Source organism: Heteronotia binoei, chromosome 16 (genome assembly GCF_032191835.1).
Source record: "Heteronotia binoei isolate CCM8104 ecotype False Entrance Well chromosome 16, APGP_CSIRO_Hbin_v1, whole genome shotgun sequence".
NCBI lineage: Eukaryota > Metazoa > Chordata > Lepidosauria > Squamata > Gekkonidae > Heteronotia > Heteronotia binoei.
This window is the reverse complement of record NC_083238.1, coordinates 29,605,703-29,886,037: the sequence shown is the minus strand read 5'-3', so window position 1 is coordinate 29,886,037 and position 280,335 is coordinate 29,605,703. Positions and strand designations below refer to the sequence as shown.

Below are 280,335 nucleotides of genomic sequence, written 5' to 3'. Positions count from 1 at the left end.
TGGAGTGCCAAAGTGGCTTACATCATTCTGCTGTCCTCCTTATCACCATGAGGTAGGTTAGCTGAAGAGGCTGGCCAAAAGTCACCTAGTGAGTTTCCATGGCAGAGTGGAGATTCAGACTTAGGCCTCTCAGTTCAACACTCTACCTATTATACCACACTGACTGCTAGACAAGAAAAACTTGGGGAAAGAAGGGCTGACAAGTGAATGGGAATATTGACACTTTAACTCGGTATGTGTTTTTCTGAGTGGCTGTCCACCCTGGGTGGGGATGGTGGCTCAGTGGTAGAGCATCTGCTTGGGAAGCAGAAGGTCCCAGGTTCAATCCCCGGCATCTCCAACTAAAAAGGGTCCAGGCAAATAGGCGTGAAAAACCTCAGCTTGAGACCCTGGACAGCTGCTGCCAGTCTGAGTAGACAATATTGACTTTGATGGACCGAGGATCTGATTCAGTATAAGGCAGCTTCATATTTTCATACATATGTTCATATGTCCAAATCTGTGGGTCCAAGGCCATTAAGAGGTTTGTAGGTGGTAACCAATACCTTGAATTGAACCTAGAGTGGCTGCAAAACAGGTATGATATGCATACTCCACTTAATTTCTAGTAGGAACTGTGCTGTGGTGTTCTGTCTAAACTGGAGTTTCTGGCAGATCCATGTAGACCCATCTCAACAGCCTACTCTGGAGGTTGCAGTGGCTTCTCCACCTGGATCTTGTATAAGGCTCTTCAGTGAGTGACAGCTGGGCATCCTCAAATGTAGGAAGCACAGTATCCCAAACAGCATTTTCTCCATGTTGTCAAAATCCAGTTTCAGGTTGTCCACCCATAGCCATTTAAACACAGTAGCGGAGCACTGAGTCAAGACCTCCAGAACATCACCAGGCACTCTGAATAAAGAAATATAGAGATGGGTGTCATTAACATATAGATGGTAACCTACTCCAAAACCATAAATGATTTATTCTAATAGCTATGCATAGAGATTAAAATAGCTCCATGGAAGATAAGACTGAACCTTGCATAGGGAAGTCAGCCTCCAGGTGGGACCAGAGGATCCCTTCGAATTATAGCTCATCTCCAGATTGAAGAGTAGTCTCCCTTGGATCAGTTCCCCTGGAGAGTAGACTCTGTGGCACTGTACCCCACTGAGGTCTCTGTCCTCTCCAAATCTCCAGGAATTTCCCAGCCTGGATCTAGTAACCCTATCCATCCATCTCCTGCTGGTGGCGGGGGGTGGGGGGAGGAACCTGGCAATCCTAACCTTGCAGAACCCCACAGAACAAGTTCCACACTGATGATCATTAGTTTCCAGCAGCAACTTTATCTTGCCCATAAGAATCTTTAACTTGTCCATAAGAAACAATTTGAACCAAACCAAAGCACATCCTTTAATTCCTACTTCTACCTCCAAACGCTTCAACAAGATGGCAAGGGCCACAGTATCAAAGGTTGCTGATAACCCCATTAAGAGCAACAAAAAGGCATAGCCCTGTGTTCAAATGGAGCACCATCTCCACTTCATAGCCTGACTTGAATAATCCAGGAAGACTTGGAGACCATAGAGACTATAAAGGGTAATTTAGGGGATGATAATTAGCTACATCATTCCCCTCCAGAATGAGTGACCAAAAAGAAGCCTCGAGTTAGTGATTAACTTATAACAGGCATGAGTAGATTTGCCAACTCAAGATTGAGCAATACCTGGAGATTTCAGAGGTGGATTCTGAGGAAGGTAGGGTTTGAGGAGGGACTTCAGTGTGGTATAATGCCACAGAGCCCACCTTCCAGGGCGGTATTTTCTCCAGGTGAACTAATCTCTTGTAACCTATAAATTAGTTGTAATACTGAGATATCACTACCCACCACCTGGAGGTTATAACAATGAAGAGGTGCATGGAAGAGATAAGCAAGGTAACCAGAAATAAACTATGAACAGGTTACTAACACAAGAAATGATGTCAAATTTGTAGAAAATTCAATAAAGTTCAAATACAATGCTGAGATGAATTTTTTCTTCAACACAATGCAATACATTAAAGGGCTTGTACAAAAATATTAGTATAGTCCATTAATTGTCACACTGCTAATATGGAATCAATAGAAAGATGTCTCAGAACCACCACAATGGAGCTTGCTAGTAGGGATGGGCACGAAATGCAAAAATGGTAGTTCAGTTGGTTTGTGGTTCATTTGTTTGCCTGAACCAATGGTTTGTTAGTACATGGTTTATTTGATTGGCTGACTGTTCCACGGTTCGTCAGTTTGTTGGGTTCATCAGGTCCCCAGTGAGCTCTGAAGGCAATTAAATTCCTTTAGAGCTCACTTCCCATCAGCATGGTCAGTTTCAGTGGACTGACCAGCTCTCCCTTCCCTTCCTTTCCACAGCCAGCCCTCCACAGCTGCTGGCTGGGGGAAGCAAAGGAGAGGGGGACAGAGAACTGACTGACTCACCCTCCCCTTTTCTTCCCCAGCCAGTCTGCCACGGCAGGTGGGCTGGGAACACTAGACACCAGCCACTTGGCTGAGGGAGGAGGGGGAGGCATTTAAATGCCAACCCTTCCATTCACTATCCCACAATCTCTTCATTGTACCCTATGGGCCCATAGGGTACAATGGAGAGATCTCTTTCTTCCCTTCCTCAAGCAGCCAGCCCTGGCAGGCTAGCTGGGGAAGGGAAGAAAGATCAGGGAGACATCTCCCTATGGGCTCAGCTGGGCTGCCCAGATGAAGCTGGACAGCCCTGCAGAGTCCACAAAACAGCTGATCCTGTGGGGAGATATCCGTGGGGCTTCAACCAGACAGTCCAGCAGAGTCTGCAAGACAGCTGATCCTGCAGGGAGGGAAGGCACGTCTCCGAAGAACTGGTCCTTGTGATGCCTGTTGACTGTTTTAAGTGGCTTGGACCAATCAGAGATTGAGGACAATATTCAGCCCCTCCATGAAGAAGTTCTTTGAAACAGATCAGAAAGCTTCGTTGAAGTGGCTGAGATGTCCTTCCATTGATTCCATATTGGCACTCTGAAAATTAATGGACCATATTGACATTTTTGCATAAACCTTTTAATTTATTGCATTGTGTTTAAATATTGAAAAAAAATCATCTCAGCATTGTATTTGATATTGGATTTGAACTTTATTGAATTTTCTACAAATTTGACATTATTTCTTGTGAGTGATTTGCTCATGGTTTATTTCTGGTTACCTTACCACCTGGAGTTTGGCGGCACTTGGCCTGAGGGATAGACCATGCATGTGTGAAAAAATATATAGTCTTAGTAGATTCTTTTGTTCTTTTTAAAAATCTGAGGGGGGGAGGGTTTAAAAGAAAACCAGAATTTGTGCAACTCAAAGCCAGATATATGGTTATTCTTAACAGTTTATGTCTTCAAATGAAATTAGCAGATAATTTGTGTGTTTATGTGTGTGCACGCAAATTCTTACCTGCAAGGCATTTCTACTACTAACTAGCGATATTTCCCCTGTGGACAAGATTTCAATTTTGCCCAGGTGTGTTCCTGCCTGGACAGCTTAGCGGGTTCTTATAAACTTTCCAGCTAAATGCAGACGATGCATGACAGCACTCTCACCAGAATTCCAGGTATGTGACACGCTGCATTCTATATTGGGCACTTCAAGACTTGTAGCTGTCTGTAAGTATAATGTACCTGAAATATGCTGTAAAGCTAAGTGTTGAAGAAAGGGGGGAGACATACATAATTCTGAGGTTTTTTTGAAGTTACTCTGCAAATGAAGGAGGGATTTTTTTCCCCCCAAATGAGAAGTTAATAACAAACATTTATGATGATCCGATGTCATGGGCAAAAGGTAAGCAGGAGATCAGTTTACATTTACAGCTGTGCTGCCTCAGAACAAAGTGTTCAAGGTAAAACATGGTAGAACAAACAGCATAATGTCTTTCAGGATTAAGAAAACCCAACATTAAAAACCCACTTGCAGCACTAAAAAAAACCATCATAAAAAATCAAATGGCTTAAAATGACTTTTAATGCAGCAGTTAAACGTTTTGGACTAGGATCTGGAGGGCGACAAGTTCAAATGCCGGCTCTGCCATGAAAGCTTACTGGGTGTCCTTGGGTCAGTCACACACTCTCAGTCTAACACATTTCATAGAATTGTTGTGATGAGAAAAGAATGATGGAAATTGCTTTGGTTTCTACTGAGGAGAAAGGCAGATGTAAGCAGCAGACCAGCTGAGCCAGCAGGAGTCGCATTTAGCCAGAGGTGAGATAACAGCTGGGGGCTGAGCTGACGGGGTGAACGGTGAGCTATGAGGGGGAAAACAGGAGGAACAAGGGCCAAGAGAGGAAAAACATTCAGAGAGGGACAGAGACTCCAGTGCCAACTTTGGCAAGTCACGCCCCTCCCAACTGCTTCATAGTCTGTCCTCAGATGATTCTTCCTCAGTGTCTGACAGAGACACTGAGGAAGAATCATCTGAGGACAGACTATGAAGCAGTTGGGAGGGACGTGACCTGCCAAAGAAAGTTAATGGGGACACTGAACCTCTGGGAGTGTTAAAGCCCAAGAAGAGCCTCTCTACAGGCTTCCAAGGACTCAGGTCAGACTTGAGGGGAGAAGGGCTCTTCCAAGCCTGCAGGATTCACTCTGGGGAAATGGGGACAAGTCTGGTCTCTGGAAAGGGGTTGGGTAAGGGAGCATTGGAGATGGTAAATAAAAAAGAGACACATGGCTTGTGATGACCCTAGGGGCTGGGCACTGTAGTGATTTCCTGCAGCTCCTCCAGAGCTGAAGCCATGAATCTCTTACAGTGGGACATAAATACATATTAACAAAGCAGTTTTCAGACTAGGAGCAGACTGTAGTAACTATGTTAAAAGGTCAGCCCTTTAATTAAAAGCCTGGGTAAAAATAAATATTTGGACACAACACCTAAAAGAGAGTATGGTTAGCACCAGGATGTCAAGATTGCCTCTTGCCATTTAGCCAGGACGCCACTTTCATTTCTCAGTTAGTCAGCTCCTATCTCTGCGTAACAATTGAAGCATTCCTTCTGCCTGATCTCAGGAATGGCCAAGGCCATCTCTGCCAGATATGTATGCACTTGCAAGGGGACTGGGAAAGAACTAAGGGGGAGGGACTGCTTGCTTCATGCTTTAGGTTTGAATGTATAACAGTTTATCATAAAGTATAAGTAGAGTGCATTTGCCTGCCAAAACCAGTTTTCGCAAGAACCATCTTGATCCTGACCTGTCAGTAAGTCAATAAAAGACTATTCTTTGAATGGCCTGGTGTTGATCGCTGAACTGTTGGGACTTGACACAGGTAAGATTGTCGACAACCTGCAGAAAAAAATGTCCTGTCCCCTTAACAGAGGCTCACTGGGATGTTCATTACTAGATGATACTTATCGCCATGCCATAAGAAGCTTCAGCTGCCTACTTCCATGTTTTAAGCCTCTATCAATGGGGGCAGGATGTCTTTTTCTCCAGGTTGTTGGTAGCTTCAGGTAGGCTTTAAGGGGAAGGGCAATTCCGCAGGTCAGATACCACCACAGAGAAAGCCCTGTCTTTGCTCACTGCTGAGGCAGGGACACAGAGAGCAGAACTTGTGAGGAGTGGCTGAACTGGAGGGCAGGACAATATGGGTGGAGGCAGTCCTTCACATACCTTGTCACTAATCCATTAAGGACTTTAAAGGTAAGAACCAGCTCTTTGGATTGTGCTTGGAAACAGATGGACAACCAGAGCAGATGTTCTAGCACAGCTGTATCCAACCCCTGATGTTATCACCACAACATTCAACTGGGGATTGGTCAACCTTTGTAAGCATTTGGATGGTGTCTCAGTGGTAGAGCATCTGCTTGGTAAGCAGAAGGTCCCAGGTTCAATCCCTGGCATCTCCAACTAAAAAGGGTCCAGGCATATAAGTTTATCAATGACATAGCTTAGTTTGATTTGGTAACATACAACTTCAAAAGAGGCTTACATAGGATGTGTGATATTGTGCCCACATGTCATGGAACAAGGATAAGAAGTTCAGTATTAGGTAGATCAAAGGCAGGTTTTCTGACATGTTAAAGGTAAAGGTAATATCCTGAAGTGCTAAATATTTGTGGTGAATAAAACTGATCTCTCTGTCAAACCTGATGAGCACAGACCAGTGGGGTGGGGAGGGAGTACAATTCACACAACACAGCCCTGATAAACACACCTTATTTCAACAGTAATTTCTAGCAATGGTACATGATATGTCACATACCGTGATGGTGGAAAGTGTCAGGTTTTCGAGACATGACTTTTGACATGTGCTTTCAGTGCTTTCAGACAACCAGACTCATTTGACATGGTGCAATCTGTACCAAGTGCCCTACTGAACCTTTGAACTGATTCTTAAATCAGTTTCAAAACTGTACCAAACCAATCCTATAGTGATTCACATCACAGCTGATAGCATCAAAATGCTACCCTCTGCAGCTGTGTTTCCAACATACTGGCTATAGTTCCTGTAGCTAATACAGTGATAGAAGAAAGAGTTCCCCAACTTGTTTTCCACAAGACACTCCATTCTCCCTCTGGAATGCTACAACTGAATCCAGATTTATGGTTGCTTTGGGAGTGGAAAACAGAGGTAGATGCCTTCAAGTGTTCCTCTCTTCTTGCTCCTTCATTGCACCTGGAATTGTCAGTCATATTATGGAGAAATGGGTGAAGAGTTGTGCTCTCTTGATGCTATCTGAAGATCTATACAAAGTCAGTCATAAAACAACTGTGACATTTAGTACTTTTTTTTTGCATAGGAAGAAAAACCCTTAGGATGAAATATTTCCCATAGCTGTGCTCAGTTGAGTCTCCTTTCCTTTACTATTCCTAAGAATGTGTAAATACAGCTTAGTGGCCCAAACCAAAGTCTGCTTATGTGGTTTAAACAGATTTTTTTTCTCAGCACCTTAAGAACTTTTGGGTGTATACCATCAGGACCCAGAGACTTATCGATTTTTAATTTCCCCACTAAGAGTAGAACTTCATCTCTGGTCTCCTTAATTTGACTCAGTTTTTTAGGCTCCCTTTTGGAAGACAGGGCTGTGGCATGATACGCACCCCACAGTGAACACAGAAGCGAAAAGTCATTGAGCTTCTCTGCCATCTCCTCATCTTCCTTTAGCAATCCCTTTACTCCCTTGTCATCCAAAGGCCCCACATCCAAAAGAGGGGCAATTCCTTCTGATTTCCCCCCTCCTCCTGCAGACCCTTGATTTGCACATTATGATGTTCCTGAGGGTTCCTGATCCCCCACATCCAGCATTTGGAGGAATTCAATGGGTGGTATATGACACAAAAGGAGCCCCATGGCACAGAGTGGTAAGCTGCAGTACTGCAGTCTAAGCTCTGCTCATGACCTGAGTTTGATCCTGGCAGAAGCTGGGTTTAGGTAGCCAGCTCAAGGTTGACTCAGCCTTCCATCCTTCCGAGGTTGGTAAAATGAGTACCCAGCTAGGAAGGCAATGGCAAACCACCCCATAAAAAGTCTGCCAAGAAAATGTCACGATGTGACATCACCCCATGGGTTGGTAATGACTCAGTGCTTGCACAGGGGACTACCTTTACCTTTATATGACACAAAAAGTCAATTCTGCTGATGACTCACTGGATGACATTAGTCTAGTTACTCTCTCTCAGCCTAACCTATCTCACAAGGTTGTTGTCTGGATAAAATGGAAGAGAGGAGAACAACATTGTAAGCTGCTGGAAGGGGGGTGGGAAGCAGAGTATAAATATCTTTTAAAAATTATGATTTATAGTATAGGTTACCTGTTCTACCTGTAAGGCCTTGCCCTGGACCAACCAGAAATAGCTTAGGTCTTAATTCTGTCCTGAAGAGGAAGACAGGCCATCCAATTCCTTGATGATATTTCTAGAGCCAGGAGTGGAAAATAAATTTTGTTGGTGACTGTCTTGTGACCAGGAAAATGGGATTTCCTCTTGTGGTTGAGAATCTTGTATCACTCACATAATTTATAGACTCGGAAATGATTTATAGACTCATAAATTATTGCTTATAGTAGAGCAGAGCTTATCGTCCCAACAGTGTTCATGGCTTAGTGTTTCCAGCTGCTGTCAAGGTTTCTTACCCAATGTATTGTTCTGTAGATACTTTCTGGATTGTATAGATACATTTGTTTGACAAGAATAAGAACATTTTGCAGAGGATAGACTTACCAAAGCTTTGAGGTGTCCAAACTACTTATCCATCTTAAATAAAAATTTAAAAGTTAAAACCACTTTTAAAAAAATAGCATTCCTGAAATCTGACTCGTTGATATGTTGTTACCTGCAATGTATATTTAAGCAATTAGAAGCTCAAGGCATTTTTCCACAGCTAGATATTTCGCTGAATAAATAAAAGTATACGTGAAGCCTGGTGATTATCCAGGCTTAAGTAGCGCAAATATGAAGTCTGCTGTCTTTTAATAGTATATGTTGTACTTTGGATATTGTTGCAAAAAATAGTGTTAAAATGTTTCATTTTAACCTGTGGACAAAGGGGCACCAGTTTTCCAGCAAGCGAGCTAATTGTGTTTTCTGTAGCACTTCTGAGCTTGCAAAAACATTTTACACCTCCACCCTCCCTTAACACAAAGAGGTACACATTAGGTAGAGAAATAGATACTTACGTAAAGCTGTATGTTGAGCAGATTCTGAACTGGGGATTTTTATATCCAAGCCTAGCATTCCATTGCTGCACTACAGCAGTCTTAGCATAATATTCACAAAGCACCCCTGCAGTGCAGCCCCCATTAACTGGACTGGGGTTTGTGTGGGTGCCATGGGAAAGGGGGTTTCTGTGACAGTTGTAAACATGGGCCATGCTTATAACTGTCACAGAAACCCCCTTTCCCAGTGACAACAGCTCTTATTTTGTACAGCTTTGGACATGATGTGAATATACAGGGAGCAGAAAGCACAACTGTTTCTTGTTCTATCCTGTTTTAGGAGGGGACGTGGTTTAAGGAGGGGCTGTAGCTCAAGGCAAACTCAATCCCGGGCAATCTCCAGTTTAAAGGACCAGCCAGTAGGTGATGAGAAAGACCTCTACCCAAGATGCTGGGGAGCTGCTGCCAGTCTGAGTAGACAACACTGACCTTGATGGACCAAAGGTTAGATTCAGTATAAAACAGCTTGATGTGTAGAGGATATGCAAAATTTTAGGAACTGATAAACATAGAGAGGAACAAGATACATGAGGCATTAGCTGTTTCAACCCCTCCTACTATTGTGTCATGCAACCTTAGAGATGCAAAAATATATCATTGATCAGGATTTGAACGTAGACTTTCCATAGCCAAATTCACTGCACTGCTCATGGGTAAATCACAGATGACAGGATTCTTACCTGTCCCAAGCCTTGAGCCAGCTAGGACAGGCACAGGCTAAGGGTCTCAGTGCATGAGTGAGAAAGGGGTGTTAGGAGTTTATATTTGTTAAGCAGTAAATAATCTTTTTTTTTTTAGTGAAAGCTGAACCTGTACAACAGAGATGAACTTCATTTGAACTCAAGGCTTTCTTTATAGAAAAAGCCCAGCAGGAACTCATTTGCATATTAGACCACACCCCCTGATGCCAAGCCAGCCAAAACTGCATTCCTGCTAAAAAAAAAAAAGCCCTGTTTGAACTCAAAGGGGATTTTTAAAAAGTGGCAGAGCAGCTTTTAAACTAATGGAGGGAAGCCAAAAGGAACTGGGGAGCCTCCAGTTCAGGATGAATCATCCATAAGGATGATGGGGTAGAAGACTGGGGTAAACCAGGTATGAATGGGCTGCAACTTGAGAATGAGAAGAGAGCAGTAAAGGACAGCCACGGGAAGAGACCAAAGAGCTAAAGAAGGCAACAAGACACAGATGACTACATACCAATGCTAGAGACCTCCTAGCTAAGATGGGCGAGCTGGATGGAGCTTGTACTAAATGCCAACAGAGATATAATGGGTGTTTCAAAAGCCTGGTGGAATGGGGAAAATCAATGGGACACTGTTATCCCTGGATATCAATATATCTAATATTCGATCTGTAGAGACTTAAATCCAAAGATAGGAGCATGGACTGACAAGACAGATCTTTCTACTGCTGGCAAAGTAATTAACACAGCAAAGGTGCACAACCAGGGGTGGAATTCTAGCAGGAGCTCCTTTGCATATTAGGCCACACACCCCTGATGTAACCAATACTCCAAGAGCTTACAAGGCTCTTCTTTGTAAGATCTTGGAGGATTGGCTACATCAGGGGTGTGTGGCCTAATATGCAAAGGAGCTCCTGCTAGAATTCCACACCTGTGCACAACCAAATTAAAGTGTAGATAAAGGTTTATTTAGGAACTAATATTAATATACTGGAGAGTAAGGAGTTAGGGTTACCAGGTTGTCATCTCTCACCGGTGGGGAGGAGCTTTCCAGGAGTGGGGGTGGGATGACGTGACTGCACACAATATCCCCAGCGTGATGACATCACACTGACGTGATGTCATCATGATAGGGACATCGTGCTGTGGCACTCTAGTATTGGTTACAATGGTAATGATAGAGTTCCCACCAACCAAACACCAGAGTGTTGCTGTGCATAAGTGGTTATATATAAGTTTTTGAATAAAAGCATTTTTACATACGTTTTTGTGGCCAAAGGTCCCTTCACCCAATGCATCTGATGATGTGAGCTCTAATCCACGAAAGTTTATGCTAGAATAAAAACTCATTCAGTTTTCCAAGTTCAGGAACACAGCTGCTTAGAGTTTATCCAGCACTTTTAAGGTCAAACCAGACATGACACTTCTATGTTTTTTCCTATTTACTTTTTGTTGTTGTTGTTGTTGGGACTTTTTGTTGTTGTTGGGACTTAAAGCAGATTATGCATTTTTTAAAAAAATGTAATTAAATTAATAAAGAGACTAAAAGTGCCTAAAATTTTATATACAATTGTGTAAAAGAGAGGCTGCTGGGGAGAATCCAGTTTTAATGACAATGGAAGTGCACATGTAAGGGCAACAATGACTTATCTTCCCACAGATCCTTTCCCTGAATTCTCCTTTGCATTGCTAAGGTAACTTCTGGCATCAGTGGTGAAAGACACAATGGAGAAATAGGCTATGCTGGAAGATGACTCTGTTCTCATCTGTTAGGGTTACCAATGTCCAGGTGGAGCCTGGAAATCTTCCAGAACTTATCTCCAGAGCAATTCCCCTGGAGAAAGTGGCTGCTTTGGGGAAAGGACTTTATGATATTGTACCCAACTGAGGTCCCTTCTCTCCCCACACTCTACGGCAGGGGTGTTGAAATCATTTGTTATGAGGGCTGGATCTGACATAAATGAGACCTTGTTGAGCTGGGCCATGTTGGGCCAGGCCATGTATGTACCCAGGGCTTCCTTTGTAGAAAAGGTCCAGCAGGAACTCATTTGCATATTAGGCCACACCTCCTGACATCACCATTGTCCCACGCAGGGCTTTTTGTAGAAAAAAACTTAGCAGGACCTCACTTGCATATTACGCCACACCCCCTGGCACCAAGCCAGCCGGAACTGCATTCCTGTGCGTTCCTACTCAAAAAAAGCCCTGTGTGTACCTATTTAAGATTAAGTAGTAGAGATAAAAACTTTATAAAGAACACAGACAAACACAAAGATTTTTTTAAAAATATGCTTAAAACATTAGCACTTGTTGGTCTTAAAGGTGCTTTCTTTGTATTTCCCCCGTGGGATCCAGGGAACTGGGCAGAGGAAGATCTGGCTCTTTCCCTCCCTCCCCAGAGGACCAGGAGAGGGCATCTCAGCCAATAGAAAGAAGAGAAGCTTGGCTCAGTAGCTGTACTGTGCAACTGAGAGAGCCTGGCAAAGCAAGCTATTTCTCTTTCCTCCCCAAGGGAGGAGCCTCAGCCAATGGAGAAAATAGAGGTTTTTGTCTGTAGCTCCTGTGTGATTGAGCAAGCCTGGCAAAGCAAGCTGTTATGTAGAAGGAAGCAACAGAGAAGGAGAAGGAAGCAAATGACAGCCAGTTGCTCAGAGGTCTGATAGGAGCCCTCAAGGGGCCTGATTCGGCCCCCAGGCCACATGTTTGACACCCCTGCAATATGTTTTTTTCACCCCAAATCTCAAGTAACTTCTTAACCCACAGTTGGCAATCCTATCACTACCCCCCTTGCTTTTCAAATTGGACCCAACCCTTCTGTTATTCGGAAATTTCTGAAAACACGGAGAACTATGTATGTCACATAACATCTTTACTGCAAAGTAAATCATGTGTGGATAGCTGAATCCATGAACTGGGGCAACATGGGGGCTAAAGAGATTTTTTCAGCAAACTTGGGGGACCTCCCAAACTTGCAGAACAATCTGAAATGTTTAAATTCCTCCCAAAGTAAAATGAAAAATTGAAAACGCTCCATTTACTTTGTTTCTGTGGAGCCTGGGAGCTCCATTGGACCTCAGCAGCAGCTGAGTTCTGGAACAATGGTGGATGTTGGGAGCCATTTAGGGCCTAGCTTCAGCAGCAGTGAACACTTGGAGCTGCTTAGTGCCTGGCCACTGTGGCAGTGTACGCTGGGAGCTGTTTTGGGCCTGGCTGCCGCAGTGGTGCATGCTGGGAGCCGCTTGAGGCTTGGAGAGGCTCCCAGACACTGCTGTGGTGAAGCCCAGAGGTGAGTGATTGGGCCTGGACATGCTGGGCCAGCAATGGAGGGGAGGGGATCTCCTCTGTTTCACAACTCCTCCATATAATTCTGTTTTCATAATGCTCTGCTTTTAATTGTCAGCTGCCTTGGTAACCCTGTTTGTACAGAAATACAAAATATAAATTTTGTAAATAAATAAAATAAGGGGGCAGTTCCTGAATAGAAGATGATCCCCCCACAAATGTTATACACAAAAGGTTTTTTAAATTATTGCATTAGCAATAACTTGTCTAGTTTCACCCTCAGAGTGAGAAATCTGTTCCTGTACTTAGCCACTGGGTGTCAGCCTTGATTCAGATTTGGAAACATTTTTCCACAGCTTTGAGAAACTTCATACCACTGTCTGCATTTGTCCTTTAATTTAAGAGCAATCTAATTTAATTTTTTTCTCCATTTACAATGGAAGGTCCTAAAAATTATATTACTAAGGTCTGCAGAGCTCTACAGTGGTGCGATGTGTAAGGCAGACACTGAAGATCAGACTAGGATCGCCAGGTCCAACTCAAGAAATATCTGGGGACTTTGGGGTGGAGGCCAAGAGACTTTGGGGGTGGAGCCAGGAGCAAGGTTGTGACAAGTATAATTGAACTCTGAAGGGAGTTCTGGCCATCACATTTAAAGGGACCACACACCTTTTAAATGCCTTCTCTCCATTTGGAAATAATGGATAAGGGCACCTTCTTTTGGGGCTCATAGAATAGGACACCTTAGTCCCACCTTTTTGAAACTTGGAGGTTGTTTTGAGGAGAGGCACTAGATGCTATGCTGAAAATTTGGTGTCTCTATTTCAGAAAACAGCCCACCTCTGAGCTTCAGTTATTTATGGATCAATTCTCCATTATAACTTATGAGGATTGGTCTCATAGCAAACATCCCGTCCCCTTCTGATAACCCTGAAGCGTCCAAATTGGGAGATCCCCTGTCCCCAACTGGGGAATGGCAACCTCAAATCAGAGACTGGATGTGAAATAGTGGGTTCAATACATGAGGACGCAGTTGATCACAGCTCTTTATTAGTCATTACAGCATAGCAATAGGCAACTAAGAAGACTGTTCAACGGGGCCAACTATATACACTCAAGAGTTCCCATGCTAGAACGTCATTGGGTCATTTGAACCAGCAGGGGGCTAGTGATTGGTCCAGGGAAACAGGGATTTGGATCCTGCTTCCCATTGTTTCCATGCCCCCCCCCCCCCCCCCCAAGCTCAGTCCTAAAGGCTCCAATGAGCTGGGCAGGAACTAACCCATAACAGGAAGCACAGAGACCACATACACAACACTGGGTGTATATGCTTGACTGAGAAACCAATAGCTCAGAGCTTGTATATATATTTATTTATTGGTTATTTATTCACATTATTTATAGTCCATCTCTGAGACTCAAAGTAGATTACAGAATGTAAATCAATGCAGTCAATAGCATGAGACATCCAATAAGATTAGGGTGTGGAAATTAAAATCAAGTTTAAAAACCCAGTACAAAGCTGAAACAAAGCATAACTATAAGTACACATTAAACAATACAGAAATTACATACAACAACAGATTGCACACACTATACACAAGTAGTATAGTCCACCGTCTCTTTCCCTTTATTAAAGCATTCTTCGTGAATCAGTTTTGTTTATTATCTTTGTAAAAATGCCCTCCTGGATAATTCAGTTTTGCATAGTTTGTGAAGTCCTGGAACTCAGGAGTGAGGAGGCCTTTTCCAGACGAGAAGACAAGAAGAAGAAGAAGAAGAAGAAGAAGAAGAAGAAGAAGAAGAAGAAGAAGAAGAAGAAGAAGAAGAAGAAGAAGAAGAAGAAGAAGAAGAAGAAGAAGAAGAAGAAGAAGAAGAAGAAGATGATGATGATGATGATGATGATGATGATGATGATGATGATGATGATGATGATATTGGATTTATATCCTGCCCTCCACTCTGAAGAGTCTCAGAGCGGCTCACAATCTCCTTTACCTTCCTCCCCCACAACAGACACCCTGTGAGGTGGGTGGAGCTGGAGAGGGCTCTCACAGCAGCTGCCCTTTCAAGGACAACCTCTGCCAGAGCTATGGCTGACCCAAGGCCATGCTAGCAGGTGCAAGTGGAGGAGTGGGGAATCAAACCCGGCTCTCCCAGATAAGAGTCTGCACACTTAACCACTACACCAAACTGGCTCTGACATAACAACATAACAGTGCTGGAGCACAATGGATCCAGTTGGCCCACCGAAATTTGATCAGAGAGCACTTTGTAAGCACTGTCCTTCTTGAGACTGGAACACAGCTGGCATGCTTCACCCATGACACACTGCAACTGGGACTTCTTAATTACAGGGCAATATTAAGTAGGGTTGCACCTTGCTGAGCAAATTGACTTCGAAAGGTATCACTCTGCCTAGGACTGTAGAGTCTGGAGATGGGGAAGCTGCAGTAACTCTGCTCTTTCTTACATAGCCAGAATAAGAAGAGAAGGCCCAGATCACACATAGGAAGATCCTGCATGGTGGTAGCTCCTCTCCACAGAAACTTATACTTTCCGTTAATGGTGGTGTGAGGGGAAAAAGAAACTGTGAGTTACTCCTGAGTAGTCCTAGTAGGGTTGCCAGGTTCAAATGCCATGCTGGCAGGGGTTCCAGGGAACTTTCCAGGAGTGGGGCGGAATGCCACAACATTCTGGAGTAGAGTTGCCATCCTCCAGGTGAGACCTGGAGAGCTTCCACTTTACAACTGATCTCCAACTGATCTGGCAGAAAATGGCTGATTTGGAGGGTGGACTCTGTGGCATTGTACCATACTGAAGTCCCTCCTCTTCCCAAACTCTGCCCTCTCCTGGCTTCACCCCCAAAGTCTCCAGGTATTTTCCAACACAAATCCAGCAACCCTATTCCGGCATCATGCAGAAGTGACATTGTGTGGTGATGGTAAAATCAGCCTCAAATCAGAGTTTTGCCCCCAAACAAGAGTGTCGCCATGCAACGTCACCATCAAGCTGACGACACTTCCCTGTCAAGCTGACATCACGTCCCCGTCAAGCTGACATCACTTCTGCTTCCACTGTGTTTCTGGCAATGTTGCTGTTTGGGGGTGGGATTTCCTCCCACTGGCTAGGTGGCCAGTGGCAAGCAAAAGCCCAAAAAACTGCGAGGTTGCCAGCTCCCAACTGGGGAAGACAACCCAGAGTCCCAGCCTTGGTGGCAGTGTGGCTGTGAACTTGGTCCTCAGTCATTGGTAGATTATTTCACTCCAGCTTGTAAACAGCAGAGCAGCTTTCTTGCTATGGTTCACTGGAAATCACGCCTGGATTGAAATCTATCAACAGAGGGCTTTCTTTTTAAGAAAATGCTTTTAAAAAGATTCCTGTCAGGCCTAGACCATGCAAACAGCTTATCCCATGTTTAAAACTATTCTGGTGCATCTATGCCATTGTAGAGACAGCCATAGATGTCAGAGGGGGAGGGTTTTAAACTTGCTGGTTTCTTATAGAAAGGAATTTCACCTCATGTGTGTGGGCATTCAGACATACAGTTCACTAGTTTAGCCTGAAACTGTACAGTCTAATAACAGTTCACACACATGATTAATGTTCTGGTTTGTTTAGACTGAGTCTTTAGTAGGTTGTAAGCCATTTTGGGTCCTCAGTAGAGAGAAAAGTGCAGTCTAAGTAAATTCAGTAATGAAATTCAGTAATTCCCTGTATAATTATCAGTATTATTGCCAGGCCTCCTGCCATGGCCTCCAGTTGGTAATCCTTGTTGCTTGAAGCTGTGGCAGAAGAATATATTTTTTAATGTCATTGTCATGTGCACCAAAATGTTACATCAAGAGGAAAAACTGGCAATAACATCAAGTAGCACTAGTAATTGCTGGAGTCTCTATGTTTTTATCATTGTGTTTCCGTGGCGCAGAGTGTTAAAGCTGCAGTACTGCAGTTCTAAACTCTTCTCATAACCTGAGTTCAATACCAGCGAAAGCTGGTTCAGGTAGCCGGCTCGAGGTTGACTCAGCCTTCCATCCTTCCAAGGTCAGTAAAATGAGGACCCTGCTTGCTGGGGGGAAAGTGTAGATGACTGGGGAAGGCAATGGCAAACCATCCCGTAAAAAGTCTGCCAAGAAAACGTTGTGAAAACAATGTCACCCCAGAGTCGAAAACAACTGGTGCTTGCACAGGGGACCTTTCCTTTCCTTTCCTTCCAGCAATACATAAAGGGATGTGATATCACTTCTGGGTCTCCAGAAATGATGTCATGGTGCACACAACACCACAGCCCCATGTTCTCAACCTCCCCAGACTCCGACCAGTTGCCATGGAGTAGTGATGAGAGTGGCCTGGACTGGCCACCCTAATTATGGGAACTAAGTTGATGTGACTCACAATATATCATCATCAAAATGTGTACTTGGTATGGCCATGTAAGTTTTCGGTTGCTAATATATCTGAGAAGATGTGATTCAGAGATGGCAGGAGTTCAGGTTAGCCTGGCTGCATTAGACATACATACCTGATTCCCTTCAAAATTGCCTCAACAAGTTATACAGCCTCTTCAGCATAATGGTGAGCCTGTGGGCCTATGATTTCTTTGGACTTGTAATCCTTTAATTAAACTTTCAATCTATCCCCATGCAGCCATTCTTCTCCATTATCCCACTGTATCATTAGGTAATAACAAATGCCTTTTGTTGACAGGAAGATTTTTCTATTGGAATTAAGTATTGCAAGAAGCGCATGAGCTGGGTGACTTTTATAGACTGGGAAGTGAAGTGCAGAGATTATAGGCTGCAGAAGAATAGAGTTAAATCTATTCCTGTGCTTTATGCTTGGACCAAAATGCCATCCTTTCCTATTTTATAGATGGGGGATGAGTGGGAGGGTTCTTTTTATTTATCCAACATTTTATTTTTCTTTGCCAAAGGAATCAGAGGAAATTCCAAACTCTAAAATGCTTTTTAAAACTCTCAGTTCTTTAGCCTTGTATTTCTTTAAATATCTATCATATATAAGAAGCCATATGAGAGAATTATTCTGGGACCCTCAAATTACATGTGAACTAAGCAGTTCCTAACATTTATTTGTTATTTTCAGCTGACCACATGTTATTGTTGTGCCAACGCTGGAGAGCATGCTTTGTTAACTTAAGCTTCCTGTCACTTCATGAACTCTTGGTTGGCAGTCTCCTATGGACCTTTTGGATTTTTCTCTTTAACCCTGAGAAAAATCTGAAGACAACTTTGACAGTCGAGGCTGAGTGATATTCATGAGGATATTTAGTGAATTTGAGTAGGAGAAAGTGCCTTTTTTTTGTCAGGGAGTTTGATCCGGATGTAACATCATCACAGGCTGTGACCTCACAGGAGTTACTCATACCATCACATCCCCACCAAGCTCTCTCCGTTCTCTAAACTCTCTCCTCCCCAGGCACTGCCAGGAATTTCCCAAAATGGGGTTGGCAACTTGGCAACCCTACATGGGACTCTGGGAATCATGGAAACGATTGTCTTGCCAGATTATCCATTGTAGAAAGGTGTCTCTCTGTGTGTTTTTTAAACAGAACTCTTGAAGGAATGAGTGGTGGTAAAGCTCCATCAATGCTCCCTCTAAGCTGTGGAGCCCCGTGAGCAAAAATCCTACTTTGTGAGTTACTGGTATTAAAGTTATGAGCGACTGATTTGGCTACTGCATAAATTAGTTCACTCTGGGACCGTCCTTCCTGAGCTGAGAAAAAAATGTATGAGAGGCTAAAAAACTGTGAGCTAGCTCACTCTAACTCAGTTTAGGGAACCCTGCTCAAGTTGAGACTTGCCAGCCACACTAGGAACTGCAGCCATGGCTTTTGAATTCCTGAGAGATCTCCTTGATTCCAGAGTCTATCTTTGCCTTTCTCAGATCATTAGGTTTTGGGGAAATGGGCAATGGTGAAGAGAGCTCCTGAGAATACCTCAGACACAACAGATCCATTGCGCATTGACATGCACTCCAGCTGATTTTTCATCCAATGCAAAATGGACTCAGAAATCTCATGTCCACTTCTACCTTTCATTATGTGATTTATTCTATCTACTAGTGTCCCTAGAATGTAGAACATGAACAGCAACAACAACAAGATCTGGGTAGTAAGCAACATTCACTTAACCTCCTCACACGCATTAACACATCACTCATGACATTTAGAAATGGGCTAGATCTACATATCACTAGATACTGCATTATCATCTCTTCCTAGACTGCAGAAAAATCCACATGTCAGTTATTTCCATAGCACAACAACATTCGAAGATGTGTGGATTCGCCCTTATTTTCTCAGAACAATGCTCACCATTACTGATTTGTAAGAAATACTACAAGTGAAGGTAAATTTTTTACAAACCGAAAACATCTCCAGAAATGTTAATGGAATTACTGCAGAGTAAATATGATGCAAGACTAGAAAAGGGACCTATCTCCTTCCTGACAGTGCAGCTTTTAAGATAAGATTTCCTATTTATCTGCAGGTTCCCACCCACTCAGGAGTGATAAAAGAACCAGACTCTTTTCTCCTGACCTGCACACTGTGCTAAGTAATCCATTAAGGAAAGGATAACCCCTTACCTTCATTTTGCGAACAGAGTAACTTTTTAGTGTAATAGAGTGTGATAAAAAAAAAGATCCTTGCCAGCAAGCTCTGGAGAAAGAAAAACACTGTTTTATTTATACATACACACACACAACAAAGATTTCAAAAAAATTAATTATCTCACGTTTTGTGGTAATCAGCATGGTGTTTGAAAAGACAAAGATCTTTTGGATCAACATGCTGATGCAGGGACCCCAAAGAGGCAGCCTGTGTACACGTGCATCTGTGTGACAGAGACATATAAATAAACAGAAAAAAGAATATGTTAGAATGGGACACGCATCTGAAGGACGTATTGAGATTGTAGTACTTATCTTGTGAGGTGAGGTTCCATGCAGGTACTGCATGACTCTAAGTCCAATTTTGCAGGAAAGACTATACTATGATGAACAGCTCTTTAACCCTTCAAAAAGTTTAACTCTCTAAAACCTTATACATGCTTTTTTTTTTTTAAATTACTCCTTCAGGCAGGCCTTTAGCAGAGAGCTAGCCATGGATCAATCTCCCAACATGAAATTATTTTTCAACAGAAGTGGACCACTCAACAGAAACACAGGCTAAAGAAACCAACCTCTCCCAAAAAACAAAACAAATCAAAAACTGTCTGGCACCAACTCTGTCTCGTTATCCAATATGGCATTTAGGATTTAAAACTAGCAATGGTGTTGAGGATTAATTCTTCACTATGTCATCTGTCCCATCACCTGCCAGCAGTAGCTTGTACTGGCCCAACAGTTTGTACAGAATTAGACATTACAAATTACAGTTTTGCAAACTAGAGATTAGATATTGGAACGTACATATCAGTACAAGGCAGGATTTCAAATAAAGACTAGTTTGGTTTATTTAGGGCCACAGGTGATGACAAACCAGGGATTAGGAACCTTTTAACTCATGGGTGACACTAGGGTTGCCAGGTCTGACTCAGGAAATATCTGGGGACTTTGGGGGTGAAGCCAGGAGACTTTGGGGGTGGAGTCAGGACCAAGGTTGTGACAAGCACAATTGAACTCCAAAGGGAGTTCTAGCCATCGTATTTAAGGGGACCATGCTCCTTTTAAATGCCTTCCCTCCATTGGAAATAATGGATAAGGTCACCTTCTTTTGGGGCTCAGAGAATTGGACCCCCTGGTCCAATCTTTTTGAAACCTGGGAGGTTTTTTGAGGAGAGGTATCAGATACTATGCGGAAAATTTGGTGCCTGTACCTCAAAACACTGCCCCCCCCAACACCAGATGGATGCTCAATTATACCTATGAGGACCGGTCCATGGTGCTGTAGAGTTTTATACCAAAATGCTAGAGCATCCCCTCACTACATGTCTGGTATGATTATGTCACTTCTGGGTGATGTCATCATGCTGGGTATGTTGGGTGCCACTGGAGCTCTTTGGGGGTGGGGCTCCCCCACCAGCCAATCCTGTGCTGGTGTGTTGGAGGCCCTGAGACTGGGGGACACCCTGCTGCCAGCAGGAGGGTGAGAACCCTACTACAGGTTGTAAAAATCTAAGGAAAAGAACAAGAAAACTATATCACTAAGATAGACTTAACAGTACATCACTTTAACCTCTGACATCCCTTTCCTCAGTGTCCATGGAACAAATGCAAATCCTGACTCCCCACCTGCTACATGCAGGGGAATATGATTTGTAGCATTTGAAAAACTGCTGATATTACTAACCTTTTAACCCTTCCTGCCTTAACTGGTGGGAAGCCTTTTACCTAATCCAGAATTAGGATTAACATGTGGCTGGTTAACCCTCATCTCCGAGTCATCCAAGGGCACTGATTCCACACATCTCAATACCCATATCATGTTTACAACCAGGACTTTTTTTGAGCAGGAATGCACAGAAATACAGTTCTTGGCATCAGGGGTGTGGCCTAATATGCAAATGAGTTCCTGCTGGGCTTTCCCCATAAAAAGCACTGCATGAAACAATAGTGATGTCAGGGGATGTGGCCTAATATGCAAATGAGTTCCTGCTGGGCTTTTCCAATAAAAAGCGCTGCATGAAACAATGGTGATGTCAGGGGGTGTGGCCTAATATGCAAATGAGTTCGTGCTAGGCTTTTTCTACAAATAAAACCCTGTTTACAACTATCTATATTGCTCTTCCTGGCAAGTAGAGTAAATGGTTATCTCTTTGAGGAAAGTATCTCCTCTCTCACTCACCTCTTGGTGCATGTTATGAATCTCTTCCCTGGGAAAGTAAGCAGGTTTTAGGGTCCCAGGAACCCCTGGTGAGATTCAAAGCACCGTACATCTCCAGATGATGACAGAAGGTACAGAAACTCAGACAACACAGTTTTCTATTCAGTTTATCAGAACATGATGGCTGGAATAGAATCCAAGAAAGGAGAAACAAACTCATAACTAGAGTTGTCCTCATCTCATAACTTTTGATTTGTGGGTGTGTTTAAATATAGGGTGGTGTTAGAAATAAAATTCGATGGAGGTCTGGAGATGTGGAAAAGTGATGAAGTTTTCATCTCCTTTCAACTAATTACTGCTTGAGTTCTTTATTTGCTTATGGTAAATTGATTGTACATAAAAACACACAAAATGAGCAGTTGGCAGAAATACAAAATGGCAACAAATTTGACATTTGCTAGGATTTTAATAAGAGTTAGATGGATTATTCTCATTCTACAAAAAATACCTTACATCTGGTGCTAAAACAAGCTTCTGTTTAGCACTTCAGTGTTTCATCACACATATAGGTTGCACATATATCACATTCACGTTCAGCACCCTCGTTATCAGAATTCTTTTGCATTCTTGGCATCTTTAGTTCTCAGTCTAATTAATTTAGCCTATTTATTTATTTGCTTGTTGTTTGTTTATATCCCGCTTCCTCCCCCACATCTGGGGACTCAAAGCAGCTTGGCAGAACAAATGCAGAAATATAGTTCAAACGGACAAACACTAATTTGGCTCACTCAGGGGTCACAGGTGATGAGGCGTGGGTGAAAAGCCCTTTGGCTCATGACACCAGCCATGCACAGATTAAATAAGTGTAACTGAAACTGAGCCCAGACCCGATTCAGCTGGCAAAGATGTCTCCAGCTTTCTCTCCTGCTTATAGAAAGACTGCAAATGTTGATTCAAATTTGAAATAGTTCAGACCGAGGTTTAAATTCTTGCATTCATTATGCCCTCCGATTTCCAAGTCCATTTTCCTTTTGAGTACAATGTATAATTTGAATGGAGGGACTTCCTTCCAACATTAGAAGTGTCTTCTCAAACATCCGGATCAAACTTCTCAAACAAATGTTAACTTCTTTGCCGCAGAGTTGAACATCTATGGCATAAATAAAGACCTTCTTTTGCAGTTAACTAGGGCCTGAGTTTTCTCCCCATTAGCTCTGTCATATATTTGCAATTCAATCACATATATGAAAACAAAAAACCTAGTCTCAATCACCTTTTGCAGGCTCACACAATTTGCTAATACTAGAGCTTGCTTCACTCTAGTAGAGAAGCAAGAATTAGATGCTGACATCATAAATTGTGTTGAATGGCTTTCCTATCTGACTTTTTTTTTTTTTGCTGGCTCAGGCACTCCTAATAATTCTTTTAAAAGGAGCATAATTTTTGGACATTTTGACAGTAGTGGATTGAAATTACCATGTTACAGTAAGTGCTGTGATAGCAGAATAGCTTCAGCATAAATCTAAACAAGCAGATGTAAAAATATTAACAGATGTTTTTTTTACTTAACATCTTCTACGGAGCAGAGAGAACAGCATCCTTGCAAAACCCACTCAAATCCTTTAAATGCCCACTATTTAATTTAGTGCCTTCCTCCAAATTCTTGGCACAAAAATAATGTGAGCAACAGCAATTAGTCATCTGTTTGACAGGCGCACCCTTAGTTTTTGTGTCAGGGCTGGGTCTCATTTGAATAATTTGCCTGAATGGATTCAAGAACTGGGAGGAACTCCAGTCCTTCTCATCCATTCCTTTCAAACTTTCCTTCATGGGAGCCCTGCACACCAGTACTATTTTGGACCTTAGGCTGAAATAAATGCTATCTTTAAGGAGCCAATGGACTCTTGTTTTATTTTTACTAATGATGAAAATCCCTAAGGTTCTTGGTTCATTTGGAGTCTAGTACACAAGTAAAAATATTGCCAGAGAATCTTGCCATCATTTTATCCTTTTCATTAATTATTTACCCTTTTGACATAGACTCACTTAAAAGAATGTCATAATATAGCCCATTGAGTTTACATAGATGATTAAAGGAAAACAATTATTTGACTCCATTAATGATTTCTTACCAAAAATAAGCAGGTTAAAGGCCTGGGGCCTCTTCAGAGAACACTGCAGATCAATTCAGTTTCCTGTACTTGATAAGTCTCCTAAACCATCTTTTGACAATAGCTGGCTGTCCCACCTGATAGGGCTTACATTCTTGGGTAACTGATTATTTTATAACTTCAAACACCATACAAAGTTTAGAATATGCTAGAATATCTTCATCAAATATATAAAACCTGTTTGTTCACTCATGCTGCTTTTTTCATAATGAAGAATATCCAAAATAAAGATTAACGATTTCTCATACATAAGCCTATCTATTGGACCCTAACCAATGCAACCTACCTTTCAGCTATATCTTCACTTCTGTATTTAGTTAAATATCCTTGCCATTCTCAGGTACTTTCTGCACCTGGGCTCAGAAATATATCTTTTTATTTTAATTATTTTATTTATTTATTTGATTTGATTTATATCCCGCTCTCCCTGACGAAGCAGGCTCAGGGCAGCTCACAACATAAAACCACAACAAACAGTAAAAATCAATACGTACTATAAATTAAAACAGTAATACCATCAATAATTAAAACAATTGGTGCTAATCTCTTTGATGTTATATTAATTATACTATCTCTAATGTGACCTGGATGGCTCAAGCTAGCTCTGTCTTGTCAGATCTCAGAAGCTAAGCAGGCTTGGCCCTGGTAAGTATTCGGATGGGAGACCACCAAAAAATTCCGGGACTGCAATGCTAGGGTTGCCAAAAATTCCAGGATTGCAATGCTATCTTGGCTGCGGTGGGGGAGTCCTCTTGCATGTGCTTTGTGTGCAGGGCACAATGATGTCACCTGAAAGTTGTCATTGTGCTGGGCACGTCACACCAGAGATGCTGTAGGATTTGGGTTAAAACTCTATGGTACCACAGAGTTTTTACCCTGAATGCTAGAGCACCCCCTGCACAACATGCCCAGCATGATGACATTACTTCTGGTGATGTCATCATGCTGGGCATGTTGCATGGCAACGGAACTCTTTGGAGGCAGAGATCACCCCAGGTGCTGGACCACTCCATGCCAACAGGTTGGGGGTTCCCAAACCAGAGAAACCCCCACCCCCAGCAGGAGCTTGGCAGGCCTATGCTACATAGAGGCAGGCGATGGCAAACTGCCTTGAAAACCTTATGGGGTTGCCATAAATTGGCTGTGACCTGATGGCACTGTACACACACATAAACATTTCTAATCTACTGAAGGCCATAGTAGTCTGATGCTCCTTTGTTCCTTTTCCCTCTCCAAGGCTGTTCTGCTCTGGGTCTCTTCACTCCTATTTTGGCATGTTTAGCTGAAAGACAAGACCAGCTCTGATTCTGGCCTGCAGAAGTTTCCTTTTTGGAATTTTTGGTCAAGACCGGCAAGCCTACCCCTATAGTTTTGGCTACATCGGAAGCCAAAGCTGGGTCTCCACACATAGAACAATGAGGTGATAATGAGTTGGCACAGAATGGCCTGTACCAATTCAGATTGTAAGGACAGGATTACATTTTTAAACCTCCTATATTAATAATCCCCTTTAAGTAGAAAACTAGCACAGCATGTCAAGGGCTAGCCCTTTCTCCTTGATATGTTACAGAAATACATGGGAGAAAATGGGGGAACATTAAATGTGACCTCCCCCATCAAGGAAACATGAGGTCAGACCCCTTGGGTTCCCAGGGCAGATGTGCGCAAGAACCGGACCGTTGTTATAAAATAATATTAAGTTTATTCAAAGGTATTAGAAAAGGAAATAATTACTGCCAACACATTACTCAAAATCATGCAGAACAACAAAACTAGTTTCAGCTACGTAACACAGTGAAGAGCTGCGTCAGGTGACACTAACCTTAATTTCATTAAGAAGGCCATAAATAATGTTGTTTCAGATTAGTTCAAATTATAATTTTTGGACTGTCCAGTCAGGCGATGGTGACATCCAATTAGAACAGGTCTCTCCAAGAATCTTCTAGAAGATTACATCACCACTCCCAGCCTCCCCCCTCCCATCACAGATCACGGGTTCCCATTAAAAGTTTATTAACTGGCTTCCATCTTTGGCCTTGAAGATGATTTTTAAAAACCCATGGGCCAAAAAAAAAAAACCAATTAGCAACACCTGCAGGTTGGTACAAACCCATCAGCATTCACATTGTCCCTTTGCTTCACATCTCCCCACAAGTTGAAGTACAAGTGGGGAAGTACATGTGGAGAGTATTTTTTTCAGTGCTGCCTCTAAGCACATCAGGAAGAAAGGCTCTAATCCAGCCCTTCACATTCTGTACTAATTTTCTACTTACGTTAAATTATATAAGTAACCCCAGGGGTCATTTCATAGAAAAAGAGGCATCAGAGCTCATTAGCACAATTCATTTGCATATGCCACTGACATTACTAGAAGGTGTACTAAATAATATCAACTCAGCATCTACCTTGAAATGCTTCTTGAATTATAATTGTCATAATAAATCCTTACTCCCATCATACTTTTTAAATTACTTTCTCCTATGCGGCCACAATGGCAAGATGAAGATTTCCCTCTGTCTGCTTTATACATTTTAGTTATTTCCCCATTTTGGGGGGAATAATATTAGAAAGTCTGTCAAATCTTAGAGTTCTGCAAAATTCTCACAGGGGAGCTGAACAATGGAACCCAGAAGCAAGTATTTGGGGGGCGGGGCATAAGAAAGAAAGAACACAATAAAATTTAGAAGTTCTGGAGCTCCACTCCTGGGAGCTCCTGCCCAAAATGAGGCCTGAGTAGCTCTCATCTGCCCTCTGAAGTGGGGCAGTCCACTCTACTACCTCAGTACTCTGCCACATGTCCAGACTACACCTTAGAGATGGTGAGTTGGTAATAGACTAGATAACCTGCCTTAAATTAGGGGAACTGAAGGAAGATTCATATGCCCTGTAATGGAGATGAGCTGGTTATTTTCCACTTAGCGAACCTCCACTAAATCTGTCTCCTGAGTGCTAGGTAAATGGATTACGACTGAAAAGAACACTAAAATGAAGTGACCAGTCTGCACCCCTGTGGGAGCACTTGTCTCACCAGTCAGATTCCACAAAAAAATCAGCGTTGAACCAAACACATGAGGGCAGTGTAAAAAACAGCAAAGGAACACTTTTGAGTCTTTGGAAGATCCCTCTGAACAGTTTTACTAGAGGGTGACATGAGTGTTGACCCTCAAAACTAGTTAAATAAATGAATTCATGGAAGAGGTGGAACATTCGTGGCTGGGACCAAGCCAGGTTGTTCAAGTCTGGGGTGCCCCTAAACTTTAGGAGGTAGAAGTTCAGAGTAAATTAATACAAGGAGACCATTGTTTTAGTATGCTATTGTATAAGATCTCTGTGTTATTTTAGTGTTGGTTAATGTTTGACAGGATATGCGACTGGACTTTTTTTTTTGGGGGGGGGGGATGTGTTCCAGCTAGAGATGCCGTTATCTTCTGACTTGTAAGAACCTTAAAATCTGTCAGATGGCAGAGGCATGGAGGAGAAACTCCTTTTCCGTCTGTTATTTTGATTAAGCATGTAAGGATTTTATAATGTGTGTCTGATAGAAGGTGGACAGTATCCTCAATGCTTCACCCTCTACTTCTGTAAAGTTCTGCAGTTAAAATAGTATCAAAATGAAGAAACGGGGAAAGAGCACTTTGATTCAGCCTGGCTGTATGAATTCTAATTTCAGATTCTTAATTATTTTCCAGATACAATAAACTATAAATAACAGCGTCATATGAAGCCTTCTGAACTTTGGACTAATAAAAGAGCTCTTCTAGTATACCTAGTCATTAACAAAGGATTATGGGGGAATGGGGTCATTTTCAGTCGTGTCCCTTATAAACTTCCTGATACTCAGAGGCACGGTTACAGTTTTGTTGGAAAGGGAGTTAAACACACAGGATTAAAAGCGATGTTTCTGGAATGTAGTGGAGTGTGGCACACGCCACCTTCTCTCTGCTTTGACTCATATTCTGCCCCCCACCCCGAAGCATGATGTTAGCTTTTTTCTGTTTCTATGTACTTTACAGACCGCATATTTGTATTTCTTAGCTCTTGAGCATTTAAGATTCTAAAAACAGCTTTTTGAGTGGAAATGCTCTACTGCCCCGTAAGCTGTGCAAAAGTAGAGAATGCCAGGGGAACGTGTGCTTTGCATAGATAAGAGACTAGGCTCAATTTCCAGTTAAAGATCTTCAGTTGCAACACTGGAAAACACCCTAAGGCTTGGACAGCTGCTGTCCACCAAAGCAGGCAATTTTGAGCCATTTGTACCAATGGTCTGATTCAGCTGAAGGCTGGGACTATATTACAAGCCCAATGTGGGGTTCCATACTTAAATGTATAATGTAACACTAACACAAGGGTCATCTGCTGGAATTCCCTTGCCCACTTGATGAACACATGATGTTGCCTTATACTGAATCAGACCATTGGTCCTTCAAAGTTAATATTATCTACTCTGACTGGTAGCTGCTCTCCAGCATCTCAGGCAGAAGTCTTTCACATTACCTACCACCTGATCCTTTTAGGTGGAGATGCTGGAGATCAAACCTAGGACCTCCTGCATGCCACGCAGATGCTCTACCCCTGAGCCACAGCTTGAAAATGGCTAGAAGCTTTTTCTGGCTACTCTCTTCTCCCACTTTCTAGCTAGAGGACAAATAACCTCAGATCAGGGGCGGATCTACTATGAAACTAATGAAGCTTAAACTTCAGGGCCCCTAAGCTTGGAGGTGCCCTGAAGCAACTTTTTTTTAATGAGTAAATTTTACAACAAAATTAATGGAATTTTTAAAAGTGTTAAACACTATTTTAGTGACAGAATCATAAACCAATGGGTTGAAGTACTCAGTGTTGACCTTAGAATATCTGTTTCATATGGCCCCCAAATGTCCCTGTAATTGGTCAAATTTCAAAATTTTCTTGGGGGCTTGCAGCACCCAATCCCCCAGTTGTGAGCTTTGCTATGTTTTATTTCATCATTCTATGATGCATCATGTATATAACGTTTCCCTAATTTTTATCTCCTATAACTTGCCAGCTGTAAGGCATTGCCTAGGAATTTTTTAGTTCCCCCATATGACTTCGGTATGTGAGATAGCCCAGTACAGCAATTTTAATAAGAATCTGAGATGTAGTGGTTAATTTTTTTTTTTAATTGTGATCTGCTGTGGAAGAACTCAATTGAAAAAGATAACAGTAGTTACCTAGACCTCGTTGCTGGTGTAAAGGAAGCTCACTGTATGACTCATTTTCAAGGGACCCACCCCACCACCCCATTCTCTGCCATTTGGGTTTTGAGGTCCTTGCAAGGGCAACAAGGCCCTTTGGACCTTGATGGATGCTGCCCTATTGTTGACTGGTTGGGAAGGAGCCCAATAACAGTTCAAACTTCAGGCCCCAGAAACTGTAGGTCCACCACTGCCCCAGATTGATGGAAAATGCTCCAAAGGACCATTTGCGGGTGTGGGGGAGGGAAATAAATCACTGTATGGGAAGAGTAGGGTTGCCAAGTCCAATTCAAGAAATATCTGGGGACTTTGGGGGTGGAGCCAGGAGACTTTGGGGGTGGAGCCAGGAGACATTAGGGGTGGAGCCAGGAGCAAGGGTATGACAAGCATAAATGAACTCCAAGGGAGTTCTGGCCATCACATTTAAAGGGAATGCACACCTTTTCAATTCCTTCCTTCCATAGGAAATAATGAAGGATAGGGTCACCTTTTTGGGGGGCTCATAGAATTGGACCCCCTGGTCCAATCGTTTTGAAACTTTGGGGGTATTTTGGGGAGAGGCACTAAATGCTATACTGAAAATTTGGTGCGTCTACCCCAAAAAACAGCCCCCCCAGAGCCCCAGATACCCATGGATCAATTCTCCATGATTTTCTATGGGAATAAATCTCCATAGGGAATAATAGAGTTCCCAGCAGACATTTCCCTCCCCTCCCCCCGCTTTCTGATGACCCTGAAGCGGGGGGGAGGGTCTCCAAACTGGGGGATCCCCTGCCCCACCTGGGGATTGGCAACCCTAGGGAAGAGTTAAGCTTTCTTTTCTTCCAGCTACCACTTGTCCTGTACAAATGCCCTCCTTGCATTCATGTTACTCTGGCAAAAGGGATGGGAACACTAATTTGCAGAAGTAAACTGCATTCATTAGAGCTGTAGCTTCATTCTTTGTCAATACACATCTACTGCTTAGGAGCGTGGAATCCATGTGAGCTTTGGCCTCAGTTAAGGGTCAGGCCTTAAGAACATATTGCCCTGCTGATCAGGTCAAAAGTCCATCTAGTCCAATACTCTATTTCCAGCATTGCCCAGACAGACGGTCCTGGGAAGTTCACAAGCAGGCCATGATGCAGACTGATGTCTTTATGGTTCAAATATACCACTTGGATGATTGTGCTTGCGAAGTGCTATCAAATCATTTCTGACTTCCAATGATCCTATGACTTAATGAGCTCCAAAACATCTTATCTAACAGCCTTGCTTGGGTTTTGAAAATTACACCTTGAAGATTATATCTGGGTGGGGGAATAGGGCTGCCAAGCTCCTGCTGGGGGTGGGGTTTTCCCCAGTTTGGGGATTCCCTTCCTAGGGTTGCCAATCCCCAGGTGGGGGCAGGGGATCCCCTGGTCTGGAGGCCCTCCCCCCCACTTCAGGGTCATCAGAAAGCAGTGGTGGGGAGGGAAATGTCTTCTGGGCACTCCATTATTCCCTATCGAGACCAATTCGAGAAGGCAGCTTCATATATGTCCAATTCCCATAGGGTATAATGAAGAATTGATCCATGCATATCTGGGGCTCTGGGGGGGGGTGTTTTTTGAGATAGGTATTGGTTACCACCTACAAACCCCTTGATGGCCTTGGACCCACAGAGTTGGACATATGGACATATGTATGAAGATATGAAGCTGCCTTATACTGAATCAGACCCTCAGTCCATCAAAGTCAGTAGTGTCTACTCAGACTGGCAGTAACTCTCCAGGGTCTCAAGCTGAGGTTTTTCACACCTATCTGCCTGGACCCTTTTTAGTTGGAGATGCTGGGGATTGAACCTGGGACCTTCTGCTTCCCAAGCAGATGTTCTAACACTGAGCCACCGTCCCTCCCTGTTCCACTGAGCTTTTAGCTGAGGATATCCAAATTTTTCTATTCTTTGTGGTCAGTGGCCAATATTTGTCAGCATTGCTTAGAAGATTACATCAGAGTGTTTCTACCAAGGCAATATCTTATGTTGGTTTCTTGATTGTGATTCTAACTTTCTGATTTTATGGTTAAATGTAATATTGCTGTATCATTACAATTTATGACCTTGTAATCCACCCTGAGCTCACTTGTGGGGAAAGGGGGATATAAATTGAAACAAACAAACAAATCCCACTAATTTCAGTAGGGGACACGTTTCTGTGCATAAACCCTCACACTCAAATTAGGATGAAATTTTCAGGAATTAAACCCATCATCCAAAGGATTCTCTGACTCAAGCATCCCCAATGCATAGATATGGGGAGGCATGATTGGTGTGCAAGGGAGCTTTTCCTTCCTGGGTCTCTCCTCCTTGTCCTCTGTTCCTCTGCTGGTGTGGGGGGCAGTTGTGGCACTGAATGGCTTTAGCTGCTTTGGTGGGTAGTAGTCGGCTGCACCTGTTTATGCTACTCAGAAGGAATTCATTGGGTGCTGCTGCCTGATTGGTGGGTTGCTAGGAACTGTGGCTCACTTAGAAGGGCAAGGGCACGTTGTCACCTGCCCAAATGTCAATAGGGAATGGACCAACACTGCTTCTGTTAAATTGTTGCCTGGCCACCACTGCCAAAGTGGCCCTCAGGACTAAGGCCGGCTCTAGACTGTCTGGCACCCTGGGCAAGCCTAACTTCTGGCACCCCCACCCATTGCACTGATAACATGATTAAGACACATGGGGGACACCCAATTATGCGCCCCCAGAAGGCCGATGCCCTAGGCAATTGCCTAGTTTGCCTAATGGCAGGGCCGGCCCTGCTCAGGAGTGAACTGTAAATGAAGTAAAGAGGTTCTCTTTTTACTTTTCCACTAACAAACATGCATGAGATAATAATCGTTAATGCAGTCTGATTTTGGTGTGCTGTACTAGATGCATGCACTATGACTTTTGCTTCTTACTAATTATTCTACATGGACATTCTGCTATTGTAACAATACTTTTGTGCACATTTCACATTCCCTGGTTTGCAAATGATCTTTAAAATGTATGAAATCCTGACATAATGCCAATAGTTTTAAAAAGTGGTTATTACCGTCACAATGGATTAAAAGGTATCTTAAGAATTAATATTACTCTGTACATAAATAGCTTTAGAAAAACAATTAAGATGAAAAAGTATATGTGCCTTGAAGCTGAAAAAAATGAGAAAACCGGTGATCTCTCCTTTTTATAATTTCATTATTGCTTATAGAGCACCATTGTTGCAAATGGTACTTTACAGAATCACAAAAGCAGTACAGTAGAAACAAGAACAAAACCCCCCAACCCTGCCCAGAAGAACTGATGATATAAATTGCAGGCAAAGGAAGAAATGGAGGACAGAAACAAGCTTGTGGGACCGTATAACTGGAATCACAAAACTCTGTATAACTTGTGATCCAACAAGCTGAACGTAGCATAAGGCGTTTTTACAAGTGCTTGCACACTCTCTCATTTCTTTGTAATTCTAAGGTAGGAAAAAAGCAATAGGTTTTATCAAGCTCCTGGTGGGCTGTCACATGTGGCTGGCAGATGGCATTAGGTTTGGTGTCTCATCTCAAGAACTATGCTGAGTCAACCAAGTAGAATGTAGTGCCATATTAAGTGCCATGCTGAAACCTAGTTGTAAGATGTCCCGATGGCAAGAGTAATCCTTCAGCATGGAGCCCCATGGCAGAGAGTGTAGTGGTTAAGAGCACTTACAGTTTTGTGTAGTGGTTAAGAGCGCTGACTCTTATCTAGGAGAATTGGGTTTGATTCCCCACTCCTCCACACGCAACTGCTAGAGTGACCTTGGGTCAGTCATAACTCTCTCAGAGCTGTTCTGCTCAAGAGGAGTTCTTAGAGAGTTCTCTTGGCCCCACCTACCTCACAGGGTGTCTGTTATGAGGAGGGAAAGGAGATTGTAAGACTCTCTGAGACTCCTTCAGGTAGAGAAGTTTGGGGTATAAATCCAGTCTCCTCCTCCTGCAAGATCTTACTGGAAAGGAAGTTGGTTCCTAATTCCTTATTCATGAGTCTGACCACAAATATTGAAGATAGTTTAAAAGCTCTGCTCCGCAAAATAAAGTTTGAATTGCCACACATTATATACCCCCATACTCCGAAAGGACATATGCTGTTTCCTAGTCCAAAACCCAGTTCTTGTGTGGGCTGCTCTGAAGTGGGGTGCATCCAGGACAAAGTCTGCTAGAGGCTTACTTGGAATTCCTGTTCAACACAAGTCCCACTCCTCCTTGCAATTTCCCTTTGTTTTACTCTCCACAAAGTTGTATACTTGTTCTTTGTGCTGCCGGCCACTGCAATGAATTAATTGCTAATTCTCACTTCTAGGGAGCAGTTGTGGTATTAAATGCTACTGTTGCACTTTTCATTTGCCGAATGATTTTCTTTTATGTTTTATTATTGTAATCTTGTAATAATGATGCAACAGTAATTCAAAAATAATGAAAATAGACTTGGCTGCAAAGCAAAAATTTATACTTAATCTCACCCCCCCCCCCAAAAAAATGCACTAATTCATGTGTGCCCCGAGAAATCTCAACAGTGCTTTCTTTGACTATCCACTGTAGATCATCTAAAACTATCATTGTGTTTTATGGTGTTTGTTTTTTAATTACCACAGATCAGTTCTGAAAATAGATAGGCAAACAATGAAATAGACAGTGTAATGCAATGTTGTTTTGATTCTGTTAAAACTGAATGAAGCAAGCACCTCCATTGCAGGTTATATGGCTAGTGCAGAAGAACCCAAAGTCTGATCCACAGGTAGTATTCTGGTATGGGTTGGTCTAATCAGTTAACTTCTTGCTTCCAAACAAGTAGTTCTGATTCTGTCCAGTTCTTGTGTTAATTATTTTCATCCCAAAGAGCTTTTAAGGGTCAACAAACCAAATGTAACATTTGCTTATGAGTTCCCATATTTGAGGAAAATGCAAAATTTTATTTATTTATTTATTTTTATTTATTTGTAATTTATATCCTGCCCTTCCCACTAGGTGGCTCAGGGCGGCTATTTTGTATAGACTAATGTTGACTCTTTATTGTACAAGATAGGAAGGATAATCCCTGGTGCTCAGTTACCTAAAGGCAAGCTACTATACCATAGCAATGATGTGCTACACTGCAAGAGGCACCTGAATCTAACTTCATGGAAGATAACACCACATTAAGCCACTTGGAATGGAAATCCATCAACCTCAAGAAGAAACCTGCACAGATACAGACTGATATTTCCTTTCTTTCAAAATGCAAAAACCTGGACATTATACCCAAGGGACTGAGAATTAGGAATCCACTATGATCTACTTATTCTGAAAACTATTCTGAAAATCTATTTTTCCCATTCTTCAAGAAGCTACTCAAACATCTGATCAGTGTCCAGTACTACAAACAGAAGCTGATCAAGAAGAAACTCTCTGAATTGGACATTTCTGTAAAGAATCAGCATACTTGGCAAAATTTCCACAGGAAAAGACAAACCTTCTACTGCTCTCAACTGGATTTCCTGAGGGGAAAAAAACAACAGAAAGAGAAATTCTCCAACCTGTAACACAAAAAGAAAACAACTATCTAACCTGCATGCTATTAATCAAACCAACAACAGTTCCCAACAGTATTGTCAACGTTTCACAGCAAAGAGGAATCAGTTCTTTCACGTGGACTGTCATTCTGCCCCACCAAATCCAAACGATTCAGTTCTGTGGAGACCTAGGAGCCTTTTCCCACTGCCTATGTCTAAACGAGTACTTTCAACATGCCTGGGAACAGGACAAGAAAGAACAGACGGCATCTTCATAACATACCATCACACTACCTACTGGAGAACAACTAGCATCCCTCCAACCCATCAATGAACAAGATGCTAACAACCAACTACCATAAAAACAACACTACAAAAACGAGATTCCACATGGAACCCTCCTGATGGTCGCAGTGCCACACCGGATCTCTACATTGAAAGCTTCTGCCATAGAGCCCAAACCAATGTGAGCAACAAGCACCATCACATACAACAGAATCTCAACCATGCTGAAAGGACGACCTTAGATAGTCTCAGAACAATCCAGCTATTATAATTAAAGAAGCAGACAATGGGGGAGCCATTGTCATCAAGGATAGATCAAACTGCATCCAGGAGGCTCAAAGACAATTTACTGCTTTTTTACAAATTACTATCCTCAGATTCAATGTAGAAATAGAAAAAAGCGCTAAACAATAGTTTAGAGGAAAAAATCCTTTCAGACACATCATAGGAACCTCAACCAGATATCTTTTACCTCCTACCAAAAATATACTTTCCCTTCCCCTCCCCACAACATACACCAAGAGGCAGGTGGGGCTGAGAGAGCTCTGACAGAAACAGCTCTTGAGCGTAACAGCTCTGACAGAGTTATGACTGACCCAAGGTCATATCAGCAGCTGCATGTGGAGAAGTGGGGAATCAAATCCTGTTCTCCCAGATTAGAGTCCACACACTTAACCACCACCCCAAACTGGCTCTCAGGTGCTAGAAATGTGCCAATGGCCTAATGGAGGCCATCAGGAATGTTCTCACATTCCTGTCATTTTCTGCACTGACACATCTGATTTTTTTTTGCACTGTTTCTAATTTCCTTATTAGCTGTCTGATGCTATTTGATTACACTGAAGTACACCATGTCATCTTCCTTGATTCCTAATAAGAAATAAAATGTTTCTATCTCACCTTTAATGAGAATGAATCTTCTTGTTTTAATCAAACATTTCCTGTCTTCCTGTCATAACACAGACACTCTGAATTTTGCCAAAAGTGTACCTTAAGTGCATATAGTATTTTGACTTTTTCCCCCTGGCCAAAAGGAAATTGTGGTCCAAATTCACATTTTAAATCTTGATGGCCTGGCCACTCAAAGGATTTGCAAGCAACCTATTATTGCTCTGAGCAGGAAGCTCTATCAGCCTTTCTATTATTTGTGAAGTATATAAACAAACATTTCCCTAGTCTGGAAGGAAAGGTGAGCAAACTGTTGGAATTTCTGCATTTCCTCTTAAATATTCAGGGCAGTAACGGGTGTTTCTTTTTCTAACACAGACGATAGCCCTCTTCTGAGGTCAGAGTCTTAGGACGACTGCTGCCCTATATTTATTGGCCGGGTAAAAAAATTGCCTCACTTGAAGCAGCGCATTTACCGTAGTACACACATTCAAAACGGGGTTAGAATTAAACACAGGACTCTTCTTGAGTCTAAATGAATTTAAGTGAAAACTTAATACACACACATACACACAAGGTTTCAGGCAAAGTTTATTGTTAACCTTGAATAAAGGTGACTGTTCTTTTAAAACAAAGGAGTAGGGAGGCTTTAAACAGTAACTACGTTAACTGGATTGCTTTAATCTGAAGACCTAATAGAACCCAGTGACCCAAAGAAGTAGGCTAGCTATTCCAATCCTCTGCCAGGGAGTCCCTGCTCCTAAATACACGGATTATTGTGTCACTATAAAATAAATTTCCCAATATCTGAACCTTGATTGGTTATCAAGAACAGCCAATAGACTTCAGGTGGGCAGCCTGGTGCTCTGTATGTGTGTATATAAAATTTTTTGCCACTGTGTGACACAGAGTGTTGGACTTGATGGGCCGTTGGCCTGATCCAACATGGCTTCTCTTATGTTCTAACAACAGAACAAAGTTTGAGTCCAATGGCACCTTCAAGATCAGTTTTATTCAAGGTATAAGCTTTCATGTGCATGTGCAAAAGAAGTGTGTGGGCACACACAAGCTTATAACTTGAATAAAAAGGTGCCACTGGACCAAAACTTTGTTCAACCAAAGTACTTGGTATCTTTCTGAAGTGAAAAAACTGACTATTAAATTTGCACTCTCCGGATGATTTGATTTCTTGTACACACCACATCGCCCCAAGGCAGAACGCTGCTGCATTTGATCTCCACTATACAAACAGGGTGTCGATAAATCGCCTCCACTCGCTGGCCCTTTTTCCACCACCAACACAAACATTCAACGGCCGCATTTTTTTTTTTAACAGAGCTGCGATCCAGTTCGTTGGTTCAGATGAAGCCATACAAGGGGGGAGGGGAGGCGGCTAACATCTTGACAAAGCCAAGGTGTCCGTTTATTTTCTTTCTTTTGACACCGGTCTTTAAAGTTTGGAAAAACGATCCGTAAACGCACGACGTGCCCCCTCCGGATACGATCATAGTAGCAACCGAGAAACCTGCCAAACTCTCATCAGATCTGAACCCACCCACGCCTAGCCTTGGCTAGCTATTTGTGTCGGCCGCTCCAGACAGCGTATAGTTTCTCCAAGGGGTGAAAACCCTTTCTCTTGCTGCAACCACGGCTCACGTGCTGCAAGAAAGCCGGCACCCACGGTTCGTGCTTGCCAACCTGCGAGTCCGCTTCTTTTCCAGGGGGACTGGTGTGGGGGTGGAGAATCGGTTCCCTTCCCTGGATTCCTCCCCCTCCCCTCCCCTTCCCCCTGTTGTTTTGGGATTAAAAAGCAGCGCCTCTTCTCCCCCCCCCCCCCCCGCCCAAGAGCAGCTGGTTCCGTGTGCGCCCTTGCTGTGAAACCACGACAGGAATTCCAAGGAGCTGACAAGACCTGCAACACAAAGGCAGCAACAATAGGCGAGAGAAGCCCTTCGGTGCAGAAAGGAATGTTTTCAGGCCCCGTTCTCCTACAGGGACCGCAGACAGGCCGGCAGCGAGAGAGGGCGATGGGGAGAGCCCCTCCCTGGCTCCCCTCCTCCTCCTCCTCGCTCAGCAGCTCTGGATCTTGTGATGGAGAGATCTGATCCCTTCTTTGTGATTCAGAGGTGCCAGGAAACTCATTGAGTATTCTGATCTGCCCCCAGTGCTTCTCGTGGCTTGACCCCGGTGCTGTGTCGTACCACTACCCCAAAGCGGCCCTGAACCTGCATAAATCACAACCTGGCGCACACTTTGCGCGTTTCCCTTCTCCCTTCCTTACCTTAATGGAAACATTTGGGAGATTAGAGTCCTTGAGTGATCGGAGGACTTGAAAGCGGGGTGCGGGGCAGGGCGGCGGCAGGAGAGGCCTCTCTCCTAGTAAACAACAAACCATCCCCGGCTTGCTTTGAAATGGGTGTGATTTTTGCAGAGGTCTGACCCGGATGGTTTAAGATAATTTTTGATACACATAAATTGTGGCTTGGGAGTCTATGGACCGCTGTCCTCCAAATGCATTATGGAGGTCTCTGTTGGAATCATGAACAGAGTCATTTTGTGATGAAAAGGACTTAAATACACACACGCCCCTCCAGTTATTTATAGTGTCTCGCAGTTCTTGGTGTCAAACTGGAACCCAATAAAGTTTTTCTGTGTTTCACTTTTTCTTCTTTTTGGAGAGTTTTGTGATCAACCAGGAAATGTTAACATTACCTTAACTAAGGGTTCCCTTCTTTGTAACCCTGTGCATCTCAATACATGGCTGAAGTAACAAATTACATCTTTGTGATTTTGTTTTAAACATTGAAACTATCCCATATTACCAAAACTGCCCCCCCCCACTGAAGCAAGATGTTTCATATAACTTATATAAAGTTTATTCTATAAATCAGGAGAATTAGAATGTTATTTAAAAATTATATAAGGAGTGTGTGTTTGTGTATGTATGCACATGCGGTGGGGGAGAGAGAATGTATTATCTGGTATCAGGGCTTTTTTTAATAGAAAAAGCCCAGCAGGAACTTATTTGCATATTAGGCCACACACCCCTGATGCCAAGCCAGCTGGAACTGCGTTCCTGTGCATTCCTGCTAAGAAAAAAAAGGCTTGTCTGGTATCATACAGAGTAAGGGGCTGATTGACACGTACATTGGAATCTTGGTACCTATCACATTGTTTGATGATTGGCTCATGTGACCAAGCCACCACACAGCACTGTATATAGAACAGACTCAAGACAAAATGCTTATTTCATGGAGTCTGATCACCCGTTATGCAGCCAGTCTTTAATTTTACTAGGTTTCTAACTTGCCCCTCCACCAGAATGGGGCTTGAGGTGGCTAGCAATATAACTACAATAACAATTAAGTTAATGGAACTGTAATATACAGAAATAAAGGGACTAGGCCTAAATTTGTATCATATTAACATAGACCCAATTTTCATCATTGTACTAGTCACCATCCTCAATTTCACAGAACTATAAATTTAACCAAAGATTACACCTAAATCTTGGGGTAAATCTACTGTGCAGAGTATCTCCAGTTTAAGTCCTTTGAAGTTAATGCGTTTAGATTGGACTAACGCTGCGGAGCACTGCACTGCACTGTTAATCACCAACAAATCTCATTGCAGAAGCTGTGCTTTGTAAGTCTTCTAACTTTTCACCATTGCTGTCCCACATTTTATAGTACCAGATCAGAAACATCTATGATCTAGAAAGAATATTTCCCATTCTGTTCCTTGCACCCTCTTCCGGAGTTTCTAACTTAAGTCTTTTCACCACCACAACTGCTGCAGTTGTCTTTATTCCCACCACCATCCAGTCTGATTTTATATCTGTTACCAGCTACTTGCCCTCTATTCTGTATTTAATATGGAAACTCAGGGCTTTTTTTTAGCAGGAACACACAGGACTGCAGTTCTGGCTGGTTTGGCACCAGGGTGTGTGGTCTAATATGCAAATGAGTTCCCGCTGGGCCTTTTCTACAAAAAAAGCCCTGTGGAAACAACTGTTAGAGTAGGCAAGTTATTCATTCTTGCTGTATGCTGCTCCACTCCCCATGGTTTCCTCTTTCCAGCTCTCAGGTTAGAATTCTGAAAGGGGGGGGGGCAGAATCCTGCCATGGTTCCAAACATCCCAGGATCACTCATGATAGACTGCTGGCACAAATATTTTCTTAAGTTACAGCTAGATTTGAGTCTAGTAGCACCTTAGAGGCCAACAGAATTTTCAGGGTATGAGCTGTTGAGATTTGTCAGATACAAGCATGAATGGAGATCCCAGAGTCCTTGTATCCCAGTCTACACCAGACCAACATGGCTATTCTCTTGAAATTTGTTTAGTGCTCCTTATTAAGAAACCATTTGCAGGAGTCTTGTGACACTTTAAAGGCTAGTTAGTTTTTATTCAAAGTTGGAGGTGGCCAAACTGGCATTAATGTAAAAGCCATATAGAATAAACATGAGATGCTTGAGAGCCACAAGGCATGAATGCGGCCAGACTTGCTCTGGCCCACCAGGTCCCAAGATGCCGACCGCACCTCTGTCCTATTCACTGTGCAATTATATATCCAGGGGATTTTTTGAGCAGGAATGCAGAGGAACCCAGGTTCAGCTGGCTTGGTATTAGAAGGTGTGACCTAATATGCAAATGAGTTCCTGCTGGGCTTTTTCTACAAACCCCCCTATATATATTATACATACATACAGAGAGAGAGAGAGAGAGAGAGAGAGAGAGAGAGAGAGAGGGCATCAGGCAAGAATAAAAGCAGCCTTGACCTGCTGGCACATCATCTTATTTATTTCAATTTTAACTGATCTTTGATGATAATAAACTGAATTACTAGCTAACTAGAACTGTTTGTTTCCTGAACTTTTTCTCTCTTAAAATGATATATTTTGGCAAGCATTCTTTAGCTCCCTCAATTGGAAACAAATGAGAAAGAGAGAGAGGTGGAAAGAAAAAATGAAAGAGGTGGAGAGGAAGAGAGGGAGGTGGAGGGGTTGGCTTGGCTTGGAGAAGGGTTTAAAGCAGGGGTGGGGAACCTCCATCCCGAGGGCCGTATATGGCCCTCGGAGATTGCTGGACCGAACCAAGTCATGTGGCAGCCTCCCTGGGGCCTGGCTGGCCAGCAAGGACTGTGGGGCCCAGCTGCACTGTGCAGCAGCCTCCCGAGGGCCAGGCAGGGATCACAGGGCCCAGAAGTACTGTGCGGCAGCCTCCCTGGGGCCTGGCTGGACGGCCAGAATTGCTGCAGGGCCTGGAAAAGTTACTGTCATAGTTCAGTTTGCACGTGATTATCCCAGATGGTGTGGCCTAATATGCTAATGAGTGTGTGACCTAATATGCTAATGTTAGGGGATGTGGTCTAATATGCTACTGAGTTTCTGCTGGGCTTTTTCTACAAAAAAGCCCTGGACCTATGCATTTGCCTAGAGTGGTGGGCCGTGTGTGTGTGTATGCCAGATTAGGCTCTCCCCACATGACTTCAAATAGAAAAACAATTATTTGCATTAATTTTGCTGGCCTGAATCATTCTCCCTCGGTGGAGCACTGTTTCTTAAGCTGATAATTTTTTATGGCCCGCGAATGATGTTATAAATATCCATATGGCTCTTGGCAGAAAAAAGGTTCCCTACCCCTGATTTAAAGAGACAAATGCTTTCTCTAAGTCAGTCAATGGTGTAGCAGTGGCTTCAAAAGTTGCACAATATGTGTGAAAGAGCCACATGTGGCTCCTGAGCAACAGTTTGGCCACCCCTGTTCAAAGTTAAGCTTTTGTCAAACAGAGACCACTTTGTCAAATGCAGCATTGACATTTGCACTCTTGCAGGAGAGAACCTACACTGGAGAGCCCTTTCATTATAACAAAACTACATTTTATCAGAGAGTGCTAAGAATGGATAACTGTTCCACCATTTGGACAGACACTCAAGAAACTGCTCTGTGTTGTAGTGGTTAGAATGATGGACTAGGGTTTACGTAGGTTTACCAGCTGTGGATTGGAAAGTGCCTGGAGATTTTGGGGCTGGGACTGAGGGGGGGTGGGAGTTGGGGAAGGGAGGGACTTCAATGGCCTACAATACCAAAGAGTCCACCTTCCAAAGGGGCCATTTTTCCCAGGTGAACCCATCTCTGTTGTTAGGATATCAGTTGTAATCCTGGGAGATCTCCAGCCACCAACCCTAGGTTTGGAAGACCCAGGGTGGTTTCACACAAGAGATTTGCCCCGATCTAGCCCCGTCTCCATTTCGGATTAAAAGTGCACAATCACATGAGCACATCTGCCCTTCAAGCCACACCCATTCTCACCCTGTCTTCAGACGCCTCCCATCCACATTATAAAGCTATCCTGATCATCCCGGTAGTATCTCCCTGAGTCATATTTAGGTTGCATTATTCGATGCTGTCTGAATGCCCTGGTGCGACTCGTAAGCAGAAGAGCTGTGTGATCGCACCAAGCCATTTCTGGCACGGTCAGTTCCCCCCCCCCAACCCCTCTCTGAGCAGCTTCTCTGCTTGAGCGCACACACTGGGGGACTTTTTTTTTTTTTTTAAAAAACCCTCTTTCTGCAGCAGGCCCACGGTTGAGTCGCGCTGCCAGTGTGAATAGGCAACCATGGACCACTGCAGGGATCCTGCTGCTTCAACAGTGGCTGTCTGATACCCTGGAAACGGATTAAACTCAACCGTGTTTTTTTCTGTGTTGTTTTTCCGTGTTTTTACCGTGTTGTTTGTGGGGCTTATGAGAGCCAGTTTGGTGTAGTGGTTAAGTGTGTGGACTGGGTTTGATTCCCAGTCTGGGAGAACTGGGTTTGATCCCCCACTCCTCCACTTGCACCTGCTGTGATGGCCTTGGGTCAGCCATAGCTCTGGCAGAGGTTGTTCTTAAAAGGGCAGCTGCTGCGAAAGTCCTCTCAGCCCCACCCACCTCACAGGGTGCCTGTTGTGGGGGGAGGAAGATAAAGGAGATTGTGAGTTGCTCTGAGACTCTGAGATTCAGAGTGGAGGGCAGGATATACATCCAATATCATCATCATCATCATCATCATCATCATCATCATCATCATCATCATCATCATCATCTTCTTCTTCTTCTTCTTCTTCTTCTTCTTCTTCTTCTTCTTCTTCTTCTTCTTCTTCTTCTTCTTCTTCTTCTTCTTCTTCTTCTTCTTCTTCTTCTTCTTCTTCCTCTTCCTCTTCCTCTTCCTCTTGACAAGATACAATCACATCAATTTCACAGTGTGAAACCACCCCCAAGTCTTTAATCCATACTGGGCCACAGAAGCTCATTGGGTGACTTTGGGCTACTGACTTTCTCAATCTAACCCACCTCCCAGTGCTGTGAAAGGGAATGATGTTGTAAGCCTCTTTTGGTTTTCACGAAGGAGAAAATTTGGCTATACATTTCTAAATAAATAAAATCTATAGTCATTTGAACTGAAAAACAGAGCGCAAAACAAAAGACTTGACTCCCAACCCTCCCACCCCTTCTACCCTGTTTCTGGTATATTTCCTACTCTTTCTTTTTTCTCCTTTCTCCTCCTGAAATTCTCATCTAATCTGACTACCTTCCCTTCCCCCTTGTTGCTTATTTCATAATTGTCAGCTTTATAAGAAAGCTACACAAATATGGAAGAATGTTGGGGGAAAGCAATAGTTTTAGAAACACAACAGACACCGCAAGATGGGCTGTTTTAACCACATTTTGTCTAACCCAATCGAACGGTGTAGACATGCAGTTTGAATTCAAGTAACATAAACACATGAGAATCATTGCATTCTGAGTACTACGTAAACTTGTACTGTTCTGTTCCAGCTGTGGGATTTTCTGTGGGATTTTCTGATTCTGTGGGATTTTCACGCTATCGATCTTCATCAAAACCACTTTCCTTCTGTTATGCTCTCTTGAAGTTTTGTACTTATTTTATTGTTTCTAATTTAACCTGGTGTGATGTGCAGTGTTTGTGGGGCTTGTTTAATGTTTAGGTGGCTGAGAAAGAGGAGGGAAGTAGCCTAGGGCACGTTGGAAATAATTAAATCTACTTGAAACTAAGCGTGAGGGCAAAACTGAGGCAAAGTAATAAAGGCTACGTAAGACTAACGAAGCCTGGAAAAACATGCCATTACTACAGGTAATACTTAGCACAGAGGTCCCCAGTATAACAACCCAGCAAGGTTTCTCATTGGCCATTGGAGATCTGATTGGCTGTAATGATTTTTTAAAAGTTGTTTTGTCAGCAGCTGCCACCAGAGCACAAGAATCTTCACCGTGCGATTGGCGGTAAGCTGTGTATATGCAAGAAAAGTTTTTAAGACAATATGTTAATTTTAAAAGGTATCCTATTAAACAGTTCTTCTGCCCTAAATGTGGAAGGGCTACTTTTGGAGTTATATATAACCTCACGCTCTGACATTTTGTCCCTGGTTCTGCCTTCTGGAAGAGCTCCTGTGGCGCAGAGTGTTAAAGCTGCAGTACTGCAGTCCTAAGCTCTGCTCACGACCTGAGTTTGATCCCCAGTGGAAGCCTGGGTTTTCAGGTAGCCAGCTCCAGGTTGATTCAGCCTTCCATCCTTCCGAAGTCGGTAAAATGAGGACCCAGCTTGCTGGGGGGGGAAAGTGTAGATGACTGGGGAAGGCAATGGCAAACCACCCCGTAAAAAGTCTGCCGTGAAAACGTTGTGAAAGCAACGTCACCCCAGAGTCGAAAACGACTGGTGCTTGCACAAGGGACCTTTCCTTTCCTTTGCCTTCTGGGGCAATTATTTATAGTTGCCCCCACACCATCTTTTGTGAGAATTCCAAAGGTGCCCATAGATTCAAAAAAGTTAGGGACCCCTGACTTAGTATTTACATGGCCCTTTAATAAAACTTCATATTCATTAGAAGGCCAGTGTTAGTGCCAGACTAGTATTTGGGAGACCCTGGTCTGAATCCCCAGTCCGCCATGGAAGCTTGCTGGGTGACCTTGGGCCAGTAGCAAGTAACAGCACTGCTACTGTCAGACTAGTTCAGTCACTTTCTGGCTAATGCTCTGTACCAACAGGGGCAGTGGGTTATGAATAGAAAAAGAGGTGCCAGAGCTCATTAGCACAACTCATTTGCATGTGCCACACACCCCTGACATCGCTGGAAGATGTGCTAAATTATATCAGCTCAGCATCTACCTTAAAACGCTTCTTGAATTATAATTGTCATAATAAAACCTTATTGCCATCACACTTTTAAAATTACTTTCTCTTATGTGGCCACAGTGGCGTGATGTCTGCTTGATATGTTTTAGTTATTTTCCCAATTTTTTTTTGTGGGGAAAAATATTAGAAAGTTTGTCAAATCGTAGAGTTCAGCAAAATTCTCACAGGGGGTTTGAACAATGGAGTCCAGAAGCAATTATAGAGGGGGGTGGTTTAAGAAAGAGCACAATAAAATTTAGGTTTCAGAGCTCTGCTCTTGTGAGCTTCTGCCCAAAATAAGGCCTGGCTATGAATCTCAGGCAGTACAGTGAGATGAATTTGTGTAAAAGTCAAGCACGACCAATGAAAATATGGAAGAGTGTAAAGGCTTAGAAAAGTGAGTTAAGGGTCTGTGAAACAGCTGATCCACAGGCCCTTTAAGTGGGGGGAACTGGGGACTACTTCCGCTGCCAGGAGCTGCTCCAGGGAGAATAGGCCCTAGGAGGCGCCCCCCCCAGTGTCCCCCAGCCGCTGTACTCTGCTCACCCCCACTCGCTGCCGTGGCGCTCTGCTTGCTCGTCCCCGCCACTGTACTCTGTTTGCCCGTGGCGGCAGCATTCCCTTGCTTGCTGCCCCTCCCCCCCCCCCCCCCGCTCGCTGCGACTGCTGCCAGCCCACAAGCTGTTTTAGTGGCAGGAAAAGGAGAGCTGTGGTGAGCTCACCACTGCCTTCTCTTCCCCACCAGTAAAATAACGCATAGGCCAGCAGCAGAAGCAGCCCCCCCCCCAGTTAAAGGCCCACCAAACAGCTGATCCACGGGCTCTTTAAGTAGCAGGAGGGGGGCTGGGGGCTGCTTCTGCTGCCAGGAACTGCTCTAGGGCAAATAGGCTCTGGCCAGGCGACCCCCCCTGCCCCCCAGGCACCGCGCTCCGCTTGCCCCCACACACTGCTGTGGTGCTCTGCTCACTTATGCCCCCCGCCCCAGGATCGACCTCTCCACTGTCCAGGAGCCATGGCAGAGGCCCCAGGGACTGGTTGGGCCCCCAGAGTCAGGGGGCCTCTTCCAGAAGGAGTGGGGCTGTGCCCCCACAGGCCCCCTCGTAGCTATGGGCCTGACCAAATCTTTCAACTGGTGATTATATTCCCTTCAACTTTGCATTGCTCAGTCCCACTCTGAGAAAATTTCTACGATAACATGGTATTAGTAATGTGCAGGGCCTTTTTTGTAGAAAAAGCCCAGCAGGAACTCATTTTCATATTAGGTCACACCCCCTGACATCACCATTGTTCAGCATAGGGCTTTTTTATTTAAAAAAAAAGTCCAGCAGAAGCTCATTTGCATATTAGGTCACACCTCCTGATGTCAAGGCAGCCGGAACTGCGTTCCTGTTCAAAAAAGCCCTGGTAACATGGCACTAAGAATACAGTAACTTATTCTTATGCTCCGCGTATCATTTGTGTGGAGCGGGGACCAAGTATGTTGTTTGAGGGGAGGGGGCGAGCTGCCTTCCCCAGTCCCCGCAAACTTCCCTGAAACATTCCCGGTCTGGCCCGTGGAGCGACTGAGTTTTGTTCGCCAGCATCCCTCTCCCGCCTTCCCGGCGTTGCAAAGTGCAGAAGGAGGGGCAACCCCTGCCTGCGCTGGGAGAGGGCCTGGAGCAATTGGTCTCATGCTAGTTCCGGGGCCCCCAGGGCATAAAGAGCTTTATGCAATGTCTGGAGGGTGGGAGTCCAAGAGAAAACGCGATGGCTCAGCTGACGAGCACGCCTTTCTTTTGCAACTAGCGGCATAAGTGGGGATAAAAAGCAGCTCGCCGGGCTGTGCCGAAGCGCGCCTTCCCCAGTCAGCCTCTCCTGCGACGCTGCCGGGAGGTTGGCGCATCCCAGCCCTGATGGGACCTCACCGGCGCGTGGACCGGGGCGCAACAGCTGCTTGCAAAGTGCTCGTGGTGCTCGCCGCGTGCATCGTGCAAGCCAGCTGCCAAGGTAAGCCCGCAGACCAGGGGCGATCGGGGGCTCCGCCGAGTTTCTGGGGGTCGGCTTGGTGTTCTCACAGCCTGCGGCCAGAAGGTTGGGTTTTTTGTCACGAGGGATGGGTTGCTGCTGGTGAAGGGGAGAATAGTTTCCTTTTTTAAAAGAATGGGACCCCATATGTACACGGATATTACTTTCCACACTTGGTCCTTTCCAAGTGGCAGCGCTCCTCAATTTACCGCTATCCTAAACAGAGTCACCCAAAGTTGGTTGAAGGCGGTGGGCTTAGAAAGGCTGGACTCTGCTTAGGGTGGCATGCTTAAAAACCCTGGTTGTGATAGGAAGGAAACTGATCCGTACTGTTTATTAAGGGGGGAAAATAATTCATTCTAACCCCGTAAGAATCTGTACGCGGTTGTGTCCCTGAGTTAATTTGTGTATTGTCCAGGAATGCGAAAGTTTTTGCATATGGTTTGCTGAGGGTTACTCTGGAGTCAGGCGCGTGTTTGGGACAAGCATTGGTTTTGCAATACCCGCCCCCCCCCCCTCCCCAGGCTACTGAGAAATAAACCCTTGTGCCCTCTACACTCTACGGCGGTGGTGTGGTGTCTGCTAAGGTGCAACTTTTCTTTTATGGAATGAAGGGCTTTCCAAGAGAGCTTCGGGAAGCAACGGTGGTACGTATTGACATGCGCAGTGAACGAGAGAAAACCGTGGCTATAAGCGCAGAATGCCTATAGTGTTGTGTTTTTTTTTGTTTTTACTTTAAAGGCAGAAGGCAGATATTTTGTCTAGCGCACAATAAGCTTCCTCTCGGCCACTCGCAGACAGATTTGAAGTTGGAAGAGCGAACTTTTTTCCTCTCAGCTTTGCTGTTGCTAGGCAACGCCGGGGGCAACATGTGACTGGCAGAGCAGGGCCGACTGAGGGCCATATAGGCCTCATTACCTCCTCCTCCATCATCCCCTGGTACTAATCTAGAGGCTGAGGATGGAGGAGCTCTATCTCCCGCCATCGCTCCCCCCCCCTCCCCGTTTCCACCTGGTAATTTGCAGCTCTTTCCTTCATTCCTTCCTGCCCCTCTCTCTGTCACACACCAACACAACTGCAATTACCGTACAATGAATGAAAACCCTATTGTTGGAGGAGGATTAGAAGTAAATTTCCTGGGGCACCTATATCAGCCCTTGGGGGGGCCCCCCAGCAGTAGTATGTGTGTGTTGTGTGGATGCATTCAAATAGTTAATCTGCTTTCTTTGCTCAACTCTTAGCGTAAGCTCCTTAGAAGGAATCAAGTAAGTAATTATACAGCAACTGCTGCTAACTGCACCCTCTTTTCTGAGCAGGGAAGTAGTTAGGCAGATACCTGATGTCCACCGGGAGCCTTGCTAAAGCTCCAGCTGAGAAGGTCAGAATGGGCAGGAAGCTAATTCCTTGGCAGTTACTATTTTCATTAGTGTCTGAAGCCAAGTGCTGGCAAGTCTGAGGTTTCAGAGGTTCTCCCCCCCCCTCCCCTTCCAAGCAGGGAATTTCTTCTCAAATTTATTCTGTGGAAATCTCTGGGTTTTGAGTTGCATAGTAAGCCCTGGAAACAGATTCCAGAGTGGCAGCCATGTTAATGTGTTACAGGAACAAACATCTTGTGGCAGCATAACCTCCCCCCCCCCCCAATCCATACAGATGTTGTCCTCCATTGTTATCTTTCATTTATATACATATATTCACCTACCTTTTAAGAGTTCAAGGTGGCTTATATTCCCCCTTTATTGTGACAGTACTACAAGGTAGTAGGTTAGGATGATCCGTTAGTGGTTAGAGTTGGGCTGGGATCTGAGAAACTCAGGTTTACATCCTCAGTTAACTGTGAGGCATTGGGCGACTTTAGGCCCATCTCCCAGCCTAACTTATCACAGAGTTGTCATGAAGGTAAAAATGGAGGGGAAGGAGGTAGGGTTGCCAGGTCTGTGTTGGAAAATACCTGGAGACTTTGTGGGTGGATCCAGGAGAGGGTGGGGCCTCAGCATGGTACAATAGAGTCTACGCTTCAAAGCAACCATTTTCTCCAGGGGAGCTGTCCTTTGTCATCTGGAGATCAGTTGTAAAAGCGGGAGATCTCCAGGCCCCACCTGGAGGCTGGCAACCCTATGGGAAGGAGACCAAGGTATACTATCCTGAGCTTCTTGAAGGAAGGGTAGGATAAAAATGGCCTAAATAAAAGAAATAGTTTGGGTGCATTCACACTACACTAAATAATGTGTTTTGCAACTCGATTTTTGCTATTCTTACACAATGAAAATCCAGTTGCAAAACGCTTTGGTCGTTTTCGCACTCACCTTCCGCTGGCGCGACACCCCTCTTCACCGCGCAGGATCTGCGCGGATTTCACACTAAACGCTGCGGAGCAGCCAGAAAAGCCGGAAGCTCCCGGCGCAAAAGCCGCTCAAACTAAAACCGCCAAAAAGCAGTTCGGCGTTTGCGCGGCTTTTGCGACAGGAGCTTCCGGCTTTTCTGGCTGCTCCGCAGCGTTTAGTGTGAAATCCGCGCAGATCCTGCGCGGTGAAGAGGGGGGTCGCGCCGGCGGAAGGTGAGTGCGAAAACGACCATTGTTTAGTGTAGTGTGAATGCACCCTTATTGTCCCAGGGATTAATGAGAATTTAAATCTGATATTGAGTTGCCTGGTTTTGAAGGTAAAAGCATACAGCTCCCCATTAGTTAAATGGAAGTTGTAGATGAAGCTGCAGTTTGGATCAGGGATGTGAGCTAAAGGAAGAGGGGACTTAAACCCCTGATTGTTTTACTGGTAGAAACCAGGTCTTTTTAGCAGTTTCAAAGGGGGGAAAATAAATTTCCTTTTAAAACTTGGCCTTTTTTCCTGTGAAATAGTTCATAAGAATGGGGGAAGCCTGACTTTGATTAGTAAGACTGCGCTGTGTTTGGCGGTTTCATTCTCCCAGGGTGTTTTTTGTAGCAGGAACTCCTTTGCATATTAGGCCACACACCCCTGATGTAGCTAGTCCTCCAAGAGCTTACAGGGTTCTTAGTACAGGGCCAACTGTAAGCTCCAGGAGGATTGGCTACATCAGGGGAGTGTGGCCTAATATGCAAAGGGTTTCTGCTACAAAAAAAGCCCTGCATTCTCCTATTTCCTTCCATCTTGGCCCCAGTCAGAATCATGGCTGCATGCACAGCCTTTCATCTTTATCAGAATGATAAAGATGGTGGTTTGGATCTTGAGATTGTAACTGTTACAACCAGACTGGGTAAATTTAAGAGTCCAGTAGCATCTTTAAGACTGGCTGTTAACATACATAGTGAAGATGGAAACATAACGGCTTTTTAAAACAAACACAACACAACAACAGTAGGACTATAATGTAACAAGTAGCACTTGATTTATGACATTTCAATGTTTAATATACTTGATCACTTCTTTGGACCCATACAGGTTTTTAAAAAATTGATACACATCAGAGTTCACACAAAACAATGTAGCTGTGTAATTAGGTTGGTGATCAACTGTTTTCCCCCCCTCCTGCCCCCCCAGTGTTCAACTGTTCTTAACTGTCAGCTTTTGGGAATATTATACTACCTCAACAGGTTTGATGGAACATAGCATTCTGTACCTCTACAACCTCTTATGTTCTTGTACCTTGCATATTCCAGATGTCTAAAAGCTTCTTGAAACAAATGATCCATTCATGACAGCATTTGCTATAATTAATATGTAATGCTATTTTTCTACCTCTGCTGTGCTAATTTAACGGAAGTAGTGGAATAAAAACCCAGAATCCTGATTAAGTTTGAACTGAACTGAACTGAACTGAACCAAATTTAGTGAAAAACTAATTCAGTATTAAAATCTAATCTGAATCTAATTCAGTATTGTCACTCTGGATCCTCCCTTTGAACTCCCTTGGGTAATCAGTGGGGTGTAGGGTTTAGACTGATGGCCTTTGATTGGGGAATTGTGGTTTCACACACCCCCATCAGTCATTAAGCCTAATGGGTGACCATGGGCGTCAGTTTTTCCTCATCCTAACCTACCTCATAGGGTTGTTGTAAGGATAAAATGGAGTAAAGGAGAAACATGATAACTGAGCTCCTTAGAGGAACTGTGGGATAAAGATAATAAAATAAAATCCAGCTGTTTTAGTTGAGGTTTGAATTCATTGAATTCATTTTTAATTTGTTGATATTTTTATGCTCATTTCCGTAACATTAATTGTGATATACCAACATATTAATTACAGGATACTTGAAACGATCCTCTATACAAAAATGAATATATAGCAGCAGTTTAAGTTTAAATGCACATGCGCACAGCAGCAATTCCAATCTAAAAACCACTAGGAGGAAATCAAATAATCCAGAGGAGAATATCTTAATACAGGAAAACAATGCTATTTCAATCCAAAATTGAACAAAACAGCACTTTTCATCTGAAGAATGAACAAAGTTAAAGGATGTAGGGTTGCCAGCTACAGGTTGGAAAATTCCTGGAGATTTGGGGCATGTAGCTTGGGGATAGTGGGGCTTAGGGAGGGAAGGGTGCTCAGCAGGGTGAATGCCACAGAGTCCACCCTCCACAGCAGCCCTTTTCTTCAGGGGAACTGATCTCTATTGTCTGAAGATCAGTCATAATTCCAGGAGATCCCCAGGTCCCTGAAGGGATGAGATAAATCTCAAGTGGTGGAGATGTCCATGAAGATGGCATACATTGAGAAGGTCCTAGCCTCAGCTGCTATTTCCATCAATTCAGAAAATGGGAATTCCCTCAGCTCAGAAGATGTGAACCGGTCTGGTGTAATGATTAAGAGCGGCAGACTCTAATATGGGCAGGGCTTTTTTTGATCAGGAGCGCACAGGAGTGCAGTTCCAGTTGGTTTGGCATCAGGGGGTGTGGCCTAATATGCAAATGAGTTCCCATTGGGCATTTTCTTTTTTAAAAGCCCTGAATATGGGAGAGAGCTGTGTTTGATTCCCCACTCCTTCACATGCAGCTGATGGGTGACCTTGGGTCAGTCCCAGCTCTCTCAGAGCTGTTCTCTCAAGAACTGTCCTCTCAGCCAGCTACCTCATAGAGTGTCTGTTGTGGGGAGAGGAAGGGAAGGAGATTGTAAGCCATTCTGAGACTCCAAGTGAAGGGCAGTGTATAAATCTAACCTCATCTTGTTTTCTAATTCCTGGGAAAGGGCCTCCCCTGTTTATCCTACATAAACACTAGAAGGGTTTTGTGGGTTGGTGGTGTAATGTTAGAAGATGAACAGGTGGCCAAGTCCCTAATGCATTGTTACGTCATGTAATAATATTGCCTGAATAGATTTTGGACAGAGTTGTCATTTTGGCTTCTTATAGGGCTTAACTTGGGTTTGTGTGTTTCTGCCTACTTGACAATTTGTTTTAGCTGTTTGAAATCATGGGTCTGCTTGTATGAAAGGACAGGCCTGCAACACAAGGTTGAAGGAAGGAAAGCAGGAGAAAAAGAGAAAGAAAAATATTATGATTTCCAATGGGCTGTAGAGCTTTCAGGGCATGTTGAAGTGATTGTAATTGTGGAAATATAGGAGACAAGTTGTGTTTGGACCTGTCTGGGTCTGCCATTTCTGGTTTTGTCTCTTCTGAGGTTGGTTGCTCTTAAATAACAGTTTGGCTTTGTTGAGTAGGTATTGTAATTTTAGGCTCTGAGTAAGTTAATTTTAGGGAATATGTGAGATGCAGTACAGCAGAGTTAGACCTCTGTCAGCTGAAGTTAGCAGCCTCAGAACGGTATAACTGCTTAAGATGGCACTGGCCGTGGGTGACTATAGTAACAATAAATATTGTAGATCTTCCATATAATCCATCATTGTAGATGATGGATTATGTGGAAGGCTTTGATTATTAGTAGCTGAAAATATGTATATATGGGTAGGGTTCAGTGGGTTTCTAGTAAAGGGAATGTTTATATATGCATCATATAGTTGTATGGTGGTGACTAGAACATAAATCTGCAGAGTCAGAAACTGATAGGATGGAAAGTGTGAAAGCACTAGTGGAACACCTGCTTCCCATAGTTCCACAGGAAGATACCATGGATTAGCTCAGGTAGAGGAGGGTCCTGAGTGTCAGGAAATGAAGGAAGCATGGTAAAAAACCAGCCATGTTAACATACTGTGGAGTCATATTGGTACATATGGCAGTATCTGGCAAATAAGAATTGGTGTTGGAAACATAGTTATGAAGATGGTCCACATAGCTAGAAACCACTAGTATGATTGTGCCACTTCCCAAAACAGGTATTTTTGGATAGTGCATAGAAGACCTGGGTGAAACTGGAAGTCCACTAGAAGCTTTCTTCTAGTGGAAAGTATTTCATTTGATTACCTTATCAGTTACCAGGAGGGATGTTTAGGTATATTTCAGGTTTCCCTACCTGAAATGCGTAGCAGGACATGAAATAAATACAGTAATATGTCTGTCTGGGAGGAACTGCAAAGTGGTGAAGTAGAGGTGGCTGATAGATAGTCAGTGGGCCTACACTTTTCTGAGGTCAGATTGTCAACACATGATAGTGAAAAGTTCTGTCAAGATGCAGTTGACTTTTAGCGACCCTGTAGGGTTTTCAAGGCAAGAGGTGACCAGAGATGATTTTCCATTGCCTGCCTCTAAGTAGCAACCCTGCGCTTCCTTGGAAGTTTCCCATCCAAGTACTAAGCAGGGTCAATCCTGCTTAATTTCTGACAAAATCTAGCCTATGCCATCCAGGTCAGGACAAGTGTTAACACATGGACTGATGTTAAATAAAATATATTTCATGCAGTTCACATGTCTGTTGTATAGAGTTCTGTGGAACTGGAATGTTCTTGAATGTATGGCACATTGTTGAATGAATGAGAGCCATGTAATGTTCTCTGGAGCTGTGTTGTTCTGTTTTGCATGGGAAAATACAGAACACGCAATAAACTTTGAGCTTAAGGAATGTTTAGGTCTGAGGCTCTCCCTTGGGGGAGAGTCAGTAAGAACATAAGAGAAGCCATGTTGGATCAGGCCAGTGGCCCATCCAGTCCAACCCTCTGTGTTGCACAATGGCATGGGGTCTGATTTTGATCAGAGAGTCACAGGGTAAAGAAGATATAAAGATATATTTGAGTCACATGGTATTGTGCCACTTCCCAAAACAGGTATTTTTGCATAGCAAATAGGAGATGCTGGTGAAGCTGGAAGTCCTGAATCAGTAGCTTTCTTCTAGTGGATGGCACTTTGTCATGTGATCCATATCTTTATATAGGTCACATGACAAAGAAGATACATCTTTAGACAAACTTGTTCCCATTGTGGAAGCTTTGGTTTTGTATTAGGACCGTGATCCTGTTACCGATAGTTGATATTATTAAGATTTTTCTTTTTCATCCTTTATTTTTTAAAACCATTGCTGAATATGAATAACAGGAATATCAGTTTAGGTTCCCTTTGGTTTAAAGTAGGTATAGAATTCCAAGCAAAAGGGCTTTAAGTTCATTCTCTAATTGTGTATAGTTACTGCAAAAGACAAGATAAAAAGATCAGAAGTAAACGACAAGTTTCTTTCTGGTTTGACAAGAAAGTAAATTTGTTAACTAGAAAGTCATTATCAGTACTCAGGTTTTTGTACCTTCCTTCATCTTTCTTTAATAATTTACTCCTTTTGAATGTTCCGGGCAGTGGAGTGTATCAGGAATTTGCCAAGTAATCACCTAAAGTGGAAAATAGGGCAAGAAGACACAATTTCAGTTAAAAGTTGAAAGTTGTAACTAGATGACACCTGGTTAGACTTAAATCCTTCTTTAAAAATGGTTAGTGTTACAGTCAATTATTAAACTGTAGAACTGAAGAGAAACAAGTGTTGAGCATCCAAGGAGATTTAAGCTAAGATAGTTGTGCAATCTATTCAACACTTCCAGTTTCATGAAAGACAGCCCTTCTTTCATGTGTTTAGCTGACTAGAAATTTGAGTAACAAAATTCCACTTTAATCCAGATTTACCTTCCATGTGTTCCACAGGAAATGAGCGAAACGGTCATTTGAGGGTAGATGTTAGAAGGCTCTACCAGTAAACCCTTTGAAATTGTTTTCTGGGCTTTCTGGACTGAAAAGCATTGTTCTGAACCTTGCAAGGTTAAATTTTTGGAAGGTCAAATCCAGTATTTTTTTTTCTTTTAGATAATGTGGACTTAAAGTTGTTGGCCTGTAGCTGAAGTTAAAAACAAACAAACCAATTTCTGTAAAATTCTACCAGATTCACTGGACTGAGTGATAATATTCAGAATTTGACCCTAAGTAATTTGCAGTACTTATTTGGCTGACACATTAACCAAAAGGACCCTTCCATGTTGGTTTATGGTGACTGAAGCAAAAATAAGTCTTGCAATACTATAAAGACTAACTCATATATTGTGGCAATAATTGTCCCCAATTTTCAAACATAATTAAAAGCTGATGGCACTGCAGATTGTCTAGGACAAAGATTTCCACAAAAGCAGCAGTTTTAGTAATATCAGAAGATCAGGACTTTTTTTGAGCAGGAATCCACAGGAATGCAGATCCAGCTGGCTTGGTGTCAGGGGGTGTGGCCTAATATGCAGAAGATTTCTTGCTGGGCGTTTTCTACAAAAAAGTCTTATGTGAAACAATGGTGATGTCAGGTGGTGTGGCATAATATGCAAATGAGTTCCTGCTGGGCTTTTTTACCAAACCCCCCCTGCAGAATAAATTATGTATACATTAGGTGCATGTGGCTGCAAACTAGCTAATGTTCTTATTGGACAAGATTTTTATTTATTAATGTACCATTGGTCACTGTGTTGTTAGCCGCCCTGAGCCTGCTTCGGCGGGGGAGGGCGGGGTACAAATAAAATTTATTATTATTATTATTATTATTATTATTTTTTACTTAGCTGTGGTGATCATGTTAGTCTGTTGTTTGCTAATACTGTAGTTAGCCTGGCAATTAAGTTATAAAGCCATGTAATGCTTCTAAAGGTGCCTTTACATCTTGTATAAAACAGTGAATCTGAATCTGACTATATTTTGCTACCACTCACACATGAAACTCTTAAATATGTGAAATGTTCCATTCTCTTTTGGAATCCACCCATGTGCAAGAAAGCCCTAGGAAAAGTGAAATAAATTGGTGCACACTTTATAGGTAGGACCCAATTACCCTTGAGAAATTGCTGGTTTGGCTGATGTGTGAAAGCTAAAAGCCATTTGGATTTTGCCATGCCCTGGAATAAAAAAAATCTTCCAATTCAGGCAGGAAAATGCACTGACACAGGGAAATGTACCACAATTAGATTCTTTTGAAATACAGTGTGAAGATTTTAAAGTTGGAAGTTGCTCACAAAGCGACATGTTGTTTTTCAGATAAGGTGCTTGTCTTGAACCTGTTGAGTGGTATCAGGAAACCAGAAGTTATCATGCAATCTAAGATGGATTTTGCTTTGACCTTTTTGCATAGGCAATAAACCACATTTACTATAAATGATTCCCAAGGCTGGGTCTTTATCACTGTGACAGCTGACTTGGCCTTTCTATCCCGTTTGGCTCCATCATGAAATGTCCTGGATTGTCTGAATTAAAAGATGGCAAGTCAGGCATGTTTGCCCATACCTCTCTGTACCCGTAGTTGCAATTCTAAGAACTCTTGCCTGGGAAGAAGACGACTGCAGATTTATACTCTGCCCTTCTCTCTGAATCAGAGACTCAGAGAGGTTTACAATCTCTTTCTTATTCATTCATTCATTCATTCCTCGCATTTATATCCTGCCTTCCCCGCTGAAGCAGGCTCAGGGCGGCTAACAATAATCAAACACCAAACAATAAAGCAGTGAGCAAACAATTAAAATTAACAATCATTGCCAGTTAAACAATTTAAAACAGTTTAAAATCATTTAAAACAATTTTTGGTGCTAATGTTGATACGTTTTATACCCTTTCCCCCCACAACAGACACCCTGTGAGGTGGGTGGGACTGAGAGAGCTCTCACAGCAGCTGCCCTTTCAAAGACAATTCTTGCGATAGCTATGGCTAACCCAAGGCCATTCCAGCAGCTGTAAGCGGAGGAGTGGGGAATCAAACCCGGTTATCCCAGATAAGAGTCTGCACACCAACCTGGCTCTCTATAAACCCTATGGAAAATAATGGGACAACTGAATTTGTTACTTAGGATCTCTTCCTGTGTCTTTGTCCAAAGGCTAGATACTTACTGTATATTTATACAACTATCATTTTGAATGGTGGTTCTTCACCTTTTCGGTATGGTGACCCACACGTCCAAATTTACTTGGTATGGTGACCCAGCCAGGGCAGGCCCAAGGGTTTTTGATGCCCTAGGCAAAACTATGAAATTTGGCACCATCTAGTTCAACATTCTGTTTTCTACAGCTGCTAATCAGATGTTTTTGAGAAACCAACAGCTATCTCCCTAAGGGTGCAGTTGCCCCTATGAACCCTAAGCATGTGGCATTTCAACATACACAGCCTTTGCATACAAAGGTTACATTTCAACTTCTGACCACTCTCTCCTCCTCCATTTTTCTCTCTCTAATCCTCCAAAGATTCAAAGAAACTCATTCTGATTACAATCAGGACACATTTTGCTAGATGAACAATATATGCAGTGAAGAAAAAAGCCCCCAATTAATATGACATGGAAAATACTGTTTCCAGGGTCAGATCTTGTTTTCCAAAATACAAAACAGAGCCATGGAAAGGGCAGGAGCAGGAGCAGCCGTTAGGGAGGGCTGGCCTGTGACCCACTTTCAGAGGCTTTGAGTTTCAACCCACAGGTTGGGCAACACTGATTTAGAACATGCTTTTGGGGGCAGCTAGAAATCAATGTGATAAGAAGCATGCTGACATACTGTTGGGGTTACCAACAGCCTGGAGGGGAAAAAATGTCCTATACCTTTTACTGAGGCTTAATGGCAAGGTTTATTTTTACGAGGTTATTTACCTCCATTCTGTGAAAATCTTCCATTTGTCCATTAAGCTGCTGTAAAAGATTCAAACCAATTTTTTTCTCCAGGTTTTTGGCAGTCCTACATACCATAATCCTTTTACTAAGTGTTCTGCAGCCAGAATGGAGCAATTGCTAAGCCACCCTGAGCCTGCTGCAGCGGGGATGGTGGGATATAAATTAAATATTAATAATAATAATATAATATTATTATTAAGATTTCATTACTCTTGCAAGTTTTATGGATTCTTCTGTGTGCCCATCATGCTCTCTGTGCTGGATTTAATTTGTTACCTGCAATCACACAGTAGCAGTTGCTTTAAAAATAGATGTTCACTAGCCATGTTCCTTTCTAGGGGCGCAGGAGTGTTTCAGTCTGGGTCACTGGGGAGAGAAGTACGGTATGTTCTTTCTGCTATATAGAACTTCAGAGATTCCATAGCTTGTAGCATTTGTCTGTGGTTGTCTTTGACACCTAAGAAAAACATAGGCCGCAGAAGTTGAATCTGAAAGAGCACTCTTAAACAGACTTGCTCAGATCCAACTCAGGTTATTTCAGTGGGGCTTACTGCCAATAATTTTTCCCCCTTAAGTTTGCATGTGATTCCTATTCTTTCATTTGGCCCTAGTGATAGGAGCATTGGTCATTGATGCACTACAACCATTTAGGATGTGCTGATCTGGCCGGTCTGAACTAATGAAGAGAATGGATAAAAATACCCTTAATTTATGAAATATATATCTGTGATAGAACTTCACAGTGCCTTTTGCCTTTCCTCATGAGTAATGGTGCTTAAAAAACCCATATAAGCTAATGTAATGAAAAAAGGTATAAATAAACATTATAATTGAAAACAGAATGTATTGTCCTCAACAAAATTTAAGTTTGAATGTTTTGATTGTACCTTGCCATTCTGTTTGTTTAAATGTGTTTCTATTTAAAGTTATTCCTGGTTTACCAAAAGGACAGTTGGACATAAATATTTCTGAGCACAGTTGTGTATAATAAAGCCAGCTTGGTGTAGTGGTTAAAAGCAGTGGACTCTAAGCTGGAGAACTGGGTTTGATTCTCCACTCCTCCTCCTTATAAAGCCAGCTGGGTGACCTAGGGCCAGTCACAGTTCTCGTGGAACTCCTTCAACTGCCTGACAAGGTGCCTACTGTGGGGAGGTGAAGGGAAAGGTGATTGTAAGCCGCTCTGAGACTCCTTAAGGTAGACAAAAGCAGGGTATAAAAACCTCCTTCACTACCTCCTCCCGTTTTCAATAATGATTTTCAGTCAAATACCTTTTGCACCTTTATCTCAGCATATTTATTTGGAATGGTTTCAAGAACTGCACTTTAATGAGTAAATGTGTAAGTGCTGAAGCTGAGCGGATTGCCTTTGCTGGTACTTAGAATAACCATTTTAATGTTTTCTGTATTTTGCAATTCTTAAAAGCAGATTAAAGGTTGTAGGATTAGTGATATATATAAAAGGATATGTAAGAGTTGGGTATGCCTGCCTTCTTAGCATTCTCTTAGTAATCTAGTTGGTTTTGATTAAATGGATTTACTCCTTAGGTTTGCACAAAGATAAACCACTATGGTGTGTGAAATCTCACTGGCTTTCACAAAGGTTAATTTCAGAAATATGTTGAAAGATTTATAATGCAACCCTAAGCTGAGTTACACCCTTCTGAGTGCATTGATTTCTGTAGACTTAGCAGAGTGAAATTTTCCTTAGGATTGTTAGCTTTGTACTCAGTGAGAAATAAGGCATAAAATCCCATTTCTTCCCCAAGTGATCTTCCTGGGCATCTGGCAAGATCCAACAATACTTCAGTTTAGGCGAACACTGATATTTAGCATGCTGATAGTATCAAAAACCCTAATTGTATCAAAATGGAAATCACCTCAAGTTCCAACAGTCTCCAGCTGGTTATCCAAGGTTTGGGACATTCTCGTACTAGAAAAAATAACAGATCATATCCAACATTCAAACTCAGACAATGATATCTCGAAATTCACAGAGAAATGGTTTCCTTTTTTTAAGTTAATTACAGCAAATGATATTCGACCACACAAATCAGAATATCTTGATCTTCTCTATTTATAAGTTTTAAATATTTTTCTTCAGTTTTGTTTCTTTTCCTTTTATTAGTATTTTTTTATTTCTCTCTTTTTCTGCCTTCCTTTTTTTTACTGTGTTAGTCGTGGATCACACCTAATAGTAATTACTCGATAGTAATTTTTGGAATAATCTGTAATAGTTTGCATAAAAATATTTAGGCAGTTAAGAATTCTTAGCAATGCTTGCTTAATAGTTTAATGACAATATGGGTTCAATTAGATTGATCGTATTTTGATGCAGGAATTATTGCCTTAACTTTAATCTTGTTTTCATCTTGATCTCTCTCCTTGGATAGAAAATGGTCTACATATCTAGACACATCTATATAACTTAACATTCTTACTAGATATTTTATTGCATGTATGTAAGTATTTATGCTTGTTTATAACCTGATTCCATAAGATTAATTGTATATGAGTATTAATATTGATATTAATTTGTATATTTTCAAAATTCAATAAAATATATAAATGAGAGAAATAAGGACTAAACTACGGCCCATAATTCCAGAAATGTATTCCATGCTTAGAATATTCAAAATGATTATTTCTTGGTTTCCATGAATAAGCAATAGACATTATAAAATTATGTTTATTGCAGTTCGTGTTAAAATGAACATTTCTAGTAACTGTAAAAACATGCGGTTTATGTGCAAATATTGCAAGCTAAATTGATATGCTCAGTAAGGTAAAGGTAGTCACCTGTGCAAGCACCAGTCGTTTCCAACTCTGGGGTGACGTCATATCACGACGTTTTCATGGCAGACTTTTTACGGTGTGGTTTGCCATTGCCTTCCCCAGTCATCTACACTTTCACCCCAGCAAGATGCTCAGTACAGCAAATAAGGTTAGAATGTGTGCTGAAATATTATCATGGTGAGGATGATAGGGTCCTTTTGGTGTTTGTTATTATTACCTGTTTCTTCTCTCCTCTTCCTAGACTTCCTTTCTGAGAATAAAGCCATTTCAGACTTCCTTCTTGGATTAACCTTTCTCAGGGGTCGTTTTGTAGAAAAATAGATGGTGGAGCTCATCCAGGGATTGTTATGTAGCTGCAGTACTATTCAATGAACAAGGAGATGGAACTCTCAGGAGGAGGTGGAACTCTCAGAAAGGTTCAGGAGCTGTGCTCCTGTGAGCTCCCACTAAATCTGAGGCCTGGCCTTCCTTAAACGTGGTTTCCTACTTATCTGCATTCTTGGCTCCTTTGTCTTGCTTGCAAGCCAGCCATAAGCAGGAAGCTGCACTCCAAACCCAGAAAATAGTTTTAGGGTGTGTAATGGAAGTGTCTTGGTTCTTCCCTGCTTGGTTGACTAAGGACAGGAGAGCTGGCCTACAACCTTCATCATAGACTTCCTGGTTCCTAGTGTCTCTGCTTAGCCCTTTGCTCCCTTCCCCCCACTGTCATTAGCCCAGCATGTGGATGCCTTGACGTGGTGGGGGTGTCCATTAACCTCTCCCCCAATTTAATTAGTTGTAAACCTGGCAATAAGAATTAATTGCAGAATCACACTGTCATTAAGTTAATTTGGTGACTTAGGATGAGTCAGTCTCTATTAGGGTGAGGTCTGGAGCGCCAGTTGCCATGGCAGTAACTTGGAGTTTAAAAAGCCACTTGAGTTTGGGACAGGTTGCATCAATCAGACAGCGTCAGCTAAGCTGGCATCATAGCACCGCAGGCTGTGGTTAGTTGTTCACATTGCTAATATGCTGCACCATGCACCTATGGCTGGGTTTTTTCCACCTAACTCCTGCTGTGGGGTGCACAGAAGCAGACAAGTGCACACACACATTCCTGGTCACGTTCTATGGGAGTTCTGAAGCGCATGTCAGACTGAAGTTGGGGGGGGGGCGGAAAGGATGTGCTGGAAACAGTGTGCAATGATCACACCACTCATGAGTTTCCATGGTGAGCCTGGGCAATTAGATACTCAGAAACCCACCATGAAAGTGCTTCGACAGGGAAGCCTCTGGAATTTGTTGGTGGCTACTTAATCCACCTGGGAGTCATTCTAGCGTGAGGTAAGGATGAGTGGGGCATGGGAGCCAGATGTGTCTGTCTGATCATGCCCATTTGATCCAGAGGGGGTGGGGTGGCTGTGTCAGGCCAAGCTGCTAGTGTAATCGCACCCAGAGGTGTCAAACTCATTCGTTACGAGAGATGGATCTGACTTAAATGCCATTTTGTTGGGCTGGACCATGTATGCCATAAAATATAACACAAGGTACCAGAGATATAAACTTTTTAAAGGCTATTTCAGGTGTCGAATGGCAATAGCAGCTGAATGACAATAGCAGGCTTGATTGGATTAGGTGTGATATGCAGAGGGGTAGTGAATATGGAGATACCAGTGTTGGTAACGAGACAGGAACCTAGGTCTCAATTCCAGCCAGGAGGATTCAGTCCAGAAGGAAGCAAAGAATAAATGAACATAAGTCTGACATTAGAAACCACAACATTCGGTTGCTGACCTAAGAGAAGCAGCGCTCTTGCAAAGGAATGTCAAAGGGAGATTAGAAAGAGAGACTGATAATGAAGCTCAAGACACTGCATCCTCCTGGACTGAACTGAGAGCTAGTTTTCCTGTCTCATTACCAATGTGTGCTATTATCATTTGGCATCTGAAACCCCTCCACTTTCCAAGCTATAAGGACCAATCCAATTCCTAATCAGGGTCTTTTTGGAAGAAAATAAATCCAGATAGGAACAGAGAAATCCAATCTTTTTTTTAAAACAACTTCTCAGAATAAGCCAAAATAGTTTCCTCAGAGTATATTGTGCTTGTCAGAAGAATCCATCCTCCCTCCCTCAATCTGAAGAAATGTGCTTGCACACAAAAGCTTATACCTGGAATAAAATATTTTTTTCGTCTTGAAGCTGCCATGGGAGTCTTTTTCCTCCCCCTCCCTTTCTCCCCAAAAGAGGAGGAACAGCCCAGAAACAGCAGGGGTACCAGGGCACTGTGGGGGAGGATGGCGGGGCACCTTAATTAAATTAAATTAAATTTAGTTGTTGTTGACTTGAGCAGGATTGGCACATGGATACATTGAAGTCTCTGAACATAAGCAAAGCCACCCTAATCCCCCACTCCATCTCTATTTTCCACAGGAAGAGCTGAGAAAGTGGGCAAGGTGCAAGGCGGGGGAGGGAAGGAGATGAGCCTCAAGGCTCCTCACTCCCTCTCCAGAGAAGGTGGGTGTGTGATGGGAAGAAAGTAGGGCAAGAAGGGCTGAAGAACATTCACCCTTCCCACAGGCAGCTCCAGTGCGCACAGATGGGCTCTCCTTTTAGTAGGCTCTGTCCCCAACCCACCAGGAGCCTGGCTGGTCATGGCATCCCTGTTTCATGGTAGAGGCAGCTCAGTGCTTGCAGAACCGGGTGCTTTCAGCAGCATCGCCTTGCCCAGTTTGCTGGGGGGGAGGGAAATAGGGATTGGGCTGGTGGGCACTGCTGCAGTCCCTCCTCTTTCTCTTCTTCCTTCTGGCTTCTCGGAGCTCTGCTGTGGCTGAGCAGCTACAGGCAGCACAGGCAATACCAGGGGAGCTTTATTTCTAATTAAAGGGGAAGATTGAGGGAGATTGGGGTGGGGTGTCACCAAATTGATAGGGGGCGCTGCCAGTGATGCCCCCCCAATGGTTAAGGCCCTGCCCAGAGAAGCAAGCAGAAGCTCTGTGTGTGTGAGAGAGAGAGACTTGTCTTTATATAGCTCTTGTACAAAGCAGGAAGCAGCGTGGGAACTCTCTTGGAGCTTCCGGACGGCGCTGCAGGAAGGGCAGGCCTTGGGCGGCTGGGGAGCATCTGGAATGCTCTCGTGTTCCGCTTGCGGCTCCCCAGGCGCTCTCCGAGACGGCTGGGAGGCGCCTCAGAGGTGCTGCAGCGAAAAGGTACCACTTTGAAAGTGGTACCTTTTTCGGCCGGATCCTGGCCAGCCTGAGATGGGACTGGGACGGGGACAGGGCCGTAGCCAGGATTTTACAAGTTGGGGGGCTTTTTAAAAAGTCAGGGGGCACCATTTCCCATCCACTGCAGGGCTTGCTGCTTCTCAGAAGCTTTCTGGGGTAGGGGCAAAAGCTGGAGGCTCTGATTGTGGCCAAATTGAGGCAGCCAGCCCTAAAAATTTGTAGTGAAGAAGGGACTGCACCTTGTGTGCTAGTGGGGTGTGTGTGTTTTTCCTTCCACTCCCTCTCTCCCACTCTGGCACTTTGCAGCCAGCAGCTCCATCCATCCCCAGCCCATTCCATATGGCTTCCTCTGCCGCCCTCCTCTCTACCTGTTGCTTTTGCTGCCATAATGAACTATGCCCCGCTCAGCTCTCCTGGCTCTGGCTGCCACTGATGATGCTTCGCCGGCTCAGCCATTGGAAAAAGAAAATGAAAAGTCAGGGGGCACCTGCCAGGATATCAGGGGGCAGTGCCCCCACAGGCCCCCCTGTAGCTACAGGCCTGGATGGGGACGGCAGGCAGATGTGCTTGTGTGGATGCGCTTTTTTGGTCCACCTGCCTCCCATCCCTTGGGTGGCTTTAAACGCCCATCTGTTCTCACCCTCGGTGTACCTGTGAGAGAGCGAGGAAGGGGGGAAGGAGGCAAGAGATAGGAAACAGGAAGCAAGAAGTAAAGAATCACTGAGGAAGCTGGGGGGGGGGGGAAAGCAAGCTGCAGTGTGGCTCTGGTAGCAGCCCTGGGAAGGGAAGCAGAAGAAGGAAGTTGCTTGGGGGCTGGATTTGAGCCGCGTATGTGTTTGATATCCCTGGTCTAATCTATCTCTGAGGGTTCTTGCGAGGATAAAATGGATTGGGGACAAGGGTGAGAGAAACTTACTGGTACTGTCTCTTGGGTGTGTGTCTGTGCAAAACAGTACATGTTTGTTTATGTTTATGTCACCAGTGGTCTGACCTAGCCTCAGATCGCAAAGCATGGAGGCACACCATCCACCAGGCTGTCTCTTCCTTTGAGAACGCACGCATAGCTGGTCTTGAGGACAAAAGGAGATTGAGGAAGAATCGCAGGACCAACCCTAAATCAGACTTTTCCCTGCAGCCTCCGTGGCCGGACCTGCCTGTCCCACATTGGTCTTGTCAGCCACCAGCGAGCCTGCAGCAAACGTGGACTATTGCACCCTTCTTAAATCTTCGTTCGCGAAGCCAAGCCGAGAGAGAGAGAGAGAATTTGATTTATACCCCGCCAAGGCGGGCTCATGCGAGATACCATTTCCTTACTGTTACGTCTGCACCAGCTAACTTGAATTCTTGGTTGGGGGAGAACCATGTCTAGTTCTTTGAAGTTCTTGGAGGAAGGGTAGGATAAAAATATGGTAGACAGGCAGATAGATGGATTCATTCAGCTGTATTAATATGCTTTATTGAAGTGTTCTTAGCTATTTATTTAATGTTTCTGACTTGGATAGCCCAGGCAAACCTAACATTATTAGATCTGGAAAGCTAAGCAGGGTCAGCCCTGGCTGGTATTTAGGAGGGAGACCAGCAAGGGATACCATAGTCACAGTGCAAATTATTGATTGATATTAGTCTACTCTGTATGGCTGGGGGTGGGTGGGGAGACTGCATTAATGTTGGTGTATTACAAGTTACATAGGCCTGTTTTATCTTTCTCACTAATATACAAATTTAAAACATGATATTCAAAATGTATTCTACCTCTTGTGGGCACAGTAATATGAATATCTCTACCCAATCTCTGTTTACCAGATTGGTATAAATAAATGAATAACAATACTTCGATATACATCACTGGTACTGTCTAGGTAAAATATGATTCTGGTGTGTTAAAATGTGTTCAATACTGCTACCTTCATGGTTAGTAGAAAATGTAGGAAGGTATTAGGGTTGCCAACCCCCAGGTTGGTAATAGCAGCAATAATAAACCGTAGTCGGGCCTGGAGATCTCCTGCTTTTACAACTGATCTCCAGCTGGCAGAGATCAGGTCCCCTGGAGAAAATGGCTGCTTTGAAGGGTGGCCCCTCCACTTCCCAAGCCCTTCCTCACCCAGATCCACCCCCAAAGTCTCCAGGTATTTTCTAACACAGGCCTGGTAACTCTAGAAGGCATTGATATTTTCTGATGTGTACTAGAATGTTTAGAAAGGCTGGTATGTGCCAGTTCAGGACTTTGTATTAAATGAACTATCAAAACTGCCTCAAGAATTGATTGTCATATGTCTTGGTTCTTAGCTGGTCTTTCTTTTTGGGCATGGAGCCAGTGTTTTGTTTAGCTGAACTATGCTGTTGTTGTTCAGTTGCACAGTCGAGTCCGACTCTTTGCGACCCCATGGACAAAGTCATGCCAGGCCCTCCTGTCTTCCACCATCCTCCGAAATCTGCTCAAATTCATGCTTGTTACATCAGTAATGCTGTCCAGCCATCTCACCTTTTGCCGTTTCCTTCTTTTGCCTTCTGTCTTTCCCAGCATCAGAATCTTCTCCAGTGAGTGCTCCCTTCTCATTTGGTGGCCAAAATATTTGAGCTTCAGCTTTAGCATCTGACCTTCCAGGGAACAGTCTGGGTTGATTTCCCTTAGGACTGACTGATTTGATCTTCTTGCAGTCCAAGGGACTCTCAAGATTTTTCTCCAGCATCACATCTCAAAAGCATCTATTCTTCTGCGTTCAGGCTTCCTTATGGTCCAGCTCTCGCAGCCATACATTACTACTGGGAATACCATCGCTTTGACTATATGGACTTTTGTTGGCAGGGTGATGTCTCTACTTTTTATTATACTGCCCAGGTTCGCCATAGCTGTCCTCCCAAGGAGCAAACGTCTTTTAATTTCATGGCTACAGTCACCATCTGCAGAGATCTTGGATCCCAGAAATGTGAAGTCTGTCACTACTTCCATGTCTTCTCCTTTCTATTTTCTAAGGTGTGATGGAGCCAGATGCCATGATCTTAGTTTTTTTGATGTTGAGTTTCAAGCCTACTTTTGTGCTCTCTTCTTTCACCCTTAACAAGAGGTTCTTTAGGTCCTCCTCACTTTCTGCCATTAGAGTGGTATCATCTGCATATCTGAGGTTGTTGATGTTTTCCCCAGCAATCTTAATTCCGGTTTGTGCTTCATCCAGAACTATAGTGCTAGGCAATTGGAGATTTTTAATACTTTGTAAACAAATTAACATACAAATGGGCAGTTGTTCCTGCAGTTGGAGAGGTAGTCTGTAAGACAGAGAGGATAACCTGCTGTTATCAGCATGAATTACTTTGTAGAAATTTAACAATTCAGTGGCAACAATGCTGGAACTCTGAAGCGCTGTTAGTTGTAATTTATAGTCTTTTTGTAAAAATGGCCTACTGTTGTAATCTAGAAATTTATTTCAGTGGGATGACCTGCATACTTATTTTCATGTAGGAGTGCTGGAGGTGTATTTCATATGATATTAAAATAACCCAGTTGGGAGCTTTAAAACCATAACAGTTGTCTTACAAATACGGCTATATTTTAAAACCTGGTATTTTATATTGGCCTGTGTAAAGGTCTGTTTAAGCACAGATTTTTACCATTGTGGAATATAATAGTTTTTATTATAGTTTAACTATCACACTTGGAAGTGAATGGAATTGCATACCTGTCTAGAAATTAGTGATTGTGCTTCTGGTGTCTTGAATTGTAGGAGCTTTCTTTGTTAGCTTTTCAGGTTTTGCCTTTTCCTTTCCCTTTCAAGTCTAGCTACAGGGTGCCCTCTAAATACATAGCTCATTCCACAGTTAGAATTTATGCTTCTGACAGTGTGCAAATGCTAAGATTCTTTTCATTGCCTTTGTGCTTATGTGCTATAGTAATTAATCTGGGTTTTGACAAATATGAGTTGGCTTCATTCCAAGATATTTTTCTTTGAGTATCAAAGGCATCATCTTGGCTTCTGAATGTAGACTTAACTGTTTTTCATAGGATTTTTGCAGAAGAGCATACTTAAAAGTGTTATAATGGACCTACATATACCAGATCAAATTCTTCCTATTAGAAGAAAGAATCCAAAAGACCCGGTTCTGTCTTCAAGATCTCTACTGTGGATTAGATTTATATTGCCATAGTTTGGACCCTTTCCATAAGACAGTTTAATGCATATTAAACTAGAAGTCTTTTCATTTGTTCAAACTGTCACAACAAAGATGAGTATGTGTTGTATGAGAATAATAAATTGTCAAACAATAAATAATTAATTGTGCAATCCTAATGCCAGTTGGCAAGCCACTTAGGATACCAACTAACTCAGATACATCATTTTAACTTGAAGATATACCATCATGTTGGTATAACCATTGCAGTGGCATTGGGAATCAGTGGAATAGAAGGGGGAGGTATTTGTGAATTTCCTGCATTGTGCAAGGAGTTGGACTAGATAATCCTGGAGGTCCCTTCCAATTCTATGATTCTATGAAAAGTGCTGTACTCCTCTTGTTACCTCTGTGTTCAGAGACAGGAAACTGCTGAATACTAGTGCCATGAGGCAGCATCAGGGAAGGCCTTAGCCCCTATGCCCTGTTGTTGGCCCTCCATAGAAACTGGTTGGCCAGTGGGTGAGTTGGGATGCTGGACTAGATGGGCCACTGCTCTGATCCAGCAGGACTCTTCTTAAAACTGACGTGCTGCCAGAGGTAATCCTGGCATTGCTTCTGCATCCTTGGTGGACATCTTGGTGTTCCAGATACTACTTTAAAGGAACAATGGCAATTGATAGGACAAGTTCTCACTTTTTGATCTTCTAGCAGAATAGCTGCCTCAGTCTTACTCCTGAACATTTCTGTATTTATGGTGTAAAAGGAATGGGGGAACAGTAGACATAAGTTCTTCTCAGACGCTATGTAGGGATAGTAGTGACCTAGAACCAGTATTATATAATTTTTCCTTTCCCGTTCCCTCCTTTTTCCTCTTGTAATGAAAGATGGTGAAAAAAAAGACAAATACAATGATTAAACTTTTTCTGTTTCTTGTTTTTCTTTCTGTTTTCATATTCATCTCTTTTCCCTCTAGACCAGTAGATTGGGGTTATTTTAGGGAAATATTTGGTATAAATGTATATCAGTACACATTTTAGGGAAATATTTGGTATTAATGGGAGATTTGGGTTTTTAGGATTTTAAAAGCCTTATAATGGGAATTTAGGGAACAGAGAGAGAGGTTTTCTTTCTCTGTGTATCTGCTATGATTGTATTGTAACTAGTGTTGGTTATATGCTAGTATTGTAACTAGTGTTGGTTATATGAAGTTGCCCATTCTCAATTCCATTTTCACTTTGGTTGTTAATTGTGTTTATGCATTAAAGTTAAATGCTGTCAAGTTGCTTCCATGTTATGACAACCTGCTGAATTAATTACCTCCGTAAATGTCCTCCTGTTAGTAGCCTTGCTCAGGTCTTGCAAACTGAGGGCTGTGGTTTCCTTGATTGAATCAATATATTTTGTTGGGTCTTCCTTTTTTCCTGTTGTCTTCAACTTTTCTTGGCATTGTCTTTTCCCGTGAGTCCCATCTTCTCATGAAGTGATCAAAACTCAATAGTTTAGTCATTTTAGCTCCTAGGGAGACTTCAGGCTTGATTTGATCTAAACCTCACTTATTTGTCCTTTTGGTGGTCCATTGTATCCATAAAATTCTCCTCCAGCACAGTATTTCAAATGAATCAACTTTCTTCCTGTCAGGTTTCTCCATAGTCCAACTTTCACACCTATACATTGTAATGGAGACTACGATGGTATGATTGACGTCCTTACATTTACGAATCTTCCCTAGCTCCTTCATGGCCCCTGCTCCCAGTCTTAGTCTCTTTCTGGTTTCTTGGTTGGTGTCTGTTTTGGTTGATGATGGAGCCAAGGAATAAAAAATCTTTAACAATTTCATTGTCTTCATTGTTAACCTTCAAGTTTTGTAATTTCCCAGTAGTAATTAATCCGTCTTTTTTGGCACTTTCTGCTTTAATATTCATCAGTAGTCACTTCAGGTCTTCACTGTTTTCTGCTGGTAATGTGGTGTCATCTTCATAATTCAGATTGTTAATTCAGATTTCACCATTTTCACTCCACTTTCGTCTAAATCTAATCCAGTTTTCCATATATGTTGTGCCTATAATTTGAAGAGATAGGGAGATAAAATACATTTTTGCCTGACACATTTGCCAGTTGGAAACCATTCTGTTTTATCATATAATGTCCTAACAGTAGCCTCATGTCCATTTTACAGGTTGCACATCAACACCAGGGCTTTTTTTGAGAAGGGACACATAGGAACGCAGTTCCGGCTGGGTTGGTGCCAGGGAGTGTGGCCTGATATGCGAATTAACTCCTGCTGGGCTTTTTTTTTGTTTTTAACAAAAAAAGCCCAGTGTGAAACAATGGTGACATCAGAAGGTGTAGCCTGATATGCAAATGTTCCTGCTGGACTTTTTCTACAAAAAACCATGTGATCAACACAATCAGATGTTGTGACACTCTCATTTCTTTTAAAAGCAACCATAACTTTTCATAATCCATACAATCAGAAGCTTTGCTATAATCTGTGAAAAACAAGCGGATCCCTTCCCTCCCCCTGAAATTCTCTCATATTCTTCAGGAGCTAAGTATACACATAGGTACATATGCACATAAATGCAACAATTGCAGTTTCTTTTAAAACAAAAATAGTGTTGGCAGAAGTGGATTTAGAGTGAAGAGGCAGGTGTGGGAAGAGGTAAGCACCTCCCTTTTCCGTTTCTCTACTAAAAATCCTTTCTGCAAAATTACTTTTCTTTAGATTAAGGGTAGCAATTGGCTCCAGAGTTTCTCTACACACATTTCTGGTTAATGTGCCTTACAGTCTAATGTCAGTTGAATTCTTGAGCCTAGAACAAGGCTAAGTATAGCCTCTTTACTATCCATTCATGTTAAGCGAGAATTCTTCACCTTAGTTTACAAACTGGAAGAGAATGCATTCCTTTCTTTTTAAGGGGTTGGTGGGCCGCAAATAATTGAAACCAATATGTATAGCCTGTTGAGCACATAACCTTTATTTCATGAGTTACTAGCTTTTGTTGAATTAATTACAATGTTATTCTTTTAAAAATGCCCGGGCTGAGTTGTGTATATAATGAAACTTGTCACTGAATGTTGATATTTGAGAAAAGAGACTAAAATTACGCTTTCAGTGGTTTTGTACCCCAGAGAGGTACTTTCCTTCATATTTGCTGGCATTGACCTACCACAAAGGAACACAGGTAATGGCTTAGATATCTGAAAGATTTTGGTGGTTGAAAGGATTTGTGCTTGCAGAATGCAATTTACCCCTCCCACAGCAGTCTGAAGTGCCCCCTGAAATATTGTTACTGAGGGACCGTGGAGGGGGGCTGGATCAGGATGGGGGCATTTTGTGGGAGGAGGGAGGAGAGAAAGTTGCATTGGGCACAAATTGTTCCATCTGTGGAAAACCTGTGGGGATCTAAACCATTATTTTATTTTATTTTTATTTGCTTCAGTTATGACCAGCCTTCTCCCCAATGGGGACTAAAGTAGCTTACACTGTTCTCCCCTCCTTCATTTTATCCTCACAAAAATAATATTAATTAGGTTAGACTGAGAGTGTATGATTGGCCCAAGGTTACTCAGCAAGGTTCCATGGCAGAATGGGGATTCAAAACTTGGATCTCCCAGATTCTAGTCTGAAACTCTAACCACTGTTCCACCTTGACTGTTTGATTGGCATGTTAGGTTGTAATTTCAGTAATGACTAAAGGTTGGCATTAATTGATATTATTCCAAGAGCAGAGCTGAGTAGACATACAGTTCTGATTATATATATGTCAATAGCGGCAAGTCTGTTGCATGAAAAAGAAGTATGGGTAACGTTGCTGACCAAATTCCTAGTATTTAAATATTTATTGGATAAAAATCATATAGTCAAGAGATATTTGTTCAACAACTGGCAACCTTTTATTGATTGTTGGAATAAAACGAATTGATGGATCAATATGCAATGGAGTACATTTTGTAGATAATTATTTTGGTATTACAGAAATTTGTTAATTTGCAATAGTTTTTTTCTCTGTTATTGATAATGTTAAAGATCTTGTAGAATATTGTCATGAATTTCTAATTTTATTAAATTAAATAAAATCTGAACCTCATCCTTTCCAAATCTGTGTAAAAAAACCTTTACCATTTAACATGAATAAATTTATAGGCATTTTCTGAAAACATCAGTTTTTTGGGATGCCTATCCTTTTGATTGAAATACGTACAGGGTAGAGAGGGGTCTTACCTGATCACATAAAAATATGGAACAGAAGCTCCCCAAAGCACCGTGCCAAGATGTACCTTTAGTTAAGAATTATTGAACATGATAGTTCTTTGAGTCTTAATATCTGAATATGATGCGAGTGTTGCTTCAGATTTAGTACAGGTTTGTAGATTTATCAGGCACTGGAGGTGATCCACAGGATTTTAGTAGTCCAAGGAGTATTTAACTTAATTGAATCCAGCACACTATCTCAGCATGGGCTTTATGTCTGAGTGCATACAGCTCATTGTGCAGTCAGCTTCTTTAATATACATTGACTCGATTCAGATGGAAATCAGTTGCCCCAAGGTTTGGGATGCCTTGTTAGAAATGTCAGCTGTACATAGCTCTCTTCACTGTTTTCAACACATACCAAAGTTGTAAATTCATCGATCTGCTGAAGACCTTTACTATCACTTGCCCTGATTTATTTGTTATTCTGCTGCAGTGTAGAACCATTCACAAATGCTTGGAATAGCACTTTCTGGCTTGTCCAATTAGCCTTTTTTGTCATCACATTTGCCTGATCATTACAAGCTTGTACTTGTTTCATGATTAATTAATTGATTAATTAAGGACATTTATGCCCTGCCTTTCTACTGTTAAAAAGTCCTTAAGGTAGCGTACAAATATTAAACATGAATTAAAACATGGTAGCCATAAAATACCAATACTGCATCTCTAAACATAAAAGAAAACCAATAAAAAGCATAAAGACTAATCAACAAATTTAATTCCATTGGCAAAAGATGATAATGCTAGGGATGTTTAATGAATTTCATGACAAGTCTGGTTATGGTTTAAAAATTCATATTTCTTTTATTCCTTCTCTTTATTCAGGATGAAAATGGCAATTGTCTGTTTTCCCTGACCCTTCAATGAAATTTGATAGACACACTGCCACTATAATTTACACTGGTTTTTGCATCAATGGTATATACCATAAAAATGGGGTATATCATTAAAATGACATCAAAATGCCATAAAAGAAACAAAAAATAGGAAATCTGTCCACAGAAAACAGGCAGGATGGAAATTATCTTCTTGAATATGTACAAAAATTAAATGAAATTAAAGATTTTTGTACTTTCTGCATAAAACTGTGAATTAAAAGTTCAGAAAAACCAGACAGATTTGACATGGTGCCTCAGTGATAGTAATGATGGCACCTTGGTGGATCTTTGTGTGCTGGGGAGGGAGTTTAGAAACCAGGGTGACACTACTGAGGAGGCTGCCTTACTGTGGTAACCTGGTAGTAATAAGCTGCACTAAATCAGAGCTCATGCATTGTGTATAAAATACCCCAAATTCATTTCTAGTAGGAATCTCCACTTAAGGAATGTCAATTAGCTGACCAGAGCCAGAATGTGACAATCAGATAGCAGACCTGTTCTGGATCAGTATTTCTTGTGGAATTTCAGATCTTACCCTTCCAGACTTGCTATACCTTGTGGACTCCTCCAGCCTAACACCAGTTAGCTATTCAAGAGGTTTGTGTGTGTGGAGATGCTGGTGCACAGTTATATGTGGCCTCTTACACTACCACATAATGATTTGTAGGCTGTAATACAGTGGCACTAGAAACAGAAGAAAACAGGACATCTCTGATCCCCCCCCTCCCCCAAATACAGGGGATTTCATTAAAAAAAGCAGTGGGGATTCTTTTGTTTCCTTCTCATATCTGATTGGGATAATGAGGCAATGGGAATTCACTTGTCCCTACAAATCTAATATGAACTATTGATAATCCTTTGTTGGTTGGCCTCCAGCTCACCCAGAGTTTGACCTGTGAGAGAGGAGGAGGAAGAGAAGATATATTGGATTTATATCCCGCCCTCCACTTCAGATCTCAGAGTCTCAGAGTAGCTCACAATCTCCTTTATCTTCCTTCCCCACAACAGACACCCTGTGAGGTGGGTGGGGCTGAGAGGACTCTCACAGCAGCTGCCCTTTCAAGGACAACTCCTACAAGAGCTATGGCTGATCCAAGGCCATTCCAGCAGCTGCAAGTGGAGGAGTGGGGAATCAAACCCGGTTCTCCCAGATAAGAGTCCACACACTTAACCAGTACACCAGATTGGTCCAGCTGCCTGTCCCTATCAGGAAATTGCCATGTCCCCTTCAGGTCTTCAGTCCAGTGCTTTCGCCAAGAGGAGCCATTCCATACTGTGAGAACCACTGTGCTAGATGTAGGACTCCTATAGTGTATGCTTCTCAGTTTCACCTAGTTATCACAGTAATGCATAAGAACATAAGAAGAACCCTACTGGATCAGATCAGTGGCCCATCTAGTCCAGGATCCTGTCTCACCAGTGGCCAACCAGGTCCTCTGGAGGGCCAATAACAAGGCTAAGGCCTTCTCCTGATGTTGTCTCTTGGCTCTGAGATTCAGAGGTTTAGTTCCTCTGGATGTGGAGGTTCTCCTCAGTCCCATAGCTAGTAACCACTGACAGATAGGCCTATCCTCCATGAATCTACCTATTTAACTTTTAAAGCTGTTTGTGCTTGTGGCCGTCACTACATCCTCCGGCAGCGGATTTCACTCCCTGTATAAAGAAGTATTTACTTTTGAAGTAGCAGGATACCTTTGTTATCGCCAGCTTTATAAGACCAACTGGTTCTCACAGCAGACTTAAACCTATTGTGCAATTTACCCAATGCTGAGATGGTTGGGAGATTTTATCCTGTTTTGTATAGAATATATCCTTTATGTTTGGTTTCTGTTGGTGATACAACTTGCTTGATAAGAACTGATTTTTTGACTCCGGAAATGCTATATTGCTGCAGTATGGCTTCAGGGCTAATAACTGATATGTAGTGCAATCTTAACCAGAGTTGGTAGACTTAGAAAGGTATAACTTGGTTTAGAATTGCCATATAAACTTAGTAATTTAAACACATTTTGTTCTTTTTTTTAATGGGAAAGAAACCATAGGAATGGTTTTGGGTGGCTATTACAGCTAGGGATCTCCATAGGAAATTCCTTCTGCTAACCTGTAAGATCTTTCCATTATCTTCAGCAGAATGCCTGTTATGCATTCAACCTTCCTGTACCCCCGTTTTACAAAAATCCTTCTGAAGGATAGCTTTATGCTATTTTCTAGATTTTATATAAAGATCTAATAGTATGCAGCACGTGTTTAAAGATGAGCTGTTAACAGTTCTGATGTTTAGAGGAAATTTGCAAGAGATTTCATTGACAGTGAAATAGGTTCTATACAATATGGCTTGATATGATTGCTCTTATAGTTTCATTGGAATAAGTAATTTTTGGCCTTTGGAGACAAAACCTTCCCTGTTTAGTTTTAGCAGATTAGAGCTCCAAATTTCTTAAATTCTGAGGTTTATGCAAAGGAATGAATGACAATAAATCTATAGGCCTTTTATGACTGTATTAAACAGGGGGAAGTGACACAATGTACATACACAGTACCTGTGAATGGTATTTGCTGGTGGTTGTGGAACTATTACTGAATCTTTTTAATTTTCTGTGATCAAGGAAACACACACATGCTCTTTCAAATAAGTTTATCCCAGTCCATTGCATGTCTGCTTAGAAGTAAGCCCCAGAGGATTGGATCATGTAAGTGCAAGGCTTCACAGTGATGTAGATCTTTTAAGCACATATGTAGCTGCCTTATGGATTCAGATCATCAGGTCTGTCCAGATCAATGTTGACTATTCTAACTGGCTGTGCCTCTCCAGGGTCTCAGGTAGAAAGGTCTTTCCTATCACCTGCAGTGTGAGCTTTGTTACTGGAGATGCCTGGGAATTGGATTTGGGACTTCCTAAATGCACAGTAATGCTCTGCCACTAACCTCAGCCCCACCTTAAACCTTTCCCTTTCCTCAGAGTCGTGCCATGGAATACAGGGGAGCTGTGATGAAGAGAGAGCATCATCAGGTGGACCCAACCACCATTTTTCTTTTTTACCAGTGGATTTTCTGCTACTGTAAGAGGCTCCACTGGTAGAAGAGAAAGGTGGGGCAAATGTGCTTGATTCCTTCTCCTTGTTGCAACCTTTTGTTTCCCCACAGCATTTTGTCCATGAGACTTCTGATCCCTACTTTCTTCTTATTATTATTATTATTTTGGAAGAGTGGTCACAGGTGGTTACTGAGGAAAGGGGAAGGATCTGTGTTCATGAATGCTTTCCACTTACAGTTCATAGTTTGATTAAGCTTGATCCCAAGTAACTGTTCACAGAGTTGGAGTCTTAGTGCCTATTCTGACATTATTTGGCACCTGTGCACTTGAACAATGCTAATTCTTCATGCTTTGCCACAAATTTAGTGCCTTCCAGGGCTTTTTTCTTGTAGCAGGAACTCATTTGCATATTAGGCCACACACCCCTGATGTAGCCAATCCTCCAAGAGCTTACAGGGCTCTTAGCACAGTGCCTACTGTAAGCTCCAGGACGATTGGCTACATCAGGGGTGTGTGGCTTGACATGCAAAGGAGTTCTTGCTACAAAAAAAGCCCTGGTGCCTTCCATCATCAAAAAGAAGTTACCTGTTGAGATGGTGGTCTTGGCAGCTAGCTTTCACTCATTTTGTATGAGCGAAACACAAAGAAATCACTGTGGGTCAATTCACATGTAACCCCCAACCACAGTTTGGTGGTGGTTGTTCTTGTAGTTCTGTTTCCAAAGGCAAGAGCAGGTTTGTTGATTCATATCTAAGAGTTTTCCTCCGACAGGCAGAGAAAGAGAGAGTTTCATTGCACAAGCAAAGAAGAAGAAGAAGAAGATATTGGATTTATATCCTGCCCTCCACTCTGAAGAGTCTCAGAGTGGCTCACAATCTCCTTTACCTTCCTCCCCCACAACAGACACCCTGTGAGGTGGGTGGGGCCGAGAGGACTCTCACAGCAGCTGCCCTTTCAAGGACAACCTCTGCCAGAGCTATGGCTGACCCAAGGCTATTCCAGCAGGTGCAAGTGGAGGAGTGGGGAATCAACCCCAGTTCTCCCAGATAAGAGCCCACACCCTTAACCACTACACCAAATTGGAGGGGATGGAGGAAGCATGTCAGTCTTTGGCATGGACCTGATGTCCAAAATAGTTTTTAGCCATCACATGTGAACTGGATCTATTGATGTCAAACAGTAAAGTTATATTACCATTATAAACAGGCCTGTTTTGGGGGACATTAATGAATATAAACCAGTGTAACTCAGCAGGAGATTGCAGCTGCCTTGAGGCAAGAGGCAAGATGGGGTATAAATATTTTAAAATATTTATTATTTCCATATTATTAACTTAGAAGGTTTATATCCTAACTTTCTACCTTGAAAACACTCCAAGTGGCTTACAGGAGGAAAACACAAACCCCAGTTACATCCAGGCAATAAAAGAGCCTTATTTTTAAAAGTATAGTGCAACCGTTTTCTTCTCTTTAGCTAATGTTGCATTTTTCTCCCTTAAGATGGTGCTTGTGCTGTTCAAATTTTAAGAACTCAGGCATCTGAAATGAGAATTAATTCATTTAGCAAATATAATGTTCAAGTAATTTTGAATAAAATATTTATTATAATACAATCCCCACACCTTCTATTCCTTCTCAGGATAGGAGTTCAGTGTTCCCTCTATTTTCCCCCCTACTGAGAGGAGCAGTTCACATGCTGAGCAGAATATAACTGCAGTAATCTGCAAATGGGCAGTGGGCAGTGCAAAAGACCCTGCGTGGCTCCAAATTGCTGCTGAGCGGGGTTTCCTGTGTTAATGAGCACACAGTTTAGAGGGAACAGGGGAAGACTTCCGTTTTAAAGGATATCCTCATTCCAGAGTATCAAGTGAGAACATTTCAAAACATCTACCGGTAATCTCTCTCTCCCCCCCCCCCCACTCTCCAGTTCCATTGAGTAGAACAGATTTGGTCAGCAGAGTTTCTGTTTCTTTTTGGAATGTTGATCTGCTTCCTCTTGAAACTTTCAGTGTTCAACTGGGAGGAAAAATCCTCCAAATAACTACTTGAAAGATAAGGAAGGCTCTTGTCACTTATCTTTTTAGAGAATGTACATGGCACTGGTAAATGATTGATTTAGTCAGTATTAGTGCTGGGTTTCAAAGTCTGTTTGATGGGAAAGGAATGGTGCCTTAAAGAATTCCTTTTGTGCAAAAACTGTCTCCTTGGTCAGCAGCATCCTTTATGGGAGGCATGGGTGAGCAATTTGTATTTTGCACATAGAAATCTTGCCCCCCCCTTCATATTTCTTTACTTAAAGGATTTCTAGGCCTGCTTTCTGCCTGCCTGCCTTTCTTTCCTCTATCCCCTTCCTAGTTTTAAGCCCAAATTTGATTCTCATACAGAAATTAGAAGCCAATAGAAATATCAATTAAAATATCCCATCTCCTGATTTACTTAGTACTTTTTTATCCCACCCCTTCCTCCAAGGCATTCAAGGCAGCAAATATCATTTTTATATTATATGTTTTATTGTGATTATTGATGTTTTATGCTGCCGTGAGCTGCCCTGCTTTGGTGGGGAGGGCGGGACATAAATCTAATTAAATAAATAAATTCTCCCTTCCTTTATTTTGTCTTTACAACAGCCCTGTGTTGCTGGTTAGGCTGAGAGAGTGCGACATGCCTTAGTTAACCCAGAAAGCTTCCATAGGTTAGTGGGATTATGAATTTGGGTCTCCAAGGATCCTGATCCAACACTAACCATTACACCAACCTGGCTGCTAAGCTTCATGGCCTTCTTGATTTCTTTGTCCTTCGCTTCCCATCCACCTTGTTTCCTGATGTCTTTCCCACAAATAGCACACAAGCATTCCTGCTCTTTGGTATTGTATAAGAACAGAAATTGTAAAATTATACTAACATTTAAGCAGAGGAACATAATAACTCCTCCCATTTTGTTTTTAAATTGTCTTCTAAAATCTCTTAGCTTTTTGGCCATCAGAAATATTAAGCACAGTATTGCACAAACATGAGCACTGCCTCAGGTTCCCCCAGAGTTCCAGCCCCCTTTTAGACTGCCTTTGTATTCTATTTTAGTAACTGGCTGCTAAAGGATTTTTTCTGTTATTTTGAACAGATCCATTTTAGTAACTGGCTACTAGTGGAATTTATTTACCTGTTCATACAAATCCACTTGTGTCAGGTTAGCAAAGCGTGGTTCAGCCGCTTTTGAGGGAAACTCCTTTTTGTGCTTCTGAATCGCTGTGGTGTGCTGTTTAAAATGTCCATAGCGCTTCCTACAATGCTGCTTCCCCCCACCCTTTTTCACTGCATTATCTTCCTCGGACTTTTTTTTTCATGTTCTAAGGTGAGCGCTAAACCATGGTGCCACTATAGCACTGAGGTGCTATAGCACTCACCTTAGAATGTTTCTTTAAAAGTCTGAGGAGGTTTGTGTGGTGAAAAAGGTAGGGGGGAAATGTGGTACTGTTTGAAATAGCCCTAGTGCTTCAAATTTGCTGTATGAAACCCCTGTTCCTATATCGCTTTATTAAAAATTGGACCAAATAACAGGGCTTTTTTCTGGGGGAACGTAGAACCTTTCTGTGGAAACAGAATTCTCAAAAGATGTTTAAAAGTTCATGAGCGACACTCGTGTGTTTCTCCTTCATTTCCCTCTTGAGAGTTCTGGCACCTCTTTTTCCAGAAAAAAAAGCCCTGAAATAACATCTGGTTTAAAATGGTAATGTGAAAAAGGCCTCAGTCTGTTCGAGCTCTCTAGCCCTGTTCACAAGTTACAGTTTATGCTTGTACAATCCATGTACAGTGTACATATGATCTTTTTCTTTATATACACACTAAGTAATTCTCATGTTACATCCAATGCATGCACAACTGAACATCACGTATTTATCTAGGTACCTGTCCCTGGTTTCATTTGTGAGGTGAAAGCACATTGGCTGTTTTGTGTGTGCACATACATGCATGATATGTGTGCATTTATTACAACAGGGCTTGTATCAGAGCCATTATGTAGCTGCCCCTGAGTCGCTTCTTTACAGCTGCAGCTCCAAAATGTTTTGCCAGAAGAAGTGAGGAGGGCCTCTACTTTGGCCCAATTCCACAGGCAGTAAAAAGCTGCCCTTTCCAGTGTCTTTGATGGGTATTAGGGTGGGCAGCAGATCACGTTGGCGCCTGCTGATGTTTTAAAATTTGTGAAGTTTTTTGATTTAATGTCTCATTTAGTAGACTTTGTAAGCCGCCTTGAGTCTCCGAATAGGATGAGAATGGTGGGACAAGGAATCTTTAATAAACAAAGGAATACTCTTTTTTTTTTGTTCAAAGCATAGTGATAATTTTTTGTGGGAATGCTACCTGCAGGAATGTTTGCCTGAAAGAAACGACTGCCTTTATCAGCACCTGCCAAAGCAAATCAGAATTCATGAAAATTAGCTCATTAGTATTAACTTTTTTCTAAAAGTAAATAGTTTTCATATAATGAAGTCATTAATTGTTATTAACCTTCTAGTGGAGTTCACCTTTTCCCAAATGCTGAGGCTTGTTATTCACTAGATCTGTCAAACTGTAGACTTTGTAATTTAAGGCCACAATCCAAGCTTCTATTTACGAGCATAGTTTGACTTCTGCAGATGGTTGAAGCTTGGGCATTGGATTGCAGTATGAATGCAGCTGCGGTAAAATGATGGTGCTTAATTCTGTCCTCAGCATGAGGGCAGATCAAAGGGAAAGGAAGGGGGGGTTGGCCTACAAGGACCCCCACTACCTTAATTAAAATCCCCACTGGAATGACCTAAGCAAGCAACAATATTGTAAAAAATTTCTCCCTTTTCCTCTCCCCCTCCCCCTCGCTCAACATGATGGGGAAGAAGCTCACAGCTTGCCAAATTTTATGTATTGAAAGTGTTGGGCTAAGTGGGCACTCCAGTCAGCTCTAACAGAATGAATACTGGGCCAAATTCACATAGTTGTTTTACTTACTTATTCATTTTGTATCTTGCTCCAACCCAAAGCATAGAGCGGGTGATAATACAGGTAGGAAATAAAGCAGTTTAATTACAGTTGACAAAACTCCTTGCAAATTTTAAAACCTTAGCCATAAAAAAGCCTGAAGACAATGTTTTTAAAACTTTTACTTTGCTTTTAGAAACTGATTGCACTTTGACTTAGGCAGAGGAAGGATATTCCACAATTGGGGAACCTCTTAATGATCACTTGGTTAAAATATTCATGTTAAAGGGACCTTGATTGTAAAATTAGTTGCTTATTTTCTAGGCCCCCTCCCCCCAAAATATGACAATTAGCAATTTTATCATAAGCAGCAGGTGGACTACATTTGGCTCTTACATACCATTTTACCATGTTAATGTTAACCATCTCAAAACTTGCGTAAATTAGGCTATTTAGAGAGCACCATGCATTCTCTTTATTTAAATATAAACATATTTATAGCCCTTTTCCAGGTATGTTCAAGGCAGTTCTCAAGATCAATTGAACAAATTAATTAAAAACAACAAATCAAAAAACTGAAATAAACTGATTACAAAGCAGTAGTCAAAGCTTACCTCACAGGGCAAAATCAGAAGGTAACAAGTAATCTAATATCAGGGCGCAGGAACAAAATAACTATTACTGGTCAAGCTAAACCATGGCTGAAATAAAGCTTTTCATGTCTCTTAAGTGAAGACCAGGAGAAGACCGCCATGAAAAAGTCCCCTTCTTCAGTGGTCACTAGGGTTGCCAAGTTCAATTCAAGAAACATTTGGGGACTTTGGGGGTGGAGCCATAAGCAAAGTTGTGACAAGCACATTTGAACTCCAAAGCAAGTTCTGGCCATCACATTTAAAGGAATTGCACACCTTTTAAATGCCTTTCCTACATTAGAAATAATGAAGGATAGGGGCACCTTCTTTCGGGCTCATAGAGTTGGACCCCCAGGTCGAATCTCCAGATCCCCAGATCCCCCCAGATCAATTCTCCATTATACCCTATGAGAATCGATCTCCTTATGGCACTGTTTCCCATTTGCAGGGTCACGACCCGATACTGGGCCATGGAAGCCTCACTACCAGGTCACAAGAAAAGCCAAAGCTAGCCCTGCCCCCGGCAAAGCATGGCCTCTGCTCTGCTTCCTTCCCCTGTCTCTCTGTTGTGCAGAGAAAAGTTAGCCTTGAAGACTGACACAGGCTGCAAAGCCTGAGCTCCATTTGCTTCCTTCCTTCTTTCCCCCATCTCTATGTTGTGCAGAGAAAAGCTAGCCTTGAAGACTGACACAGGCTGCAAAGCCTGAGCTCTGTTTGGCTTCCTTCCTTCCCCTGTTTCTGCATTGTGCAGAGAGGAGCTGGGCTGCCTCTCCTTCCTTCTCCCCTCTCCCAGTGTTTGAAAGAAAAGCTGGCGTCCATTGGCACTTTAGACCCATGAAGTGTTCTTCAAGGTATGAGCTTTCATGTGCCTTGCAGTATGTTCTTTTGGGGAGATTTCCCGGAAGACCTGGGTGGCAAAGAAGAGTATGTGTGTTTTTTCAGCTGGGAGGAGCGGAGAGTGGGCTTTCCAGTAGCTATTTTTTTTACCAAACGACCCCTGGGCAGAATTGTTGCTGGCTGGGGTCATAGGTGAGTAAGGCTCCCCCCCCTTTGTCTCCCCCCTTCTTTCTTTCTTTCCCTGCAAGTGATGCTCTGTCTGTATTCTTGTGCTGAGGGGGTGGGGAGTAGGGGAAGCAACAGTGGGAGGGCTTCTAGTGCCCTGGCCCCACTGGTGGACATTCTTGTGCTTTTTGGGCATTGTATGAGAGAATTTTGGACTGGATGATCCACTGGCCTGATCAAACATGGCTTCTCTTATGTTCTTATGTTCTTTCTTTCCATTCTTTCCTTGCCTTGCCTTTCCTTGCCTTTCCTTTCCTTTCCTTTCATTCTTTCCCTTTCTTTTTTTCCCCTTTCTCTTTCTTTCTTCCCTACCATTTTTACTGGATGAAATTTTTTTGTTCATCATACTGTTCTTGCAAACATAGGAGCTCTGCCAATGAAAAGTTGGTACCCCCAGTTGTAGCCAGCTGACCTTTCTATGAGATTTCTGTGTAAGTGAGTGAGAGTGAGAGGTGCGGGGCAGAAAGAGATTATTGGAGATTACTGCTATATATCTCAACAGCACTGGAACTGATGGTACTATGAACTTGGCACCATTTTACTGGTTCTGCTTTTAACAGCTGTCTGACACCAAAATTAAACACCTCCTGTAGATATTAAAAAGGATGAAAAAAGTTCACTGGCTAAATATCTGCACAACAGATTGCTTTTAAAGGCATGGGAAACACAGCCAGTAAAAAGCTGCAAGCCCCTCATAAATATCCTTTTTGGGATAACTGCAGAAAAGCTTGTATGAACTTCATATAACTTGAAATTAATTCATTAATTGCAGTACAATTCTCTGCTACCTTTCACAGCAATTTCTCAGTGTTTCAGTCAAGGGAAAGTATGAAAAATAGCTGTCAGAAGATTTTCTTGAAACCAAGCAAGCTTGGTTGTAGCTTGAGGAAGGGTTCCAGTAGTAGCAGCTGAAGGAAGGGCCTACTAAATGTGTCAGCATATTTTGAGGTAGCGCAGCTGCAGGGTCCAGTGTGGGTGGTACAGAGTGCTGGCATTCCTGATGGCAATGGCAATAGCACTCCCAACTGCATACACCGGCTAGTGCCGTTGAGGAAGGGGTGTATAGGTGGTACAGGCAATTGAACATGGGCATTAGGAGTGATTGAAAGCTGGAGAACACACACAAACAGATAGGTGCATGCAGGTGTGGGGGTGGAAAGAGAGGACCCTGGGAATGTATGAAAAAGTTGCAGACTGCTCACTTTCCACCCCCATTTTGACTCAGCATGAGTTTCAGAGAGATTTTTCTGAAAACGATGTTACTTCAGAAGAAGAGGCAGGTTGGGGGAGTGCCCTGGAAGTGACATCACAGGAAAAGGTGGAGTTTTGGTTCAGTGTGCCCCGGAAGTGACATCGTTTGGCCCTTGACGTGGAAGTGACACCACAGGAAATAACATAATTCCTGTCTCCCAGCTCCACTCCTGATTTTAGTGCGCCATGAAGGAGAAGTGTAAAATTAACCGCGCCAGAGGAAAGAAAAGTTTGGGAAACCCTGCCATAGGGAATAATGAAGTGCCCAGCAGACATCCCCCCCCCCATTTCTGACGACTCTGAAGTGGGGGATTGGTTTACCTTTCCTATGCAAATGACCTCTGAAAAGATTGTGCAACCAACGGAGGGTCTGGGCTGCTTTCACAGCAACTGGGAGCAGCCATCTTGTTCTGCCTGCTCTCCCCCTGCCCCCATTAAACCTTAAAGACACAGAAACACCATCCCAAGAGGAGTCTGAAGCCTCCAGAGGTGGAAAGGCACATGGTGGCTGTGGGGGCGGGGCTTCCCCCCGCTGGCCAGCTGGCTGGGAGTAGGAAGGAGCCTGAGAAAGTGGCAGAACCCCTGCTGGGACCTGGGGATTGGCAAGCTTAGTGGTGACCCATGTAAGTCCTCTTAGTGTGGCACCAATAAGGCAGTCTGTTGTGCAAGATTGCAGTTGTAATCCTTAACAAATACAGTTAAGAGCAAGATCTTGGATTGCCATGCTGAGGCTTGCAACTAGCAGGAGACCAGCTGTCATACGGGGGGGGGGGCAGCTCTGGCCAGAGGTGCAATGAACTCGGGGGGGGGGGGGAGAATAGGCACTTCTGGCGACACCACTGTCAGCATAGCCCGGAAGTGATATCATTATTTAGGAGTGACACTCTAGCATTTGTCCAGAATTCTGTGGTTTAACTATGGTGTTTTGACCAAATGCTAGGGTGTTGCCCCTGATGGTATTATCACTTTTGGTTTGTGCTCAAAGGAACCTTGCTGGCAATCCTGATGCCCACCTTTTGTCTCTCCCATTGGCCCACTGAGCGGTGGCAGGAAAAGAGAGCTGCTGATGGAAGGTTTGCAACCAGTCCAGGAGATTGGCATCCCTAGCAAGATCCCAACTGAACTTCGTGTCTAAAGATCATGGAATGCTCTCCTTCATCCGTAGCCTGTGACAGCATAATTGATGCATCCCAGTTCGTAAATGTGGATAAACTCCAGTCACAGATAGTGGAGCGTGTGTTGTGGGAAGGTCTGATTTAAAAAAAACACCTGTTGAGGAGCCTCACTATGCGTAGAGCTTATCCCCTTAGTTTGAGAAAAGCACCTAAGGGTGGGTAAGTGGTCTTTAGGCAGATGAAGGGTTCTGGATGGATGCCTCTCCAACATACCTCTTTTGCTTTCTAAATTGGATACCACCTACTGTTCTTTGTATGTGATCCTTGTTTATAAAGACAGGTCTGCTTTCCGTGCCATCTCTCTTGGCTCCTTGTATAGTTATAGTTGCTCATATAAGCAAATATTACACTCACTACTAGAGGCTTTTTTGTCCATGAGTAGTTTTGAAACACATTCTCAGCCTAGCCTATCTCACAGAATGGTTGGGAAGATAAAATTGAGAGGGGGAAAATATTGTAAACCACTTTGACTCTGCATTGGGGAGAATAATATGGTATAAACAAAACAACAAAATGCCATCAGTATACATGCCTGTTGCTATTGCAGTGGTAGATTTTCATCAAAGAGTATGATTAAGACTCATTTCTTTATCATAATATGAACTGATTTTTGTATCTACACATAGAGACACATGTGTTCAGTATAGACATTTGTTCCATTTTATATAATTGTACAATGATTCTAGCACCGTTTTCGCACACAGCTTACCTCGCAATCACAATCCTGTTCCCTCTGCAGCATCCGGTCGGATTTCCCACCATCTGTGCCAGAGTTACAGGAAGTGCCGCGGCTTTTGTGTAGCAAATGTAAACCGCTAAAACCCAGTTTACTTTTGCTACGCAGAAGCTGCAGCACTTCCTGTAACTCCGGCGCAGATGGTGGGAAATCCGACTGGACGCTGCGGAGGGAACAGGATTGTGACTGTGAGGTAAGCTGTGTGGAAAAATGGTATAGGTTTTGTATGCAGAGGGCAGATGGTACATATCTACAAATACTGTTTTGCTCTTAAGGGTGAGCCTTGCCCATTTTATTATAGAAACTGGGCATTTATCATGGAGTCAGGTTGTGCTGAAAAATTCATAGGTGTAGCTCAGACAAAACCATGGCTGACATTTCATAGTTGTCTTCAGTAGCATAAATATATCATAAGGATATATTTAAATGTCATTGTGTAACACAGGCATCTCAGAGGGATTACACATTTTGACAAAAGAAGCAATTTATGCCAAAAATTGTTCATTTTTTTATTTTTAAATTAATGAACTAATGTGGTAGATTTTTAAAGTCATGCACACTGTATTTCTTTTGAAGTTGTAGTTCTTCTTTGTGAACAGTTAAATCTTTTAAATCTCTCATTTGTCGGACAGAATTCAATCAAAGGGCCAGAGATTCCAGCCTGCATTTGTACATTCCTTCTGGGCATTTTTGCAAGGGAGGTTGTTGTGCTTTTAAAGGTACTTGATAAGAGACCTGCACCACCAACCCCAGACCTGCACCACTAACCACCATCATACATTAGTCTAGAAGGTATTTGGGTGTACATATTGCTGTACCACTCTGTACCACCATTTATCCAGGAGAAATATCTGACCATTTGCAGGATACATTATAAATCAGAATGTCACTGCCAGACAATCAGATTTCAACATTCCTCACGTAAAGCAGTTTTCCTACGGTACATCCCAAAAGAGTATATCACTTAACTGTGTTTATGAGTGGTGATAGGGCTGGTTTTCTGTCAGAGCTCAGATAACCTGTTGTCTGTTTATTTCATTGTGAGAACTTAAGGGGGGTTGTTTCTTGGTGATGGGTTGTTTAGTGTAATGGAATTTAATTTGTTTTTGGCACTTGTTTATTAAGAGAAGAGGCTATTTTGCTTTGATAGACTACACAACAAGAAAGAGTTTTTTGTTTTATTTGCTTCCTGTGTGCTTTCAACCTTTATAGTTCCTAAGGCAATGTCAAACAATACTTGATTGAATATGTTTATAAGGAACACATACTCAACTGCCCAGATTTCTTTCAGTCCTTGTGCTAGATCATGTAGCTCCTGACAGCCACAAGAACATAATTTCACCATTTGTGACACTAGAAGGAATCAAGGTGTTGTTCTCTTATGTTACCAGTAATGTAATGCCTGAATATGGTTTTGTAGAATTAGAACCTTTTAATATTTTCCTGCATTCCAGAACTTCTAAACCAGTGGTTTTTAAAAGTATAGTCTTAAAAGGTAGGTGGAAGGCATGCTAGATTTTCCCAAGTATAAAAGACTTTAGAGGCTGATGCATATATCGCTTGATCTCAAGCTCCTAGATTATTCAAGATCTAACAGTTCTCAGCTCCACAAACAACATGTCTCAACTGAAAACCCTTGTCTATCTGCAATGATTAATCTTTGATGATTATCATTTACTCCATGTGCTAATTTATACTTTAGATCAGGGGTGTTGAACTCATTTGTTATGAGGGCCAGATCTGATATAAATGAAACCTTGTTGGGCAGGGCCATGTCAGGTTGGGCCGGGCCATGTATGTACCTATTTAAGATTAGGTAGCAGAGATATAAATGTTATAAAGAACATAGACAAACACAGATTTTTTTTTTTTAACTTAAAACATGTTTAAAGCATTAGCACTCATTGGTCTTAAAGGTGCTTTCTTTGTATTTCGCCCATCCAGGGAACTGGGCCAAGGAGGCTCTGGCTCTATCCTTCCTTCCCCAGGGACTGGGTGGGGGAGGGGCCTCAGGCAATAGAAGGAAGAGAGGTTTGGCTCAGTAGCTCTGCTGTGCAATTGAGAGAGCCTGGCAAAGCAAGCTATTCCTCCCCCCTTCCTCCTCAAGGGAGGAGGCTCAGTCAATGGAGAAAATAGAGGTTTTGCTCTGTAGCTCCTGGGCAATTGAGCAAGCCTGGCAAACAAGCTGTTATGCAGAAGGAAGCAAGAGAGGGAGAAGGAAGCAGATGACAGCCAGTTGCTCGGAGACCTGATAGCCCTCCAGGGGCCTGATTCGGCCTCCGAACTGCATGTTTGACACCCATGCTTCAGATGCTAGGTTTTTTTTGTTTTATGCCAGGTGTGTCTGTTTATAAAATGAAATGTAGGAATGGAACAGGGAAATGGAACAACACGCTGGAAGAAGATTTGGTCTGTACCTATATAAGTGATGTGAAAAGACATTCATCACTTACATTGAAATACCCGTTCTCTCTTGAGGGGAGGAGGACACTCTGATCCACTTGGATTCCTCTTCCCACAATCCCCAGAGGCAGGAAATTGATTGCATGTTCCATCTCATGAGGGGGTGGGAAGGAGCCCACCCTCAGTCTGGAGACTTCCGCAGCTGATAACAGAGGAACCCAAGCGTATCAGAGTGTCCTCCTTGCCCTCAAGAAGAAGGGACCTTCATGGTAAGTTCAATGTTCCGTTCCTAAAATCTTTGCAACTTTCTTATGGTATGAATGAAAGCAGAGGAAGGGCTCACTAACCATCACAGAAAAGAAAACTGGAACGTTGGCAGGCTGATTGTATCTCTTCTGCCTGCATGATTACAGGGATTATAGGGATTGCCAAAAAACATTAGCAAAACATATTTTGTGAATGGTGCACCATGTCTTTCATTATGAATACATGGTCTGTTGTGGGTGCTTTCCCTTTGTCATGGTGTTTTTGGCTTCTTGTTAATGTAATAAATAATAAACAGAGTTTTTTTTGAACAGGAACTCGCAGGAACGCAATTCTGGCTGGCTTGGCACAAGGAGGTGTGGCCTAATATGCAAATTAGTTCATGCTGGGCCTTTTCTACAAAAAAGCCCTGCACGAAACAATGGTGATGTCAGGGGGCGTGGCCTAATATCCAAATGAGTTCCTGCTGGGCTTTTTCTACAAAAAAAGCTCTGATAAAAAATATGCAAAAGTATAAGCAGTCTGATTTATGCTATGCAGTAATCCATATTTAACTTGTGGATGTATCTTGTCCACTGAATTGTCTACTGAATCTGGCCTACTGAGTTGTCTACTAAAAGAAGAATGTGCTCTTTTATTTAGAAAATATGCCCTTATTGTTGGAACTGTGATTATAGATGGCAATGTATACATTCCTGTTCAACGTTCATTACTTATATGTATCGTTTGCTTTGCAGGGTGTGAAAGTGGGCAGTTCCGATGTGGGAATGGCCGTTGTATTCCTGCAGACTGGAGATGTGATGGAGCAAAGGACTGTTCAGATGACAGTGATGAAGTGGGCTGCCGTAAGTGGAATCAAGTTTTGAGCTTTTCAGGAAAAGTAGCATATACATATATCAAGTATGGTGTAGTGGTTAGAGTATGATCTCATAGAACCAGGGTTGAATTCCCACTGTGATATGGAAGCTCGCTGGGTGGCCTTGGGCCAGTTATACTCTGTCAGTCAGATTTACCTCACAGGGTTGCTGTGAGAATAAAATGGAGGAGGGCAGGATGATACCATAAACCAAGGGTGTCAAACATGCAGCCCAAGAGCTGAATCAGGCCCCCAGAGACGTCCCATCAGGACCACGAGCAACTGGCTGTCATCTGCTTCCTTCTTCTCTCCTGCTTCCTTCTGCGTAACAGTTTGCTTTGCCAGGCTTGCTCAATCACACAAGAACTATGGAGCAAAGTCTCTATGTTCTCCATTGGCTGAGGCTCCTCCCTTGGGGAGAGAGAGCTTGCTTTGTCAGGCTCTCTCAGTTGCACAGATGAGCTATTGAGCCAAGCCTCTCTTCCTTCTATTGGCCGAGGCTCCTCAGAGCAAGAGCTGTCACTTATCAGAGACTAATAAATAAACAAAATATTGCAAGAGTGCTAATGTTTTAAGCATGTTTTAAGGCTTAAAAAAAAAAAAACCTTTGTGTTTGCCTTTGTCTTTTATGTGTGTCCTTTATAAACTTTATATCTTGACTACCCGGCATTACGTTTTATGACACATGGCCAGTCTGCATGAAGTCCCATTTATTTCAGATCTGGCCCTTGTAACAAATGAATTTGATGCCCCTGCACCAGGACCGGCCCTAGGGCGCATGGCGCCTTAGACAGACTTGCGACCCACTGCCTCCCTCCGCTGCGCCTCCCTCCTCTGCCCCCCCCATCCCTTCCTTGCCAGGTCTATTTCAATAGGAGATAACTGTGCTAGCGAACCACAAATATCACAACATTAATAAAGCTGCTTAAATGTACTTCTAAGTAAGCATTTATATCATAAAGTCAAGCAATTGCTGATACTTCTTTATGAACATACATTAGATAACACGAAACACTACTTTACTGGAATTGTGTCACAATACCATCAATTCTGAAGTTATGAACTTTGGCACCTTGGCAAAATATGGACTTTTTGGTCTGTGTTAGTCAGTGGACCATGCTTTTTTGTTTATGAATTGAAGTATATAAATTGATTTTGTATATCATTTGTGTTATCTAATGTATGTTTGTAAAGAAGTATCAGCAATTGCTTGACATTATATAAATGCTTATTTAGAAGTACATTTAAGCAGCTTTATTAATGTTGTTTATATTTGTGGTTCACTAGCATGGTTACCTCCTAGTCTACAATCTTCTGTGGCTAGTCCCCCTTTTGTTAGATCTATTTCAATGCCTGGGAACAGGCGGTCAAGTGCCATGCTCCCAGTTTATTTAAAGGCGTATTGAGGGGGCAGGCCAGAAGCAGCAGGAAGGACCAGCGAGCCACTGAAAAAGCGGCCACTGCCTCCTCCCCCCCCACTTCCTTCCCAATCCAGGAAGGAAGTGGGGAGGAGGCAGCGATGGCTGCCACTTTTTCAGTAGCTCGCTGGTCCTTCCCGCTGCTGCTGGCCTGCCCCGTCAACCCAGCACTGACAGTGAGCGCACAGGAGGGCCAGCATAGGAACCGGAAGCCTCCAGAGTGGTTCTACACACTGGTCAGCTGATCAGTGTGGGGGGGGCGCCTTTAGATAGCCTGGGAGCACAGTGCGCCGCTGCCCGTTCCTGGACGTTGTAATAGACTTGGCGGGTAAGGGAGGGAGGAGGAGGCTGGGGAGCAGGCAAACTAGGCATTTGCCTAAGGAGGAGAGGGGGAAGGCCGAATTTGGCACCCCCGCCCTGCCGGCACCCTAGGCAACCACCAGTCCTGCCCTGCACAGTATTGGGTGGAAAAGTGGGTTAGAAATAATAAAATTTAAAGAAGTGAACTAACTACATCTATTCTTTCCTCAACACCAAGCAGCTGTTCTATTAAATCTTGTTATAGCTAGTTGAAATGAGTCCTGTTCAGCTCAGGCTAGGAGGTGGGATCAAATAAACTATTTGGTCATAATCACTAATTTTGGCCTAGCCTACACATGAAGAGGATTGAGGTATCAAAACCACGTGTGTCATAAAATGTAATGCCAGGTAGTCAACAGATGAGTTTGACATCCTTGCCGTAAACAATTTTGAGATTAGGAAACTTGTTAGAGAAATGAGATGGTGAAATGGACTGGTGTGGCTCAGTGGCAAAGCATGCAGAAGCTCCCTGTTTCAGTCCCCATAGTCTCCAGCTAAAAGGATTGGGTAGCAGGTGATGTGAAAGGCCTCTGCCTGAAAACTGGAGAGCTACTCCCAGTCAGAGAAGGCAATATTGACCTTGATAAACCAACCTTGCTCAGTGCCAGGTTGCTTCATGTGTTTCTGTGGACTGCAAAGCAAGGAGAAGGCTTTTTATCTTTGCTTTTCTGGTTTGGGGTATAGGGAGTATTCCAACATGTGATCTTCCACCTGTAGTCTGACTTGATGCAGTCCATCCAGTCACCTGTTCCTTTTACCTCCTCTTTCCAACCTCATTTGCTTGCCTCTATAAATCAGGCCTAAATTGACTTTTAAAAAGATTATCTGGATTTCTGGAGGGCAGGTTGTATCTGAGGCTCTTACCCACGATAGCTGAATTGAACCTTAGTGTTTTGAAGCAGTGTGCCCCTGAGTACTGGAGGCTGAAGAGAAATATATTGCTTTCATTCTGTGTAGAAGGTAGGTAGGTTCACAGGCAGGCATTTTCTGGTCACCACTGGGAAAAATAACAGTGCCCTAGATGGACCTTTGTTGTTCTAGTAGGATTTTAAAAGTGGGAGACATTTTAATCTCACTGTTGGCATATCTGATTACTTGGACATAATGCTGAACATTGCCTTATGACTGTGTGATGCGGTCAGATGAATATTGCCACACTTTTACAGATAACCTGTGGGAATCCAGAGATACTGGATGGCTGCCCCCCCCCCGGGAGCGCTATATGTGGCCTCATGGGGTTGCCAACTTCCAGGTGGGACCTGGAGATTTCTTGGAATTACAGCTGCTCTTCATGCTACAGAGATCAGTTCCTCTGTAAAGAATGGCTGCCTTGGAGAGTAGATTCAGTGGCATTATATCCCAGTGAGGTCTCTCCTTTCCCAAAACCCTGCCCTGTTGAGGTTCCACACCCAGATCTCCAGGAATTTCCCAACTTGGAATTGGCAGCCCTGACAATGACAAAATAGATAAAAAGATGTGTAAAAGCTTGCTTATGCTGGCTGTGAAATCTCAGCCATCTGCTTCTGTGTGTTAGAAATGGAGGATTCCTAGTTCATAGAATTGCTTTAAGAGATTTGCTTAGCTACCTAACTGATTTCACAGGCAAAGATTTCTGGCTTGCTGTATATGTAATACGGCTTACTTGAAGAAGGTGAACTTAGGGCGAAAGGCTACCCATTCAGGGGGCAGGAATTTATATTGATGGATTCTAGCTGACAGAGAGAGAGAGGGCCCTTTGTAGGAAGTCATTTCTGTTGCAGTCACATCCCCCCCCCCCCTTTAGCTTAATTCAGGGTGCTGGATATGTTAGGTTATAGGGTTGCCAACAAGCTTAGAGAAAGATGTCAGTTGCAGGGATAGCAAATGAAAGATAGATTAGGAAACATTAGTAGCTCCCAGTGAAAAAAATACCTTCCCTGCAGCCATGCCAGGATGACTCGTGGCTAGTGGAAACTGGAATATGTACCTGACCTTTATTTGGAAGAGTTCCTTGTATTTCAGAAACATTTTGTAGCACTAGAAGGAATTTTAATACCTAGCTCTCTCTATTTTTGTAACATCTAAATAAATTAAATCCAATTGTCTTGACTAGCACATCCCACCTGTGATGGAAGTCATTTTCAGTGCCAGAGTGATGGAGAATGCATCTCTCTGTCATGGGTATGTGATGACGAAGAAGACTGTGAGGATGGCTCAGATGAACATCAGTGCCGTAAGTTATGAACTACCACTGAAACCACCCCCCCCCCCCCTATCAGTTGAACTGTTCTTACTTGGATATCATCATTTAGATTTCACTGGTTCGATTCAGACTGCTCTAAATCGCAGTTTGTGCAAAACCTCTCAGAACCCAGACTACATTTTGAGCTTCTAACAGTGCAGTCATAAGCAAAGTTATACTTTTCTAAGTCAGTTCACTTCAGTAGGCTTAGAATCTCTGTTTAGGATTGCACTGTAAATTATGACAGGAAAACTTAAGGGTTGTAACTACTTGTCTTTTCTTCTTTTCTATCTTCCAACACTCCCAGCTGTTTAAATTAATAAGTCCACTTATGTGTCTCCAGTATAGCAGAATCTGGAAACAAAGTGATGGCTGTAACTCTATTTTTTCAATTGACAATCACTCCAAACCAAGATCTGCTAACCCATGTAGGATGCTTCCAGATGTGAACAAATGATGATTTGTTTATGAGAAGAATGAACCAGGAAGCCCTCAGACTCCCTGGTCTGAACACTCCCTTCTTCCTTTTGTGTGCTGAAGACATCCTAGTTTTGAACTAGCTGTAATTTGTTGTAATGTCTGAATCAAACGCTTCAACAAATTGCAGATTGTTGTTTAATCCTGGTTTAAAATGCTGGTTTGTAGGCAAGAAGCTAACCACAAATTTGTTTAAATAGCTGATTTGGATGTTGCAGCAAATTGTGGCTTGTTCTAACTAGGAAATTGTCAATCTCTGTACACTGCAGGAAAAGACAATGGAAGGAGCATGTAAGCCTCATGACTTCCTGAGTAATTCTTGTCACAAACTGATTTGATCATGACAACTGAATGCAAGCAGAGTTTCTGATTTTGGTTCATGGGTCAGTTTATCAACTCAGGCATAACACTTAATGATTACATTTTCTTAACCATGGGTTGGTATAGTGTCTGAATTAGCCCACTGAACTTCCCCATCTAGCTCTATGTTGATGAACTTTGTGCCAAACATATTCTCATAAAAACAGATTAATTCTTTGTGTGTCAATTTTGGCTGATCTGTGGTAATAATAAATAATGATTGATTGAAATATAGATTAATCATTAGATAAATGAGGTTTATTGTGTAGTCAGTAGTTGCTCAAATAGCTTTGTGCGGCTATAGAAGTTAGTTGAAAGCATGACTATCTAAATGTCTATGTAATATGAAACTCATTTACATAGCCTTATTACATTTTGTTATCCTTATGAACTATGCTTCTACTTACCTCATTGTTTGAATGTAGAAATATTTTGGTTGTCCTTACTGTTAAATATAAAAATAGGCATAGATTTTGTGGAGAAATCTTTACCATTGTGAAATAAGAAACAAAATTATTATTTTTGCAGTTTGAAACTATTACTTTTCTCAGTTGGGCTTGTGGTTAGCCATTTCACTGGTCATTGTGGACAGCAAAAATTATTACCTGCTCAACCTGTAGTGATTCGGTGAGAGCCATATATGTTTCTCTCCCTTGTAATCTAAGAAGCTGTGAGCTTCTGGGAGAGGCTTGAGGTGAGTAACTTCTTATATCCTAGCTCACCTGTGGACTTGGGTTTGGAAAATCCCATCTTTTCATCTGAGACAAAGAGCGCGTTGTGACACATTTGGGTACTCTTCCTCTCATCCTAGCAGGCAGGAACTTGATTGCCCTTTTTACCCCCTATGGAGAGGGGAGTGCTCTCCTCCTTCAGTTCTTTTCCTGCCTCCTCTGAGAGAACATGGATTCTTTGAGCTCTGTGGGACTCCAGTTCTCACAGAGTGGCTCCATTGCAAAATCTTTCCCTTTTGTGTGCCTGACCCTCCATGTTAAAGTCATCTGTCATCCATTTGTCTTCCATCCAGACTTTACAGGGGTGGGGAAGAAAAAGCTGCTCCTCTTGTCATTCTGTCTCCACTTCCCTCCCCTCCCACCTCTTCTTAGCAGATTGCTATGTTTCAATTGACTCAGCCACTGAAGTTTGAGATGCAGTAGCTTCTTCAGAAGGAGAACTGGGGGTGATCTTACTGGGCAAGCGTAGCAGCAGGGCCCTGCAAATGCACTTGCCACAACCCCACACCTCACTAGAGCCGCAGGGCAGAGCCTTAAGCAAAGAAGTGTTGCAAACCTTGAAGAAGACAAAAAGCAAATTGGTGGGGAAACACCAGTTCCCTGCAGAGAGCAGCGTGGAAGGCCTAACTTCATAGAACAGGCCCCTACCTCCAGGGAAGAAATGCCTGGAGGGGTGAATGAGTGGGAAGCTGTGACCCTGACTCCTGCAGAAGGTTATTAAGCAGCAAATGAGCCAGAGATTATTACTGTTCCCCACACCTTCCAATCTTGGGTGGAGGAATTTGGTAGCACTCAAATGGAGAAAAAAGAAGAAAAAAAAATCTCCATTAAGCCCTAGCAGACCTCCAGAAAGAGGCACAATGAGGCTAGTAAGCAAGCTCTCCACCCTCCACCTCACCTCAGGCTGTAGGAATGCTGGACATCAGCAGACCCCTCACTGGTCAACCAAGGAACATCACTGTGCTTCAAGGAAACATTCTGTTTCTCCCTTTTGTGGATCAGAGGAAGAATCTGAGCTCTCTAATAATGAATCTGATTGAAAGGTTGAGGGATTTTCAGAGGAAGAACCTCCTCAACAAAGTCAGCAGTCTAAAAGACTGTTCACTCAGGAGCAATTACCCCTTCTACTCTACAGGGCCCTTAATTTTTTTCATCTTTCTCCCCCTAAAGTACAACAATCCAATGACATGGAGGAGGAGGATGAGGAGGATAGGGCCTCTGAAGTCTTGTCTAGCCCCAGCAAATTAGGATGTGCCTTTCCTTTTCCCAGGTTTTAAAACAGGAAATTGAGGCGTGCATGTGGGGTAAGCTAAAAGAATGTGGTGTGCCTTCTCTCCTAAAGCATCTAATCTCTTAAAAATTCCGGTCATCGATGCCCCAGTAGCCATTTTGGCAGCAAGAGTAGCACTTCCTAAAGAAAGGGAAGCCAAACTGAAAGGTGCCGCTGACAGGAAGAGTGAAGCAGTTCTATGCAAATCACATGAAGCCATGGCTCTGTCCATCACAGCAGCAGGTGCAAAACCACTTACGGCCAGAGCCTTTATTATGTGGCTCTGAAAGTTGCTAAGAGAGTTCCCCGACTTGGATAAGAAGGTCCTTGCCTACCTTCATAAACGGGAGAGAGCAGCTGCCTTCATGGCTCGTGCCAGACTAGAGCCCATGAAATTCGCAGCAAGGGCTGTGGCATCTAATGTGGGAAAAAGGAGCGTGGAATCAGGACAAAGGCTAGTGAGGAATTAGTCTATGCTTGCCCAGAAGAAAAAAAAAATAGCACTCAGTGTATCTGCACAGGGCTTGCGTATATACATTAGAAGGAAGGAACCAACCAGAAAATCAGAGGCCTGGTTTGTAGCATACCATACAGTATTGCAGGTCAAAAAGAGCCACTCTTAGCAGGTGGCTGAAAGAGTGTGGATCAGTAGCCTACTTTTCTGAAGGCCTTGTCCCACCTGAAGGAATCATGGCATATTTTACCAGAAGTGCATCTACTATGGCAGCCTTCCATACAAATTCCTCAGTAGAAGACAATATACAAAGCAGTGACTTGGGCATCCAAATCAATGTTTGTCAGGCATTACAAAGTGGACATTATGGCAGCAGTAGATGCACCTTTGGCCAAAGGGTGCTGCAGCAGGTGGTGTAGAGAGACCTGTGTTTTGTCATTGACAGTTGGGACCTTCCCAGTATGTTTTTCTTGTCTCAAACGAAAACGTAACATTGGACTTACCATGAAGGTCGCTTTATTTGAGAATGAGAACATCATGGAGACCCACCAGTCTTTTTTTGATTTTTGCCTCAAGCAGTGGGGGAATCATCTGCCAACAGGGAAGTTGGTTTGTGAAGCTCTTACTATTTGTCCCTCTCTATTTCCCTACAGTTTTGCTTATTCCTGTTAAGGTTTAAGTTGTTTCAGAAGGGTGGGATGGGGGAAATCTAAAGGCATATGGAGTATTTTCTTTAGGAGATGTGGAAGCCTCTGATCTGAGACAATAGGCACTGCCTTCTCCATTGGGGTGGAAAGAGCAATCTAGCTTCTGCCTCCTCATACAATGGGAAAAGGAGTACCCAACTGTGCCAGAATGTCCTCTTTGTTCTCAAACAAAAGGAGCCTTCTTGGTAAGTCCTATGTTCTGTTTTTATCTTCTATTTCCCTTCAGCAAAATAGGAATATTAGCAATCTTTCTCACAGAACTGTAGTGCCATAATTAATGGCTTTATGTGTTGACAAAGCTTAACAATTTCCCGACCTTATGGTATTAATAGAACTTGTTAAGCCAAGTTCTGGTCAGTTACTCATCTTCTGGGAAATCAGCTTTTCTAGTTACAGCGCAAATCAAACCTTGAACTGTTGACCAGGAATGAGACTTTTAAGTCTCTCTCTCCCCCCCCCCCCCCACCCCCCGGACCGAGTCTCCTGAAGGAAGAAACAAAATAATCCTGTCCTTTGTCCTCCTCACCCTTTAGCGGTATGGCCAGTAGTTACATATCTACTAAGGAATCAATCTAGGACAAAATCCAGTGGCATTTCTAAGCCAAGCTTGGACAGAGTCATACTGAAGAACGTGTGTCAGGTCTACATTTGTGCACATTAACTCAAGGGATTCAGAATGGAACTCCGCACCAAAGTCCAACTGTCATCTGCAGTCCTTGGCATGAGTATGTACTTATTGTTTATGGTGCAGTCACTCAAATAGCACTCCACACTTGAGCCAATGTGGCGTAATGGTTAAGAGTGGCAGACACTGATCTGGAGAACTGGGTTTGATTCCCCACTCCTCCATATGAAGCCCGCTTGGGCCAATCACAGTTCTCTCAGAACCTTCTCAGCCCCACTTACCTCACAAGGCCTCCCACAATGGAAAGTCCTCATCTGTAGCAATCACATATTATTTGGAGCATTTCCATAAGAAATACAAGCATGGAAATTGATCCTAAAACTTTGTAGCATTCAAAGGGAGTCACTTAGACATCTTCGTACATACTGTGCACAGTGGGGTTGTGGAACAGCAATTGATTCTCAGCTTGTGTAGAATAAGATACTATATTTCATGCAGTGAGAGGCAGAGAGCAGGTAGGCTGTAAAAAGAAGAAACCTTTTCCTCCCTTCTTCATGTATAAATGATGCAGTTCTAAATACGTTCATTATTGTTGTTGTTTTTGCAGCTGGGCGAACGTGCACCAGTCGGCAGTTTTCATGTTCCAATGGACAGTGTGTCCCAAGCGCTTACAGATGTGATCGGGTGAAAGACTGCATAGATGGGTCAGATGAGAGAAGCTGCCGTGAGTAGTTTTCAATCTCTAGCACTAGATTTGGTTTCATCCCTTCTCCCTTTGGCATTTTAATCAATTTGTAAGATTAAGAGGTTTGCTGATGGACGGACATGGCAACAATATGCTTTTTGTTATCAAAATTTCAGTGCAGATTCTTCCTTGGATTAGTACCGATGCTCTCATAACAGTTACATTGTTTTTGAGACTTTATTAAGTGTGCTTCTGTTTATGTAGTGGGGGTATGGTTTGTGAGAGTCCCTGTCTTTCCTCCCTCTTTCTTTCAAACATTAAATAAAGACCATTTTCGCACACAGCTTTCCTCGCAGTCACAATCCTGTTCCCTCTGCAGCGACTGGTCGGATTTCCCACCATCCGCGCCGGAATTACAGGAAGTGCCGCGGCTTTTGCGTAGCAAACGTAAACTGGGTTTTAGCGGTTTACGTTTGCTACGCAAAAGCTGCGGCACTTCCTGTAACTTCGGCGCAGATGGTGGGAAATTTGACCAGATGCTGCGGAGGGAACAGGATTGTGACTGCGAGGTGAGCTGTGTGCGAAAACGGTCAAAGATTGCAGTTTAAGCAATTTGGAGTAACAAACGTACTATATTTGGGATGTGAATGATTTAACTGCCTCTGTATTGTAAGTTATGAACATAGAATTGTGGACAATAAATTCCAGAGAATTCATGTGCTTCAGCTAGAAGAACTCATGGAACATATTTAGTTCTTGACTGGGGGGTTTGATTACTGGGGTTGTTTTTCTTGTTGTTAGTACAGAAACCGATGTGGGAGGTTTGGGCCTTAATGGGAATGCTGATGTGACAGGTATGTAGCATTCCAAGAGTAGAAACATTGAGCTTTATGAGTAAAACCATCACATGGTATCTGTTGTCACCTCCATACAGGCCTCCTTGAAGTGCTAGGTGAATGGTACGGCCCTGTAAGAGAAGGTTGATTACACAGCATTGTACAGAGGCTGCATTTTTCAAGGGAAGTCAATTGTACTTTAAAGTTCGTTCTCCTGACATTCCGTACAAATTGTTGTGTTGATAGCAAATTGAAGTCTTGCTGAAATGGGCCGCTTGGAAGAAGGCATGTGTTTTCTCAGGAAGTGATAAAATCTCAAGGCTTGGATCCTATGTCACCGGCTGTTCTCTCTGATCACTATGGAGGCTGTTCCGTGAAGCTTGGTTCCTTCTGCTGCTAGCACTTGCACAGCCACAAGACCAGTATTTTTCAAGGAGCTCTTGTGTGAACAGAGATGCTAGGGACAGAGGAAGCAAGTTCTGCCCTGGAGGAGTGCCTCCTCAGAGGCCATAGAGAAGTGTGAGGGGAATGATATCATAGAATCTGAGCCCAAGTCTAGGATAAAAGTACCAGGACTTGTGAGACATATCAACATGCTAGTTTTTTCTTAAAACAAATCCTCTTTTTATTAACTTGGCCAAATACTTCAAAAATAAATAGTGGGTAGGGCTTGCCCAAAGTCTGGTTTGTGGAGTCATCTGGTATGTAGAATCTGGTATGTAGAACCATCTGGTATGTTGAGTCATTCTGTTACCTACAGTGGGTACAACAGGTGGCCTCAAAATTAGTAGCTGATTGATTGATGTTATTTATAGTTCACCCTTTTCGTTGGAACTCATGGAAGATTATGTAGTGTAAGTCACATACAGTCAATAGTGTGGGGCATCCAATAAAACTGTGCAAGAGAGCAGACGTCTGAAACAGAGCTGAATCAACCTGAAACAAAACAGAAGCATTTAAACATGATATATTAAAATGATGCTGAAATTACATAGCTACATGTGGAGGTATCAGCAAGGAAAGTAGCCCTCTTTATTTAGCTGACACTCATGAAGTTTCTCTAATACAACAAGACTGAATGATTTTATTTATGATGCACTTGAATATCCTGCAGAAGGAAGACTGTATTTCAGATGAGCCAGAAGCCTGTGCTTTTCATGTCATGCTTTTACACATGAATTAAAGTTTCTGATCACTGCAAAATGAAATATGATTCAGAGACAACAGATATTCTGGAATACAAAGCAGTGGGGACAGCCAGCTTGGAATTTTTTTTAAAATAACACAACTGCCATGGATCTCAAAGTCAGAAAGAGGCACAAATGACCTTAAAATATGCTAGTGACCATGGATTGGGGTGCTTGGGCTGAAGGGAGCAATTGGTCAGACTAGTTGTATCCATTTTTGGCAGTTTAATCTCCAACTTCTTCAGGGGTTGTACTTACGGAAGATCACTTCAGATCACCATCTAAGAGCCTGTATCTTTCTTTAAAATCTTCAAGAAATATGTCATTCTAGTAAACTGTAATTTCAACAGTAATTACTTTGTTTTTATACGATCTATGCAGTCTGCATCTACTCTTCTAAAATAAAACAAAAACGTAGGATATGATTTCATTGACTTCCTGTTAATTTTTATACTTCTCATCATTTCAGTGATTTCAGCAGTGATTTCATTGATTTCAACAATGGCCTGATCTGATCGGCAGTGCATAGGGCATATTTGTCTGGGTAAGGTAGCACATGCTAGCCCAATCTCATCAGATCTCAGAAGCTAAGCAGGGTCAACCCTGGTTGGATGGAAGGGCTACCAGGGTCACTACGCAGAAGCAGGCAGTGGCAAGCCACCTCTGAAGGTCTCTTGCCTTGAAAACTCTATGGGGTTGCCATAAGTCAGCTGTGATTGGACAGCACTTTCTTCCACCAGCAAGATTCTTCTGTCTGAGACAAGCTGAGTTGAGGACGGCATTCCACAACTGGGGCACTACCATGAAAAAGGTCCTGTACCTGTTGTCACCCCTCTGATTTATGGAGGTGAGCCCACCCAGTGAAAGTCTTTGATTAGCAGAGAGGGTCAGATAGGAACAGGGGGTTACATGGTCCCAAGCTACATAGGGCTTCATAAGTTTTTTTTTTTTTAAAGGAGTTTAAATGTGCCTGGAATCATACCAGAAGCTAGTGGAGATATTTTAAAAGCTGGTGAGATAGTATTGGAATTTCAAGTCTCAGCTGTGTGACTGTCATATTCTGGACTATTTACAGTTTCTGAGCAATGTTCCCTCTAAACTGTGGAGTCTTGTGAGCAAAAATTCTATTCTGTGAGCTACTGGCATTAAAACTGTGAGTAAGCAATTTGGCTACTGCATAAATTAGTTTGCTCTGAGATCATCCTCCCAAATGTGTGAGCTGGAGGCTAAAAAACTGTGAGCTGGCTCACACTAACTCAGCTTAGAGGGAACACTCTTTCTGAGTAGTCCTCAAAGGTAGCTATATGTACAACACAACACAGTCTAATCTGGATGTTACCAGGGCATGGGTAGTTGTGCCAGGTAATCTTTATCCAAAAAAAGGACTTTGGCTGGTGCACCAACCCAACCCTGGTGCAAGGCACTTTGTGCCATGGATACCACCAGATAACCTGCAGTGCATTCAGGATAAGGGCTAAATCTAATGGTACCCCTAATTGTAAACCTCATCTTTTGAGGATGTATAACCCAATCAGACCAGATGAACAGCTCACAGTGGTATTGTTTAGATTTAGGTTGTTCATTAACCTTTCACCTATCCCATTATCATCTTCAGGCAAAAATGTCCAGTGCTCCCACCACCTTACTTGAATCAGATGAAAATGAGAAATACAGATAGTATCCTGATGACCTTTCACCCCCAAATAACTTCACTCAGTGGCTTTTTATACATGTTAAAAGGAATGAACTACTACAGAACTCTATAATATAACAAAAAGCGTAACAAAAATCTTTCATATAATAATAGAAATACCAAAGTTCCCAGTTCCTACCTCTGAATCTACAGTTTGATGGTATCAGGAACTAGGGAGAGGTCCAGAAGAATGAATAGAGTTGCACTCTCCTGTCCTTTTCTCACAGTGCTATTCTACCAGACTTAACCCTTTTAAGTTAATTGGAGTCAACAGGCTTAGAAAGGTGTAATTGTCTTTAGGAGCTGTACTGTCAGAGTAGGTAATCCAGCAGTCTGGCCAATGCAATTTTAGAACCAGACCTGGGCCAGAAGCCAGTTTGAAATAGGTCTAGATAATTAGTGTCGTCCAAGAATGTCTGGAATTGAGTAACCACTGATCACTTTCCTTATCCTAAAAGGAAAGATTTGTGATTAGCCAGTGACTGGTACAGTGCTCAGGGTCCTTTGGGGTGGGAATTCTTTTGAACTGGCTAAATTACCACCTTCTTAAAGTGGTTGTGCTGACATCTCCCTTAAAGAGACATTAATCCCTTCTCAAATCTATCCGGTCATCCTCTTATTGTTAGATGTTGTAAGCCAAGAAGGGCAAGGGTCTACCATGCTGGTGGTAGGCTGCAGAACTCTAAGCGTGTGTTCTCAAGATGAAACGGCTGAAGTTAATCCAAGCAGTCATGATTAGATGGTGTCCTAGACCTGTTCTGTACCTGAATTGCATTCAACACTTGGCATCCAAGTTAAGCGAGAATGTGAGTGATTTTGTCCTCTGAGTGTTTCATGCATGAATCATGGTGGGCTGCTGAGAATGTATTTGGCAGTGAACTGCAAAAAAGGAAAGCATACAGGTTCACTTTCAGGCAGGCAAATTTGTCCTGAAGCGGTATGCGCTTTGAAAAGATTTGTGGAGACCCTGGCTTTTGATCCTCACTTACTACCCCATGTGTCAGTAAATTCTGAAGCTGTGATGGATATTCATCCTTGGACTGAAGAAATGCTTCATATCTTTCAACAACAACAATGTAAGGTTCAGTGAACAACTTCCTTAGTTAACAGAATGAAGACTATGAGTTTGGAGCCTTAAAAGATATTAATATTGCCTTGATTATGGGAAACTGATTGCATTTCGAAAGAGTGTTAATGCATTCGTTATTAGATATTAGATGCAGTTCGTTATTAGATACTAACTTAAGGGTATGGATAAAATGAACAAAAACTGAAGCACTGTTGTTGGCCTATATAGTTCACCCTATCACCTGCAGTTTAGAGGACTTTTGATGTAGGAATATTGCTGGCCATGGGAAGGTCTGTCTGCACATATTTATTGAAGTAATAGGTAACGGAAATTTAATCAAGTTCACCAATCCATCATCATGCCCCCCACTCTAGGTTAAAACTAAGGTCTATGCAATGCCTCCATACCAATACTTTATGGAAGTAGAGAGCTCTTCCCCAAAGACACCAGAAATAACTTTCAGTGGATAGTTAAAACACCCATTCAGAAACCACCATTGAAGGCAAATCTCACTATATGGTTATTTGGGAGAAAGCTGAAGATTTCCACAAAAGAAACTCTAGTCTAATGTGTAATAAGTCATAGGCTCTGGAACCCCAGGATTTTTCTCCATGTTCCATATCTCAACTTCGAGAAGGAGCTGTAGCTCAGTGACAGAGGATGCGTCTTTGCATGACAGCCAGCATAGTGTGGTTAAAGTGTTGGACTAGAATCTGAGAAGCCCAGGTTTAAATCTCCATTTAGCCATAAATCTCACTGGGTACCCTTGGTCCAGTCATTCTTTCTCAGCCCAAACTACCTCACACTATGGCTTGGAACATGAAATGGAGGGCTGTGCATGCTGTCATGTGCTTAGAGGGAGGGGCAGAATAAAAATCAGAGAGATGCAAAAGTTCAAGTTCCCTCGCTCTGAGGCGGAGGACCATTCAGGGAAGACCATTTTCTCCTTCCTGTCTCCGCTGCGGGAGTCACCTGCCCTTCAGTTATTTTCCTACCTCATCAGGGAGAGCAGTTAGAGAGTAGACTGATCTACTTCTGCTTTCTAAAGTAGTTCCTGCCTCCTTGAATGAGTAGTGAGAATCATCCACCAAGATGTTGTCTTTTCCTCAGAGGAAAAGAACCTTTCACAGTAAGTATTCAGTGGGTCCATTCTTGATGAATAGTTACATAGCATAGAAAGAAAGTTGAAAGTTTATTCACAGCCTAAGCCAGCATTTAAAATAGTAAAATCATACAAAATTAAAACTGAATGTCTGTAAAATCGTATATAAAAAGGCATAAAATAGTGTTGTAAGACTACAAATATAACAGAACATGGCAGTTACAGCAAACAGATTGGCAAAAAGTGTTTAACCATTTCCTGATTGAATTATTAGAGTTTTTCTTATTTTTGTGGCAAACCAGCCAAATTTTGCTAATTTGTATGTAACCTCAGGGTTCTTATTGTCAAGAAGATTCTTAAGGAGTTGTAATTTTTGACTACTGATAAAAGGTATGGCCGTGGAAAATGGAAGTACTTCATGATGATCATTTTAAGCCTCACAGTCTAATATGACATGGACTTTAAAAGTAAAGTTACATAGCATAAGAGTAGCCTTGCAGGATCGCATCATTGGTCCATCTAGTCCAGCATCCTGTTTTCACACAGTGGCCAACCAAATGAACTTAGAAGGTAAACAAGCAGAGCATGGAAGCCAAAGCCTTCCGCTGTTGTAACCCTCCTAGCACTGGTATTCAGAGGAACATTGCCTCTAAATGAGAAGGTTCCATTTAGTCATCATGACTAATAGCCGTGGATGGGCTTATTGTACATGAATGTGTCTAATTCCCTTTTAAAGAAGAAGAAGAAGACTGAAGATTTATACCCGCCCTTCTCTCTGAATCAGACTCAGAGCAGCTTACAATCTCCTATATCTTCTCCCCCTACAACAGACACCCTGTGAGGTGGGTGGGACTGAGAGGGCTCTCAGAGCAGCTGCCCTTTCAAGGACAACTCCTGCGATAGCTATGGCTAACCCAAGGCCATTCCAGCAGGTGCAAATGGAGGAGTGGGGAATCAAACCCGGTTCTCCCAGATAAGAGTCCGCACACTTAACCACTACACCAAACTGGCTCTCCCAACAACCCAACAAAAGTAATGGCCATCTCTGCACCACTACACCAAACTGGCTCTCCACACCAAACTCGCTCTCCCAACAACCCAACAAAAGTAGTGGCCATCTCGGCCATCTCTGCATCCTAGATGCTGCAGTGCAAGTAGCTGGAAATCATTTGGTCTGCTTCAGCAGGCTTTGAAGAACCTTTATTTTAGCAGGCATCACTGGAGGCAAGCTTTAAATTTCATTGGAGATAAATGCTCTTATTTCTGAATGAGCTGTGGTATTTCAAAGGCCAGTCAAATGCACAGTGCTCCTGGTAGTAACTCGGCAGTTATACATGTAGTCAAATGGCACAAAGTAGATTCAAAGCTACAGTCTGTGTTATTGCTAATGGGATTAACAGCAAGAAAATCTAGCCATGCAGAGGCTAAGATACACACCAGTGTTTCAGCTCCAGGCCATTTAATTAGAGCATCGGAGCTTGTTCTGCTTCATAGAAATAACTGTTTTCTTTCCAGCTACATCAATATTTGGCCATGATTGAGAAGCCGACATTTTCTTCCCCTCCGGAAAATTATAATTAAAACATTATAAAGTTAGCAAGGCATAAAGTATATGAGAGCAAAAAGCCATCCCTCTAGAAGCTATCTCTATATGGTGGTTAGAAATATTTATTTTGCCATTTCAATAGGAGATATTTTGTCAAACATTTGTTTCATAGCTTATTTTTTAAACACAATATAACTTGAACCAGTTATTTAGAAGATGCAGCATATACCACAACAACACCGTAACAGCTTACGTAAAGAGATTCTTACTTGCAATGACTGATCCCTGTATCTTATTATTTCTATAGACCAGCATTTATCAAATCAAAAAGTGCCAAGGAGGCTAATAATGCATTCCTAAGCGAATGTTCTCCTTTCTAAACCCATTGACGTCAGTAGGGTTAACCACTGTAGGACAGCCAGGAAGGTCTACTCAGAATCCTACTCATGTCTGTTCAATGGGACTTCCAGAAAAGTACCATTAGGATTACACTGCAATACAGTAATTATTACTTAATATTTCTTTCGCTTCTGTGGAGTATTGATTTGTAGAAAAAAGCAGTTTCAAGACCCTTAACTGAAGCAGAACACCAAATGGTGTATTTCATGTCCCCCCCCCCCCCCCCCGGCTTCTTGTCTTCTGCTGTATTTTCTTGAGGCCATTACTAAGTAAACCACTAAATTAATGTTGTGTTTTATAGCGTTTGCCTGCTGCTGTGAGAACCCTTTGGGTGACTCGATGAGTAGCAGTTCTTTAAAAAAATAAAATCCTATGTCTTGCCCCTGGTCATCACCCATGAAGTTTTATTTTAATGTGAGGCAAAATCAAGCATTGTTGCATATGAAACAACTCAGTGAAAAAAGAACATTGATCTGCCCTGAAAATTTTAGAATTCTTATTGCGCACATTTAGGAAGAATACAAATTAATATATGTGGGGGCACACTATGTGTGTTTCCGCCTATAGGGCTGAGCATCAGTTCCCCTTGCCCTTGTAATAAATTTGGCAGATTTCAGTAGTGGCCTAAAAACTGAAAGCTAATTTTTCCCCCCTGCACTTCAGGTGGGCTATCTTCTTTAATTTATTTTCCAGAAATCTTTTTTATGTATGGACAAATAAACACACAATATTTTCAAATCAGATCTTAAAAAAAAATACGATGGATATTCATTTAATTTTGTAATACCTTTAAAAAAAAAAAAAAACCCTGCTCCAGGGTGGTCTAGACTCTCTCCAGGGTGGTCCAGCTCATCAGTTCTGTGCATAGCTGACTTGATTTCCCCTGAGTAGAGTTGTCAGGTTTCCCCTAGTGGCCAACTCCAGACTGGGAAACTCCTGGAGATTTGGGGGTGGAGCCTGGGGAAGGCAGTGACCTCAGTGAATTACAGTGCCATAGAGTCCATCCTCCAAACCATCCATTTTCCCCCAGGGGATCTGCTTTCTGTAGTCTGGAGATGAGCCATAACTCCAGGAGATCTCCAGGTCCTAGCTGGAGACTGGCATACAAGCCCTTGAGCTTGATCCTACAGATAATTTTGTATACTTCAGTTGCGTGGCTAGCATCCTAAATCAGCCTTTCTTTCGCTACATTAACAGAGACATTACAGAGTTGTTAAATCAGAACCATCCATAAGTTTACGTAAGTTACTGATTGTCTGTGGTCTCAGGCATGAAGCCAGATATCTTCAACAGAGAAGAAATAACACAGCTGACGGTTATTGGTTGTTGGGTGCAAAGTGACTTGCATTGGGTCTCCATGCCTCCTGCATAGAAAATGTAATTCCTATAACCTCCAACTCCAATTTGAAAGTGTGCTGAAGAAAGTACATTTCCACAGAATCCTTAAGTGTGCATGCCGCTGTCCACAGCAGCTGTCAAAGTACTATCAAGAGAAATCTCATTTAGCCCTAATGACCCGCTGTCCCTGATAATCATCTTGGTATTGGCTCCTAAGGTTCTGTTGTTATTGCTTACTGACAGTTAATTAGAAACATAGTCACAAAGGCTGACTTTTTTCAAAATGAAATGAAACAGCAACATTGAGCCTTAAAAAAAAAATCTGTACTGAAAATCCTGAAATGATCCCCCCCACACACACACTGCAACTGAATTAACTGCAATAAAGTTACTCATAAAATGATGTATAAGCTGATGAATTTGACAGTTCTGTGACCAGAGACATTTTACTGCAGTACTTAAAGGAGAAAGAAGTCTTCCTTAGATTTCCCGCCACATCTGAGAGTTGTCACAGTATGTCAGGCACTGTGACCTGCGAACTTCTAAAATTAGGTTAACAATTCTTTGAATTTGGGATAAGCAGATCTTCTGCATTCTCTTCCTTGCACATTTTCTGTGGACTACACCATTTTCCTATATTCCGGTTAACCTAGATACTCTAAACTTAATTCTAGAATCCCAAGTATATGCAATTTGATGAAGCTTCTGTTGCATTCTTTCTCTCATTACATTGCTGGTGCAGATGTGTGTGCTGATAAAACAAAAAATGTGATTTTGATTTGCCTATAAAGCACCATGATTTACTTGTGCAAAGTTTTGTTGGGTATACTTGCATTGGTAAAGGCAACACAGGAAAAGAATTTTGGTGTACTCATCATGTGTAATTATATCAAGATTGAATTTTGGCACTGTTTTATCTGTGCATGAGCATGCACTGGTAATAGGAGAAGAGAAGGAATTGAAGGTAATGAAAGCTGAGCTCTGTACAGAAGTGCTAAACCAGAGAGAGAGAGAGAGAATTTCTTAAGCTTTGATTCTACTTTGGAAATAGGACTAGGTAATTCTGGACTCTAGAGTTTGGGAGAAAATGTGGATAAGGAGAATTTAACTTCTTGATACCTCATGGCTGTTGTTAGAATTCCTATTGGTAGTCTAGCCATGCAAAATATTCCAGATTTCATAACAAGGACAAATAATACCATAACGTGCATTTCACCAATTTACCAAATATGCCCTGATTACAGAATTTATGATATCTGTTTGAAGCATCTGGTTTTCCTGGTTTCAGAATTGTAATTTCTATGAATTCATGGAGGCTTCATTCAAATCAACCAATGTAATGAATATTATGTGAGAGAAGGGAGCATGGCATAGTCCAATCTCATCAGATAGTGGAAATTAAACAGGGAAAGTACTTGGATGGGAGAATACCAAGGACAAGACTCTGCAGTGGCAAACCACCTCTGTGTCTCACTTGCTTTGAGAGCCCCTTGCTGAGGTCGCCGTAAGTCAGCTGTGGTCAATGTTTCCTCTAAGCTGAGTTAGTGTGAGCTTAGAGTTTTTAAGCGCCCGGCTCAGGAAAGGTGGCTCCAGAGCAAACTAATTTATGCAGTAGCTCACAACTTTAATTCCAGTAGCTCACAAAGTAGAATGTTTGCTCACAAGACTCCACAGCTTAGAGGGAGCACCGGCTGTAACTCAACAACACTACACACACATACACACACACACACACACACTGAATCATCCAGTCCACATAATATCATCTGTAATAGGGCTAAATGCTGTAGGCTTATGGTGCATCAGGAGGACAATCCTCTGTTCAGAAACTGGCCTCATCTGAGAATGTCCCTCGAGGGTACTCAAAATGGACCTTAGCCTTCTGTGCTCTGTTCCCTGATTCTCCCTCTCCCCCCAAAGATGAACATGCACATTTTAACTGGGGAGATTAACAGTGGGCCTCCTAAGCAGGGTTACATCCTTCTAAGTACATTGAAGCCACTGAGCTCAGAAGGATGTAATTCTGTTTAAGACAGCACTGAAACTCACATGAATTATATGTGTAAGTCTCGGAGCAGCAACTATTCATTATTTAGAGAGCTCTGAAAATATGTCCTTTTATGCTGCCTATCTTATTGTGATATCTGTCTTAGCGAAAGCAGCACCTAGAATAATAGTTACCTCTCTGAAAAATATTTGAATATATTTCTCTTTCTTAGTGATAGATGAACACTTAACTGTCCTTATTGAGACTATGAAGTTAAGAGACGGTGGCAGCAAATTTCAAACCTGTGCCAGGTTGGAGCCAGGCCTTAAATCCTGTATTGTGCTGGAATGAAAGGCTCAGGAAAGCAATGAATGGAAACCTGGAAGACAAATAGAAATTCTAAGCTGGAGAAGAATTATGGCCCAATTTAACCTTCTACAGGGTACACATGCACCAGAAAAAGTTAGCAGCACTGTGTTCCCATTGAAATCAACTATGCACCTACTTTAATGCTATGGAACGTGGCTAATTTTCTCTAGATTGTGACCATTAATGTCTCTGTGAGTGGAGTTTGCCTTCTTCACTTTAGTAGATATGTGTACAGTGGGAAAGGCGCACACCACGTTCACACAGAGCACTGGGTGTATATTGGACTAGACCTGCTGGATTGCAGGTAATGAGTTGACAGATCAGAGTGAGAAATCTATGACCTGATCCCGAGAAAGTTAGTTATGCCTGGATCTTGATGAATTTGGTGGGACAAGTTGTTTACTAAAGCTCCTTGATTTCAGGAACATTTAAGCCCAACGGATGTTTGCTTGAACAGAGCCCATTATGAGATGAGCCAAGATTGAAGGTTTGAAAGGAAGGAAGTTTCAGTACCGAGTAGAGCAAGAGAGTCTAAGCAAAGGCAGCAGTGACTTAAATATAAGAATGCTTTGGCAGGATTATTCAGATTATTTATTACTGATACCACTGATGTTTATAAGCATATGCTGCAGAAAGATCGATTGATGGATTGACCACCCAAAACAGTGGTGAAGAAACTGCTGACTGTTTAAAGACTGATTTCAGAATGGGAATTCTGTTGTTTTCATAAAGCAGTAACAATAATGATGCCAAAACAAATAAGATGATGCCATGCATTGTTTAACTACCTGGCACTTTAGAAGAAACCACTTTTCTCCTTGTAGAATACCCAGTATGCGATCAGCTGTCTTGTTCCAATGGAGCATGCTTTAATGCAAGCCAGCATTGTGACGGCAAAGTGGACTGCAGAGATGCTTCTGATGAGACTAACTGCAGTAAGTATTGCATTTCTACTCCCCAAAACAGCTGCTACCCATTCATCAGATGACTGGTGGACTTTTGTTTCCAGAACTCGCGCATGTCTTCTTCTTTCTTTTCAGCACACGGCTGCTCCAACACCCAGTTTCATTGTGGGAATGGAGAATGTATTCCTCGAGCCTTTGTCTGTGACCATGACGATGACTGTGGAGACAGGAGCGATGAACATTCTTGCAGTATGCTGGCTTCTGCTTGGATTTCTTTGACTGCTTTACAATGCATTCCACAACTAGAATACCAGGACAGTTTACCTCAGTAGTTCTGCTTGCTTTCTAGATTTTTTGTTTGTTTCCTGGCTAAGCATTTAAAACTTTGAATGTTATTTAACAGTTATGCACACTGGAAAGCACTTTACGATCTGCTGTGATGCGTATGAGTTTCTACTGGCCATGCACACATGCTGATTGACAGTCTTAGAAATACTGCCAGTGAACATGGCGGCCAAGCAGCAGTAGCTGTTAAATAGGGAATTTGCAGTTAAAAATATTAGGAGACGTGTGACTTCTACCCATAATGAGGCAGAGTTAATGTGCACATGGACCATTTTGAACTGATATGCACATGGAACATGGTTGCTCCGGGCTGGAAAATTCCTAGATGAGAAGATATAAGCATCTCCATGTTAATATGGTCAAGCCTGTTTATGGGGAATGCAGGTTCTATCAAACATCAGATAGTTTTATTTCCATGTGCAGGTGTTAAGGGCTGAAGGCTAAAATGTTGGAATTTTGACTTTGGGTAAAGGTTTACATTCCTTCCCCTCTCTCTTCTTCAGCATATGCAACCTGCAAAGGGAATTTCTTCACTTGCCCAAGTGGTCGCTGTATTCATCAGAGCTGGATCTGTGACGGAGACGATGACTGCGAAGATAATGCAGATGAGATCGGATGTGGTAAAGAATGAAACATGACAGTTACAAATCAGATCTTATGAAATCTTCTAGGCTTTTAGAACATGATTTAGCAAACATTGCATTTGATCACTTTGGGGATTTTGCTTATTTAACATATATATGTGATTTTTGTCTTTTTGTTGCTAAATTTTGAAGATAGAGCAAGAGAATGCAACTGGTGTATGTCTTTGCAATGTAGGGCTGCAGTGAATAGACCTGCGTAGGATTCTGAGTAGACCTGAGTAGGATTGCTCTCAACGATAGTTAAAACTTGTATTGAAAAATGCAGGATATATATGTGATTGATTCATGCTTGGAGACATACGCAGTCATAAAGGTTCACTCATTAAGGAACGGATGGGACTGAATATACACTTGGTGGCAAAGACAAAGTCTCCTCTGCTTAATGTATGAGATAACCCATGAAAATGAGGTTTTTCAAATGTGTTTTGAAGGAGCAAGACGAGGAGGAGAAGGTTAGATTTGTCTGCTTGAAACTGTCATAGCTGTATTCTGTAATTAGAGAACTAATGACAAATAGTTAAACCTTACCCAAAATGAAATGCAATTTGAGAATGATGCTCAATGATTGTCCTTCTTTAGAGAGTGGTGATCGAGACTGCTACCCGGGTGAATGGGCCTGCCCTGTATCAGGGCAATGTATCCCAGTCGGTAAATTCTGTGATGGGACTCCAGACTGTCCTGATGGAGATGACGAAGCCAACATAACAGCAGGCAGACACTGCAGTGAGTGTTTCCTTTATACTTCATGCTCACAGACCAGAGGGTCATAAGTCAACAAATTCGTTATGGTACAGAATAATACAGTCTAAACAAAGAAATCTGTTATGGTACAGAATAATACAATAATACAGTCTAAAGGTACAGAATAATATAGTCCAACAATACAGAAAATAACTAAATCTGGAACACTGAGTATAAAGTTCTATTAAGATATAAATATTTCATTAAGAAAAGGAATAATTAAAAACCATAGATAAAATTTTTGCCACAACAAGAGTTACACTTGGGTCAGTATCAACCAAAAGCTTTGTAACTACTTCTTGTTTTGATATGCGTCCCCTCTTCTGAATATATACTGTAATTCAGGGGTGGCCAAACTTGCTTAACGTAAGAGCCATATAGAATAAATGTCAGATGTTTGAGAGCCACAAGACATGAATGTCAGATGTTTGAGAGAAGGAAGGAAGGAAAATAGCCATATAGAATAAATGTCAGATGTTTGAGAGCCACAAGACATGAATGTCAGATGTTTGAGAGAAGGAAGGAAGGAAAATAGCCATATAGAATAAATGTCAGATGTTTGAGAGCCACAAGACATGAATGTCAGATGTTTGAGAGAAGGAAGGAAGGAAAATAGCCATATAGAATAAATGTCAGATGTTTGAGAGCCACAAGACATGAATGTCAGATGTTTGAGAGAAGGAAGGAAGGAAAATAGCCATATAGAATAAATGTCAGATGTTTGAGAGCCACAAGACATGCATGTCAGATGTTTGAGAGAAGGAAGGAAGGAAAATAGCCATATAGAATAAATGTCAGATGTTTGAGAGTCACAAGACATGAATGTCAGATGTTTGAGAGAAGGAAGGAAGGAAGGAAGGAAAATAGACTGGAATTGAGGAGAGAGGGAGAGGTGGAAAGAAAGCAACTTTAAATGCATTCTCTAAGCCGCCAGCTGGCTTAGTTTGGAGAAATGATTTAAGGAGACAAATGCCTTCTCTAAGCTGGCCAGCGGGGGTGGCGGGGGCTTCAAGAGCCACACAATATGTGTGAAACAGCCACATGTGGCTCCTGAACCATAGCTTGGCTGCCCCTGCTGCAATCCATTTATCTCCAGCAGTGATTGTGGAACACCAGGATTGCCATGTAGGCTGCTGTTAATTGCCTTTGAGATCCCAGTGTTGAAAACAGGAAAAGCATTTTTAGTCATGGCAAGAATAAGCGACACAATAATCACAACAGTAGTGGTAAAACGTTGTTGAATTTGCATGAATAGTGGCTGGTTTTGTAATGATTTTGCCATAGAGAATCAGCTTTAAAAAATAGTTTGAAGTATTTCAAGTACTTCTAAGTATTTCAAGATTTGTTATACCAAGAAGTAAAGCGCATTGGTCAGTTTGCTAACCTGGACCATCAAATTCCCAGCTTCTGTGCCTAAAAGTGCAGTTCTGAACAGAGTTAGAATGGTTAGCATGGCACTGCTGTTTTTGTGGGATGCCATAGTGGTGGCTAACTCTGTCCCAGAGATCAGTGATTCGGGAGGCAATAGGTTTTGCCACTAGATGAGTCCACCAATCTGGCATCTCAAGGTTTCCCGTGACCCCAGTTGGTTGACTTGGACGAGCAGAGGAGCATCAACTGGCAGGCAGGTCAGTCAATGAACAGGATCTGGTAGCCATGCTGTGCTAAGGCTTCCTACAGTCGTGGCCAATTTTATTCCAATTTTAATTGAAAAGTTGAGTGTATGCATATTACGTTGAACTTGGGGTTGTGAGCAGGATTATTGGTAAGAAAATAAGGGATCCCTTAATCTTCGGTGCCCTTCTCACCTTCCCATTGGCACTGAGGTCATGATAGGCACTGAGGTCACGATAGGCACTGAGGTCCCATTGGCACTGAGGTCACTAGATGCATCCAAGTTGGTCTCCTGAAACAATGCCAGAGAAATTCAGCTTGAACCTGCCTAGTAGTGGCACAGGAGGAAGCAATTTGCTTTGAGTGAAGGAAAAAAAATCCCCTGAAACCAACCCTGATGGTCATATCTGTTGGCTGAACTGCTGTAAGACTTGCGTTGCAAAGCTGCCCAATTTTCCAGTGATGCCTTGACATTGCATGTATATTGAAGTCACCTGATCATAAGCATCAGACTGTCACAGTGCTTGTGTCTTTGGACTTCACATGAGTACAGTAATATTGTCTGAAACTGTAATTGTGCATCTCAGTCCTTCGATCCGCATCGCAGCTGTTCCACCACAACTAGCATTCAAGCTGTGTATTCTTTTTTGTAGACATATCTCGCTGTGCAGCCTTGAGTTGCCAGTACCGTTGTCACTCTTCCCCTTCTGGAGGAGCATGCTATTGCCCTGCGGGATATGTAATCAGCATCAATGACAGCCGCACCTGTGTTGGTGAGTGGAGAACACTGAGCTATTGATTGTCTGACTCTGAACCCGTTTTCCTGCAGCTCTCAAGAATGTTATAGCTAGGAACTTTAGATCTTCTAAAATATACCAAGGTTTTTGAATTACGGGCATTAAAGACAACGTTCCAGTTGTCAAACAGAGAATTGGCGCTTGATGTAATTATGTATGTTTTATAATTTTATGTTACAGTTTTCATGTTGTGTTCATGTGTACCATTATCAGGGCAAGAATTCCTGTAATTGTACTCTTTGACAGACTTTTACAGCAGGGCCAGTTTGGTTGGGGCCAGCTTCTCTTCAGCATGAATTTTGGACTTCAGTGAAACTTTTATTTTTGATGAGAATGCAGATCCAGAGGCACTGAAATAGCAAAAGGAAAATCTTTGATCCTTAAGCTGGTCTTCCTTTGTAGTTAGGCTGATAATGCACAATAATGAAAGTTTTATTTTTTGAATGGCAACATTAGGAGTTATTTCTCCAGGGAGTTGAGTTTTTCATCAGCAAAATTTTTCAAGAACTCTTAGGCTGGAGTCAAACGCTACAAAAAAAATCAGGAGTTTGTTTATGATTTTCACAAACTTGGTTGATTGTTGGGCTTTTATGTGTCCTCTCCCCCAACATGACACTGAAATTGAAGACTGAAGACTTCCACTAATTCTGAATGTCAGTGTCTTAACAAATTGAAGCTAGTTGCTTTCCCAGTATTCAGGATTCCAAACCTAGTTAAGAGCGCAATCCTAAACAGGTCTTCTCAGACTCCTACTCAAGTTTTTTCAATGAGGCGTATTGACAGGAAGGTGATCTTAGGGACAGTACTGTAAGACCCTTTCCAAGTGAGAAGCTGACACTTTCAGGCACTTCATTTGAACATAACAGAGAAGTAGATTTTGATTAAAAGCTTGCATCTTCAATCTTAGCACCTCATGCAAGGGGAAGGTGGTTGGTGTGCAGAAGTCCAACATGACCACTGTCAGGGGTTATTGTGTAGAAAAATAGGTGGTGGAGCTCATCCAGGGATTGTTATGCAGCTGCACAGACTATTCAATAGACAAGGAGGTGGAACTCTCAGAAGGAGGAGGTGGAACTCTCAGAAGGAGGAGGAGGAACTCTCAGAAAGGTTTAGGAGCTGTGCTCCTGTGAGCTCCCACTGAATCTGAGGCCTGACCACTGTGAACAAACTCCAGGTTCAGAAGGATGCTTTGAAAGCATATGCCCATGAAATCTTAAGGTGCTACAAGGACTGTAGTCAAACCTCAGTTTGTACATGATGTCTTAGTGCAACTACAGTGTCAAGGGAAGAAGATGTAGCTTAATCTTCTCCCTGACATGAGTTCTGGATGTTCAGAAATATTTAGGTTTCGAGGAGCACTCATCTGTCTGAGTCCCCATCTACAGTCTGATGTGGTGTAACCCGGACAGGTTTATCATCTCTGTGAGCAGGGAGTTCTGGTTTGCTGTTATGTTTGCCTTAGTTGGAGAGCGACAGAAAAGTCGCTTGCTTGGACAGTGATCTAGTTTCCGCTGGCCTAATGTTTATTGAGGTGAAGGTGTTTAATCTGCTAATGCCAAAAGCTGAGTCCAGATTAGTGTCAATAATCTTCTGGTGGCTTCATGTCTTTGGATGAGAGCATAAGAGACAGTCTGGCTTCAGGGACAATGTCTGAAGACGAGCTTTGCTTTCAAACGGTTGCAACTAACCCAGAAATTTGTTTTTGTCCATGTGATAAAAATACTTCAAATAATTTAGGAAGTTGATTAGACAACATCCATCTCAGTTAGACAGGATTCTCAGGAATATCTTGGAGCTATTTGGGAAATGGCCCCTGATATTTGAGGGAGGACAGTTTTCATAAATCACAGAAGTCAGGCCAAACAGCTCTGTGTAGCATAAACTTGTCTGTGATTTTATTTCATGCCATAAGCAGTCTTTCGTGCCCTGGATCAGATTGGGTAAACTCTTAAATAACATGGAGATAAAATTTATTTCAATTTCTTTCCTGGCCTGTCACAAGAGCTCTGGGAAGATTCTAATTAGTCTAAGTCCCTCCCCCAAAGTACACAATCAACCAGTGTAGCCCCCCCCCCCCTTCATGCCCATCTATGAATACACACAAAGAACTTTTTGGAAGAGGAAGAAGGAAGGAATCAAGCAAGAGAAGAAGGAATGAAAAATGACTGAGGAAATGTACTCATCTTCATTTTTTGTGTGGTTTTGTTATTTGTTTATTTTTGAAGAACAAAACTTAACTCCTTCGTATACCCCATCTTCCTTGCATCACACAAACTTAGTTGTCATTGCACATTTTTATTATTGCTGCACAAACTGTGTCTGGCTGCACATTAGAATAAACTCAGATTCAGACACATCCATCTATTTATTAAAATGGGTTAGGATGGGGCAGGGCAGTGGTGACTTAGAACTACCTGCTTTTTCGATAGCTGTGGAGGAATTGGGATTTCTGAACCTGGATTGGAAACTGTGTCAAGGCCTAACATTCTGCCTGCTTTGCCAGGTCATTGCAGTTATTGCAGTTTGTAAAAACGGTGCTACACAAAGGCTGCATATTCCAAAGTTGACTGTCGGTCTGTGAGCAATTTAAGGAAACCTAAATCTTATTGAAAATATGTTGAAGAAGCGGGTGTTGGTGCTGCAGCTGGTGATGCTGCGTGAGCCTGTCACTCTTAGAGCCAAACTAGATGTTACAACTGCCGTAGATCTGATCTGTGGCCAGCGAGGCCATTTTGGTCAGCCAAAAATGCTGCAAGGGCCTGAATCCACACACAGTTGGACCAGGTGATCTGGTTGGACACTTTTTTGGCACTTTGTACCATAGTGGCATATTTAAATTCTCTAAAATGGGTTGGACCTGTGTTTGCAAGACGTGAGAATGGCTGCTAACGATAAGACATTTTGGAGTGCATTAATTTATAAAGGTAAAGTGCAAGCACCAGTCGTTTCTGACTTTGGGGTAACATCATGTCATGACGTTTTCACGGCAGACTTTTTACGGGGTGGTTTGCCATTGCCTTCCCCAGTCATCTACACTTCCCGCCCCCCAGCAAGCTGAGTACTCATTTTACCGACCTCGGAAGGATGGAAGACTGAGTCAACCTTGAGCCAGCTACCTGAACCCAGCTTCAGCCAGGATTAAACTCAGGTTGTGAGCAGAGAGCTTGGACTGCAGTACTGCAACTTTACTGCTCTGCGCCATGGGGTTGCCATAAATCAAAAGAGACTTGACAGCACAACACTTAATGCACAGAACATGGCATGATCGGTGGAGGGTCTCCAAGTCTTTGAAAAAAACTTTCCCCCTCTGTTTTGGTCTGTCAGTAGCTGACTTCTTGTGACCCTGTAGGGTTTTCAAGGCAAGAGACTAACAGAGGTGTTTTGCCACTGCTTTCCTCTGCGTCACAGCCCTAGTATTCCTCAGTGGTCTCCCATCGATCCCAGCTAGCCTGTGCTATTGGGTCAGGACAAGAAAAGATTACTTGCAAGGAATTTTGATCTTGGTAGGCAGTCTCGTTGTCTGAGAAAGCATGATACTTGTATGTGATGTGTGTGTGTCTGTATGTGTGAACTGAGAATAAAAAATGGCCCCAGATTGGCTCAGCAAAGAATTGCCTCATGGCTCATTGGGTTGGATCGCATAGAAAAGAAATAGTGATCTGGTGGTTGGGTGAATTTTTAAGAATGATGTCTTAAAGGGGGAAAAAAAGGAAAGGTTTTGTTTGGCTTTAAAAAAAAAATCATTATCAGTCAGGACACTGCATAAGGGAAAACGATTCCTTCCCTTAGGTTGAAAATATGTTCAGTAACATTTGTAACCCTTTCCATTCTTACCCAGACTTTGATGATTGCAAGAGGTGGGGTGTCTGTGACCAAGGATGTGAAGATCGTGTCGGCCACCATCAGTGTCACTGTATGGAAGGATACGTCCTCGAGCATCACCGCCACTGCCGAGCCAATACCTCATGTAAGTCAGTAGCTCCAGAAGCTAAATTTTCCTTGTTTGATCCTTTAAGAGCTCATATTATCTTATCAAACTGCAGCCACTTAAAAGGAAGGCCATTAAATGCTTGTGATAAATGCCCTTGATTATAATGCAGGCATGATTAAAACCCTGCAGTACCTCCCAGCATTCAGTTGTCATGTCCTTTCCCCATCATCTTTTTGGTTTCAGGCAGTTGTTGCTATTGCTGTCTTAGGATCCTAAGCAACAGAAGCAGAGTTATGCTACAGGAAGGCCACTGCCCTGCCTCTTTCCTTTCAGTGTGGTCTTTTGTACCTCCTGAAATGACAGTCCTTCAGGTCAGTGGACCTGAAGACATTGTGTGGAGGGCACACTGGGACTTTTAAGTGGGGTATTGGCAGAATTATTGGCAGAAATAGCCTCATCCACCACAAACAGAAAAGCTGATCTGTCAGAGGAACTGGCGTAGCCACAATTGAATAGCACCCTAGGATCTAACCCAGAACATTTCCCCCAGTTTTCCTGTCAAATCAGTTACTTTGGTTTGCTTAAAAAGGATGTTACAACAATGAGAAAAATCTGCCTTGAATTAAGGACTTCTAACTGTCATTGACTTCTGTGTAGAATCACAGAATCATAGAGTTGGAAGGAGCCATACAGGCCTTCTAATCCAGTGCAGGATCAGCCTAAAGCACCCCTGAGAAGCGTTTGTCCAGCTGCTGCTAGAAGACTACCAGTGTGAGATTTAAGCATGACTGTAACACCACCAGTGAAATGAATGGTATTTTTAAAGTGCTAAATTTGGGATGGAATTGCATAGTCTTAAAATGAAATTAATAGCTTTTCCTAAGCATTTTTACATATACATTAGTTATCAGTAGTGTTGTAAGGGAATTTTACAGCATTATCCTAAATAGAGTTATGCCCTCATAGTCCCATTGAATTTGCTGAATTTAGAAGGCTGTAATTCTGCTTTGGATGGTTTTAGATGGTTATGTATACTTCAGATGTGGAACTACAACTAAATATATGAAGACTGGGGTTTTCTGATGGAAAAATTTGAAAATATGAGAGATCATTAAAAAAATTTTTGGGTGAATGTATTTTCACTTTTCGAATGAATGAAATGCTTTCTAAGATCGGGGCCGGCCCTGCCACTAGGCAAACTAGGTGATTGCCTAGGGTGCTGGTCTTCTGGGGGCACCAGATTGGGCATCTCCCATGTGACTCGGTGACATTATCATTGGGGGGGGGGGCGGGGTGCCAGAAGTTAGTCTTGCCTAGGGTGCAGTAATTTGTTCGAACATGTAGGAAACTAGCAAATTAATACTTTTCTGGACGTAGATACAGTTGGGCAGACTTTTATGGGCACTCATTTGAGCAGGCAAGGAAGTTCACAGGTTACAACTGTACTACAATTGTAATATGCCCATTGGTCCGTTGTACTAAGATTGTCATGTCATCCATAAAGAACTGGATTTTGAACAGTTTATGCAGTAGGTATACTTTTATATTTCACAGAATCATAGAGTTGGAAGGGGTCATACAGACCATCTAGTCCAACCCCCTGCTCCATGCAGGATCAGCCTAAAGCATCTCCAACAAATAATCATCTGGTCGCGTTGTGAAGACTGCCAATGATATTTGATAGTCCAGTCATTCTCTGTTGACTAGCACTGTTCACTATTGGACATCCTGTTTATAAGCTGCGAATGAATGCCCATTAGGCTAACCTGAGTTAAATTTTTAAGTGAGGTATTGGCAGAAGTATTGGCAGAAGGTATTTTAAGTGGGGTATTGGCAGAAGTGCCTACGATAATTATGCCTTATGTGCTCACACCACCCAGGCCGTCATAAATCAATTCTGATCTATTATTTTAATTGTTTAATTGTACTGATGTTTTATTGTTGGTTGTAATGGTTTTATTATGTTGGAATCTGCCCTGAGCCCATCACAGGAAAGGGTGGAATATAAATTTACGGAAATAAATCCTACAGATCCCTTTTACAGGGTAAAGGCTGTATCTCCAGTGGTAGAGCAGCATTGCCTCTTGGAGGAACCTTACCCTAAGAATACTCCATTGCATCCTTACACAGTTTTCCTCCAGCTCAAGAGGCTGCAGTCAGAAAGTCAGGGTCTTGCTTTTGTCAGCAACCCTGGTTTGGGAGGAAGTAATGCAGTTTCAGTAGCTTGTGACCTCAGAAATGCCTCCTTTTCCTCTCTGCTCTTGCCTGCTCGAGCCCATCTGTGAGCTGCAATGAAGGTTCAATTCAGAGCAGTTAGCTGCATAGGTCCTGAAGGACACCATGACCACTGGTGAGATTCTGGTATCTTAACAGAAGTCAGGTTCCACTTATAGTTCTCTGAGTATTTTCACTGGTAAACTCTGTAGTTGCCATGCATCATGCCATATTGCTGTGATGGCTTAGGAAGCAGCCTGATGCAGAGTCTTCATTGGTGCACTGTTGTTGGGTGCAATTGGTGCACTGTTGTTGGGTGTCCACATGGGCTGCAAAGTCGCTCTCTTGCTGGTTGCACAGGCTCCAAGCCCAGACACATAAACTTGTGGACAATCATTTGTATCTCATGCCACCATCTAGTTGCCGGCCTTCCAGAAGCCCTGCTGGTGGTATCAACAGAAAAGCACCATCAAACTTCAGTTTTGTTAGTACTCCATAGGACCAAGCATATATTATATTATATATTTTTCTAGCAGGAGCTCCTCTGCATATTAGGCCATGCCCCCCTGATGTAGCCAATCCTCCAAGAGCTTAGAGGGCTCGTAGTACAGGGCCAACTGTAAGCTCCAGGAGGATTGGCTACATCAGGGGGGCATGGCCTAATTTGTCTGCGTTCCGCAGGGCCTGTAAGACCGAATTGTTTAAGCAGGCTTTTGCTGTTTAATTGAAAAAGGGCTGCCACCGGACATCTTATAGAAGCTGGTGATCACAGTCGAGAATTCAATACCGCTTATATTGTACTGAAGCAGCGCCATAGAATGGTTTTAAAATTGAAATAAGTAAATTATGGTTTTATATGTTTTATTGGATTGATTGTATGGTATGATGTTGTGAGCCGCCCTGAGTCCGCTTGTGGAGAGGGCGGGATATAAATTGAATGTAATAAATAAATAAATAATAAATAAATATGCAGAGGAGCTCCTGCTAGAAAAAGAGCCCTGGGGTCTCTAATATGTAGCCCATGGGTGCCTTTTCTGGCACCTGCCAAGCATTTTCAGGAAGTGAATAGATCCAGGTGGGGCTTGTTTCAGTTCACCGTGAAAAAAGATTGTTTCAGCAGCTGCAATCACAGCACAAACATCTTCTTGGAGGAATGTAAACTGCGCTGGTCCTTATCCTCATTTCCACCTGTTGGCGGGTTGTGTGTCATGGTTCTTTTTCTGCTGAGCAGCATCATCTGGGAGGAAAGGAGGGTAACTAGTTTGAAGGGAAGGGAAGGCTCTGCCTCTTCCGGCAGCCATTTTGTGCTTGTGCCCGCCACCCCATGTCACAATCCCAAAGGTGTCTGCAGATTCAAAATAGTTGGAGATCCGTGTATTATATCCATGTCTTGTGTACTTTCAGCGGGAGTTGCTTCAATTATTTTTTCCAATGGCCGCGATTTGCTGGTTGGAGACGTTTATGGAAGGAGTTTTCAAACCTTAATACAGTCTTGGAATCGTGGCGTGGCTGTTGGCGTGGACTTCCACTTTCAGCTGCGTAGGGTATTTTGGACCGATACAGTGCAAGATAAAGTAAGTCAAGCAAAATGGCATTTTTGGAAGTAGAAAGATCCAAGAGCAAGGATGTGTTGATAACCTTTCATTTCTGTGACCAGATGCACTGCCTTTCTTTGTTTTCCAACAAAAACGAACTTTGAGATGGTCTTGTGATAATTACCACATTTTGCAAGCTATGCTCTTACATGTAAAATATCAAACAAAGCATGCCATTATATGGCACTCTCTTGAGTAACTCTGAATATTATTGGAAATGGAGTCCAAAAACCTAATTAAGAGAAATAGTAGACATTCTTTCAAACCTGGATGTATTTCTCTTGGTAATTTCTTGACATTTGATCGTTGCAAATGTGAAAGTTCTGTGTTCTCCAAGAAGATAAAAATCAGATAAAGTATATTACAGATAATTGAGCACTGGGTAAGCAATATTGACAGCCTTATGTACTGTGCGCCAATATTTTGTTCAGTTCTTGGTTTCAATCTTTGAATCTCTCTGCTGATGTGGGGTGAGGGGTGAGTTTCCTCTCTGCTTGTTAACTTGTAAGGCACTCTGAGTTCTTTTCAGGACTACAGGGGCAAGATAGCCTACAGTAATACATCTTGTTTCTGCCTGATGTGTCTTGGTGAAAGTTGTAGCGTTGGTGCTTGTGTGGTCTGCCAGGGGGTTTTGTCAGAAATTTACACAGAAGCCATGGGTAGAAATCTGGACTTAAAACACTCTTTGGGGGAAAGTTACAAACATTTCATTAAATGAGTATCAGCACACAAATATCAATCCTAAATTTCAGTCATTGGGATACAATGATAAATTAAGTCCTCCTTACAAGAACTTATGGGAAGTGCCACAAGAAAATCTGTCAATGAAATATGAATATTTTCTTATTTCTTTGAGGGAACACTTGTTGAGGCATCTGTTATCACCACCAGGACTTTTTTTGTAGCAGGAACTTCTTTGCATATTAGGCCACACCCCCTGACGTAACCAATCCTCCAAGAGCTTACAGGGCTGTTAGTACAGGTCCTACTGTAAGCTCTTGGAGGACTGGTTACATCAGGGGTGTGTGGTCTAATATTCAAAGGAGTTCCTGCTTCAAAAAAAGCCCTGGTTATCACTAAGACTCGGGCACATTCACAGTCCTTATAACTATGGCTGGGGCAGTTCTTACCTACCATAATCAATGCAACCTAATAATGGTTCATAATTGATAGAATAGAAAAGGAAGTTCAATTAATTATGAAGCTAAGTTAGCCAGCTAATGAAATTATCAATGAGTTTAGCCCCATGGCACAGAGTGTTAAAGCTGCAGTACTGCAGTCCTAAGCTCTGCTCACCTGAGTTCGATCCCCGGCGATAGCTGAGTTTTCAGGTAGCCGGCACGAGGCTGACTCAGCCTTCCATCCTTCCGAGGTCGGTAAAATGAGTACCCAGCTTGCTGAGGGGGAAAGTGTAGATGACTGGGGAAGGCAATGGCAAACCACCCCGTAAAAAGTCTGCCGTGAAAACGTTGTGAAAGCGACGTCACCCCAGAGTCGGAAATGACTGGTGCTTGCACAGGGGACCTTTCCTTTCCTTAGCTTTCAGTGTCTTCTTAATTCAATTACACCAGTTTTTGGTTTAAAGCAAAAGAGGCTAAAAGATGGGTGAACAGGGCATAGACTTCTTCCTCTCCATACATGCATTTGTAGTAGCTTGAAGCTGAGGTTTGATTATTCCTCTCTATAGCTTCATCTATCTATCTGTCTGTCCATACCCTACAGGATTTAGGTGTTTGTGAGCATGTAGCATGCTTGTATACTTCCTCCTTCTTATTTAGAGAACCAGTTCCTCAGTCTCTTCCATGGTTTATGTTAGTCACAGCTCTAACTAACATAACATAGTTACCACTAGGAAGTTTCCTTCATAGCCAAAGTTTGCAAAAACTGGACTCTGAGAATAGGGAAAGATCATGGATAATGTGAAATGTGCTACGATTAAAGCAAACCTTGAAAGAAGCTGAGAATTAGTGCAAGAAGGGGGGAGGGAAGAATATAAAGCCCATAGCTTGTTCCACATCACTTAACTATGGTTAAGAAATTCGGAATATTACATTCAAGACAAACTTTCTCCTATAGATATGTGCTGCACAGAAATTTTGTGTATTTCTTAGCACTGACATGCCAAATGAATATCCAAAGATGCCATCAATCTAATTCAAATTTAATTTCCAGGTCTTTTCAGTTGCCATTGATGGCTCAGATATCCGTGAAGTTTTAAATGTTTCAGTTGACACACCTGAAAATCTAGCTGTGGACTGGATTAACAATAAGCTGTACATAGTGGAGACCAGCGTCAATAGAATTGACATGGTCAATTTAGATGGAACCAATCGTGTAACACTTATTGCAGAAAATTTGGGAAACCCTAGAGGAGTGGCTGTCGATCCTACTGTGGGGTGAGTAATAACACTGGATAAAACTGAATCCCTTTTGTTTACAGACTGGGTAATAATAAACATTAACTGAGTCTTTCCCTTTGAGACTTTGTGCCCATTCAACTTTATCTTTCTGTGTTCATTTCTGCTGATGTTGATCTCAGGAGCAGCGACACTTGAATCTAGGTCTGGGCACTTTGGTCACATCTAGGAGGAGAGAAGCATTTGCAACTCCTTAGTGTTGGTGTAAGCTAACGGTGTAGCTGCTTTGAACTTTTCACAGGCTCAGTGAATATGTTCTGAATATGAAAACAGAGGTGGTATCTTGCAGTTATGCTTTGGTTCAAGGGGGATTTTTATTTTTACTGTGGTTCACAGTCTGGTTCCTATTAATTGGCATGGATTCAGAATTGTCAAATGAACTGGACATCTTGTTTAATACTTTGCTTTTCTGCCTTAGTAGGTGTAGCCTGCCAGTCATCTGAGTGGCTTTGTTGCAGCAGCCTAATTTATGTTAATCAGCTCCTCTTGAAATAGGCTTGGGGTCTGTTTGTCTTCAGCTGGGGTTTCATTGTGTATTAAACCCACTTGTATGGGAAAGGCATCAAGTCTGTGTGCAGCACTGGAGAGATCCTCTGAATGATTCGGAGGATCCATACAATGAAACTGTACCTAATAAGTTATCTCACCCAACCAGCTGCTCTCTTGCAACCACCATTTGAAGTAGTATCTGATTGATGGTGCAGTACATGAATTGCTCTTTTGTCTTCTCTGTGACTTGGAAATTTCTTAATGGATAAGGGAAGAAGAGTTTGTTGAACATGGCATCAAGGATGGGCAACAGAGGAGATGTGCAAAAAGGATGACAACTTCCAAGGTGGACAGAGTCAGGCCTGTTTTTGAGCTGGACCGCACTGGAACATAATTCCAGCTGGCTTGGCACGAGGGGTGTGTGGCCTAATATGCAAATAATGCAAAATGAGTTTCTGCTAGGCCTTTTCTATTAAAAGCCCTTTGCGAAACAATGGTGATGTCAGGGGGTGTGGCCTAATATGCAAATGAGTTCCTTCTGGGCTTTGTCTACCCCCCAAAAGGTCTTCTGTATTCCCCATCACACTCCTTGCAGGGTGAAATTATTTGTAAACAATCAGTATATTGTCATATATCTGTAAGTCCAGTTGGACTGAATTACATCCATGAGGCTAGAATTGTCCAGGTAACTAATTTTAACATGCTTAGAGATGTTGGCTTTAAGTGATGAAACAATTTGAAAAAAATACTATAACTTTTTTTCCTCTTTTATAGTTATTTATTTTTCTCAGATTGGGATAATCGTTCTGGCAATCCTAAAGTGGAAAGAGCCTTCATGGATGGAACAAACCGTCTAGAGTTGGTTAAAACAAAGCTAGGCTGGCCTGCTGGGATAACTTTGGATATTGTATCAAAGCGAGTTTACTGGGTGGATAGCCGATTTGATTATATCGAAACTGTAACTTACGATGGGTTACAAAGGTGCGAGGAAGTATTCATTTGCACATTTCCCAAGCTGTTTGTTTGCTTAGATTTTTTAAAAGCCTTTGAAAAATGAGTTTACATATTGTTGTGCCACAGCATGGGTTTTCATTTAGTCTTCACAAGACTGTTCTTCCGCGGTAAATGTTTTAAATTCTATTATGAAATGCCTGGTTTTCATATTTTAACCACTAAAAAAAAGGTAAAGGTAGTCCCCTGTGCAAGTACCATTTGTTTTCAACTCTGGGGTGACGTTGCTCTCACGTTTTCACGGAAGACTTTTTACGGGGTGGTTTGCCATTGCCTTCCCCAGTCATCTACACTTTTCCCCCAGCAAGCTGGGTACTCATTTTACCGACCTCGGAAGGATGGAAGGCTGAGTCAGCCTGGAGCCGGCTACCTGATCCAGCTTCCGCTGGAATCGAACTCAGGTCATGAGCAGAGGGCTCCGACTGCAGCACTGCAGCATTACCACTCTGCGCCACGGGACCCACATTTGAACCACTATGTCCAGATTATTTCTTACTGTTATTTTATTTACTTCATTTATAGTCTTCCTTTCTCACTAGGACTCAAGGCAGATTACGTGCTTAAATCAATGCCATAAGGACAGTGTATTCCAGTTAAAAGGCAGATTATGCAATCATGGTTTTATTCACTAGATTTATAGTCTGCCTTTCATGCCAGGACTATTACAGTTTTTAAAAAATTGCCCTAAGGGCAGTATAGTACAATTAAAAGGCAGATTACACAATTAAAGACAATGCAATAAGAACACTATATTCCAATTAAAAATAGTGGAAACAAGGATGATGTTATACAAACATCAAATGATGCAATGGAACTAGGCTGCAAAATTAAGAACAACACACTCCAGCCAGTGTGATTATACAACATTGTCATGAACTGCCTAATGTGCGGGTGCAATGGTGGGGCAGCTTATTAGTAGAGGAGCAGAAGGATATACCTGCTGCTTATGTTGTTCCATATACTTTCAGGAGGAGGGAATTATATTCTTGTATGTATTTTTGATAGGAAATGGAATCTCTGCTGCAAATATTATGCCCTAACTTGGGTCCACGTCTCCGTGGTTGCTGAGCCTTGGCACCTTTTATCTGCTTCATGTGTACTTTTCTGTTTTCAATTGCAGCAGAAAACATCTTTTAATATGATTGTGATATCTTTGTTTTGCTTTGTAATCTGTGCTTTTCAAGGCTTTTTAGTGAACCAGGAATGCAGATAGCTGGAATAATCACTCTTGCGCTAAGATAAAAGTTCTAGAACTTATTATGTAGCATTACATCAAGTGAGCAGATTTTTATTACTTTTTAAAAGGGCTTGCGTTTTTCTCCAGTTAATGAAGAAAGTACTGCATAGGTAGCTTGTTAGAATAACACAGGAAAATGCTCCTGTAAGCCTGAAAGTTAATATAATTACATTTCTTCTGCAAGATACTCTTGTTTCATTAAGAATGTCATGGTTAAGGCAAGGGTTACAAAATTAAGTTTTTACCTCTCTAGCTTAACTAATGTAGGAATATGGGCTGTCCCTCATGTAGCCCAATCCTGTGAACTGTTACTAAGTTCCACCATTCAGTGGATATTAACTCCTAAGTAAGCATGTTTAGGATTACAGACATCTTTACAATCTCCAGACACCATTTTCTCCTTGGCACCTCCAATATAAGTGTAGAGCACTAAATAACATCTAGCAATATCAGTACCCATCTTGGATTATTATGGACTGTAAATTGTATGAAATGACTTTTATTGTATATCGTTTTTAATTTTTATGTTTTAACTGTTGTTAGCCACCCTGAGCCCGTTTGGGGAGGGCGGGATATAAATATGATAAAATTAAATTAAATTGAAATAAATAGTTTGCACTGCTAAATCTTTTTCCCCCCTCTCTTTTTGCTCCTTATGTGATTTTCTTTCTCAGATGGTCAGTGTACAAATTGTAGATTATAGGGCAGTCAGAAAGTCATTTTATGTGGTCTTTAGGCTTACTATCACTAGCTTTCTTAACTGTATCAGCTTTTCCCACCCCTTATATACACTAGCATTTGCCTGTCATTGCTTTCTTAGTTTTTCTTCAAGTTTTTCCATTTTTTTCCCCCCAGACCACCTTTATAATGGTCTGAAAGAACACAGAAAAACTCTGAAAACAAACAGAAGAGCAGTTGCTGGCAAATGATATTGTGTGGCGGGGAGGTGGTTGTGAGGGGGGTGGAAATGATGCTGTTAAAGCTTAGCTGCAGCAAAACCCTGGTCCGGAAAAGCTCTCTATCTCAAAGATGACAAAGGGTAGAGGTTTTGTGCCTGTGGAACCTCCATTTTCCATAAGAAATTAAAAATGTATCTTTTGAACAGGAGAACGATCGCTCATGGAGGATCACTGATCCCACATCCCTATGGAATAAGCCTTTTTGAACACAATATATATTTTACTGACTGGACAAAGATGGCGGTGATGAAGGCTAATAAATTTGCTGATTCTAACCCACAAGTTATTTATCAGTCATCACTACGTCCATATGGAGTGACAGTTTATCACGCTCTGAGACAGCCTCATGGTAAGTAACTGAGAGAGCCAGTAGATGAAAACCTCTTTAAACATGCTGTAAGTGAAATCATGTATCCTACTGTAGGTTTTCCAAAGTTATGAGTGCTACGTAGTATGAATGAACAAATATGGATTGGGTCCAGACATTTCTTCCCTCCCTCTTGGATAATTTGTACTGTTGAAACTGATACCCATGAGTTTTTGGGGAAATCTTTGTACACAGCTGGATGTATGAGTCCCACTCTTCTACATGAGATTTTGGTCATTTGTGCCAGTGGTACTCACTCAAGTAAGCAAAAATAACCAAGGAAAAACCATTTACAGAATCAAGAAAAAGAAGCACAATGCTCACGGTTAACACAAGCTATATAATAAATTGTATTAAAGAGAAATAAAGAATGTGACTATAAATTATTTAAACATTACAAATGGAAAAAATTCCATCTCTGTGTAAGACAAAGTACAATGCAGACTCGATAATGAAGCACCTGCATACAAGAAATTAGTCCATTTCAAGGGAACTCTTGCTCCTTGTACTGTGTTGATGTTGAGCAAAAAGAAAAAAAAAATTTTGGTCCCAATTCTTTGTTGGTCCCTGCACACAATATGCTGTTATGCCACGGAATGCTAGCTGTTTTGTTTAATTTCCGAGAGGCTTCCTCAAGCATGCGTGCTCCTAGGACTCATTTTCCAAAACATTCAAACACTTAGACCAATTTTGTATTAGACCTTTAATCCTGGTTTAGCCCTGTCCCCAAACTGACATTCTACACTAAAATCATAGAACGAAACATTGACTTACCTGAAGGTTTCTTCTCTTCGGTGAGGCGAAGCCATCCACAGTGGTTAGGTCACGCCCCCTCTCGTTCCAGGCAGGGCTATGTAAATTTTTTGGGATGCCTTCCAGGACTCGGGGGGAGTGTCCTTTCCAGGCATAGAATAGCCAAGCTCCCAACTATTGACAACTCCACACAGAAAAGGAACTTAACCAAGTAAAACAACTTTATTAATCCAACCATGCAAAAAAAAAAAACATGGAAGAAAAAAATAGCCATAACAACAACCTCTTGGGGAGGGAAAAATAATTGGATAACTTTGTCCCACCGAAGAATGCTAACACTGAAAGTCCCTTCAGGTACCTTTTAATGAATTTATTGGAAGCTAACTTGGCCCTTCCTCTGCTTCCCAAAACTGCTGCTATGGCAGCTACCTGACGTTTTAGAGTATTTGGCCTAAGACCCTTCTTCCACCCAGATGAAGAAAAGACAAAATATCCCGGTGTGATGGGTTTAAGGGATTCACTTGATGATCAGTGGCCCACTTACAGAAAGCGGTCTAGGTGTAATTATAAATCCTTCTAGTAGCAGGTCTCCTGGCCTGTATAATCACTTGTATAATCTCCTGGCCTGTATAATCACAAGACAGGCCAGAGCGTATCAGGTCCACCGTTCAATTTCCATGCCGTCAACTTGAGCCACAGAGGGTCCGGATGTAGAATAGGACCCTGGGTCAACAGGTCTTTCCTGATTGGCAACCTCCATGGTTGGCTTGTTGACATCTGGACCAGTTCCGAATACCACGGTCTTCTGGCCCAGTCTGGTGCCACTAAGATTACCGCTGCTAGTTCCCAGTGCACTCTGCTCAGTGTCCTGCTGATCATTGGCATTTGTGGGAATGCATAGAGCAGACTGGGAGATCACTGTTGGATAAGGGCATCCACTCCTTCTGCTAGAGGATCTGCAAACCTTGAGAAGAATCGGAGCGTCTTTCTGTTCTGAGATGTTGCAGAGAGATCCAGAGTTGGGATCCCTAGCCGCCTCATGATCTGCTGGAAGACTTGTTGGTTCAAGTCCCATTCGGCTTGGTCCAGGGTCTCTCCTGCTCAGTCAGTCTGCTGTTACATTTAGGGTCCCTTGGACTTGCTGGGCTCCCAGTCCCTTTAGATGTTTTTCTGCCCATGTGCAGATCTCTGTAGCTTCCTTCTGCAACTTGGAGGCTCTTGTACCCCCCTTGACGGTTTACGTGTGCCTTGCAGTCACGTTGTCCGTCTTTATGAGAACCTGTTGTTGTTCTATTAGTTCCTGAAAGGCCAAAAGAGCCAGCTTGATGACCCGTAGTAGTTTGAGCAGGTTCATGCTGGTCTTCTTCATGGTCTCTGTGCTTCACACTCATGGGATAGAGCGCTCGCGCCGATCCCTGAATCGGTACTTAAAAAGCCCGGGATCTTTTCACACTCGGCGCCAGTGGGCATGCGCAGGCGTCCCAGCATGCATGCTCACCGGAGCCAGCGCAAGGATCCCGCCAATTCCTTCTTGACCGCCACGTTGAAAGGATCTGCTTTTGACTGCTCCGGTTGGTGCCTGGTAATCCTTTGGATTTTTCCTGTTCTTGCCTGTTTGTTGTTTTTTCCCCTTGTTAGATAGTAGTTGTTGTTTTAAAAAAAAAAAAAAAAAGAAGAAGAACTTTGTGTTGGACTTTGCCCCTCAGGTATTACAGACATTTTTGTTTGGGAACACTTATTTGGATTGTTGCTGCTACCTACGATCTGAATCAAGTGGCTTTAATGGTAGTTGAAAAATACTCAGTGTTTTGTAGGAGGCATTCTGTATCTGGCAGGAATAGAGTCAAGTGGCCCTTGGATCTGTATGCTTTTAGGTTAAAAATATTGGTGAAATAAAACAACAACAGAAAAATTGCTAATGCATGATAATTTTACAACGGGTATTGCTTTTCAGTAAGGAACCCTTGCAGCAGTGAAAATGGAGGATGTGAGCAGATCTGCGTTCTCAGCCACAAAACAGATAATGATGGTCTAGGCTACCGTTGCAAATGTACACTTGGCTTTGACTTGCATCCAGATGGCCGCCGTTGCATCGGTAAGGACTTGCAATGACTCTTTTAATAAGTCTGCCCTGGTTGACTGCATAGCTACCTTTTCTGCCCGGCTTCAGTAAATGGAACCCTTAGAACTGCTTCATGTCACGGCTGGGGCCGGGTCAGGCAAAGTTCAGAGGCAGGCCGAGGTCTGTAGCCAGCAAGCAGGAGTGTCCGAGGTGCCAAATCCAAATCGCTGTGCAAGTATCGCAGGTCCGAGGTCCAGAAGCCGAGGTCAGGGAGTCCAGAAGTCAAAAGCCAAAGTCAGGGAGTCAGGAACCAAAGTCAAGCCGGAGTGGATGCTAGAACGTCAGGGAGATGACTAGTTGCTTCCACAAAGCCTCCTCCCAAAGCCCACAGCTATATAGCCCTCTGCTGGCTGTTGCCCATTTGGGCTAATTGCTGGCTCTGGGAGGCAGCCAGGATCCTGTTACAACTCAAGCATCCTTGCTCTTAGGAGGGCCAGAATCCTCTCAAAACTCAGGACTCAGGGAGCGTCTTGCTTGTGAGCGTGCCGCCCTCCTCCGATCCCTGAGGTCCTGACGGAGGCGGTCACGCACACGAGCCACCCGAGAGGGTGAGGCAGGGGGGCTGGGATCTTCTTCAGCAGGAGGCAGGGGTACTGGTGCAGGTGGCAGGGGTACAGTTTCCTTGGCAGACTCGTCTTCCTCTGCAGGGTCCCCAGCACCCATGACACTTCACATCATTATAAGAAGCACTGAGTGTGAATGCAACTGCTTTATCTTACCACAGGGGGCGATGTTTGTGTGTCATCTGCCATTCTCAGAAGTGGCCTTTGTGGTGAAAACTGTAATATTTGGAAGGAAAACTCAGATCTATAGCCTATTGCAGCAGGCCTGTCTTCTATGTTTGCAGATACATTTCTTCATTTCAGGTCCTATAGTATTTGCCATGAGTCTCAGAGTTAAAACTCTGGGTATATATCTGCCACATACAGTTTGAAATAGTCCTCAGTGCCATATAACTTATGCATGGGTTTCAGTACCATATTGCTTATGCACGTGTGTATCATGTGTCAGTCCCATATAACTTGCGCACTTGTGTGTATCATGTGCCATTCTCAGAAGGGGCAGGGGGTCTCCCAGTTTAGAGGGCCTCCCCCCCACTTCAGGTCTATCAGAAAGCCGTGGGGGGAGGAATATCTGCCGTGCACGCTATTATTCCCTATGGAGACCAGTCTCCATAGGGTATCATGGAGAATCAATCTGTGGGTATCTGGGGCTCTGGAGGGGCTGTTTTTTGAGGAAGAGGCACCAAATTTTCAGCATAACACCTGGTGCCTCTCCTCAAAGCACCCCTCCCCCCGAAGTTTCAAAAAGATTGGATCGAGGGTCCAATTCTATGAACCCCCAAAGAAGGTGCCCTACCCTCCATTTTTTCCAATGGAAGGAAGGTGTTTAAAAGGAGTGCGGTCCCTTTAAATGTGATGGCCAGAACTCCCTTCAGAGTTCAGTCATGTTTGTTACAACCTTGCTCCTGGCTCCACCCCCAAAGCTTTCTGGCTGTGCCCCAAAGTCCCCAGATATTTCCTGAGTCGGACCTGGCAACCCTATCCTGAGCTTGGAGGAAATGGGAGAGGCCTTAAGCTACTGTTGTCAGACCTTATACAGCATCTCAAGTGGAAGACATTATGTACTGTGGAGAATCCGGAGAAAGTCAGCTGTACCTCAGTCCAAAGGAGATCTGTTAGATTTAAACGCATCACTAAAAAGTTGAATCCTGTTCATTTCAGGAGGCTGGAGATTTACATTTAATTCTGTTTTCTGTTGTAGGAGGTACAATTCAGTGGCTGGGCAGCGGCTTTTGTTATGCTGCTATACATTATATTTAATGTAATTCTTCACGTCCAATTCCTGCTTTGGTTACAATTGGTCTTTCCCATGTAATTTTTTAAATACCTTGCACAGCTGTTTTCTGTCAATTAAATTAAAAATGGGAAAAGGAAAAGGAAAGGAAAGGTCCCCTGTGCAAGCACCAGTCGTTTTCGACTTTGGGGTGACATTGCTCTCACAATGTTTTCACGGCAGACTTTTTACAGGGTGGTTTGCCATTGCCTTCCCCAGTCATCTACGCTTTCCCTCCAGCAAGCTGGGTACTCATTTTATTGACCTCGGAAGGATGCAAGGCTGAATCAACCTCGAGCCGGCTACCTGAACCAGCTTCCGCTGGGATCGAACTCAGGTTGTGAGCAGAGCTTAGGACTGTAGTACTGCAGCTTTAAAACACTCTGCGCCACGGGGCTCAGAGAAAATGGGAAAAGGTAATCATTTAAGATTCGGTAATAGAAAGCCAGCTGGGACCCATCATAGTTACAGCAGTTAGAGCTGCAGTATGCCCTGAAGCTCGCTTGGTGACTGATTGTGGCCCAGCCATTCTCTCGAAGCCTAGCCTACTTTAAGGATCTGTTGTGAAGATAAAAATAGGCAACAGAACCATGTGAGCCATCCCGAGCACCTTAGAAAAAAGAGCAGGGTTAAAAAAATGTGCTGAATAGATATAACCTCTACCTTTGTTCCTTTCTTTTCCAGCTGTGCAGCAGTTTCTGCTCTTTTCATCCCAGCTCTCAATACGTGGGATCCCATTCAATCTCTCCACCCAGGAAGATGTCATCATTCCCGTCACAGGGAGCTCTTCCTACTTCATTGGCATTGACTTCTATGCACAGGAGGACACCATCTTTTTTTCGGACACTACTAAAGACATCATTTATAAACAGAGGACTGATGGGACAGGTGAGATGCAGATCCCTCAGCCTTGATTTCTTGGCCTGCCAGTATCAATGTCTTGAATGGCTGGAAAAACGGGTAATCATGTCTACGTAATATTTCACAGCAATGTTCCCTCTAAGCTGTGAGCAAAAATTCTATTTTGTGAGCCACTGGCATAAAAGTTGTGAGCTACTGCATAAATTAGTTTGCTCTGGGGCCGTTTTTCCTGAGCTAAGACAAAAATATGTGAGCTGGGGGGGGGGCTAAAAAACTGTGAGCTAGCTCACACTAACTCAGCTTAGGGGGAATACTGTTTCACAGTTATGCGAAAGATCAAGTTCTGCCTTTTCTATATTGAGTGGAAATATCCAGGTCTATTTTCTTAATTCAGAAAAGAGATGTGGTACTCAGAACTTATCAAACCAGACTATCAGTGGTGAGAAGAAGAAGAAGAAGATGATGAAGATGAAGAAGAAGATGATGATGATGATGATGATATTGGATTTATATCCCGCTCTCCACTCCAAAGAGTCTCAGAGCAGCTCACAATCTCCCTTACCTTCCTCCCCCACAACAGACACCCTGTGAGGTGGGTGGGGCTGGAGAGGGCTCTCACAGCAGCTGCCCTTTCAAGGACAACCTCTGCCAGAGCTATGGCTGACCCAAGGCCATGCTAGCAGGAGCAAGTGGAGGAGTGGGGAATCAAACCCGGTTCTCCCAGATAAGAGTCCGCACACTTAACCACTACACCAAACTGAAGAATTTGAGCAGAGATATGTACAGCCATTATGGACTATCAAGTTTGTTTTAGCCCAGTATTATTTTTGTCGGGTCCGACTGAGTAAAAAAGGGACAACTAACTGAGGAAAAGTGGTTGAGAAAATGCTGGTTTTAAATGCTGATGGACAAAATAATAGCATGCAGACAATTAAAAGGAAAGAAAAAGTTCAGGCAAACCGTGTTCATTCAGAGATGGAGACCTTTCATTATTTACTGGAAAAAGATTAAGCCAGAAGAAAAAGTAAAAGTGGATGCATTGGGATTTGTTTAGACATATATGTTCAAAAAAACTGTGAGGATCACTGTATAAATATATAGACATTGTAGTTGAAGATTTGCAGATGACTGTGAAATTTGGTGGTTCTCTTTTCTTTTCATTATACTGTTACAAATTATAGAAGTGCTCTTATTTTTGAAGAAGCCAGAAATAAAAATCGGACAGTAATTCAGGATTGTATTTCTTAAAACCTTCTCTTTATAGTTTTCTTGCACTGCATATGAAGCTTTCTTGTACTGAGTGAGACCAGTGCCTGTTTAGCCCAGTGCTATGACTGTTTTTCCAACCCTGCTTAGTTCAGTTATGTATCACTGGAAATGCCAGGGATTAAATTTGGGCCTTTGTGCATGAGGAATCATGCAAGGCCCCTCACTTTGTGAATAGTAGAGGGGAAAGAGTTCAGTGGACATGTTTTAAAAGATACTTTACGAACACCCTGGTTCATTCTCCATTTTTTTTATATTTTCCCTAACTCCTAGGCAGAGAAATCCTGGCAGCTAACCGTGTGGAAGGAGTTGAAGACTTAGCTTTTGATTGGGTCTCAAAGAATCTGTACTGGACAGACCCTCGATATAGGAGCATCAGTGTGATGAGGGTGGCTGATAAATCCAGACGAGCAATTGTCCAGAATTTGAATAACCCTCGATCAATAGTCATTCATCCTATTATTGGGTAAGTCTGAGGGTCTTTAAATGACACATTTGAAAATATCACAATCTAGAGAAGAAGATGATATTGGATTTATATCCTGCCCTCCACTCCGAATCTCAGAGCGGCTCACAATCTCCTTTACCTTCCTCCTCCCCCCACAACAGACACCCTGTGAGGTAGATGAAGATATTGGATTTATATCCCGCCCTCCATTCCGAAGAGTCTCAGAGTGGCTCACAATCTCCTTTACCTTCCTCCCCCACAACAGACACCCTGTGAGGTGGGTGGGGCTGGAGAGGGCTCTCACAGCAGCTGCCCTTTCAAGGATAACCTCTGCCAGAGCTATGGTTAACCCAAGGCCACTACAGCAGGTGCAAGTGGAGGAGTGGGGAATCAAACCTAGTTCTCCCAGATAAGAGTCTACACACTTAACCACTGCACCAAACTGGCTTTCTAGAGCCATTGTGCAGAGCAGTATAATGCAATACAGTTGGTGGATTGTGTCTTTTTACTTCCCCTCCAACTCAGACTTCTTCTGTTCATGAAAAGCTAGAATGTTAGAGGAAAGATTTCTAGCATATCTTTCAACCTGAAATGCAGTTATGCATTGTTTGGTGTAGTGGTTAAGTGCACAGACTCTTATCTGGGAGAACTAGGTTTGATTACAGCTGTTGAAATGGCCTTGAGTCAGCCATAGCTCTCACAGAGCGGTCCTTGAAAAGGTGGCTTCTGTGAGAGCTTTCCCTGCCCCACGTACCTCGCAGGGTGTCTGTTGTGAGGGAGGAAGGTAAAGAAGATTGTTAGCCGCTCTGAGACTCTGAGATTCAGAGTGAAGGATGGGGTATAAACTCAATTTCTTCTTCTTCTTTTTGAATATTGGATTCTTCTGCTTTAAGTTGTACAGTCCCAAGAGGGATAGAACACCTTCTATTTTTAAATCTGTAGACTGGCTACAATCTTATACTGTTTTTTTTCCTCCCAAGTCTATATTGTGGCCCTAAGGGCAAGTGTTGGGCAGAAGAGCAGGAGGCACCATACAAAATTCACAGGAGAGAGTTGGAATAAAACAGGCTACAGCTTTTTTTGATGACATTAACAGGAGCATTGGTGCAGCACAAGGTATGGATCCAGGCATCAGACAAGCTGCCTGCCATCCAGCGGAAACCCCAGCCCAGTCCAACTGCTGAGAGTAGACCTGAGATGGCAAGCGAGTGGACCCACCTGGGCATACATCTCTGAGTGGATCCCTTGCCACCTGTGAGTGGAGGAGAAGCAACAGTGCCCAAGCTGGGCATCCCACTAACTGGCTCCACCCCCCAGAACCACTTAAGAGGTCCCCAACTGAGAGAGGCAGGCGCAGTATTCCCCTCCCCAATAAGAACATAAGAGAAGCCATGTTGGATCAGGCCAATGGCCCATCCAGTTTAACACTCTGTGGCATACAGTGGCCAAAACTCGGTGCCATCAGGAGGTCCATCAGTGGGGCCAGGACACTAGAAGCCCTCCCACTGTTGCCCCTCCCAAGCACCAAGAATACAGAGCAATGGATTTGGCCTAAGGCCTCAAAACACCGCAAGAGCCAGGCAAGACTGCCTGTTCCCATCAAAGCTACAACTGCAACCAAGACAGCAGGGCACCATGAATATTATGGATCCAGATATCCTGTCCTCAGCAAGAAAGATGGACACTGTCAGCCCTGAACAAGGCTTGCTGCCAGAAAGAACTGTCTGGATAGCTATTCTGCCTGAAGCATCAACAAACTGTCGGACCACCCTGCACACCTTTCTCTTGCCACCGTCTGCCTTGCTGGGAGAGACAGGACCTCTCCAAACCCGCCTCTCCATTAACACCGACCAAAAAAGCTGAATGCCTGGGAACCGAGAGAGCAGGGTCTGAAGGTTTAATTCTATGGCAATGGCAAGGTCAGTTCCCTTGCAACCGGGCAGATTGTTCCTGCCATGCTGCGTGGCTCCCAAGCTGTCTGTTGGCCTGACCCTTCGCCTTGCATCTGCAAAGGCAGCCCTGGTTAAGTCTAGGGCTGCAGCTTTTACATATACTCCCTAATAACCTCCTTTTCAGTCTAAGTTTTGCCCTTTATGAAATCATCAGCTTTTTCTTATTGTTCTGGCTCCAGGTCCAGCACCTCGAGCAAAACACAAGGCGGTACAGAATCAGCATAAATTACTTGTTTTAAAAAAGTATTTGTTCTCTGCTTTTCTCGTGGGGGATGATGATGACTGGAAAACACAGCCTAGGCAATACTGTTATCTGGGCAGTGTTATCTGTCTAAACAGCTCCATTTGAGGAGTGTTAGAGTGTGCCTTTCACTTGCATATAACTTTCAGTTCTGAGAACCCGTCTGAACTTGATGTTTTTTTTTTTCTTTTGGAGAAATAACACCCCCACAAATAATAATGTGGCTGTGGCTGAAAGGCTATGAACTGTACAATGGTTACATTGAAAAGAACAAAACTGGCAGTAGACTTGCAGTTTAAAAAAAAACAAGATAGTAAGGTGAATTGAAGAAAGACAAACAGGAGGAGAGGGAGACGGAAAAGGAGAGGCAGAAATTCAGGAGAGGAGGTACATTTTCAAATGCTGTTTAGATAGCATTTGGGAGTTCGGGAGAAATAAGGCCGCGGGAGAGAGCATACTTATGAAAAGATCATGGTTTCCTTGCCTTGGAATTCAGAGTCTGTGCAGATCTCATTACCATAGGGGTAGCCAGGGCATCTTCAGGCTTGTTCTCCTCCACTTGCCATTGACTTGGCTACATCACCTGGGACAGTTTCCTTTCACCTCAGATGAGAGGCAACTTCGTTATTTATTTAGTCTTTTGCACTACTGCCAATCTTTTCCAAGTTTGGCTCTTCCGTAAAAGGGAGTTACTTCTCTTCTTCTTATGGCTCTCTCATTTATTTCTGAAGAAAAGTCTTAGATTTTGTTTCCAGATGCATACAGTAGCATTAGGCAGCTAGTAAAACAGCAGTAATAAGTGTTCCTTTTGATTGCATTTGTTTTTGTCAGACCAATGCCATCCTTTCATACTTTTGCAAAGTTTTTTGCTGGTAAAATATTTATTGATCTGGATGCTGGTTGTAGCACTGGCCACCCAGAAGAAATGTATAATACATTGTCTTGTCTGTTATGTAGACCACTTTTCCTTTCCATGCACACTCAAAGAAGCAGTTATCTGTCTACTATTTTAAAAACCCAGCCTCCAGGTGGGACTTGGAAATCCTTCAGAATGACTGCACAGCTGTAGTCCACTTTCCAAAGCATTCCTTTTCTCCAGGGAACCTGATTTCTATAGTCTGGTTAACATCCATCCCTCAGAAGCAAGGCTGTCATTGTGAGGGATCCCCAGGTCCCACCTGGAGGCTGGCATCCCTAAGAGAATTGGCAAAAGCTGGGAAAATTTAAAAATCCAGGCAGCTTTGCTTCTGAGGGGTAGATGTTAACCAGACTACAGAGATCAATTTCCCTGGAGAATGCTTTGGAAGGTGGACTGTATGGCATTGTACCCCACTGAGGTCCTTGTCCTCCCCATGTTTCATACCACTGTTCCCTCTGAGGTAGTGTGAGCCAACTCATAGGTTTTTTGCCTCTGGCTCATGTATTTTTGTGTTTGCTCAGGAAAAATGGCCCCAGAGCAAACTAATTTATGCAATTGCTCACAACTTTAATCCTGATCGCTCATGAAGTAATTTTTTGCTCACAAGACTCCACAACTTAGATGGAACATTGCTCCATACCCAAATCTCCAGAAGTTTCCCTGCCTGGAGTTGGCTACCTTGCTCCCCACCCCCCACTTTAGCCGAGAAGGACCTGGCAACCATTCTGAATACATTGGATTGTTATCAGACCTGGGTTGTAATGAGAGAATCTGATACATGCAAGAGAATTTGAAAATATTAAGTTGTAAATACAAGATAAGTTCTTATTTAAGTCCATAAAAGGGAAAGATAACATCTCCCCACCTCTCAGAAATGGAAACTTTCTCCCATGTTAGCAGAAAAAAAGGCCTTCTGCCTTAGAGTTGCTATTTGAGAGCATCCTGTGATGTGATTGGCACAGTAGTAAATGTACTGAAGCCAGTGGGGCTACTCTCATGCAAATCCATCCCCATGTATTCCAGGGAAGAGAGGCAAAGCAAATGAGGGTGAGAGTCCAGGCATCTTTGTGGTGCCACTGTGACACTGAAGTGCAAGACTGGTTTAGTCCTCACACAATACTTTAAAAAAAAAAACCTCTGAGGAAGATTGTGCATGGGGTGAGAAGAAGAAGAAAATGATATTGGATTTATACCCCGCCCTCCACTCTGAATTTCAGAGTCTCAGAGCAGCTCACAATCTCCTTTACCTTCCTCCCCCACAACAGACACCCTGTGAGGTAGGTGGCGCCAAGAGAGCTCTCACAGAGGCTGCCCTTGCAAGGACAACTCCTGCGAGAGCTATGGCTGACCCAAGGCCATTCCAGCAGCTAACCCAAGGCCATTCCGACAGCAATGATCATCAGTAGCACCATAGTGACCACGGGATTTTTGGGGTATGAGTTTCAGGGGTTATGCCTCCCTTTGGTCCGGTATCAGACCAAGGGAGCTTTGACTCTTGAAAGCTCCCCCCCCCATCTTGCTGGTCTCTAAGGTGCTACTGGACTTGAATCCAGCTCATCTGTGACAGTCCAACATGGCTGCCCTCTGAAATGATAATCAAGAAACCCAGGCTATAGATGACATAAATCAGGAAGAGTAGATAATAAATATTTCATTGAACAGAAGCATAAACAGATACTTTGAGCCATTTATTCATCTATTATTAAGGGCCTGAATAACCTTTCCTGCTACATTATGAATTCTATTCATATTGCCAGGCTACAAGGAAACATTTTATAAGAAGAAAACTTTGCCTGGAGGCTTAGTTCTTAAATCACGGCTCTTTGGGTTTACAGGATTGGTTAGGTTACACAGAGGGTCAGTTCCTAGGGCAAAACTACCAGAATTTTCATATTCATTTATACATTTTTTGTGCATTTTCCTTTCATTTTCAGGTATATATTCTGGACCGACTGGTTCCGCCCTGCTAAGATCATGAGAGCTTGGAGTGATGGATCCCATGCTTTATCAATTGTGAACACAACACTTGGTTGGCCTAATGGCTTAGCTATTGACTGGAGGTAAGACAAAAATATCAAGGCTGGAAGTTTTTTGTGCAGTTGTTTAGCAGCCAGTGCACACTGTAGAACTGGGGGAGGGGGGTGGTTTCCACAGCAGTAAATGCATCAAAAGTCATAAAGTTTCAAGAGAAAATTATAATGTTTTAACAAAACTCATAGTTTTCTCTTGAAACTTTGTTTTTAGTGCTTTATCAAAGATAGATCTGACTCCCTAAAAAACGTAGGGAAGGAATTTTCAGAACGTTCTGAAGCAGCAGTCCCCAACCTTTTTGGCACCAGGGACCGGTTTTGTGGAAGGCAATTTTTCCACGGATTGGGGGGTGGGTGGAGGTGATGGTTTTGGGATGATACAATTGTGCACTTTATTTCTATTAGCTTGGTGTAGTGGTTAAGTGTGTGGACTCTTATCTGGGAGAACTGGGTTTGATTCCCCACTCCTCCACTTGCAGCTGCTGGAATGGCCTTGGGTCAGCCATAGCTATCGTAGGAGTTGTCCTTGAGCAGGGCAGCTTCTGGGAGAGCTCTCAGCCCCACCTACCTCACGGGTTGTCTGTTGTGGGGGATGAAAATAAAGGAGATTATAAACTGCTCTGAGACTCTTGAGATTTGGAATGGAGGGCGGGATATAAATCCAGTGTCGTCGTCATCATCTTCTTCTTTTTATTACATTGTAATATTTAATGAAATAATTATACAACTCACAACCCAGTTGCTAACAGGCCATGGACCGGTTCCAGTCCACAGACACAGGAATAGACTGGCCATTTAAGTGACGGGAACGTCTAGGTGGACCTGTGCCTGGCTGGTAGCCAGGTACAAGCAGCAGTTGTGCCAATGCCTCAGGGGCTGCATGGCTCATGCCTTTCAGCAGCAATGATAATCATTAGTTGCCTCCACTTGTATTTCCACCATTTTGTGGGTGGAGGCAATGTAGGAGCTGGTGCAGCTGAGCTGAGTGGCTGTGCAGGCCCTGGTTGGTAGTGCCAAGGAGGACCACTCGTCTGGGCTTATTCTAGGGTCACTTTGACCCCCCTGGAAGAATAGAGTCTTACAGATTTAGCTAGGGCTTTTTTTGTAGCAGGAACTCCTTTGCATATTAGGCCACACCCCTCATGTAGCCAATCCTCCAAGAGCCTACAGGGCTCTAATTATAGGGCCTAATGTAAGCTCTTTGAGGACTGGCTACATCAGGGGTGTGTGACCTAATATGCAAAGGAGCTCCTGCTACAAAAAAAAAAGCCCTTGATTTAGCTATGGCTGAGCCAAAACTGGAGGGGCACTTTTAATTAAAGCTTTCCACAGTTGTGCCCAGGGGTAGAGTTCTAGCAGGAGCTCTTTTGCATATTAGGCCACACACCCCTGATGTAGCCAATCCTCCAAGAGCTTACAAGGCTCTGTTTTCTTGGAGGATTGGCTACATCAGTGGTGTGTGGCCTAATATGCAAAGGAGCTCCTGCTAGAATTCCACCCCTGGTTGTGCCAATTGTTGTCCTGCATGCAGTTTTTTTCAGTAGTGCTGCATGGGGGTAGTGTGGAGTGATTGCCTATTCAGAATAAGGATAATGCTGATCTCATTATGAATTGGCTTTGTCGTGATGTCACACAGCCAAATGTAATTGGCTATTTTGCATAGTAACATTAGCAATCAGTGGGTGAATTAAGATAACACTCCCATCCCATTCTTTTGTTTTCTTTCTGGGGAAGATGTTTGCTGAAGTTCTGTTTATGGTCTCCTGAACTCTGCCCTTGGAGAAGCTCCACTGAGATGTATGAATTCTGAACTGGAACATTTTGGGAGTGATTATATCCTCATTTTTTGCTGAGAACATGTGGGCTCTCTGTAAACATTTAAATAAAACATTGTCTCATCTCTTTCAGTTCCTTGAGGCTTTATTGGGTGGATGCCTTTTTTGATAAAATTGAGCACAGCACCTTTGATGGGTTAGACAGGAGGTCGCTCGAACGTATTAATCAGATGACTCATCCATTTGGTCTCACTATTTTTGGAGGTGAGTGTGGTGCTGGGGTTTGTTTACTCACTGACATTCATTTCTTACAACGTGAAGCTTTTTGATGCCTTGCTGGAAGATGGATCATGGCACTTTGAAATCCATCTTTTCTGCTGAAGGCTTTTTAGAAACTTTTATGTCTGCACTTGTTTATTGTAGACACATACAGAGAAGATGATGGACAGGTTTGATGCTTGCATCTGATCTTCCTGGAAGTACAAACAAAGCTTCAGCCATTCTTTTCTATACTGTGAAATACTTTTTGCCAATTGCTCATAAGAAATCCTGGAGACTTCATAGCAAATCATGGTTACCTCTTCCAGGTTTATATATTTGGAGGGCCACATTACGCATTCATTGAATTGGTCTGTGTGTTTAATATTACTAAATTACCTCCAAACTCAGTTTTGTTACTGAATAAGATCCTTGACATGTTCAAAGAATTTAGAATGGGAATACATTTGATTTTCACATTCAGATACTTTGGAATTGGTTTCAGACATTCATATAGAATACTGATCTCTGCTAAATGTTACAATTTGTATGTGCATGGGGGTTGCAGGTTATGCATACTTTACTGATTGGAGGCTTGGTGGAATAGTTCGAGTGCGGAAAACCGATGGAGGAGAAATGACTGTCATTAGGAGGGGAATCTATAACATTATGCACGTGAAGGCATATAACGCTCATGCTCAAATAGGTAAGTGTTTCTTACATTCAAAGATGTGAGTTCAAATATTCTGATTTGCCCCAAGATTGCATTTTATATTCTTTAGGCCCTTTTCAGGGTAACTTTCAAATTTAGAGTGAAACGTCATGGCAAATTCAAGAAGTGCGAGCCGTTGTTTCTTACACAATCAATAATTCAGTCTTTTGTAGAAGAGTATAATTGTGTGTGTTATAAGATGTTTTATTGACATTGAAGAAATAACCTGTAATTCTAGGGAGCGGTAGTAGTATTCAGCCCATGGGTTAGGACTCAGGTTTGTTAGTGCAAATTCTGCTAAAAGGCTGATAGTGGAGATGTGGTTGAAATTTTGCAAGATGCTGTTATGCTTTTGAGGAACGATGCAACCAAAGTTAAGCAGGAGATTTAAGTAAGTACACATTATACCATTAATCATAGCTGTATTTTCATCTTAATTTTCGGTTTCCAAATGGCCATGCTAGGCCAAAATAGCAAAAGGTTATCCTTTATGCATCACCAGTGTAAGGTTCTGGCAAAAGTCAATATTTCCTGCCTCCCTTGCATCTACAGCAGGCATCTGTGAATTACGGAAAATTAATGCTGAAACTTGAAGATAAAAAGCCACACAACTTGTGTGAATGCTTTAAGAAGGAGACGGCAAATAAAGTTGCCCTTCTCTGCCTCTTCCCCCAGTGGAAGCTCTTGTGGCATTGAAAGTGCCACTGGAGGAGGAGATGGGAGAGGCAGTGTAGCCTAGGTTTGTCTTTTTGAGGATTGCAAGTAGAAAGAGGACGTGGGGAAAATTCCAATTCATTAAGCCTTGGAGTGGCACCTTGAGGACTAAAAGCATATTGTGGGCAAGAGCCCCTTTCATTGAATAGATCTGATGGCACAACAATGTGTGGTGATTTTATGGTCTCTTTCTTTTTACGCAATGGCTGTGAGCACACATGCTAAATAATGCCGTTTCAATCCACTTTCAATGCACTTTCAAACTGGATGTTGCCAGTTCACACTAAAATCAAGTTGTAAAGTGCATTGAAAGTGGATTGAAACTGCATTATTTAGCATGTGTGCTCACAGCCAATATGTAAAATGTAATGTAATGTAAAATTTTATTTATATCCCGCCCTCCCCCGCCGAAGCAGGCTCAGGGCGGCTAACAGCATTTCAAGTAAACAATACAGTAATAAAAACATTAAATTCACATTAAAATTCACATTAAAATCAGTCAATAGTCAATAATTAATTAAAACATTCCTAAATCAACACTGGCGGTAAACGTTATTAATCTGGCAGTAAACATTAATTCAGTTATTGGTAAACGCCTGTTTGAAGAGGGCGGTCTTGCAGGCCCTGCGGAACTGGTCTAAGTTCCGCAGGGCCCGCACCTCCTCTGGGAGTTGGTTCCAGAGTTGTGGGGCCGCAACGGAAAAGGCCCGAGTGCGGGTGCTTTGAAGTTTAACTTCTTTTGGCCCAGGGATATTCAGTCTGCTTTTCCCCACTGACCTCAGTGCTCTCTGGGGCTCATATGGGGAGAGACAGTCCCTCAGGTAGGTTGGTCCTTGGCCATATAGGGCTTTAAAGGTTATGACCAGCACTTTGTACTGGATCCGGTATACGATTGGCAGCCAGTGCAGTCCGCGCAGCCCCGGCCGTATATACTCCCATCTTGGGAGACCAAGTAACAGCCTGGCCGCCGCGTTCTGCACTAGCTGCAGCTCCCGGGTCCGGTACAGAGGCAGCCCCATGTAGAGAGCGTTACAGTAGTCCAGTCTTGAGGTGACCGTCGCGTGGATCACCATTGCTAGGTCCTGACGCTCTAGGAAAGGGGCCAGCTGCCTCGCCCGCCTCAGGTGGAAGAATGCTGATTTGGCAGTGGCTGTTATCTGGGCCTCCATTGATAATGAAGGCTCCAGTAAGACGCCCAGGCTCTTTACCCGCTGCGCCGTCTTCAGCGGCGCCTCGTCAAAGGCCGGGAGAGATATTTCCTTCCCCAGAGTGCCATGACCCACATGGAGAACCTCTGTCTTCGCTGGATTTAACTTCAGCCCACTCAGTCTAAGCCACGTTGCAACAGCCCGCAAAGCCCGGTCCAGGTTCCCCGGGGCGGAGGCGGGCCGTCCGTCCATTAGTAGATAGAGCTGGGTGTCATCTGCGTATTGATGGCAACCCAGCCCAAATCTCCGGGCAATCTGGGCGAGGGGGCGCATATAGATGTTGAATAACATCAGGGAGAGAACTGCTCCCTGGGGCACCCCACAGTCTAGTGTGCGCCTCTGGGATCGCTCACCTCCAATCGCCACCCTCTGTCCCCGACCCATGAGGAAGGAGGAAAGCCATTGTAAGGCTAGCCCCTCAACCCCTATGTCGGCGAGGCGGTGGATCAGCAACCGATGGTCGACTGTATCAAATGCAGCCGACAGATCTAATAACATCAATATTGATCGATCCAGTTGCCGCTGGAGGTCGTCCACCAAGGCGACCAGGACCGTCTCCGTCCCGTGGCCTGGTTGGAAGCCAGACTGGCACGGGTCTAAGACAGAAGCGTCATCTAGAAATCTCTGTAGCTGTAACGCCACTGCCCTCTCGATAGTAAAATGTCTTTGAGGAGGAGAGTATATTTTATTAGTTTCTTTGTTCTGAAAAAAGTAATGAATCGCAAATACCTGATGTTGTTTTTGAAGGCACAAACTACTGCAACAAAGCCACAAATCCAAACGGAGACTGCAGTCACTTCTGCTTCCCAGTTCCTAATTACCAGAGGGTTTGTGGCTGTCCTTATGGGATGAAGCTGAGTTCTAACCAGCTAACCTGTGTGGAAGATCCATCCAATGAGCCTCCCACATTACAGTGTGGTTCGTACTCCTTTTCCTGTGGTAACGGGAGGTGTGTACCCAGGTACTATCAGTGTGACGGTGTGGATGATTGCCATGACAACAGCGATGAGCAGAACTGTGGATCCCAAAGTAAGTAATGCTTGCATTCCAGAAAGTGGGAAAGCTTAATTTGTTTTCTTTTTCAAGGAAATATTTAATTTGGACAAGTTGTTTTTCCATGAAGTTTTTGAGTGCTTAAACTTGTTATCTACAATATCATTACTTGAAATAGACTCTTTTGGAGCTGACAGAACTGTAAAGATACTGAGTATGTAAAGTGGCTTTTAGAGAGATTAGGGCATAAATGTGAAAAGGGTTGAGATGCATTCTACTGGATAGATAGGAATCCACTAGAATTGTTTAGTATCTGCTGGTGCAGTCAGCACCAGTCTCTAGATTCTTGTTGCTTAGTAGGACATCATGCTTATAAAATGGGTTTTAACTAGTTTGGAATTGTAGGTGCACATTCTTGTGGCATAGCAGCATCAATCCATTGCAAGAAAAACAAAAAGGAGTCTTATGCTGTTTTAAAGACTAATAAATCACTACTCTGAGAATGTATCTAAAGTTATGAAAAGTAAGAATGTGGCAATTATAACCTTTGCAGTTTGCCCCTATGTAGAAGATGTTTGAGGCTGTGTCTTGTGGAAACATCTGAATAACTTCATTTTGTGAGGATTTGTGTTTCAGCTTGTAACTGAGAAAATTGAGTTGACCTAGATAGCATCAAACTATATCCAATCTAAACTGACTTATTTTTATTATTGTGAACTGTATCTGAAATTCAGGATTTTTTTCTAAATGTATGTAGCTTTGTTTTGAGAAGTTTCACAGTTTAAATCTGCAATAAGAAAAATTAGATGGTCTGAAAATATGTATGTTCCAATGTATATTAAACAACTGACTTTTAAAAATATTATTTTGAACCATTGTTTACACTCAAGGTTCTTTGGTTCTACACAAATGTGCCTTAATTCCAGTTTTAGAGGTATTCCTGGTGACAATTTTCGATATTAACATTTGCTTTAGAATTCCATTTGTACACTGATGCGTGCATATAACTCTCTGGAATGCAGGACTTCCATCACATGGGCACCTCAAGGCTTTCAAAAGGATACATGCATGGAACGTCCTTCTCTAATCAGGCTGTAGGACTAGTCTTTTGGGACTGGGTGGATTATTGCATAAACTGCAAGGGGTCCCCTTCAAGAAAATGCTGAATTGGGTAGATTTATCAGCTCTGGGAGGCGGAAATACCTGGAAATTTTGGGGTGGAGCCTGGGGAGGGACTTCGACTGGGTAAAATGCTATAGAGTCCATCCTCCAAAACAGCTATTTTCTCCAGAAGAACCAGTCTCTGTTGTTTATAGATCAATCATAATAGTGGGAGATCTCCAGGTCCCACTTGGAAGTTGGTAACCCTACTGGGCACATAACCATAGAGAAAGGAGGGCATGCCTCAAATCCCATTTAAATCAATTCTACCTGATGGAGTAATATTGTTATATTATTATATTAAAAATTCTTAGTACAAACTGAATGGAAAGTTGTTATTTGGAATAATGAGTAACAAACATCTTCTCGTTCTGTTTCTTGATCAGACAATACGTGTTCTTCATCAGCCTTTACCTGTAGAAATGGTCAGTGCATTCCCAGCCGGTGGCGATGTGATAAACACAGCGACTGTCTTGACGGTAGTGATGAACTGCACTGCCCCACACAGGGCCCTACTTCGTGCCCTACAGCCTTGTTCACTTGTGATAACGGCAAGTGCATTCCCAGAATCTGGTCGTGTGATACAGACAACGACTGTGGTGATGGATCAGATGAAAAGAACTGCAGTAAGTATTGGAACAGTACCTTATTTTGTCATTATTAGGAATATGCTTTTTCATCCCTGATCCTGAAGTTATTCATCTTAGACCTTTATTATTTCTTTTTTACATTACTTCTGATCTTTTGGGGCCACCAACATTGCAATCCTGTGCAGAGTTACTCCAGCCTATATCAGTTTAAAACAGTAAAAGTAACTCTGGATTGGATTTCACTGCAGGGATTCTTAAGGTAAATGCTTTTGTTGTATAGGTCTTAAGCATTTAAGAGATCTATAATATTCTGCAGATATTAAATCCAGTGTAAACCAAACAGACATTATTTTAATGTGGAGTATTCATTTTGTCTTTATAGCTTTCACTGAAACTTGTGAACCTGGTCAGTTTCAGTGTCCGGATCATCGGTGCATTGATCCATTTTATGTCTGTGATGGGGACAGAGACTGTGTAGATGGAGCAGATGAACAAGATTGCAGTTAAGTATCGTTCCCTCACCATGACCTCCACTCACCCACTTCAGACGGACCAATTATTGTTCAGCCACATGAAGCAGCAGAGACGGAGCAAAGTTAGCCTGACTCAAGTGACACCAGTGTAACTCCTGCTTTCCAGTTTATATGCGAGATGATCTGTAGGTGTACCAGCAGCTAAGAGAAACTGAAAATAAGTGTTTGATACATGTGTTCATTGCCATTCCCGAAGATCCTTTGGTCATTCTAAAGATGGCATTTTATTCCAGTTTTCAATTAATGTAAGAGTTGATCTCTCCATTTCTCATCAGTATTTGATAGAATCCTGAAAAACAATTGTTACGACAACCACTACTTAGCAACACTTTAAGCTCTGCTTTAGCCCTGATTTCCTTATATTTCCTTCCTTAGCAGTTTAGTTATTATATATCTAATTTATAGAAAGTGGAAAAAGGAGGTTTTAAGCCATTTATTAGAGTAATTATTTTCTCATAATATAAGACCACACTGTGGCTTAATTTTTTTTAAAGATTATATTACCATGGCAATATAGGTACAAAGGTTAGTAATTTTCTTGTTCCAAAAAACTGAAGTCAGTGAGGAGAGTCCAAGATTTATGTATCTTTTAAATCTAAATTTAAATCTTTTAAATCCATATCTTTGTACATGTTTACATCTCCTCTAGGAGGTTTTCCTTGCCATAAAATGTTTAATTTATTTTAATAACTATGTACCATGTTCTCACTTTGTAGTATACCTACTAAGAAGTTGATTAGAACCTTGTTTCTATATGAGATACCTTTTTCCCCCCCAAAACTTGCAGTATACAACTGTACTTCCTCTGAGTTTAAATGTGCAAGTGGAGACCAGTGCATCAATAATTATTACCAGTGTGACGGCGTCTTTGACTGCAATGATCACTCAGACGAGGCTGATTGTCGTAAGTACACTGTAACAACAGAAAAGCCACACTTTTATTAATGAGCTCCAAGGGTTGAAAATGCCATCTACAAGCAAGATGACGTTTGTCTACAAAAACTCAGACTGATGTCTACAGAGTAGTCTCAGCTTGATGTGAAGAAAAGAGTAAAAGAGTCTGTCTTCTCTAATGACAGTATGATATTGGTTAAACCCAGGGTACTCAACTTTGTTGGGCTTTTGAATAGTTATTTGGAATGGTTCGTGGGCACTCGCATAAAATGGCAGTTGTGTCTCAAAAATGGTGAAAGGTTCAAACCAAGTGTCATCCTGTGATGGAAGCAGCTGTTCCTGAAGGAGTGCTCCCTGGTGAACCAAAAATTATGACTCCTTGGCTGTTCTGAAACACCTCCTTCTCCAGCGAAGTGGAGGAAAGCCAGGACTGGCTCTTTGCTTTTGTGAAGTGGGCACCAGGAAACACATTGTTAGGTGGCACTGTGGTGGTCATCCACACGGAGGATTATTGGGTTCAACTTTGCATCTCTTGTGAATTCAAACATGCATTGGGATTTTGTTTTGCTAAACTAACCGTGTCACTTTGTCACTTTACCACTACGAGGCATTTTAAAATCAGTGAAAAAAATTCTGTTGACATAAACGAAATCTTCATTAAATTTCAAGATATGAAGTATTACTTAAATAATATAGAGGGAAAGTAATAGCAGTGAGAAAGAAGGGGGTAGGGAGAGAGAATGGTACTTGGATAAATGTAAAAATGGCGGCACGTGGTGTGCCTGCATTTTAATACAAGAAAACTTCTGTGCTAAAGAACAGCAGAAACATTAGGTAATCTTTTGATAAGGGTAGATACAGTAGTGGTTCCACCAATACTCAGAGGCATTTTCCATTTTTTCTTGGAGTAGGAAGGTAAATCTGTTTTGTCAAGGCTGGCCCTGTAGCTGTTCTTATTAACATACTTTAATAGCAAAGAGCTGGCCCCCGTGTAGACGGTCCAATCCATGCAACAAGACCAGACACAGCTATGATATGGGTTTTTGCAAACTTGAGAGAATCTCTAGATTTCGAGGAAGATCTTTTATGTATTTATTTTTAAAAAGACTAACTAATAGTTAACAGTGGCATCTGCAGCGTAGATATTTTCCAGGGAGCAAATTACTAGAGTTCAAGCACTATTTGTCAAAGCCCCTTTGTCCCACATGAGTAAAACATACAAGGCTGGAGAGTGAATCCTCACTGCCCAAGATAACCAACCACCGCCAGACCCTGTCAGCTAACCCTCAACTGAGACTGAGGGAAAAAGTATCCGATCCTACTGGGCCTTAATCAAGAAGTCTGCCCTGCAAGGTGGAACACTTGCAAATTGAATTCCAGGAACAATTCCTTTGGTAGCTGTAACTAAAACTGGCCAAAGTACTGGGTTCAGACTGAAGCCCTAAAACCTAAATTATACCACGGGAGTATAATTAATAAAATGTATTAAAAGAAATGTGCAAAAGTATACAGTGCAAAAACAGGGAAGAAAATAATAAAACAAATAGCTAACTTAAAATACTTAGGTTGTAGTCCTCTGATCCAGATAGAACTCCGAAGTCCAAAATCTCAGAGCAGGTGTTCTGACTGTGTAAGGCATCCATCCTAGTCAAAAGATGGCTAGACACACCAAACTAAAATGGTCTTGCTTTATGGCAGACTGCCCGCAGCTACCTGATTCTTTTTGACCAGTGAGATGTGTTGCTAAGATGTGACCATGTAGCTCTGCAGGTGACACATATTAACAATCAAGCAATTTTCCCATGCACAGCGTTCCTTTCACTAATGAAATGGAATGTGAGTGCAAAACTCCCTCTAGGTCTCTGGCCTTGAAGCTCCTGGATTGATAATCTCAGTTGTACTTTTGTCTGTCTGTCTGTCTGTCTCTCCCCCCACCCCCCCGCTCTGAAACTGCAAGACATTCTGACATTTACTTCCCAGGGAGTGCCTTGGGTAGCTTAACTTGGCCTGTTCATGAACCAAACTCTTGAAAGACCAAGAAATGTCTAAGCAAGGCCAGTTTCTTGACACCATTTGTGTTAGATGTGAAACAAAAAAAATGTGCTGGCATGGAAATGGCAGGAAGGGGAGGGGCAGTAGAAAAGGGCAGTGTAGGGTCCAGTGAGGACAGGGAGGGGGAAATCGGTTAATGTTTAAAGCTCTGCAGCCAGTCATATTCAAAATTAATTTGATTAACTATATCTATTTACATTCTAATTCTGTTCTGTATGCTTCATAACCCCTTTTCAGCCACAAGGCCTTCAGGGATGTGTCACCAGAATGAATTTCAGTGTCAATCAGATGGTACCTGTATCCCTGCTACCTGGGAATGTGATGGACACCCCGACTGTATTGATAGCTCAGATGAGCATCATAGATGTCCACCCAGGACTTGCCCTCCTTCTCTTTTCCGCTGTGATAATGGACACTGTGTCTATCGGGCCTGGATCTGCGATGGCGACAATGACTGCAGGGATATGAGTGATGAGAAAGACTGCCCCACTCCGCCTTTCCGGTGTCCCAGCTGGCAGTGGCAATGCCCAGGCCACAGCATTTGTGTCAATCTGAGCAAAGTGTGTGACAATCTTGCAGATTGTCCTAATGGAGCTGACGAATCACCTCTTTGCAGTAAGTTGTTTTCTTGTATGCATGAAGGCCTACAAAAGCCAGCCTGGTATAGTGCTGAGAGTGTTCAACTAGGATCTGGGAAAGCCAGGTTGGAATCTGCCTCCCAGGGTGGTTGTTCTGAGAAGAAAACAGGGGGGGTGGGGGGGGGGGAATGATGTTTTCTGCCATGTTGAGTCCCCATTGGGAAAGAAAAACAGGGTATCAAATAAACAAATAAAACCCTATAAATCGTTACTGCTTAGGTCAGAGAAATTTAGGTTTAAAACTCCAGTTTGTGCCTGTCAGAACATTTCAAACACAACTGACTTCACAGGCTTGTTGTGAAGATAAAATGTGTGCCACTTTTATGTTTCCTGAAGGAAGCTCAATGAAGTGTAGGACAAAATGGACAACATGTAGGACAAAATAACTGTAATCTTTGTAACCGAACAGTGATGATGAGCCTGCTGATGTGTTACAGGACTTTTGCAGATTGTGAAAAGTCATTTTAAGGAATTCATTCCGTACATGTATGATCTGAATGCTGTGCTTCAGAAAATTATGTTAAATTTCCAATCTATATACTTATGCCTTTAAATGCAATTTTTAATGTATGATTTTAAGACTGGAACTTAATCAATAACTGTTTTTGATTTAAAATTAAATTTCATTCAGTCTTTAATATTTTCTTCAATTATTTCTAACTTCTATCTAATTTTAATCTTAAAATTTATAAGAGGCCTGAAATGGTGTTTGTGCTGATTACTATTAATGTTGATTTACACTTAATTCTAACTTCTTTCTTTCTTTCCTCCTTTTTTTCTAATTAATGCACATTTTCAGATGAGCCTCAGCCAGGTATGATCATAAACTATATTGAACGCATGTTGTGATGGCAATTTTTCAAATCACATTTGTTAAAAACCTAGGGCTCATTTACAGAAGCAGGGGTTCCTGGCCTGGTGCCGGAGATTGGTATACTCAGGTTTTTCTGAACCATCAACCTTGACTGAGGTTGTGGCAAAGGGAAGGGAGTTGAGTGTTTCAGTCACTTACTTACTTACTTAGGATACATATTGATTTGTGTCTGTTTGAAAGGATCACGAAGGACTATCTGTCACCATCTGTCATGGTATTCATTCATTGGCTAGTAGGCACATTTTCTAATTTTCCTCAGATTGTTCCCCGTGGTGTGTGGAAGGAATGGGCTGAATCCAAGGTCTCTGCTGAATGAAACAAATTATCAGAACCAATTTTTATCTCCCCCCCCCCGCCCCCGGCCACAAAAAAAAAGCCACTGTTGAGGGTCCAGGAACCCCCATGGATCTGTGACGCTTGTGTGCAGGAGACTGCAGAAAGACTGGAGAGAGGGGAATTCCATGTGATTCCTTCTTCATGCTGCAGCCACCCCCACCCCCACGCTACCAGTTGTTCTGGTCATATGTAGCAGCAGCTTTTTAGGAAGAGGAAGGGGACTGGGTGCTAGGGAAAAAAATGATAAAAACTGCTCCTGTGAACTTGCTCCCTTTGTGGAAGTCTGACCTAGTAGTCTGGATCTTACCAGTCTGTTCAGCAGAGTTTGAAACCCTTCTCCAAATTAAGTGGAAGATCCTCTTAGATTGGTGGAAGGCTTTTTAGGCTAGCTAGAGGAAATGTTCAGGCTTTGCTGGACAGACTGGTAGGATGGATCCAGCCCAGTTGTTTTTCTGAGTTCTTTCAGTCAAGGAAGACAATATTGCTTGCTGCTTGATACTTTTCTTGCTGTGCCGATAGCGGATGCTGGACCGTAGCTGTTTGTCTGAGTTGCCTTTCGCCAAACCACAAACTTCAAAATCTTTTAAGAATTTCTGCATCTGTCACTGCGTAGAAGGCAGCATCCAAGCAGTGAGAACTCACAAAATGTACAGCATTGCAAACTAGCCATAAACCATCAGCTGCTCAAAATTACCTAAAACGTGTTAGTTCAATATGCATGCGGTCCTTTGATTCATACTCCATTTCCCGGGCTTGCCTGATCTCATCAGATCAGAAGAGCTAAGCAGGGTTGACCCTGGTTAGTAGTTAGATGGGAGAACATCAAGGAAGTCCAAGGTTGTTATGCAGAGGCAGGCAGTGGCAAAACCACCTCTGATCATATGTTGCCTCAAAAACCTTCCAGTGTAATCATGTCAGCTTTGACTTGACAGCACTTTCCAGTGCTGTATTTTCCAGCTAGCCTAAACCTAAAGTAAATCAGGAACTATTACTTAAGCATTTGTTATGGCTGCATTTTTCTATATTTTAAAGGAGGTGGAAGTTTTTAATAATAACTAATGCCCCTCTCCCATTGATTTACAGACCAAGAGAGTTGCTCAGATAATAATGCTGGCTGCACACACGAATGTGTTCAGGGGCCCTTTGGAGCCCAGTGCTCCTGCCCATTTGGATACCAGCTGGCCAATGACTCCAAGACATGCGAAGATATCAATGAGTGTGATCCCCCAGGATTCTGCAGCCAATACTGCCACAATGAAAGAGGATCTTTTAGGTGTTACTGTGATGAAGGCTATGTGCTGGAATCCAACCAGAGGACTTGCAAAGTGGCAGGTAAGGAATACATACAGGAAGGAGAGCAGAAAACAAGGGCTTTACATACAGAAGGTCACAGGTTCAATTGCTGGCGTTTCAAATTTGTTTTTTTAAAAATTCTCAGGTAAGAAGTGTGGATGATGATGGTTCTCTTCCTGAGGCCCTAGAAGTCTTTCCATTCATAGTGCTAAGCACATTTGACCAATGGTAGCATCTTGTGTTCAGGAAGGTATAAATGTCAAATGTATAACTGTGGTCTTTTGTTGGTTATGTAGCTACTGCCTTTTTCTTGATGCATTGTAAGTTAATGGAGTAATCTAGTAATAGCAGGGCTTTTTGTGTAGCAGAAACTCCTTTGCGTATTAGGCCACACACCCCTGATGTAGCCAATCTTCCAAGAGCTTACAGGGCTCTTAATACAGGGCCTACTGTAAGCGCCAGTAGGATTGGCTACATCAGGGGTGTGTGGCCTAATATGCAAAGGAGTTCCTGCTACGAAAAAAAGCCCTGAGTAATACAATATTTATGGAGCAGGTTAATAATTTAAGTTAAATTTGCATATTTCACGTAAATGTGTGTGTGTGTGTGTGTAAAGAGCAATATGAAATAATATTTAGGCTGATGAAACTATTAGGATTGCGCATTTTTCTGGTTGCTTGAGATTTGTAGTTTACATCAGTTTGTTAAAAACACAGTACAGCGTGTTTGTACAGAAATGAAATTTCAGATGACCAGCATCACCTTTCCAATCATGTGGATTGCAGCACTATGAGTATGCCAAGGAACCTCAAACTGATTTCATCTAGATAGCAAAAAATGTGTGCTGCCCAAGGAGAGTGATCAACTGGTCTAACCTCTCACAGGGGTGTTACAGGAATGGACTATGTGATTCCTGTTTTTAGAAATGGAGGCTCTCGATAAGCCTTGTTAGGGATGTTGTGAATGCACTTAAGAGTTACTGGTTCTGAATGTAGCTGCTAGTTACTATTTATTATTTCCATTTACCTCTTTTTTGCAGAGTCTGGTAATCTTCTCTTGTTAGTAGCAAGCCGCAATCAGATTGTTGCGAACAACATCACTTCTCACGCACAACACGTTTACTCTTTGGTTCGAGACGGGAGGAACATTGTAGCTATCGATTTTGATTCAGTGACCGATCGAATCTTTTGGTCTGATACCACGCAGGACAAAATTTGGACTGCATACCAGAATGGGACAGACAGAAAAATAGTAAGTGTCTTATTGAAGGCATTTTCTCATTGCAATACTGAACAGCACATACATTTTGATGCACTGGAGTAATAAGGATACGGATATCGGAGCTGTGAGCAGACCCAAACTTAGCCCCATCACATTGCAATGACAATACACATACCAGTAAGGGCATACTGTGGGAGGTGAGGGTGAGGATGAGGAGTCCATTATGCCCTGAAGGGGGATCTCTCTCTGCCTCCCTCTTCCATATTCCCTCAGTAAAATGGACTATTTCTACATTAGTATTGCCTTGCTTTGTTGTCTTTTTAAAATAATAATTTTAAGGGAGGGGGGTATGGCTCAGCAGTAGAACATCTGCTTGACATGCAGAAGGTCCCAGGTTCAATTTCTGGCATCTCCAGTTAAAGAATCCAGGTAGCAGGTGATGTGAAAGACCTCTCCCTGAGATCCTCGGAGAGCTGCCGCCAGGTTCCCTGTCTCTGTTTATTCATGTACAGGTAGGAGTGTGTGTGTGAACCATTGCATAAAGAACAGTAGATCTTATATAACAATCATTCTCTTAGCATATGACTTTATAGATTTCTGCCCTAGATTAAGAGTACCAGCTCCAAATCCATAGTGCATTATATTCCCTTTGCAGTAAATGACAGTACACTGTCTTATCTGAATGTTTATGCTTATTTGCAACTGTAAAGAATTGCAAAAGTACCAACTTGCTCCTTCATTGTTTCTGGCAGGTGTTTGACAGTGGTGTCACTGTAACAGAAAGTATAGCAGTGGATTGGATAGGCCGTAATCTCTACTGGACAGACTTTGTTCTGGAAACCATTGAAGTCTCCAGACTTGATGGAAGCCACAGGACTGTTCTGATCAGTGAAAATATAACAAACCCGAGAGGCCTCGTGCTAGATCCCAGGATGGAGTAAGCTTTCTTTCTTTCTTTCTTTCTTTCTTTCTTTCTTTCTTTCTTTCTTTCTTTCTTTCTTTCTTTCTTTCTTTCTTTCTTTCTTTCTTTCTTTCTTTCTTTCTTTCTTTCTTTCTTTCTTTCTTTCTTTCTTTCTTTCTTTCTTTCTTTCTTTCTTTCGTCTCCCTTCTCTTCCTTCTGTTCGTCCGTCTTTCCCCCTTCCTCCGTCCCTTCCTCCGTTCCTCCCTCCCTTCCTATAATTATCAAAATGTTGCTGGTGTCATGTAGGTTGATAAGATGCTTTTTTGTTTATAATGGCCACTGTAGCAAGCAGCTAGTGCATGGCAACACACTAGGAAAAAGTACAGATGTCATGACAAATTATGGCTTGTTTCTTTAAAAACAAACCAAAAGAAAGTCTTTGGCTTGTATGAATATTTCTTTTCCCTCTATCCTAACGTTGGATACAAAAAAATAACTAAATCAAGTGCCAGATTACATCCAAACTGGCTGGTAAACAGGCAGCAGTTTCAGAAGGTTCGATGAGCTGTCATATCTGCTCTGGTAAGACCTCATCTGGAGTATTGTGTTCAGTTTTGTGCACCACATTTTAAGAAAGATATAGACAAGCTGGAACGGGTCCAGAGGAGGGTGATGAAGATGGTGAGGGGTCTGGAGACCAAGTCCTATGAGGAAAGGTTGAAGGAGCTGGGGATGTTTAGCCTGGAGAGGAGGCGGCTGAGAGGTGATATGATCACCCTCTTCAAGTACTTGAAGGGCTGTCATCTAGAGGATGGTGTGGAATTGTTTTCTGTGGCCCCAGAAGGTAGGACCAGAACCAATGGGTTGAAATTTAATCAAGAGTTTCCGGCTCAACATTAGGAAGAACTTCCTGACCATTAGAGTGATTCCTCAGTGGAACAGGCTTTCTCGGGAGGTGGTGGGCTCTCCTTCCTTGGAGGTTTTTAAACAGATGGCCATCTGACAGCAATGAAGATCATGTGAATTTAGGGGGAGGTGTTTGTGAGTTTCCTGCATTGTGCAGGGGGTTGGACTAGATGACCCTAGAGGTCCCTTCCAACTCTGTGATTCGATGATTCTATGATATGCTGCATCCAGTTTAGTAAGAGCCAGTGTGGTGTAGAGTTAAGGACTCTAATCTGAAGAACTGGATTTGGTTCCCCATTCCTCCATATGAAGCCTGCTGGGTGGCCCTGGGCCAGTCATTGCCTCACCTACCTCACATGGTGACTGGCAGAGAGAGGAAGAAAAGGTGATTGTAAGCTGCTTTGAGACTCTTTCTGGTAGAAAAAAGCAGGGTATAAAAACTTACTCGTCTTCTCAAGTAGTGTGCAGACCTGCTTTTAGGATCACCTTTTCAGACATTTAAATCTTACCACAACAATTTCCGTGCCTTTCGCCCCTCAGTTTGAGAAGAACATTCAGGGGTGTTTTTTGACAACGTGGGCTATTCTGACTTCTCATTCATGTCTGTGAATGTGATCCCCTCCCCCACCCCGGTACAATCCTTACATAGTTTCTTTCCACAGTGCTCACTTGATGTTCTGGACAGACTGGGGTCGGAATCCTCGAATCGAAAGAGCAAGCATGGACGGCACATTGCGAACCGCCATAATCACTGACAAGATCTATTGGCCCAACGGTTTGGCCATCGACTATCCAAACAGATTGCTGTATTTTGCTGATGCCTATCTCGATTACATTGATTTCTGTGATTACAATGGGAACAACAGGCGGCAGGTGGTGGCAAGTGACTTGGTATGGAGAAAAGACAAACATTATCCAGAGTATGATACAAATGGTTGTGGTATAATGTTGTGTATTTGCTTCACGGCCCTGAGGCAGTAATGTGTGTGTCCATCGTAAGGCCTCCCCCTGCCAATTTTGTTGCAGAAAGACAACTTATTTCTTTACTCCCAACTTTACTCTCCTATCAGACACATCACTCTTTCTAAACACTTTGTGATGCTGCTGACTCACACGTAGGATTCTTTCAGGGCGGGCAGGGGCAGATGAAGGTGAGCATAACAGAAGCCATGTTGGATCAGGCCAGTGGCCCATCCAGTCCAACTTCGTTTCACTCAGTGGCTCAAAACCCAGGTGCCAATAGGAGGTCCAACAGTGGGGGTAGAACTCCAGAAGCCCTCCCACCGTTGCCCACCAAGCACCAAGAATACAGAGCATCACCACCCCATACAGAGTGCTCTGTCCAGGTTTTTTTTTTAGCAGGAATGCACAGGAACACAGTTTCAGCTGACTTGGTATCAGCGGGTATGGCCTAATATACAAATGAGTTCCTTCTGGGCTTTTCCCACAAAAAAGCCTTGTGCAAAACAATGGTGATGTCAGGGGGTGTGGCCTAGTATGCAAATAAGTTATTGATGGGCTTTTTCTAAAAAAAAAAAAGCCCTGGTTCCATCTATATCTTGTGGCTAATCGCCACAAAGGGACCTCTTGAAGCTGTCTATGCTTGTAGCTGCTAGCACTGCTTGTGGCAATGAATTACACGTGTTAATTACTCTTTGGGTGGATAAGTACATCCTTTTATCTGTTCTAAGCCTCCTGCTCATTAATTTCATTGAGTGCCCGCAAGTTCTTGTATTGTGAGAAAGGAAGAAAAACATTTTCTCTACCATCTCTATCCCATGCATAATTTTGTAAACCTCTATCATGTCACCCCTCAATCATTGTTTCTCCCAGCTAAAAAGTTTTAACCTCTTTAACTTTTCTTCATAGGGAAGGTGTTTCACCTCTTTAATCATTTTTAGTTGCTTTTTTCTGTACCTTTTCCAATGCTATAATACCTTTTTTAAGGGTCTGGTGACAATTGTACACAGTATTCCAAATGAGGCTATACCATAGTTTTATACAGGGGCATTATGATACTGGCTGATCTATTTTCAGTTCCCTTCCTAATAATCCCCAGCATAGCATTTGCCTTTCTTGTTGCAGTTGCACACTGAATCAACATCTTCAGTGAGTTATCTACCATGACTCCAAGATCTCTCTTCTGGCCGGTTACCGCCAGTTTGAACCCCATCGACGTATATTTATAGTTAGGATTTTTTACTCCAGTGTGCATTACTCTGCACAACAAAGAGTCATTGAAACAGCAAAGTTTCCTTAGCAGTGCTTCTGTACAAATTGATGATGTAAATCATTGTGGCCAAGTTAATAAAAACAAAGAGTTGGATTCAGACTAAATTGGAAGTCACTTTCATCAACTGAGTGGAACTTTTCTGCTTCCCCACTGCTACTGTAACCCACTGACCTCTCCAACATGTTTGTTCTGGGAGACAGAGGAACTTTTTGGAGAGCTCAGTGGGCAGAAGTGTGTGTTGTGGGGGGGGAGGTGGAAAAGTTCCATTTTGTAAACAAGCCTTCCATGCACAGCAGCCAAATTTTGGATCCACTATATTATGGCACAAGCTTTAGACAAGATTGTCTGTGTGGTACAAGGACAAGGAAGGAAAAGCCATTCAATGTAGTACCACTTCAGTCGTGATGTCACACACGCTGTTGTGTTCTGAATCAAGCTGGATCAGTGTGATGAGTTTGAGCTGTTCACAGTATCACTGCTCCATATAATACACTTAATGGAACTAGGGAATAAAAGTTACTGAGTATCATATTTCTGTCCCACCCTTCTTCCATGAACTCTAGGTGGTACACCTTGGCAGCTTCTATTAGCCATGGTGACTAAAGGGAACCTTCATGTTCAGAGGCAGTAACCTCTGAATACCAGTGCCAGGAGGCAACATTAGAGGAAGGCCTCTATTCTGTGCCCTGCTGTTGGACCTTCAGAGGAATTGGTTGACCTTGGTCAAGGCCTGGTTGACCTTGGTCAAGTTCTTCCTCTCAGCCAAATCAATCGCACAGGATTGATACAATAATAAAATAAGAACAGAAGAGCCCTGCTGGATCAGACCAGTGATCCATCTAGTCCAGCATCCTGTCTCACAAAAAAGGAGATTGCTGTCAGATCTCACCTGCTTGAGAGATATACAAGTTCCCGATAAGGAAAAGATTAGTCCTCTCACACAGAGGGCAGATGCAAACATTGTATGTTAAATGAGATATCACTGCAAGTAACTTGGATTTCATGTTCTTCTGTATATCTTCTCTCCCCTGTAGTATTATTCTCAGATGGCATCTCAAGAAGAGACAAAGCAGGTTCAAGTGTAGTCACAGCTTTTTTGGAAGAAAAAGCCCAGCAGGACCTCATTTGCATATCAGGCCACACCCCCTGATGCCAAGCCAGCCAGAACTGCGTTCCTGCTTAAAAAAAAAGTCCTGAGTGTAGATAGGAAAAAGCTAAGCAAACCAGCCTGCCTGGTGACAGAAATTCAGGGCAAATAATATGGGGTAGGCAGAATGAAATTCAGAGGCCAGGAAGGCTATAGTTCAGGAACCCAGAGTGCCCTTGGTGGCAATATCAAAGTCATTTAGGAATGCTAAGCATACTGCTGGTAGCTTCTTCCTGCTTCCTCTCAAACTGACCAGTACGAGAATGGCCCTTTCCAGTGTTCTTCATTCATTGTACGCAAGAGCAAGACAGAAGTTTATCAAATATTCCTGTTATTTTAAGAAAGAATTCAGTCGTGTTTTATCATATCAGAAAAGAAAGCTCCATAGTAATATACATTACGTTTGCTGTTTTCCTCCCATTATGTTCTATTGTCCTGTTATTACAAGCTCGCTTGTGGATGTTGGGATGTGTCCTGCCTTAGGCTGCTGGAAAAGAACTTCCTTCAGCCTAAAGAACCCCCTCCTCCAGCCCAAAAATGATTCTTCCAGCTTCAGTGGCTTTCCTGTTGGAGAAGGAGTCACATACAGGAGGCGAGGTCTTCAGGCTGGATGGTGGCTTCAAATTTTGTTTAGTGGAGTGGTAGGATAATGAAAATAATAGTATTTGTGGAAACTAGCCCTTTGCTCTCTCTCTCTTTTTAAAGGTATTGCAGCATCCTCATGCACTCACAGTCTTTGAAGATTTTGTATACTGGAGTGAGAAATACACCAACCGTGTTATTCGAGCCAATAAGTGGCATGGAGGAAATCAAACCGTCGTTATCTATAATATTCACCAGCCTATGGGTATTGTGGCGGTCCACCCTGTGAATCAGCCATCTGGTAAGTCTGGCAGGCTGTGTTTTGCAACAGAAAAGCAAAGCATGGGAATATTAACCAACAGTGAAAGTGCTTTTTAGGTTGCTATCTTCAGTGAGTGCTAAACTGACCTAGGACAGAGAGACATCCATTTAAGGCTTCTGTGCAAGTGCTGTGTCATTAGGTTAAAAGTGTAAGTACAGTGGACAGGACAACAGTCAGTGAGACAGCTTTGTCACAGTAGTGAATGAGAAAATCAGAAATGACTTCTGTAGACATGGTCAGGGGTAGGGATGGGCATGAACCATATTTTTGCAGTTTGATTTGAACCATGAACCCATTTGAACTGGGAGGTTGATTCATGAACTGACCCGGTTCATATCGGTTTGTGAGCCCTTCAAAGTTTAAACACCTGCTTTCTGCTCCCTACATCTTTCTGCAGGGAGCAGAAAGCAGGGGCTTCCAAATAGCTGAGTGGGAAGACAACTGCTCAGCTGTTTGGTTTATATGGCTCCAAACTATTTAAATCCCTGCTTTCTGCTCCCCACAAAAAGCCATAGGGACCAGAAAGTAGAGCCTTCCAAACAGCAGAGCAGCAGGGAGCTCTGCTTTCTGCTCTTCATGAACTGCCATGAACAACACCAAAATTCATGGAAGTTCACAGCTGTTATTCACCACAAACTGGCCAAAATTCATGACAAACTTTAGTTCATCAGCAAGTTCATGCCCTTCTCTAGTTGGGCATCACTGATCTCAAACCACAAATACCTTGAAGTATGGGGGAACTCAACAATGCAAAAGCATCATTTGCCTGTTCCTATGACCTCAACAACCCCAACCCCCTTTGTTTACTGCTCAGTGGAACTTCCTTCACTTAGTCCCACTTTATAACAAAGGCTTTTATTGGGCCTTGTGTGTGGCCATGTGTGGCCATTCCTCAACTCTCTAGCCTTTTCTATTTTATTAATTTTCTTTCTGATCTACCTCACCTTTCACACTAAAGGGGTTTGTTTCTTCTGTGGTTTCCAAATGGCATAAATTCAGCGCTATTACTGCCTTCAGGAAGCAGTGTAGACTGTCTTGAATTCTGGTCTTAGTGGGTATGTAGAAAGCTAGGTCAGGCCTCTTGTGCCTTTTTCCTTCACCTCAAGAGATTATTTTAGTGAGTTGTGAATGTTCAGTTTGTATCGTGATGCCCTTCTGCGCTTTTGATTTATCAGTGCCTCTGTTTTTACCTCAGGTACCAATTCTTGTGCCTTATCCTCCTGTAGCCACCTGTGCCTGCTTTCTTCAGTGGGACCACGGTTTTATTCCTGTGCCTGCCCATCAGGATGGACTCTCTCGCCTGATAATGTGAACTGCATGAGAGGTGGGAAAGGGAAAAAATGTATCCAAAAGACGCTCTTGCCAGAAATGTGTTTAGTCTCCAATATTTCTGCTAAGCTGGGCAGGGGAGGCCTCCTGAATTTTGATGATATCATTATAATGGTTGGATCCAAACGTGAGGGGGATTTTCACCTATTGTTCTGTGGTGAAAAATCCTATTCATTGAAGTCCCTAGTTTTGTCCATCATTCTGCTCCTGGGGATCTCCCTCCATCTCACAGAATCAGAGATTTCTGGGCTGCACTGGGGTGAGGAGGATCCCTCTCCTCTGATGGATGTGTTGATCAAACTGGCAGCGGACCTCTGCAGGATTCCCTTCTTTCTGCCCTCCAAGTTGTGTACAGATTGGCTTTGGCAGGGGGAGATCCTAGGGTCCATGTGCAGAAGGGGAGGGAGTGTGTCCAATGGCCCCCCTGATCAGGGCCGGTGCTAGGGTATTTGGTGCCCTAGGTGAGCTGCCCACTAGCACCCTCCCCAAAATTTAAAAAACAGAATTGTAAGAGAAATGAAGAAACTTGAAACTATTTACATTTTTAATTTGCAGTTTTTTACTTTAATTTTTTTTTTAATTGTGAGATTAAGCTATAAGCACTGTGAGAATACTTGATCCTTTTAGTTGGAGGTGCCAGCGACAAACCTTGTGCATGCAAGAAAGGTGCTTTACCACGGAGCTACGGCTCCCACCCCTTGGCTCTGTTAAAGTAGAGTAGGAAGGATGAGCGGCAGCAGACAACTTCAACAGGAGCCAATTTTTAGAAATTGTAATTTGCTTTTCTTCAGCTTTTACAATTGGTTAATTTATCCCTGCTGGGCTCCAAGGAGCACACTGCACAAGCGCCATCCGCTTTCGCTTTCCCTGGATCTGTTACAGACCCGGGGAATGCGAAACTGTCTGCATTTCATGGAGCCTGCTTTCCATAGGGGAAGGCAGGCTCTAAGGAGCACACACGCTGCGCATGAGGAGGGGGGCACATGGTGGCGCCCCCTAGGCCAGATAGTGCCCTAGGTGGCTGCCTACTTGGCCTACTCCCACGCACTGGCCGTGCCCCTGATTGATCATCTCCCTTCCCCCCAAAGCTACCTTTTGCCTCTGAAATAGTCCCGGGGATTCAATCACAAAACCCTGGCACTCCATGTAAGCTTGCTATTTCAGTACAGTCCTGAACAGTGAACATTTCAATTGGACTGTTCCAAAGAAAGCATGCTATAGGTGCACAAATCACTTTCCGTGAACATCATGTAAATGTTTATGCATTCCACCCCCCTTCAGGCACTAACAAACCGTAGACTTTTGTTAAATCATAGAAGATGCGTGAGTGCAAACTTTTGGTGCTGATGGTGCTGTTTTACAGTTGAAGAGCCGTTCCTGATAGCTGTAAGAGACAACATAATTTATGGCATTTCTCTGAATCCTGGGGAGAAAACCAATGATGCCATGGTCCCAATAGCGGGAGTGCAGAACGGCGTCGATGTTGACTTTGATGATACAGAGCAGATGATCTACTGGGTTGAAAGTCCAGTGAGTACTGAGGTTTTCCCTATAGTAAGGAGTCTGCTTTCCAAAACTGGTGTAAGAAATGGGAACTATAAGCATTACCTGGGCATGCTAATCTTGGCATTGGTACAGTGCAGCACTATTCGTGTCAGCATCACTCTTATGCTTGGCAAATGGGGGAAACGTAATCCTATTACGAAAGCTAATTTCTTGCTTAGCTTCATAACTTCTCACTTGCAAGTGCTGCCAAATGTAAGGCTTATATATTTTTTAAAATCAATTTTATTTATTCATCTACAAGCCACCATTCAGCTCAGAGCCCTCAGGGTGGCGAACAGTACAATTTTGCAGAACAAATTAACACGACAGAATAATTTAAAAGAATAGTACATTAAAACAACAAACAGTGCTTTGAAAACATGTCACTAGACCTGTTGGCTTCACCTGCCGTATGCCTGATGGAATAAAAGGGCCTGAGCTCATTGGTTTTAGTGACCTCCTGGTCACCTGTGGTGACACAGTATGTTTAGGATTCTGGTTGGATGGTTTTCAGGGCAGTCCTAACTCAACTTTGCTTAGGATCACCAGGGCTGGCTCCTAGACTAGGGGTGTCAAACATGCGGTCTGGGGACTGAATCAGGCCCCCGAGCAACTGGTTGTCATCTGCTTCCTTCTCCAGTTTGGTGAGCCAGTTTGGTGTAGTGGTTAAAGTGCACGGACTCTTATCTGGGAGAGCCGGGTTTGATTCCCCACTCCTCCACTTGCAGCTGCTGGAATGGCCTTGGGTTAGCCATAGCTATCGCAGGAGGTCCTTGAAAGGGCAGCTTCTGGGAGAGCTCTCTCAGCCCCACCCACCTCACAGGGTGTCTGTTGTGGGGGGAGAAGATATAGGAGATTGTAAGCTGCTCTGAGTCTCTGATTCAGAGAGAAGGGCGGGGTATAAATCTGTAGTCTTCTTTTCTTCTTCTTCTTCTTCTCCTCCCTCTCCCTTGCTTCCTTCTGCATAAAAGTTTGCTTTGCAAGGCTTGCTCAGTTGCACAGGAGCTACAGAGTAAAACCTCCATTTTCTCCATTAGCTGAGGGAGGAAGGGGGGCAGGCAGAGCTTGTTTTTCCAGGCTCTCTCAATTGCACAGCAGAGCTACTGAGCCAAGCCTCTCTTCCTTCTATTGGTTGAGGCTCCTCCCACCCCTCCAGTCCCCTGGGGAAGGAAGGAAAGAGCCAGAGCTTCCTTTGCCCAGTTCCCTGAATCCCATGGGAGAGACACAAAGAAAGCACCTTTAAGACCAATGGGTGCTAACGTTTTAAACATGTTTTAAGCTTTTTAAAAATATATATTTAATTGTTTGTCTGTGTCCTTTATTATAAAGTTTATATCTCTGCCACCTAATCTTAAATAGGTGCACACATGGCTTGGTCTGGCATGGCCCAGCCTGACATGGCCCAGCCCAACAAGGTCTCATTTATGTTAGATCCGGCCCTCATAACAAATCAGTTCGACACCCCTGTCCTGGACTGTCTGGCACCCTAGGCAAGGCTAACTGCACTGGTAACGTCATTGGGTCATATGGTGGGTGCCCAATTTGGCACCCCCAGAAGGCTGACAATGACCTTGTGTGCCTAATGGCAGGTCTGGCCCTGAGGATCGTTCTGTTGTTCTCTCAGCTCAGCAAGGCCGGAGTGTGTGCTATACAATGGTTTCCTGCTGCGCTGCAGTATTAGGGTTTGCTCCCCAGTTGGGGCCTGGAGATCACCAGGAAATAACAACTGATCTCCAGAGAACAGAGATTAGTTCCCCTGGAAAAAATGGCTGTTTTGGAGGGTGAACTCTATGGAATCATGCCCTGCTGCAGTCCACCTCCTCCCATACTCCACCCCAAAATCTTCAGAAATTTCCTAACCTGGAGTTGGCAACTTTGTATATTATTGATACATGCAGTGTTGGTGATGACATACATTGGCCGTGTCGGTACAGTGCTGCTAGCTGTAATGCTTTGGCAACTTTTGGGCGGCGAACAAACAAGACTATGGATCAGGGGTGGCCAAACTTGCTTAATGCAAGAGCCACATAGAATAAACATCAGATGTTTGAGAGCCGCAAGACATGAACATCAGATGTTTCAGAGCTGCAAGACAAGAAGGAAGGAAGGAAAATAAATAAATAAATCGGGGGGAGGGAGAGGTGGAAAGAAAGCAATTTTAACTTTAAATGTGTTCTCGAAGTTGCCTTGGAGAGGTGATTTAAGGAGGCAAATGTCTTCTCCAAGCTGATGGACTGGTGGGGGCTTCAGGAGTCACACAATGTGGGTGGAAGAGCCCCCAAGCAGCAGTTTGGCCACCCCTGATGTTTTGAAAAGGAAGCAGCAATGGGAAGCTTTTCATAACCACTGCCATTGACATGGGTGGGAAGGAAAATCAAAGCTGATTCTTAGGTTGCATGCCTGTGAAAAAGGGATGTTGCCTGTTAGTTTTAACTTTTTACGCTACACTCCATTTGGAACCAGGGCTGTTGTACTCGCCTGTGCCTTGAACATTGATAGTGCATTTGTAAAGGCTAAATACTGAGCACGATTGTAGCATCCCTTGGTAACCATTTGCTACAAGAAAGCCATGCAGGGTTTCCTTGTTTGAGCTCCATGTAATTTATTTTCTGTAAGCAGAATAAGATTGTTACCTCATGGAGTGGAGACCTCTGTTATAAAACAGAACGGGATTGTAGTCTGTTCCATTGCTTATTTCATGTATTAGCTTGCTGTTATTACATTGCTTCTGCTTTTATAATTTCATCTTTACATTGTTTATATCATATATATATATATATATATATATATATATATATATATATATATATATATATATAGCATTATTTCTGATTTTTGTGACCCCACTCCTATTGCATTATCCTATAATAATTATAATAATAATAATAATATATTTTATTTTTATCCCGCCCTCCCCACCTCGGCAGGCTCAGGGCGGCTGACAACATTTCATAAAAACATACAATAATAATCAAAACAGTTAAATTTAACAATATAAAACATTGAACTTAACAGTTTTAAAAACCAGTCAATACAATTGATACAGTTGCATTGCATAGCATAGTCGTATGGCAAGATTATTTGGTTGCATCATCTTAGACTATATAATCTCAATGGCAGGCTATAATTAAAATAACATAAGTAATTTTCCCCTCCTCTCCCCACTAAGGGTGAAATTCATAGAGTGAAGTCGGACGGAACAAACAGGGCTGTATTTGCCCCAGCAGCTATTATTGGAGCTCCCTTTGGTCTAGCTTTAGATTGGATATCTGGAAACCTTTACTACAGTAATCCCTCCACGCAATCCATTGAGGTAAGCACCACAGCTTTGCAACGATCCAGTTATGCTAACACAGTTCAGTTGACAGAATTTGTTCATACCTATAATGTAAAGTCAGTCTAGACTGCATGCAGTAGTATGAAGCTTACCTAGGTTTGTATTTTGTTTAGACTCTATGTTGATTGATGCTGTCTAATAATACATCTTGTTGCTTGATATAACAAAATCAGCAGGCTTGGATCTGTTTTGCAGGTTCTGAAGCTTCACAGTGAAGTAATTTACCGGAAAACACTCATTACCAATGATGGTACCTTCTCAGGATGTGGGATGCCAACTGGTTTGACTGTTGATCCAGTCAGAGGGTGAGTTCAATGAGCTACTTCCAAATTTAGTCAGGCTTTATTCTTCTGGTTCCTTGATCCTAAACTCATTATATAGAATTCAGTTTGCTGTTTCTAGTCAGTTTTACTGGAAACTGACCAGAAGGCAAGGGAGAGCACTGGAAACTGACCAGAAGCACAGGAGCTGAGGAATCATGCCAGCACCAGGCTGTCTGGAAAAATTAAGCAAACATGGACCAAACTACATACCAAGAAAGAATGGCCACTATGTCACGCAGTTACCACCCCCCCCCCCCCAAAAAAAAAAACAGGTGCCATCAGGTGGTCCACCAGTGGGGTCAGGACACCTCCTCTTCTTTCTAGACATTTTTGTGTTATTTTTGTGATAGATGAGATAATGTTTATTGCAGGAAACTATATTGGACAGACCAAGGAACTCACACTGGAATCCCAGCAAAGATTGCCAGTGCAAACATGGATGGATCAGATATCAGAACCCTCTTCACTGGCAACCTTGACCATGTTGAGTTTATCACCCTTGATATCAAAGAACAAAAACTCTATTGGCCAGTCACAAGCACTGGGGTGGTACGTATGCATACAAGAATGGATTTTCTTCATGTCATTCTTAGAAGACATTTTAAAAATAAGAATACTGAGATTATCATTGTTCCAAAGAAAGTGAAAGATGTTATATGTATTCCGAATATTGTAACTGGAATAAATTTTTTAGAGGGTGGTTTTTCAGCAAGCATCATCAGGAATACTTGGGCATATGCTTCTGCCTTTCCTGTTCTGTTTCAAACAGAGATATCGTTTATGCAGCATTTTCCTTATCGTGGTTTGGTGAAGAGAACTGGGAGTGTGCAGTGGGTGGGAAATTTATGGCTCCAGTAGGATTTGGGATATTCAGTGAATGGTGATAAAATCTGCGGAGGGGAAAGATTCTTCCATGAACCTCATGCCATATCTAGTTGAGCTGCAATGTTAGCTAAGCTATGACTGGTATTTACATCACCTTAACAGTTTTTAGTTGGGGCTATGTGAGGTGATGTGAAGATTGTCCAAAGTTAAAAGAAGAAAGTAAGGTGTGTAGTTTTAAAAACCAGATACACTCCTGCACGTGGATAGCTGGCTTCAATCTGTAATATTTAATATCCCTTATCTCCAGATTGAACGAGGGAATGTGGATGGCACAAACAGGATGACCCTGGTTTTTCACCTTTCTCATCCCTGGGGTGTGGCTGTCTATGGCTCTTTTCTGTACTACACTGACCGTGATTACGAGGTCATCGAGCGGGTTGACAAGTCCACCGGAGCAAATAAAGTGGTGCTGAGAGACAACGTTTCAAGACTGAAATGCCTCCGAGTTTATTATCGTGACAGTGAGTATTTGATCTAGACTATGAAAGCTTTAGGGCACAGGGAAAAGGGTTAAATTCTTTTCCCCTCTGCATCAGGCTGCCTCTTAAAATTGCAGCCTCTGAAGCGGCATCCTGTTAACTAACATAGAGACAGAATCAGGAAAGGGAGTTGTGGAACTACAAAAGGACCCAAAAGCCATCGTGAATAAGCAGGATTTCTTCCATCTTTTAAAAACAGAACTAGCATGGAGAGAAATTTTATAGTCATGTTTCTGCTTCAGGAAGACCTCAGATCTTAAAGGGGGCAAAACTTATTAATTTATGCAGGGAAATATAAACAAATAAATTGCCACCTTTAGGATCTGTGTCTATACATTTTGTATAACTAGGACTTTTTTTGTAGCAGGAACTCCTTTACAATATTAGACCACACACCCCTGATGTAGCCAATGCTCCTGGAGCTTACAGTAGGCCCTGTACGAAGAGCCCTGTAAGCTCTTGGAGGATTGACATCAGGGGTGTGTGGCCTAATATGCAAAGGAGTTCCTGCTACAAAAAAAGGCCTGCATATAACTGTCCGAGGTCATTCATTACTAGTAAGAAAATTCAAACAAATTATTTGGTATTCAGTAATTCAAACAGTTTTTAAAATACTTATACTTACTTTATTTGATTTATATCCCGCCCTCCCTGCCGAAGCAGGCTCAGGGTGGCTCACAGTATAAAACTACAACAAACAATTAAAATCCATACATATGATAACATTACACATTCAGTAATTAAAACAGTTGGAATAATTTGGTAAATGTGCACCACATTTGTTTATCACTATGGAAAATTATCAACACTGTTCACCAAAATTGCCAACACATAGGTTTTGCTGGTTGCTAGGGGCTGAGGCATTTATATAGTTAGATGTCTATGCCCTGTTTTTCTCCCCAGTGATGACCCAAAACAGCTTTCAACGTTGGCCATTTCTCCTGCATTTTATCCTCACAACAACCTTGTGAGGTAGATTAGTCAGAGTAGGGGTGTCTTTACAACAACATTTATTTACTTGGTCCTCTTGAATGGTGACATGTGCAGTGAGCTTCAGTTCATGTTTACATTTGTCTCTCCCGTGTCCAGATTCTGCTGGTTCCTCAAACGGCTGCAGTAACAATGCTGGGGTTTGTCAGCAACTTTGCCTGCCTGTACCTGGGGGGCTCTTCTCATGTGCTTGTGCAACTGGCTTCCAATTAAATCCTGACAACAGGACCTGTTCCCCATACAATTCCTTTGTCGTTGTCTCCATGCTGTCTGCAATTAAAGGATTTAGCTTGGAAGCATCGGACCACTCTGAAGCAATGGTCCCCTTAGCGGGAAGAGGTAGGTGAAGAGATTATCATTCCTTAGCAGAATCCTTTTATGTCTAATGTTCTGTTTGCCACTGTGGATAGGTAGTGCTGTACTTCCCTCATATGGATTTCATGTGATTAAGTTAAAAATGAGATAAACAAGGCTGTTGAGAAATACTGTTTGTTTGACTGGAATTCAGAAAGAGAGGTGATGCTGGAACATTGGAACTGAGAGCAGGATCTAATGATACAGTTCTTATCTCCTTTCAAATATGGAGTTTGGTGAAAAATCCATGGCAGTTCTATGTATAGGCACTGTTACATTATGGCTGCTTACAGATGGGCATTTGAAGCCACCCTGGGGACAGCAGGCAGGCGGATTTAAAAAGTGTGTCTGCATGTGCACATCTGCCTGCTGTCCCCATCCCACCCCCAAGACATCCCCCATTTACTGGGAGCCAGCTTGAAAAGGCACCACTTTCAAAGTGGTGCCTTTTTGCTGGGGTGCCTCCAAGATGCCTTCCTGGCCATCTGGATAGCTGGGAAGTGCCCGGGGAAGAAGAAGAAGAAGAAGAAGAAGATATTGGATTTATATCCCGCCCTCCACTCCGAAGAGTCTCAGAGTGGCTCACAATCTCCTTTACCTTCCTCCCCCACAACAGACACCCTGTGAGGTGGGTGGGGCTGAGAGGACTCTCACAGCAGCTGCCCTTTCAAGGACAACCTCTGCCAGAGCTATGGCTGACCCAAGGCCATTCCAGCAGGTGCAAGTGGAGGAGCGGGGAATCAAACCCGTTTCTCCCAGATAAGAGTCCGCATACTTAACCACTACACCAAACTGGAGCCATGGATGGTGTATGTGAGCACTCACGATGCTCCCTGGGGTGCCTGCGGCCCATCCCTCTTCCGCAGACCATTGGGACTCTCCCAGGCGCTTCTTGTCTGGCCAGCTCATTTCCGGGTCAGCCTGATGCCGCCCTGAGCCAGTCGTCTGTTAGTGGCCTATATCAGCTATTTCTGGTTAATTCCATTTATTGCAGCTTTTGACCACTTTTGTGTATCTCGGGATGCATCTCAGGATATCTCTAACCTATAAATGCATCAGCTGTGGAAGAATCCAAAAAGATTCTTTGTTTATGCCTTTACACCTCGAGTCTTAAATAGCAGTGCTAGCTCACATGTGCGTGTGCATTACTTGATTTCTCATTATTCAATCATTAAGTGAATGTGTGAAACTTACTTGCAAAATACTGTGTTTGAGGTGATGTTGGCTGTGACTGGAGGAGTGGTTAAGTGCATGGCCTCTTATCTGGGAGAACCAGGTTTGATTCCCCATGCCTCCACCTGCAGGTGCTGGAATGACCTTGGGGCAACAAATGGAATATTAAATAAAGAAGAATGTTTTTCAAAACGTTTCAGGGAGAAATGCACTACATGTGGATGTCCATATCCCTTCTGGTTTCATTTACTGGTGTGACTTCAGCAGTAGCAGTCCTTCTCAAAATGCAATACGCAGAATCAAGCCAGATGGCTCCTATTTCACAGATGTCATCACAAATGGAATCGGGCGCAACGGAATCCGTGGCATTGCAGTTGATTGGGTATCAGGTCTGTACCACTAAGGCACAGTAAATATATAGTTATCTTTTTATGTTATTTATATTTTAGGAAATCTGGATCCCAAGAATCTGATATAAAATGTTATTCAAATAACTAGCAAAAATCGTACGTTCTTGATAGGAGTCATTTAGGACAGTTTCACTTTGCTCTGTTGTCTCATTGGACTCTTGTAACAAACATCACATTTGTAGAGATTCTTGTTGCTTCAGTTCCTTTGCCTGTGCTTTATATAATAGATGTCACTTAGTTGTTAACATGGCTACATCAGAATGAGGAAAGTTTCAGCTCCATACGCATAACAGTAATACATAACCGTTTACTCAAAAGTAGTTGCCACTGTCATTATTAGGACTCATTCCCAAGTCAGTCGTCATTTCGTGTAATGCAAGAAATGATGAGCTAGCCTGTAAGGATATGAATTTACAAGATAATGCATGGGATGGAGAAAGTAGAGAAAGAAGTACTTTTTTCCCTTTCTCACAATACAAGAACTTGTGGGCATTCGATGAAATTGCTGAGCAGCCAGGTTAAAACGGATAAAAGGAAGTACTTCTTCACCCAAAGGGTGATTAACATGTGGAATTCACTGCCACAGGAGGTGGTGGCGGCCACAAGCATAGCCACCTTCAAGAGGGGTTTAGAAAAAAATATGGAGCAGAGGTCCATCAGTGGCTATTAGCCACAGTGTGTGTGTATGTATAAAATTTTTTGCCACTGTGTGACACAGAGTGTTGGACTGGATGGGCCATTGGCCTGATCCAACATGGCTTCTCTTATGTTCTTATGTTCTTATGAATGTATGGACTGGTTTTAAGACTGTACTATGTGCCTTCATTAGAAGGATCTCTGCTTTCCTTAGTAGGAATTTTCCCATTTGTGTAGCCTTGTGGCATCTGCACTACAACCCACAGGACACTGCTAGCCTGCGGACGCTTTTCAGATGGCACTTGAAAACCCTACCAAAGAGCCCTGCTGGAGAACTTAGGCAGATCATGAGAAGGAAGACAAGAAGATCTACATCAGTGCTTAGTTCTTGCGGCCCCTTCTTACATGTTCAGGGAAATGCTGATCGCCACTTTGGGGTCAGGAAGCAATTTTCTCCAGGCCAGTTTGGTCAGGGAGCCTGGAGGGGGGGGGGGGGTTTGCCATCATTTGGGCAAGGAACAAGGGTTACTGTGTGTGTGTGTGTGTGGGAGGTATTTGTGAATTTCCTGCATTGTGCAGGTGATTGGACTAGATGACCCTGGAGATCCCTTCCAGCTATATGGTTCTATGATTCTAATAGGGTTTTAGAGCTTTTAACCAGCACAGGAAAGGGGGGGAGACTATGGAGGCTTTCAGGAAAGAGAAAGAAAAAATAGTGGGAGAGGGGGAAGTGAGATGTCTCCCACAAGTCCTTGCAAGTTCCCAATTGTACTTCTGTACTTTCTTGCATATTCTTAACACTGCTTGAAAGTGAACGTATCCATGTTTTATTTGCTTTGGTGTTTCTTTCTTTCTGTTTTTTAACCCAGGAAATCTCTATTTTACTAATGCATTCCTGAGAGAGACATTTATAGAAGTTCTACGTTTAAACACTACATATCGCCGTGTCCTGCTTAAAACCACTGTGGATATGCCAAGGCATATCGTAGTGGACCCCCAAAACAGATACCTTTTCTGGGCAGATTATGGACAGAATCCAAAGATAGAACGTGCATTTTTTGACGCTACCAATAGGACTGTGCTGGTATCTGAAGGCATCGTTACACCACGTGGCTTGGCAGTAGATCACAGCAATGGCTACATTTACTGGGTGGATGATTCTTTAGACATGATTGCAAGGATTCCATCAGATGGCGGGGAGCCAGAAATTGTCCGCTATGGCAGCCGTTACCCAACTCCGTATGGCATTACTATTTTTGAAAACTCTATGATTTGGGTCGATAGGAATTTGAAAAAAATCTTCCAAGCTAGTAAAGAGCCAGGAAATACTGAACCGCCAGCAGTTATAAGAGACAACATCAACTGGCTGAGAGATGTTACCATTTACAACAGTCACTATCAGTCACGGTCTCCTTCTGACGTCAACCACAATCCATGTCTGGAGAACAATGGAGGCTGTGCTCATCTGTGTTTTGCACTCCCTGACCTGGAAGCACCAAAGTGTGGATGTGCATTTGGATTGCTAGATAGTAATGGCAAAAGCTGCTCCATTTCGACAGATAACTACCTAATCTTCACTTTGGAGAACGCCCTTAGAAGCTTGCATCTGGATCCTGAGAATCATAGCCCTCCATTTCGAACAGTGGACATATTAAGAACTGCAGTAGCTCTTGACTATGACAGTGTGAATAATGTGATATATTTCACTCAGAGTTCTCCAGCAGGCACAGGAAAAATAAGTTACCTGAACATCTACTCTGGAACTGGTAGCCCCACTGTAATAGCATCAGGTAAACATGACTATGTATTTTTTCAGGGTTACAATGCTTAACTGTATGATTATTTGAATAACTAGGTCTGTGTTTTAAGCCATCAAGTGTCTCCACAATCAGAATATTACTCTAGCTCTGCCTGTAATTACAGTCTCATCTTAAACAGTGTTGCACCCTTCTGAGTCCATTGAATTCAGTGTACTTTGAAGGGTGTAACTTTGCTTTGCTTTGGTTTGCACTGTAAATCATACTTCTCTTCAAGTAACTGATTAGGATTGTCTAGTGGAATATAGATGAAGGTACCATGGTGGACACAGCTCTTTCTTGTACAGGGCCTGCTTAAAACCACTGTGGATATGCCAAGGCATATCATAGTGGATCCCCAAAACAGATACCTTTTCTGGGCAGATTATGGACCGAATCCATAATCTAGGGAGGGGCGGAGGGGAGCTTGCCCCGAATGCCACTGGAGGGGGGGGGGCGCCAAATTGGGTATGGAGTCCATTCTATTCTGTGGGCCCATAAGATAGAATGGGCCCCCAAGGGAACATCATTTTTTAATTTTGCCCCCCTCAAAAAACATGTAGATCTGGTCCTGTTCTTGTAGTACCAGTAGTAGTAGTAAAAATAATAGCATACAAGAAGGATAGAACACTCAATAAAAGTATATGTAGATGTTGCCAAGACTGAGAGTAGCCATGCTTTCGTATGAGAGCCTTAAGAAGTACATATTATTATTATTTTTATTTATTTATTTTTATTTTATTCGATTTTTAGCCCATTCTTCCCATAAACAGGCTGACCATACCTTTGATTTCTGTCACACATTTAAAAGTGATTTTTAAAGCTTTAGACAGACCAGTAATATCCCATTGTGATAATCAAAAGGCCCTTTTGGACGTGCTATGGTGGTTGATTCATAGTGTCTTCATGCAGAGTTATTTGTTGTGCTTTGTATTCTGCGTGTCTTAAGATCTGGGAACTCCAGACGGTATAGCCTTTGATTGGATCAACAACAGACTTTATTATAGTGACTATCTAAATCAGACCATCAATTCAATGGCTGTGGATGGATATAATCGCTCTGTGGTGGCTCATGTTCCACGACCAAGGGCCATCGTATTGGATCCTTGTCAAGGGTAAGCTGTACTCTCCACATACTGTGTTGTATTGTAAAACTGTATTGTGATGTGTTGTGAAATAAGGGATGTCTACTTTTATATACCTTGTTTCTCTGCTTTCATCATATCAAAATTAATAAGGGAGGCCTCAAAGTGCCAGCTTCCTTCCTGGCTGAGGAAGTTTGCCATATCCCTTCTGGTCTTTTGGAAGTCTGTTTTCTTTCAGAAGGTTGCAGTGGTTCTATCGATAAAACTTAGTTGGTCTAATTTTATTTGCCCTTATATTTATTGGCCCTTCTATGGAACATGGGAGTTTTCCTGCATCCCTCTTCATTTTTGCCTTCCCTTCTGATCCCTGGAAACCTCAGTCCTTGGGTTGTGGGACCCATGCAGAGGAATATGGCACAGGTTTGGAATGATAAGGGACTAGACCAGGGGAGTCAAACTCATTTTGTTATGAGGGCCGAATCTGACATAAATGAGACCTTGCTGGGCCGGGCCAAGCCATGTTGGGCTGGGCCTTGTGTGTACCTATTTAAGATCAGGTAGCAGAGATTAAACTTTATAAAGGACACAAACATAATTAAAGATTTTTAAAAACTTAAAATATGCTTAAAACTTAGCACTCATTGGCCTTAAAGGTGCTTTCTTTGTATTTCTCCCATGGAATCCAGGGAACTGAGCAAAAGAAGCTTTGGCTCTTTCCTGCCTTCCCCAGGAGACCAGGAGGGAGAGGAGCCTCAGACAATAGAAGGAAGAGAGGCTTGGCTCAATAGATCTGCAGTTGAGAGAGCCTTGCAAAGCAAGCTGTAATGCAGAAGGAAACAGATACAGCCAGTCACTCGGGGGCTTGATAGGAGCTCTCGGGCCACATGTTTGACATCCCTGGAGTAGACAATGAAATGGTTTTCTTTGCTAGAAGCATAGCACCACAGAAGGGATGAGGCAATTTCATTCCCTTGTACCTCCTTACTCCAGCCCCCCAACTTCTACCGGTATTCACCATGTGGGTTCTGTAACCCCCAGGAACGATCTTTGCAGAGATTGGAAAGGGCTTGAGGAATGCAAGAAAAATTAATGCGCCTGCTATGCGCAAGTAGTTGGATTCAAGCTGCTGTTTTCTTTGCTTGGAGGCATTTTATCTGTGGTTCCATTGCTGTTTTACGGTTGCTTTTGCTGTTTTGAATTGTTTTGGGGCAGTTACTCTGGGTTTATTTTTCCCGCTGCTATTCTTTTTAAATGTTTTTGTTTTGGGGATGATTTTAGTCTTATTGCTGTTGTTGTTTCACTTTATTTTTTTCCAACTCACTGGAGAGTTGGTTTTATTCGGCAAGAAGGGGGGGGGACAGAAATGGTCCTTAGAGAAATAAGCAAACAAATAAAGTAAGAATTGTGTTATTATAGGTACATGTACTGGACCGATTGGAGTTCCAATGCTAAAATAGAACGAGCAACCCTTGGAGGAAATTTCAGGACAGCCATTGTCAGCACCAACTTAGTATGGCCAAATGGACTAACATTAGACTATGAGGAACAGCTGCTTTATTGGGCCGATGCAAATTTGTATGTATCCATGTTTAATTTTGCTTGCAGTTGGGCCTGTATATTGTACGGTTTCTTAGATGCTTGCGATATGGCACTGGTCTAAATAATATGCAGTAGTTTAGTAACAAAACACTACATTATGATGAGTAAGAATTTTTTCTTGTAGCCAGTGGTGTTCCCTGTTAGTTAATTTTCTGTTTGCCAAGCAAGCAAAACGATGGGGACAAAAGCTACTGAATCCAAGTGGGCATGATTTGCTGCTGGTGGTAGAAAGTGCTGGCAAGTCACAGCTGACTTATGGTGACCCTGTAAAGCGTTCAAGGCAAGAGGTGGTTTCCCACTGCCTTCTTCTGTGTCACAACCCTGGTATTCATTGGGGTTTTCCCATCCAAATACTAGCTAGGCCCAATTCTACTTAGCTTCCAGAATCTGACGAGATTAGACTAGCCCGGTCTATCCAGTTCAGGGCATGATTCCATACGTACAGTATAATAAAATAGCTAACAATAGGACATGCCACCGGGGCAAGCAATTCTATGCAAATACGTGTGGTTTTGAGTGCAATTAAGGTGAATGGTGTTAAGATCATTGAATGCCATCCTTAAACTGTATGGAAATTAGCACCAAAATATTTTAAATTGTTTTACTCTAATGTTTAATTTAACTGTTTTTATTGTTATTCTATTATGCAGGTTTGGAATTCTAGCAGGAGCTCATTTGCATATTAGGCCACACACTCCTGATGTAGCCAATCCTCCAAGAGCTTACAAAAAAGAACCCTGTAAGCTCTTGGAGGATTGGCTACATCAGGGGTGTGTGGCCTAATACGCAAAGCAGCTCCTGCTAGAATTCCACCCCTGCTATTATGTATTGTGAGCCGCCCTGAGCCTACTTCAGCGAGGAAGGCAGGATATAAATCAAATAAACTAAACTAATATTTGATTGCTCTGGGTTACAAGAATTTGAAGATGGCAATAAGTTTTGATGTGCGTCACAGCATTTCTCATAAGGGGGTTTAGGGGCATATAATGCATGAAATTTTGGTGTCTTATGGTTTGTTTTCAAATACTAACCTCTCCCAATTTGTTTTAGACAGAAGATAGAGCGCAGCACCCTTACAGGTGAAAATCGTGAGGTCATTGTTAGCACAGCCCTCTATCCGTTTGCAATGACCCTCTTTGATCAGCATATTTACTGGACAGACTGGAACACCCGAAGTATTTACCGAGCCAACAAATATGATGGGTCGGATCAGATAGTTATGATCTCGAATCTGCCATCCAGACCGATGGATATTCATGTCTGGGCCAAAAGCAAGCAACAGAAATGCACCAATCCTTGTAACCAGTTCAATGGCGGTTGCAGCCATATCTGTGTAACAGGTAAAAAAAAAAGATACCGAATGATGAATTTAATAACATCTGTATTGCCATTGAGTGCCATGTCTTTCAATGCAAGATCAGATCAGCTGAGAAAATTTTATTTAAGCTCTTGCACTCAGATAGCATTTTAGTTTGGATCATCATTGCAATGGAAATGTAAGTTTTGTTTCACAAAGTACGTAGCGCATACATGTGCAAAGACATAGACATACCAATACATGAACAAACGAAGCTTGTATGGAGTCAGATGACAGATCAAGTAAGGTCTATACTCAGACTGTCAGCAGCTCACCAGAGACTCAGGCAGAGGTCTTTTGCGTCACATACTGCCTTGCTAGTCCTTTGAACTGGATACATATAGATTGAACCTAGGAGCTTCTGCATGCCAAATTTATGCTCTGCTCTAAGCTGGAGATGGCTAAGCATTGGCAAATTCCAACCATATCTGACATCTAGGACACTGCCTTGTCTGATGATAGATCAAGATGGGCAGCTGTGTTAGTCTTGTCTATAAAAAAGAGCAATAATCAAATAGCACTTTAAAGATTAACAAAATTTGTGGCAGAGTATTGAGCTTTCATAAGTCACTGAAGTGAGTCACAAAAGCTCATACTCTGCCACAAATTTTGTTCGTCTAAGGTGCTACTGGACTCTTGCTCTTTTGCCTGGTGATGATCATTTGACATTTCTGCAACTGGTAAAAAAAGTTGCAGCAGTTCTTACGTGGGAGATGCAGTTCTTACCTGGGAGAGGCTGGGACATAAAGATCGCATGACACAGGCAAGTAACCATTGTCCAGCTTTACAGTTCAGACATCACACCTTAAACACATCATATATGAGGTATATTCCACACACCAAGACAAATTCAAATGTATCTTGGAGCAGCAAAATATAGTTCATGATGAAAGGAATCAGTGTGTTTCTTAACACTCTCAGTGACTTGTTTCAAGTATCCAGAACCTGTAATAGCTTGGTATTTTTGAGATTATTTTTTGCCCCAATCATATATCATTCAATTTATGGGCCAACCTACTAGCAATTATAACACTTCAGTGCTCTTCTGCATCAGGGTTCTTTAGCAAAAATGAATGGGATCATGGGATGCATGAGCCACTCTTCAACAGCCAGAGACTCCTGGGTTAATAAGTGAGAAGGTGGAAACCTCATTTGGCAAGACAGATATTGTATGAACCTCTCCCTGGAATTGCCATGCTCATTTTATAAGCTGACGTAGTCGTTGCAGTCTTGGAACCAGTGACATTGCAACAATACAACAAAACAAAGCTAATTCGGAGTGCATAAAAGAGCTTATTCTAAGCATGCTGCTAAAGGACTGACATCCATGAGAACCTGCCTGTTGTTTTTTTTGAGTGACATTCCATTCACATTCCATTAAGTGGATGAATGTTTTGTGGTAAGTTATATGTAAAGATATTGATCTTTTAATATCATAATATTTAGTTGTTGTTTCTTGTAATCAAACATAGGCCCAACTGGCGCAGAGTGTCAATGTCCTTCTGAAGGACGCTGGTATTTAGCCAACAACAACAAGCATTGTGTTGTGGACAATGGCACCAGGTGTGGGGGAGGACTTTTCACTTGCCTGAATGGACGGTGCATCGCAGAGCGCTGGAAGTGTGACAATGATAATGACTGTGGGGATGGCAGTGATGAACTGGAAAGTGTGTGTGGTAAGCACTTCTGCAGTTGAATCAGAAACTCTAATGCCTTGCAGGAAGCTGTTTTGATAAAAATCAAGAGATATCCATGATCTGTTTGGCCAGAGTCCTGGTGTCTATGTTGCTGGGATTATCTAGAAAAGGAGACCAGATTGCATCCAAGAGCAGACATAACTCAAATGATAAAAAGTTAAAAAGATTAATGTAGGGGGGATGGTACAGATGTTAGAACTGACTTGCCCTCTTAGATTCAAAGAGGGTGGAATATAATTTTTAGCAGGACTAGGAAGTATTTTTTCCAGCTTAAATGTTTGTAAGATCAGAATAATAATAATGTGTGAGGTAAGACATGAGAAAATGTGTTGTGGAGTATGAAATGCTCTTAACTCACCCACTCAACAAGAATATTTCCAAAACAGTTTATGAATGGTTTTTCAGATTTGGGGCTCTGTAACTCTTCCTCTACACATACAATCTTCCTGGCCCGATGCACTGAAAGACTTCAAATGAGGGAAGGGCACTAATGGTATGAGACTCCTACAGGAACAGGAAGGAGAAAAAGATGATGGGTGAAGGAAATGAATTGTGATGTTGTTTTGATAAAATTCTGCTTTAAAAAATAGAGAAGCCCCACAATACATAAAGAAAATACCACATTTCCCTTGACTGTGCAGTTGTGTTGTTTTATGGCAACAAGTTGGCAGCAGCATCTCCAGTTTGCTTCCTCTTGTTTGCACTGCTCTGCCATTTGTTCAGTTTTCTTGGAGGGTTTTGTAGACTCTAGCAATGAACCTTCCAGGTAGAAATAAAACCAATAACTTTGCCTTCTGACTGACTGATTCAAGATGTGTATTTTGCTTTACATGCAGTCCGCTTTGCAGCTGTGTTTGCCCTTGCAGGTAAAAACAAACTAAACTCCCACATACTTCTTTGAAGCGTTTGTCAGGAGTCTCTTCCATCAGTGATGTTTCTTTATCACATTTCTCTCCTTCAGCTTTTCATACCTGTCAGCCAACAGCTTTCACATGTGGCAATGGGCGGTGTGTACCCTACCCTTATCGCTGTGATCACTACAATGACTGTGGAGACAACAGTGATGAGGTGGGCTGCTTGTTCCGAACTTGTGACTCCCACACAGAATTTACTTGCAATAATGGAAGGTGTATATCTCTTGAATACGTCTGCAATGGTGTAAACAACTGTTATGATAATGGCACTTCAGATGAGAGAAATTGCCGTAAGTTGATCCCAAATACATATTGTCCTTTAGGATCTGATTCTTTAGGCCACCAAAGAGGAAACTTAATTTTTTTTGCTTGTAAAGAATCAGTAAAAGGAAACAAATTTTTGGTATTTTTAACACAATTGGTCAAAAAAAATCAGTCAGATTTATGAACATCTTGAGAAATTGATTGGTTGTGAAGATTATTTGTTGGTGATTGAGAAACATTAATAAATGTACATGCTGTGAACTGTCCCACTGACTTTGGAAGCATATGTTAGATCCTGCCAAACTTTTGTTCATAGTAGTCCTATTCCCCCTGTTATTGCAGCTTCCATTCTAGATGGCATTTCTCATGCAGGTCCCATGATCCCTAGGGTAGTGCTTTTGGTGGTGAAAGGAGACGCCCTCCTCCTTTTTTCACCAGTGGAAAAGCTATTTGGATCCTACTCAAAGAATACAGAGCTGTATCATATGAGCATTCCATTAATGGAAGAAGGGTGATCTCGCCCAATTCCCTTTTCCTGATGTGTGACTTTTTTGCATGCAAGGGCCCTCCAAATCCTACCAATACTTTTTAATGTGCCGCAGTAGGCTACTGTGGCTGGAAAGGCTAGAAAGAGTCACTTCTGTTAGCTGAACATCTGTTGGATACTATGCTCTGTGTTTCGGCCATTGGGGACTAAATAATAGGGCATGTCATTATTTTATAACTGTTCCAGTTTGTGAAATCATTTGATATAATGATAATGTTAACATTTTTTTTTGTAAATTGTATTAATGTATTTTATTGTGTTATTGCATAATGTACTTAATTTTACTCTTTTGAACCAACAGTGAATTGCTCAAGACTACATTTGTGTTGGCTAGGTTTGGTGTGACAATAGAACATATTCAGTGGCGATAAACCTCTGAAACTCAGCTTTAGGAAGCATATCAGGGAAGGGCCTTGGTCTCCATGCCCTGTTTGTAGACCCTCCAAGGCAGCTGAAATAAGATACTGGACTAGATGGACGCTAGTTTGATCTAGCAGGGATGTTCATGTGTTCTTTTGAGCAGTGAACATCAGCACTATTCAGGGCCAGCTCACTCACTAGGCAAACTAGGAATTTGCCTAGGGCGCCGACAGGGCGGGGTGCGCTAGATTGCCCCCCCCTCCCCATGCCCTAGACAAATCCCTACTTTGCCTCTTCCTCTGCCCACCCCTCCCCCCCTTAGTAGCTCATTTGTCGGCCCTTCCCCCCCCTCAGTAGCTCGCCCACCATCCTCTTCCTCTTCCCTCCCCTTCTCCCCCTCAGTAGCTCGCCTGCCGTCCTCTTCCACTGCCTGCCCGGCCCTTCCTCTCCTCCTTAGCTCACCCACCCTGCTTCCTCCCTGTGAGCTTCCCAGAGGCTGCCTCCCCCAGCGCACTCAAAGGAGCAACGCCAGCCTCCTGCTTAAGCGGGCATTGTAATACAGTGTTCTCTTAATAGTGAGCAGGAAGAGGCCCGGGGGTGCCCATGCAGAGGGGGGCGGTGGGCAATCAGCCCGCCTGGGGCACTGTGCGCCCTAGGGCTGGGCCTGGCACTACTGTTCTGGCAGAGGCCCTGATTGCAGCTATAGTGCTATGAATTTTTAGCATAATACTGCAACTATCAGAGAACAGGTGGTGTGGAAATGATCGACATGAAGAGGATGTTTGGGTGTTGCTTGGTGGTTTTGGTGGTGTAGATGTGATGAGGAGGCTGTACTGAACTGAGAGGCGATTGTTCTTAGGGAAGACAAATCTCATCTTTTTGCAGGACAAAACTGACTCAAACTGTACTGAGTATTATACTGTGCACATTGTGGAATCCAAGATGGTGTATGCATAGGCTTCCTGGCTGATCTTTTCCAGGCACTGGCCTACCTCAAATGTATTTATTTTAAGAAAGTTGTCTTCCAGCCCTAATATTGGGCCATTTCTACTCATCTGACCGAAAACTTTGCATAACAAATCCATACCAAGAATTGGAAAATAACTCCAAATTATTAAATTCTGAGAGTAGTAGATTTGTTTAATTTTTTTAGATACATAGTTCTTTTTAAAAATAAAAATATTTTGTTATGCTGAAATGGGCCAGGTGGTCTTGTTTCTGTTCCTGTTTTCTGAGGCACAGCATTTCTCCCCTGTATCGTTTCCATGAATGTGTCCCTTTGAAAAATGCTTTCTGCCAAAATTTGGATAATTTTTTTTTCTAAAGGACAGAGTGGAAGGAACAAGCTATAATTATTTATGGAAAAATAAATAATTATAATTATCCATGGAAACTAATGGATAAAAAATAGTTACCTGTACTGTTTTTGTAGTGTGTGAATACACCGAAAATGGATGATTTAAAGGCAGATTAAAGTTTCTAAATTATCTGACTCAGAATGAATATGTTAGCTAATCTCTGGAGGATATCTTCTGGACTGATCTTACAATGATAGAACATTTGAAATTTCACTCCAGAAAGTCTGAAAAATGTTGCTGTTTGAAGTTAACATGTATTTTTTTAATTAGGTTGTTCCTTTATAAGGGGACAAAAGAGATCTAAACGTTCCTTTCTTATTTTCTTTTTCTCTTAAAGCTGAACGCACTTGTCAGTCCGGCTATACAAAATGTCAGAGCACAAATATATGCATTCCTCGAACTTATCTGTGTGATGGCGATAATGACTGTGGCGACATGAGTGATGAGAGCCCCACTCACTGCGGTAAGCTAATGGTTCCCCAATTAACCTCCTTGGCTTTGATTTGGGCAGAAAGCCAAAGTTCTTCTACTGTCTATGATTCCCCGCCCCTTTGATGATCATATTGAGAAGGCCTGCCGTTACTTGTGCCCACATGTGTCTGCCTAACATGAATATACTTTTCAGATTCTGGAACTTAAAATGAAAATCTTCTAAGCCAACCCATGATGGAGGTGAGAGATACCAAACTATCTTTAGATAAAGATTAAAGAAATATTAGATGGAGAGCTGAGGTCGGGAGAGGGTCAGTTTTGGGGATGCATTCATAGACCTTTTTTTTTTTTGTATTTTTTTTTTATTTTGTAATATAACTCATGTTATTTCTCCATCTTACATTCATATTACAGATCCATAAGTTACCTCCCTCCCTCCTCCCACCCCTCCCAAATTGACCATTATATAACCTATTTGTATTTTCAACCACATGCGCACCCTTTGGAGCCTGAGCCTTATTTCATTATTGGCCCCTCCTGTTTTTACCCATCCTGTATATTTATACCACCTTTCCTTAATTTCTTCAATCTTGTCTTCTCCTTGCTTTCCTTGTTTTAGTACTGATAACATATCTGACTGAATCCATTCGTATAAATAACTGTTCCATTTATCCAAAGTCCATTTCGTGGCATCTTTCCAACCAAATGCTAGGACAGCCTGGGCTGCCAAAATCATAGCCTTAAATATCTCCTGGAAAGGCTTATCCACTTTAGGGTTCCCCAATATTCCCATAAATAATACCTTTCCCGAAAGTTTCACTTTAACTTTACACACTTCTTGCACCTTTCCCAAAATCTTCTGCCAAAATTCAGCCACTTTTGAACACTCCCACCATAAATGCGCATAATGTCCCTTCTCCTTTTTGCAATGCCAACAATTGGATCTCAATCCCTTAATCATATATGCTAATTGAGCCAGTGTTCTATACCATTTCCAAATTAATTTCATTTCTAATTCTCTAAATTTTTCCAATTTTATATCATTAATATTTCTCATTACTTTATTTATCCCCTTTTCTGAGAGTTCCACATCTTTCTCCCACTTTGACTGTATTATACTTATCATATAATCTTTACTTCCTCTCGTAATATTATATATCTTCCTTGTTAAACCTTTTCTGTCATCCGTTCATAGACCTTGTATCCCTGGCCCTCAGTGTGTTAATATGCCGCAAGGGGGTGGATGGGCATGATGTATCTAGGAGTCTTAATAGATGTTTGTGTGATGGTATGGAGGGCATTGATACCAGCATGCTGGTTTCCAATAGCTGCTGGCACAGAAACAGAGATGCTTCAAATGGGCAGGCTGGCATATGTAGTCAGAGTTGAATAAATGTTATATAAGCATGTAAAATGAAGTTGATTTTGCAGCTCTGAATCTTGTGAGAGCCGAAGTACCAACCAGATAATTCTTAGCAAAGGAAAAGAAAAGCTAATTACAGTCATATAAGAAAGAAAAAGTACTCATGAATTCTTGCTTTGAGCCCAAGATGAATATAGCTATAGAGGTGTTAAAGTTGTTATTTTTCTCATCTGAAAAGTGCCTGTCCTTTTGCACATGTGGAGTTGGGTCTGAAAGACATGATGCAAAATCCAGTCAGGACAAGAGTTCCTGACCCAACTCATGGTTATAAGTTCAACTGGGGATTTTAAAAAGTTCTCAGTTTCCCCATTCAGCTGCAAGTAGGCACAGGGGAGAGTGGAGTTTTCAGACTTTCCTCCCACAACATTTTTACCACTGGGACTAGCTCTGGGGAAGCCGTTTTACCCTGCCCTCTGGAACTACTTGTCCATCCTAGAGCAGGTGAAGTCAGAAGAAGGGGCAAACAGTCCCCCCCCCCAGTTGCCATTCAGATGGGAAAAATCCATGTTGTTGGGTCCCATGTCATATTATTAATATGTGTGCCCTTGAAGTGTGAGATTGAGCCACATTGTAATGGCTTCCAGTTTTGTTTAGAAGGCTGCTGTCTTGGATAGTTACTGTACTGTAGGAGCTGAGAAACTGAGCTGTGAACCCAGTTTAAGTTTCTTCTCTGCCATTAACTCACTAAATTGCCTTAGGCAGGCTGTTCTCTGTCAGCTTCGGCCCTACCCCCTAAGATATGCATTATGGAGGTGATAATATTGACCTACTGATACATGGCTATGTAAGATATTGAGCACAATCAGATGGGAGTTTTGCCCTGCTGTAGCCACCCCTCACCCCCAAATTAAAGAGGTGCGTTCACATGCGCACATCTGGCCCGCATGCTGCTCCCACCTTCACCTTGTCCTGCAACACCTTCCACACACTTTAAATAGCCACGAGGAACTTCCTGGTGTCCTAGCTTTGCCATGCCTCCGTGGCACGTTTCTGGCTATCTGGTGAGAACACTCCTCTTGGTGCGTGCATGGCCCATGTCAGCCACCATCTGATTGCCACGGCACTCCTCAAACGGCACCAGCTTTTTAAAAGCTGGGAGACCACTATAGCAACTTCCTGGTCTGATCGCACCCAATGTATGTGTGAGAAGTACTTTGAATATACAGAAGCATAATATATACGTTGCTATGTTAGTCACGAATTCAAATGCAGCTTCAGTCAGTTTGGAAGTCTGAGAAAAAGAACGATGACGTCTGAGGGATTTTTCTCTTCTTCCTTCTAGTTTCACTGACTTGCACCAATGCCGAGTTCCGCTGCTCATCTGGACGCTGCATTCCTGCTCATTGGTACTGCGATCAAGCAGTGGATTGTGCTGATGGCTCAGATGAGCCTGCCTCTTGTGGTAAGTGAGAAATTAAAAACAAAATGATCTGGGAAGGCATAACTGGGCTGAGGAAAATGAATTGAAGTTAATGAATGGATACGTCAGTGGTGGTCAGCCTTTTTGAAAAATATACCTTAGGTTACAATCCAAAGTATGAGTGAGTTCCATTGAGACCATAGACGTAAGTCCTTCACCATAGGTTACTCTAGAGTCTTCTAAGTGAGGGAATGGACAAATGGTTTACTGTGAAAAAGAAATGCAAGTCTGACTCTATTCCTTAATCAAATCTAGTGAGTCTCATGTTCTAGTCTAGTGTAGTATCAGAAGGCAGATCATGAGGAGGGCAGGAAGGGTTGCATCAGTGTTTAGATCTTGTGGCCCCTTCTTAAACATCCAGGGAAATGCTGATTGCCACTTTGGGGTCAGTCAGCAATTTTTTTCCAGGCCTTTGGCCAGGGATCCTGGAGAGTTTTCCCCATCTTCTGGGCGTGGAGCAGGGATCACGGTGTGTGTGTGTGTGTGGGGGGAGGTATCTGTGAATTTCCTGTATTGTGCAGGGGGTTGGACTGGATGACTCTTAAGGTTCCTTCCAACTCTATGATTCGAATCTGCAGCAGACCAGCTAGATTTGAGTCCAGTAGCATCTCAGAGGCTAAATATTTTGGGAACAGGAGCTTTCAAGAGTCAAAGCTCCCTTTATCATCTGGCAAAGGAAGCTCTGAACCTCTAAAGGCCATGTCCTGAAAATCTTGTTGCTCCCTAAGGTCCTTCTGACCATGTTTCTAATTTTACAAAAGCATAAGGCTTCTGCAAAGGAATCTCCTATATACGCCAGTAGGGAAGGCTTAGCCCATGTTATTTTGAGGAAGGCAAGATTAGGGACATGCTTGTGAATGAGAACAGTGCTGAAGGCATTGTGGCATTAATCCTTTGCATGTAATCATTGTTATAAAAGGGGGGTGGCTTTTAGGAGCACTTGCTTGACACTTAAAAAAAATAACCCTGCAAAGTGGACAGTTGCCTTTAGCATGCTGGTAGGCATACCACAAAGCAGGCAGACGGACAAACCCCATTCTTCTTCCAAGTTCGGCCTGTCCGGAGCTGTTCGAATGACCAGTTCAGATGTGACGATGGCAGATGTATCCCAGCAAGCTGGATCTGCGATGGTGATAATGACTGTGGCGATATGAGCGACGAAGACCAAAGACACAGTTGTGGTAAGTACCCGCTAGGCCTGAACGTTATACAGAATCATTTGGTTCTGTTTTAATTTTATTCTTGTCCCTAGTCTTGGGAATTTCTCCTTCTGGGCAAGAATTCTTGAGAGTGGGACTGTAACGGTACACAAGTGCTTTAATTACATTTGCTGATATACTATGCTTTGTTCTAGCAAATCGCAGCTGCTTAGCATCAGAGTTCACTTGCATGAATAATGGACCTATGCAAAGAAGGTGTATCCCCAGAGCCTGGGTCTGCGATGGGGATGCTGACTGCAGCGATGGTTATGACGAACATCAAAACTGCACCAGGAGGCCATGCCAGGACAATGAATTCACTTGTAGCAACGGACTCTGCATCCGTAGCGCTTACAGGTTTGTGCTGTACTCAGCCTGGCCTTTGGATTGCTCTTGCCCATGAGGTTCTGCTGAAGCCTGCCTTGCTTTCTATTAGGCACCAGGCTAAAAGCTTCCTTTTTACCCAGGCTTTTAACTAAGGAGTTTGGGCTTTTATTATCTGCTTCTGGCTTGAAGATGATTTTGTTTACTTCATTTTAGGCTGCTCAATGTGTATTTAATGCTGTTCTTTTGCCCCAGCTTGTTTTAATGGCTTTGGTTTGTTTTCCATGGCTTGCGTTAGATTTTATTCTTTTATGGTTGTGTTTTAATGGTTTTGTTGTACTGTTTTAGTGGAAAGCTGCCTCAAGAAGGTCTCTGGGGAAGCAGCACATAAATTAACCAAATAAACCAATAAACCATAACAAGGTGCTGGAGGGTTTCAGTAAAGGAAGTTGTGCATTGAGAATCAGCAGAGGGGTGTAGGCATGACAATGCAGAAAAAGATATAGTACCCATATAATGCAGCGCTGGTGTAACAATGACAATGCAAAAGAACTTAAAGAGATAATACTCATATGATGCGATATTGGTGTAAAAAAGGTAAAGGTAGTCCCCTGTGCAAGTACCAGTAGTTTTCAACTCTGGGGTGATGTTGCTTTCATGGTGTAATGTAATGTAAATAAGACTTTTAAAAGATAGTGCCATATACTGCAATGCCCTTATAACAATGGCAATGCAAAATAACTTCAAGAAATAATGTCCCTATGATGTAATACTGGTTTTGTAAAAGGTTACAACAAAAGGGATGGGGAATGACAATGCAAAATAAATTAAAAATATAGTACCCATAGGTAAAATGATAACCCAACAAATATTTCACAATGCTATAAAAACAGATGATTAAATGAAGTAATAACACAACAAATGTTATACAGTACCCATTTAGATAGAAAGCTGATAAATTTATTGGTTTAAACCATATGGTGTCAAACTATTCAAAGCAGAGATCCAGAAAGTTTCTCTGGCCGTGCCAATTGCATACCACCAGTCTGGATCTAATGGGCTTCCTTACCCTGTTTTGGACTTCCCTGCTTTGCGTCAAGTTCAAATTCGACCAATGTCATCAAAATCCCATTCAGTGCTAGCAGTCTCTTTGGTTGGGCATTCCTTTACTGGACCAACTTTCTGCCCTTTATTTTAATAAGGGCTGAACATGGCTGCAGAGGTTTGTAAACCAGACTGTTGCTCAATGTCGACACTCTACCTGGTGGCTAAAGAAATGGGTGGAGTTTCTTTAAAAACAGAAAACAAATTTAAACCAAGACAGGATAAACTTCTGAAAATGTGTGTAAATGATTCTGAATGGTAAACTGGTTTTGTACACTAAGCAGCATGATCTTTGCCTGTTAATGTGAAAGAAAAGAGTTGCAAGTTCTGTAGTCTACTAAAGTTCTGTAGTCTACTAAAGTTCTGTAGTCTACTAAATTTGATGCCTCACCAATTGAGTAAAATCTGTCGAGCTGTGGAAGTTTTATGTGGAAAATACTCTCATTCAAGGGCAGGTTTAATTGACATTTGGTTGGATTGTACCCATATGCCAAATTTTTTTTTTCTATTTTATAGATGGTTTGTTTATGTCCAGTATCCTGTTTTTAATATTGTGATGGTATGATTTGTGAACCACCTCAAGCTTGACTCTAAGAAGGTGGCATAGAAATAATCTAATAGGTAATATTTGCCTAATTTGTGTTTTCCTTTAATGCTCCAAAAGTGGTTTTCTTTTCCAGATGTGACAGGCGTAATGATTGTGGCGACAGTAGTGATGAGAGGGGTTGTATCTATCAACCTTGCACGCAACACCAGTTTACCTGTCAAAATGGCCGCTGCATCTCAAAAGCCTACATTTGTGATGGGGACAATGATTGTGGCGATGAATCAGATGAATTGGAGCAAATGTGTGTTACACCTGAAGCAACCTGTCCCCCTCGTTATTTCAAGTGTGACAATGGGAACTGCATTGAATTGGCCAAAATCTGCAACCGGATAGATGATTGTCGCGACAACAGTGATGAAAAAGCATGTGGTATGTCTGGAGCATATTTGAAGGAATGGATTTATGTGTCCTAGTTCAGAAGTTTTATATGCAAGATAGTGAATTATTGCAATAATTTGACATGTCTGCCTGATAAATGCCCTCAGAGTTCGCACATGATCTCTGAGGACATTTATAAAAAATGGTGATATAATGACCCAGAGTAAACAGTATAGTGCTGTTATTAAGAAGGCAAATTAAGCTTTGAATTAATATGGGAATTATGAATAAAAGACTGTCAGTGTTCATGCTGTTGCCAAAATCCATAAATACCAGCTTCAGAGAATGGATTTTTTATAGCTTTTGGATGTATTACAGTTCAGACATATTCTATATGAGATTTTGCACTTGCACAGTGCATTTTGGCTGGTCCAGACAAGATGTTATGTCAGGATTCCTGTATGGAGCACCTGTATGTGTTTCTAGGCTTAGGGTTTTGCCTGCAGTTTGTGGCACCTGCATGTCCCTGCTGTGGGCCTTACAGCAGCTTGAGGTTGAACAAATTGCATGGGAGGAAAAGTTAAACCTCCTTGGCTGTGCTGCAGCTCCGGTATGAACTGGGCCATCTGCACCTGCAACCCCCTTTTACAAGATCTTTTCACAGATCTCCTGATGTTGCTTCTAGTTTGAACCAAAGTCCTGGACAGACAATGTATTTCAAATGGAGCTAAGCAAACCCCCTCATGCTTAGAGTTATTTTGAAGACTGCATTGCAAGAATCTGAACAAGACAAGACCTTGTTGCAGGACTCTGAAGAGGCAGCATAGAAATAGTCTAAGTAAATAAATAAGTAAAAAAATAATCCTGGAATTTGCCTGAATGAGATCCAAGAAGCTTCCCAACCCAGAAAGCCAAAAACTTTCCCCTGTCCCTCTCATTATTTTTAATTTTTTTTTAAATGGTGAGAAGGCAAAAAAAAAGTCCCCAAACCTCAATATTAAATATATTTTCACAATAATGCCTTTAGTGGATGAGCGCTACGATTGCTCTGTGGCTTCTTTTTCCTCCATGTCTTTGGAATGTCTGTAATGCTTCCCCACTATTTTGAAGCCTTGAAAATAATCTTTTGATTGGTGTTTATCTTGCTGTGTCTCAGCTATGCTTTGTGTTGGATGGAAATAGAGTTAAACTGCAAATACAGTATTTGCACATGCAGAAATTCTATCATGACTCAATTTAGAAGTTTATTGTGCTATTACCAAGGTCGTAGCCAGCGGGCGGGGTGGGGGCACGGGGTGGTGCCCCCTATAGAATCTGCAGCACTTCCACCCAATCTTCCCCAGTTCCCTAGATTAGGGAAGATTGGGTGGGGGTGCTGCAGATTCTATCAAGGGTATGGCCCCTGTGCCCCCTTGCTGGCTATGACCCTGGCTGTACCAGTTTAATGCACTGGCTGAAGTGCCAGGCAAAGACAAGAAACCTAGCTTCCGAGTCCCACCAATGAAATTTAATGATGACCATAAGCCAGCCACTTTCTTTCAATCTACTTTTCATCACAGACTTCCTCTAGTCTTCAGTCTAGTCTTCCTCACAGAATTAAATGGAGGAGGAGAGAACTTCTGGACAAAAATAGATAGATAGATAGATAGATAGATAGATAGATAGATAGATAGATAGATAGATAGATAGATAGATAGATGATAGATAGATAGATAGATAGATAGATAGATAGATAGATAGATAGATAGATAGATAGATAGATAGATAGATAGATAGATAGATTTCCTGTGCAATGCTCATAATTACTGATTGTTCCTCTTTGAATGGTTTGACTTTTTACTATAACTGTTTTAATTACTGTAATATTTGAGAATACTGTTCCAAACTTTTATAATTTTGTCCTATTATTATTACTACACCTAAGGTTACAAATTGTTGTACTTTGATTGTTTCTCCTTTTGTTGGCATATAGGCTGATTTGTACTGTTTTTTATTTTATTGTTATGCCAATAAAGGTTTCTGGAATCTGGAATTACTGATCCAGTTCCCAAGAGCTTAAGTGGCACCCATCCATTATGAATTCATATATATATCTTACTTCACAATGTTAGTAGAACTTAGTACTTCGTTTTGACTATTACATTTTAATTCAAGATAAAAACTGGACAAAAATCCAAAGAACGGGAACAAAAATTGTATGATATTTAGTCTGGAGAACACTGAGGGGGAAACTTCATAACAGGTAGATATAGCAGGTATAAAAGAAGACAGTGAAGGTATGTTTTCCTTGCCTGTTGTGGACATGTCAGGAAGCGGTGGGCTCCCATAACATCTTAAAAGGTGAATGTTGTTATGTACTAATAGGGCATTAGGATAGGTAGTTCAGAAATGAATCTTTCTAGTGTGTGCTTTGTGCCCATTATGTGTCAAACAATATGGAAGCTGGATAGAGAACCTGCTATGCATAATATGTTATATTCTAAATTGTTATTAGATAACAGCTTTATACAGGGCTTTTTTGTATCAGGAACTCCTTTGCAAATTAGGCCACACATCCCTGATGTAGCCAATCCTCCAAGAGCTTACAGGGCTCTTAGTACAGGACCTGTAAGCTCATGAAGTACTTAAGCTCATGAAGGATTGGCTACATCAGGGGGGTGTAGCCTAATATGCAAAGGAGTTCCTGCCGCAAAAAAACCCCTGGCTATATGGACTATTTAGGACCACTGATGTTCTGTCTGTACTAACTGCCCTATAGGGATATGTGCTCGGATATATCCAGTCCAAATATATACCCGAAAAATAAGTTCTCTGTGTTTTTCGGATATATTCGGGAGTATGCTGGTATCCTGTTCCTGAATATTCCCTGAAATATTTAGAAATATCTTGGGCTGGTGTTTGAAGCGCCAAACTTGGGTTTTGTTTTCTTTTTTGCAGGTTTCCTGGGCAACAGCAGGGAGGGGGGAAGCTCTCATGAGCAAATGGATTCTGATATTAGGGAGCGCTTGCCAGGTTGGCTCTGTTGGGCTGCTGCTGCCACAGTGGCCCTGGGTTCTTGGTTTCCATGGTTTGGCAGTGGTTCTCTTGGGTTGGAAATAGCACCCCCTTCTCGTCTTTCAGTTTGTTTGGGTTGTATTGTCTGGTTTAACATTGGATGTGCTAGACTTGCCCCACTGGCCTATGGTTTGGGGATTCTTTGGTTTGGTATTGGTTCTGTTGGGCTTCTTTGTTCTGTTTGTATTAGGAGGCTTTTGGCCAGTGGTTGCTTGCTGTTGTGTGTTTGACTGTTTACTCTGGAGAAAGCATGGAATCTTTTTCCCCATAGGAAACAATGGAGTATGGTTGGGGGCACCTTGTTCAGGAGCCAGAGGACTGAATTCAGATGGCCAATTTGGGCCGACACAGGAATGGCCCACATCCAGATTTAAATGGTGTATTCAAACGTGCACATCTGGATCCCACCTCGCTCACTCCCTCCCTTACCTTGTCTTCCGCCATTGCTCTGCTGCCTCAAAAAGCCACCAGATAGCAAATTGCTGAAGCACTTCTGGGGCACCTTTCTCAGCTGTCTGAATGGCCAGGGAGTGCCAGGGAAGCATTGCTCATGCCCTTGAGCAGTGTGACTGCTCTTCTGGGGTGCACACAGCACATCCCTGTTCTGGCAGTGGGCTGCGTGTTTTCTGACCACCCCCAGGGTGCTTTCCACCGAATTGGCTTTCTTTTATTTTTATTTATTTATTTATTTGAGATTTATATCCCACCCTTCCCACCAGGTGGCTTTTGAGATGGGAGGCTGCCACCCCAAGCTGCCCATCTGTACCCAGCCACAGAATTGGCCTCCTTGGTCCAGTTCATCTGAAACCAGGAGGATCTTTAGTGAATAAAAAGCACTGTGCTGCAATTGTGGTGATATTAGCTCAAAAAAAAAAAAAAGCTACTCTGGAAGGATTCCTCATAGGGAATAATGAATCCAAATAATTCTGGAATTTAAAACAAAAACAAAAACACCGAACCTGAATACCAAACTGGTATTGGGGACACAAATAATCCAGAATGCCAGTATTTACCAGTACTTATGTCCTACCTGAAATCCAAAAAATACCATTTCTTTTCAGCTGTACATCCCCCCCACAGCCATAACAAAGCCAAAATTGTCCAACAAACTACAAATGCCTGTTGTTCATTTAGCTGTAAAATATTTATGGTATTGTAATAATATCTTATTATCAAAGCAACGTGCACATGAGCAAACTGTATTTAAATTAATTATCTCATTATCTCATTAACTATCTCATTATCAATGCACAGCAGCCAAGAAGGTCTGAGCGCCTGCTCCGGCTGCAACGCCACTGAGAATGTTCTCCGCAGCTGAGAACCAAAAGTCTGGAAGGAAAACTTTCTCTAGTAGAACACGGCACTTGAGCCCGAAAGATTTTACAAACCCTAATATCTCATTAACTGCCTAGTGCTGTAACAGTGATTAATTTGGATTTAAGCCAGATTCGGCCTTGGGCCAATGGATTTTAGCAAGACTAATTTAGTATTTTTTTTTTTTACTAAATACTTTGATTTAATTAGGGCTGTTGGTCTGATTATTCTATCATTCAGTTGATATCCATTTGGCATGCACAACTTATTGGTAAGCTGCTTTCTTCCTCATAAAACTTCAGCAGGAACTTGATATTATTGGTCTGTCAGTGGTGGTATAAGAAGGTGATCAGGAACTCTGCACATCTCAGATTTTTGCTGTGTTCATCAAATGCAGTGAATGTGAATTCAATTTTTTAAAAAAACCCCAAACTATGTTGGTGCCCATTATTATAGCTTTGCAGATTCTGATTGTTTAAAACTTTGTGATATTGCAAAGTGAACATTTGGGCGGGAAGGCAGCATGGCATAGCCCGATCTCAGGAAGTTCACTTGGGTTGACACTTGGAAGGGAGACCACCAAGGAACACTCTGCAGAGGAAGACAATGGCAAATCATCTCTGCTTCTCACTTGTCCTTTGCTGGGGTTACCAGAAGTTGGCGGCTACTTGACAGTACTTTATATACTTATTTTGTGACTATTTAGTGGACAAACAAAAGTCAGTGACTTATATACATGGTTTTTAGCTTTTTTGAGTAACTGTTACTTAATTTCCTGATATTTTGTTCTTGGCTACAGGCGTTAATGAATGCAATGACCCTTCAATCAGTGGCTGTGACCACAACTGCACAGATACCCAGACCGGTTTCTATTGTTCTTGTCATCCTGGATTCAGGCTCATGTCCAATAAAAAGACTTGTGATGACATTGATGAGTGCAGTGAAACACCTTCAGTGTGTAGCCAGATTTGTGAAAACACCATTGGCTCCTACATCTGCAAGTGTGCAGCAGGCTACATCCGTGAGCCCGATGGAAAACGCTGCCGACAAAACAGCAACATCTCACCCTACCTTATTTTTAGCAACCGCTACTATCTTAGGAATCTCACTACAGATGGCCTGTCTTACTCTCTCATTTTGCAAGGGCTTGGAAATGCGGTGGCACTGGACTTTGACAGGGTGGAAAAAAGGCTTTATTGGATTGATGTGGGCAGGAGGATCATTGAAAGAATGTTTCTGAATGGAACAAACAAGGAAACTGTAATTAATGATGGTGTACCCAGTGGAGAAGGCATTGCTGTTGATTGGGTTGGCAGGTAAGTCTCATTCTTGCTAATTTTTTTTACCAATCATTACTGTTTTTGAATTATGATGATTTATAAGGGGTTAATCCAGGGATCTCCAACATGGTGCCCACCAATTTTTTTTAGCAAATGACCAGGACCAAGTGCGGCTTTTGACCAGCAAGGCTGCTAACTGGTCACTGCAGATTATTTTTTTTTTAAACTTTTGCTCTGGCAGCAGGTGTCACGACAGCACAAAGATCTTCACAGTGTAACGGAAGGTAAGTTGTGGCAGCCATTTTGTAGCTAGTTGTGCCTCCTGTGGCGGCCATTTTGTGGCTGCTCCCACCATGCTGTGTCAAAAGTCCAAAGGTGTGTGCAGGCTCAAAAAAGCTGGGAACCCCTGGTTTAATCTTTCAGCCCACATTCACTAAAACTTAGATGCTAACTTTTTAAAAATAATCCATTAAAATAAGTAGTCTAGACAGTACATGACTGGAGTGTAGAGCTTCTCCATAATCTCTACAAATACCTTGGAAGGTAGGTCAGTTTTATGATCTCATTACTGTTCGGTTGTGGGGTTGCATCTGAGAAAATAATAGCTTGCCTCAGTCCACCGAAGCAAGTTTGTGGCTAAAGACTGGACCTGGAGGAGGGGTTTTCTAATAGCTCTCTCTTTGTAAGTAACCAAATGACATATGCAGTTGTATGTGGAGAAAGATTTAAAAACTTTAGAACAATATCATATAAATATGAGAGTCATGGGCTGGAATACGTGTTCTCAAAGACCAGGGCTTCCACCACCTACACATTTCATTGCCCCTTCCCCTTGAATGCTGTGTACAAAACTTCCAGATGAAACAATGAAAACCCCCCACACATTTCCCAAATACTCCATTAATAGCTCTTACCCTGGCATGACTGTCTTCCGTTAGTCATTCAAATTCCCTTTTGGTAAAATACTTGGAGGAAGGGTAGAAGCATGCTGAGATCTTTATTTCTCTTTTTTTTTTTGCCAAACAGTTTGAGAGAGTGAAATTTCTTCCTCAGCAGAGGAAGAGGAAAGACTGGTTTCTGTACTAGATTTCTTGTTACATCCCCCCTTTTTTGTGACTAGGCTTCCCAACCCTCCCGCTCTGGCGGGAGTCCCTGGGTTTGCAGCCTCATCTCCCGGTCTTCAAGAAGTGGGAAGCGGGGGGTGGGGGGTGGAGGGGGGGGAGAACATACCTGTAGGCTTCATTATAGAGCTCCTGAGCCATTTGTAAAATGTCTGCCGCTTTAAGGCTGGGCAGGGAGCAGGAAGGGCTTGGGAGAACAGCCCCGCCCTTTCTTTTGCTTTCACTTTCACAGCAAGAGTTCTCCGGAAGAAGATCTGGTAAGTGTGTGTGTGTGTGTGTGTGAGGGAGGGGGCAGGGGATTCCCTGGTTTGGAGGCCCTCCCCCTTTTAGAAAGCGTGGGGGGGGGAGGGAAATGTCTACTGGGCATTCTATTATTCCCTATGGAGAACGATTCCCATAGGGAATAATAGGGAATTCATCCGTTGGTATTGGGGGCTCTGGGGGGGCTATTTTTTGAGGTAGAGGCACCAAATTTTTAGTATAACATCTGGTGCCTCTCCCCAAAATACCCCCCAAGTTTCAAAACGATTGGACCAGAGGGTCCAATTCTATGAGCCCCAAAAGATGGTGCCCCTATACTTCATTATTTCCTATGGAAGAAAGGGATTTTAAAAGGTGTGCTGTCCCTTTAAATGTGATGGCCAGAACTCCCTTGGAGTTCAATTATGCTTGTCACATCCTTGTTCTTGGCTCCACCCCCAATGTCTCCTGGCTCCACCCCCAAAGTCTCCTGGCTCCACCCCCAAAGTCCCCAGATTTTTCTTTAATTGGACTTGGCAACCCTATTTGTGACCTATCTTGCTTATACCCTTTCTGCTCCAGCATAGTATGGGTTAGATTTGGATCCCACAAGGTTTTCTACTTGATCTTGGCTATGTCCATTCCCCATCCTCCATGGTTTTTCATCATACAAGCCCAACAATTCCTGTCATAGAGTCTTTGGTTGTTGAAAACGGCCTTTCCTCTGTCTTTTATCAGTGGGAAGGCAGGTAGGATCTAATCCTATGAACTTGTCTTTCTTCTAACATTAATTTGACTTCCCCGCTTTTAAAAAAAAATACCCTCTCTTCCCGTGCTGATATGGTTATTCCTATATTCTTTACTAAAATTTTTGCTTTTAAATTCTTTCCTGTATTCTTCTTCATGTACCTTTTAGTTTTGCCTTATTAGACTGTAGGCCAGTGGAGGGAAGATTCTAGTCAAAATTTTTATTTATTGTTAAATGCTATAGAAATGGTGTTGATAGGTATTAACGGACAGAGTGTGGTGCTGTATAAGAGTGCCTAATAAATGGATTCAAAAAGTGATTTTAATTTTGGTCTACCCTTACACATGTAGCAGTCATCCTCTTCAGAATGCTGCTATTGCTGTAATGCATTTGTACCAAATTATACTTGTATACTCAGGCCTCATTTTGGACAGGAGCTCACAGGAGTGGAGCTCCAAAACCTCTAAATTTAAACACCCCCCCCCCAAAAAAAACCAAAAACCCCACTTGTTTCTGGTCTCCATTGTTCAAACCCCCATAAAAATTTTTGCTGTCTAAGATTTGACAAACTTTCTAATATTTCCTCCCATAAAAAATAGGAAAATAACCAGAACACATCGAACAGGCAGATGGAAATCTTCATCATGCCACTGTGGCCACATAGGAGAAAGTAATTTTAAAAGTCTGATGGGAGTAAGGTTTTATGATGACAGTTAAAATTCAAGAAGCATTTTAAAGTAGATGCTAAGCTGATATAATTTAGTACACCTCTTGGTGATATCAGGAGTGTGTGGCATCTGCAAAGGAGTTATGCAAATAGGTTGTGCTAATGAGCTCCGGCACATCTTTTTCTACAATATGACCCCTGTGTATACCGGTATATATTTATTTAAGATATTTGTAAAGTGCAAGGATTCCAACAAGATGGCATGTCTATGGCATGGCATGAAATTGGCTGCAGATTCCAAAATGAGCTTGTTTAGGAGGCTTTCTAACTTGCTACCACTACTGATATTAGTTTTATTTTCTTCTCACCGTGTGCAGTCAGGAAGGCTGTTTTCATCCCACTTATTTGGCAAATGTCATGGTTTTGTTTCTTTTTTTTCATTTTACTTTCTACACCATTTATGCACAATTAACATAAAAACTGGTGTCAATCTTCATGGCAGTATTTCTATCAAAAGAATAACCACAGTTTTGTTCCTAACATGGCGAAACCGTGACAGAAACTTACAAAATTTGAATTGGACTACACTTTCTCTTGAAATTTAGTAACATTCCTAGTGAGAAAATGCCAAGAGGTAACTGTAGTATAATAAGGGGGGGTAAGTGCTGCTATACTGGAGAAAAAGTGATTTATCCCCGGATATGCACTTTGGGAAATGATAATGCCTAGGCCTTTTGATGTCTTCACCAAGTTTTCCTTTTCCTTTTGGTATATCAAAGTTGTATCAATCACTGTTAAAGATGAAATGCAGATGTTTTAAAAAGGATTTCATTACAGCACATACCTTGTCAACTGTTTCAGAAAACTATACTGGGTAGATGCCTACAAGAACTGTCTCTATGTTGCTGAGCTTGATGGGCGGTTTCGAAAGAAACTCATTGATCGCTGTTTGGATTTCAACAACACCTTCTGCTTTCAGCACCCTAGAGCCATTGTTGTTCATCCCAAATATGGGTAAGTATTTAAATCATTATTTCCTTTTAATGCTGTTGTTTTTCAGAGTGGTAGCAGGGTTAATCAGTTTCAACTAAAATAAAGAGTTCTGTAGATCCACCAATCTTGGTACCCAGCTCTGCAAAACACCCTACAGACTATAAATTGCAGAAAGTCTCAGAACAACCAGCAAATTCCACAGAACAATCAGCACAGTCAACAACCATCTTCCTTATCTTCAAACCCCTTCCAACCTTCCCAGCAATTAACACAGAACAATGGTCACATTCAACAGCCAGTTTCCTTATCACTACCCTTCCAGGAAGCCCCACCAAACAATGGGCACATCCACAAACCAATTGCCCTTTCATCACACCCCCTCCAGCCTACAAATAGCAGCTCTCCAGCAGCCCTGGCCCCACTCAATGCACAGCAGCCAAGAAGGTCTGAGCGCCTGCTCTGGCTGCAACGCCACTGAGGATGTTCTCCGCAGCCGAGAACGAAACGTCTGGAAGGAAAACTTTCTCCAGTAGAACACGGCACTTGATCCCAAAAGATTCTACAAACCCTAATGATGTTACCAGCTGTGAAAACCTGAAATCTTTGATAAAGAGTTCTGTAGTGCTTCAAGCACCAATAGATTAAGCTGGAGCCCATGCCATCAGATGCGTGAAGTGCTACATTTAGTCAGCAGGCATATATATTGCAAGCTATCAGAAGGGTTATCTCTGAGGAACACACATTAAAGTGCCTTATCACTTTAATGAATCAGACCACGTATTTCACATACCTTATCCTTAACTAGACATGCTGGGGATCGAATTTGGGAATCTTCTGCATGCTGAGCATATGCTTTACCACTGAGCTATCCCCCCTGATGATTCCACAACGCATCTAGCTGTTTGTGACTTGGTCTTCACCCCAAAATTTAGACATCCTGTATCTTGAAATCGGTGACACTGCAATGGTTATCCTCATGACCTTACAGTAAGCCAACATATTCATGGCAAAATTTAGAACAACATTCTTCTAGCCTGAAAGTTTTCAGATTTGCTGTGCAGAGATTGAGCCTATGTATCCTTTTGGGTGGTAAACTGAATGCATAATTTACTACTGGTGCTGCTACTTGTTGGTGGAAGCAGTTAATACTGACATTGTCCAAGACTGATGGGATGAAGGTGAAAAGAGACAAGAAGCTTTGGAAGAAAGGAGCATCGAGATAAGAGATGGCTAAATAGATAATGCACATAAAGGGAGACTGTGTTGTGATTTTTCAAAGCCCTCTAGGATATTTTGTCGGGTATTTTCTGTTATGGAAGCTTAAAGGTAAAGGTAAAAAGGTAAAGGTAGTCCCCTGTACAAGCACCAGGTCGTTACTGACCCATGGGGTGATGTCACATCACAATGGTTTTCTTGGCAGACTTTTTACGGTGTGGTTTGCCATTGCCTTCCCCAGTCATTTACGCTTTACCCCCAGCAAGCTGGGTACTCATTTTACCGACCTCGGAAGGATGGAAGGCTGAGCCAACCTTGAGCCAGCTACTTGAACCCAGCTTCCGCCAGGATCAAACTCAGTTCGTGATCAGAGCTTGGGCTGAAGTACTGCAGCTTACCACTCTGTGCCACAGGACACTTTATGAAAGCTTATGCTACAATAAATCAGTCAGTCTTAATGTGCTCTTTACACCATTTATTTCCATCCATTACCATTTCTTCCTGCCTGTGGGTTGGGATCCACCCATTTTACCAAATTCCCCTCTTTATTTTAGCCTCCATTCCAATGGCTTTGACTATGCATGTCCTATTACCTTCTGGCATAGCCTTTTTGGTGGTCAGTGGAGACCCCTCCCCTGTGAAAAAGCCAGTTTGATCCAACCCTATATTTTCAATGTGTCTATTTAAATGACATTTGCAAATAAAGAAGCCGAAAATAATGGTCTGTCCATCAGAATGAATTTATATGCTGTAGTTCCATTGAGCAGTCAATCCTTGAACTTGAACTTCAGTCAATCCTTGCATGTAATACCAGAATAACTTCCGCCCAAGCCCCACACATGGACTTGTAGAGTTGATTCATTTGTGCAGAATGATGGACCAAAATCCATTCATGAGATCTGCATATTCTAGAGATATTTTTGATTATATTTGGTGTTCTTATTTGGAATTGATTAAATAAAAGTACTTCTCATACTGCATATCTTTTCTGGAAAACCCATTTGGTGACAGCTTGTTTTTTAAAACAGACAGGTTTACTGGACAGACTGGGCTGACCGACCATATATTGGACGTGCAGGAATGGATGGCAAAAACAAGACAGTGGTTATCTCGACCAAGTTAGAATGGCCTAATGGACTCACCATAGATTACACCAATGACAAGCTCTACTGGGCAGACGCCCATCTAAACTACATTGAGTACGTACATAGAGAAGAATAAAGCAACTGGGTAACTCTTCATACCAAATTTTGGGGGTTACCACATTAGACTGCTGCAGTTTTAATTCTTTAGATTAAAAAATATGCCAGTCCAAGATTGCTGATTAGAACATATAATTTTGTCTGTGGTGTCAATGTAGCAATTAACGTTGTCACTTGATGTGCAAAAGTACCAAAATCAAAGGGGTCAGCTTTCTTTTTGCTTAACTTCTTCATATAAATACTTAAACACTGAAGTATTAAAAAAGAAAATGAATCTTTGTGCATGTCTTCGGATTTCCTGTCTGCATTTCTGTCTAGAATTTAAATTCTGAAATCACACACCTCAGTAATCTGTTGAGAGATGTGCATTTCTCATGTAGTTGATTTCCTTTCATCGTTAATTTTATTAAGTTATAAAAACACAACATAGCACAGAATACAAAACAAAACAGCAGAAAAGAATGGGCGCTAATTAATGCTTTGAAATAAATACCTTAATATACACATGATTGATCTGTATTCTGATTTATATGAATAAAGTATTCAGATTATTCATGATCAAGAAGCCTGTGGAAAGCTCTGTGTGAAACCCCAAGCTTTGGGATTGGACATATGAAACATTTCCCTTTATTTTTATTTTTATTTTTTTTTGCTTTTTGCTTAAAATGACTCACAGATAATAAAAAGCATAAAAATTACTGCAACATTTTGTAATTGTGATAAAACATTAAAATAATTTCTAAATAATGAAAAAATAGAACCATGTGATGGTGTTTATGGGTCTGACCAATCGTTTTAAAGGGATGTAAAAATGCAGTTAGGGCCTGATCCTGATTGGGCCTGCAAGATGTTTGACTGAGTTGCTTTTGTTCCCCCCCTCTCCTAGCTTTTCAAAGGCCTAAACGGCCTTGGGGAGGGTGTCTTGTCTAGTTTGGCACATACTTGCTGTTTCTCAGGATTGTAGCTGCAATTTCTGTGGGAAAGTTAAGGCTCTGTGCTTGTGCTTTAATGTGTGTATGTGTGTGTGTAAGTTGCATATAAAGCTGAGCACCATTTGATTTTGGACTTACCTATATCTTCTGGGTAAATGCTTAAAACTAGGTTGTTTTGCCTCTTCTCCCCCTCAGTCATAGCTCTTTGTCTTGCCTAGAACTACCAGCCTCCAGATCCTCTGCAATTACAGCTCAACTTCCGACTAAAGAGATTGGTTCCCCTCAGGGCTTTTTTTGTAGCAGGAACTCCTTTGCATATTAGGCCACACACCCCTGGTGTAGCCAATCCTCCAAGAGCTTATAGGGCTCTTTGTACAGGGCCTACTGTAAGCTCCAGGAGGAGTAGCTACATCAGGGGTGTGTGTCCTAATATGCAAAGGAATTCTTGCTACAAAAAAAGCCCTGGTTTCCCTGGAGAAAATGGATGCTTTGGAGGGTGGACTATGTGGCATTGTAAACCACTGAGGTCCCTGCCTTCCCCAGGCTCCATCCCTAATTCCCCAGGAGCTTCCCAACCTGAATCTGGCAACTCTGCTCCCCCATCTAATGGCCAGGGAGGGAGGGATTTGCATTCCTAGTTTTGCCATACTTTCTAGGTGCTGGCCTGTAGCCTACTACTCAGCATAACAGCCCCCTAAGTTGGAGGAAGGCTCCTTAGGCTGGAGGTGAGGCTTGCCACCTGTGGTTCCCAAGGGCTTCTTAGAGTTGTTTTGATAGAGGTGGCCAGTTGCCAGTAAACCATGTGTGAACCATACACAGTTTTATGCCAGTGCACTAAACAATCATTCAGGATGCTTCTGTATGTACTTATTTATTATTGTGTGACTTTGAGTGTGCCTGAAAGAGGACTCGCAACAACCAGTGTCCAACCTGTAGATGCTTTATGGATTATTAATTGACTCATTTGTGAACAGCAATGATAACTTTTGTATTTCCTGTTATGGAAGTGGAATCTCTTTTACTTGCCCTTTGTTGATCTCTTGCTCTGAATGCTGACACTAGCTCCTTAAAAACTTGCCAGACTCTGAGCTGAGGGAAGTCTTCAAACTTTGTTGCAGAAATGATAGTAGGGTAGTAGGTTGGGAGAAAGTGTCCTTTCTCTTTAACACAGCCTTCAAGTGTGGAAAACAGAAGCTGAAGTTTTCATAGCATGGAGGTCAATAACATCATCTGATAAATAATATCCCATTAAGTCTTTATTAAAAGGATAGGAGACTTTTTCTGTCTCCAAGCAGCTGGCAGCAATAAATACAATTTAACCTCCCCTTGTATAGCAGGAAAAGAGATCTAGCATGATTCAGCAACAGGAAGGGAGTTCATCTCTTGAAAACAGTAGGTTCACTTTAGGTTCAGTGTATGCAATGTATTTAGAGCAGATAAAACCTTTGAGTACTAAACCTAGGCATCTTTAAAGGAATAAAACTATTGCTTGGATCCAACACTATATATGTTTGTTTGTTTAACGATTTTTAAATCCCTCCTTTCTACGCTCTGAAGGGCTATCAAGGCAGCTAATAAATAAAAATTCTAATAAAAAACACATTTTAAAGCCATTAAAATTGCCCCCCCCCAAAACCTCATTAAAACAGGAGTTAAAATACATACAAAACAAAAACAATAATTAAAAATGTTGGGCAGAAAGGGGGGATCACTGAGGGAACACCAAACGAAACACAAGAATCTTTACCTGCTCGCGGAAGTGGCAACAGAAACAGCACACACATTTTAATGCTTTTTCTGGTTTTTGTCTCAGTGTTGCCCATTGGTTTTTCTTCCTACAGGTACTCAGACTTAGATGGTCGACATCGTCACACTGTGTATGATGGGTCATTACCTCATCCATTTGCACTGACAATTTTCGAAGACACACTCTACTGGACTGACTGGAACACAAGAACAGTTGAAAAGGGAAATAAATACAATGGATCAGGCAGGACTGTTCTGGTGAATACCACCCACAGACCCTTCGATATCCACGTCTACCACCCATATAGGCAGCCCATCGGTAAGGAAGTAATTCTGCTATTTGCTCTGCATGTCTGACAAATATTGAAAGCCTAATTCCTTGACCACAGTGTGGTCCTCTCTCAGGGAGCTTTCCCACATTCTCATTTTCCTTGCTTGTACGTTCCTATTTCTTCCTTCTTCTGTTTTTGGTTCCACATGTGTTGTGCTCCCTTTAGTGGTAGATTCCATATTACACCACTTTCTATTCAGTGCATCTCCCTGCAGACTTAAATTGCAGGTGTTTATGCTAGACATTAACTGGATTAATATTGAATCGACCACTAGAGGGAGCAAAACATGTGCAGAACAGAATCCCCCCCCCCAAGAAACAGGAACTTACATGTGAAGATAACGAGAATGCAGAAAATACAAGTAATAGAACAGGTAGCTGAGAGTACATGGAGGTCTGGTTCTTATTAAACATTTCACTCCCATGCAATGGTTTTTGGGAACCATTTACTTGGTTATATATGTATATAAGGAACAATGCTCCCTCTAAGTTGTGGAGTCTTGTGAGCAAAAATTCTATTTTGTGAGCGACTGGCATAAAAGTTGTGAGCTGCTGCATAAATTAGTTTGCTTTGGGGCCATTTTTCCTGAGCTAAGACAAAAATGTGTGAGCTGGAGACTTAAAAATTGTGAGCTAACCCACACTAGCTCAGCTTAGAGGGAACACTGATGAGGAAATAATATTGTAGAAATGTTCCAGGTAGCTAAGTAGCAGCCTAACAGAAGGAGTTCTGTGTTGGGAGAACTGCCCTAAACTGTCTGGCACTCTAGGCAAGGCTAACTTCTGGTGCCCCCCCCCCACACTGATAACATCACCAAATCACATGGAGGGTGTCCAGTTTAGCACCCCAGAAGGCCAGCGCTCTAGGCAATTGCCTAGTTTGCCTAGTGGCAGGCTAGAAGTTGTGGTTCAGTAGTAGATCAGATACTTCCATGCTGAAAGTCTAAAGTTCATCCCTTGGCACCTCCATTTAAAAAGTAATATGTGTTTGGGAATACTTTTGTCTGCTTGAAACTCTTGAGCATCCCAGTTTTGTCAGAACAGATGACCAAACTGGATGGGCTAGTGGACTGGTTCTGTATCATAGACATATATGTTACCTTGAAGGCAGACTGCTGCAGCGCAATGCCTGTTATGTCCGACTATTTATTTGGTACTGTAGTCCTGGATTTAACTCATTGTTTGATCCTGAATTTCACTCATCAGATTCTTCCCCTGATGAGATATTCTGAATAAAATTTATTGTATATCATTAGGCATGTTACATGACAACAGCCCTGGAAGTTAGACCAGTATTGTTTGACCCTTTTTGAATATGAGGCACTGACTCTGGGAGACAATCGCTCTCTCTCCCTAAGGCCACCCAGTGAATTTGTGGCTGAGGTGAGATTTGAATCAGCAGCCACCCAAATCACAGCTGGGTGCATCAGCCACTCCATTATATTAGCAGTAGACTGTTTTTGTGAGTTTATGGCTCAGCTCACTCAGTCCTTGTACTTTGTTCTTGTATAACCCAAATCCCATGGGCAACTGATGTTTTCTGTGAGACTCCAGAGTTTTAAGGGAACACTGAACTTGTGACAGAGAAAGGGGACAGAGAGAACATTTTCTCCCTCTGCCAGAATATTGGAATTTGGGGGCACTCGGTGATGTCAATAGTTTTTAAAATGATATAGTTAAAAATTCATGGGGAATAGGTCCATCAATGAGTATTAGCTGTGATGGTTAGCCTCAAGTCCCAGCTGCTTGGTGACAAGAAGATACTACTTTGGCCACAGAATGCCAGATGAAGGCCTTCTGGGGCATTTGGTCGGCCATTATGTGAAACAGAATCCCTGATCAGATTGATGTTTGGTCAACTCTTGCAAGACTCTTTCTATGGGTGTTATCTTGTGTCTGTTCCCAGGTAACAGATCTGTCAGGTAGTCCAGGATGAAGAAGGGTAGGTTTTTATACCCCACTGTTATCTACCTTAAGGAGTCTCAAAGCAGCTTACAGTCACATTCCCTTCCTCTCTCCACAACAGGCACCTTGTGAGGTAGGTGGGGCTGAGAGAGTTCTGAGAGAATGGTGACTGTCCCAGGGCCACCCAGCAGGGTTCATGTGGAGGAGTGAGGAATCAAACCCAGGTCTCCAGATTAGAGACCACCACTCTTAAACACTACACCACAGTGGAAGGATACAGCTTGCAGGATTGCTTTAGGACGTGTTGAGTGGATTGCCCATTCTAGGTTAATGTTTTAACTTATATGCATCAACAAGAAACAGTATCATCTGCGGATGTAAAATGATGATGTGCTAGAACTGACCCAGACATGAGTTGCTTTATCAGATGAAAGACTAAAAAACTCTTTACAATTTTAGTATGGAATAATTACTCAGGAATAACAAGACTTTCCATTCTTTCTTTGCCAGTAAGTAATCCTTGTGGGACCAACAATGGTGGCTGCTCCCATCTGTGTCTAATAAAAATGGGTGGCTATGGTTATTCCTGTGAATGTCCAGATAACTTTATGGTAGTGCAGTTTGGCAACACAGCTTATTGCCTTCCCATGTGCTCCAGCACCCAATTCTTGTGCGCAGACAGTGAAAGGTAAGTTTATCAGTAACAGTTGGCAGCCTAGAATATTAATAAGTGAATGTGGCAGACAATGGTAATTCTCATGGCCATTTCCATGTTTTGGGGAACCCCAGACCCAGAGTGCCCAGGGCTCCCCGTCTTCTCCTCTGATGCCCACCGGGACCCCAACTCATGCCTTCCTTCCAGCCTACCCACATTCCCAACTACTCATGTTCCCTTCATTCCCTCACTCATTTGTGATCCTTCCTACTGACTGTGTGTCCTGTCCCCAGTGATACTGGATGGTGTGTGCAGATAGCACCACCATCACCATAGTGCCCTTCAGGAGTGTCTCCATTCCCTCTCAGCATGTGGTTAGGGGACTCTGTGGCATTGGGCTCTACCACAAACCTTGGCTTCTGCTCCACCTCAGGGTATGCTGATGCCTGCCCCGCTTCCTTCTGACATCAACCCCCGTGCCATCTTGCACCTTGGTTCTTATTACGTAAGTGCTACTGTGGACCTCATGAAGGATGCTGTTGTGCTGCTGCTGTTGTGATCCAGCTATCAGTTGTCCACCCATCTTCTTCTCTCGAGTAGTTGTTAACATTATTGTATTTAGGTTGGTAGCCTTTTGATTTCACAGCCTTGTTCATTCCAGTAATCTCAACAGCATTGTCAGCTTTGGGGGGCGGGGGGCGGTGTTCGGTATAAACCGGTATGAATTCAGCCTGTTACCAAGTAGGCTGCTGATTCAGTTATCTGAAAATGGCCATCCTGAAAAATCTCTTCAAACATGTTCTGGGTGAATTCCAAGTGGCAAGTTCTCCATTATATCCTATGGGGACTATTGTAGTCAATGGTTCCCTTAGGCCAGGGGTGGCCAATGGTAGCTCCCCAGATGTTTTTTGCTTACAACTCCCATCAGCCCCAGCCAGCATAGCCAAGGGCTGGGGCTGATGGGAGTTGTAGGCAAAAAACATCAGGAGAGCTACTTTTGACTGCCCCGCCATAGGCTATAACGGAGAATCAAGACAGGGTAGCTGTGGCTCTGGGGCATTGTTTTTTTGAGGTTTAGGCACCAAATTTGAAGCATAGCTGCTGGTGATGCTCCTCAAAAAACCTCCCAAGTTTCAAAAAGATTGGACCAGGGAGGCAAACTGACATACTAGAACTGACTTAGAAGTGGACCTAATGGGAGTACACAAGCTAGTCAGCAAGTAAAACTATAGTACTTTATAGAGAATACTGGTTTATTAGGAAGGAGTTAGTAAATGAATGAGTACAAAAAATGCTTTAATTCTATTGAGGTTTTCTTTATGGGAAGCTGCCAAGGTGTCAGGGGTTACCATCATAAGAATACTTCCTGAACTGAACAAAACTTTCTTCCAAGTAAACTTACATGCTACTGCCTCACCAAAATATGTATAATTGTCTTGTTTCTAGATGTATTCCTATCTGGTGGAAATGTGATGGGCAGAGAGATTGCAGAGATGGCTCTGATGAACCTTCCACGTGCCCACACAGATACTGTCTTGTCGGGCAGTTCCAGTGCAATGACAACAATTGTACAAGCTCCCATCATTTGTGTAATGGCCGGTCAGATTGTCCTGATGAATCTGATGAAGATCATGTGCTTTGTGGTGCGTGGCAAGTTCTCATAGATTTTTTATGAAACAGATAAATAATACTCGTTTATTATAGGTGTGTGAAATGTGAGAACTGTTTCCCTCAGGCAGCCTTAGAAAACCTCAAGTTCAATATTCTAATTCAGTAGAACCTCTATTAGAACTTTAATTATTTTAGACTATCCACGAGGTATACCTAGAACATTCACCGTATCAGGATTTTAGTTATCTTAGTCTATCTGCTAGATATACTTTAGTCTACTAGGTATACCTAGATCTCTCCTTATGTTAGAACTTTAGTTATCTTGATCTACCTATTAGCTCAAGGGTCCCCAGCATGGCATCCATGGCCACTATGACACCAACAGACGCCTTTTGTAGTGCCTACCAGGTGTTTTTAGAAAGTAGTCAGGTCTACATGGGCATTTTCCCAGCAGGCCTGATTGGCCATTGGAGACCAGATTGGCTGTGCGATTTAAATATATATATATATACATATAGCTTCAGTAGCAGCTACCACCGCAGCACAAGAACCTTCACTGAATATGTTAGTTTAAAAGGCATTTTGTTAAGCAGAGCTCACTCCCTGACCTCACTCCTTGTCATTTCATGGGTGGCCCTTCCTCCTGTGGCAGCCATTTTGTGGTTGCCCCCAAACCGTTTGTCGGAATTCCCAAAATGCCCACAAGCTCAAAAAAATTTGGGGACTCCTGAATTAGCTATACCTCCATTTATTGAGCATCTTATCATCCAGAACATTTTATTTGTCCTTTTAGGCAATTTGGGCCGGGGGGTGGGGGCGGGAAATGAAATTGCATTCTAAATTTTCCATAAGGTGCTTGTGTCACAATAATGGTTTCTTTTAGCCAATCACCAGTGTGAGAGCCATCAGTGGCAGTGTGCCAACAAACGATGCATTCCGGAAGCTTGGCAGTGTGACCGAGAGGATGACTGTGGTGATAACTCAGATGAGGACAGTTCTCATTGTACCAGCAGGACCTGCCCTCCAGGCCAATTTAAATGCAACAATGGCCGCTGTATCCCCCAGTCCTGGAAATGCGATGTGGATGACGACTGTGGAGATCATTCAGATGAACCCATTCATGAATGCAGTAAGCAGAGTGTGCTTTGTCTTACTTTATATTCATTGTACAATTTGGATGGGGTTGTCTTGACTCTGCCTATATAGGCAAGGTACAAAGCTACCAAACACTAAATGCAGTGCATCCTAGTCTTCAATGGAGGATCTGGGAACTGGATGAGTTTTGCATTCTGCAAGGAATGAGAAAAAAAAGACAACCACGTCATTGCTACCTTCCTTAATACAGATGTATGACTCCAGATTTATCTCTGGTTGCATACTCAGTATCACTAATTTTCATTACAATCTTTGCCTGTGTAATGAAGAGTTGTTGCCTGAACTTATAGGACGTCTTCACTTGAATGTATTGTCCAGACACTCAGACACCTGAAAGACTGTAAACTGAGAGTGACCTCAAATAATTTTAGTACCAGCGTAGAAAGGCAATTCCTATTCTTATTGTGAATTAGAATGCTTGTAAGTGAAATGTTAACCCAGTGCAGGGTGAAGTCACAGACCTAGTTAAAAAAGACTAGAGTAAGGTCTGGTCTTATCATAAGTCAGGTGGCCAGGTCAGGTGAATGATTTCGGTTACCATTAAAGATCAGCAAATTATCAGCTGCTAATGTTGTTATTTGTCTGTAAACTCCCAGTGGTACTATTTAAATATTCTGCCTGAAGTGAAAAAATGTATGTTATAATGTTTTTATTTTCTGCAAGAGATTATTTTGAGTCAAGTCCAGGTTTAACATTTCTTTAGGTGCATGGACTCCCACCCATGGATTGTGATTTTCCTGCCTCCCAGTCGGGGCATTTGAAGCTGGAAATGGAGAGTTTGGAAAGCCATCCTGATGTACAGGAGTCATTTGTGTCTTTGGAAACATTAGTTTGGATCCATCTTTTGTAAAGAAACAGTCTATTGATTTAATAAATAAATAAATTTGATTCTAACAATGGAGCTTCTATCTTATGTGTCTTATACACACTTTGAAACACGTCAGCATTGCTTTATATCTGTCATAGGAAGAACTAGTTGAAAGCCAAAGTAATCAAAAATGTTACCTTTCTTTTTATTTTAGTGGGTCCTGCCTATCGATGTGACAATCACACAGAATTCAGCTGTAGAACAAATTATCGCTGTATCCCATTCTGGGCTGTATGTAATGGCCATGATGACTGCCGAGATAACAGCGATGAACAAGGATGTGGTGCGTTTAAAGCCCGAATAGTTAATATTTTAAATTATGGATGGTGACTTAATGCCGACATAGAGCTATTGATGTGATTCATTCTTCGAAATTGTACCCATTTCACAGATTAGGTCACAAATTATTTGTGCGATCAGGATTCTGTGATGAGCAGGCAGAGGGGTAGACCAGCCCCTAACAGGTGTGCAGCCTCCGCTGGGAGTGTGGGCTCAGTCCATGCTGTGGGGTAGGCCCGGGGGTAGGAAAACAGCCCAGGGAGCCAATGTTTCAGGGTGATTGGTGATGGGCAAGTGGAAGGGCCATGGGGAAGGGAAGCATAGGTGGGGGTGTGTGTAAAAGGAAGCTCCAAAAGCAGACCAGAGAGGAGAAGCCTGGGGCTTGGGCTATAGACTGGAGTCCACTTGGGTGAGAAGAGGAAGAACAGGGTGAATCAAACCCCTCCCCTCTCACAATCTGAGGTCTGCAGAGTGTCCCAGCATGACAAGCAGGATGGCGGAAGGCAGCATTTATTTATTTATTGAGATTTCTATTCCGCCTTACCCCATGAATGGGCTAAGAGTGGCATACATCATGTCAAACAATTAAACAGTTCCATAAAACATAGAATCACTAAAATATGAATTCCAACAAAGTTCAAATTTAAATGCGTCCTCTGCGTGTGACATAAGTTTTTGATAAATTTCTGTAATTACCTCACGTGACATAAGTTTTTGATATTTCCTCGTGGATGCCCAGGAACCATGTGAGGGACAAAATGGGAGTTGGCAATAAGGGAGCAGAATTGGCAAAAAAAAAAAATCACCTCTGCTTTTCTGCAAATACAAACACTGTTCTGTTGGAGTAAAGGCTGTTGTATTGACATACCTTAGAGCTCCTCCCTGACAGAGCTGAAATGAGAAGATCACTTTAATTTTGATGAACGTCATTATTTTCTGCACTAGTAAGACACAAAGAGAGGACTCTGGTTACAGGGTTTTTCTTTGTCTTCCATAAAGTATATGTATGGTCCCAGGGCATGGTTGGAGGGCATATGGTATAGCAATGTAGCCAAAGCTAACCATTTCAGATCCACTAAGTGTCCAGATTTAGTCTTCCTGTGAATTCTATTTAAACTTCCTTGAGTGCTATGGTGACAGAGAAGTTGGACTTAAAGTATAATAATAACTAATTGTCTAATAATAACTAATTGTTACTAAGTCAGTCACTAATAACTAATTGTTACTAAGTCTGAAACATTCTTTGAAGTGCCTGTTGTTTTGCACTTCTCGTGCGTGATCCCCCCCCCCCCCCCCAAAAAAAAAAACCCTACCATTTCTCTTCCAAAGTCAGACCTGAGAATGCTTTTATGTGCTGGTGGTCCGGCTAGTCTATTTCTTGCATGTATTGCAGAGGAGATGACTTGCAATCCTTTGGGAGATTTCCGCTGTGATAATCACCGGTGTATCCCACTTCGGTGGAAGTGTGATGGAGATAATGACTGCGGAGATGGGTCTGATGAACAAAACTGCAGTAAGTTTTGCTTTCCATGCAATTCAAACTATTTCAGTACAGATGGTCTTTTCAGGGAAATACTATCTACATTGCTGTGAACTGCCAAGTAGTTCAGGTTTTTTGATCTTTTGATCTATTCCTTTAGACCCCTTCAAATGCTGCCTTAAAAGCTGGCAGGCAAAACAACTATTAGAAACACTGTTATATTGTATATGAAAAATGTATTAATCCTGTAATACTTGTGCACGTTACTAATGGAAGTAAAGGTCTGATGGATGGATGGATGAATGCATGCATGGGCACAATATATGCATACACTATATATATATATATATATATATATATACATACACACACACACACATATATATGCATGCACTATATATTAAAATGGGTAGCCTTGTTAGTCTTAATTGTAGCAGTAGAAAAGAGCAGGAGTCTAGTAGCACCTTAAAGACAAAATTTGTGGCAGTTTTTGTAAGTCATCGCTCACTTCTTCAGACTCCAAATACCCACAAAAACTCATACGCTGCCACAAATTTTGTGAAGCTACTGGAGCCTTGCTCTTTTCTACTATATATAAATATATATATATATATATATATATATATATATGTGTGTGTGTGTGTGTGTGTGTGTGTGTGTGTGTGTGTACAGTGTCAGAAGAGGTACAAGTTCAAATTTTAAAAGTTATATTTTTCTCAATATAAAGAGATGAAGCACCATTCATCAGCTTAAATTATGGAATCCGGATCAACCTATTATACTTTATTGATGCATTCAGATATTTATTATTTACTCATAATATTTTTCTGCATTAATTTTTTTTATATTTTTCTATAAGACGTGTCATGAAGATTTGTCTTCAGGAGACATTTATGCGGCTTTCTTATCAATTTAACAAATAGCCTGGTTTTGCAAACTCAATCCTAATGATAGCCCTTAAGCTTTCATTAGCTGGGAATTAAAGTTGTTTTTGATAAACCTGCACGGGACTGGGTATTTGTGAAACATCTGTGAGTTGGATCTTACTGCTGAGCAGCTCACAGAATGGACCTCTCCTACTTCTCTTATACCATCCTGTATTCCTTGAAAAGATGCTCTTGGGGACTGGGGTTTGGTGAGTTTAGGAAAAGAGTAGTATATGGGGTGACAACAGCAAGAAGGGAGAATTGGCAGAAATTTTCCTGCCTCTGGCATGAGCTGTAGCTTCATTTGCAAAAGAGCTTGAATAAGTCATTGTAGCTGATGAACTGCAGCTCCCTCTGCTGTATCCCACTCTGTTCCTGAGGGTCCTTGAACCCTCCAGAGCAGTGTAGAGGACTCGAGATGCTTCAACAGCAAAGCAGCCAAGTGAGAGATAAGTTCAGTGAATTCATTCTGTCCCATAGATGCCCATCCCATTTTCATGCACTTTATTTATGTATTGCATTTGGTTTTATCACAAGGTCCCCGTGAATGCACAGAGAGTGAATACCGTTGTGATAACCTGCGTTGTATTCCTTCTCGGTGGATATGCGACCATGACAATGACTGTGAGGACAACTCCGATGAACGTGACTGTGGTGTGTATTGCAACAAGTATCCCAACTATTGGCTTGAAACATCTCGATAAAATTATAATTTGTCACTTCTTGTCTTCGTAAGAGGTGTTTTAGTTATGATTTGTTGCTTTTTTTTCAGAACTAAGAACATGCCATCCAGGCTATTTCCAGTGCGACAGTGGGCATTGTGTTGCAGAGCGGTTCCAGTGTGATGGAAGTGCAGACTGTCTGGATTTCTCTGATGAAGCAACTTGTCGTGAGTTCCTTGAACTTTGGCAAGAGTGGGTGTGGGGGGACAGAATTCTGTTTTATTTGGGGTAAAAGTATTCTTTTTGGCAAGTTAAGGGTGTTATTACCTTTCATGCTTCATTGATATATGTGAAAAAATATAAGCTAATGTATCATAGATGTGTTCTTATAATGGATGAAGTTAAAAAGTTGCAATATAGTGATAAGCTCCATTGGTCAATTGCTGTGTATCCTGATTGGTAGCACACATCTCCCTATCTCAGGCACAAATCTTTCCTGCAAACAAACTAGACTGGAGAAGTGGAGAGTGGTATGCAAAGAGAGACTGTGTACGAGTTCCTTCGCTACCTTGTTAATGTATTGAATTAAGAGCACAGTATTTTAAATTTGCTTTGTTTTGTTTTCCTGCTCATTAGTTTAGTGTTCAGTTAATATTCAGCACAGTCTCACTGAAATAAAATACCTTCTTCTTTGTACTCTGGAGGACCTAATGAGCGAGGTATCACAGTTCCTGGTCAACATCTCTGACCTGTTATATATTCAGTGAATGGGTTGGTCAACTGTATGACCAACTGCAGAAATTTATAAAAGGCTAAAATGAGACCATCAGAGAAGAAACAAAATAAGCAGGGCTTTTTTGAGCAGGAACGCAGTTCTGACTGGCTTGATGTCAGGGGGTGTGGCCTAATATGTAAATGAGTTCCTGCTGGGCTTCTTCTACAAAAAAGCCCTGTGTGAAAAATGGCGATGTCAGGAGGTGTGGCCTAAAGTGAGTTCTTGGTGGGCTTTTTCTACCAAAAAAAGCCTTGAGAATAAATGTTTGCAAATGTCTACATAGTATTATGAGGACTAAGCCAACTTAGTAGAATTCACAAGGAGTTTCTTTTTTTACCAGCCACTCGCTATCCAAATGGCACTTATTGTCCACGCACAATGTTTGAGTGCAAAAACCATGTCTGTATTCAGTCCCACTGGAAATGCGATGGTGATGACGACTGCGGAGATGGCTCAGACGAGGAACTTCACCTCTGCTGTAAGCTGGAGAACATTTTGATGTTATGGACAGAATCGCAACTCCTCCTCCAGGGTGCTTAAGAATTGGGGCATGCACGGGATTTTTTGCGCTTGGACAGTAGCCCCTCTCCTTCTGTCACCACCGCATAACAAACTGCTTTTCATATCCTTCTCAGGCACAAAAAACAATTTGTTGTGTGGCACAAAGGACTGCTGTAAGAGAACTAAAAGATGAAAGGCTCCTCACAGATATATTTGAACTGCTTATGGAGTTCTGGATGTTAACCATATATGTTTCCTGCAGAATTGTCAGTACCTGTGTGACATAGATACTAAACGATATGTAGATCGAGGTGGCCAAACTCACTTAACATAAGAGCCACAGAGAATAAATGTCAGATGTTTGAGACCTGCAAGACAGGAAGGGCAGAATGTTTGAGAACTGTAAGACAGACAGGAAAAAAGGGAAATAGATGAGGGAGGGAGAGGGGAGGGAGAGGTGAAAAGAAAGCAACTTTAAATGCATTCTTCAAGCTGTCAGCTGGCTTGGCTTGGAGAATTGATTTCAAGAGACAAATGCCTTCTCCAAGCTGGCTGATGGGGTGGTGGGGGCTTTGAGAGCCTCACAATATGTGTGAAAGAGCCATATGTGGCTCCCAAGCTGCAGTTTGGCCACCTTGATGTAGATGTATCTGAATGTGAAGTATCTTCTAGGCTATCTACTGCAATCATTCTGAGAAACAAGGAGGGGCCTGCAAGACTCATGGGGAGGGGGAATCTCATCTCCCCCCCCATCTCTCTTGCAGAGTCTGGCTCAGCCCCGGGGCTCTGCCTGGGCTGCACTGCGGATAGAAGCATGCCCAGCATAGCTGCCAAGCTTCAGTGGTGGCATGCCCAGTGTGGCTCCTGAGTTTTGTGGCCACTGCCACTCTGCTGATGGACTCAGTGTGGAGCTCCAAACTGCACAGCTGCTGCCGACCAGCCTGCTGTGCTTCAGCAGAGAATGTTGTTTTCCTTGTGTGGGGGGGGGAGTTAAAATCCATCTATGTATTTTATGATTAAGATTTTCTACAAACTTGGGGAGTTTGCTGAAAAGTCTCTTTAGCTTCCACAAGGCCCCAGTCCTTGGATTAGCTATCTGCAAATGGGAACCATGGGTGGCTATTAGAATATAAGATAGTTGCCCTCTTCAAGAACAGTGCTCTATACTCTCCTCATGGTGGATATACTTCAGTGCATGTTATGAAAGAAAATATATGAGTAATATGGAAAAACATGTGGGTAAAAACTGACGACAGGAAGTACCAACAAGTTACAGTCAACTTATGGTGACCCCGTAGTGTTTTCAAAGCAAGAAGTGAAGGTGGGTTGCCTTTACCTGCCTCTGTGTAGCCACCCTGGACATCCTTGGTGGATTGAACTTTCTTAACTTCCATGATCTGATGAGATTGGGTAAACCGGGGCCATCTACAGCAGGACAATTTTGCCATTGCAAAACAGTTTTAGGTAGGTTTACGTAGTGTTTTGTTGCATCATTAATCCACATTACTAGTAGGATGCCTTTTCATGAAGATAAATAGAAAAGAATAAAGATATTGAACAATTTACCCAAACGAAAAAGTCCCTAAGCTGTATATAGAAGTCCTTAATCGTTCATCGAGGGTTCTGTTGGCAAACTCCACCCTTCAAATGATTGATAAAGCAAACGAGCAAACAGCAGTCAATCAGGGCTGACTGATCAGTTGTCATGATTTTTAAATTAACTTACTTCACCCTTTGATTTGGGTACACAACAAAGCATTGGTTAAGGCTGAAATGAACAGATCTCAAGGAAAAGCATGCCTGATTAATTAGTGGTGTTTAGTGACATCAATTCCTTCTCAATATATGCATCTTGGATAAGCAAAGGTGAATGCTGTTTACAATTACTATGCAAAATCCTATATTCAGTTTAAAAACTAAACTAAAAAAAAATACTCTCGCTTGTTAAGAAGCTTAGGTGACCAGAACCCAATGAGGAACTGTTACAGGTAGCTTATCTGGAATTTAAATATTAGGTTATAGGACATGGAACGTAGTTTCTAGAAGGTAATTCTGGGGCACCTCCTGGCTTGTGCTAACCATGGTTAATATTGTTCACATATAACAGCTAAATATGGAAATATAACATGGAACCTGATGATGGACAAGGCTATGTTCTAGCTATGATTACACTTTTATCATCCGAGAAGTTTCCTTCTTTATCTTGACAGCAGTCTGTGAGATAGATTAGGCTGAGAGAATGAGAAAGTTGAAGATCACTCAGTGAATTTCATGGCTAATAGTTCAAGCAAACAACATAAAAATTGCATGTCATGTTCTGCCCGTAAAATGTAAAGTCATAGGTTTGTACAGCTTAAATTTGTCTCAGCACCATACAGGGGAGGGAGCTTTGTCTCACTCTTTGAAAGTGGCTTCCTGAATGCAGCAGTGATGGGAATCCAGATCTCCCCAGCCCCCTAGTCTGACAGTTTAACCACAGGGAGAATCTATGATCCTGTAGCCTGCTTTCAATCCTTCCAACCACACTTGAGACGAATTATGCATTACGTCTGCATTGACCCACACCTATAAAGAATATATGACTAAAATATTATGGGGATCACTTCTAACGGTAGATTAGGGTTGCATTTAGAGTACCTTTTATATTGGTGTTCTGTAAACAAGATTTGAAGATCACTGACGTATTTAATTTCAGTGGACATTGTCTGTGAGTCACCGTTCCGTTTCCGCTGTGGAAATAACCGCTGCATCTACAGCCATGAGTTGTGCAACCAAGAAGACGACTGTGGAGATGGAAGCGACGAGGCAGAAGAACATTGTAGGTTTCTCAATGAACATAAAGTTTAGAGATTGATAAAGTTAATGTGATTCCTGGCTTAAGGTTTCTATCAGAACTTACTAACCTTCTTAGGAATTTATACTATTAGAACAGTTGTGTAGGGGTTATGTTTTGGGATATTTCATTTGTACGTACATGTTTGTTTCTCATCCAGTAAATCTCTCATCTATGTGAATGGTCCAGGCTAGATCAAAAGTCTCACAAGTACAGCCAGTCCTGAGCAAAACAGACAAACAGAACAAAACAAAACACTCTTCCTCCATCTCTTACTTCTAACCAGGGGTGGAATTCTAGCAGGAGGTCCTTTGCATATTAGGCCACACACCCCTGATATAGCCAATCCTCTAAGAGCTGACAAAGCTCTTTTTTGTAAGCTCTTGGAGGATTGGCTACATCAGGGGTGTGTGGCCTAATACGCAAAGGACCTCCTGCTAGAATTCCACCCCTGCTTCTAACAAGATCTGTGTCAAAGTGATAGGGATCTGTGACAAAGTGATAGGAGTCCTGAACAGGTTTGCAAAGAAAACCAAGATCTGGATATAATAGGAAAGCAGTTATCATATATTTGAGCAGAATAAAATACACCAAAGCAGTCAGAATAGCATGAGAGTAAAATACAGAATCACATTATGGAATAACCATAGTAAGTAGAAGCGTTCCAAAGGAGGCATTTCAGAGGGGGTATTTGGGATCTGGGAATGTCTTCGGATAAAGGGTTGGGTTTAGTTACTTCATCGGAATGTGGGATGTCATGTCTAAGGTGAGAATTTCATTTGTTAGAGGATGATGTAATTGGGGATCTCTTTTGTGAGGAATATGACAAGGAAAAGGGGACCATTTTGAGTTTCTTGATTGGCCCCCAATACTTGGAACAGTAGTCTGAAAGCTTTCACTGTATGATTCAGACTGCGCAGACTCGGAGGAAGGCAGACGTTTGTTTCTTCACTCCTAAAAACGCTAAGTTGTTTTCAATCTTCTACCTTTTATCTTGCCTTGATAGAATTGTTTTTAAATAGTCTTATCTTATCACCTCACTTTTAATTTTGGTGCAGCTGTTTCGTCTTTCCCAAGCTCTGGCTGTTTAAATAGTTAATAAGCTTCTGCTTTTGTTTTCTGACTCAGAAGCTGCTGCAGCTAACGAACTACAGCTGATGTTTTATAAAGCTTTACAAAGTTTTACATTGTCCCTCAAAGACATTTTTAGAGTCTTTTAATTTGAACTGTGAATTTAACTGAACACTGTATGATTGAATCAAATTCTACTCATTGTGTTGGAGGGACACTAAGTTTTATCATTAGGGATGTGCACTAGCACCAAAATCTGTATTCAGAATCCAGGTTTGGAATTAGGACCCTTTGGATTCAGAATTTAGAAAATCCAGAATTTCCAAATATCTTCAACTCCATTAATATAAATAGGAATAGCCACGTTCTACTTAAAAACCCCCAACAACAACAGCTGCCTTGGCCAGACCTCCCCAAACAGACTCCTTCTAGTCCAATAAGCCAGTAGGCTGTTCCAGCTTGTTCTTGCATGTGCACCTCCACTTCTGGGATGTCTTTTCTGACTGTAACAACACCAGTCAGGGAAAACTGAGCTTTTTGCTTCTACCATCAATGGTGTCAGGCTGCCTGGAGAATTTTTCAGTTCCCTTTCTCAGGCTCACTTCCCTCCTCTTGTAAACAGCCTAGCCTGCTTTCTATCACAGTCAGTGAGTTGCCGAATACTAGGAATCATTCAAAATATCTAGAACATTTGGATTTGAAATATAATATTGATAATCATTCCAATTACAACATTATTCAATGACTTCAAATATTTCCGGATCCAAATCACACATCCTTGCTTATCATGCTTTATCCTGTAAATTGGTTGAAACTACATTAGCAGAGCCCCATATGAGTAGGAAAGGTCACAACCGGGGCTGGCCAGAAGTTAGCCTTGCCTAGGGTGCCAGACAAACTTCTGGCGCATGCCCCCCACACACACACTAATGTCACCGAGTCACATGGGGGCACCCAATTTGCACCCCCAGAAGACCAGTGCCCTAGGCAATCGCTTAGTTTGTCTAGTGGCAGGGCTGACCCTGGTCACAACCCGGGATGGAGGGTGTGATTAGAGAGAGTGTGACAAAATGGAGGTGTACAACTTATTCGTTGTGATTTGCAAAGTTCATCATCTTAATGAAGAATTGTATAATTAGGAACAAGATATTCGAATGTGCTATGACCCAGCCAGTCATTGATAAAGTGGCCCTCTGTGATGGCTAAGTTGCCTTAATTTAGGTACTTAAAGTACTTACATACACGTGCATACTTTAGGTACTCACCTAGGTACTTTAAGGTCTGTCGTATGCACTTTACGTAATATGACCTACAGTGTGAGTGTGTCTTCTGCCTACAGGCAGAGAACCCACTCCTAAGCCCTGCACCAGTGAAGAATTCAAGTGTGGCAATGGAAACTGCATCCCACTACACTACGTCTGTGACAATTACGATGACTGCGGAGATCACTTTGATGAACTTGGCTGCAGTAAGTATCACAGTACTTGTGACTTACGGGGGAAACACCATTGTAAGGTGCGAGCTTGTGTATGTATGGATACAACAGGGCTGGCAAATCTTGTGAACGTTTATTGTGATATGTCAGAGACTATTGTAATCTGTCAAGAGATGTTCAGCTGTGGTTTTAGTGGCAATGCCACACACCCCTCCCCCCCCCACACATTCCCATCCTAGATGCCTCCTTCTTTCTTCTGTATTTTAGTTCTTCATATAACGTTTTACATATTAATTAATTCAATTATTGAGCATGGACAGCCTTCCTCCACCACACACCTGAAAGACCATAAGTTTGGTGCTTTTCTACAAGGACCTTAAAACAGTAGCTATTTCAGTGGAGTGGGGCTGTGGCAACAGGGACTCAGAGTTTCCTCTTGTAGTCCAGTGCAGGTTGTAAGAAGAAGAAGATATTGGATTTATACCCCGCCCTTCACTCTGAATCTCAGAGTCTTAAAGCAGCTTACAATCTCCTTTAACTTCCTCCCCCACAACAAACATAGGGCTGAGAGAGCTCTCAAAGAAGCTTCCCTTTCAAGGACAGCTCTATGGGAGCTATGGCTGACCAAAGGCCATTCCAGCAGCTGCAAGTGGAGGAGTGGGGAATCATACCCAGTTATCCCAGAAAAGAATCCACACACCAAACTGAAGGATACTGGTATTCTGATGTTTGCTACAACATCATTCTATTAGTCCTAGGGACCAGTCGATGTTTGGCAATTTTCAGTTCTAGTGGGGATAATGTAGGCTGAATAGCCAGTGAAGCTCCATTTTTACTTTCTACAAGATTTCACTTTGTCTTGGATCCTCAGTTGCTTAGCTTCTGATGGAGCTGGTACACAGACGGCCAAGTCCCTTCCAGATCTGTAAGGACAAAAACCAGAACAAAATACCAACTTGATCAGCAGTTTGCCCACAGGGCTTCTCAACACCCTGTCTCTCCAAGGTCCTTTCTGTGTTATTTCCTCATGCCCCATTGGTTTGTAAGAATCACTAGCATCTTTGTCAGTAAATGTGGTGGTGGAAAGTGCCATCGGGTCTCAGCTGACTTATGGCAACCCGATGGAGGCAGGAGATGTTCAGAGGCAGTTTGTCGTTGGCTGTCTCCATGTCACAACCCTTATATTCCTTGGTGATCTCCCATTCAAATACTAGCTAGGGCTGAACCCTGCTTAGCTTCTGAGATCTGATGAGATCAAGCTAGTGTGATCCATGATATGAGCCACTAGCCCTCTGACTCATGCTTGAAACATACTCTCTTTGAGGTGACAGCTTACTGCCACAAGCACAAGATAGGCTCAGCTTCAAGATAGGTAAACTGAACATCGTCTGTGAATTTTGCTTCTGTTAATCATGTTTGAAAAACTGTAAGGTGCTGCTGAAAGGGGGTTGATGCACAATCAGTAATGATTGTGAAAAGTTCCTGAAAGCCCTCTACATATCCACAGCCATTATTTCCTCAATCTGTCTCTGCTTTGGCTATAGTTTTCCCTGTATTCGGGTTTCTTCTTGAATGGTCTCAACCTATGCTAAGTAGTTAATCATGCTAACATCACTGAAAAAGAAGAATCTAGTCCCTTCTGAAAGTTTCCTATACTGGCCACGTGAATCTTAGGCTATCAGGAATATAAGGGCAAACGAGGTCTGTTTAGGGCAGTGCTTCCTGAATTGCCAAACACTTTTATTCATTGTGTAATGATCCATAAACGATCCTTGAAAATGGGAAGGGATCTTTTGGTGCTCATCAGTATTCAAGAAAATTGCCATTCCTTTTCAGTTCAGCCCTGTACAACAGATAAATCAGAAACTTCTTGTGTGGTGCATTCTGGCAGTGTTTGTTGCACATTATATTATACCTTTCCAATAACCTTCACGAACGACAAGCCAATAACACAGGGCACAAAAAGTTACCCGTCAGTGTTGATAATCTTGTTGATAGCTATGCTGCTTATGGGTGGGCTTACGTTGATTTGAATTCTTTCTATATCTGCTGTTGCTTTCAAATAAAAATTGTGAGTCTCCTTCCTCTTAGACTCTGGAACAGGTAGAACTTGTGCTGAAAATATCTGCGAACACAATTGTACCAACCTAAATGAAGGAAGCTTTATATGTACCTGCAGACCGGGATATAGACCCAGCGAACAGAATAGAAACACCTGTGACGGTACTTTCTATCATCAGATTGTTTTCTGTTTTAGGAATGTTCAGTGATGTGTTGCCCTAATAAATCCTTTTGTCACTTTCATTATGCCATTAAAAAAAGTCTCCCCTGAGGGTTTTTTTTTTTAAAATGTAGAGTCATATTTCTTTCATAGCATTTGGATTCCAGTTCATAAATTATTTTTTTTATCTCTAACACTTTCCTGTTCTGTGGACTCTTCAGAGTACATTCATTTTTCTTCCTGAGTTGGCCCTGAGCTCTCAGTAAAGGCAGAATGTAAATATATTAATAAATATAGATTTTAAAAATTAATCCTCAGAGCCCAACCAGTTCAGGTGATATCAGCAGGAATTGATTGTAGTGTGCTTGGCTTTCTCCACATGAGCACCATATGTTGACTTTCCTCTTCGTCTTTTAGGGTACACTTTGTTGCTTCTATGTTAGGATTGTTTTCAGCTGCGTAGTCTTTTTTCCCCCTCAATGCAACAATATAGTATTATATTCCGTATCAACGAACAGGAATGATATCATAGTAATCATCATACCAGTTTACTTTGGGGGTCAGTTCAGAGTGTGAGAGCTCTTTCAAAGACCTTCATGGATTGGGATTTTTTTGTTTGTTTGTTTGCTCTGGCTTAATTAAACTAACAATGACCAAATGTTGAAAGTCAAACTGGCTAATTCTACATGGGGATTTTTTTCTAACCTTCATGCCTTCATTTTTATCCAGAGCCATGGAGACTTGAACCAGTTTGGCAGCACTAAACTCCATCATTTAAAACCCCTTTATCCAGGAGCTCTACAAATCAGGTTCATTTTGACAGCGCTGGATAAATATGAAGGCTCTGGATAAAAATAAGGCAATTTCCACATGCGTTTGGGTTACACAAGTTGAACTGTGAAGAAAACCCAACACCAGCCTATATTAAATATAACATATCCTGAATCATTCTTCCACTTGCTCTGGACACCATAAAGTGTTACATAAAGTCATGTGGAAGTGGAATTGCATCAGATTTATTTCTACTTTCATTTACACATTGCTGGAGCTGAGTCTCCAAATGGAAGAAGAGCTATGAGGAATCTTAGGGAGAGGGCAGTACAAAGAACTGGAGCAGGAACAGTGAGAAGACAGAACAAACAGAAAGATAAAACAAAGAGCTGAAGAAGGAAAAGAAAGTGATGCTAAGTGTTGGGTTCAGGTCCAGGAAAGCATTTCTTTTAGTCTTAAATGTAACTGCCCCCCTGCCCCAAATGTAAAATCATGCTTTTTTCCGTTTGCCTTCAGACATCAATGAGTGTGAGATCTTTGGAACATGCCCACAGATTTGTAAGAATTCCAAGGGAAGTTACGAATGTTTCTGTGCAGAGGGATTTAGATCTGTTGGAGATCTGCAGGGGACACAGTGTGCAGCCACTGGTAAGCTCTACCTACCGCAGGAATGGAGAGGTACTTTGAAAATATGCGTGCCAGACTTCCTTCTGAGATCTGTCTTCCCTCTTATCTTCACCTGTACTATGCTGTCTCTCCTTACTATATGTTTTTATTTTGCAGTGCAGTTGTGTAGAAGTGTAGGTAAAACCACTGTTAAATCTGAGGCTACTGAAGCTGGGGAAGAAATGTATACTCTCACATTTGATTACGGTGTCCTCCCCCCTTTCCTTGGAGACTTCTAGAAAACAAGAGACCTGTTCATTCTGTCATTGGTTGTCAGCAGGAAGAAAATTAATGTTGCGGCAGTTTCTCTAAAGGCAGATTATATTGATATAAATCAATGACGCTGTGCTGACAGATTGTCACTAATGATTCATGGACTAATGAGCATAAATAGACAAAGCACAACCCGTTTATAACATCAGTCACTCAGATAGCTGTCACATAAAAAGAGTCACGGGGCCTTTTTAGGCTATGCCTGTGACTTTGATGTGTGATATAATTTGAGTAGGTGGAAACCTTGTCTCAAATCCTAAAAAAGCAAAGGGAGCAGCGATAGTGAGGTATATTGTTGCATATAATGAACAATTCAAGATCACACTGGCTTGAATCAGACATAACATGACACCACTGTTTATTTTAACTATAGTTACTGTGTGAAACAGGATTTGGCTTGCAGACAAACATTTATTTTATTTATTTGTACCCCCACCCCTTTCTCCCCATGAGGACCCAACGCAGCATACATCATTCCCCTCACCTCCATCTCATCCCCACAACAACCCTGTGAGGCAGGTTAGGATGAGAAAACGTGACTGGCCCAAGGTCACCCAGCAAGCTTCCAGGGCATGAGCAGGGATTCAAACCTGGGTCTCCCAGATACTAGACTGATACTCTTAACCACTACGCCACACTGGGTGTGATCAGACAGGCATTTTGGCCTGCCATAGCCACCCCCCCACCTTGAGATTGAAGGGGTGCGATCAAACATGCACACCTGTCCCCTGTGACCCACCTGTCCTTACCTCGTGATACGACCACTGGGAGACAGATTGAATAGCTACCAGGAACTTCCTGGTGGCAAAGTCCTTGTGGTGCTTCTGTAGCACATTTCTGGCTGTCTGATTGGCCTGGGCAAGCCACACACACAGGAGTGGTGTCGTTGCTCCACTCTGCACATGTGCGGCCTGTGCTGCCGGCCTGGCAGGCACCATCTGATCACAGCACGTCTTAATAGTGTCAGCTTTGTTAAAGTCCAGAGACTGCAGCAGCTGACTCCTGTTCTGATCACACCCACTGTCTCTACACCGCATTCACATTCTAGTTTTCCTTAACACACACTTCCACTCTCTCTCCTGTCTCCCTGGCGGAGGCACAGCTGGTATCCCAGCTTGCACTGTGAGCAAGGTGGTTCTGGGAAACAACTGGTGATGTCTGTCTGTGTCTGCATTCAGACAACTGCAACTCCTTGTCCTCCGCTTCTTTTGCAGACAGAGACCAGAAAATGTTGATGGCAGCTTCTGCTGCTTACTTTTGCTGTTGCCTCTCTAGGCTAACAAGTGACAATGGCTGCACAACATAGTGTTATGAACAGTCTTGGAGGCTGCCCAGACATTCCACAGGGGGCCCAGTCATGCTGCTGCTAACCAGAGGAACTGGGCATGTAACAATGGCTGCTGTTATGCAGCAGCAGCTTAGGGGTTTGCTGTGGGTCTTCTGTGGACAGTTGGCCCGAGACCTTGGGATAGCATGCAGTAAGCCTGAGACCTTGGGATCATCACTGGCTGTCAGTCTACCTTATCTCACTGATTTCTGTGAAAACAAAGTGGAAGAAGTGAGAACAATAAAAGTTTCTGGGGGCTTCTTAGAGGAAAGTCAGAAGAGAAATGTAGATAGATGGGAGGCAAGGTTTTTTGTGTAAGGCACATCAGTGTTTTTTTTCTTTTCCAGGTAACCCTCCAATATTGCTTCTGCCTGATAATGTCCGTATTCGGAGGTATAATATGTCATCAGAGCAATACTCTGACTATATCGATGATGAGGAGCATATCCAGGCTATAGACTATGACTGGGACCCTGAGGGGATAGGCCTCAGTGAGTATATTTATGGCTTTAATAATCAGTCTTTTACCTGTTAATAAGTTTGTTAATCCTAACAATCCTGAATGCTTAGATAACTTACTCATATGTTTTCAACGTCCTGTTCCTCATCTTGTCTGCGTATTGGCTTTAAAAAAAAAAAAAAAATTACAGTGGTATCAAATGGGCACTGAAATATATTTCTGTCCACAGGGCTGGTTATCTAGAACTTCTGCTGCTACAGATTAACTTTGTGGTATTGAGCTTGTCATAATCTCTCACCTTCAGTTCCATGTTTACAAAATAGGTATAATTAGTGTCTAACCTCAGAGTGCAATCATGAGAGTAAGATTGTAAATCCCTTTACAGATCAAGAGAGGAATGTTAGTGTTCTCAGCTGTCCTTACTGTTAGATTTTCTTTTGAAACAGAAGATGTTGTAGAGTCTTCATGGCATTTGCATAGATATAGAGGCTGTTTCCTCGTGGCTTTTTCCTGAAGTTCTTTTGATAAGGTCTAGGTAGATAAGTTGTGTGGCAAGCACCAATGATGTGGTTGATGTCCCACAGAGACAAACTAAATGTAGCACAATGTGGAATCATACCACTTTCTTTCATCTGATTGTTACTGGAACTGTATGAGAAGAAGCTATAGAAAAGCAATTTCCACTACTCATGGTAACCAAGCTCCAGATCTGTTTGCACAAGAGAGTAAAGTAAAGTAAAATTTTATTTATATCCCGCCCTCCCCCGCCAAGCAGGCTCAGGGCGGCTAACAACAACAAAAAACAACAGTACATTAATAAACCATTACATTAATATACCGGTACATTACATTAAATTAACCTTAAAAACCAGTTAATACATTAATTTAAAAACCATTATTAATTAATTACATCAAATTGGATTACATTCAATTGAATTAAATCTAACCATAATATTATCGTTGGCGCTAAGAGAGGGGAATTCTTCCTCCTTGCTGCAGCCTGCCTGCTATGTTGTTAGGGAGAGTCCCCTTGAACCTCAGCAGTGACTTTTTCTGGGTCTGTTGTGGTGGCTGCTGTGCAATCCCAGTGTACAACCCAATCCATTATGTACACCACTGCCACACCTTCATCCGTAAGATGCTGTGCTAATAAACACAAAAGCAGCGCTGAAGGATTTAAATGTCTGGTTTTAAATGTGCAAATATATATGAAGCTGCCTTATACTGAATTAGACCATTGGTCCATCAAGGTTGGTATTGTCTACTTAGACTAACAGTGGCTCTCCAGGGTCTCAGGTAGCAGTCTTTCAAGTCACTTAGTACCTCATCTTCCTATTTTTTTTAAACTGGAAATATCAGGAATTGAACCTGGGACCTTCTGAATGTCAAGTAGATGCTCTATAATTTGGCCACAGCCCCTCATCTTAATTTTTGTACTTAAGCCTCCTTTAGCAGCTTACTCTGTCCTGTCAGCATTACAGATAAAACTCTTCACAACTCCAGTGCTTCTAAAAAACATAGTATTGCATATTAAGCTATCTCTTCTCTGCCCATTATGGGTTTTTCTGTCTGCCTAATTTAGATACTCATTAAATATTTCAGCAAGAGGAGAATAGTATTAGATTCTCAGGAAGTAAACTGAGCGACTTGGGGCTTTGGCAGGCCAAGAGCTGGCCAATTATGAAAGCATAATTGTTGTTTCAGTGTGTTCTACTGATGCAATACCATTTTTATTACATTCACACTGTGTATATGCTATGTTCGTTCAGATTTTGGTGATCTTAGTCACGACACATAAGAAGAGCCCTGCTGGATCAGACAATGGTCCATCTGGTCCAGCATCCTGTCTCACACAGTGGCCAGATAGTTCCCCTGGATGGCTAGCAACAGAGCACAGAAGCCAAGGCCTTTCCAGTTTGGTGTAGTGGTTAAGTGTGTGGACTCTTATCTGGGAGAACCGGGTTTGATTCCCCACTCTTCCACTTGCACCTGCTGGAATGGCCTTGGGTTAGCCCTAGCTCTGGCAGAGGTTGTCCTTGAAAGGGCAGCTGCTGTGAGAGCCCTCTCCAGCCCCACCCACCTCACAGGGGGGGGGAAGGTAAAGGAGATTGTGAGCCGCTCTGAGACTCTTCGGAGTGGAGGGCGGGATATAAATCCAATATCATCTTCTTCTTCTTCTTCTTCTTCTTCTTCTTCTTCTTCTTCTTCTTCTTCTTCTTCTTCTTCTTCTTCTTCTTCTTCTTCTTCTTCTTCTTCTTCTTCTTCTTCTTCTTCTTCTTCTTCTTCTTCTTCTTCTTCTTCTTCTTCTTCTTCTTCTTCTTCTTCTTCTTCTTCTTCTTCTTCTTCTTCTTCTTCTTCTTCCCTGATGTTGCCTCCTGGCTCTGGGATTCAGAGGTTTTGTGCCTGTGAATGCTGAGGTTCCCCTCAGTCACTGTGGCTAGTAGCCATTGATAGACTTACCCTCCATGAATATCTAATCTCCCTTAAAGCTATATATTCTTGTGGCCATCAGTACATCCTCTGGCACCAAATCCCACATTTTAATCACGCTGTGTGTAAAGTAATATTTCCCTTTTGTCCTCCCTGAACCTCCTGCCCATCAGCTTCATTGGATGAGTTCTAGTATTTTGGGAGAGGCAGAAAAATTTCCCTTTGTCAATTCTCTCCACCCCAAGCGTAATTTTATAAACTTTTACCACATCTCCTCTTAGTCGTTTCTTTTCCAAACTGAAAAGTCCCAGACTCTTCAGCCTTTCCTCGTAGGGAAGATGCTCCAGCCCTCTAATCATCTTGGTCACTCTCCTCTCTACACATGAAGCTACTTTATACTAAATCAGACCCTTGGTCCATCAAAGTCAGTACTGGGAGTGGCTCCCCAGGGTCTCTGGTAGAGGTCTTTCACATCACCTACGACCTCATATTTTAACGTGGAGATGCTGGGGATTGAACCTGGGACCCTCTGCGTGCCAACTAGGTACTCTACCACTGAGCAACAGCCCCACCTCTAAGATATTGCTCATCAGATGTCTCCTCATATTACCCTGTGCTTATTAGCTGTCTCTTCATGTTAGACTTTCGCTGTTCAATCTACTTTGAGTATCAGTGAGAAAGGTGGGCTATAAATACAATATTTTATTTCTTTGTTTAAACAAAGAAATACATGATAATAATGAAAATAATCTCTGAACTTTCTGCCAGGTATTGTATACTACAGCATTCTGGGACGCGGTGCCGAGTTTGGTTCTATCAAACGTGCCTATATTCCCACATTTGAAAGTGGTAGAAATAATCCTGTGAAAGAAGTCGATCTGGATCTGAAATATTTGGTCAGTCCGGTTGGTTTAGCAGTGGACTGGGTTGGAAGGTAAGTACAAAGGCTAGATAAAAATTGTTCAGGACATCTTAGTCATCTTTGAATGCAGTAAAAACTTGACAAATGTTGGGGAACTCTTTTTAGCCCAAAGTTCTTCGGCTCGCATAAGACATATGTGTAGGTTCATACAGGAGAATCCAATCTTTGAGTTTTCCGATCACATTCTGTGTAAAGCTTTCTTAGTAATAACCATGACATTTACCAGATAGCCTCGGGCCAGTCATTTTCTCTCAACCTAACCTGCCTCATGGGAGGATTTTTTTTAGAGAGTAAAGTTGAGGAGGTACCACGTACATCATGTTGAGCTACTCAGAGGAAGGGCGAGATTAAAAAATGTACTCTTCCCCCAAAAAACCAACCTGACCTGGATAGCCCAGGTAAGCCTGATCTCATCAGATCTCAAAAGCTAAGGAGGACCGACCCTGGCAAGTACTTGGATGGGAGACCACCAGGAATACCAGGGCCAGGATACAGAGACAGGCAATATCCAAGCCACCTCTCTGAAATGTCCTAGCCCCTCTGGGTCGCCAGAAGTCACTATGACTTCCAGGCATGCAAGCACATCCACACACAATACTAAAATAAATAAATAAACCAACACTTTGAACTGTTCCCAGAAGCCAACAGGCAGCCAATGGAGAGCTTTTAAATCTGCTGTGATGTGATCCTTGACATTTGTTCTTGTTAGCTGTCCAGCCACCATATTTCGAACCAGTTGGACTGCAGCTGGCAAACCAGCCAGAACTAGTCAGGGGTACTGTATGCTACAGGGGAGACTTACACCTGTAGCCTTACATCTAAAAGCAGCCCAAACAATGCACTTGCTCCATGAGCGGGAGTTCAGACCCCACCTCCTCCAGAACAGGTAGCCTCTCCAAACCTCACTTGGCCCAACACCTCCTCTGTTTCATCTGGATTAAACTTCAGTTTATTGGCTCTCAAGCAGTCCACTATCAGCTCTATAGGCAGTGGTTAAGGATGTTTATTGTCTCACCTGACTCAGCTGAAAAAAGAAGGACTAGAGCTGAAGGACATCTGTGTACTGATCAAATCTCCAGATCCCTTCACCCATATAGATGTTTATGGCAAGGGGTGTGGAATGAAGCCCTGTGAGAGCTTGTATTTTAAACTCCATAGGGTCAAGCACTTGTCTCTCAGCAACACATTAGGGCACCAGAACACCAGGTAGGAGTGGAACCCCTTGAATACAGTGCTTCCACTTCCTAGCTTAGCTACTCATTCCATAAGGATACCATGAGTGATTGCATCAATAAGCCACTGAGGAGGCCAGAAGAATTCAGGACTTATTTGCCCCTGCCTTTTTCCCAACCAAAGAGCCAGCCTAACAAGACTAGGGCTGAAAGCAGACAGAAATGGCTCTAGATCGGGGTGACCAAACTGGAGCTTGGGAGCTATGTGTGGCTCTTTCACGCATATTGTGTGGCTCTCAAAGCCTCCACCATCCTGTTGGTTGGCTTGGAAAAGGCATTTGTCTCTTTAAATCACTTCTCCAACCCAAGCCAGCTGGCAGCTTGGGGAATACTTTTAAAGTTGTCTTCTTTCCACCTCTATCTCTCTCCCCCATCTATTTGCTTTCTTTCCACCTTTTCTTCTTTCCTTTGCATGCTGGGAGGGGGGCACTGCCAGTACAATGTACGCCTGGCTGCTCACTTCCTTCCTTCCAGCGCTCAAACATCTGACATTCATGTCTTGCGGCTCTAAAACATCTGACATTTATTCTATGTGGCTCCTACATTAAGGAAGTTTGGCCACCCCTGCTTTAGATAATCAGTTACATCTAAAAAAAAATCCTGGAGTTGTATGATCCCATTCCCCGCTGTCTCAAGCACCTTGCTGAAGACAGGGACTGATTCCCACTTGCCTTATGCCGCTCTCACGCTCCTCTTCTCAGTGGGGTTTCTGTCCAATTTCACACTATCTGCCCCAGGGCTGCAACTAGCTTCGCCTTTTTTTGCACAGCAAATAGAAACCTCTAAAAACCAGTTTCGGTTTGCTGCATGAAAAAGGCGAAGCTAGTTGCAACCCCGGGGCAGACAGTGTGAAATCGGACAGAAGCCCCACTGAGAAGAGGAGCTTGAGAACGGCATAAGGTGAGTGGGAAATCAGTCAGGGATATTTGCTACTGGCTGAGACTAATTTAAATCTCCAAGGTTTAAGGAGAGTGTCTTAAGGAAAGGAACTTGCAACCATCTCTTTTGAGGTGGCTTGCAAAACTCCCTCTTTCTGTGAAGCATTTACTACTATGGCGATCTAGCCAGGCATTTGCATCCAGCTGTACACCACGATTAGGTAAGGGTCAAAAATAGAAGTGGTAGAATGATATTTGTCACACATTCAGGTTATTTTGTATTATCAATGACTGTTTCTATTTGACTGCTGGATTTTTAAAGGCAAATAGATTTTCTTGCACTTTGATGGGATTTTTTATTATTTAATTGCATCTAAACCAGGCATCTTTACTGGACTGATTCTGGGACGAATCGGGTGGAGGTGGCAAAGCTTGATGGGAGGTACAGGAAGTGGCTCGTGTACTCTCTTCTGGACCAACCAGCAGCTATAGTCGTCAACCCTAAACTTGGGTAAGCACTTTGGAGACTGGAGGAATTAATTTCAATAAGAACCAAAATAAAATGCCACACTATTCCTCTGGTGGCAAATAGAACCTTGGTTTTTGTAGATTAACAAGTGTCAAATACTCCCTCGCAAGTTAAAGATTCGTTCTAAGGGGTTATCTTTACACATGTTAACAGATTCTGTAGGCTATTAAACGACAATAAATAGTCATTATCAGTTAATAGAGCAGAGTGGACTGTCATCACAAGAGCGCTGTTAGCTACTGGAGTGCAAGTCTGGGAACAGGCATCAGTGAAATGAAACAGGTTGTCCCAGTTACTTTGTTGACCATTACATTAGCAGATCCATAACCGTAGCTGAGCAGACCATAGGATGGGGTTGCTGGTTTCCTAAATAACCATATTTCAGTTTTAATTTATGGAATACTTATATATTAGGGAGCCAGTTTGTGTAACTAGCTGCTGACTAGTATTGGGGAGACTGATCCAAATCGCTACCCAGCTGTGGTACTTACTGGATGACCTTGGGCCGATAGCTATCTCTCAGCCTAACCTGTCTCACAAGGTTGTAGTACAAAGGAAGATGGAGGAAGGGTGAGCCATTTATGCTGCCTTGAGCTTGAAGGAGGGACAGGAATTAGAGGCAGTTTATGTATTTATATATTTAAATATTAGAGTCCCACTTTTCTCCTCTGGGGACTCAGAGCGGCTTGTATGTGTGTTATATTCTTCTGATTTATGGTGACCAAATGAATAAATGACCTCCAAAACATCCTGTCATTAGCAGCCTCACTAAGGTCTTGCAAACTGAAGACTGTGGCTTCCTTTATTGAGTCAGTCTGTCTCATGTTGGGTCAAAGGTGACTTACAACAATACAAAAAGCACTCAGTATAAATAAACCAATAAACAAAGAGGAAACTGTATTTTGGTCTAGGGCTGATCCTGTGTTCAGTGGCTGGTATTTGAAAGTACAGGCCCTAAGCTATGGGCTAAGAGCCAAATAATAATAATAATAATAAATAAATTTATTCTTATATCCCGCCCTCCCCCGCCAAAGGCGGGCTCAGGGCAGCTCACAAACATGGAATTCCATGATTCAAGTAAAACAATGTAAAAAGTTTTAAATATAATCAATTACATAATAAATTATTTAAAATAGATAATTTGGTTATCTTTGGTTCATGCCCAAAGACTCATAGCTTCTGACCACACCTAGCCCTATAAAGGTCAGTGAGCTTTATTTTAGCGCATCATAATCTTTCAGCATAATTTATCTCCCAAAATTATGAGATGAGAAATGCTGTAGAAATTATATAGAAAACCACCCAGAAAATGCTTGCAGATAATCAGAGCACGTATTGCAAAATTTAAAATGGATTGTTCAGAGTTGCATGGATTCATTAGGAGGGGTTGAGGGTTTATCGCAGATGATCTGAGATAAAAAGAAATATCTCGGTGAGGAATTGGCAAATGTTTACCAACCTGGTTCTCTCTTAGTAGATATTTTGCTTCTGTAGTGAGGGTATGGTTTGGTATCCTGTATAACCGCTGGTTCTACTCTCATTAGGCTAATGTACTGGACGGACTGGGGAAGACAACCAAAAATTGAGAGTGCCTGGATGGATGGTCAGCAAAGGCAAACCTTGGTCTCCGAGGACCTCGGCTGGCCAACTGGCCTTTCTATTGATTATTTGAACAATGACAGAATATACTGGAGTGATGTGAAGGAAAACCTAATTGAATCTATGAAATCTGACGGGACTGACAGGAAGACTGTTGTGCGGGGAGGTATGAAACTAAACATGGACTAAAGCCATTTTTTTCAAAGTAATCCCAAGACACTTGGGGGTCTGTTCATACTGTGGTAGCAGGTGTTTTGTTAAAGACTACCTTGGGGGACAAGACTTGTTACATAGCGCTAAGATTCAGTAAATGCATACACGGTCGGTCAAGTAGTGCAGCATTTGTGTTGTGCATAATCCGAAGTGATAATTTTATTTCAGTTTTTGTGGCAAAGCCTGAAAACTCGCTGAAAAAGTTAAGTTTGGGTAGAAAATGCTGCCAGGTCTTTGGAACTTCGTTCCCAAAATCAGCATTAATAACCATTAATTCAAATGTATAGAAACGTGTGATGAGAACTGTTTGAAGAGCAAATGTTCACTCTCTGGTGCGGCTGTCCATTTTGCTTATTAACTTCTGTTTTGTTTAACAAAAAGTAAACAGCCCATATAGTCTTGACGTCTTCGAAGGCCATCTCTACTGGATGTCTAAGGAAAGAGGAGAAGTCTGGAAAGAAGACAAATTTGGGAAGGGGGAAAAAGTCAAAGTTCTGACCATCAACCCTTGGCTTACTCAAGTCCGCATCTATCATCAACATAGATGCAGTCAGTCAGGTAATGGGCCAGTAATCAGGTAATGGGTTAGAACCTGCAGTCAGTCAGGTAATGGGTTAGAAGATAAAAGGAAGCACTTCTTCTACCAAAGAGTGATAGAACATGAAATTTGCTGCCACTGGAGGTGGTGGCAGCTACAAGAATAGATGGCTTCAAGAGCGGATTGGATAAACATATGGAGCAGAAGTTCATCAGTGGCTATTAGCCACAAGGTATAGATCGAACTCTCTGCCTGGGGCAAGTGATGCTCTGTATTCTTGGCTCTTGGGGGAGGGGGGAACAGTGGGAGGGCTTCTAGTGTCCTGGCCCCACTGGTGGACCTCCTGATGGCACCTGTTTTTTTGGCCACTTTGTGACAGTGTTAGATGGGCCATTAGCCTGATCCAACATGGTTTCTCTTATGTTCTTATGACCTTGCAAGCTGGCAAGGGACTCCTGTTCTGTTGTTTATCAAGAGGACATCAGGTAGTGTTCACGTCTGCCCAAAACCTGTGGGGTAATACATCTGTTTCCATACCTCCAAGTCCTTTCTCTGATAGGAAACATTGCACTTGCTTATGCATTTTTAGTCAAATTTTATAATTTTAACTGTATTTTTAATTGTTTAAATGTTTTTTATGTTCGCTGCCCTGTGGACATTGATTGAGTGGAAAGGCAGCGTAAAAATGTTTTTAAATAAAACAAAACAAATTTGTTGTCATGTTTTGTATGTTGTATCCAGCTGGTTCTGCAGTTTCCTTTGCCTCATTTTGTCTTGCAGTGGCCAATCCTTGCAAAGATGTCTGCAGCCACCTCTGCTTGTTGAGACCAGGGGGATACTCCTGCGCTTGCCCTCAAGGGGCTCGCTTTGTAGAAGGAAGCTTAACGGACTGTGATGCAGGTAAGGGAGAGCACTAAACCTTGTTTCTTTGCGGAAGCCATTGAATATGTTCCTTTGACAGACCAAACAGAGGTTTTTTCACATGTGGAATATAGCATACTTCACATTAGTGAGGAGCTTACAAACAGCATTGTGGTCTTTCTGGGCAGGGCTTGTGGACTTTCCCTTTTAGGCTGGAAGAAAATAAAACCTTTTTTTTTTGCTCTTGAGTTAAAGAGGAAATGGCACTGTGGCTGCAGGCAGAGTCTCTGTGTGGAAATTGTGTCTTCAGGCAGTCTGAAGTGGGTGGGGGGAGTGCAGTTTAGCACCATCTTTAAAGCTCCTCCCCTTTCATCTCTTTAATGGACTCTTGGAGGGGCAGCTCTGCCAATCACATCAGCCCCACGGCTGGGCCTGCAGGAAGGACAGGTCCCAGCACTACATTCTGCAGGGCCCTTGTGCCTTCTTTCCCTCCCACCTCCCTTCTTGCCTCAGAAAGCCAGTTGCTCATGAAGCTCCCTTATACTGAAACAGACCACTAGTTCCTCACAGTCAGTATTGTCTACTCAGACTGGCAGTAGGCTTCCAGGGTCTTGGGTGGAAGTCTTTCACATCACCTACAGCCTGATCCACAAGCAGATGCTCCACCACTGAGACATGCCCCCTTCCTGGATCACTTTGGGACTCTTGCTTGTCCCTGCATTGAACTTACAGTTGCATGCAGCAGACTACACTGAGATGTAATTATTCCTGAGCCTAGTTGAAATTATAGTATCCCACACTATTCAATAACTGTGAGATGTCATAAAAGTCCTGTCATAAATGTGCATGGTTCACTCTAGCAAACGTCTAACCTGGGGTATCTTCTATATGTCTTATAAAAGATGGATTGCTGAGAATTTCCCTGCAGAGCTGAAGTCTTTACGGATTCTTCCATGCTTATGTAATGACCAACATTTTAATTGGATTAAAGCTCATATTTAAAAGAGAAAAGCAAATTATAGCGCCCCCAAATCACTGAAATTAAGTGTGACAGGTTGAGATGGAGGCCTCTTGCTCTGAATAGACGTGTCTATTTATATGAATGCAGATGGAGTAATTTACTTCCATTCAAATGCTGCTGGCACACAATAGAGCACATAGGGGACCACATGCATTCCCAGAGCCTGCAAAGAGCTGCCAGTGGCAAATTAGTCACTAGAAGTTCCACGTCTTCCATGTCATTGTACCCATGGTCAGTGTACCACATCGCAGATCTGGGTCGAAGGACGATGCTAGGTCATCAGCTTCCGTGGTAATTAAAATAATGTTGCTGTATTTTCTTCAGATGGATAGAATATCAGCTCCTGGGCCCTAATCCTGTTCTTGATGTGTTCGATTGCATTCAGCAAGCCAAACAGGGAAACTCTTACCTAAACACAACAGATGTATCCATCAGGTTTGGCAGGGAACCAACGAGTTGAAAGTAACTTAGATCTCCTACCGGCACTCTGTCTTTCTCAAGGTAGTTGGTGGGGCTTGAAGTAGAAATACTAGAGGTATCCTTTTTGCCATTTTCTTACTGGTACTCTGCCCAACCCATACTGGATTACTTTCGCCCTGAGAATTGAATAAGCATTGCACAACTATTTGCCATGGAAGAGCTCTCTTCTTGATGATGGTGATGACTGCTTGATTAATCACCAGGCTCTGGGCAATGTACAACATGCTTTAAAAACAACATATAAATTAACACAGTACACAGATAAAATTATAAAAACTCATATGGTGCCTTATAGTTTTTTCCTTCATTCTAGACTGCCAAGGCATCTTGTTGTGGGGGGAAAGAAAACTTACAAAGCATCGGGGGGACGGGACTATAAAAAAGGGAGATGCCAGCCAAACACTAAACTATTGCTGCCCTCAACCAAAAGCCTGGTGGTACATCTCTGCCATACAGGCCCTGTGGAATTGCGTTAGATCCCACAGGACCCTGATGTAATCCAATAGAGAGTTCTGCCAGGTCGGGGCCAGGACCAAAAAGGCCCTTGCCTGGTCAAGGACAGCCAGACTTCCCTAAAGCCAGAACATTGTTAGCAGTGGAGTGAAGAACTCTTCCAGGGACATACTGCACAGGTAAAATGCCATTATTGTCACAAATTCCAGGTGGAAGTTTGATCTAAAATAAATAGAGATTGATAAGTGCTTTGCAGGATACATATGGAGCGTTATTAACACACACATGGCTTCTCATTGTTATAGCAATTGAATCCCCTCCTACAATGCCACCAGCATGCAGATGTATGTATGGCGGAACATGCTATATTGATGAAGACGGGCTTCCTAAATGCAAGTAAGTCTGTGGAAAATCTCAGAGGGTTGTCAAGCTTCATGACAGAATGTTTGTTCTTCACAACGTTACAATAGGATGCAATCCAAAGAATGCACAGAGTTCATAAATACTTTGAATTTTTGCTGATGTTTTCCCAATTCAGAGCAGGCAGCCTCCTTTTAAGAATGAACTAAGGGTCGTCTATGGAAAACGTTTCAGAGGAGATCCCAGCTGCATGCATAGTGCCTGTGATCCAGCTTATGTAGCTTTTCTGTTTTGCAGCTTTATAACTTGTCGGATCAAGTCAGGCCTTATTCTCTGAGAAGTATTTTCAATGTCACAATTATGTGATATAGTCATCCTGATGTGTAGAAACCTCACATGGAGACCAGTAAATGAGAAAAACTAGGGTGGATCCATCAATACTCTACTTAGCCTTCCTCCAATTTCCCTCTGTTGGAGGAAGAGCCACATAAGTTGGGAAAAGGTTCCTCAGGCTGGAAGAAAGCTTCAAACTTTGCTCATTTGAGTGTTAAGATATCCCACTGTCTCCAAGGTAGACTTGGTTTGGTAGCTCGAGGATCTGGACCAGAGTAAAATTGTTGGCCATTATCAGTGAGAGAATGTTAAGAATGTCCCCAGGTTTCAGTTATTGCCGACCAGAAGTCACTCTGATGAGATGTGTCCATAGCTGCCCTATATTATGTCTGAAGGCAGATGGAGGGATGAATCAAATGCCTGAATTCTCTCCCACACACAAAATACTCATTGAATGTTCAAAACTAACGTGAGGGGAATGTTCTTGGGTAGGCTTTCATCTCATGTAATCCATGTTGAGTAGGCATAGAGCACATCAGGGGATGGTAGAAGCAAAGGCTCTTTTTCTAGCAGGAGTTCCTCTGTATATTAGCCATGTCCCCCTGATGTAGTCAATCCTCCTAGAGTTTACAGTAGGCCCTGTTCTAAGAGCCCTCTAAGCTCTTGGAGGATTGGCTACATCGGGGGGGGGGGCGTGGTCTAATATGCAGAGGAGCTCCTGCTGGAAAAAGAGCCCTGGAAGCATTCAAACATTCAATCCCCCATGAGGTGATGCAGACCACCAAATCACACTGGCCGTCTGCTCACCTGTTGCAGCTCCAAATGTGTGTGTAATGTTAAAGATCTGCTATCTGTCTAGAATGATCAATCAACAAACCATACAGCAGCTCCCCAGTTGATGGCTGGGTTGTTGCCTAAATATCAAAGCAAATACCTCGTGATGAGTAACTGGAAAGGCTACAGGTGTTTAAAACAAAAAAAAAGATGTTCAGAGTGCAAGTGACTCTGATACCTATTCAAAAGAAAAACCAAAGAATCTCCCCTCCCCTCCCAAAACCCTCAAAAGCACATTTTAATTCAGCTTATCCTGTAGGGGCCACTAATGCTCCATTGAAACGGAACCTGTTCTCTAATATTTTAAAACTGATTACTTTCTTTGTGACTCAGCATTCCTGCATGCTCATTTCTCACTAAACAGCAAGCAGACCTTTTTCCCCTTTGTACTTCCAGTAGAACATGTAATTACTAAGGAATTGATGGGTTTTTTTAAAGTAGTGTCTTGTAGGTATTCTTTCCAGACTAATAAATACAACTATGTTTCTGCAGTCAATGCCAGTTAGGTATCTCCCTTCCATTCACAGGTGCTCATATGGATACACTGGAAGTTACTGTGAAGTAGGATTGTCCAAGGGAACACCTCCTGGAACCAGTAAGCTTTCAAACCAGCTTTTATATAGAACCATCAAACATGAGCTTTAAGGGCTTTGGAGGAGAGCCAGTCTAGAATTCCATGTTGGAAATTCCAGCTGTAGAGTTGATCTTGCCTGCTGACTCTTTTTCTTCTGTTGCAGCAGTGGCTGTGTTGCTGACTGTCATTTTGATAGTAATCATTGGAGCTTTGGCTGTTGGCGGCTTTTTAAATTACCGACGGACAGGTTCCCTCTTACCATCACTTCCCAAACTCCCAAGGTAGGTTTTGCGTGGGTGATAACAGGCCTGAGGAAACATCTGGTTAGTTCCTGCTCTGTTCTCTTTCTGCATATGATTATTTCAAGATACCTTGCGTGCTCTCTTGGTTGCAATAAAAAAAAAAGTTTCTGGAGGAGTTGGCCACTGGTGAACTAACAGCAATAAACCCATGCCTGTTTTTAATTTTTGCTTTGTTTTGTCTGAGTGTCTTCAGTTTGCATTTAAAAATCAGAGGAAGGGCAAGAGTATGTATGGCCAGCACTCTTGGTTGCAGCGTTCTGCTTGAAATTCATTGAAAGCATTCCTGTCAGCAGCAGAGAATAGGACTCACAATAATGGGTTTGCATTACAGGTGGAAATGTACCAGCTGGATATTAGGAAAAGGGGTTTTTTTTTACAGTAAGAGTAGTTCAGCAGTGGAATCAGCTACCTAGGGAAGTGGTGAGCTCCCCCTTGCTGGCAGTGGCTTGATAAACGCTTGTCAAGGATGCTCTAGGCCAGGGATGACAAATGTGTGACCCGGATGCTGAATCAGGCCCCCCAGAGGGCCCCTGTCAGACCCATGAGCAAGTCTGCTTCCTTCTCCCTCTCTCTTGCTTCCTTCAGTTATCAGAGACTGATAAATAAAATATTGCAAGAGTGCCAATCTTTTAAGCATGTTTTATTTAAAGTTTTAATAAAAAAATCTTTAAATGTATTTGTCTGTGTCCTTAAGTTTGTGTCTCCACTACCTGGCATTACATTTTATTACATATGGCTTGGCCTGACAAGGCCTCATTTATGTCATATCCGTCCCTCGTAACAAATGTGTTTGCCACCTCTGCTCTAGGTTGGTCCTGCGTGGAGAGGGGGTTGGACTACATGGCCTGTATGGCCCCTCCCAACTCTATGCTTCTAACAACCATTTAGATCACTAAGCATTTTTCCAGTTGATTTCAGTGGGATTCAGATTGTACCTGAAGTGCTGATGGATGCAGAAGGCCCAAGGCTCAGGGGAGGGATGGTGGCTTAGTGGTAGAGCATCTGCTTGGGAAGCAGAAGGTCCCAGGTTCAATCCCCGGCATCTCCAAAAAAGGGTCCAGGCAAATAGGTGTGAAAAACCTCAGCTTGAGACCCTGGAGAGCCGCTGCCAGTCTGAGAAGACAATACTGACTTTGATGGACCAAGTGTCTGATTCAGTATAAGGCAGCTTCATATGTTCATAAGGCAACCGTTGTGTTCCTCTGTATCCATAGAAGGTGATAGTCCTCTGAGAGGTCTTTATGAAAACAGACTATGTCAGTCGGCTGTCACTCAAACTGATCATCCTGAAAAGCAAATAAAATGCTATGTACTTAGTTACACACCCCAGTCCCAATCCCTGTTTGTGCAGAATTGCTACACAAGATGGCTTTCTCATATCCTTCCGTGGACAAAGAAATATATACAGAACTGTGTTTGTACTGTTCCACTGTACCCACATGTACATGTGGTGTGGCCCATTGCATCTGAAGCAGCTGTGTGTGTCTGTTTCATGGGGCATAGTCAGCTGTCTGCCATAATGTACATTCAGTGGAACCCTTTATGTATTACTGATTGGGTATGGTGTGTACTTGAAATATGCAGCTGCATATACCTGTTTCATATCTCCCTCCCATATGTACATTCAGTGGAATAGTATTGCTGCTGACGTGTTTTTCACAGATTCTGTAAAATTTGCCATATCAATTAATCATGATTTTATCAGCCATAGACTACGAATGGGGATATTTAAATATTGTGACATTCTGTCAGTGAAAATTCCTGAGTACTTTTTCTAAAGAAATAATTCAGCATTCTGTTTCTGTGTACTTCGAAGAACTGTTATCCTATTAATGTCCCTTTCCTCCAAATTAGAACTGTGCAAGTGTTTAGAAAGGAATCTTTTATTTTTACATCTACCGGTATTTTGAGTGAAAAAAATATTCTTGTTTTCACAGTTTAAGCAGTCTTGTGAAATCCACGGAAAATGGCAATGGGGTAACATTCCGATCAGGAGCTGATGGGACCATGAACATTAGTGTGTCTGGTTTTGGAGCTGAATCAGCGATTGACAGAGCAATGCAAATGGTGAGCATTTTCTTCCAATGAAGCGTCTTAGGTTTTGTTTTGTTTTTAAAAGTTATATGCAATGAGGAACATTTTATATACAAAATATATATAATGTGCACTTTTTAAATTATCATCATCCACTTGGAACTTCTTTTCTGCTGGCTCAGGCTTCACGTAAGAGATCAGTTGGGGAGGGTGTCAGCTGTGAATGATATATCAGAAAAGTTTTAGAAGTGTCTTTAAAAATGGGTCAACACTTTCTCTAAACATGCTGTCCTTAGGAGGTAAAGAGAATATTAACTTGGTTGGAATCTTTGGAATCTATGTGAGGATTTTCATAATGTAATATACATTAACATATTACATCTTTTCTTGATCTTTTTGTTCTATCAAAGTAGACCTTTCCTCCATTTTTAATTAGTTCAGAGAACCGTCCTGTCTAGCTACATGTCAGTTATCCTGTTGTCCTAGAGAAGAACAGGATTTTTTTTGGAAAAAACAGGATTTTTTTTGGAAAAACAGGAAACTGACTAGAAGCTGCAGGGGGCCTGGGAGAGCGGAACTGCTGCTTCTAGTCAGTTTCACTGGAAACTGACCAGCAATGCACACACTGGCACCCGGCTATCTGGAAAAACGAAGCAAACACAAACCAAATGACATGCCAAGAAAAAAGACTGGTTTGTTTCATGTTTGGGTGTGGTGGAATCAGACGAACCAGTTTGGAATGAACCATGAATTGACCATTTTGGGCACAAATCATGATTTGTGGTTCAGTTTGTGCCCATCCCTATCACTGGCTATGGGAAACAGGTTCATTTTTAACCCCCATTCCATATTGATTTACATGTACATACTTGAAAAGCACCTCCTTGATTTGATGATCCCATGCTCAATTCCCTCTACATAGAACTTGGGATGCTGTAATGGTTGAATTTGCTGGGTTGAATATGTGCCAGGGGGGTGGGTTGTTGTGTTTTGAAGATAAATTGTTTATCACGCTCACTTGAGCATTAGCATTGCAAAACTGTCTTCTGCTGAGTAAGATCACTGGCCTGTCAAGGTCAGTATAGCCTTATTCTACCTGGTCACTGTTCTCCAAATCTCGCGCAGAGGTCTTTCATATCACCCTCTGTGTTATCGTTCTAACTGGAGTTGCTAAGGATTGAACCTAAGATCTTCTGCTTGCAAAGAAGATGCTTTACTAAGACAAATTATCTTCCTCAGTGCCACCAAGCAACAACATGGCTGCATGTAGCAATTATGATGTTATCATTTATGTTATGGCTTGCTTTAATACATCTTACATTGGATGGGAGCTAACATTTCACTATTATTCTTAGAATGAAAGCTTTGCTACAGAAACCGGGAAGCAGCCTATCACATTTGAAAACCCAATGTATACAACAAAAGACAGTGGCGAAGTTGATGCGAACACCACTCCTCCTACACAAGTAAGGGAGAAAAGTGAAACCTGGCTTTCTTCTCTTGCTGAATTGTTCTATTTGATCTAATTATTACTAAACTTCTTCTTTTCTCCGCTTTGGTCTTCTCAAACCATCTATGGGAACAAGTTAAGTCAAGTTTATTTGTCTTGGCCGTAACCCATAACAAAATTCAGGATTATAAAAATTAACAACTTCAGTACGTAGAGTTGCAAAACTGTGAAGCCTTTTCCTCTGGGGAAAAAATCTGTCGGTGTTAAATGTACAGTCTGTTTCATGGGTAGCTAGAAAATCCAGGAGAACCATAATGTGCCCCATTGAATATAACATGTGCTGTTATTCGTTGAAACCATGCCAGCTTTTCCACAATAGACTAATTCATGTGCACCTCAGAGGCTGTGAAAGAAACCTCTGCTTTGGATTTTCTTTAGCTGAACAGGAAAGTAAGTGGTGGCGGATACCAGCGCTATCTCATATACAAAAATACAAAACACATGGTATGTTTTTATATCATGCCGTTAGGTCACAGCTTCCGGCAGTGGAGAAAATGAGAACTTTGAGAATCCAATCTATGCTGCATCTATATCCAGTAGCGTGCCCCAGCCTCCAGCAAGTGCAGAAACGCCCCAGGTAACTGACTTCTGCTTTGTAGCATGTGCTGGAATCAAATGTTCATGGAGCTCTCAGAAGAAAAGTTTTGTATCCCATGGTGCTCAGGCTCACAGATGCAAACCACTTTCAGCAGACTGGAGCATAATTTAGACAGTGACTTGGATCCTGCAAAATCACACTAATAATGTTTTCTAGTCTGTGGAATCTTGCGAGCAAAAATCCTGCGTCATGAGGATTGAGCACTGGCTGCCAATAATATACCGAGTCTGGTACAAGGTGCTGGTTATTACCTTTAAAGCCCTATATGGTCTAGGACCTGCCTACCTTAGGGACCGTCTCTTCCCATATGTTCCCCAGAGAGTACTGCGATCTGGCTCCCAAAATCTGCTCGTAATCCCCGGGCCTAAGGAGGCCCGGTTGAAGTCAACCAGGGACAGGGCCTTCTCAATAACAGCCCCTTGCTGATGGAACCAGTTACCAGAAGAGGTCAGGGCCCTGCGGGATATTGGACAATTCCGCAGGGCCTGTAAGACAGGCCTCTTCCGGTTGGCCTATAACTGACCGGTACCAAACCACTAAAGTACCAAAAACTGAAGGAAGTGTATGGATTGCATGCTGTTGGACGAACGCAGTTTTTAATGTTTTTTTAATGTTTTAATTTCTTAACTATGTTAATTGTTATTATATTTAAATTTGAACTTTATGTTAGAATCTTTGTATTGTGAGCCGCCCTGAGCCCGCCTTGGTGGGGTTAGGGCGGGATATAAATCAAATAAATAAATAAATGAGCTACTGGCCTTAAAGTTGTGAGGAAGCTATTTGGCTGCTGCATAAATTAGTTTGCTTAGGGAGCAATCCTTCCTGAGCTAAGAAAAAATGTGTGAGCCAAAGGCTAAAAAAAACCTGTGAACTTGCTCACACTAACTCAGCTTAGAGGGAACACTGATCACCACTGGTGGTAGCACAATTTCTTCTGCTGGCCCTCCCACTTGATTTGAATTGCTGGCAGGGGTGGCTCTGAGGCTTGAGGGTTACCACTGGTGGTAGCACAATTTCTCCACTTCCCTCATGCTGCTGAAGTCCAAAATGACTCCTGAAGTACTGCTCCTGGCGGGGGAGTGAGAGGGCTGCCCTTGCACAATGTAAAGGCCCTGCTGACCAGCTGGTAAGCAGGGCTTATAAATCATGCAGGGAGGCTGGCGGCGACTTCTGCCAGCCCTCCCGTGCTATTTGGATCGCCAGTGGGGGCAGGGGTGACCTCAAGCTTTGGCAGCAGTGGAGAACCAAGGCCACGGCCTTCCCTCTGAACCTCTGCTGCAGCTTGAAGGCTGCCCTTACCAGCGATTCAGCTCACACTAGAGGACTAACATGGAAATGTGTATAAATACGTTTTAGTGCAAGCTTAAATGAAACTTAAACAAAACAAAACTAAATGGCGTGGGGAGGTTGGCTGCTTCTGCCGGCCCTCCCACTTGATTTGAATTGCTGGCAGGGGTGGCTTTGAGACTTGAGCCAGTACAAACTGTTAAACACAACTGAAGGAAGGTTTAAATTTTAAAAAAAATCTCCATCTCTCTGACTTTTCTCTGTCTTCATAGTATCTTCTACCATTTCTTGCTCCCTTAATTTCACCTTTTTCTCCCTTTATCTTTTGTTCACCCTCTTGTCTTGCTGCTGTCTGTGCCTCAAACAGACTCTTCCTCTTTGTTCACCAAACGTCTCTCCTTCTCCTGTTTTCATCCTGCTCCACCACTTTCTGACTTTCCAGTCACACCAATTATGAGTTTATCTCTGGTCTCCATTCCTTAAGTCATAATAAATACTCTTGGTAGATAGTACATTAGTTTTGTGTTCTGTGCACCAATTAACACATCACTGGCATTATTAGAATCAGGGCTTCTTTTGTAGCAGGAACTCCTTTGCATATTAGGCCACACACCCCTGATGCAGCCAATCCTCCAAGAGCTTACAGTAGGCCCTATACTAAGAGCCCTGTAAGCTCTTGGAGGATTGGCTACATCAGGAGTGTGTGGCCTAATATGCAAAGGAGATCCTGCTACAAAAAAAACCCTGATTAGAATTCACTACTACAAGTAGTACTAACATAACTCCTAGTGGTAGTACCAAAAGCAGTAGGAAGAGAGAGACTGAAACTAGTATGCCACTCTGCATAAAATCTATCTAAGATGGATCCAGGGCAACACTGTGGCATTAGTAACTGCATGGAATCTTCAGTCATCCCACAGTATGTGGTTAATACCATCACTAGCATGTCTCTGTTTATTATCCTTCCCTTCCTTCAAGGAGCTTAGGGCAGTCTACATAGTTCAACCCTTAAAACAAGCTTGCAAGGTGAGTTAGCCCAAGGTCACCCAATGAGCTTCATGGACAAGTATGGATTTTGAACCAGGCTCTCTCCATTCCTCATTCCTATAACCATTGTGCTGTGCTGCCTCTATAATGGTTGCACAATGATCCCATTGCAAGGCAGTCAGTCATTGCACTGTTCCTTTATACGTGATGCCCGGTATGCTTCTCATGTGGCATCTTCCTGGGTCCAAATATTCTTGCCCTTCTAGCTGTTAATTGCTGTCGGTTTATATAGCCCCCAAATTCTGTTATTTCAGAGTAAGGCATGCATGACACATGCCCATGGGCGATCTATAGCGATGCACACTTTTGCATGTTAATTAAATGTGGATTTATTTATTTATTTTAGTAGATTTATATTTCACCCTTTCCCATGGGAGGGCTGAGGGTGGATTACAGACATAAATAAATAACAGTTAAAACCCAACAGTAAAATAATAATAAAACAATATCAAAACAGAGACAGTAAGATAAAAATACAGCATAGGCTTCCCTACTTATATCTTGTCAAGGTGTGACTCTTTGCTCTTGTTGGATGTGGACCCTTTGGGCAAGTGCCATCACAGGGAAACTCACACCAAGCACTGACTAAGCAGTGGGCTTTGATGGCAGAGCTTCCTAGCACAAATGTCAGCGCAGCTAATCGGGTGCTGCTGCACCATCAAGTTTGTGTATTTGCCAGAACCCTTCTTACTCTCTCCTTAAGTTAATTGCCTGTCACTGAGTCATCCATGAACCCAAAATAGTTACCAGTCAAAATATTCCCCTTAATTGATTTTTCCCCCCTTCAGGAGACAAAGTGGAACTTCTTCAAAAGAAAACTGAAGCAAAGTACAAACTTTGAGAATCCAATCTATTCGGAGGTAATGCTGAGTTTTATGAGAATTGTTCAAGCCTGCTTAATGTTTATGCTGTTTTTATGCCCTGGCTGCATTGGTTTTCTTTTTTTTTAGTGCTGCTTTACAATTTTATCATATGTTTTAAACCTCCTCAAGAGCAGGTTCTCTGGAGAGACAGCATATATATGTTCTCAGTCAGGCCTCAGATTCAGTGGGAGCTCACAGGAGCATAGCTCCTGGACCTTTCTGAGAGTTCCACCTCCTCCTGAGAGTTCCACATCTTTGCCCATTGTGCAGCTGCATAACAATCCCTAGGTGAGCTCCACCACCTATTTTTCTACAAAATGATCCCTGTTCTCAGTAATAAAGATGAAGAGGTAGTTGCTTGCCCTGTGAGAAGGTTCTACTATTAAATCTCCTGGCAATCCAGTGTCCTTTTGATCAGGCATTCTCTAAGTGCACATATGGCTCCCCAATCTTCAAGGGCCCTCTATGAGTGATGAGATGCAACTCTGTGCATACAAGAGTTGGTGTAGCATGCTGGCTAAGAATTACCTATGAGGGAAATCCCTGATTCAAGTTTTGCCTCTTTTAAAAATTTTCTAAGAGGCCTTAGGTGAACTATGATGCCCCCCACCGCCTGCCCAATGTGTAGTACAAGAATGACCATTTTTGACCTGCCCTTTGTTGCAGATGGAAAAGGAACACCGAGGAGATGCTGAGAACATTCCTCCTCCATCAGCGTCCCCACCTCAGAAGATCATTCTCAGGAGAGACCAACCATTGGCCTACTCAGCAACTGAGGATTCGTTCAACGACACTGCGAATCTTGTCAAAGAGGACTCTGTTGTATAACCAGCTCACATAGGGAATAATTAGGAACACCCATTTGCACATATATTTTTGTAAACAGAAGGAAGAAACAGTTCGCTTCTCTTTATAAAAGAAATATATTTAGTCTTTTTAGCTGGAGACCTCTGTTGGAACCATGCCTTGTATGTTTGTTTGTTTTTTTACACATGCAATGCCAACGCCTATTTTTATGAGAAATTATCACGGTGTACTATATGTATATCTTTGCACTGACACTCTCAGAAAGAAATGTTATAAATATACTGTACATTTGTAAATTTCTGAAAGATTATCTGGTTGTTGATGTTTTAGTACAAATCGATTCTTATTAGGGATCTCTCTATAAATGATTATATTAAATAAAATAGAAGAGAACATAGTGCCATCTACTGAGCGACAAAAGACCTTTGGGATGTATATTTACGGGCAGCACCTTGCTAAGCATGTACCACCATGTACTTACATGTATTTCTGCTACATGTCTGATCTACCATTGATCATACCAGAGTACACTTTCTGCTATATTACTATTACAGAGAACACAAACAATTCACAAAGCACTGGCTCAGGTGCCAACTAGTGTTTCTGCAAGCTCAAGGATTTCCATCTGCATTTCCATCTGTTTCCTAGGTAAAAGATAAGGGGGTGCTCTGGGCTGTTGTGTCTTGCTTCCTCCCCTCCCACAACAGCCCAGAGCGCCCCCTTATCTTTTACCTAGGAAACAGATAACAAGATTTTGGGGGCATTTGGGGCTGCTACAGGAAAGAGGAAGCAGGAAAATCACACCATAGGCAAAAATTCTGCAGCTGCAGATACACGAGTCTGGATCCAGTCCACTGTTTTGAAAAATAATACAGCAGGTGGCACAATTTATTTTCTTGTACTACTATTTTTCCTGGCAGAAATACAGTAATATTTCCCCTGAAACATTATCATTTTTTCCCCCTGAGGCATCGCTTTAAAATATCGTTAATGATGTTCATGGGGAACAAAGACATGTTTTACATGTTACTACTTTCACATTTCATTTAATGTGATTTTTTTCATGATGATCAGTGAAATAATGCTTCTCTCAGCTGAAGTCTCTAAAGTCATTTATACCATGATTAAACTGATAGCCACTGGCTATCCAAAAATGTTCTATTTCTTTGCCCATTGCATTCAGGCAAGGCAGGTATACTTTAATATGAGCCATCTCTCTTTTTCTCTCTCAATTCCTTTTTCTTCCAATGTGAAAATGTTTAATATTGTTGACTATTTATTTCCTGAGGTGGGCAATAATAGAAAGGGAAACCGTTTTTACTGATGCAGCCTTTGTACTGTACATCTTGTTAGCTTTACTACTGATTTGCTGGTTTAGTTGGTCTAATTTGGACCCTTCAAAAAAAGTCACCCTAGGAATGTATAGTGTGTTATTTAGTGTTCCTGGCCTAGCTGCTCATCTAATTCCAGGACTTCTAAATTTATAACGAATGAGACTTCTGCTGTTTGGATTATTTAAACTTGACTTCTCAATGTTACATGCTATCCCTCTTTTAATAAGCTTGGTTTTATTGCCTTGATATGTATTTTGATTAGACAAGACAACTGGAAAATGCTGCTTCTGAATAAATCTAATAAATGTGTGCTTTTATCAATGCCTGTTTTATAAACAATCGAATCTAGCACAGTAGGCGGCAAGCTCATCTAACCTACAAGTACTGTGGGGAAAAATAGAACCTGTACTGCATGCCAATAACAGTGATAAAGCAAAGGCAAACTTGATGATAGAACTCTTTCAGATTTAAAAGGGCAATCAGTCAAGGAAGTGATTCCAGTGTAGTCGTTTGTACTGGGAAGTATCGCCAGGAAATGGGAAGTGCCTTGAAATTTACCCTTGTATGTGGACATGTTCACAATTACAAATGTAGAAAAGGGGTTGTTAAATTCCAATGAAAGGATGTCAGTCACTGATTTCCCACTCACACCGCTCTCACATTCTTCTCAGCGAGGCTTCCTTCCGATTTCACACTATCTGCCCTGGGGCTGCAAGTAGCGTCAGCGTTTTCGGACAGCAAACAGAAACCTCTAAAACCAGTTTCTGTTTGCCTCGCAAAAACACCGATGCTACTTGCAGCCCCAGGGCAGATAGTGTGAAATCGGAAGGAAGCCCCGCTGAGAAGAGGAATGTGAGAGCGGCATAAGGTGAGTGAGAAATCGGTCAGTGTTTCAGAATTCTCTGCAAAACCTGAGATTTTGTGCCTGGACCTCCCCAGTCCTAGTTCAGTACCCTTACCACAGTCATGCTCTCTCTTTTTAAAAACGGAACCTGTAACAGCGGGGTATAGTGCTTAGAGAGGCAGACAAGATTCTGGTTGACCTGGCTTTAAATCACTGGTCTGCCAGAAAAGGTCTGAGGGTCAATCACACACACTCAGCCTAATTTGTCTCCAAGGGTTGCTCTAAAACAAGAAAGGGAGAATGATGGGTGCTGCCCATGTATTTAAAAAGTACATGCACTTTAAACAATTGCGGATTCTGCCATTTCCCAGCTGAGATGAAGATAGTTGCGGTCAGGGCTTTTTTGATAGAAAAAACCCAGCAGGAACTCATTTGTATATTAGGCCACACCCCCTGGTGTCACCATTGTTTCACACGGCTTTTGCGGGGAAAGCCCAGCAGGAACTCATTTGCATATTAGGCCACACCCCCTAATGCCAAGCCAACCGTAACTGCATTCCTGCTCAAAAAAAGCCTGGTTGCAGTCACCAGCAACCACAGTGGACTGCCGGGCTATACTGGGACCCGCAGCTGTCTTGTGAGGGGGGGGGGGGGGCTGAGCTCCAGATTTGGAACTGGGCCTGTATATCACCAGTGGTGTGTGTGTGAAAACGGATTCTGCATATCATGATGGGAGAGGATATGCTGGTTCTTTTGTGCATTTAATGGGTAAAGCAAAATAAGCGTGAATTATTTGTCCTTCTGTTTCCCTGAAATATAAGAACAACCTGGGTGCCTCTCCCACTATAAGTTGCAGGCCTCAGATTCAGCGGGAGCTCACAGGAGTGCAGCTCCCGAACCTTTCTGAGAGTTCCACCTCCTCCTCCCCACTTTGTCCATTGAATATTAGGTGCAGCTACATAACAATTCCACCACCTATTTTTCTACAAAGCAACCCCTGATAAGCTGTATGCGCTCTCTTACCCCACAACAACTCTTTTTGGAAGCAAAGTGGTTCATGGATGCACATATGAACATCCATCTCTCATGATTACAACCAATTAAGTTTGGCTGCGAGACTTCATTAACTGCATTTTCATTTCATGATTTATGAACCATGTGTGCCCTTTTTGGACGAAGACAAAGCAGGGGTGGGGAGACTCTTATCAGTGTAGAAAGCTTTATATCAGTTTTCAGAGCTTTTACTGATAATTGCCTTGGCCTGATATAAATGAATTAGCATACTCAATTGATCTGCTGTTAGTTTAAGTGTCTTTAAGGCAATTTGTTGCAGAGATCGTATTTGAATCCAGCATAGCATTTCGACTAATGTTTGCTCAGGACAACCTTTCTGTTGGGCTGCTGCACGGCCCTGTTGTAATTCTTTGCGTGTGGTAAACTTAACTGAACTGGCTATTAATGATCAACCTGCTACCCTACAGCAAACAAAACCTTTATCCTTTCTGCTTTCAGAAATAGTGTGCACATCAAATCAATGACTGAGCAAAAATTTAATAGAAAACATTCAGCATTCTTTCCTCCTAGACAGAGCTTAATTTGTTTTAAGTTCATCAGGTTTTCAGGCATGCAAGACAGGAATAGATGGAAGTGCCCTTGAGCACATACAAGGTGTATTCCCCCTCACCACTGTAGCCCTGTATTCATTTGTTTTAAGTGGCCTGCCTCATTTCCTCATAACAGGTTCCTCAAGTCAGTTTATGATAAATGCAATAAATAATAATTTGTGCTGTGTTAATTTTTCTGCAAATATAAAAACCATAAAGGTTCACGGTTGTAAATTAGTGCAACGTATCCAAACTATTGAAGTGTTTAATTCCAAAAATCTTTAAAATATATTTAGCAGAAAGCTGATAACATCAATTTACACAGGTGAATTCCTATGACATCAAATTGACTCGGCAAAAACCAAGCAAACCGGGAAAACTTGAATCATCAGTCCAGGATATATCAAATTCCACCACAATTATTTTCACACTTTATGAGGCAATCATAGAGCTATTTTTCAGAGATTGTCAGTGGTGCAAGAGTTCAACCCCAATTCCATGAGTTGATCACGGGGCCGCACGCTGGAGCTGGCCGTTTCACACTGAATGGCTTCATCAGATGTTCAAACCGGAGTCTTGAAGTATTTCACATCTAAACATAAGAACATAAGAGAAGCCATGTTGGATCAGGCCAATGGCCCATCCAGTCCAACACTCTGTGTCACACAGTGGCCAAATATATATATTTGGCCACTGTATATATACACACACACTGTGACTAATAGCCACTGATGGACCTCTGCTCCATATTTTTATCTAACCCCCTCTTGAAGCTGGCTATGCTTGTAGCCTCCACCACCTCCTGTGGCAGTGAATTCCACATGTTAATCACCATTTAGGTGAAGAAGTACTTCCTTTTATCCGTTTTAACCCGACTGCTCAGCAATTTCATCGAATGCCCACGAGTTCTTGTATTGTGAGAAAGGGAGAAAAGTACTTTTTTCCCGGCTTTCTCCATCCCATGCAGAATCTTGTAAACTTCTATCATGTCACCCCGCAGTCGACGTTTCTCCAAGCTAAAGAGCCCCAAGCCTTTTAACCTTTCTTCAGAGGGAAAGTTTTCCAACCCTTTAATCATTCTAAACATAAACAACATTACAAACCATACAATTTTGGGCTTAAATACGAATAGTAAATTCTTAAAAAATACTTAATAAAACTTACATTCATTAATCAATACGTTCAACATTCCGAGTCAAGATTGCTGGCTCCTCCCAGGAAGTCCAGAAAGGATGCCCGGGAGTCTCACACTTTAAACGATCTTAATTGTGCACAGCTGCAAATAAGCCGCTACAGGTTTAAAGGTACAGTAACACCATACATTTGTATAAAAATTGTTACCATCAAGAGAAGCAATTCATTGAAGAACAGCAAAATATATATTATAAATAACAAGAAAAATCCAAACTAACATTAAGACCATTGGGAGCCAGGGTGCCAATGGTCTACACGAGAGGAGCATCAAGGACCCTAGTTCTCACTTGGCGCGTGGTACTCCTGTAATCTGGATTAATTTTCTTTGCCCCCCCCCCTTTAACAAAAGGGATAATGAGCACTTTTGAAACTGAAACCAATGATTATTTCATGTACCATCCCAAATTGGCACATGGATAAGCGGAATTCAGAAGCATTTGCCCACAAAGATCACCTTTGCTTAATTTGATAAGAAAAAAGTTTGAGCCCAGTAGCACCTTCAAGACAGACAAAGTTTTATTCAAGAAGTGTGCATGCACACAAAAGTTTTAAAGATGCCACCAGGCTCAACCTTTGTTCTGCTGCTTCAGACTATCACAGTTACCCACCAGAATCTATCTTAATTTGAGTAAGGTTTTTGATTTGGTTAGATGAGATCCAGTTCTTCCAACATGAGGCTTGGTAGCCAGTGAGCATGATGCACTTATATCTCACTGACAAGATACACACACTTTCAACTCTCTCTCTCTTTCTCTCTCTCTCTCTCTGTGCATATATCACCCCACCATGTTCTTCAGACCTCTGAATCAGCAAATTCAGGCTATGGAAATTTTCCAAAGATATTCGGTCAGGACTGTAGTACTTAATTGCTGGTCCAAGAGTCATCCACAAACATTAACTCATACTGTTAGTCAGTGTGGGGTCACTGAAAAGGTACAGCAAAACCAGAATGTGTTTTAACTAGATCTGGTATTCAGCATAATTCCCACACGTACATGCACAGTTCTGTGGCCAGTTAACAAGTCAAGCTCCTCTGCTATGACTGCCACCAACCCCATGTCAACAAGGTTGCTGTCTTCCTGACAGTTGCCTGAGGCAATAGATGGCTCTCATCCTGACAACAAATCTCAGCATAGGTTCTCCTAATTCCTGGCATTTCAGTAAATCACATTAACTAGGCACAAAGGTAGAAAACTCCAAGACAATGGCAGATGAACTTGAATTTGCATTAAGTCCGGGAGGGGCAAGTATCCAACAGAAACATATGTGCTGCATTATTACCACTTGCCAGAACTGGAGGAATCAGGGTGGACAGAAACACCGGGGCATAGGAGAACTGCAGACAAATTTTGTGTCCCACCCAACTCCATAGGGTATCCCAGGGTACTTAGCAGTCAAAACATGCTCCATACATTTTGTGACCTTAAAAAGACGGGGATCACACAGTCTCTGCATTGATAATGCAGCCTTAAATCTGTGAGACAGAAAAACAAAGGGACATCCACTGAAGGGAAACATCGGCTGGAGAGAAAGAGAGCGAGGCATTACTGCTGTTAACTGTATTAGCTGTATCTCCCCATTAGTCATGGTTGTTTGGTTTCCTGCTTATAAAAAATCCAGCAGCCCATAATTCATTTGGCAACCATCAGTCTAGATCTTGTGTCTGAACTTAACACTTACAATTTATTGAGCTTGTGCCAGTTTTACTAAGAATATCCTACTATGAGCCAGTTTGGTGTGAGAGCCAGTTTGGTGTAGTGGTTAAGTGTGCAGATTCTTATCTGGGAGAACTGGGTTTGATTCCCCACTCCTCCACTTACAACTGCTGGAATGGCATTGGGTTAGTCATAGCTCTCGCAGAGGTTGTCCTTGAAAGGGCAGCTGCTGTGAGAGCCCTCTCAGCCCCACCTACCTCACAGGGTGTCTGTTGTGGGGGGAGAAGATATAGGAGATTGTAAGCCGCTCTGAGTCTCTGATTCAGAGAGAAGGGCGGGGTATAAATCTGCAGTCTTCTACTATGTGCCTATTTCATTGAATCTAGAGTAGATTTTTTATTCCACCATACAGTACATGGTCCATAAATAGCCTACCTGGAGACAGTGTGATTTGCCCAAGGTTATGCAGTAAGCTTAATCACTAAGGTCCTAAGTTGGGAGTTAGGTGTATGGAACTTCCAGTTTTATTGGGACCAAATTTGGATGGGAACAGCAGATTTCATAACAGGGCAAATTGGGCTCCCCCAGGACTATTTTTGAATGGGAAACCAGCGCAGGGAGGAAGGTTCCAAAGCCCTTGTGTAATGAATCAGGTGGAAACATGCCCTCCCCCCAAGTGAATGAATTTTAAAATACACTGGGAGCTTGAAACTCCCAAAGTATCGTGCCGCTAGACCCTGAGTGAAGAGGCAAGCCTGGGCATTTCAGAAGCTGGCCCATCCTCTAACCATGGCTATACTGCTAAATGCGTCAAGACAAGTGTTTCTCGTCTTTTTTCCATAGCACAGGATGAACCTGTTCTGCTTATGATTCAGAAAGAATGAAAGAGACACTGCCCAGTAGATCCATACTTACTCAGCCAAACATCTGGGATATCATCCACTTTGAAAGACATTTCAGTTGTATTAGTTTTTCAAGATGTTGAAGAAGAAGAAGAAGAAGAAGAAGAAGAAGAAGAAGAAGAAGAAGAAGAAGAAGAAGAAGAAGAAGAAGATGATGATGATATTGGATTTATATCCCGCCCTCCACTCCGAAGAGTCTCAGAGCAGCTCACAATCTCCTTTACCTTCCTCCCCCACAACAGACACCCTGTGAGGTGGGTGGGGCTGAGAGGGCTCTCACAGCAGCTGCCCTTTCAAGGACAACCTCTGCCAGAGCTATGGCTGACCCAAGGCCATTCCAGCAGGTGCAAGTGGAGGAGTGGGGAATCAAACCCGGTTCTCCCAGATAAGAGTCCACACACTTAACCACTACACCAAATTGGTGCAGTCTTCCTAATTTCTATAACTGTCAGGGTGAAGAAGAAATGTCAGTTTCCTGTGATTACTTTCCCTCTCTGGACAAGGCTAATTTCACCTAAGCCCAGGGCTTTTTTTGTAGCAGGAACTCCTTTGCATATTTGCCCACACCCCTGTGATGTAGCCAACCCTCCAAGAGCTTACAGGGTTCTTAGGACAGAGCCTACTATAAGCTACTGAAGGACTGGCTACATCAGGGGTACGTGGCCAAATATGCAAAGGAGTTCCTGCTACAAAAAAAACCCCCATCCTGCAGAACACAAAGGTAAGATCTGGGAGCATGCTGAGTTTACCTCCACCCCTCATGATTTCATACTCTGTTTTTATTTTACCATAAACTTCTCCACTTTAGATATCTAATAGTGGGCTCAAAAATGACGATTTTCATACATATAAAACCACCTGTCTCCACCCATTGTACAAATGAGAATTTTAATGGCCTATAGAACAAGGATGCTTAGCTTGATCTGCCAGAAATTTGGCAGGGGTTACCCCCTTGGGGAATGGATGTCATCTCTGAGAATTTCACTACATTCTAATTTAGTGGGTAACCAAAATGTTAGAGCCAGAAATGCATTTTCCTTTGAAACCAATAGAGATGAATGAAGATTATAATAAAGAACATAAGATGATGATGATGATGATGATGATGATGATGATGATGATGATGATGATGATGATGATGATGATGATGATGATGATGATGATTTAAAATTGATGGTGGGCTGAAAGTCCCTGGGACTGAACAGGGATATTGGTTTCTTATTTCATTACATATGCTAAACCCATTCTCACCAAGTAGAGCTATATATCCACAGTATTCCAATGTATTTCACTTTTAGAATAGTGTATCAGAATAATGTTTTTTGTATTGACAAACTTAAATAAGGGATATTGGTTGTGTATCTCATTACATATACTAAACCCATCTTCCACTATATTCTAATGTGTTCTTTTTTTTTTGTATTGGCAAACTGCAGTGATGTCTATAATGTATGCTACATGTCAATAAGTAAATTAGGTGGACAGGAACACCTCTGAGAAAAACATGTTCTCAGTTTAACCTAAACTGGAGGAGCAATTAACAGGCTTCATTTATTGCCTTGTGACACTCTCACCATCATTTTTCAATTCCGATATGTTGCTGCCTATGTTGTTTTCCCACATTAATGCTATCCAGACCAAATGTTCTTTTAATTTGTTAATTTCACTATTTTGCCATTGGATTCTTATTTTATACCACATTGCATTCTTAACTACTGCCCACCAGTTATATGTAGCACTGCTTGCCGTACCCCATTCCATTGTCTGATGAAGTATGCTTACATACTGAAAGCTTACATTCTGAACAGAACTTTGTTGGTCTTAAATGTGCTACTAGACTCCTACTTTGTTCTATTGCTTCAGACCAACACAGCTGCCCACTTGGATCTATGCTTAGGAGCTGCCTCTCAACCTAGAAGACGCAAGAACACTTGCTTTTCTTTGTGAAGTGTTCTGGGCCTACAATAAAAATGAGTGGTCTTGTAGAAGCACTGCTGTGTTTTATACCCAATATCTTCAGTCTCCGCTTTCACCTTCAGTCTCTGCTCTCACAAAATTCACAGCCTTGTCAATACTGTAAGAGTCGGTTAAGTTCAGAATAACCATTTTCAGTAACTGGGAAGAGCTAGCCAATAGCCCTTGACGTCCTTCTTCTGACAGACAGGCAGCACTCTCTTGTTGAGGTACTTAGCCAGAGCGCTGTCAAAGCCACTGTCACATCTATTGATGAAGAGGTATTTTCCCTTCAGGCTTTTCTCTTTCATACTGTCTCTGATGACAAGCAAAAGCATGATCGACAAAAATCCTGTCAGGTCTCCATGTGAAAGTGAGGGCTGTGAACAAACTGGCAGCAGTGTATGGATCTGCCAGCCGCGCCTACTGTTTCCTTCAATCTGGGTCCTTGAAAGAGGCCTTTGTTTTTTTTTATTTCAGCCTCATTTAGTCTTACTGTAAATAAAATTGGCAGCTAGAGACTTTGGCTCAACCTGAATGGCATCTGTGAATAACAAGCTTAGGAAGGGATCACTCCAAGCTCTTTCTCAATATCTCTTTGGTGTTCTCAAGACACATCTGCTCTGCATTGGCCATTTCCTTCACTCTGTACTTCAGCATGAATTTTTTTTTTGGGGGGGGGGTGTTAATTAGGGGTAGCAGTGCCTGGTCTAGTGAGTGTTCATTATTATTCAGGGCACTTTGGAATAGGGGAAGAAGGGAGAGAGCTAGAAGGCAAGTATGCCCATTCTCAGGTTCTGATGAGTAACCATCTTGCGCCTACCCAGAAAGCCATTCTGCAGTGCGACTGCCTAACACCACTGAACAGCCAGCCAGCTGTCCTGGTGAGTGCGACGACAACCCTCTTGCTCTGTCCTTGATTCACTGATCTTGATAGTCTGTTGCCTTCAATACGCTAATCTATTGGCAAAGCTGAGTAGATTCAGTGCTGGACACTGTCTTCCCTTCTCTCTCCCCCACACTCAGTAACCTAGCTTACCGCTTGGTAGACATCTTTGCAAAACCATGTCGCAGTCTTTATTCTAATGGCAACATCAAACAACCTATGTGCCTATCAAACAAGGAACAGGAATATCAGGGGCCACGCTTGGATCAGATGAAACCACCTCTATCCACATACCTGACCATATTCAAGTGTTCCTTTTGTAATTGGTCATCATATTTAAAAGCAGCTAACCAGGGGTTTTTTTTGAGCTGGAACGCAGTTCTGGCTGGCTTGGCATCAGGGGGTGTGGCCTAATATGCACATGAGTTCCTGCTGGGCTTTTTTCTACACAAAATCCCTGTGTGAAACAATGGTGATGTCAAGGGGTGTGGCCTAATATACAAATGAGTTCCTGCTGGGCTTTTTCTACAAAAGAAAACCCTCTGCAACTAACCCACCCACCTCGTCCTACCCTGTTGGCAATAACAATGGTGTGGCAAAATAACTAGTAAGGATATTCAGACAGGCATTTTCAACTGACACTGTACTGATCCAAAATGTTCTCCTCGCCCTCCGTGTTCTGTAGCTCAGCCTTGGGAAGCTAGCAATCTCTCAGTCCTGTGCTCCTGGACCTTGCTGCCACTGTTTGATACAACAGTGGAAGCTCTAATGGGGAGAATAACATCACCACATCAGGGAACACTCTAGGATTTCTCTCAAGGGATTGTGGGGGGATCTGTAGAGTGCCCCTGGATATAGTAACATCACTTCCGGGTTTTCACCTGGAAGTGATGTTACTGTGTCATTCATTGCTCCCCTCCCCTCCTCTCCTCTCCCTGTGCCCTGCCCCCCCCACATACCCAACTCACAACCTTAGGTCAACTCCATATCAGAATGTTGTCTTGTACAACTACAGCTGTTCCTTCTATAATTTGAGTTTTTAATCCCTGTGTATTTTTTAAGATTTCAGATTTTTCTGCAAGCCTGGGATTCTCCCCTCTCTGTCTCTGGTCCCATCATTTGCATTTGTTGAGCAATTATCTTTTCTTTGTGTATGCATCTTATGCATTTTGCTTTGTCTGTTTACCACAGATAACATGTTGTTGCTTGGCTCTTGTATTCAGAGGATCAGATCTTTTGCTAATTGACTGGTATTCATTAGTTAGGTTTTAAAATTCACTTGCGCTCAGCAAAGCACAATTGTTTGGTCTTTTGGTTTAATGTATTTTTTAAAGGTAAAGGTTTAGAACAATTTGAAGTTCCTACATATGCCTCAAAAACTCTACCTTCCAGGATTCTATAAGTTCTCAGGGAGTTTGTTGTTGTGTTGTTCAGTCGCACAGTCGAGTCCGACTCTTTGCAACCCCATGGACCAAATCACACCAGGCCTTCCTGTCTTCCACCATCCTCCGAAGTCTGCTCAAATTCGTGCTAGTTACATCACCAGTAACGCTGTCCAGTCATCTCATCTTTTGCTGTCCCCTTCTTCTTTTGCCTTCTGTCTTTCCCAGCATCAGGGTCTTCTCCAGTGAGTGCTCCCTTCTCATTTGGTGGCCAAAGTATTTGAGCTTCAGCTTCAGCATCTGCTTGGCTCTTGACCTTCCACGGAACAGTCAGGGTTGATTTCAGGGGGTAGAATGGGCTAATTTCCACTCCCTCCTTTTTCCCTTTAACTGGCACTATGCTGCTTCTAACAAAGTAGCCCTTCAATGATATCTTCAGGCTTCATGACATTTTAAAGATTTATTTTTCTTTCTTTAATTTGGTTTGCAATGGAGTACTCTTCCACATATTTGAGAAGACCTTGTAGTATTTAAAGACCTCTACCTTTCTGTGAGAAGGCTTTTTCATCTGCAATTATTTTGGGATTGATGATATGGGGTGAGTTAACATTATTATTTACTGCAATGAGCATATGTATAACAAGTTGTTGAAAATCAAAAGACATGTCATCAATAATGAACTGGTATAAAAGAACTCAGAATATGGCACTTCCTACAGTAATGACTTGTTATAAAAAGGAGAAAAAATTTCCCATCTGAGACACATTTTTTAAAAGGTAGGTTTTGTTTATAGGACATTAGAACAATAATACTTGTGATTCTGTAAGACTTTATGTGTTTGATAAATAACATTATTCAGTCTTTCATTCTTTTGTTTCCCAGAACAAATTATCAGGAGCGATTCTAAGCATCTTTTTTTTAAAAAAGCTTCTTACTACACATTCAAGTATACCTTTAAAAGAAATGTGTATCATTACTCATTCATTTTCACATTCTATGGCTACTTGAACTTCGGCACAAGTCTCTTTTTAACTGTAGCTTGCTTTATGGTAGAAATGCATGTGTAAACAACACAAAAAAGAAATGTTTGGATACTGACCTTTTCCCTTGCGCTGATTTGCATTTTAAAATACAGTATTACATTACATTAACACTATGAGTTGCTATAGAGCTATTTGCTCAGCTAGCAGCGCCATGCTAGCCTTTTGTGATAGGATAAAGAGCTACTATACCAAGCAAAGAAGTAGATTGCCCTTCAAAAATATTTGGTTCCTCATTGAGGCAGACTTTGGTTTTAGAGCCAAAGAGACAAAAAAACAATCATAAATGATCTGGAATTGAGAGTGAGCAGCCACATTTGCAAGTGACACCAAATGATTCAGGATAGTGAAGGCAGGTTATAAAGAGCTCCAAGGGAACCTCTCTGAACCAGGTGAGCAGACAACAATGTGGCATATGAAGATCACTGTATGTATTAGCAGTGCAATTGAAGGAAAGAAGCAAATATATTCTGAGGGGATCTGAACAGGCGGTGGGTGCTTTACACAGTGACAGTTTGCAAGTGGATTTTTGCCATTCTTACACAGTAAAAATCCAGTTGCAAAGCACATTAAGTGTTTGTGAACATACCCAGTGAGTGCCAAAGACAAGATCTTAGGGAAATAGTTTGCAGTAAAGAGGGAGGGAAGGGGGGAGCAAATTCTACACTGGGAATGATCAGGAAAGGGAATGAAAACGGCTTATATTTTAATACATTGATCTCTGATGCAGCCTTATTTGGCATACTGTATGCAGTTCTGGTTGCCAGGAAGGATATTGTAAGTTGGAAAAGGTACAGAAAAGAGCAACCTGAGTTATCAAAGGGCTAGAGTACCTTTCCTGTGACAAAAGGCTAAGGAGTTTGAGACACTTTAATTTGAAGGAAAAAATGACAAAGGGAGGGGATGTAATATACATATTTAAAACTATTGATGGAGTGAAGAAGAAGAAGAATAGAGAGAAAGACCAATTTCCCACTACCCTTACACTGCTCTCACATTCCTTTTCTCTGCAGGGCTTCTCCATGTGGAGGTTCCATTTAACCATTACAGCTAGTAGCAATGGCTGGACTTCTCCATGAATCAATTCCCATTTAAAGCTATCTGCGCTAGTGAGTGTCACTGGCAGTGAATTCCAGAATGTAATTACTTGTTGAGTGCAGAAGTATTTTCTTTTGTCCATCCCGAATCTATTGCTCACCGACTTCATTGGGTGGCTGCAAATTCTAGTATTATGGGAAAGGAAGAAAAGTGTGACCGATTTCCCACTTGCCTTATGCCGCTCTCACGCTCCTCTTCTCTGCGGGGGTTCTGTTGAATTTCACACTATCTGCCCCAGGGCTGCAACTAGCTTTGCCTTTTTCGTGCAGCAAACAGAAACCTCCAAAAACCAGTTTCTCTTCGCTGCATGAAAAAGGTGGAGCTAGTTGCAGCCCCAGGGCAGATAGTGTGAAATCCAACAGAACCCCCGCAGAGAAGAGGAGCGTGAGAGCGGCATAAGGCAAGTGGGAAATCAGTCACACTTTTCTGCCTCTCTCATAATACTAGAATCTGTGGCCACCCAATGAAGTCGGTGAGTAATAGCTTCCGGACAAAAGAAAATACTTCTGGACTCAACAAGGAGTTACATTCTGGAATTCACTGCCAGGGACGCTCACTAGCACAGATAGCTTTAAATGGGAATTTGATTCATGGAGAAGACCAGCCATAGCTACTAGCTGTAATGGTTATATGGAACCTCCGCATGTAGCGGCAGTAATCCTTTGGATACCATTGCAGCAGGGACCCAAGAACGGAGGGAGGCTCTGGCCTCCATGCCCTGCTTATAGGCCGTGTGTTGGGGGGGGGGGTGTCATTTGTTGGCCATTGTGTGAAACAGGATCCTGGAGTAGAAGATTGCTGTTGTCACGGGCGATGAGGATGAGCTGGCATCCCAGCCTGCAGCCAGTCCCTCCTGTGCTACGGAAGTTGATCGCTCGCCACCAGCAGTCTCCACACTTGATCCAGCAGTAGAGGAGAGGGAGGAGCAGGGACAGCTGCAAGCAGGGAGCCCGCCTGACTCACCCCCACACATAGCACAATTACGGAAATGGCTACACTGTGATTTAGCAGCCTGGCAGAGGGACGCATGCCTAAGGGGAAGGTGGTCGTTAAACCCTGAGTATTAGCGTGAGCTTCCCCGCTGTTAATTGGAGCACCACCGGAGGCCCATTTAGTCCCTGCTCGGAGCTGGGGGTCTCTGTGGAAGCAACAAGTCATTTTGGCAAGATGCGCATCCACCTGGGCCCCTGCACTCTTGCATAGACTCTTCGGTTTCCTGACTTCTGGCTCTAGACCTTGCTTTCCACTCTCTGACTTGGCTTGTCGACTCGGCTTTCATTGGAACTTTTGGCTCGACCCCGGACTAGACGAGGACTTTGCTCACACCTGCACCCAGCCCATGACAGCCGCTATGTCCTCATTCAAATGACTGCCGGATTCCATATGCAGGTCTGTTCCCTGGATCCAACCCAACATGTATAAAATACTTGCTTGCAGCATTTAAGGTCATGTGCTCTTGCTTTACAGTTCGATTTGACAGAGGAAGCACATCTGTGTATACATGTGAGGAGGAACATCTGGATCCAGATCCTCCCTTCTATTCTTCCCCTTTCCATTCATTATCAATGCTTTTCAGGATAGCATTGTTAATGTTCATGGAGACAATCTCAACTCCTGCCCCTTAATCCATATGTACTAGCTGGAGATGAATAATCGCCCCCTGGTCTCTGCGGTTGTCAAAGGGAGACTGAGATATTAACACAGAAGGACACTTGCGCTCATTGGTTTCTAGTTCCTCTTTTAAGGAAGGATAGCGTCAACAAAAGCATACTCCTGTACTAGGGTTCTTTACTCTTTGAACAGTGTCATGGATTACAGAGGGACGATTTCTTAGATACTTATTAACTGTGGGGAAAGGACATCTCACCGCTGTGTACATCAACATTAGGGTTGCCAGCAGAACGGGGTAATTTGGGGTAAGAAGAACTTGCCAGCTGCATAACTTCTGCCTGAACATCTGACTCCTTCTTGGTCTGCAGGTTCTTAAACTCTGGGTGTGGTCAAGGGCTTGAGCCCCCAGGGTGTGAGTCAGTGGACGAGAGGCAGATGTCCTTGGCTTTTAGCTTGAGGTCCACAGTCTGTGACTGTTGCTGAACCCACTGGATTCAGAACCTGCTCAGGATGCTACTTTAGGTTTTTTATTTATTTTAATTGTAATTTGTATGTTTAAACTGTTGTTTGTTTTTGTAAGCTGCTTTGGGTCTCCACTGGGGTCAAGCACAGGGTAATAAATTCCCTAAATGGGATTTTAATTTTCCATACATTTTGGAGAAACGTTTTTCTCAATAAGCTAGCAACAAGATTATGCTGCTGATTCTGCTCAGGGCAAAGGGAAAGTGGATGGGAAAAATTTCTTGAGCATTGCTTCTGTGTACTACACCATATTTGGCTCCCGGAGAATATTTTGCCACAGATACAAAATAGTCAGGGCTTTTTTTTTTTTTGTAGAAAAAGCCCAGCCGGAACTCATTTGCATATTAGGCCCACCCTCGGAAGTGATGTCACCCATTCAGTAGGTTACTTTCCACATATTGACATAGTACAGTGGCATCAGCTGCATTTTATGGATGCGTGTTCTCACACAGCCCAATAAAAAACCTTGTTTCACCACCACCCCAAAAAAACATGGCCAGAGAGAGGGAGATTCGCGTGTGGCAGAGGGGGCAGTGGCAGGGCCAGCTTCTCCTGGGAGGGGGCACTTGTGAGCAGCTCCACATCTCTTGTTTTCTTTGCAAGCCCATTGGAGACTGGAGGCAGCAGAGAGGATGGAGCGTGCAGTCTAGAAAGCACTTGCTTGCCTAGTGCCTTCTCTCTGCGGGAGACCTTTTTTGGAGCCAGAGCCCTGGCCAAGCCAGCCAGAACTGCATTCCTGTGCATTCCTGCTCAAAAAAAAAAAGCTCTGAGAATAGTTAAGACTGTGATCCAGTGCAGAATGAATCTACTGTAAATCAGCTTAAATTAATGTGCCTAGACTGGAGTATCTTTGCCACTTTTTTGGCCATCAAATAACAGTTGATTTATGGTGACCCCCCCATGGAGTTTTGAAGACAAGAGATGTTCAGAGGTGGTTCACCATTGCCTTCCTGTGTGTTGCGACCCTGGACTCCCTTGCTGATCTCCCATCCAAAAACTAACCAGGGCTGACACTTCTTAGCTTCCAGGATCTGATGAGATCGGGCTAGCCTGGGATGTCCAGGGCAAGCTAAGATTACATTGCAAGCAGCTTAATGAAGGGGTCAAATGATTTGTGCCTTGCTAGTCATGCACTCAGGCCTGACTATTAGGTTGAAAGTTTGAGGTTCCAGCTCAGAAGCTCAGCACCAGAACTCCAAAAAAGTGCCTGTAACTTTGCAAGTGAAATACACATTACCATCTGGGGTGGGGTGGAGAAAACAAGCTTTGGAGGATGGCCTCTGGCCTCCTCAGGCTCCACCTCCAAATCTACAGGAATTTCCAAACCTGGATCCAGCAGCCTTACCCTCCATCCCCACTGGTGGCCAAGGGAGTCCCGGCAGCCTTAACCCTTGGGTAAAAATAAGTGATTTTGCCTGCCTTCTAAAAGAAAGGGGGCATTTAGTGGGATTCCTTTTTTACAGATCCTATAATATATTTAAAACAGATCACATGTGCAGATACTTTTAGTTCAAAATGGCAATGATTTATATATATATATATGGAGAAGATTTAATCCTGCTCCCAGGTACAATTTCCACACTCCCTGTTTGAATTAGAACCCAACAACATTGCAGGGTATTTGATGGATTTCCCAGATTTGTACTGAGTTTAGGTCTAAAACTTAAAAAAAAAAAAATCCAGCCTTTGGCTCTTTATTGGTTGTGAGGTTTCCATTGCCCTTCTCATCAGTTTAGCTCATGCTTATTCCAATAAGCAATAACTCTTCCAGGCTGCACAAAAGTGATTATACAGAGACGGCATTAAACACTCACCCTCCGTGACACCTTTTACACAAATCTTTCATTATACCGATACCATTGCATATCAATAAACTAAGCGGTAAATATAAGAGTTCTTATGCAGCAGACATCCGTGAATTGCCAGACTCTCATCCATTTAAATGCTGCAAGGTAGAAGAAGACGGTGCAGCTGCTGTCTTGGCTGAATTCTAGCACTGGTAGCTGAACTTCCATCTGCTCTATGGCAAAACAGCAGAAGCATAAGCAAGGGGACCAGAGAAGGAACAGTCGAGGAGATGCTGTGACATAATCCACCTCTCTCGATGACTTAAGTATTTAAAATGAATTCAGACCTTTAGCCGAGGAGTTGGCAAAATAAAAGTCGAGTGGCATCTCAAAGACTAACATTTATTTCAGTGGAGCAAAGCTTGAGTTCAGTGGCACCTTTAACACCAACGAAGTTTTATTGTGGGTAAAAAATTTCGTGTGCACTATCCATACACACTTTCCCAGATTTCAGTATGAGCTTATTTCTATATTATTTATTTATTTCAACATTATTTATTCATTTCAATATGAGCTTTCACAAGTCACAGTTCACTTTTTTAGAGATGTCAAAGGAAATCAAAAGGGGCAGGGAAATTAAGTCAGAGAGTTAATTCCATCATGAATCTTCCAAGTACAGCATTTGTGTGAGGGAACAAAACAGGCAGAGAGTTGAAGTGTGAATCCCATCATAAAGTAGACAACATTTATTTAAAGATTAATCGCTCTCCTTTCCTCATGGCTCAAATCAATATACAAACCAGAGGTGGCCAAACTTGCTTAATGTAGGAGCAACATAGAATAAACCTTGGATGTTTGGGGGCTGCAAGACATGAATGTCAGATGTTTGAGAGCTGCAAGTCAGGAAGGAAGGAAGATGATAGATAGATAGATAGATAGATAGATAGATAGATAGATAGATAGATAGATAGATAGATAGATAGATAGATAGATAGATAGATAGATAGATAGGCAGAAGGAGGAGGGAGGAAGAGAGAGAGAGAGAAAGAAAGCAACTTTTAATGCATTCTCCAAGCCGCTAGCTGGCTTGGCTTGGAGAAGTGATTAAAGAGAGAAATGTCTTCTCCAAGCTGGCTGACATGTTGGTGGGGGCTTCAAGAGCCACACAATATGTGTGAAAGAGACACAGTTTGGCCACTCTTGATATAAACCTAGTGGTTCACATTGCTAAATGGTTAAAGAATATGGTTTGAAGCTAATTGACATGTTAATCTGATGCCACGGAAAATGGTATCTCTGTTAGGGAGATTTAGGGATTGAATCTTGGGAGGAGAGGGACTTCAATGAGGTAAATTGCCATAGAGTCTACCCTCCAAAGCTGTTGTCAGAACCATAACTAGCTCAATGTGCCCCCAGGGCAAGAATATAAAATTGCTCCCTTTTACATTCATAGTAGGGTTTTTTGGTTAAAAGGTAAATATATAAATAACAAAAGTAATAACAACACAATGTTTTATTTTAATCATGATATACTTTTTCTATGCCTCTCTGATAGGTTTGCCAATCTCCTGGTCCCAGCAGGGAATCCCCCAGCTTTTCAGGCTCCATCCTGCCCCCAGCCAGCTGGCCAGTGGGGGAGGGGAAGCCCCACCCAACAGCCAGGATGTGCCTTTAGATCTCTGCAGGTTAGCAAACTCCTTGTGGTTTTAGAATGTTTGTGTGCCTTTAAGTCTGAGCAAGAAGTGAAAACTGCATTGGGAGGGGCCAGCAGTAATCATGTGTGAGTTATAGCACAGTCTTGTTTTGCTTTTGTTTCACATGTCCTTTTATAGGAACCAGAGCCAATGAGAGAGAGAGAGTAGTCTGTGCTTATTTTGCATTGTTCCAGATGTTTCTGTATAGGAACCTGTTTATGGGATGGAGGAAAACTCCACCTCTCTCTCTTTTTATTTGCATGTGTTAGTCTGAAGAAGTTGGTGGAAATACAGCAGCTCCTATGAGTAAAGCCCCAGTGAGATCACAGTGTTTGCAAGATACAGAATGAATTCTGAATTGAACAGCACAGAGTTTGCTTGCCGGAACTCAGTTGTTTTAAAACCAAACAGGATGGCTGTGGCTGTATTTAAGGGGAAAGTATTCAGAAAGACCAAAAACACCAATATATTTTATCCAAAATAAAACTTTTATTTGAAGGAACTCAGAAAGAAGACAGGCATCAGGCATTTGAAACAATAAAGAAATTTACATTTGCAACTTATCTCTTAACTAAGTCAAATGGTGAAACTTGGGGAAATGGTAACAATCTTCGATGCTGCAGTAAAAGTCCATTTTCTCCCCAAATAAGTTCAAGTCTGCAAAAGACTGCATGAAAATCACTGACACATTTTCGATCAACCAGTTTCTGCTAAAAGACTCAAAACATTAATTGAGCCATGCCTTGTGTGTGAAATGTTTCCATGGCATTGTGAAAAGCTGGTAGCACAAATACCCAAGTTGGATTCAGTCATATTTTTAATAGCTTGTGAGAACTACTACCCTTATTTTTCCATATGAAGAGGACACTGAATGAATGGACAAAACAAGACTCAAACATCTCCCTTGTTGGGGGTTCTATAACAAGGCAATATGAATTGTATATAGACTTTGCTAGGTCTAATGACTTTTTCCCAGAGGAAGGTGTAACAGGTGCAAGCAGGCAAATGCAATGATGTTTACTAAAGACTAGAATGCCTTTATCAAATGGAACAAAGGATTACTGGCCCAAGGAAGAATGCATCTGAGTAACTTTACCATAGCTAAACCAAGGTATAAATATTAATAACTGTACAAGCACAGGCACACTTCCCCATGGTGATAGAGTCCCACACATACATAAATCCCACTTCAAACATCATTGTATTTTAGTCATATAGTAATTTTATAAGTGTCCCAGTATTCATTAGAAAAAGGGAGTATACACAAGGCAAAACACAATATAGCACCACTTGAAAAACATACACTTCTTCCACAACCATACAATGCAAAACTGTATCTACTTCTACGTAACAACTTTTTGCAAAGTGGTTTCCAAAGCAGCTTAGAATAAAAACAAAGAAAAGAACCTGAAAATACAGTACAATAGAGTTTCAATGCAATAAATTAACAACTGTTTAAAAATGCACACAACACGCTGTAATTCTCAACAGTGACCTAGAAAATGACCCAGTTAGAACAAAGGGATTCTAGGTCAAAGAGATCCGGGGAGAACAATAGATTATTTGCATTGTTTGCTGCTAGAGCATGTTGCCTTAAACTTAGTTCACCACGTTTGCTATGTGGCTCTCCTAAACAAGCAACATTTTGGGGATAAGAAAGCATTCCCCGCAAGTGCCCTTTTGTAACTGACAGCCCTCGAAGCATACTTTTAATTGCCACAATAAACATGGTAGTTTGGGACACTGGCCAGTTCGACATGTTTGCGATGGTCTGCTTATTATTTGATCCTGTTCAAATATCCCATGAAGTCAAAAACAGCCTTATGCAAGTCCCAGCCTATTTTTTTATTGCATCATGGGGCCGTGGGATGGCTATGCTAGGCATGAGGGTTCCTTGTTCTTCAGCCTTGCAGGAGGCAGGGTCATGCAGCCGTTGTTTAAGAGTAGGCTACCACACTGCCCAGGTACTATCCTCAAGGAGTTTCTGTTTTCTCCCTTTCCAGTTGAGACGTGGGACCTACCTTCTATTTATTAGCAACAGATTACAGGGACAGAAGAACAGGGCAGATTTTTAAAAAAGATTCTAGGAAGAACTGAAGTTTTCTTGAAGACTATTATTTTGTCTCTTTTCTAGTAAACGGCTGCTTTAATGACTTGTTTGCCTATATTTGACGAGTCAAGGGCAAACCCAACGTCAACTAGATATGCCTCGAGAAACAAAGGTTATTATTTTAAAAAATGCAAATGATAAATAATTATAGCCTTCCCCGGATGTTTGTTCATCTCTGAACCCAGCTCTAGTGATCTTTCCATTGGAGCTGCTTTTAAAACATGAATTTTTTTTTTTTTTAAAGGTTGTGATTAAACTAACAGTGACTGAGATGGATCCAGTCTTTATTTTGGGCCAACCGGTTAAGGTTACAACGGAAACTCGTAGCCATAAAAAGGGGAATTACCCTGCCATCGGGTTTGCCAGCTTAACTTTATTTCTCATGAGTACTGAGTCCTGCAGAAAAGCTGGCATGTTAGACAGGGGTAGCCAGAAAATATTAGCATCCCGGCCTGCACTGTACCGGATTCGTGGATATCTGGTCGTTAAAGCATGCTCCATACACTTCACAACCAGCGAGAGGTCTGTGTTCTGAAACCGCTGGATCAGTTCTTCTTTCTTTTCTGCATCTGGAGAGAGGATGAAACCAGGGGAAAGAACAATATGCTGTGACAAGCTGGTTATCTGAGGACTCTTAATTCAATCTTTATTTTAATATTCCCTTCAGCTCTTTGCATACTCTTAAAATTAAGCAGCAAAGCCCAAGGGATCCCTTTTTGTTTTACACACCCCACCTCATGCATGGAAGGCTGAACAGCTTCATTCATATATGCTACAATCTTAAGAACATAAGAAGAGCTCTGCTGGAACAGACACAGTGGTCCATCTAGTCCAGCATCCTGCCTCACATAGTGGCCAGCCAGTTCCTCTGGAAGGCCGACAAGAGGGCATAGAGGCAGAGACCTTTCACTGATTCTGTCTCCTGGGCCTGTCACTGGGATTCAGAGGATTAGTGCCCCTAAATGTGGAGGTTCCCCTCAGCCACTATGGCTAGTAGCCACTTAGATCTATCTTCCATGAACCGATCTAAAGCTGTCTGTTTCTGTGGCCATCACTACTTTTAAAGCTGTCTATTCCTGTGACCATGACGACATCCTTTGGCAGTGAATTCCACATTTTAATCACTAACTGCGACTAACTCTTAATTCACTTTGATGGAGAATGTGTAAAAAGCTCACTTGGTACTGTGTGAAGAAAACCAGCATATTTGGAGATATGCAATAGATGTAACAGGCTGAGTTTGATCCCAGTGGAAGCTGGGTTCAGTTAGCTGGCTCGAGGTTGACTCAGCCTTCTATCCTATCATTGGGGAAGGCAATGGCAAACCACCCCGTAAAAAGTCTGTCAAGAAAACGTCCTGATGTGACGTCACCCATGAGTCGGTAACAACTCGGTGCTTGCACAGGGGACTACCTTTACCTTTTAAAATAGTTTTTAAGTACCACTGCGTTTCTTTCTCTTAGAACAGAAATTTAATAGTTCACGGCACTCCCATTTACTTAAAGGAAAGTTTGTTGAAATACACCAGATGTGGATGGAGGGTGACCCATCGCTTAGCATATAGCCATTTATTTTATTTAGATATTTATACCCTGCTTTTCTTCCCACTGCAGACCCCAAATTACTTCCAACATTGTTCTCCCCCTTTTCGTTTTATCCTCACAAGGGCAGCATGAGGAGGGTTAGGCTAAAAGACAGTGCCTGGTCTGAGCATTCAATGAGCTGAACATATGAAGCTGCCTTATACTGAATCAGACCCTCGGTCCATCAAAGTCAGTATTGTCTTCTCAGACTGGCAGCGGCTCTCCAGGGTCTCAAGCTGAGGTTTTTCACACCTCTTTGCCTGGACCCTTTTTAGTTGGAGATGCCAGGGATTGAACCTGGGACCTTCTGCTTCCCAAGCAGATGCTCTACCACTGAGCCACCGTCCCTCCCATTTGAACATATGAAGCTGCCTTATACTGAATCAGACCCTTGGTCCATCAAAGTCAGTATTGTCTTCTCAGACTGGCAGCGGCTCTCCAGGGTCTCAAGCTGAGGTTTTTCACACCTATTTGCCTGGACCCTTTTTTGGAGATGCCAGGGATTTGAACCTGGATCTCTCAGATTAGTTCAGCATTCTAACCACTGCACCAGGCTCTCAACTATCCTTTCTCAATGCGAAAGGAACAGCAGGATACCTGGTGCTTTTTATAGCATCTCAGACAGCTCCATTTAGGAAGGAAGAACAAAGAGTCTCTTCTCACCTTGTAAAGTAAGTTCTCCTTGCTGCTGGTCACTTTAGTGGCCTACTTCACGTGGAACAAAGGGGGCAAGAGAAGGCCCATGGACCACCAGGGATTCAGCTGCCAGGGACTGGGACGGCATTGCCACCCCTTTCTGTAGGATCCTTGTAAGCCGTGGTACTTGCTGCCTCCCTGGGGAGGAGCCACAGCTCAGTAGTAGAGCATCTGCTTTGCATGGAGAAGGTCCCAAGTTGCATCTCCAATCGAACGGACCAGGTACAAGGCAATGTGAAAGCCTTTTGCCTGAAACTCTATAGAGCTACTTCTAGTCTGAGTAGACTTGATGGACCAATGGCCTGTATAAGGCAGCTTAGGCTCGCCAGGTTTCTCACTGTCAGCAAGGGCTTCCCATCACTGCTAAGCTGGATGGCAGGAGGAAAATGAGTGAGAAAAGCAGGGGCAGCGGGCAGCATTCCAATGTGCTGACATCACTCTCTGCACATCCAAAAATGACCAGCATGCTGACGTTGTTCCTGGGTGCATGGGGAGTGACATCAGTGTATTACTGGTGGTGTCATTACATCACTGGGGACTCCTCCCCCAACTTGGTAAGTCTCCTGCTGGTTGTCAGCCTTGTGTGGGTAATCTTAAGGCAGCACCCTGTGTTTCTGTGTTCATACTTGGTCTGCATCAGCAATATGAACTTTCAGCCTTTAATCTGTGAGCTCAAAACAATCACTTGACTCCTTACCTTTTGCTAGATAATCCTCGCCATACTGTTTTCTGATATCAGAAGGAAGCGCATTCCAAATGTTTAATTTTTTTTCCATCACCTTGGTTTTGTCAGAGAGAGGTGTTTTGAAGAGCCCCGGTTCAATACAAGACACATTCACTCCAAATGCTTTCATATCTTGTCTGTAATTTAAAGATGCCACTACTTATTTCAATTTGCGTTGTGGGTAGTTCTTTTTACCTAGACAGAAACCCTTATAAATATTTATTTCATGTAACTCTCAATATCAATGAAGATGCATGAGATTATGGTGCAGTTTATCAGTACTTCATTCTGAGGTAAAAACATGAAAAGTTACTTCATATTTTCATATGCTGTCATCACTATCCTGATGTGAAGCTAGTTTATAACTCCAGGTCAGTTTTGAATTTCAGTTAAGGTTGCCAACTCCAGCCTAGGAAATTCCTGGAGATCTGAGGGCAATGCCTATGGAAGGGAGGATTTGGGAAGGAATTTCACCTAAAATCTATCGTTTCCAAAGAGTCCCTCTGAAGCCACTCCAGGGCAATCAACCTCTGTAGCCTGGAGATCGTTGTAGTTCTGAAAGAACTTCAGGCCTACCTAGACACTTGTAACCTTTATTCCAGTTCGTTACATCCTACTCCTTGCAGCTGCTGTATTACAACTTTTTTTACGGGCTTTGTCCCAAATCATACCCAGCGTACAATGCAGCAAAAGGAGAAATTTAATTCTAGTGGCTACTCAAATACCTCAGCAATGTTCCCTGACGTTTTCAGAGAAACACTTAAGATATCTCTTCCCCAACAGACCAATCTTTGTCTGCTGGAGCTCGCACAAATTGCCTTCCATTTTCCTCTTATTGGTTCCCACAAAAAGAAAGCACTTTGCAGCATAGGGGGGGAAAGTTAAATGGAGAGAGGAATAGTGGAAATGGCCATATGACTGCAAACTGAAATTATCCATAAGGTTTAAAACTGATAGATATATAAGAAACAATGTGTGATCACACTGACAGAAAAAAAAAAACAATAGGAAACATTCTTGGCTGTCAATCCAGTATGGTATTGGGGCCATATGGTAGCCCCTAGGAAAGCAAAAAGGATGTTGATCTTACAAGCGAATCTGCTTGTAAGACCAATGTCTCTCCCCCCCCCTTCCTCAGACCCTATATGACTCTAATATTATACTAGATGAACAGAAACTAATGTTCTATACAGATTTCTTTATGTAGGCATGAGAAATGACACAAGATGGGCTTGCATTTACACAGAACTGAACTGATCATGTGAAAATGATCCTCCCCTGAAGGCAGACCAGTAGCCTGAATACCCCAAACCAGTCCAAGCTGGTCAGAGCTTGAAAGCTAAGCAGGGTTGGCCAACATTAGTACTTGGGTGGGAGACCACCAAGGAAGACAAGAGTTGCTATGCAAAGAAAGGCAAGCCACCTCTGAATGTCTCTTGCCTTGAAAATCCCATGAGAGGTCTGAGACTTGGTTGCCAATTGACAGCACTATATGATGATGATGATGAATTGTTATAATCAGATATTTGACAGGTGGATGATGTCATGCAATTCAAAAACTATTCAAGTTCTTAGGAACCACAGATGTACCTTAGCAGGATTCATGCTGTTCCAAGTTGTTGTTTATTATTTATTAGGCAGACACACCCAGATCTGCTCCACCTCCTTGCTCCTCTCTGGACATCTCTGTGTGCAAAGGAGCAACCTACATTAAAAGGGCTTGATGCAGCTGGCATGCAGATCCAATGTCCGTATAAGAGGAATCTTATAGGAACCTTTCCTATTTTTTGTCCTCGCTCCTTCACCTATGCATGTCTCTGAACAGCTGGGCAGGTAGTGTGAGGTTGGAAAGAAAGAATGGGAGATTGTGATCCAAGCCTTCTCCTTGTGTCTCAGACCATATGGGTTTCTCATGTGCTGGAAAGACAAAGTTTGTCTGAGCCCTGTGGGAGGACGGCCAACTATGGGTTGGGAAATACCTGGAGATTTTTTTTTGGGGGGGAGGGCTCCTGAGGAAGGCAGGGTTTGGGGAGGAGAGGGACTTCGGTGAGGTATAATACCATACAGTCCATCTTCCAAAGTAGCAATTTTCTCCAGGTGAACTGGTCTCTGTCACCTGGAGATCACCAGTAATCCCAGGAGATCTCAGGCTACCACCTGGAGATTGGCAACCCTAGCTGTAGAACCCTCCATATGTAGGCACTTGTCTATATTTGGTCTGGATTGAGCTAATATAGTTAGAAGTGGTATCTTAAGAGCAATTTTTTTTAAGACTAGATTTTTCTCTTAGGCAGCTGATTAAGCCCCCCTGTCAATTATTAAATTAGTACTTTACCTTAAACTGTCATTGAAGGCCTCTACCCCAAATTTGGATGGACAATAGCCTCCTGAGCATATTGCTAAGCGACCGCCAATGCTGCTTACGTTTACTATTCTCCCTTTGGCTTTCTTTACCAATGGTAGCATATTTAATGTAACGTTTATGAGTCCGATCAAATTAATTTCAATTGGTTCTCTAAAGTGCTCAATGTTCAGCCAGTCAGTCGGTGCTGAGGGTCCCATTTCCCCTGCATTATTGATCAGGCCCCACAGACCTGTGAAGAAAGGAGACACAAAAACAAACCAAAGATAGTTGGCAGATGAAACACATGGGGTGGGGTGTGTGATACAGGCATAGGGTTAAATTATTTGAAATTGCTTTCTTACAGGCAGAAAATCAGATAGTAAGGAATTCATGGACAGTAAAATAATTACAATTAGAACCTAGAATGTGATTAACTGAGTAAGCAATCATACTATGTGGATCTCTTCATTTGAGTCAGTGCAGTGTAGTGGGTTACAGTGGTGAGCTGCGACTGAGTAGAAATCCACAGAACAAAATCTGAGTCCAGTGGCACCTTTAAGACCAATGTTTTATTCAAAATATAAGCTTTCATGTGCATGCGTATTTCAGATTCTCTGAAATGGAAGTTACTAGTCCATACAGGTAGAAGGTGAGCAGCAAATTAGCATAAACATAATAGAGGTTCAGAACAAAATTTGAGTCCAGTGGCACCTTTAAGATCAACAAAGTTCTATTCAAAGTATAAGCTTTTGTGTGCACACACACTTTTTCAGATACATTGAAATGGAAGTTGCCATCAAGCTTGATGGTCTAATAATTCTGATATCACCAGATGGTGGAATTAGCAAGACTCAATTCAGCAGTAAGCCAGGAGGCTACCTAATGGACAAATCGGGAGACATAAATTGGAGAAAGTATTCTGTACGGGATCTGCCTTGACAAAGTGTGGAGACGGGGTCTGAGCTGTCCTGTTGTGGAAACCGCAAACAATGCTATTTAGAATGGACACATGGAAGGAAATGGAAAAACAAATGGGCCACAACACAGGACTTTGGGGATGTATACATTTAATGAACTTGTTGACATAATTGTAAAAGAAAACTGTATAGAGAGGCTTTTGTAAAAAGTACAGTAGGCTGCTAAGATTGCATTATAAATAATTATATCACGGCTGTATTTTGGTATTTTCTCACCTGTAGGCTGACCCTCAATGAAGGCAACCCTCTCTTCTTTCCATTCTGAGGCTCAGCAAACCCATACTTTCAGAGACACAAAGGATATGACTGGCAGGCAGCTAAGGGAGACACTCCCTACACCCTGCTGGATAAGGCAGTCCCTCACAATACTTAGAGGAGGGAAGGATCACTAAAATGATTGGCTCGCAAACCATAGGATTAATTGAAAGCCAACATTTTGAAATTTCTATGTACCTCATTGAGATCCCACCTTCCCCCCTCCCCAGTGGGATCCCAAAGCAACTTATATTCTTTTCCTATCTCCATTTTATCCTTCCAATGACCCTATGACACAGGTTAGATTGACAGTGTACGATTTGCCTAAGGTCACCTAGCGAGCTTCCACAGCAGAGTGGAGATGCTAACCCAGGTCTCTCCGAAGCTGGTCCAACTCTCTAACCACTGCCCCAAAATGGCCAAACCATCCTACACCACAAAGGAACATTCCCATTCTTTCATTTGCTCTTTGTTTAGGTGGCAAACTCCAAATCTCCAGGAGCCTTTTGTACCTGTAACCGTGGCACCAAAGTGAAAATGTCACCAGATGGGGTTGGGGCACTTTCATGGCAACACTACTCTAGTTGAGCAACCTTATCTGGTAACTCTATCTTTGGGCAACTTAGGGCAGAATTCAGTGATTCCAGCACTTACCTTTCTCTCCTACTTCTTTTTTAACACTTTCTGCCACCGCTCTGACGCTGTTTACGTCCGTCACATTCAACAGCACTGTCTGGAGCTGCTTGGAAGCAGCTGCTTTGAGGCTGGCAGCTCCCTTTTCTGTCAGGCAGGCAGCAATCACCTGGAATCCTTTCTTATCAAAAGTCCTAGCTGCCAGATGTCCAAAACCAGAGTCGCAGCCTGTGATAAATATGTATTTCCCTGCAAGATCGGCAGCACTTAAATTGTCGTTTGAGTTCCATCTCCGCCACAAATAGTAGCCGGCCGACACCAGAAACACATAGAGAAATACTTCCAAGTTATCGTCTTCATGTAATAGAAACATCCTCTGGCAACTTTTGCCCTGCAAGAAAGGGAAACAAATGCAATAAGAGCTCTCTTGGCATTGGGGCGTTGGGGAAACTGTGGTTTCCTGTACTGTGAAAGGAAATTGAAAGGAACAAAGTGGCTGCATTAGGAACTAGGCATGTGTGCCACACCTTTAGCAGCTAGGAAAATATAAAATGTCTCTCTGCAGCCAACAAAACAGTGACCCTGCATACACCACAAAGCAAAAGCTACCCCACTCTGTCAAAAACTGCTGTGAAGCTATTTGTTCTTAGTTAAAATAAGATGTATGCAAAGGTTCTAATCCCATACAC

The 280,335-nt window shown here is 42.4% G+C and overlaps 2 protein-coding genes across 3 annotated transcripts in view; one reads left to right on the top strand and one right to left on the bottom strand.

The window, feature by feature from the left end:
* The first annotated feature begins 46,421 nt into the window (after positions 1-46,421).
* On the top strand, positions 46,422-251,306 carry LRP2 (LDL receptor related protein 2). Its single transcript, XM_060257327.1, has 79 exons — positions 46,422-46,675; positions 89,142-89,249; positions 93,131-93,250; positions 98,491-98,607; positions 110,919-111,029; positions 111,135-111,248; positions 111,848-111,964; positions 112,568-112,711; positions 114,997-115,116; positions 118,979-119,107; positions 122,690-122,859; positions 125,053-125,276; positions 126,561-126,767; positions 129,140-129,342; positions 132,068-132,208; positions 134,756-134,959; positions 136,472-136,664; positions 141,693-141,818; positions 143,697-143,827; positions 144,390-144,527; positions 147,203-147,484; positions 148,996-149,235; positions 149,582-149,701; positions 150,520-150,636; positions 152,916-153,293; positions 155,610-155,858; positions 156,859-157,070; positions 157,793-157,977; positions 159,510-159,738; positions 162,933-163,110; positions 164,327-164,455; positions 165,824-165,990; positions 169,175-169,318; positions 169,538-169,647; positions 170,037-170,214; positions 170,798-171,011; positions 172,119-172,358; positions 173,747-173,935; positions 175,462-176,382; positions 177,338-177,503; positions 178,890-179,048; positions 180,123-180,412; positions 181,902-182,105; positions 183,088-183,330; positions 185,907-186,032; positions 188,707-188,826; positions 189,894-190,025; positions 190,199-190,400; positions 192,152-192,447; positions 197,564-198,080; positions 201,682-201,834; positions 204,057-204,227; positions 207,004-207,227; positions 209,655-209,832; positions 211,246-211,442; positions 212,294-212,539; positions 213,588-213,716; positions 215,106-215,225; positions 216,656-216,772; positions 216,891-217,007; positions 217,896-218,033; positions 220,752-220,874; positions 223,300-223,428; positions 225,487-225,618; positions 226,904-227,035; positions 229,001-229,144; positions 232,312-232,477; positions 234,958-235,086; positions 236,649-236,869; positions 237,298-237,474; positions 238,235-238,354; positions 240,575-240,665; positions 242,324-242,391; positions 242,534-242,651; positions 244,610-244,739; positions 246,062-246,172; positions 246,686-246,793; positions 249,937-250,008; positions 250,678-251,306. The coding sequence occupies exons 1-79, from the start codon at positions 46,582-46,584 to the stop codon at positions 250,837-250,839; spliced, it is 13,971 nt and encodes a 4,656-aa protein (XP_060113310.1). The 5' UTR covers positions 46,422-46,581; the 3' UTR covers positions 250,840-251,306.
* Positions 251,307-272,602: 21,296 nt separating this feature from the next.
* DHRS9 (dehydrogenase/reductase 9) overlaps positions 272,603-280,335 on the bottom strand; it is a 13,814-nt gene continuing 6,081 nt past the window's right edge. Inside the window, exons 2-5 of one of the 2 annotated variants that reach the window (XM_060257340.1) lie at positions 279,668-280,037; positions 277,773-278,031; positions 275,411-275,574; positions 272,603-273,003 (exon numbers count right to left, since the gene is read on the bottom strand). In XM_060257340.1, coding sequence (XP_060113323.1) covers positions 272,777-273,003; positions 275,411-275,574; positions 277,773-278,031; positions 279,668-280,019 — 1,002 coding nt within the window. In that variant the 5' untranslated portion in view covers positions 280,020-280,037 and the 3' untranslated portion in view covers positions 272,603-272,776. Of the gene's footprint in view, positions 273,004-275,410; positions 275,575-277,772; positions 278,032-279,667; positions 280,102-280,335 lie in introns of those variants that run through there. The other variant, XM_060257339.1, reaches the window with a different exon arrangement.

Excerpts from the sequence above, each read along its gene's own strand:
- LRP2 (XM_060257327.1), top strand. The coding sequence starts at position 46,582 with ATGGGACCTCACCGGCGCGTGGACCGGGGCGCAACAGCTGCTTGCAAA. Across the intron at positions 169,648-170,036 it reads ACTGTTGATCCAGTCAGAGG|GAAACTATATTGGACAGACC; the intron begins GTGAGTTCAATG and ends TGTTTATTGCAG. Across the intron at positions 229,145-232,311 it reads CCCTGAGGGGATAGGCCTCA|GTATTGTATACTACAGCATT; the intron begins GTGAGTATATTT and ends ACTTTCTGCCAG.